This window comes from Mesoplodon bidens, assembly GCF_964165515.1.
Source record: "Mesoplodon bidens genome assembly, chromosome: 2".
Lineage (NCBI taxonomy): Eukaryota > Metazoa > Chordata > Mammalia > Artiodactyla > Ziphiidae > Mesoplodon > Mesoplodon bidens.
This window is the reverse complement of record NC_138177.1, coordinates 162,377,212-162,658,944: the sequence shown is the minus strand read 5'-3', so window position 1 is coordinate 162,658,944 and position 281,733 is coordinate 162,377,212. Positions and strand designations below refer to the sequence as shown.

The window sequence follows — 281,733 nt, the reverse complement described above, 5'->3', positions numbered from 1 at the left end:
CCCATGAGCCACAACTGCTGAGGCCGTGTGCCAAAACTACTGAAGCCCACACGCCTAGAGCCCGTGCTACACAAGTCAAGCCACCGCAATGAGAAGCCCGTGCACCACAACGAAGACCCAACGTAGCCAAAAATAAATATAAATAAATAATAAAATAAATTTGGAAAAAAAAAAGAGTTGGGGAGTCTTGGGTCCTTTCAATGAACCAGGCAAAGCACTTTGGAGGATCTGGCTCACAGCAAAGACCCAACACAGGGAGCTATTTTGATTATGATTGCTGTTATGATTATTTCTGTTATTAGCTAAGCGCTTTCCCAGCTCGTAACTCAGCTGAGCTTCCCCCAGACCCAGCCTGGAGAGGAAGTCTGCATAAAGGTGTTGATGTGGACCTGGCAGGCCCAAGGGGACAGTGGTCTGCCACAGGACACACAGCTGGGCCACAGCAGAACCAGAAATCGGGTCCTGCTCGGGGACAGCTGCTTGGGAAGCATGTGAGTGGTGTAGCCAAGGGTAACTCCAGGGCTCTCTTCCCCGGGGGGGTCCTGGGTACCCTCTGTGGCTCGCCCAGGCCGAGGGTCAAGCTTCCTGCCAGACCACTGGCCCGTAATTCCCTCCTGGTAGCCCTCACCACCTCACTTCTGTCTTTGAGATTTGGAGCTGAGACCTGCAGGGCCAAGGCCAGAGGCCTGGAAAATATGAGAAACCACATAGGCCTCCTTCCCCTTCTCCTGCCCCCCAACTCAGCAGGCTCACCAGAGGCTGGGGCCTGCATGTGCAACCTGAGGGCCCCTCCCTACTCGTGTGTAAGGGAGCTAGGCCTTGACCTCAGAGGGTCAGCCTGGGCAGGACAGCCAAGGCTCCGGAGCAGGAGGCTCTAGGGTGATGGCACCGCAGTTGTAAAGGGTGCTAGCTATAAATAGCATGAAGAGCCATGCCAGTGCCCTCTGGCGGAATATCAGCTCTGGGCATTCACCAAAGATTCACCAGCATCTTGGACCATGGGTGCCACCGGTGCTGTCTATGGGGAAAATAACGGCGAAAGACTTATGCGTTTTGAAGAGAAACCAGAGTATTGGGCATATACCCTGAGAAAACCATAATTCAAAAAGAGTCATGTACCAAAATGTTCATTGCAGCTCTATTTACAATAGCCAGGAGATAGAAGCAACCTAAGTGTCCATCATTGGATGAATGGATAAAGATGTGGCACATATATACAATGGAATATTACTCAGCCATAAAAAGGAACGAAATTGAGCTATTTGTAATGAGGTGGATGGACCTAGAGTCTGTCATACAGAGTGAAGTAAGTCAGAAAGAGAAAGACAAATACCGTACGCTAACACATATATATGGAATTTAAGAAAAAAAAATGTCATGAAGAACTTAGGGGTAAGACAGGAATAAAGACACAGACCTACTAGAGAATGGACTTGAGGATACGGGGTGGGGGCGGGGAGGGTAAGCTGTGACAAAGTGAGAGAGTGGCATGGACATATATACACTACCAAACGTAAAATAGATAGCTAGTGGGAAGCAGCCGCATAGCACAGGGAGATCAGCTCTGTGCTTTGTGACCACCTAGAGGGGTGGGATAGGGAAGGTGGGAGGGAGGGAGACGCAAGAGGGAAGAGATATGGGAACATATGTATATGTATAACTGATTCACTTTGTTATAAAGCAGAAACTAACACACCATTGTGAAGCAATTATACTCCAATAAAGATGCAAAAAAAAAAAAAAAGAACGCTGATCCCAGAGCTGGGAACCCAACTCCCCTCCTGGCTCTGGTCTCCACCCAGCCTCTTTCTTGCTCTGAGGCTTTAGAGTGGGAACTGTCGTACTGTGTCCAGGGCTGCTATGAGGACTGGAGGGTAATCCCTGTGAAACATCTGTTTCCGGCAGCACTTCCCTTCTCCCAGCTGTCAACCCCACCCTCGGAAAGAGCCTCAAAAATCCAAGTCACTGGAAAGCTGCACACCTGCCATTAACCCCACATTAAGAATGACCTCATTAGGGCATTTCCCCCAGATAGGGGATTTTTACTTAGTCAAATAAAAACAACAACAACCAAACAACAAAAGTGATAGGCCCTGCAAAGAGTCAAGTCCCTGGAAGAGATTTCTTTAAAAAGAAATACTGAGAACTAATATTTATGGTTCTGACCAAAGCACTACTAAGGGACTTCTAGGAGAACTATGGTTATCCTGATTAAAAAGGGACAGACTCTATAAGTACATGCTGTCTACCCTTTGTCCTAACTCTCCTATTCCTGCCAGAATGCAGGCACAATGGCTGGAGGAGCAGCAGGCATTTTGGAAGCATGAGGACAAAAGACTAAGAATACTTGAGGAGAAAGGTGGAAAGAGCCTGGGGCCCTGATGGCATCATGAAGCCTCTATATCAGGCCTGAGCCCCCTTTCTCTGGTCATCCTGTACTGTGAGAAAAAGAAACCCTACCCAGGAATTCTGACTTCATTCATCCATTCAACAAGAGGCTTGTGTTAGGTGCCTGGGACACAACAGTGGACAAGACAGACAAGGTCCCTGCTCTCATGCGGTGAACAGTGTAGTAGGGGAGATAGTAAGTAAACAAGAACCCATATAAACAAGTTCACTTCAGTAAGTGATAATTCTCAATCACTTTGTTCTGCTGCCTTTGCTAGCCTGGCTTCTGGTCTCTACTAGAGAACAGACTTGCTGTGGGACTTTGGGATAATCACTTGCTCACTCTAACCACTGTGTCCCTGTCTGTAACATCAGGGAGTGGTCCAAAGCCATCCTCCTGAGGTCTGGCCCTCCTCGGCCAGGCCCCAGTGCCAGGCAGGTTACTGACCCTGAGAAGCTGCACGCAGAGCCTGGACGCCCTCCAGGCTGTCTGGGCTGTTGCTGCCCTTGAACTTCCCAGCATTGGGTAAACAGTTGTGAGGCCCCCGGTCAGTCAGCCCAGGCCTCCTGACTGCAACACTTTCAGAGCCTCCAGTAAATCTCAAGCAACTGCTGAAAGGTCTGTTCCCGGCCGGCTGCGGCTGAAGAGCCCCATTGTGGTCGAGGCCTCTCCCTGCCAGCAATGGGCAAGACCCTGGTCATGTTGGAAAGCCAGGCCAGAGGGGGTCAGGCTGTACTCTGCAGCCACCACTGCTGCTGTCCCAGGCCACCGTCCCTGCTCTGGGGAACCCCTACCCAGGTGGGCCTCTGAGCCTCAGCCCTGCCCACCCGTACCCCTGCATCCACCTTGTACTCAGTGCGCCCCAAACCAAGCCCTCTGGGTGTGGACCCTCCAGCCTCCCCATCGCCCAGCACCTCTCTCACCTTACCCTCACCTTCACTGCCTCCCACTCACCAAGCCCTGTGGATTCAGCCTCCCTCTCACCTCCGAAATCCTCTGCCTTTCTCCATCCCCACCTCCAGGGCCCCAGTACCACCACCTCCCACTGGACTTAGCTGTGGAGAGAGGCTGGGGCAGAAGGAGAAGGGGCCCCCAGGCTGAGCAGGCTCCGGGGGGGCTGCTGCCCAGGCCCAGCCCACACACTCTCCCAGGAGGGAAGGTATTTCTTTGGCCCGAGGGCTTTTGGAGGCCTGGATCTGCTGTCAGACCTGAGCCTCAGGGCCCTCTGCCCTCCTACAAGTGTCTGAAGAGGAGGTGGTCTGGGCCACCAATTCAGAATCAATGAATAGATGGATAGATGATAGAGAGAGAGAGAGAGAGAGAGATGGCATCACAGGGACAGGTAACAATACCACCTCCTAGCAAAAGGCATAATTGGCATGAATATATTGGACAAACTACAAGAAGCCCACCTAGGACACATGCCTGACTCGAAGGCCGCATCCCCTCCCACAGAATCTGCACAGGTGCCTGAAGTCCAGCTCTGTGCTTGTGAGGATGCCCTGTTCAGACCCTGCAGCCCCATCCACGCTGGCCTTATGGTCCAGGGAACCTGGATCTGTTCCGGTGCCTCCTCTGGGGGGGACAGTGCAGAGATGCTAATCTGACAGGTGACAGCCTCATCCCTGTATTCATTTGACAAGCTTTTACTGCCTGCCTGCTGTGTGCCAGGTACAGTGCTAGGCCTTGGGGATGGAGCAGTGAGCAAGACAAAGGCCCTGCCTGCAAGGGGCTGCCGTTTGAATGAGCTCCAGCTAGATCTCAGCCACCACTCGTAAAAGTCGAAGTGGGGGCCTCCTGCCAGTCGAGGCTGCCTCAAGCCTGGGGCCACAGGTGGCAGCCCCAGTGATTCCAGCCAAAACTCAACTGGGAAGGCAGAGGGCAGTAATAGTCACAACATTATTAATAGCATCACAGGGACGGGTGACAATACCACCTCTTAGTAAAAGGCATAATCAAGATGACTTTGGTGGTCTAAAAATAGCTGGACCCTCAGTTCAAGAGACATCAGGTTTAGGGGAAATCCGCAGACCTTGGAGGGGGACAAACTTGGGTTCATACCCACCTTCGCCCCTGGTAAGCTGTGTGACCTAGGGCTAGTCTCACTGCCTCTCTCAGTTTTCTCATCTGTAAAATGGGTATAACAATAGGCCAGCTTTTCTGGCAGAATCACTATGAAAATTAAGATAACGATAAGGACGTTGGACTAGACAGGTGGCATCTGAGGCATCTATCCCTGCCCCAGCCTATCACCTTTCTCCTTGCCAACCACACTTCTTTTTTTTTTTTTTTTTTTTTTTGCGGTATATGGGCCTCGTGCTGTTGTGGCCTCTCCCGTTGCGGAGCACAGGCTCTGGACGCGCAGGCTCAACGGCCATGGCTCACGGGCCCAGCCGCTCTGCGGCCTGTGGGATCTTCCCAGACTGGGGCACGAACCCGTGTCCCCTGCATCGGCAGGTGGGCTCTCAACCACTGCGCCACCAGGGAAGCCCAACCACACTTCTTAAAGGCTGATTCTGAACAAGCCCTGTTTGGCTCAAGAATTTTCAGTGGCTCCCTATGGCCTACAGGGTTTATTCTTTGGCAGCCACTAATCAGGGGCTCTGTCTGCAGCTCCCCAGGGAAGCCAGGACGTTCTCTGAGGCAGAGCTCTTCCGGATCCCACAGAGCAGGGTAGCCATGAGGCTGGAGCCCCTGCAGATGCACGCTCCACCCCCCCACAAGGATACCTTGGCAAGAGGCCTTGGGTGTACAGCGCCTGAAGGTGTCACTGGTATCACCCACCTCAGCCCCACCCCATTCCCCCAAAACCCCCTTACACTGGAGGGAAATGTGGGGGTGTTTGTGGTTGGAGAAGTGTGCTATTTCCCATCAGGGCTAATCTGATGTTGACATTTTCCACCCCACCCCCCAGCTGCTTTGCTAAGCAACAGGGCCCTGTGCTCCTGCCTGAGGAGGGCAGGGGGCTGAGCCCTGCCTCCTGGGGGGTTCCCAGGATGACAGAGGGTAGTGATAAGGTCCGGGAAAACTGAAGGGGCAGCATCACAGGGCACCTCTGGAGGGCTGGCCTTTCACACGCATAGTCTCATTTTCATTCTGGGAAGGTGCTGTTCTTGTCCCCATTTTACAGACTAAGAAACTGAGGATTCCAGGGAGAATGGGTTTGCTGGGAGTACATTCTCCCTATGGGTAAAGTCATATCCTTACCATTCACTTTTTAAAATTTCTTCTTGAATAGATAACATGCACATGGTATAAAATTTTATTATTTATTTATTTATTTAGCTGCACTGGGTCTTAGTTGCTGTGTGCGGGATCTTCGTTGAAGCATGAAGGATCTTTAGTTGTGGCATGAGGAATCTTTAGTTGCGGCATGCAGAATCTTTTTTAGTTGCGGCATGCAAACTCTTAGTTGTGGCATGTGGGATCTAGTTACTTGACCAGGGATCGGACGCAGGCCCCCTGCATTGGGAGGGGGGAGTCTTAGGCACTGGACCACCAAGGAAGTCCAAAAAGATATACAGTGAAAAATAAGTATCCATCCCACCCCTGTCCAAAAGCTGCCCCATTAACCTCCCCTGGGGCAACACTATGACCTGGTTTCTAGTGTTTCCTTCCAGAGATTTCTACACATGTACAAGCACGTTCATATACATCTCATTATCAAAAATAGTAGCTTACCTTACGTTCTGCACCAGGTGTTCTCTGAAGGATAAATTTGGAGCCTGTGGCATTTAAGTGCATAAAGAGGGCTCCCATTCTTTATTACAGCTGCATAGTATTCCTTTGAGTGACTATCTCATAACTAAATAAACTTTAACCAATGGATATTAGATTGTTTCCAAACTTTTGCAATTACAAACACTATAGCAGTAGGTATCATTCTATATGCATCACTTTCACATGTTTGAGTACACATGTAAGATAAATTCTGAAAGGTGGAATTATTAGGTTAATGGGTACAAACATGCCAGTTTTGATCAATACTGAAAAATCATTCTTCAAAAAGTTTGTACCAATATATACTCCCACCAGCAATGTAAAAGAGTGCCTGTTTCCCACATTCTCACCAACACAGTGAGTTATCAAACTTTTTGATCTTTATCAACATGATAGATGAAAAATGGCTTGCATTGCAGTTCAATTCATTTTATAAGTAAGGTTAACAATATTTTCATATGTTTAGGAGCCATTTGTATTTCCCCTTCTAATAAGCTGTCCAGATCCTTTGCCCATTTTTTCTATTGGTTGGTGATTTATTTCTTATTGATTTAGAGGTGCTCTTTATATATTACAGAAGTTAATCTTTTGTTAGTAATATAAGTTGTAAGTATTTTCACACAGTTTATCTTTTGATTCACTTGTGGATTTTTTTACCATTTTTAAAGGCTACTTGAATTGGTTGCTATTTTAAGTTATAGTTGTTTGTTTAAATGTCTGATTATAAAAATATTCCATTTTTTTTCTAGTATTTTTTTGCTGTTGTTTCTACATCATTCCCTCTTCTGAATTACTTGTGTATCCTGATTTGTACAATTTTTCAGGCCCTAATTATACAGTCTGTTCATCCTGTTTTTGTGTTAGTCTAGAGTGGAGGCTCAACCAGGCAGGGGTGAGGATGGACACAGAATGGGTGTCATAAACGTTTGTCCACAGCTTCCCCCACTGTGGGTGACTGGAAGGGAAGGGATGCGGGTCACAGGAGGCCAGCACTGTGCTGGGAAGAGCACCTTACTGGAAGCTGGTTTTACTTGCTTTGTGTCCAGACGGAGTCTTCTGTCCCTCGGTTTACCCATTCACCAAATAAGAGAGACTTCCCTCGTGGATATTCGGTGGTTATATCACTTGGAAGGACATTAAACGGGCAGAGCAGGGAGATTACAGAAGGAGGAACAGTGGGGACTTCTAGATCCAGCTCTTGTCCCTCGGTCACTGTGCAACCTTAGCCCAAGTCCCATCTCTTCCCTGAGATTCAGAACAAGGAGATTGTCCTCAGCGCTCACGAAGGAGGTCCCTTCCTGCTTCCCATCTCTCTCCAACTGCTTATCTATTTATTCTTTGAGGCTGGAGTTTGGAATTCAGCCTGGGCTGTGGAAATCAGGGAAGGCTTCCAGGAGAAGGCAGGCCTCCAGCCAGGCCTAATGTGCTGAGACCTGAGTCTCAGATCCAGTCTTGGAGCTGGGGATGACAGAAGCGTCTGCTTTGTACCAAACTCTCTTACCTTATCTGCTTCAGTCCTCAAAACAACCCAGTGAGCCAGCGAGACCTCACTCTTCCCATTTCACAGATGAGAAAACCGAGGCTTTGAGAAGTTGAGTAACTTGCCCAAGATCCTACAGCCAGTCCATGGTACAGCTGGAACTCAGATGCTGGCCTAGGATGAGCAGAAGCTGGTTCTCAGCTTCTCTGAGAGCCAGGGTTGGCGGTGGGGAGGGGGAGGTTGTCTCAGGGTGTGGACGGCAGTTGGCGGTCAGTGATGCTCCTTCGTGGTAGGAGGCTGGATGGGGAAGCAGCTGGAGTTGGGCGATAGGAGGCCATGGGCCCACAGATAAGGCAGGAGGTGGGCGGGCAATGTGCGCATACCGGCAGCTGGAGTTTAGATGAAATCTCGACTAGCCCGACGCAAGGGCTAGAATAGGGATCACGTCGCTCCCAGGCCCCAGTAAGCCCACTCCCTGCTTCTCACGGCTGCAGTCTCATGGCTGAGCTTTGCAGCACCTCCTGGGATGTTCCCCTGCACTTTGGATGCTGCAGCCCCAGCCAGGCCTCCCTCTCCACTGGGTCCTGGGAGACAACAGGACAAGGGGAGGAAGCACGTAGTCTGTCTGTCTGCCTCCCAGCAGCTACACATGAAAACAGTCAACAGGACCTGCAAAGTTTCAGTGCCTCCTGTGACTGGCTGGTGTGTTCATCTCGTACTGTGAGCGCCGTCGTGCAGGGCCTGTGCTTTCCAGCTCGCCCGGCCACCTCACAACTGCTCGCATCACACAGCTACCTTCTCTACCTGGCCCCCAGTGACTTTTGAGTTTGAGGACCTGAATTCGTGGAGCAGAAGCACAGAAGGGCAGAGATGACGGTTTGCAGGGAAAGGGGGTCTTTGAGATAAAGGGAGAAGGAGGCCCAGAGGGAGGGAGTAACATCCCGGAGTCCCACCATGGACCCGGGGAAGCACCGGGAATAGAATCCAGGATCCCTGAGCCCCAGTCCAGTGTTCGCCGACCTGCCTTCCGCTGCCTCTCAGAAGCCACAGAGGAGAAACCGGAAGCACCCAAAGGAAAAGAATGGAAAACACAAATGAATGTTCCACTGATGGCCAGTCCCACCACTCACACTGTGACGCAAGGCAAGTCCCTGCCACCTCCAGGCCTCAGTGTCCCCATCCACGCAGAAGGAGGTTGGACCTATGACATCTAGGGCTCCCGTGAGCTCCTGAGCCTCCGTCCCCTCTCCCTCCCAGAGGCCACGTGGAACAAACCGCGCATTCCTCGGGCCTGCTCCGCACGAGCTAATATTGACCTAGGGCTGTTTCCTTTGGCCTGTGCAGGGGCTGTGTTTGCTCTGGCGGGACCCCCAGCCTCGCCTGTGCCCCTCTGAGCTCCAGCTGTGCCGGCCAAGACAGGAGGGGCCCAGACATGCACCTCATAGGCCGGGGGGCAAAGCAGAATCCACAAGAAGCCCAGAGCAACATCCCATGACCCCCACGCCACCGCCTAGCTTTTAAAGCTTCTAGTGTATTTTTTAAAAATAAGAACTTGCCCAAACACAGTAAAATGTCTGGGTTTTTCTTTTTTTTAATATATCTTATAAATATACTCTCAACACACATCTAACACTCACCCATACACACACATATGATACAATAACTGTTTGTTCTACCTCACTTGGGAATCACATGGAAAGCTTAAAATGAGGCCCTTCCTTGGAGAAATGGCTGATTCCAGGGTCAGGCCAGGGACAGAACGAGATAAGCCCTGAACAGCTTTCTGTGCCAGGAAGTAAGGAAGAACTCAAAGAGCAATGAGGGGGACTTCCCTGGTGGCGCAGTGGTTAAGGATCCACCTGCCAATGCAGGGGACATGGGTTCAAGCCCTGGTCCGGGAAGATCCCACATACTGCAGAGCAACTAAGCCTGTGCTGAACCTGAGCTCTAGAGCCTGCGAGCCACAACTACTGAGCCCACCTGCCACAACTACTGAAGCCTGCGCGTCTAGAGCCCAAGCTCCGCAACAAGAGAAACCACTGCAATGAGAAGCCCGCGCCCCGCGATGAAGAGTAGCCCCCACTCGCCACAACTAGAGAAAGCCCAGGCGCAGCATCAAAGACCCAACACGGCCAAAAATAAATAAATACATACATACATTAAAAAAAAAAAAAAAGAGCAATGAGGCCGTCACTGGAGCCACAAGAGCCAGCAAGAAGGGCGCCCTCCAGCTCCTTTTGAGCATCGGAAGAAAAAGGATAGTCACACATTATCACCCACTGAATAAAACAGGAATTGTCATTTATCACCTTGAATAAATGAACAAATGAATTAGAAGTGTGATGAGTAAGGGCAATTAGCACTGTCTCAAAGTACCACCCTGAAAATGCTTTTCCAATACAAAGGGGGAAGTGTAACTTGACTCTGGAGAGGCCTGCAGGCCGAGCCCAGCCGAGGGTCCAGAGCGGCTTCATCAGTAACGGGGCAAATCCCAAGTGCGTGCCACCTGCAGGAAGTAGCGGGAATCCCAGCATCACTTCTGTGATAGCTTAGCTGAAGGTGCCCAACTTGAATCTAACCACGAGGAAACAAACCCCAAATGAGGCGCACTCTGCAAAGCAGCTGGCCTGCCATCTTCAGCATCATCAAGGCCAAGAAAGTGAAGAATAGATGAGGAAATGAAGAACTAGCTGTTCCAGGCCCAAGGCGACTGGAGAGACGAGACAACTCAACGTGAGGACAACTCAACACGAGGACATTCCTGGGACCACAGGCAACCTCTTATAGGGCTCAAGAATGTCCTTTGACTTTTGCACAGCAAAAGAAACCATAAACAAGACGAAAAGACAACCCTCAGAACGGGAGAATATATTTGCAAAACGAAGCTACAGACAAAGGATTAATCTCCAAAATATACAAACAGCTCATGGAGCTCAAGGTCAAAAAAACAAACAACCAGGCTTCCCTGGTGGCACAGTGGTTGAGAATCCGCCTGCCAATGCAGGGGACACGGGTTCGAGCCCTGGTCTGGGAGGATCCCACATGCCGCGGAGCAACTGAGCCCGTGAGCCACAGCTACTGAGCCTGCGCCTCTGGAGCCTGTGCTCTGCAACAAGACAGGCTGCAATGGTGAGAGGCCCGCCCAACCACGATGAAGAGTGGGCCCCGCTTGCCACAACTAGAGAAAGCCCTTGCACAGAAACGAAGACACAACACAGCAAAAATAAATAAATAAATAAATAAACTCCTACCCCCAACATCTTCTTTAAAAAAAAAAAAAAAAAAAAAACCAATGAAAAAATGGGCTGAAGACCTAAATAGACATTTCACCGAAGAAGACATACAGATGGCCAAGAGGCACATGAAAAGGGGCTCAAGAAAAAAAAAAAAAAAAAAAAAGAATGTCCTTTGAGATGTGTCAACATCAGTGTCCTGATTTCCAGGTCGAATTGTGTTTGTGGGGATAAGGTCCCTGTTGGTAGGAAACAGACACTGAAATATTCAGGGGGCTGGGTCACCACGGCAGCAACTTACTCTCAAATGGTCGGGGGGGAAATGATTTTTCATACTTGACCTGCAACTCTTCTATAATGTTCAAGATCATTAGAAAATTAGAGAGGGAAGGAGGACTTCATGAATCTCCAGCCCTGAGTCCCGAGCTAAGATGCCCGGGAGAGGCCAGGAGGAGAAAGGGGCTGCCTCGAAGGAGGCCAGCGCCTCTACCTCCTTCGTAGCACTTCCAGCAAATGAAATGAGAAATGGATGTCCAGAGAGGGCACAGCCCTGCCTGAGGTCACACAGCGAGTGGGGCAGCAGGCACTAGCAGCTCTCCCTGCTTCTTGTGTTTCTCTCTCCCTCCCTCAGGCCTTCTGAGGCCTCCCGGGATTCTGGGCAGCACCTGGTCCCATGGGGCCAACACCAGACAGAGACCAGAGCCCTGAGTTCCGTCCACGCGCTGCCTCACTCACCCACGGCTTTCTGTGGGGCTGGGAGTCGCGGGGACTTGGCTTCAGCGGGTTCGGTCTCTGACCCGCTGGATGACCTGGGGCAGGTCACTGAACCTTTCTGCATTTGTTTCCTTATCAGCACGTGGTAGGATAACATGTTGAAATATCCACCAGTGCCTCCTTCCCTAGAATTTTCTGTGTCCTGTCCCCCTCCTGCCCCCCTGCTCCCCAGTGCCCACCTTGGGGCAGCCTGGCACACTGCTGTCCTCAGGGATAACACAGAAGAGTGCAGATAACAAAGAGTCAAATTCACTGGCTTTTGAGTTTCAAAAATCCAGACTCGGGCTTCCCTGGTGGCGCAGTGGTTGAGAGTCCGCCTGCGGACGCAGGGGACATGGGTTCGTGCCCCGGTCCGGGAAGATCCCACATGCCGCGGAGCAGCTGGGACCGTGAGCCATGGCCGCTGACCCTGCGCGTCCGGAGCTTGTGCTCTGCAATGGGACAGGCCACAACAGTGAGAGGTCTGCGTACCGCAAAAAAAAAAAAAAAAAAAAAAAGTCCAGACTCTGCCATAGTGTAGAAAATGTGGAAGCCCAGCTGATGAACTGGAGACATCTACTCTTGAGACCAGGTAGATTTGGAGGCTGTGGGGGAACAGATGCAAGAAGTAGTGGGGGGAGCTGAGAGGCTGGGGGTCCCTGAGCCCCCACTGGAGTGGGAGTTCTCCGGATGCTCTGGAAACCCAAGACAGAAGGAGAGAGCTGGGATGTGGTGAGATCGGAGTTCTCGCCTGGCACAGGAGCTAGGGACATGGCCTTTCCTGGGGGCGGACAGGGCAGCCAGAGCCCCACCCCATGGCCAGTAAGCAGAGAGCTCTCCCCTCAGAGGGACAGGTGCAATGAACATCCTCCCCTGTACCCACGGAGGCACAGGCATGGCATCCACATGGCCCCAGGGAGCTGGTGGCTCCAAAGGGACATGGTAATGAGAAATGAGGGAGGACTAAGACTAGACAAGAACAGGGACAAGCCAGCAGATAACAACGCTAGGGTCTGATGTGCTCCTCCCAACAGCGTCCCAGTGCTACCTAGACCTCCAACAACCCTGGGGCAGGGGCCAGGGGGACCAGGAATGACTGATGTTTCCATAACTTAATGTGGTGAAGGCATCCCATAGAAATTAAGGTCAGTTCAGAATTTATCAATAGAAAGCAAGCTGCTCTCCTCACACCTGAGTTTGCAAATTGCGCTTGCTAACTACAGTGTGTTAAACAAGAATAGACCAGGGGCACGCTTGGGGCAGGCTCCTACCGGCTTGTGTGGCTGACTGTGCACACGTGTTCCTAACTCTGCGGTCAGCGACCTTATCAGCCATGGTGGAAGCATTTACACCATGGAAATTGGCAGGTACTACCAGTCGGTATGAACTGTAATTTGTTTTGTTTTTCAGAGAGCCTGTTTGCTAGCGTGTCTCTGAATAGACTCTCCTGCACAGGGTTGCCATGGGCATTAAGTGAGCTTGTTCAGAGTGCTTGGCACCGTGGCTGCCACACAGTAGATGCTCAGTAAGTGGTTGCTGCTGAAGCTGCTGTTGCCCTCACAGAAAGACGAGGAGGTCAGGCCCTGCCTCGGAGCTTGTCCCCTCCCTGTCTCACTGCTGGTGGCGGAGTCAAGGGATTTTTTTAGCCCTGTTAGTCACCAAAGCTGTCTGATATGACGGCCCACCCCTGAGAAAGCCTTGTCTTGAGGATGCTGTGCTAGAAGGTTTGCAAAGACCCAGGCCTGCTCAGTGGAGGACAGCAAGGCCTTCTCTGGCCCTCCCAGGCGAGATGGGAACACCAGTCTCTGGGCAGGACCCCATAGAGAGCTAGCAGCAGGGTACAAGCCCCTAGGTGGGGGGACAAGGTGGATGGGAAAGAGGAAGACAGACCCCTGGACACCTGCACAGTCAACCGTAGCCAACTCTGTAAGGGCTGAAAGCACCAGTGGAAAAATTACACAGTTGTTTTGCCCCATCCTGTGGGCTGCATATGTTTTTGTGATCAGCTGACAGGAAAATGGTTTTCTTCCTGGTGTCAGGCTGTATCGCATGCCCCGTCACACTCGGGAAGCCTCACAGAGGGGTGACACTGGGATTGTTTATGTTTGTTTTATTTTTATTTTTCTTCATTTCTGGATGCCCTTGCTCGGCCCAGAGACCACATTGCCATTAAGAGGTCAGGATATTTTAGGATCCTGTGCCCACTCCACCCAGCCTGGGCCAAGAGAATCCAGAGTATATGCCGATTCCGGCCACTGACCAGTCACGAAGGCTAGCAGGGCCGTAAACAAGAGAGGGTGGGGCCTTTCAGGCCTCACTGGTTGTGGCCAGTTTATTTGGACAAGAGCAGAGAACACCAGCCAGGGTGTCCCAAAATAACTCACGTGGCCGGGGCTGGGATTTTCCCTCCATGGAAAACTTAAAATAATTTTTCATAGCTGCAAAGTCCAGGCCCCCAGATAGACCACCCAGAATCACCTGATCACTGTGGCCCTGATGGTTCTGGAAGCCCAAGGAAGCCATCCCCCTGTCTCTGGGCTCCCTCACATTGCCAGGGGTTGTGGTATAGCCAGAGAAGGATGACCCAACTGCCAAGCCCTCAGACGCTCAGGGTGCCACCCCTTCCAGCATTGGACAGATGGGGAAACTGAGGTCAGAGAAAGAAAACTAAAACCGTAAGAGCGGAAGTGTGCTTTGTCCGTTCCTTGTAGGTGTTGGGTACAGTGCTGGGTGCAAATTAACACCGAAGGGAGCAACTGAGTGAGCAGTGGAGGAGCAGGGGGATAGGTGAGGAGAATGAGGGCGGCAGCAGCAGGTCAAGGACGTGGAATCTCAGCCAGGGATCTTGAGAAAAGAGATGGGCCTCGAGGGGGCCTTGCAGATGCAGTCTGTGCCTAGGAGAGAGGAGGGGAGTGAGAGAGGCACTTCTGGTGGTAGAAGCAGCACAGGCAAAGGTAAAGAGGCGGGATGACCATGGCCTGCACACTCAGAGCTCATCCACGGCCAGAGGCCACGATCCGACCACCCAGATGGAAAGAGGCGGACCTGGGCTAGAGACCACACCCCTGATCCTGAATCCTGTGCCCTTCCCACGACCCAGGGCTGCCCACCGAGGGCCTGGAGGAGCCAAGAGTGAGCTCCGGGGACACCCCTGCCCTTGGGCATACAGCACGAGGTAGGAGCCTTGGATGGAAAGGGTCTCGGCCTTGGGAATGTCCTTGTCCTCAGAATCTTCATCGAGGAAGGAGCCTGGGGCCTCTGGAAGAGCCCAGGTTCCAGAGTCGGACACTGGAGCTGCCCCCAGCTCCACTCCAGGGTTTGCTGATGGTCATGGATGAAGCAGCTGAGTGCCCACCCACCTGTGCAGCCTCTCATTTGATCCCTCCACACCCCTGAAGGAAGCACTGGTATCATCCCCATTTTGAAGATGAGGGGACTGAGGCACAAAAGTTACACAGCTTGCTCAAGGTCGTACACTGTTAAGTGGCCAATCCAGGAGCTCAGCCCCTGGTTGCCTGACACCAGAGTTGTCACCAACTGCTCCCATTTCCAGGCAAGTCTCTAAACCCCTCCTGGCTTCTGTATCCTCAAGGCCACTGTGACTCCTATGGGGGCATCGGGAGAGGAGTCAATGAGATAATGCCTGTCAGGGACCTGGCCTTTCCCCAGGCATACAGCTTACGTGTCTGGAAGCCCCATTCCCCTGACCTTCCCCAGGGACACTGCCTCCCCTCCCAGGACAAGACGGGGCCCCTCTGGCTCAGCAGGGCAGGGGTTAAGGAGAACCGGGGCCGCTCCGGGGGCCCAGGTAAGGGACCAGGCAGCCAGGGAAACACAGGTCCACTTCATCCCCTGCTCAGCCAGTTGGATCCTCCCTGTCCCCCTGGACCCACTGGGGACTTGGGGTTTTCATGCATCTGATTAGCATAAATTAGCAGCCGCCAGCAGGAGGGAGGAACACATTCCAGGAGGCCCAGTCTTGTTTTTGGAAACCTTATCGAGTTCTGCTGAGGGCTCCCCTTGTTCATTGGTCACTGGATGGCCGACTGGTGTTTGTGTACCCAGCGGAGGCCCACCCCAGCCCCTGGTGAGCCCATGACCCATGGGCTCCAAGGATAACACAGAGAGAAGGAGCATGACACCCAGGAGGAGGCACGATGCCCCAGCAGCAAGACGCCCTCAGACTCCAGACCTGACCCCAAACCCAGACCCGACCCCAACCCCAGGCCCTCACCCAGGCCGTCTGCACTGAGAGAAGGACCTCTGCGGTGGGCAGTGGGGGCTGCAATAGGACGGCCCGAATGGCTTCCTCCAGTGTTCCCATCAGGGGAGGGAGCAGTGGTCCTCCTGAGCTGCTCAGGCTGGATTACAACCATAGAGCCCTTTCAACTGGGCACACCAACCCAGTTCCCTTGGGAAGAAGCTGGTGCCCTGACTTCCCAAGGAAAGGGAAGGGAACTTCCATCCCCAAAATCCCACTGTGTGCCAAGCCCAGGTTTGAGTGCCTTCCGTGTCATCAAAAGATCCCATGGGTGGTAGAAGGGAAATGGGCAGCTTTTGTCTGCCAACCAGCCCTCCCCTCTGCTCCTGGTAACTCTGCAACCATTAGAGTTGTTCTTTAGGTGAAGCACGAGCAGGAGCTCTGGAACCAGATGAAGTTCAAATCCCAGCCGCACTACTCACCAGCTGTGTGCCTCTCTGCCTCAGTTCCTTTCCTGCAAAATGGGATCATTGTTCCGAGAGTGAAATGAATTAGCGCATTTAAGGTGCTTCTTAGAACAGTGCTGGCACGTGGTAAGCGTGATGAGTTAGCTGTGGCTGATCACCTTAGTCCCACTCCAAGTGGTTCTAGAGAGACTGCTTATCACAGCACCTCTCCCTCCAACCAGAAGGGGGGACATGTGACCTAGATCTGGCCAATAGGAGCATCTCACCTCCAACTGGCCACAGCGATTGGCCCAGGAATAGACAAGCTCAGCCAATCAGACTCTTGCCCTGGTATTTTATATTTGGATGTTGGTAGAGATGCTCTCTGTTTCCCTGGTGTGGCTGAACTGGAAAGACATAGCCCAATGCTGCCCATGGCCCTGTCCTCCTGTCCTCACTCACCACATCAAGGAAGCCCGTGTGCAGTAGGAGAAAGGGAGGCCAGCAGACAAGAGACAAGCAGAGCCAAGAGAGATGTAGAGGCAGACTGAGAAACCAAGAGTCACACGGAGACTGACAGAGTGACTGGCTGACAGAGAAGGTCACCCCAATATTTCCATTCCTGCACTTCCCATACTGTGAGCCAGTTAAAATCCTGAATAATCCACGGTTTATTATTTCTACTGTACAAACAAGCAAACTGAGGCTCAGGATGAAGAGTGTCTTAGTCTGTTCAGACTGCTCTAACAAAAGACCATAGACTACAAACAATGGTGGTTTACAAACAATGGAAAATTATTTCTCACAGTTCTGGAGGCTGGGAAGTCCAAGATTAAGACACCAGCAGAGGGCTTCCCTGGTGGCGCAGTGGTTGGGAATCTGCCTGCCAATGCAGGGGGCACGGGTTCGGGCCCTGGTGTGGGAGGATCCCACATGCCGCGGGGCGGCTGGGCCCGTGAACCACAACTACTGAGCCTGCACATCTGGAGCCTGTGCTCCGCAGCGGGAGAGGCCGTGGCAGTGGGAGGCCCGCGCACTGCGATGGAGAGTGGCCCCCGCTTGCCACGGCTGGAGGGGGCCCTCGCACAGAAGCGAAGACCCAACACAGCCAAAAAATAAATAAATAAATAAATAAATTAAAAAAAAAAAAAAAAAAAGACACCAGCAGATTCAGTGTCTGGTGAGGGCCCATTTCTTGGTTCACAGACAGCCATCTTCCACATGTCCTCACACGTGTAAGGGGTGAGGGGACTCTTGGGGGTCCCTTTAACAAGGTCACTAATCTCACTTAGGAGGGCTCCATCCTCATGGCCTAGTCACCTCCCAAAGTCCCCACCTTCTAACACCATCATCTTAGGGGTTCGGTTCCCACATATGAGTTTGGGGGAGACACAAACATTTAGCCCAGAGCAGGAGTGATCTGCCCATGGGGAGCACAGCTAGTAGGTGGTGGAACCAAAGGCAGGTGGCCTAGTCCCAGAGTCCAAGGAAAGAGGGAGGGATGGATACAACTTGGCCTCCTTGTCTCCCCATCCCTCCTTGGAGTAGACATTAGCCCTCTGTTTGGACGGCTGCCTGGAAGAAGAGAGAACCTGAGTTGGAACTCCAGCTCTGCCATTTTCTGGCCATGGGAACCTTAGGCAACTCATGTCTCTTCTCTGAGCCCAGTTTCCTCATCTGTAAAATGGGTATAATATTCCTTACTTCACTATGTTGGCATAAACTCATGTCACATTGAGAGTGCCAGGCACACACTTAGCTCCCAGTAAATGTTCATTTTTCCATTCCCCACAAAGAACATCAGTCATCTCAACCCTCCAGGAAGCCAAAACGCCTCAGACCTGAAGGGCCCTTCATGTTCTCAATGGATCACCAAGGCAGGATGGTAACCTCCATTTTAGAGATGGGGAAACTGAGGCTCAGGATGGTTCAGCAACATACCCAAGGTCACACAGCTTGTTAATGAGACCTCTCAAACTTCAGCCAAGTTGCCCTGAGTCCCTGTCCCAGCGTTCTTTGCAGTCAGAAGCTGAGAGTCCAAGTGGGAGAGATGAGGGTAGGGTAAGTGGTGAGGACTGAAGCGGGTAGGAGTGAGACCTTAGGGTCCTGCCCAGCTTCCAAGGGCTCAGCCTCCCCAGTCTCTCCAAGCCTAGACTCTGGGCCCTGGGTAAAGGACTCCCCCTGCTGGCCAGCCAGGGAGCCCCAGCCCAGGCTCCTGGTAAATCCCATGGAACGCACCTCACAGACAGCTTAGGAGTTTGGAGCATGTACTCTGTGTGACTTTAGGCAAGGGACTTGACCTCTCTGAGCTTTGGTTTTCTCATATGCCAAATGGGAATAATAACAGTGTAATAAATGAAACAATACTGCAAAGTGCCTGGCACAGTGCCCAGACCAGTGGTTTTTACACTTGAGTGTACATCAGAATTACCTAGTGCTGAATAAAACCCAGATTCCTGGGGCCCAGGTGCAGAGTTTCCAATTCAGTCTATCCTTCATGGGGTCTGAGAATTTACATTTCTAACTAGTTCTCAGATGATGGTCAAGCTTTCTGATCTGCGGAAAATAGTTTTAAAAAGTAAAAGAGCAATAAGTACATGAAAAGAGGCTTAGCATCACTAATCATTAGGAAAATGCAAATCAACACCACAATGAGATACCACTTCACACCCATTAGGATAACTAGTATTAAAAAAAATTCTTTTTAAGAACAAGTGTTGGCAAGGATATGGAGAAATTAGAACCTTTGTGCATTGCTGATAGAAACGCAAAATGGTGCAGCCACTGTAGAAAATGATATGGAAATTCCTCAAAAAATCAAACTTGGAATTACCATATGACCCAGCAATTCCACTTCTGAGTATATACCCAAAAGAACTGAAAGTAGGGACTCAAATAAATACTTGTACACCTATGTTCATAGCTGCATTATTCACAATAGCCAAAAGGTAGAAGCAACCCAGTTGTCCATCAACGGATGAATAGATGAACAAAGCATAGTATATACACACAATGGAATATTATTCAGCTTTTAAAAGGAAGGAAATTCTGTCATATGCTACAACATGGATTAACCTTGAAGACATTATGCTAAGTGAAGTAAGACAAATATTGGATGATTCTGCTTATATAAGTTACCTCAAATAGTCAAATTCATAGAGACAGAAAGTAAAATAGTGGCTGCCAAGGGCTGGGGAGAGGAGGGAATGGGGAGTTGTTGTTTTATAGGTACAGAGTTTGAGTTTGGGAAGATGGAAAAGTTCCAGAGCTGGATGGTAGTGACTGTTGCATAACAGTGTGAATGTATTTAATGCCACTGAACCATACACTTAAACATGGTTAAAACGGTAAATTGTATGATAGGCATATTTTACCCCCCAAAATAATAAACATAAATAAAATAGCACTTGATATGACATCTGAAGGATGAGCATTCCTCCGAGGAAGGGGACAGTGTCCAAGCAGAGGGAACCATGTGAGTCCAGCCTGGGAGGCCAGAGTAACCCCAGGGTGTCCCAGGGCAGGGGGCAGGCTTTCAACATATGAATTTGGAGGAGACAGAAACATTTAGCAGGGTGAGGCTGAGACCATGAACCTAATCTCTGAGGTCCGTGAGACTCAGTCTCCTCATCTGCAACATGGGGATGATCCACTCAGTTCACAAAGGACCCACACCAACTCCCCAGAAACAAGAGGGAAAAATCCCAGACAGGAGGCTGGTTTCTCTGAGATGGGGATGCTGGTGGCGGGATTACATTTTGGGGTCAAAAAGCTTCCCAGGAACTATAGCAACCCCATCTCCACCCATCTCCCTTAAAAGGAGAGAAAACTGCTTCTCCTACAGCTGGGCCCTGCCAGCCCTCACCCAGCACAGAGGCCTTGGGGACTGGGGCCTGGACAAGCAGTGTTCCAGAGCAGCCACCAGGGGGCGCACTGCACCCACAAACCCAGCTTGTGTCCCGCTCTGGACTGAGGGAGGGAGGACTGTCCTGGGGCCCCTTCTTGGGCAGGAGGCTCCAAGGTCTGTTGCAAGCTGCCCCTGGGCAGGGGACACACTGAGTCATGAATTCACAGTCACGGAGATGTCCAAGTTGGAAGAGGCTTAGAAAGAGGATCTTTTTACAGAGGCGAGGAACCCAGAGAGTAGAAGGCACCAGCCATGGTCACAGGACAGGGCAGGGCAGAACAGGACTGGAACCCCACAACTGTCAGCCCCCAACACATACACCTACTCCTTCTCTCCAAGACCCTGGAGAGTCTGGCCCAGACAGAGGCCAGGAACCAAGACAAAATGGAACTGTGGGGAGGGGGCTACCACATCCCCACCATCCCCAGTTTTCCCAGGATGCAGAGGCACAGAGAGGTAAAGCTTGTCTGCTTCCCTCCTAAGCAGGTCAGGAACCTATTGGGGGTGGGGGGGGGGTCCCAGTGAGCCACCTCTGCTCCTCCAAGGGGCTTATTTTGGGACAGGGCTGTGACTGGCCAGGCAGACCAGGCCACTGCAGTAGCTGGCTCAAAGCCCAGCAGAGAGCTGTTGATTGGGGCTGTGGTGGGGAGGACACTGGGGTCAGCCCATTACAGGCCCACAGAGGGCGGACCATCTGATGGGCCCCCTGGGCCCTCTTTGGAGGCAGCAGGACTGGGGAGGTGTCGGGGAGCCCCCCCCCCCAGTCTCTGCAGGACCTCCAGCCCCTCCACCAGCTCTTGAACTCATTTCCCTCCTCAAATTCCTGCTGGAAACAGCACCTCCTCCCTGTGGAACGAGAACTTCCAAAAAGGTCTCACCCCTCTAGGAACCTGTCCCAAAGAAACAGTCAGAAACAGTCACTGAAGCACTTCGGTGCATAAGTTCATGTAACCCTCAGAACAACCCTACAGCATAGATAAAATGAGTTCATTCCTATTTTCCAGCTGGGGGAGCTGCAGCCTGTACGAGGATGGTGAGTGGCTCAGCCGGGCTCTACGAATGCCATACCCTGCCTTCCGTGGCTCTGCCACTACGGCCAGACTCCTGGTGCCCACCGTCTCCTGTAGTCCTGCGGCCACCCCGCCAGGCAGGTCACATTTTACAGATGAGGAAATGAGGCCCAGAAAACAAACTGTCCTGATAGTCAAGCTCTCCAGGCTTCCCATCACTGCCCAGACCCTGGACAGCAGAAGCACCTAAAAAGTCCCTCAACTCCCCAGGCTGGAATCCAGCATCTATGGGGGGACATTGAACAGGTGAAGAGACCTGCTTGGAGAGACCACAATAGAAGGCCAGGCAAGAACACGAGTTGGCCCCACATCACCTTTCCCAGCCACCTCCTTCATTGCTTTCTGCAACTCTAGAGGCTGGATGGCTAATGTCTCATTTTTTCAAACTACCTTCCAGCCAAGGGTAGCCAGGGACACATTCTGGCCAAGGAGATCTAGGTGGGAGTCTTCTAGGGAGGCCTTCACTTCCGAAATAAAAAGAGAAAGCCTTCCAAATTAGAGAACTTTGGCCTTTCCACTGCCTTTCTGCATGGAATGCAAATGTGAGTGCTGGAAGTGTGGCAGCCACTTTGGAACTATGAGGGCAAAAAAAACCCCCACAAGTTAGGGACAACAGAGTAGAGCCTGTTCTCTGACACTGTCACTGAGCTGCTGCTGTACCAGCCCTAGATTTCTCATCATGTGAGAATGCTAAACCCCTAGTTCTTTCAGCACTGGTGACTAAGTTTTCTGTTGGCTGCAGGCTACCTGGGTTTTCATTTCCATCAGATACAGAGCAGCAATGAGTAAGGGTTAAGACCAAAGTCTTAAAATATTAGCCTATAGACACACATTCACAGATAGACAAGATGAAAAGGCAGAGGGCTATGTACCAGATGAAGGAACAAGATAAAACCCCAGAAAAACAACTAAATGAAGTGGAAATAGGCAACCTTTCAGAAAAAAAATTCAGAACAGTGAGAGTGAAGATGATCCAGGACCTCGGAAAAAGAATGGAGGCAAAGATCGAGAAGATGCAAGAAATGTTTAACAAAGACCTAGAAGAATTAAAGAACAAACAAACAGAGATTAACAATACAATAACTGAAATGAAAACGACACTAGAAGGAATCAATAGCAGAATAACTGAGGCAGAAGAACGGATAAGTGACCTGGAAGACAGAATGGTGGAATTCACTGCTGTGGAACAGAATAAAGAAAAAAGAATGAAAAGAAATGAAAACAGCCTAAGACACCTCTGGGACAATATTAAACGCAACAATATTCGCATTACAGGGGTCCCAGAAGGAGAAGAGAGAAAGGACCCGAGAAAATATTTGAAGAGATTATAGTCGAAAACTTCCCTAACATGGGAAAGGAAACAGCCACCCAAGTCCAGGAAATGCAGAGAGTCCTATACAGGATAAACCCAAGCAGAAACAGGCCGAGACACATAGTAATCAAATTGGCAAAAATTAAAGACAAAGAAAAAGTATTAAAAGCAGCAAGTGAGGGGCTTCTTTGGTGGCGCAGTGGTTTGGAATCCATTTGCCAATGAGGGGGACATGGGTTCGAGCCCTGGTCCAGGGGGATCCCACGTGCCGTGGAGCAACTGGGCCCACGATCCACAGCTACTGAGGCCCGTGTGCCTAGAGCCCGTGCTCCGCAACAAGAGAGGCCACCACAGTGAGAGGCCCGTGCTCCGCAACAAAGAGTGGTCCCCGCTCACAGCAACTGGAGGAAGCCCACATGCAGCCACGAAGACCCAGCGCAGCCAAACATAAATAAATTTTTAAAAAAAAAAGCAGCAAGTGAAAAATGACAAATAACATACAAAGGAACTCCCATAAGGTTAACAGCTGATTTCTCAGCAGAAACTCTACAAGCCAGAAGGGAGTGGCATGATATATTTAAAGTGATGAAAGGGAGGAACCTACAACCAAGATTACACTACCTGGCAAGGATCTCATTCAGATTCGATAGAGAAATCAAAAGCTTTACAGACAAGCAAAAGCTAAGAGAATTCAGCACCACCAAACCAGCTCTAAAACAAATGCTAAAGGAACTTCTCTAAGTGGGAAACACAAGAGAAGAAAAGGACCTACAAAAACAAACACAAAACAATTAAGAAAATGGTCATAGGAACATACATATCGATAATTACCCTAAACGTGAATGGATTAAATGCTCCAACCAAAAGACACAGGCTTGCTGAATGGATACAAAAACAAGACCCATCTATATGCTGTCTACAAGAGACCCACTTCAGACCTAGGGACACATTCAGACTGAAAGTGAGGGGATGGAAAAAGCTATTCCATGCAAATGGAAATCAAAAGAAAGCTGGAGTAGCAATACTCATATCGGGTAAAATAGACTTTAAAATAAAGAGTGTTACAAGAGACAAGGAAGGACACTACATAATGATCAGGGGATCAATCCAAGAAGAAGATATAACAATTATAAATATATATGCACCCAGCATAGGAGCACCTCAATACATAAGGCAACTGCTAACAGCTATAAAAGAGGAAATCGACAGTAACACAATAATAGTGGGGGACTTCAACACCTCACTTACACCAATGGACAGATCATCCAAAATGAAAATAAATAAGGAAACAAAAGCTTTAAATGACACAATAGACCAGATCGATTTAATTGATATTTATAGGACATTCCATCCAAAAACAGCAGATTACACTTTCTTCTCAAGTGCTCACGGAACATTCTCCAGGTTAGATCACACCTTAGGTCACAAATCAAGCCTCAGTAAATTGAAGAAAATTGAAATCATATCAAGCATCTTTTCTGACCATAACACTATGAGATTAAAAATGAATTACAGGGAAAAAAACGTAGAAAACACAAACACATGGAGGCTAAACAATACGTTACTAAATAACCAAGAGATCACTGAAGAAATCAAAGAGGAAATCAAAAAATACCTAGAGACAAATGACAATGAAAACACGATGATCCAAAACCTATGGGATGCAGCAAAAGCAGTTCTAAGAGGGAAGTTTATAGCTATACAAGCCTACCTCAAGAAACAAGAAAAATCTCAAATAAACAATCTAACCTTACACCTAAAGGAACAATAGAAAGAAGAACAAACAAAACCCAAAGTTAGCAGAAAGAAAGAAATCATAAAGATCAGAGCAGAAATAAATGAAATAGAAACAAAGAAAACAATAGCAAAGATCAATAAAACTAAAAGCTGGTTCTTTGAGAAGATAAAAAATTAGCCTATAGATTAGCAGCTGTATATCCTTGAGCAAGTGGTTTTGTGGTCTAAGAGCCTCCATTTCCTCATCTATTAAAAGGGCATAAGTGTACCTACTGCATAGGGTTGTTGGAAGGGTTAAATAGGACACTGAGCGCCCTCAGCCCAGGACAGAGCACACACACACAAAGGCCAGCTGTTATTAGGAAAGGAGCAAAGGGCAGTGAAGAGAAACAGATCCTCTCCCCTCAAGAAAGGACATTTGGAAATGAGGTTTGATCGGGGAAAATTGAACATCAGCTCCTGACAGATCACTAGCTCTGTGAACCCCCAGACTATTGACTCCCCTCCTCTTTAATTAAAGGCAAAGCTTAGCAGACTCAGTTAGCTGGCCCACTAGGCAAGGGGGTTGCTTCTCAGTCAGGGCTGGCTGAACACACTGGGGATATGGGAAGGAAACCCCCCCAACACACACACACACCCAACTCCAGCCTTCCAAGTCTCTCCTATATCACTCTTCAGAGTCAGGCATTCCACTATTAGGGGTTCACTCCTTTGGATCTAAAGGCTTGAAGGAGCTTGGGTCAGAATCTCTAGGGTGGGACTCATGGCATGGATCTTTGTACAGTTCCCTGGTGATTCGGACCAGCACCCTGATGAAAAGCCGTGGCTTTAGAGGCCACTATTGAGGTGTGAATGCCATGGAACATGTCACCCCCTAAGCTGTGGTCAGCGCTGGCACCTGAGCGTGGGGAAGGGGAGAGAAAGGAACTCACCACCGGGAGGCCACGCCCCACACCAGACACTGCTGAGCACACGCGGCCCTCACCTCATTTAGTCAGCACAGCAATCCTGTGAGAGGGGGTTATTGTCCCCAAGGGTTGAGGGGAAAAGCCTCAGAAAAAGTAAGGGACTTGCCCAGGGTCACACAAGTAATTTTGAGGGGCTGGGATGCAAATCCAGGCCTCAGCACTCGGTGGCATAGCCCGGGGCTCTGGTCCCAGCCTTCCCATAACTGGCTCTGTGCCCTGGACACCCCCTCCCCCTCTCAGGCCTTCTATAAAATTCAGGTGTTGAGAGTCGTGATCTTGCATGACCCCAGCAAGTCAGACGCTGTCTGGGACCAAACCCCAGCCCCACCCCTTACAGGTGATCTTGGGCCAGTTTCTTAACCCCGTCATGCCTCCATTTGTTCATCTGTAAAATGGGGGTAATACCGGTCTCCCCTTCATAGAGTCATGGTGAGAATTAACTGAGCTGATACCTGGAAAGTGCTTGGAGGGGTTGTGTCCCACACAGAGTGAGAGCCGTCCTGCTTTGACTCCCACCTCAGCCACTCTCTTGGGTGGTGAGACCCCAGACAGGTCCCTTGGAGGGGATGAGGTAGGCAGCAGGGTTGGGGGTGGCTCAGAGGGGAGGGAGAAATCACCTTCAAACCAGTAATAACAGTTTTGATGACGGGACAGTAGAAGGTCTGCCTGAGCCTCAGGCTCCCAGCTCTTTGGCCCCCCGCTGGTCCCTCGAATCCCTGGGTGGATAAATCCCAGCTCCTCACTTCCTGGCCTCTCAAAGAGGCCCTTTGTCTGGCGGGTATCAGAGGCCAGTTCTGGCCCCACTAAGGTCCGATCAAACTGTACTGCCGACCCGGGACAAAGGGCCCTCACATGGCCAGAGAGGCCCGGCTCTGCTCAGGACACGCCTGTTGTCCCCCAACTTCCGCGACCCGGGTGGCCCAGGGGGGCCACTCTGCCTCAGATCAGAGGCAGCGGGGACAGAGGCCAAGACCCGCGGGCGGGCAGGGGAGGGCCCTAGATAAGGGAAGAGCAGCAAGCGACTCAGCGGGGCTGCTCCTAATCAAAGCCTCCTAAAGTTCCCCATTTGGGAGCCAGAGGGCAGTTTTTTTAAATAAACAAATAAAACTCTCAAAGTCCTCTTGTAGCTTCTCATCACCCTCCAGACTAAATGCCAGCTGCTTCCCAGCCCCATGAAGTCGTGGCTGCTGCTGCTTCCCCCTCGGCACCCTCCTCTTATCCAAATCCACTGGGGCCCTCCCCCCTGGGAACTTGGCCCCAGCAGTTCCCTCTGCCTGTGGAACTTTCCTCCACCATGTCCCCATCCTTTGTCCCCGCTTTCCACTCAGGCTTTGCTCAAAGATACATTCTCTGACCCCTGACCCCTGGCCCCCCACCCTTCTCTGGCACTGTCTCCAGTCCTCCGTCCTTTCCCTCTGGAGCCTGCTGGTCCCCACCTCTCTTGTCAAGGTCACCAACGACTGCCAGTTACTGGGCCCAACGGCCAAGCCCCAGTCCCATTTTAAGTGACCGGCCAGCAGCCTGCACACAGTCTGGACAACACGCTGTCTGCTCTTATTTCTGGGCGCCTCGGTCAGTCTTCCTCCTGCTTCGGGGGGCTCATCCAAAGATGGGAGGTGGTCTCCTTCACCCTCACTCCCTCACGCAGCCCCTGCGTTTAAGCACCTTTCTGCGGATGACACCCAAACTCATATCTCTGGCCCCAACCGGTCCCCAGACCTCCAGGTTCCCACATCCACCCTCGCTTCCAGGAGCCCTCGAGGCTGAGCAATGGGCATTTCAGAGTCAGCGGGCCGGACGCCCGCCCCAGGCCGCGCTGCCCCCAGCCGCTGGCCGCAGCCTGCCAGCTCCTGCACGAGCACCCCCTTGCTCACCCTCACGCCCTCACGCGGGATGATCCTGCCCCTCCCACCCTCAAAACAGATGCAGAATCAGACCACTCCTGCCGCTCCCAAGGCCATCACCCTGGGTTTTTGCCAGAGCCTCCAAACCGGTCTATCTGCTTTGCCCCTTCCCCTTCAAAACCCTGCCGTGGCCGTGGCTCCCTTCTGGCTCAGGATAAAAGGCCAGTGAGGGCCTACGTGGCCCTGCACAGCTGCCCTCCCCGCCTTCCGCTGTTACCCTCTGACCCCCGCCCCTGCCCGCCCCCCCCCCACACTCCAGCACAGGGGTCTCCTCCCCACTCGGGGTCTGCTGTTCCCTCCTCCTGGACCACCCTTCTCGCAGGTCAGTCCCTCCCTCCTATGGGTCTCAGCTTGAATGTCACTGGATCCAAGAAATCTTCCCTGACCAGCCCCTATTAACAACAAAACAACCGTGCCCCCCAGCAGCACCGCATCTCCACCCTTGTTCCATAGCATTTATCACCCACTGGCCTCCTCTGTGTTTGCTGTGCCCCTCACAATAATTAAGCTCCATGTTAACTGGGACTTCACTGTTTGGGTCAATGCCAGCACCCAGAAGAGTGCCCAGAACATAGTAGGGGCTCCAGAAACTCTTGCTGGGTCAGTGAATGAGCTGTGTATGGAAGGAAAAGTGCAAGTTTGCCTGTGGAGGGGGGATGGCGGGGCAGGAAGAGATGCTGGCAGAGGAACCGCACAGATGAGACTGAGGCATAAGAGAACATGGCGTGTTTGGGGCTTCACTGGTGGCACAGTGGTTGAGAATCTGCCTGCTAATGCGGGGGACACGGGTTTGAGCCCTGGTCTGGGAGGATCCCACATGCCGCGGAGCAACTAGGCCCATGAGCCACAACTACTGAGCCTGCGCATCTGGAGCCTGTGCTCCGCAACAAGAGAGGCCGCGATAGTGAGAGGCCCGCGCACTGCGATGAAGAGTGGCCCCCGCTTGCCACAGCTAGAGAAAGCCCTCGCACAGAAACAAAGACCCAACTGAGCCAAAATAAATTAATTAATTAATAAAAAGGCTACTTGGCTTAAAAAAAAAAAAGAGAACATGGAGTGTTCAAGCGGGTGGGGAGTGGAGTGTGCAGGGTAAAAGGTGGAGGGTCTGAGTCTAGGGCTGGGGCGTTGGGCAAGAGCCTGATCATGAAGGGCATTTGTTCATTTATCCATTCATTTAATATTTATTAAGCCCTATGTGGAGGCTGGCCTTCCACCCATCTAAGGGGAGTGGACTTAACCCTGAAGGTACTTGGGAGCCATTGAGAGACACATAGCAGGGTCAGCGCATCTCACTGCTGGTCACAATGCTCCACACTAGGGAACACAGTGAGCCACTGGGTCTTCCCCCAGGGGGCCTGCTCTGCCCATGTCTTTGCTCCGGTGCAGCCTTTTGGAGGTCTGGGGAGAGCACGCCCACTGAGGTTTCCCCGGGCGAAGCTGCACAGTGACAGTCTCCACATGAGCCAGCCCATCCATCTCTGACCCTTCCAATGTGCGGGTTTCCACAACCCAGATGGGGGACTTGAACCTCCCAGGCTGAGGGAACCTCTTCCAGCGAATCCAACTCTTTCATTTCCAGGTGGGGCAACTGAGGCTACCAAAAAGAAAGGATTTATTCAAGGTCATACTGCGTGTCAGTCACAACTCTTTTGTTTACAAGTAACAAGCAGCCAATTCAGATGGACTTCTTAAAAAAAGAAGAGGAAAAAGAAGAAGAAGCAGAGAAGGCGGAGGAGGGGGAAGAGGAAGAGGAAGAAGGAGGAGGGGACTTGACCCACATAACCAGGATGTTGAAGGGTGAACTTCAGGTACAGTTGGATCAAGGCCTCAAACAATGGCTGGCTCAGCTTGGGACACACGCCACCTCCCCTGTGAACCAATCATTGGGCCAGAGGTCTGCAGAACCCTCAATGGCCAAGCCTAGGTATAATATGCTTCCCATTAGAGTGGAGGTGAGGTGCGGGGGAGCAGTGTCAGCCCCATGTGACACCCCAAAGAAAAATCAGAGTGCTGACCCAAGAAAGGGGGGAACAGAAGCAGGTGTCCACCACACCCAGGAACTCAGTGGCTGAACCCAGGCCAGAACCCTGGCCACCTGACTCCAAGCCTCCCACCATCCCACTCCCCTGAATCCTATCGGCAAGATTAACTAGACATCAGCAAGGGGGGCAGAGGGGGCCAGGGTGGGAGGTGCAGGAGCTGGAGGAAGGGGGCCAGTCGGGAGATCATCTGGCCGAGAGGTAATGAGCCCCTTGACAGAAACTAATCAATCTCCTGACTCCCTAACCCACTTTCCCACTTTGGCATTTTGCTGAGGGAAACATCTGTCACTTGTTCAAGATGAATGATACACCAACACCATTATTAATGTATTTTTAAGTGGTGTTTAGAATCCATTTCATTTTAAATAAAAGAAAACGACATATGTCTTTCCCTACTTGTTTAGACCCTCAAGATGCCAGCACGACATGGCTGCTGCCTAAACATCTGGGCATGGCCCCCAGCACAGTGCACAGAGCCCAGCCCACCTCGGACCGATACATGGCAGGAGAATGCAACCTCCAGTGAGAGAAACCTACGGCTGGTGAGGGCGGGTGAGATGAGTGATTTCCTCTACAGCTGGTGGGAGTATCAGTGTCATTTTTCTGGAAAGTCATTTAATAGGACGTTTCGGCTCACTCTTCTCACTTCTGGGAAGCCCTCTTGAAGATATCACTGGAGATGCGAAACACAGCTTCAACTGCTGAGGATGTTCATCGTGGCATTGTTTACAACAGAGAGAAATTGGAAATAACCTAAATGTCCAACCAGAGGAGAACGGTTGTGTAAACTTAAACAGGTCCACTCAATGGAATGGTTTATGTCTATTCAAAAAAAAAAAAAAAATGTTGCCTACACAGATTATTGACTTCAGATGATTTGATTGGAAAAAGCAGAAACTTAAGGAAACTCAGGTAAAAGGAGGATTATTTTAAGCATCAGAGGAGTTTCCCAGAATACAACTGCCAGCAGCAAAACTGGACACACCAAACCTGCCAGGTCCACAAGCAGCATATATCTCCCCAGCTAGGTCTCTCATCCGTTTCTCTCTCACTTCAATTTTCTCTCTCTGCAGACCAGCTTGGTGGTTCCACCCCCAGAGTTTACCAGCTCAGTCACATAGTTATTTGATTCAATCTTCCCCTCTTCCTATTGAAAGAAAAATAGACAAGAAGGGAGGGAGGAGAAAGGGTAAAAAGAGAAAAGAGAAAGAAAAAAGAATTCCTAGAAAGTCTCAGCCTGGTCCAATCAGCTGTGCTGGACCAGGAGGGCTACCCACATGACACCAGGCTTCTATCTTTGTTGTTTGGATGGGGTAAGGCAGGGGAAATGATTGCTATCTCAAATAGGAGTACATAATCCAGGGTGTATTCGTTATCCATTGCTGCATAACAAATTATCCCCTTTAAACATTTAGTGATTTGAAGCAGCATTTATCTCACACACTTTCTGAGCGTCAGGAGTTGAGGGGCATCTTAGGTGGGTGCCTCTGACTCAGGGTCTCCCATGAGGTTGACGTCAAGTCTTCTGAAGGCTTGATGGGACTGGAGGACCCACTTTCAAGCCCACCCGTGTGGCCATTGACAGGAGGCTTCAGTTTCTTGCTGGCTATTGGCTAGAGGACACAGTTCCACCCCACACAACCCTCTCCATCAGGCTGTTTACAACGGGACAACTGGCCTTCTCCAGAGCAAATGATCTGAGAGAGAGAGAGAGTGGATTATCAGGACTGAAGCTGTAGGGTCTTTTCTAACCGAATCTCAGAAATGACCCCATCGGGCTTCCCTGGTGGCGCAGTGGTTGAGAGTCCGCCTGCCGATGCAGAGGACACGGGTTCGTGCCCCGGTCTGGGAAGATCCCACATGCCGCGGAGCGGCTGGTCCCGTGAGCCATGGCTGCTGAGCCTGCATGTCCGGAGCCTGTGCCCCGCAACGGGAGAGGCCACAGCAGTGAGAGGCCCGCGTACCGCAAAAAAAAAAAAAAAAAAAAAATGACCCCATCAATTCTTCCATAACTTATTGGTCACACAGAGCAACTCTGGCACAGTGTTGGGGGGGCACTACACAAGAGTGTGAACCCCAGGAGGACAGATCAGTGGGGACCACCTATGAGCCTGGCTAATACACACAAAAAAAACTCATTCTATAGCAATGGTTTCAGAAGTGGATGTATGATTTTTAATATACGAATCAAGTGGGGTGAACATAGTCCAAAAGAAAACCTTCTTTGTACAATAACTTGCCTTTGGTTATTCCTACTGGGTAAAGAGGACCTGACCAGGCCAGAGCTGAGACTGGACACATCCAGTTCATAGGGCTGAGCCATCCAGTTACCCACATGAGAACTGGGTCACAGGATGGCGGCAGGACCAAGAGTGGTGCTTGGGTCCTGCCCTAGCTGGGGTTCAGGCACACATAAGATGGGTCTGGCGGACTAGAGGCATGCACCTAAGGGAAGCCAGGAAGCACTGTCAGGGGCCGAAGGAGAAACTCTTCCTAAACTCTTCATAAGAGGAAGCAGAGGGTGGGTGGCAAGCCAGACCCAGCAGCAGGGGTCTCAGGATGGAGGGAGGCGGCTCTGAATTCCTCCTGCCAACTGGTTTCTGGAGCTGCTGCAGCCCAGTCACCAAGCCCAGGAGGAGAAGGCTGAGGGTGAGCAGACAGAGCTGTCGTAACAGATGGGGGACCCCCCCCCCGAAGAAGCACTCTTCCCCTCATTTACCAGCAAACAGTGAGCTCCTGCAGTGATGGTGGAACTGAGAACCTGTGGGCCAGGGAGGCGGGACCTGGTGGGCCAGGGCCCTGATGGAGAAGTTGACGGTAGCAGTGGCAGTGGTGACTGGTGGGGACAGAGGACAACGCGGGTGGCTGCCTACTCCCATTCATAAGCACAGAGGATTCACCCACACACTTCAGAGGGGACAGGAACTCCCCTAAGATGTGGGGCTCCTGCAGGAGAAGGTGGGGGTTGGAGCCAGCAAGATGCAGATATTCACGCCAACGCCGCTAGTGAAGTTTTCACCATTTACCGTCCTTAGAACCCCAGGGCCGGGGAAAGCGCGGTGGAAATCTAGGCCAAACCCCACCCGAGGCTGGAATCCCTGTCCACACATCTCCACCAGCCTTGACCACTCCCAGCAACGGTGGGCTCACGACTCCATCAGGACACTCATTCCGTAATCAGACAGCTGTGACACATCGAAAGTTCATTCTGAAATTTGAGACAACATCTCTCTCCCTATGGGTCCCTCTGATTGTCCCTAGTTCTGCCTTCTGGTGCCTCAGAAAACCAATCAGCACCCACTCCCCCTGAGGGTCCCATGGTCGGTCATCCTCTTCATTGTTCAGGTCTGCTCTCCCAAGCACATCGGAGGCCATCAAGACTGCAGCAGGGGGCTTCCCTGGTGGCGCAGTGGTTGAGAGTCCGCCTGCCGATGCAGGGGACGCGGGTTCGTGTCCCGGTCCGGGAAGATCCCACATGCCGCGGAGCGGCTGGGCCTGTGAGCCATGGCCACTGAGCCTGCGCGTCCGGAGCCTGTGCTCCGCAACGGGAGAGGCCACAACAGTGAGAGGCCCGCGTACCGCAAAAAAAAAAAAAAAAAAAAAAAAAAAGACTGCAGCAGGAGGGGACTTCCCTGGTGGTCCAGTGGTTAAGACTTTGCCTTCCAGTGCAGAGGTTGAGGGTTCAAGCCCTGATCAGGGAGCTAAGATCCCACGTGCCCCGTGGCCAAAAAACCAAAACATAAAACAGAAGCAATATTGTAACAAATTCAATAAAGACTTTAAAAAATGGTCCACATCAAAAAAAAAAAAAAAAAGACTGCAGCAGGAGCCACACTGAATCCCACCACACGCCCATTAGAATGGCTACTATTAGAAAGACCGACCATGCCAAGTGTCGGTGAGGATGTGAAGCAACGGGAACTCTCATACACTGCTGGTGCGAATGTAAAACAGTACAACCACTTTGGAAAACAGTCCGCCCTTCCAAGTCCCCCAGACCTTCCATTGCTAGGTATTTACCCAGGAGAAATGAAATATATGTCCACACAAAGACTGGTACATAAATATCCCTAGCAGCTTTATTTGTAATAGTCTAAAACTAGAAACGACCCCTATGTCCGTCCAAAGGTGAATGGGAACACAAACTGTGGTGTAGCCAATACGATAGAATACTACATAGCAGTAAAAGGAGCACAGGACCCTCTGGATGAATCTCAAAAAGATTACACTGACTGAAGGAAGCTAGACACAAAAGTCTGCATGCTGTATGATTTCACTGATGTCAACTTCTAGAAAAGGCAAAGTGATCTATAGTGACAGAAAACAGATCAGGGCTTGCCTGAGAATGGGAGTGGAGGGAGGGAAGAGTGGCTAAGGGGAAGGAGAAACCTTTCCGAGGTGATGGGGATGTCAGGGGTGATCGTGGTGGTGCCCTCGCCAGTGTATGCACCTGTCGGATCTCTCCGAAGTGTAGGCTTCCAATACAGCAGGTTGTACACATGAAATAGGCACAATGTGTTCTAAGTTGTTTCTTAAACACTCGAACACACGATCCCTTAATTGAGTGACTGACCAAACTGAGGCCAAGCTGGAGGCCTCCTGGGTCTTCTTTAATGAGCCCTTTGTAAGTAGCTCATGGATGCGCCTGAGCGATGCTAACTGGGCACCATCTCCTTGGCAGGTTTAGACCTTGTTAATCCATGACTCCGGAAACTGGCTTCCCATACCCACCAACGGTCATTCGGCAAGTTCACGGCAGAGCCAGGAGTTAAGCGCAGCTCTCCTGATTCCCAGGCCCTTCTCTTCCCCACGGCGTAAAGAGAAATAGAAGCACGTGGACTGCTTCATGGTTCTCCAAGCTGCTTGACATCTGTAATCTCATTTCCTGGATTAATCCCATTTAACACAGTCGAGTGTGTAGTGGATAAGATGGTGCTGGGAGGACAGACAGCTTGTTTATTTATGGCAGGCGTCTATTCTGATGGCTCAGGGCCCAGGCCAGGCCAATTGTTAGATATCTTGAATAACCCTCCTGGGTTAAGCATTCTGGGCTTTGGAGTCAGACAGAACTGGGCTGGAATCCAGGCACTACCACTTACTAGTGGAAGACCTCGAGCTAACCATTTAACTCCTCTGAGCCTCAGTTTCCTCCTCTGTAAAATGGGAATAATAGCAATAACTGCCTCATAATGCTGCAGGGAGGATTAAGTGGGATAGCAGCAACCAGCTCATAGTAAACACTCAAAGTCTGGCAGCTGTCATTACAGCTATTACTACTATTAATCCTCACAATACTCTTATGAACGAGGTCCCATTATTATCCCCATCTTACAGATAAAGAAACTGAGGCTCAGAGATGTAAAGCGATTCACCCAAATGACCCAGCAAATAAGTGACAGAGCCAGGATTTGACCTCAAGTCCCCTGTATGGCTCCAAAGCCAACTCTGGATCCTCAGCATCACACTGCCACCTCTCAGGCGCAGCGGGGATTCTAAGATAGGAAGGTATAATCAAAGTCCCCTCAAAGCCCACTGGTTACAGTTAGAGCTGAAGGAAGCCGAGGCCTGGCCAATCTGGTGTGACCGAGGTCAGGTCAAGAGTCCCCTCTCTGGACGCCGGGCTCTGCCACTTATAAAAGCAGGATGGGGGACTTCCCTGGTGGTCCAATGGCTGAGACTCCGTGCTCCCAATGCAGGGGACCCGGGTTTGATCCCTGGTCAGGGAACTAGATCCTGCATGCATGCCACAACTAAGTATTCGCATATTGCAACTAAAGATCCCGCACGTGGCAGCGAAGATCCCGCATGCCACAACTAAGACCCGGCGCAGCCAAAATAAATAAATAAATAAATAAATAAATAGAAAAGCAGGATGGCACAGAGAACGGAGACCATGAGGAAGGGCACGCCCCCAACGCCAACACATCCCTGAGAGCGACCAGGCCTGCTCTGTTCATCAACGTCCAGAGTCATCAGAGTCTGAACCCCAAACTGTAATAGGGTCAGTGTGTGACCCTGTGCAGGTCCCCAAGCTACTGAGAGCCCTATACCCAGCCATAAGCCAAGAACACTGGACAAGATGACAGCTCAGACCATCTTGGTTTCCAAAGTGCCGGGAATGCCTGGGATGCAGAGGATACCCAACTCCAGGTGGGCTGGGGACTTTGAAGGTACAAAGGGGGAGTCCCAAGGAGAGCCCACTGGAGCAAGGTTTTGGCCCCAGCATGGGGTCACCGTTGATGCAAACAGGAAGCCTGGGGAAGGGGGCGGAACAATGGCTTTGGAGACAGCAGACCTGGATCCAAACTCCCTTCTGCTGTTCACCCACAGCCTGGCCATTTCACTACCTACCTCTGAGCCTCAGTATCTTCACCCACAAAATGGAGACAATCACACCAGCTTTATAGGGTTGTGTGGCATTTAAAGAAAATCATTTATCTGAAGCACCGGTAAACAGTAAATGGTGGCTGCCTTAATCACTGTTTCCCAGCTTCACCAGCAGAAGTGACATTCACACAGCTCCCAAAGGTTGCAGGGAGCAGCCCTGCATGCTCAGCCAGTGCCCGCCCAGATGACAGTGACCCCGGACAGGCACCCCCGCAATGGACACTGCCGCCCACCAAGCTCAGTCACAGAACTGAGTGCAAGCTCACCCTCGTACACAGCGACCCAACCTGAGCACGTGCGCACACAGTCTCTACCAGGATTTCCCAACGGGAGGAGACATTTCCTCACGTCTGTGACTGGGCTGATGGAGGAGGCCGTGACCTTGGTGCTGCTTCTGTAGGTTTCTCAGCAAGCCAGCGGGTCCCTAGCACAGCCTGCAGTACCAGGGGATCTGCAGAGAGGAGAACCCAGGGTGCCGGGGAAGAGGAAAAGGCTTCCTGCCCGGCTCACCCTCCTTCTGGGCTGAGATTGTGTCTGACCAGCCCTGGAGTTGACCAGTGAGTGTGTGAGTCCCCAGGAGGCCAGGATGAGGGTGCCCTAGCAGGAAGAAGCCTAGACAGTCTCAGGGCTGGGGGCGGGGTGGGGGTGGGGGCGGTCATTGTGGCAGGATGGTACAGTGGTTACACCAGGGAGTTTTGGAGCAGGAGAGCCCTGCTTTGTCCCCCAGCTGTGCCATGTATTAGCTGTGTGACCCTGGACAAGTTACTTTACCTCTCTGGACCTTAGCTGTCCACCTATCAAATGGACACGATAATATTAGTGGGATAATAGTACATGGTAGAAATACTGGGAGTGGGGATGTGGGGAAGAGTTAAATGACATCACACACGCCCCTAGACATAGTAAGCACTCAGAGGTGTGAGTCATTTTTATCAAGGGTCCAGGAGCAGGAAATTGCCTCTAGATATCGGGTATCCCACGGATTACAAAGTGACAGCTCACAAGCCCAAATGCAGCCCACAAATGGCCTTTGTTTGGCCCACATGGTGTCTTTCTTTTTTTCTTTCTTTTAAAATTTTTGCCAACACTTAATAATCAGATTTCACATCGAAATCTGAATTTTCTGCTTCTCTTGAAAAGTTCAAACATTGGCAATCCTAGGCCCGCTTTCCCTCCTGGCAAGTACCAGCCAGAGCCGAGCAGCCACTGCCCAGCTCACTCCAGCGCTTCCCAGGTCCAGCCGCCTCCCCTGCTCCCTGCCCTGCCCTGTGGGCCCTGGAGGTTGTGCCCCTTGACCTGGCCCTGCACCTTCACGATGCCACACACGCACAGGGAAACAGGACTCTAGAGGGGGCAGAAACCCAGCCGGGGTCACACAGGAAGTCAGTGGCAGAGCTGGAATTAGGACTCAGGGGGTCGGATTCCCAAACCCCCCGAGCACTGGTGAGATGCTAACAAGAGAAACTGGCCGTGCCCCCAAAGCTCCTGCATCTACAGCCCTTACTGGAGAGATAGGATCATCACTGGGCATGGTTAGTTCGCTAAGCCTTAATTTCTTCATCTGTGGAATGGGATAATAGTCCCTTCCTCAGGGTGACTGTGAGGACAAAATGAATTTTTACAAGTAGGGATCTTACAGCAGCACCCAGCACACAGTGACTGGCTGATAAGTAGCGTAGCAGCCTATCAACACTGTTATCAATAAATCCTGGCCTGCCTGATGCAGGCACACCATCTCACTGCTTCCTCTAACCAGCTGTGATGTCACTCTGCTTAGCCCCATCTAACAGATGAGAAAACTGAGGCCCAGAGGAGGGGCGTGAGACTCACACAGCCCATGAATGATGGAGCCAGCATCTGGAATTCCAACCCAAGTTCAAGCCAGGACAGTCTGGCTCCAAAATACCAGCTCTCCCCACGCAGCAGAAGCCTCTACAGAGTCCACATATAATGATTGAGGGCCTACTATGTGCCAAGCCCTATTGCAGACACCAGGGATAAAGTGGAGAATACAACAGATGAGCAGGGGTGGGGCCATAAACAATAAACATACCACTCAGGCTCTGGCAGTGGTAGATGCCAGGAAGAAAAAATAGGAGAATACTAGAGAGTGCCTGGATGGGCACATTGGGTGCCTTAGCCAGAGCAGTCAGGGCAGACTGCCCCAGGGAGGTGACATTAAATAGGGACCTGAAGGCTGAGCAGGAACCAACCAGGCAACAACTGGGCAGAAGGCTCCAGACTGGGACAAGGCTTGCATTCTCCAGACACGGGAGGAAGGCCAGTATGGCTGGAGCAGGAGAAAGAAGGCATAGAGTCAGACAGCTAGGTGGTAGCCGGAGTCCTGAGCAATAGAGCGTCTGGTTTAAACATAACAACCCCTCCACCCTTCATCCAGGGCACGCCATGTGCCAGGCACCGCGCTGAGACCTCTGCCTGCGATACCTCATTCCATCCTCCCCAGGCACCTGCGAGCTACAGCTCACTGTCCTATTTGCCAGGTGACGACACTGAGGTTCAGAGAGAGGCAGGGACTTGCCTGGGGCCACCCCGCTGAGGAGATGGGTGCAGGCCTGGAATTCCCATCTGAACTCTAAGCCAGGCTGTCTCCACGTGCCACCTGCTAGGAGCAGGCTCAGACGCCTGGCCTTGATGTGATCAGAACAGGGATCAAAGGGTCACCTCCCAGCCTAGCAGGGCTCTTCCTGGAGCAATAAGGCTTTTATGGTTCCCATCCCTGGTAACACCAAGCTTCCAGCCCACGGGCAGGGACACACATAGCACACACACTCACGTGCCTATGCGTGTGCACACATACACAGCAGCCCAGCCAGGAAGAAGGGCTGGGAAGGGCACAAGAGATGGTCAAGAGGAAACAGTGCTCTCCATACGTAATGAGCCTCCAGGCACCCGGTGGCTGTGGGCAGGTCCCCCCAAGCTCCTCATCTCACTGAGGGGTGCAAGTCATCACTCAGGCCGGAAGCCTGGGCAGCATCGCAAACTCTCATCTTTCCTACACTCCCCACTTCTAGCCTGCTACAAAGCCCGTTCTAGTTCTCGCAGCCATCCTTGTCTCCTACCTGGGCTCGAAAGGCAAGCATCTCTCCTGCTTTCACCTCCTCCCATTCCACTGCCACCCCCCCTTAAGCTGGAGAACCAAGGGCAAGACAGCGGTGGCCACTCCTGAGGACTTGGGGCTGGGCAAACCTGTTTAAAGGCAGACCAGAGCAGGAGTACAGTGATGTCACCAGCCCTGGCCTGCTGATGGACACCAGCGTCAGCCTTTGAGACACACATACACACACACACACACAGACCTTGAGTTCTCATTTCACGGCTATCAGGTTGCAGTGACACTGCTCCAAGACAAAACAGGAAATCCCAGGACGGAGCCAGCCAGATGGGGTGAGGGCCGAGAATCTGAAACCCCCTCTGCTCTCCACGATCACCCCCTCCCAACCCACCCCCACTCCTTGGGGAGGAGCTCACACCCGCCCCCCGAGACCCCAGGCATGGACAGAGCCCAGTCTTGAACTTAGGGCCCCGAATTCCTGCGCTATGCAAGCTCCCTGCCCCATACGGGGCCTCCTGTCTCCAGCGGTAAGGCCCAGGTGGATGACCCCGAGGGCCCTCCCAGTCGAGGAAGTCCACCTTTTACCGGCATTTGGTTCCCAGACCCAGTAGCTGGGAGTCTCCCAAAGCCCAGTGTGCAGTCAGCAGGCAAGCCAGCAGAGAGCGCACACGCCTCGTTAATGGGAGATGGGGGAGCCCGGCCCTGGAAGGACCCTGGAAACAGTGAGTCCCTACTTGTGCCCCCTCCCATTCTGGTTTTCAAAGGGCTCCCCACAGTCTCAGGACCAGGCCTCTGCGCCTTTGCACATGTGGTCCCCCCTGCCGGCCTGTTCTGATCTCCTTGCCTACGAAACTGAGTGAAGCATCTCACCTCTCAGATGGGGGAGCCTGTCCCTGCTCCTCTGAGCAACCGCCTCTCTCTGAGTTGCTTTATCTGGATCCTCAGGGCCTGTTGCAGGTCTGGTCTCAAACAGGGGTCGATGCATTAGTGGATGGAGGGATGGATGGAAGAAAACCAGCTACAAGCAGCCCACGTAGTTCTCCAAAATCAAATAGTATGACATGGGAAGGCCCTGGGGAGGAAATCATTTTAGGAAATAAAACACTTACTGAGGTCTAAGGAACTGACACTTGGATGGACACGTGTGCCTGGTATAACGATCTTATTAAATCCTTATGCAACTCCTTTGGAGCAGGTAATAATACCCCCATTTTACAGAGGGGGAACTGAAGCTTAAAGGGGACAAGTACATTGCCCAAGGTAACCCAGAACATACGTGGACGCAGCAGGATTTGAACTCAAATCTGTTTCACTCTTCATCCTGCTATTACCCAAATGTCAGCTCTGGGCTCACGCCCTCCTGACTCCCCAGCAGGGTCCTCTGGGTGATTCCAAGAAGCAGACAAACATAGGCCTCGTATGGACTGGCAGCCCTTGTCCTAGTTGTCACTAGTTCTATCCTGACTCTCAACCTACCCAAATTCTAGAGAGCCTAATTCTGACCCCACCAGTAAAAGCTAACATCTACAAACAGCTTACTATGTGCCAAGCACTTTGGATGCAACATTTGTGATCCTCACCAAAACCTGATATGAGGCATATTATCCCCATTTTACAGATGAGGAAACTGAGATTCCAAGAGGTGAAATGATTCTCCAAGGTCACACAGCTAATAGGTGGCAGAGGCAGGATTCAAACCCAGGGTGTCTGTTTCCATGGCCCAAGCTCTTAACCATTACTTAAACTCACTCGTTCTCCCATCCTCCAGCAGACACTCCAAAGGTCCTCTCTTGGCCAAGCCTCCACTGGACTCATCCTGAAAAGGTATGACCTTCCTCAGCGCCCCCCCCCAACAATCAGAGTCCAGTCCACAGCCCCAAACCCTGGCTTCAGTTTGGCTTTCTAGGATTATCATCCAAAGAGGAGGAGTTTTGTTGAAACTAAAATGAACACCTCTTCCCCTCTCCAGAAGCATTGGGGCCCCCAGACACTTGTCCTAAACTGGGCTCTGAATCACACATGTCCTGGCTCTGCCAGTGAATCTCTCTGGGCTTGGGAGTGTCCTTTAATAGCTCTAAGCCTCCGTTTTCTCATCGGTTAAATGAGATAGTAGGATCAGGATCTCAGGGCTACAGCGGGGGCTCCTGGCACATTCAGGGGCTCACCCTAGGCTAGTTCCCTTCCCTTGAAGCCCCTAAGGCTGATCCAAAGACCCAGCCATGGGAGACCTCCCATTTATTCACACATTCATTCAGCCAACCTCTGGGCACAGCTGATTGGTGCTGGGCTGTATGCTCTGTGACCTTGAGCGAGTCACTTCACCTGTCTGTGCTTCCACTGATCATCTGTAAAGTGGGGATGAATGTGGCACCTGCCTCCAGGGTTGTCGGGAGAACTAGAAATCATGCAGGTGAAGTTTTAGCACAGTACCCGGCACATAGGAAGAGCTCAGTGGTGGCAGCTATTTGGATATTGTTGAGGAGTTTTCAAAGTCTGATTGAGGGAAGGAACAGCTAATCAAATAACTGTCATACAACAGGATCACTGCTAATATCAGGCCGAGCTGGGTGCTGTGGGGACACAGGGGATGAGGCAACCAGCCCTGACTGGGGAAATCAGGGAAGGCTGCGCAGAGGAGGTGCTATTTGGAGGATAAGGAGAATTTCACCACGAGAATGGGGGAGGCATTCCTGGCAGGGGAACAGCAGTTGCAGAAGCTCAGAGGCTCTTGGAGGGATAAGCAGATGTTCAATGAAGAGGCGGTTGTGTCTGGGGAAGCTTGAGGACATAGAGCTGGGAGGTGATGGTGAACCACATCATTGACCTGTCTGGGGGATTGGGACTCTCTCCTGGGGCAAGGAGCCAGAGAGAGACAAGATCCAGTCATCTTTGAGAAAGATGTTCCCGGTGGTGGCACGGTCTAGGAGGATGGTGCAGGGCAGGGCAGAAGGCAGAGACTGATAAGGCTGCTCCTGAGGAGGGAGGAGGAGAATGAAGGAGAGGAGGAGGGGCTAGAGGTTGGAGAAACTATTCAGACTCCAAGCTCCCAAGACCTCTGCCAGGAAGGAGGGGCTGAAGCAAGGTGAGGGCCGGGGGGCGACCACCTCCCCAGTCAGCCAGGACCAGAGCTGAGGCCGGGGTCAGGAAGGGGGCTGCTGGCACACTGAGTCACTCACTCCACTGATTGGATTTCTGAGAAATTGGTGCCCTCCCCCATGCCCCAGCAGCCAAGGCAGCTCCATTAAACTGGCTTTGTCAGTCAGCCCAGGAGAAAGAACCAGGTACTGAGCAGGAATGGGCCGGGCACCAAGGGGAGAGATACATGACCCTGGGAATTCTCAGAATGGCCATGGAAGGGCTGGTGCTCAGGGCTGAGCATACAGGAGGCAGGAGGGGACATGGTTAGGGGCAAGGGGGCTGGAGCTGGCAGCCTGCTTCAAATCCCTGCTCAGCCTTTAAAGGCTGTGTGACCTGGGGCCACTTCCTTAGCCTCTCTGTGCCTCAGATGGGGTCCCCAAGCATCTACTCAAGACAGAGGGTTGTTCTGAGGATTACTAAATAAAATCTGTCAACGACTGGCCATGCTGCGGTCTCTGGGTGAGGGTTGGGTGCTACTGTTACTGTGGAGGGTGGGGTTATCTAATGCCCCCCAACTGTCTCAACCCTCAGCTTTCAAAGATTCCCCAAGATAAAATCCAAGCTTCTTGGATGTACCCTGTTCCCTCACCAGCCCATCCCCCCTTCTTCTGTGCTAAACCTCCACACCTTTGTCTATCCCGGTGCTCCTGCCAGGATGCCCTCACTTCGTCCCCTTGTCTCTCTGATAGGCTCCTCTGGTTTCCACAGCAGGTCTCCACTGAGAGATGCTGTCCTCTGGTCTGGGACGCCTCTCCCGCCCCTCTCCATCCCCTGCCATCAGGAGTGGCTCTCTCCTCTGGACTCCCACTCAGAGCACTGGCTAATATCTGCCATTTATGGTTGACAGGTCTGCTCCCTTACAAGGAGATGGGGGGATTGTGTCTGAATGCCAGGGCCCAACACACCTGTGGGCCTCAGCTAATAGTGGGTGACTGAATGAGCGTATAAGCACCAGCCAGCGCTGACGTAAGCTACCGTGTATGAAGCGTCTCCTCTGAGACTCGATCCTCACAAGTGTCTTGTGAAGTGGAAGCATTACGATGCCCACCTGACAGGTGAGGAAACCGAGGCTCAAGGCTGAGGGACCGTCCAAGGCCACCCAGGAAAGAAGGGACGAAGCAAAGATGAGAATTCGGGCCTGTCCCGCCCCGCCTCAATCCAGAGGTTGACCTCAGGCTCTCTCTCCTCCGTCTCCCTAAACCTCTCCTCTCTGTAGCTGACAAAACACACTGACAGGCATTACCTCCTTTTTGGGAGAAGCCACGTAGAACCAAAGACTGCACTTCCAACTCTGACTGCCGGGTTTCCTGGCTGTGGACCCTGAGCAGGTTATAAGTGAGGAAGTGAGAGGAAAGGTCTGCTTGCCCAGGGTCGTGGTGAGAATCAAGTCCGGCACACAGAGCAGATGGCACCATGCTAGGCTCCCCAGGTGGGAGCTCGTGTTTTATTATTGATCTGCATGATAGTCAGCTCAGATGGACATTCCTCCCATTTTACAGATAAAGAAACTGAGTTTCCAAATGCTGAAATGACGAGCCCAACTCACAGATATAGTAAATGACTCAACAGAGTCAGAGGCTCAAACCACTGCTTTCAGCACCAGACCTAGCACCTTCCCCTAGATCACTCCCAAAACAGTTCTCACCCCTCGGTAACCTAAAGGTGTCAAGGGCCCAGTCCAACTGACAAGAGCCAACATTTACCGGGCACTTACCCTGTCCCCGTTCTAAGCCCGTTACTTGTATTAACTCACGTAATCTCACAACAACCCTAACGTGGGTGTTATGATTATCCACAGTTTACAGACGTGAAACTGAGGCACGGGTGGCTTGAGCGACCTCCCCAAGGTCACAATGCCACTAAGAGGCTGGAACAGGAATTAGAAGGCAGGCAGCCTGACCCCAGGTCCAGCCGCAGCTTGGGTGTGAGGTCAGGTAAATGCAAGGTTATAGGTAAATCATCCAGAGACCAGACCCAAAGTCAGTGCTGGAGGGTGCAGACCCGGAATCCAAACCTGAGGGCCTCCCCTACACCACCGCCCTCCTCTTACCTGTGGATCCGGGGACTCTGTAGTGGGCGGGGCCGGGCGGTGTACCTCCCATCCCCGTTCGCGACCTGGGGGCTGCCCCCACCCCCACCCCGGCTAAAGTTAAGCTGCACCCGGCAGGTCCCAAGGGCTCCCCCCCCCCCCGGCAGCGCCCCGGAAGCGACGGCAGCCGTTTCATTAGCTACTTGGCCGCCGGCCCGCAGCGCCCGGAGCGAAGAGGGGCCCAGAGCCTGGGACCCTTCCCGGCCTGGCTGGTCCTCCCGGCTCCAGTATCCCCTCCCCGGGGACACGTCCCCATCCATCCCCTCGGCGCAGCCGGGCTCCGTGCCAGGCCCTGCGTTGGTCCTGAAGACTCAGCGCTGACCCAGCGGCTCAGCGCACACAGTTACCACCGCGCGGAGGATGCCCTCCAACCAGGAGATTAATGAAAATAATAGCTCAGGTTGGGGCCACGCTTTCAGTACTCAGTGTTGAGAATGCTTCACATACATTACCTCCTGCGATCTTCCCCCACAACACTCAGAGGAAATGCTACAGTTTCTCCATTTGACTGTCGAGGAAATTGAGGCCCAAGGACATGCACTATTAAATGGTGGACGGACACCCATTTTCTGGAAGTTGCCGTGCTGAAGGAGAGCGCCTTCTCATTTACTGAGCACCGACTTCATTTCAAACCTCACCACTCTCACTGTGTATCAAAGAAAGTTCATGAGCTATCCTGGTTTTGTTTCGTTTTGTTTTTGGCGGTACGCGGGCCTCTCACTGTTGGGGCCTTTCCCGTTGCGGCGCACAGGCTCCAGACGCGCTGGCCCAGCGGCCATGGCTCACGGGCCCAGCCGTTCCGCGGCACGTGGGATCTTCCCGGATCGGGGCACGAACCCGTGTCCCCTGCATCGGCAGGTGGACTCTCAACCACTGCGCCACCAGGGAAGCCCAAGCTATCCTGGTTTTTTGCCTGTTAAATGAGGGAGGTGGATACAACCCGGGTGTTACCACACCATCTTCTCAGGAGAGGGTGGGCGTGGGGTAAATCTGGGTTTTGAATTTGGAGCCAGAGTTATTACCAAAGCGGCATTTTTGCATCCAGACCACATGCCTCCCTGTGCTGAGGCCTGTGCAGGAGGCCACGTGAGCACTGGCAGAGAGATATTAGAAGAGGGTCCCTAGAAGAGAGGATAATTGGACTGGGTCTTGACGAATGAGTAGGAGTTCCCAAGAGGGCAGCATGCTGCAAAGGGCAGCATGCTGCAAAGGTCAGAATCCCTAAGGACAAGTCCTGACTTTCCCTCTTAATTGCCGGGTGACTTTCACAAAATCTGTTCACCTCTCTGAGCCTCAGTTTCTTCATCGGCAACATGGAAATAATAGTCCTGAGGTTGTCAGGAGATCATGGAAGTATAAGTGCTTGGTCAGCTGTCACCAGGGGAGTAGGAGGGGATGCTGGACGGCTGACTACCCGCTGGGTCTTGTATGCTGCCCGGAGGGCTTATCAGTTCCTCGTGGAAATGATTGTCTGCTCATAAAAAAAAAGAAGCTAAATGATATCCCTGTTCTACCAATGAGTAAACTGAGGCTCAGTGCGGTTAAAGAACTGACCCAAGGAAACACAGCTGTGACTGGAAGAGTCAGGACTTGAACCAAGATTCACCTGACCACAAAGACCATCACCATTTCACTGTATCAGCACGAGTGGCTGCCCTGCATCCCATGGGTCCATCTGTCACAATTAAGCTTTTTCTCACCGTTTCACACTAAAGCAGTTCTCAGTTTTGCATTCTTATAAATAACGTTCAGCTGAACATGTTTGTGCACAAACATTTGCCATAGTTTACATTATTTCCCAAGACCGATCCTCAAATAAGATTCTTGGAGGTAGGAACCTTATAATAGCTTTTGATAAATATTTTCAAGTTACTTTCAAAAGGGTCACCATTTTGCAATCCCACCAGAAACCGAAGAGACAGGCTGTCACTGGATTCTCACCAGTTTGTTTTTTAATCTCCCAAATGTCCAAGATGAAATAGGGTATCACATAGATGTGTTGGCTTTATTATTATTCTTACCAATAAAGTGGAGTATTTTTAACGGCTGTGAATTTAACAGGATGTGTATGAGAAGTCATGGGCCCTGGGGAGGGACTGGAGTCAGGTGTGAAGGCACCCAAAGCAGAGAATTCGTTTCTGGTTGAAGGATTGCGAAAAGGAATGCATGGCCAGGGCGATCAGGGGTCTCTGGAGCCTGGGAACAGGCTTTAGCACTTGCTCTTACCTCTTTCTGAAGCACTCCTTCCTGGCTCCTCACGAGCTGGGCTCTCAGCTCCACGGGCAGCTCCTCAGAGAGCTCCCCCCAACCCCCTCCATCACAAGGTGCTGTCCTCCCAGTGTCTCTCTGGTTTGTTCTCTTCACAGCCCTCAGCATACCTGAAATGCTTATTCGTCTATTTCCCAGGCTGTTTTCTGACTCTGCCTCTAGAATGTGAGCCCCTTGAGAAGAGGGTATGTGTTTCTTCACCCCAGTGCTTGTATCCCATGCCTGAAGCGATGTTTTTAATGAATTACTTAAATGTTTCTATTTCTGGGTCATCTTACCATCCAGCAGTGCTATTCCTGTCGGCATCACTTTGCCCAGAAGTGAACCGACCCATTTTCTTGCATCCTGCACCCCCCATCTGCCCCGCACACCACTCGCACCCAACCCCACCCCATCTGCCCCCAACACCACTACACCCCCACTGTACCCCATCTGCCCCCAACACCCCCACCCCATCTTCCCCCAACACCACTACACCTCCACCCCCTCTGCCCCCAACACCACTACACACCCACCCCATCTGCCCCCAACACCGCTACACCCCACCCCACCCCATCTGCCCCCAAAACCACTACACCCCCACTATACCCCATGTGCCCCCAACACCACTACATACCCACCCCACACCATCTGCCCCCAACCCCACTACACCCCCACCCCACCTGCCCCCAACACCACTACACCCCCACCCCACCGCCATTTGCCACCTCACCACTTACATGAGGCATTGTGTCCATAGCAGCCTTTCCTGAAGTCCTTACACCACCGTGTTCTCACACTCTTCCCTCTCTAGGACTCTTCTTCCTGGGTGTCAGGGCTCCCCTTCCTTAGGACTGCACCTCAGAATTCCATTCCCCTCACTGTGTCAGACGGGACAAGTTCACTCGCTCCTGTGACCAGCCTCTGGTGACCCACTAACATCCCTGTTCCCAGAAGGGCCACCCACTCCAGGTCCCCTGTGGAGCAGCAGGCTAGGAAAGCTGGCAGAGGCGTTCCAGGGTCCACTGTCCCTTTCTCCCTCCCCCCACCGGGCTCTGTACAGTGATGGAAGTTATCTAGAATTTTAACTCCCCATGAGATGAGGTATGCCATGACCATCCCACACCCATCCTCAGAACCAGAGCCAGAACTGGTATAGACTGCATGGGTTTTAATATCATTTTTTTCTCTGTGTTCTCAAACCATATCAGTCTACCATAACCTTCACATAATAGTGTTTCTCCTTTGGGGTCTCCAAGGAACCTCCTGTGTGTGCAGGAGTTGCCTCCTTGATTCCAAATGGCAGGTGCCATATTCCCTCTTGCCAGGTCCCCTGTGGGCAAGGCCCCAGTGACCCGCTGGTATGCCAGAAGCCACCGTGGCGACTCTGTTGCCAACTCCACAGAGATCACCAGCCAGTACTTTTTGGCTGAGCCCGAGTTAAGATGACAGCCTCAGGGGCCCAGGGTGAGGGGATCTGTGGGGTTCAAATGAGTTTCCATATTCAGAGGGAGGAAAAGACTGTCGCCTTTAAGAAACAGGTTGACCTGAATGAGTGGTTTTAACTGTAAGGCAAAGCAAAGGAGTGATTTGGTGCTAATGAGTATTGACTACAGAGACGAAGAGGGTTAATTGAGTGAGTTGGGAAGTTGGTTGCTAAGGTAACATCTCACTTGGAATAAAATCATCACAGTGAGTGCAAACTGTATCTGGATAAGGACCAGAGGTGCAGCTGAATCCTTCCTGGTTTTGGACCAAGAATATGAACATCGAAACACTGGAAAGTGCTGTAGAGGGGAATTTTAACCAAGGCTAATTCCTTTCTACCAAGAAAATATATGCAAATGAGCTGGAGAACAGAAGCCCTTGTCTTCTCTGGATCTCTTTGTCCACAAAATGCAGGAGAGAAACCGGGGGCACCTCTCTATGTCGTCTGGGCAGGACGTCAACTTTCCACTGGAAATAGTGGAAGTGAGAAAAAGGAACTATTTTCCTGAGATTTAAAAGTCAAAGTTTATTTGCATAGAAGTTGATCACAGTTGAGCTTAGGAGAAAGGTGACAGTTTATGCCTAAGGTTTATATTTCTTTCCATTTTGCTCTATATTCGATCCTTTTAAATGCTGAAAACCAGCCACTGGAAAGATCAGAGCAAACCTGACGTCCCAACCTAGCAACTATTCAATAACTGGAGGCCTGTGTTTTGTTTATTAACTTTCCTCTTTATGTCTTATTTTCATATCATTAGCTTTCCTTCACCCTGATCTCCTCAATAGTTTTTACCGTATTATCTGCATATATAATTTGGTACGCCACTTCACATTCTTTTTGAAATGCGTCTAAAGAAATAAAATCTGTCATTTCTGTAAGGTGTGGTAACAATAACATGTACATTTTGAATAGAAAAACCAAAGAAACCTAATCGCAAGGTTTATATCCCACTTCTTAGTTATCCCCAACTGGAGAAGTCCTTCCTGACACACCTGTTATGGTGCTCACGTGACGGCAATGAACAGAACCCCAGAGTTAATATCTAAAAAGAGATGATGAGCTCCATTTGCAACTAGCAAGGGGGTGAAACTGTCACAGCCTGTAAAAATGAAGAAAATGATTATTTTTTTGAATGGGCCATGTCTCGCTCTAGCCTCTGCAGAAGTTAACAAAAAAAAATAACTGGTATAAATCTGTGTGAATTGATAGGGATGAGGTGCAATTCAGTTATGACCATCGAAGTCCTGCTGGATTATCACACTCCAGACTGTGAGCACCTGTTCTTCTTTCCTCTGAGGATAGAGCAAAAGGCAGGAGGGTGACCTCCTTGTATAAGAATTCTTGATGCATAGACAAGATTTGAAATAACTTTAATTGTTTTGATTGTCACACACCGCACTTATTACCTTGGTGATAAAAATTCCAGCTATCTCTCCATGCACACATGCAAACATATCTTTTTCTAACAAATTGGAGGTATATATTGTACCTTTTTGAAACTTGCTTTTTATTTACATAATAATATCTCGTGAATATCCACACCAATGAGTTACAAGCTACAACATCATTTTAAAGGCTACATAGAAATCCATTCTGTGAATAGAACATCTTTTATTTATGTATTCACCTGTTTTGTGCATTTAAGGTTAGAAGTGTTTTTTCTTTGTTTGGGGGGTTTTGTTTGGGGTTTTCTTGTTTGCTGTTAAAAACAGCACTTGAAAATCATCCTTGAAATTAAATCACCAGTGCTTCCATGAGTTTTTCCTTTGAAAAAATTTTAAGAAGTGAAAATTCTGGGTCAGTTTGTCTGTAAATTATATAAAGTTTCTCATAGGTAGTTCCAAATTGCAGAAAGTTTGAAAAATCCAGTTTACATCTGGAAACCATGTCTTTATTTTTTTTATTTATTTATTTTATTTATTATTTGTGGCTGCATTGGGTCTTCATTGCTGCACGCGGGCTTTCTCTAGTTGTGGCGAGTCGGGGCTACTCTTTGTTGTGGTGCACGGGCTTCTCATTGCGGTGGCTTGTCTTGTTGCGGAGCACGGGCTCTAGGCGCACGGGCTTCAGTAGTTGTGGCACACGCGCTTACTTGCTCCGCGGCATGTGGGATCTTCCTGGACCAGGGTTGAACCCATGTCCCCCCTGCATTTGCAGGCGGATTCTTAACCACTGTACCACAAGGGAAGCCCCTGGAAACCATGTCTTTAAAAAGATAATTATTTAAGTAATCATAGAGAACAATCAGAAGATAATATGACCAAAATATGGAAGTCAAAATCATTCATAGTTTTGCTGTCCCGACATAATGTCTGTTATTGCCTTGGAATCCACCACCTCTCTCTGTCTCTCTGTCTCTGTCTCTGACTCTTTCTCTGTCTCCCCGGTATCTCTGCCTCTGTCTCTTTCCCTCTCTTGCCCCCAAATCTATCTGTCTACCTACCTACCTATCTCTTGCCCTCTCTCTCTCTCCTCCCCCCGTCTCTCTCTCTTTCTTGCCCTCTGTCTCACTGTCTCTGTCTCCTGTGTCTCTCTATCCCTCTGTCTTACTCTTTTCTGTGCCTCTCTGTCTCATTCTGTCTCTGTTTCTCTCTCCCCCGTTCTCAACGTCTCACACGGGGCTTTGTGGTCTGGGCGGCACTAATAATTCCCCACACGCGGGCAGAACCTGCGAGCTGGCACAGCACTTTCTCATGTTGTTATCACCTTTTTCCAGGCGAGACCCCGAGGCTCAGGGCACTCGCTCCTTGCCCGAGGTCCACAGCTCCTAAATGTCTCCAAGTCAGGATTTTCAAGACTCCATGCTGTCCCAGACATTTGCTGAGCCCACACGTGTGTCAGGCAGCTAAACCCAAACCTCACCCAGCCCCAGGCTGTCCCCAGGGAGTCAGGGGTCCCACCAGGACAGGGACTGGGGGCAGCGGAGGAAGCTGCGGACACTAGCCGTCTGCTTCTCCCCTCCACCCTCCGCCCTCCTCTCCTCCCTGGACACCAGGCTAACTCATGCCTCAGGTCTCAGCCTCCGAACTCATGCCTCAGGTCCCAGCCTCCGTGCTGCCTCTCCAGGAGCCCTCCCCTCCCCACACCCGACTCCAGTTTGGCCGCCCTCCTCGGGCCTCTCACAGGAGCCACTTCTCACCCCTGGCCTCACACGCTCACACACATGCTCTCATAGCTGGTTTCCCTGCTGTCCAAGGCCGAGCGTCCCTGGACTCAGGTGGGATCTGGACCCACCATCTCCTCTCCAGTGCCTGACACACAACACACACCAGGGAAGGTTTGGTAAAGGAATGCACAGGGTCATTCTGGGCCCCAGCAGCCCTCCCCTCCCCTTCCCCCTCCTCCTCTCCCTTCCCCCTCCCCATCTCTTCTCTTCTCCTTTCTCTCATCTCCGCTTGTCTCCTCTGCCCATCTCTGTCTACACTTTCTTCTTCTTTGATCGCATCAAATCCCATGACTTTAAATACCACGTCTACACTCTCAGCTCCCAAATGTTTCTGCCCTGAATTCCAAACCCAGTATCTGTACTCACATGGCCCCCAGGCATCTCAAACACAACACATCCAAAAACAAGCTCTGGGTGTTCTCCCCGAAAAGCCAGTTGTCCAGCATCCCACCCCCAGCACCATTCCGGGTCTGTGCCCTCTCAGTAAGCAACATCATCCATCCACCCAGTCGCTCAAGACAGAAATCAGGAGTCACCCTTTATTCTTTCCTGTTCCTCATCCCCTACGTACAGTCCGCCAGCTAGTTCTGTCTACTCTACATGCAAACTATGTCACACTCAGTACCTCCCTCCCTCTCCATTGCCAGCACTGCAGCCCAGGCACCACCATCTCCATCCTGGATGATGGCGATGACCTTCCCCCTGGCCTCCTTTCCTGCCCCTGTCCTACCACTCCCCACACAGCAGCCAGAGGGAGCTGCTTCTTACCGAAATCAGGTCAACTCACTCTCCTGCTTAGAACCTTCCAGTGGATTCCACTGCCCTAAGAATAAACCACATTTCTCATCCTAACCTAAGAGGCTCTGCATGATCTGGCCCCTCTCCACCTCGCCAGCTCATCCTGGGCCTCTCTCCCCCTGGCTCACCACCTCCAAGCTCCTCTAACCCTTTCCAGCCTCCAGGACACAGCAAACCCATTCCCGCCTCCAGGCCTTTGTCCATGCTGTGCCCCCTGCCGGGGTCTCTGGTCCCTCTCCTGTCTAACTCTTCCCACCATTCAGGTCTCTCATCCTTATATGTCACCTGTGCAGAGAAATCTTCCCTGACCTTGCACCCTCTCTAAAACATGTTCCCTCGTTATCCTGTCTCAACGTACGACTTACCACAATGTGTATTATATTGACTTCCCTTTAGATGCTCTCCAGTAGATGCTCCATAGGGCAGAAACTAGGTCATCACATAGCAGGTGCTCAATAAAAGTTAACTGACCAAATAATGAAGTGGTTAAGTGTGCAAATCTGCCACGTGACAGCTGCATGACCTTGGACAGCGTCCTGCACCCTCTTTGCCTCAGTGTCTTCAGTTATAAATTGGAAAGAAGAATCTGCCTCATAGAGGTATCATAAGGAGTAAATGAGATGAGGTTAAGTGCAGTTTTTCGCACAATAAATGCATTAAAAGCACAATAAGTAAATAAGTGCTCAATAGATACAAGTATTTTTCAACACATTTGTTGGTTGAATAAGCAGCCCTATAAAGCACGTATTCAGAGATGGGATCCAAGGTTCACAAAGAGGGAGTGACATTTTCAGGGTCACCTGACTAATGAGTGTGGCGTTAGGGTCCCCTCCCAGGTCTGTCCCATGGCAAGTGTGTCGATGATGTGTCAATTCTCCGAAACAGGGTGTACGTGGGGGCCATGGTGTATAGACAGTGGTTGAATAGACCTGGAGTTCAGAGACCAGCAGGGCCAGGGGAGAAACAGAATGAAGAGAATGCAGCCCTGGTAGAGGAATAGCCCAGGGTGCGGGGACGGAATGGGAGGGACATCAAGTGATGGCCACATAAAGACTTACTTACACCCAATTTGCCTAAGTAGAAGGGAATTTGGATCTCCATGTCCTGAGTTTAATGTGGGGTCCTGGAGCAACCGGCAGACTCTACATGCTGGAATTACCTCCTCTCTGACCCTGGAGACTCTCCTATCCCTGCCAAGGTGGAAGGGCGGGGTGGGGTGGGGGACTCAGGTGGCAGAGTGTCTCCCTTGGGCATCGCCTCAGGATGCTGAGGCCAAGGGAGACAACGCATCAGCAGGTGGGCTAGGGTCCAGGCCCATCCTGGAAAAGGCTGACTGTGAGTTTCCATGGAGCCCATTGCCATGGTAACCAAACCTCAGCAGCAGGACTCCAGCAGAGCCAGGAAAGACAAGCTCCTTTCTTGTCCATATCCCAGGAGCCTAACAGGAGGGGGGTGCGGAGGGAGGTGGGGACAATCAGGCTTTCTGAGCCAGGATGGAGGTGGGGGCAGGGAGAAGTGGAGGTTGTCTTCCTGCTCAATGGGTCAGCCATAAACCACAGGAATGTGGCACCCTATTTCACGCCTCCGTGCCTTTGCTCACCAGTCCTTCCCGTGGGCTGCCCTCCCGCAACCTCTGGCTCCCCGAGTACTCCCCTCAGCCATCCGTGCCTCACTTTTTACCTGCTGACCCTGCAGGCAGAATCAGCCCCTCCCACCTCTGGCCACCCAGAGTCCTTCTTTCTCATACACTCCCAGTATGTCTGGCTCCCCCAAGAGCTTGGGGAAGGTAGGTGGTGGTTAAGAGCACAGGCTCTGGAGTCAGAGAGACCTGAGTTCAAATCCCAGCCCTGCCAATAACATGTGGGGTGACTCTCAGTAAGCCAGGTATCCCTCTGAGTCTCAGCTTCCTCCCCTGCCACTTTCCAGCTGTGTGATCTTGGGCAAGTGTCTTTTTTTTTTTTTTAATAAATTTATTTATTTATGGCTGTGTTGGGTCTTCGTTGCCGTGTGCAGGCTTCTCATTGTGGTGGCCTCTCTCATTGCAGAGCACGGGCTCTACAGCACAGGCTCAGCAGTTGTAGTGCACGAGCTTGGTTGCTCCGCGGCATGTGGGATCTTCCCGGAAGACCAGGGCTCAAACCCGAGTCCCCTGCTTTGGCAGGCGGATTCTTAACCACCGCATCACTAGGGAAGTCCCATCTTGGACAAGTTTCTGAACCTCTCTGAGGCTCAGCGTCTTCTGAGAAGTGAAGTGATGCCCGTGTCTGAGGCACAGTCACTATGTAATAAACGTCAGTGATTATTCCCGGCTCTGCCTCTCTGTCCCGTTGGGAGTGGAGTTCCAGCCCCCACCAGGCCCAGTTTGTCCCCGGGCTCACACCCAGATCCCCACCCCTGTACTGAGCCCCTCTTCTGCCAGGACTCAGGCCTGGCATTGCCCATGATTTTCAGGGAAGGGTCTTTGAGGCACGAAGTCTCCCTGGCACTCAGAACAGAGCTGACATTTCCAGTCCAACGCCTGTGAGGAAGCCTTGTGATGGAGGATAGATCCCCCTGGGCATGCTGACAGCAGGGCCAGCCTTTGGGCTGTGTGTGTGTGAGTGTGTGTGAATGGCTGGTGGCAGATGTTCTGATACACACTCAGACACACACACAGTCACGTCGTGTACCCACATTCTCACAAATTCTCTCACACACACACCCCACAGAAACCTGACAAAGGAAGGTGCAAGGGCATCCCTGGTCACTTTGGCTAGTATCCCAGAGGCCACCCTGTGACCCTATTTCTCCCCAAACTTCCCCCTCTGGAGCCCAATCCCAAGGCTTTCTGTTTTTATGGAGCAGGTGAGGGGCAAAACAGCAACCCTTCTCAGTCTCCTGAACCTATGACTCAGGCTATGGAAGTGAAAAGGCCAGGTCAGCAGCCAGACAACGGGTCTATCTGGACACTGTTCTCTACCTTTGGAAGCACCCAGATACCTGGGATCGTGCAGATAGCACTCCTGCTCCCAGCCCTGCTGAAGTGGGCCCAGCTAGGGACTGTCACACTGTCCCCCATCCTGCTGCCACCTCTCTTTGAGTTCCCTAGCTGAGGCTTGGGTCTCCAATCCCCAGCCCTTCTGTTCCATCCTGAGCATCCGAGTCCACAAGGAGGAGGCAAAGCCACACTCCCTGCCTTCCTGGTGTCTCTCCATAGCCATCCTGAGAAGCAGGCAGGGAGGTGGTCACCTCCCCCACGCCACAAAGCTGATAAACACTGAATGACACTGATGGAGCCCTTACTCTGTGCCTAAGTACTTTACTGGTATTGTCCCTTGATCTTCATGAAAACTGCATAAGGGAGGAGAGCTTGTAGTCCCCATTTTATAGATTTCTTTACCTTGGTAAAGAAATACGGCTAAGAGGGTATTCCCCAACGCAGGGGGCACGGGTTCGATCCCTGGTCCGGGAAGATCCCACATGCCACGGAGCAGCTGAGCCCGTGCACCCTAACTACTGAGCCTGCGCTCTAGGGTCTACGTGCTGCAACTACTGAGCCTGTGTGCTGCACCTACTGAAGCCAGTCTGCCTAGAGCCTGTGCTCCACAACAAGAGAAGCCACTGCAATGAGAAGCCAACGCACCTCAACGAAGAGTAGCCCCCACTCACCACAATTAGAGAAAGCCGGCACGCAGCAACGAAGACCCAACACAGCCAAAAATAAATTTAAAAAAAAAAGAGGGTATCCCCATTGGAATTTAAATTCAGTCTGGGTGCAGAGCCCAGGCTCTTGAGTATTCGAAACATTATGTCTCCTCAGCCACACTGCACTGAGCGCTAGGGGCCCAGTTCCCCTCCCAAAGGACTGTGAGATCCATGCAAGCAAGGGACAGAGGCGAGCAGAATGCCAGATCCATTCACTCATTCAGTGAATGTTTATTGAGCCCCTGCCACGTGCAAGGCCTGCACAAGGCTCTGAGAAGCTGCAGTGAAAAGAGCAAACAAAGATCTTTGGTCACATGGAGCAGTCATTTTAGTAGGGGAGACACAATGAACAAGGTAAATAAGTAAAATAATAGTTTGTTAGGAGTAAGTGCTAAAAAGAAAAGTAAAGCAGGGAAAGGGGATTATGAAGTGCTGAGGGGTGTGGGAGACATTCTGATTCTAAAAAGCCAAGGTGAAACTTGTGTTAAGACCTGACGTGAGCAAGGCCGTGCACTACTCACACGCATCTGGGAGAAGAGGACTGCAACTTGCGGGAACAGCAGGTGCAAGGGCCCTGAGGCAGGAGCGTGGCTGGGTAGCCCAGAATCAGCCTGGCCAGTGTAATTGGAGTGAAGTGAGAGGAAGGGGGAAGGTTGGAGTAAGGTTGGATGAGGCCAGGGGGCACCCAGACCTGGATGGTGAGACTCGTGTGGTTGATCATGAGGAATCTGGCCTATACTCAGGTGAGATGGGAGGCCATGCAGTGAGGTGACATGACAGAGCTGCCTGGAGGAGGGGGCTTTAGACCTACAGCCAAGTGGGCTTTCAAACACCCAACCCCTGAATTAGACAGATGTCACCTCGGGTCATTGGCAGCACTGGGCCACCAAAGGCCTCCCCAGAGAGGCAAAGCCAGCCCGCCGAGACCACCTGGTATCAGAGAACCAACCAGAACATAGCTCTTCTGCAGGCCCAGAGGGAGCAGGGCTGAGTTCACTCAGTGCCTTCCCCCATCTAGCTCTTGAGCAGCAACAGGGATCAGGGACAGGCAGAGAGAGGCCAGGAGTGTCCACTGGTAGATGCCCCTCTGCACCCGTCCTCCCCATCACAAGCAGTTTGGTTATTAAAAGGCAGGGAATGAATCCGGCTCAGGTGTCCAGTGGTGGGGAGCCTGGCCCAGGCTGGGAAGGCTCTGATTATTCGTGTCTGCAGGGCCACCAGCTCCCTTTGACAGGAAGAATAACCCCTCAGGTCTGCAGAGAAGTGTACATTCTGTAATGTGCTTCCCATTCAAAGGAGGGGAAAACTGAGGTCCAGAGAGAGGAAGCGTTTGCCCGCAGCCCCACAGATAAGTGACAGAGCTGAGATTTGAGCCCAGTCAGCTTCACTCCACACCTACTGGCTCTTCCACATGCCCTAGCTGGTAACTGGGTTACCATTTAGGGTTAGCATTTCAGCCGAGGCAGCAGCGCCGTCTCTACTTGGAAGCTGTATGGGAAAACTTCCAAGAGGGAGCACATTTAGTATGAAAAATAATGAGGCACGGGCTTCCCTGATGGCGCAGTGGTTGAGAGTCCGCCTGCCGATGCAGAGGACACGGGTTCGTGCCCCGGTCCGGGAAGATCCCACATTGCCGCGGAGCGGCTGGGCCCGTGAGCCATGGCCGCTGAGCCTGTGCGTCCGGAGCCTGTGCTCCGCAACAGGAGAGGCCACAACAGTGAGAGGCCTGCCTACCGCAAAAAAAAAAAATAATAATAATAATAAGGCGTGTATTTTACCACAATAAAAATATAAATAAAACAATAACAACAAATAGTAGATATAAAATGGCACCCTATTAACTATACTTACCAACGAGCGTGTGACTCACAGTGATGGTGCCTGGTCGTTGTGAGCACTGAGTATGTGCTAGGACCACGCCAAGCACCTTACAGGCTCCATCTCTCAGGAGACCACCACCCTCGCATTCCAGCCTTCACGTGTGCAACTCTCAGCTATTTCTTGGCATAATTTTGAGGGCCAGTGACCTCAGAAAGCTTTGCCTTCTCTGTGCCTTATGACAGGCTCTTGAACAGGCCCTTTCCTTGTGAAGCCAACACTCAGAAAAATCCTGCCCTGGGGGTCCTCACGCCGTCCCTTAACTAGCTGTGAGGCCCTGGACACGATTTCCTCAAGGTGAGATGAGCCTCAAGTTCCTCCTCTAGACGATGGAGGAGAGGTTATTTGTGTTGCGTTGCTCTGAGGTCTAAATATGAGAACCCATATAAAGCAGCTGGGAGTCCATGACACAGGGTATGGTGGCTACCAGTGGGTGGGAATTGGTCCCTATTCCTGCCAGACTGGGAATAATAGAATGCTGCTTACAGCAGTGGCTTTCAAAATAATATATTGCACTTTTCAGCCTCTAGATCTGTGGTTGCCATACTTTAGCTGCCTCTGAATCTTCTGGAGGGTTTGTTAAAACAGCTGCTGGGCTTCTCTAGCAAGAGGTTTTAATTCTCCAGGAGAGCTGGGGTGGAGTCTGAGAATCTGCATTCTAATGAGTTCCCAAGTGTTGCTGGCACTGCCGGTCCAGTGTCGACTGTGAGGACCACTGTTCTGGCTCTCAACCTTGGCTGCACATTTGCCATTGACCTGGGAGGGCACTGAGGCCTGGGGTTGCACCCCCAGAGATTCTGCTGTAACTGCTCAAGGGTACTGCCCAGCACTGGGAGTTTTGAAGAGCCCCGCCCAGGTGACTCTAAAGTGCAGTCAAAATTAAGGACCACTGCCCTGAAACAGAGGAAGGAGCTAAACAGATGCTCAGCCACCTGCCACACCCACCAACTGCTAATAGGGATCGGCTCTGGGGATGGGGTCAAAGAAGCTACATCATTGCTAACAACAATAAAAGCTAATGTTTCTGGGCACTCACACGTGCCAGTCACTGTCCTAAATACTTTACATCTAATAATTCATTTAATCCCCATAACAAGCCCATGAGTGGGGTAATAGCAATATTCCCAATTTACACTTGTGTCTAACTGATACACAAGGAAGTTGGGTCATTTTTCGAGGGTCAAACAGCCAGAAAGTGATGGAGTGGGATTTGAAACACTGGTGGGTCCTCACTTTGACCACTGGGCCACAGAGAATTAATTTTTGTGAAATAAACATGTCTTCAATTGGGGCAGGAAATCCCACTTTGCATCTACTTTTCGCTCTGGAAGCCTTTCAGGGACTTTGGGCCAAATGCGATGTGATGCAGACTCATAAATATGTCTTTGGCTTACATTTTCCAAAGCACATTTGCAGGCTTTCTTGTATTTTGATGGTAACTCTCACTACCACCCTTCCCCCAATCCATACTCCAGCCAAATAAATTACTTTGTAATTTAATCCAATTAAACCAACATTTATTAAGTGCATACCTTGTGCCAGTCACCAGGCTACAGCCCGAGGACACAGAGATGCTGAGACTCTGAGACTCTGGGAGGAAGCAACGTGCCCAAGGGTGATTTCAAGGCAGAGCCCAGCAACTCCATCCAGTGCCCTGGCCCCGAGGAGCAAGGAGCAGGGAGAGGAAAGTAGCGGTGCAGGCCCTGCAATGCTGGGCTTTCCTCCCACGGAAACCCACAGGCCTGGGATCAACACAGCCTCTGAGGGCTCTGGGAGAAGGGACTCCATGTTGGCGGCTAGCAGGAACCAGGGGAGGGGCATGAACATCCAGGCTTAGAACAAGCAGCAGCTGCGGCTCAGACCTGCACCTTGGCTCTCTCCCTCCCCGCCCCCAGCCAGGCGCCTTTCCTACCAAAAGGGGCAATTACTCCAGGCAACCTGGAAGGCCCTAACGGGGATCTAATTTCCCAACATGACTGATCTGGGCTTTTATCTCCAGATGAGATCAGACATGAAATCCCCGTATCTTTGTTCATGTTAATGTGTAAATGTGACTAAGGTAAATAGCCATCATTTTTGTCACCCCATTTTGGGCACATCTTCATATTTTTTTTAAACCATATCCAGAAGCCTTAAAAAGAGAAGTAGTCCAAGCCTCTCTCCATCTCTGAGAGGCTCTGCTGACAGACAGGGGGACAGCAGACCGGAGAGGACCTTGCCTAAGGTCACACAGCGAGCCAGTGTCAGAGTCCAGACCAGAACCCAGGACTCCTGAACCCTAGCCAGGTCTTCCTGAGGTTCTAAAGGACACCCTTACCTGACAAACCTGCTCTTATGTGTCCCAGTCTTTAAGTGGCCTCCGTAGCCACCATTATGCTGGTCACCCTAGCCCAGACTTCTCCACAGACAGCCCCACCTGGACATCTCACAAGCACCTCAGGCTCTGTGGGTCCAACTCTAAATTAACCACCTTTCCCTTGAAATCGTTCCCCCCTCCCCATGCTCCTTCTCCTCCCATCCTCAGCGGCTCAAGCCAGAACCATGGGTGTTACCCTGGGCACCTCCCTCTCCATCACCCCCACAGCCTCTAACGAACCAGCAAGCCCCATCCCTTCTACCCGTCATTTCCATCTCTTGAACGCGTCCACTTTCCCATCCCCTGCACCGCCACACAGATGCCGGCCTCTGCATTGCACCCCTCATCTACCAGAACAACCTCTCCCCTCCAGTTCATGCTTTCCTTTAACAAAAGCCGGAGCCCCTACTGTGGACTGGCACTGAGCTCTGTGCTGGGACTCAAGGTTGAGCAAGACAGATGAGATCCCAGCTGCCAGCAAGAGTGCAGGACACCCACATCTGACCATGCCTCTCCCCTGCTCAGATCCCTTGGGTGGCTCCCCATCAGCCCTGGGATCAAGTGCAAACTCCCAGGTATTCACATTCCTGGACCCTCTACCCACACGGATCTATCCACACTGGTCTCCTGCTATCCTGCCCCACCCAAGCTGATCCAAACGAGCTATTATCCATTCTCCCAAACACATCAGCTCAAAGGATACCTTCTCCAGGAAGCTGCCCTGGCTGAGCCCTCACACCTGACAGAATGAGTTTTGTCCTCCTCTGGAATCCCAACAAAACCCAAGGTTTGTATGTCTCCCTCCCTGGCTGAGCTGTAACTCCTGGAGCCCAGGAGACTAAGCCAATGCCAGCACAGAGCAGTCTCGCCCCGAGAGGCACCCATATGTTGTGTTGATGGATGGACGGGTGGAAGGGTAGAGAAGTGCAACTACCTTTTTCGGTCACTCGTTCCAGTGCCTACGCACTTGTCGCTTTCTGGAAGTTCCTCCAGCTGTGTTACCTAAACCTCTCTGCTCTAATTACTGAAGTTTATGCCTGTTCCTCCTCTAAGGCTGTCCTCTCCTCCCTTCTTTGCTCCAAAGCACAGAACGTCCGGCCTTCCCCTTGACTGGGTGACAAGTCAACAAGAACAAATACCTGTGAGGCACATCAGAGAAAGGTCTAGGCCGGGCCCTCACCAGGGTCTCAAGAGCTGGGCCCGGGGCCCAGAGCTTTCCAACAGACTCGGGAAGAAGGTGCCTCGGAGGCTGACGAGGCAGGCCTTGCGGTTTGAAGCAGTGAGTCACCTTCTGGCTGCAAGTCAAGGAGCTCTCACTGCGCCCTTGTTTGGAGAAGACACCCGCCAGCAAGACAGGAGGGAGAGGCGGCCGGAGAGGCAGAGCTGCCAGGAGAGACAGGGAGATGCACTCGGAGTCAGAGGGACCCTAGGGCAGAGACAGAGGGTGGAGAAGAAGGGGCCACCCAGCCCTAAGGGAGACAGATACAGACAGAAGGACCCAGACAACCCGAGACAGGAACGACGCGCAGAGAAAGAGAGAGGAGAAATTCAGGCGCAGGGCAGCGGGAGAGGAAGAGGGAGCGAAGGCAGAGCGAGGCATGCAGCAGAGGGCCTAATCGCACGACTGAATCGGAGATGGTCCCAGGGCTCCCAGCGCTCTTTCCTCCCCACCGCATCTCCCACCCACAGCCCCGCCCCGACCTGGACAAAAGCGGAGCCAATGAGCTGCAAGGTCTGGGCATTACGTCACCAGAGCCATCTGCCATTGGTTGACGCAACCGCCCGGGCGGGCTGTTGCTATGACAGCGCAGGCTGGCGCTGGGCAGGAATGAGAGGAGGAAACTCCGGGTGGGAGAAGTTTCCAGGTCTTTCGAACCTATGGCGGGGCCCGGGGACTCCCCCGTCCCCCACTCAGCCCAGGGACCTAAACTCCTCCAGAGGCGCTCATTCACACACACACCCCATTACTGCCTAGCCCCCAGTCCCGGAACCGAGCACCCATCCATTCACCGTGCAAACAGCAGTGAGCACCATCCACCGTCCAGGTGCCGCCTGGGTTCTGCAGATACAGACATGAGCACACCTCATCCCCCACCTCACAGAGCCCCCAGTCTGAGCAAGCCAACAGTCCAGCAGAAAATCACAAGGCAGTATGTTGAGGACTCAAAGGATGGCGAGCACCGGGCCTGTGGGAACACAGAGGAGGAGGTCCCTACTCAACCTGGCAGGCCAGGATGTCTTCCAGGAGAAAGGGATGCCGAGCTGGGACCTGAAGGAATTAGCCAGATGAAGAAGGGTGGCGAAGGGAATTCCAGGCAGAGGGAATGGCCTGTGCAAAGACTGGGAGGCAAGAGAAAACAAGGAGCACTTGGGGCCCTATGGCAGGAAACTAGATGGTGGGGCAGAGGAGGATTGAAAAGGAAGAGGAGTTAGGGTAAAGCTGAAAGGGGAAGCAGGAACAAGATCCCAAAGGGCTTGAGAGGCATGCCAGGGGATCTTGGACCGTATTCCCAGAGGGGTTTGAGGGCAAAGGTTAGGTTAAGTTAGGTTTGCATTGTAGAAAGGTCTTCACTCTTTTTTTTTTTTTTGAGCGGTACCCGGGCCTCTCACTGTTGTGGCCTCTCCCGTTGCGGAGCACAGGCTCCGGATGCGCAGGCTCAGCGGCCATGGCTCACGGGCCCAGCCGCTCCGCGGCATGTGGGATCTTCCCGGACCGGGACACGAACCCATGTCCTCTGCATCGGCAGGTGGACTCTCAACCACTGCGCCACCAGGGAAGCCCAGGTCTTCACTCTTGCTGCTATGTGGAGGATGGGCTTGAGGGAGCTATTGCAAGGACTGGTGGGATGACTAGGACCCCTACAGTGGAGACGGGAAGAGCCAAATTCAGGAGGAGGTAAAAGGAGGTGGCGCCACAGGTTCAGTGACTGAGTGGATGTCACCACCACACCTGGGAAGCTGGGAGGGCTTTCCAGGCATCCAGACAAGACCATCACGCCCCCTTCCAAACAACATCGATGTCCTGTGTATGCAACTTTTTGAGTCATGCTGCATTGAAAAGATGTCTATCTGTTTCCACGTCTGTCCCACCACACACACACACCCACACCCAGACTGTCATTCACCTCTGTGTTCCCAGCACTGGGCACAGAGCCTCATCCCAAGTACAAGTTCACAAAACTGATCTGAACCCCCATCATCCTCCACCCCATGACCTTCCCCTGGCCCCAGCCCCCATCCATCCTTCCCATCCTCTGTGTTCTTCTTTCCCCTCTCAGAGTTAAGCTGTAGCCACCACCTATGAGTGGGGCTAGTGCCCTCCTCTATCATGTCTCTCCCTCCTCTCACCCCCCAGCACAAAGGAAGAGTTTCCTCTCTGTTAGGTCAGATTTCAAAGACAGACGGGGCCTGTTTTCTGGTTAGCCGGGTCATTATAGTACCATCATAAGGTCGTTACTGGGAATTAAATAAGATCTGTTGGGCTTCCCTGGTGGCGCAGTGGTTGAGAGTCCTCCTGCCGATGCAGGGGACACGGGTTCGTGCCCCGGTCCGGGAAGATCCCACATGCCACGGAGCGGCTGGGCCCGTGAGCCATGGCCGCTAAGCCTGCACGTCCGGAGCCTGTGCTCAGCAACGGGAGAGGCCACAACAGTGAGAGGCCCGCGTACAGCAAAAAAAAAATAATAATAGAATAAATAAATAAATAAGGTTTGTTGCCTGGCACATAGTAACTATCCAATCCATCAGCCAGCGATGACATAATCATTACTGAGTGCTAGAGGAGGATGGAAAGGCTAGGAGCCTGATACGGTTCAGCTCTGCCCTGGAATACGGGGTGTTTGCTTAGCTCATCACAAAGTGGTGTTTTGACTCCTCATTGGTCACATGTACTTGTTATACACTCTCCTGGGGAAAACACAAGACAAAGTGTGATGGTGAGACAAGAATCATGGATTTTTGTCATAACACCACGTTAATACCATCAAACCTCGCCTACAACCTTAATACGATGGTTACAGATATCCTCTCCAAAGGAACAAAGGTAAGACAACCTGGAAGCTTCTTAAATGTCAAGAGAATCAATCCAGATCTTATAATCAAGGACTCTTCATGATGTCAGAGCTGGTAGTGCCCTTAGTTGGAATTCTCTTGTTCAACCTTTGGGGGTTTTTGTTTGTTTTTTGTTTTGTTTTGTTTTGGGCCACGCCGCACAGCTTGCAGGATCTTAGTTCCCCAACCAGGGATTGAACCCAGACCCACGGCAGTGAAAGCGTTGAGTCCTAACCACTAGACCAGCAGGGAATTCCCAACCTTTGATTTTAGAGATGAGGAATTGAGGGCCAGAGAAGGGAAGTGACTGCCCAGAGTGACACAGTTGAGTTGTGTGGCAGAATCAGGAGATACTGTAAGTGTCCCAACTTCTACTTCACTGTACTTTTCCAATTCTGGTCTATCTTGCAGTTGAACAGTAGCTAGAACTTTCTCCAGCCCAGGGCACATTTGGGGTCTTCACATACATTACTACTTTAGAGATTAATGAAAACCCTGAAAGGTGGGTATTATTTGAAAGTTTCAGAGAGATAAAGTGACTCACCCAAGACTACACAGCCTACTGGATCGAACCCAGGTCTGTCAGATTCCAAACCCCACATTCTTGGCATGACAGTGTGTTGACTCTAGGACCACTCGATATGGTTTGTTTGGGGCTTGTGGGCATCAGAGCACGTGGCCGGTACAAGCACTGGAAGGAGAAGAGGTGAACCCCTCTATGTGACAAAAAACAAAAGAGGTCCTAGAACCTCTTGCATGTTTGTGTTTTACACACCCACCCTGTTTTGCAGAAGCACTCCTTAAAGTAATCATAGGACTCATAGAGTTACATCCCAGCCTGAGGATTTAGCAGGGGACCACCTGGGAAGCTGATTTAAAGACTGGGGCACGTTTACATCTCTGAATGAGAGAAGGTTGCCATGCAGGGCCACACAGAGGTTTGCACCTGGGGAAAAGGTGCCAGCAAGCTGGAAGGTAGGTGGCAAGCAGGGTGGGGTTAGTAGGTTCTGGGCTTCCATGAATTGAGTATTTTGAATTTTTCTTACAGCCCAAGGAAAAGGGGGTCCTCCCTCAGTGCCCGGCTTCAGGGTCTCTGTTAGTTGGGAGTGTTGTTGTAACCCAAGAGTACCAGAATCTGGTAACAGAAGAGGCTGGGTTGTTGGCTTAGCAAAGTGCCCACAAGGAGGATTGAGAGTTTTTAGTCAGGATCTCAAAACTGAGTCAAGACAGCAATTATGAAATATTATATTGAAGGAAGACAGCTAGGAGTAGCGGGTGGGGCTGGGGTCTGTTTTAGGAACAGAGCTGATGGGACTTATCGGTGGATAGTCTGCATGTTGGCCCTGAGGAAAAGAGAGGAATCTTGAATGATCATGAACTTCCAGAAACAGAGGGGCTGGTTTTCAAGACCAGCTCTCCCATCAAAAACAAATAAAGATGCTCGATAAACATTTAAAAGCTGCTTCAGAGCAATGAAGAATGGACAAGATCACAAGAAATGAGCAGGGCAAGTTGGATGGAAATATAAAAACCCAGAGAGGAAGGTGATCACAGAAGCCACTTCTGCCCTGAGGACATTGACCAAGAATAATACAGAGCAGACACAAATAAACAATGTCAAAAATAAAAGGGGAAGGGGCATCAGTGTGGATGCTACAGACATCAGAAAGAAAAGGACATGTTTAAAATGTTCATGCCCAATAAATTTGAAGTTCTAGGTGAAATGGACAAATCCCTAGAGAAGTAGAGCTTCCTCATACCGACTCAAGAAAAAAAAATGTTACAACCACTTTGGAAAAGAGTTTGGCTTTTTCTGGGAAAGTTGAAAATAGATACACCCTGTGACCAACAATTATAGTTCTAGGTACATACCTTAACCAAATTCATGCATTTATGTATCATAAAAATGTATAAGAATATTTTTAGAGGCACAGAAGCACATTTATACTAGCTAAAAATTGAAAACAACCCAAATATCCATCAAGAGTAAACTGTGGCATATACATTAGAGTGGAATAATATGCAACAATAAAAGTGCATGAACTAGAGTTACACACAACGACAGGATGGGTATTAGCAACATAAGTTTGAAAGGAAGAAAGAAGACATGAAAAAAATGTATTCAGGGTGATTCCATCAATATAAAGTTCAAATACAGGAAAAACTAAAATATAATATAAATACATATATTTTTTTTCGAGATTTACAAGAAACTTTTGAGTGCTGGCAATGTTTTTCTTGGCCTAGATGGTAGTTACATGGGTGTTTATTGGTTAAGTTAGCATTTATTTTTTTACATTCTTTCTGTGGAAAGGGTGCAACTAGGCAACTGGATGAATAATGGTGCCAACTTTTGATCTGGAAATAGTTTCAGGAGAGGGGATGAAGTGGGAAGATGGAAAATCCAGAAACAAAAGTTCCATTTTTACCATATAAAACTTGACTTGTCCACTGGACATTCAAGAGGTGATCTTGAGTATGCAATTGATTATAGAATTTCAGAAAAGAGACCCAAACTCTCCATTTCAACTGAGTGGAAGAAGATATTTACAACAGACGTATCTGGCAAAGAACTCACATCTAGAACACATAAAGAACTCCATCAGGGACTTCCCTGGTGGTCCAGTGGTTAAGAACCCGTCTTGCAATGCAGGGGGCACCGGTTCGATCCCTGGTCGGCAAACTAAGATCCCATATGCCAGGGCAACTAAGCCAGCGTGCCGCAACTACAGAGCCCACGTGCTCTGGAGCCCGCGCGCCATGACACGACTAGAGAAAAACCCGCGCACTGCAATGAAAGACCCTGCCTGCCACAGTTAAGACCCGATGCAGCCAGTAAATAAATAAATATTTTTTAAAAGAAAGAACTCCAACAAATGAAGAAAAAGATAGACAACCTTCTAGAAAAATGGGCAAGAGACTTGAGCACACTAGGTATTAATGTAAGAAATTATACAGTGAGTAGTTTTATGGGAATGTAGTGAAATGCAGTGGCATGGAATCCCCCTTGTTTATTTAAGAGACTGGCCATTTCCAAGAGAGGACCTGAGATGTAAGAAATTGAAACCTATATTATTGGTTACGTTCCAGCCAAAAGGCAAGGGTTCAGAAAGTGCTGAAGACATGGCCAACAGCATCTTACCTTGTGATGGAGGCCAACCCATCTGATGCCTGGAAAGTCTACCTATGCTTGGGCCTCTGCTGGTCTTGAGCATTTTTGACTGGTGTCCCATGGCCCAATCTTCAAGATTCAACCAAATAAAGTCACCCCACCCATGTCATGGACCTGAGTCTTCTACTGAGTAACCTTAGCTTTAATGCAAGACAGTAATGTAGTTCATCTTAATTAGGGTGAGAAATCTATAAATTAACTCACATGTTTCTTTTAACAAAGTAAGACAATAAAGAAATGAATCATAATATTGCCACTTTTATACAAGCTATGTTTACAGTTGTAGTAAACTTTATAATCATTGTTTTGTTTTATGGATGTTCTACTTGGGTTTTTTTTATCATGTATGAAACGAAATCTAAGCAACAAATTTTATGTCTGATTATATTTACAGAAGTTGTTTAAGTGCTTAGGAATAATTTGTTCATCATATTTGTAAGTCTCCCTTGTCAGGTGTTTGAAGCGTTTGAATCAAACTGAATTTGTAGTAATTTGTAACTGTAGTTTGAAATATCTAAAGGAATTTGCTTAATTAAATGTGTAAATGGCGTTAAAAGTCTATGGGAGGGCTTCCCTGGTGGCGCAGTGGTTGAGAGTCCGCCTGCCAATGCAGGGGACACGGGTTCGTGCCCCGGTCCGGGAAGATCCCACGTGCCGCGGAGCGGCTGGGCCCGTGAGCCATGGCCACTGAGCCTGCGCATCCGGAGCCTGTGCTCCGCAGCGGGAGAGGCCACAGCAGTGAGAGGCCCGCGTGCTGCCAAAAAAAAAAAAAAAAAAAAAAAAAAAAAAAAAGTCTATGGGAATTTAATCTATGAGATGTATGAGTTAATTGAATATGAATCAATGAACAAGTAAATGTGATCTTGCTTTTATATAAAAATTACTAAGTTCATAAGTAAAATGTGAAGATATATAAGTTGAAAGTGAAAGCTAAAGAAAGAGCTAGGGTCTAAGGTCTATAACTTTAATAAATTGAATAGTGATGGAAATGTAATTGTAATTATATCACACTAGCTGAATCCTAATATCTGAATGGCTTACAAAAAGAATAGAAAATATGTGTTAATTAATAGACACGTGTTCCTCACTGCCAGAGCGTTTACACTGTACACAGGTCCAGGTGGGAGAATGCAGTGTGCACTCCAGGTGAATCTCCACTGTTCTCCCATAGGGATTAGGCTTTTGCTTGATTCTTTTCCATACACTTTCCTTGTTTCTGCCAGACACCTGGGGGCACTCCCAACCCGGGTCCAATTCAGATGGACTCTAGCATTTTAACCTATCCCTGTACTTGTTATTTACCCTGTAGCACGTGTTCATTGTGGTACAGAAGGAAAACCTCCTTCACACCCTACACTGTATACATCAATGTACACAAACCTACTCCCTGATTATTCATGCAGGGTTAAATAATTGGGTAATATTTTAATGACAAAAAGTAGGAAATAATAATTTCTTATTGATTTCAGTTTTTCAATGCTTTATTTGAGGCAGAAATCCTTGAAAAGTTATCATTTAGGTGTTTAACAGTGTTTTTGAGATATTTGGGTTAATTGGTTGGGAGTTTGGATGAGGTGGGAAAACAGCTCCAAAGTATCACTTTCCTACACATCTTCAGGAACAGATTCCGTTCGTGTGAGGAGAAATGCCGCACTTCCCTTCTGGGCAGATAGCCCTTCTTGAAGAGAGGATGCAGCCTTCACTTCTCTGTTGTCACTGGAACACTTTAATTTCTCATTTGTTTTTCATCTTTACACGTAGAGACACCTGGGGAATCTCGAGGGAGGAGGATTGATTAGCCAGGAGGTGTCTTCCATTCCTGGGTCCTTGGCCGAGTCACCATGTTTATACCATGAGAACCTCCCCTACTGCTCCAACGAGATGTCAATGGATGTCATTACAGACACTGAGAAACGATTCAGCTCTCCCTGCACAAAGGATAGGCTTTGGGGCAGCTTTCTAAAGGCCAAGTTTCAGTTCCTAGAATGTAAATATGTGTCAGAGCCGGTGTGGGTATGTGTTGTCATCATCTCTTTTAACCCTTGAGTTTTACAGTGTTACAGTTTACAGAGTTTTACCCCTTGAGGGTCAGAGGAGGAAGTGAGGTCTCCCAGGGCACCCCATTAAAGAGTGTCGGCCCCCAGACAGGCCAATGCTTGTTTTTCCTCACTGCCTGCATTGTTTCTTACATTGATTAGAAGGCTTCTGTTCCCCTAGGCACCATTCTGTGGAGCTTCACACACAGAATGGGCTGTACAGTTGCCATTTGTCAAATGAGGAAACTGAACACAGACTTGGTAAGTAACTTGCCCAAGGATCCTCATCTGGTTCTGATGATGCCAAAGCCTCTATTTTTTCCAATGTCCAGGTCTACTCACAACTAGTTATTTAGGGCACGTGGTTAAATTACCAAGAAGTGACCAACATAATGATGAATGGAGAAGGGCTCAACACTCCAGTTGACAAAAGAGGCTCTGAGGTCCTTCATATCCAGAGGGTTAATGCAGGGAACTTGCTTTTAGACTTTTCTCCACTGTAGTAAAATGACTCAGTGAGTTTTCACTCAGACCTTGGGTGAACTGTGCTGAGAACTTGTTCTTCTGGGGAGTATGAACCATTTTCAAGTTTATTTTTGAGGCTGAGATGCTGACAAGATTTGCCACCCTCTATCTGGGAGCCGTAACCAAGGACAGTGGGTTTGATAGGGTCTCGGTGTGAATGTGGAGACCCTGAATATTGAGCAGCCCAGACGCCAGCTTCCTTGCCTCTGAGGAGATGCCGTTCTCTACCCTGAACTGAGACACAGTGGTCCATCTTGAACATTTTCCTTGCCTACCTCTGGAAAAGTCTACAACTATGAACTGGGGGAAATTGTTTCTGGCTCAAGAAAACTCTCAATCCCCAGCTCTGGAAAATTCAATTCTTAGGCCTGAGAAAACTTCCATCCATGGCTCTGGAAAACCCTCCATCCTTGGATCTGGAAAACACTGGTCCTGACCCTAGAAATCACTCCATTGCTGCCTCTGGAAAACACTTCATCCTAAGCTGTAGGGAACACTCCCTTCATGACTGAAAACTACCCTGCCCAGGGCTCTGGAAAACACAATATCCAAAAATCTAGAAAATCTTTTCATCACAAGATCTGGAGAACCAACTGCCCTTGGCAGTGGAGAATCCTCCACCCCTAAATCTGGAGGGCTTTCAGCTCTAAGTCTGGAGGTGTCTGAGTGGGGTGCTGGTAAATTTAACAGTGGGCTTTTGCTGGGGGAGGGGAACTACTGATCGGTAGTGTTTGCCGATTTCCGTGGCACTTGGAATACTCCCATCATGGCTGACTTCGAGCTATCAATCTGACATCGCTGAAAGGGGATTTGGGAAGGGATGCTACAAGCACCTTTTTTTTTTTTTGCGGTACGCGGGCCTCTCACTGTTGTGGCCTCTCCCGTTGGCACAGGCTTCAGCGGCCATGGCTCACGGGCCCAGCCGCTCCGCGGCATGTGGGATCTTCCCGGACCAGGGCACGAACCCATGTCCCCTGCATCGTCAGGCTGACTCTCAACCACTGCGCCACCAGGGAAGCCCGCTACAAGCGCCTCTTACCATCACCGGTAAGAACCGGCTGCCTCATCCTATACCATTCTAGCCCCCGTGGGTCGGGGACCGTAACCGTGGGATGTGGAGGACTCTGAGCCCCAGAGTGATGACTCAGTCTGGAGTAATCACAGCTCAGGGGTCTGAAGGACTCCCAGGCACTGGGTATGGAGGATTCCAAGGCATGAATGTAGCTAGCCCCTTGTCACTTATTTATGGCGTCCCTCTGTTAGGGAACCATTGACCAAAACTGCCCCCCAGGCAGGATGATAACCACTTGCTTGAGTTGTCTCACAACAGGGGGTCCCGAGAAAGAACGCAGAGCTGCCGCTGAAAACAAACTGGGAGAATTCGGGAGAGGCCAAAAGGAGGAGGACGGAGACATATGTCCTGCCCTAACCTCCCAGAAGCCCTCTCGCTGGAATCCCCATCTTGGCTGAGAGATGCATGCGCCACCAGGAAGGACCCTGAGTCAGACCAAATATGGGCCAAGCAAGATGACTGGCCAGGGCTTCCCTGGTGGCGCAGTGGTTGGGAGTCCGCCTGCCGATGCAGAGGATACGGGTTCATGCCCCGGTCCGGGAAGATCCCACATGCCGCGGAGTGGCTGGGCCCATGAGCCATAGCCGCTGAGCCTGCGCGTCCGGAGCCTGTGCTCCGCAACGGGAGAGGCCACAACAGTGAGAGGCCCACGTACCGCAAAAAAAAAAAAAAAAAGATGACTGGCCAGAGCCAACCTGGAAACTAACCCCATCACCATAAAACCTGAGACAGTGGGCCACGTGGCAGAGCAGTCCCCTGGGTTCCCTCACCCCACTGCTCTCTGCCCAGGCGCCCCTTTCCAATAAAGCCTTTTATTTTGTCAGTACATGTGTCTCCTCGGACAGTTCATTTCCGAGTGTTAGACAAGAGCCCACTCTCGGCCCTAGAAGTGGTTCCCCTTCCAGCAACACCTCTCTAAACCAATCATTTCAACTCAAAGATTTAAGGGGACATGACAAGCAAGAATGTTCTGAAAAGCTGACATTCCTAATGTCCTGATATGTCCTGCCTGCCATTAATGTACATATTGGAGGCATTTCCTCCCATCTGCGAGGCCTGGACTTCGATCACCTGGAAGGTGAGACCCATTTCAGGCTGCCGCATGGATGGAAATGGTATTTATTACAGGCACACGACCCCATCTGTGTGAGCAGAGAGGCCCAGGTGGAAGAACATGGGATGGTGAGTTTGGGCGGGCTACCAGGGTGAATTTGGAGGTCCTGAGACATTGCACAGACCAGTAACAGGCTCAGTGTATATCGGGCTTGAAAGGTGGGGGAGTGGTGGACCTGACTAAAATGGAGGCGTCGGTATCAAAGACAAATTCACATCTACCAATCGCACAGCGCCTGGAGGGCTGGCCGGAGACATTGCCCAGTTCAGCGGAGCAAAGACCTGCCCTTGGATCTAGTGGAGATACCCACTTCATGCAATTCCATCATACCTAGCCCAGAAGACACCCTGCCTGGGGACTGTGAAACCCCACCCTAGCTCTGAACAGCACCCATCATGAGCTCTAGAAAATGCTCAGTCTGTGGTTCTAGAAAGGTCCTGCCCTGTCTCCAGAACACTACCTTACTTCAGAAGGAGCTCTTCACCAACCCTGACCCCAGAGGACTCCCCACCCCTGGTTCTGAGGAAGGCCCGAGGGATGCTTCATCCCTGCCTCCAGAGAACATTTGGTTTCTGACTTTGGAGGGCTCATTCTGACAAATGCAGGAAAAAGCGCTTTGTAAAACTAAAAAGCTCTGCCTGGCATGCGGCAGATGCTCAATAAACGTGTGTGGAATGAAGGAGTGGTCCTTGGAGATCTTTGCAAACAGCAGTGCACAGCACGATCTTCAGATATTATTCTTAATGTGACTAAATAAAGCAGTTATTGGAGGTATTATGGGAAACTCCATATTTCTCCCTAGAGAGCTCTTTTTCTTGTGAGTTCCCACCAGACGGGGAGCGTAGGGCCCGGCTCACAGTGGGCATCAATAAACATCTGAGAGATGAATGGACACATGGATGGATAAATGAGGGATGTATGGGTGGATGAATCGCTGTGTGGATAATGAGTGAATGGAAAGATGGATGGAGTGGCTGACACATTTGCTTACTCAACAGCCACCTTCCTCTCCCCCTGCCTTCTTCCTTGCTATATGAATCCCAACTTTATTCAAGTCTCTAGCAGCTTAGGAGGACACTGGGACCCCAGGCAGCACATCTTGTTTAGTTCAAGGCCATCATGATGATACGTTTTCCCTTGCCAGAGAGTTGTTCAGAAATAGCCATGTGATGCAATTCTGACCCAGGAGACGCAAGGGGAAGTCTACTGGGGATCCCACAGGAGAGTTTTCCTCATTAAAAAGACACAATGAGGAGATGTTCTCTCTCTGGCCTTTGAACACTGATGTGTGAGGACAAGATGCTGAGAGATGATGCAGCCATGAGGAGATCTGGCAGCCTGAGGTGATAAGATGGAGGACAAAAGCCTGACATTCTGAATACCACGGAGCAAAACTATAGACAGAGCCTGGGTCCTTGAAGCTTCTCGCTGGAGCACTGAATTAACCCATGAGTGTGTGGTGGTAGAGGGGGGTGGTAGACGGATGGATGGGTGGGTGGATGGATGAACTGAGAGTGGATGGACATGTAGATGGATGGATGGATAGGTGTATTGGTTGATGAATCAGCAGGTGCATGGAAAATATTCATGGGAATGGGGATACACGAGCGGATGGATGGATGGATGGATGGATGGATGGATGGATATTTATGTATATTAAAATATAAAGGACCATCAGTAGTATTCTTGTCTCCCTCTAAAGAGCACTCATTCCAAGGCAGTCAAGGTCACAACTGGCTGAAAAGGACCAAGCGTTTCCAACCTTTCCTCCAGGCCCTCGTGACTGCTCCCTACTTCATGTGCCCTGGGCCCACCTGTCAGGGCTAACACTCACCTTCAGTATCAGTCACTTGGCTGGACGGGCTTTTTCCCACCTGGCCCTTTTGTGCAAGGCCTTACCCCACTGGGGAAATGTTTGGTCTGTTAAGAACCTCAGGTGAGTTTGGAAGGCAGCCTGGCACAGTGGACTCAGATACTCCTGGGTCCAAATGCTGGCCCCATGGTTTATGAGCTATATGTCCACAGACCAGCCTCCTAATCACCCACCCCCCAAGCGTCAGCCTTCTCATCTATGAAATGGGAATAACAGTGCCACCTCAAGGCTGCGATGCAGAGCTGAGATAATGTATGAAAGCGCCCAGCACCATACATAGCCCCCAACGAATCCTCAACAAATGCTGAGCTTTCCTGGTTCTTCTAGCCAGCTCAGCCTCAGCTGGACGCACATGGATCGTGGATGCCAAGGAGCCCCAGACAGGAAGAGCAGCCTCTGCCCCTCCATCCGTCCTGCTGTGCAAAGCTGTTTTGAGGCATTGCTCCTTAGAGCCAGCACAGGGATTACGGAAGGACCAGAGGAAACTGAACAAACCAAGATTGCTTCCTCCTTTCTCGTGCCACAGGATCTGGCCGGATGTGTCAGTGGCCAGGAGCCACTGGAGCTTGCAGGTTCAGAGCTGCAGAGTGATCGGCTGGCTCAGCAGACTGGGGCGAGGCCAGTGCTGGGCCGCAACGTCCCATCCTGCCGTTTCTGGTGCCCTCCTGGACCGACAGGTCAACCCAGCAGAGCCAATGTTCCCTCACCCCTGTACCTTTGCACAGGCTGTTCTCTCTGGTTAATGTCAAGTACTCCAGGAAACCTTTTCTGGTTCCGCCCCAGGTCAAAACACACGCAGGACCCTGAAATTCTGCATTTACTGAAGGTGTCTCACTGTCTTTCCCCATCTGTCTCCCCCACTAGACTAGGGGTTCCTTGAATTTAGAGATGATAGCTCATGGATCGCTGCATCACACCAGTGTGTGAAACAGTGCCTGACCTGTCATCAGCTCGTCCGTTCTTCCATTTCTTTCTTTCTTTTTTTTTTTTATAATTAATTTATTTATTTTTGGCTGCATTGGGTCTTCGTTGTTGTGCACAGGTTTTCTCTAGTTGCGGCGAGTGGGAGCTATTCTTTGTTGCGGTGCGCAGGCTTCTCATTGCGGTGGCTTCTCTTGTTGCGGAGCACGGGCTCTAGGCACACGGGCTTCGGTAGTTGCAGCACACAGGCTCAGTAGTTGTGGAGCACGGGCTTAGTTGCTCCACAGCATGTGGGATCTTCCCAGACCAGGGCTCAAACCCGTGTCCCCTGCATTGGCAAGTGGATTCTTAACCACTGCACCACCAGAAAAGCCCCATTCTTCCATTTGTGAATGTTTATTCTCAGGCATCCAAGTGGTCCTCTCTCTTGCAGGCATGTGACCATGCAGTGATACTGCCAGTACCTCAGCTTATCCTTGGTCCTGTACACTTTTCAAAGCACTTGAACTCTCTCCACTCACTAGTACAGAGTACTCGGTCAAACAGGTTGATTCCTGGTTCTGAGAATTTTTAACTCTGTATCCTCGGGCAAGTTACTGAACCCCCATGAGCCTTAGTTTCCTTATCTGTCATTTATTGATTCAACAAACATCTATGGGGAATCTACTAGAGGCCTGTCCTAGGTGCTGGGAATGCCAACATGAGTCCAAAATGATCTTGGCCTTTGCAGAGCTCACAGTCCAGGCAAAGAGATGACTGTTCAACCCCCAGGACAGTAAAGACCCCACCAATGGCCGGGAGTGGAGATATAGAGTCATCTGGCCCAAACTGAGGGCTCCGGGAAGGCTTCCTGGAGGATGTGACATCTTGGTCAAGTCCTGTTTGGAGGATTAAATGATATCTCATCTGTGATACATGAAAGGGATTTCATGGCATGTGTGAAAGGCTGAGCACAGCGCCAATCACTTGCTGCGTCTCGGCTTACCTTCCTTCCCTGTGAAATGAGCAGGGCCGAGAGCTTGCCTCATTTTCCACAGAAAGAGGCTGGAAGGGGAAGAGAAAGACTCAAAGCCCCCTGCAAGCCAGCAGCTGGGCAGGAGCCAGACCTTACCCTGCTCATCCACGGGGCCTGGGAGGCCCTCCCCAGATGCCCACGCAGGTTGGCCTTCCCTCCTGTGGTGACTGGGATGCCAATCAGACCCTGGACCATCCCCAACTCCATGCAGCTCTCCTGAGACACTTCATAATCACACTTCATTCTGAGTTTGATAAATAAAGGTAACTGTGGGACAACTACACTCTCTTCTCTTCCAACATCTTAATTGGGACAAGATGCATGATTCTTTCTTGCCCATGATTTTGCCAGGCATGTTTGAGGCTTTCATCTGGGCCTCCTCCTGCACTATAGGAAGAGTGATGGCCCGGAAGCTAGGAGGCAGTTTCCCCATGGCCCCTGACTAATCATCATGGATGTCTCCTGTCACATGCTGGCAGGGTCCCCAAGTAGATCATGGTCTTGGAACCACCACCATCCATCACATGGTCGTGGTGCTCCCTACAGGGCCTGTGCAAGTGAGAAGCACATGTCTTTAAGAAACTAAAGATACAAGTTCAAATCCCAGTTCCATTACCAATTTGCTGTATGACCTTGGACAAATTGCTTATCCTCTCTGAGCTTCAGTTGCCCCAAAGAGGGATGATTATCCTTAACGCTATCAAATGAAGCAACACATGTGACAATGCTTCCTGAGGGAGTGGGCAGATATCACCTGTATGCTGCTCCCCCTCCCCCGCCCATGCCAGCCTCCATCCACATAACCGGCAAAGCAAAACCTGACCAAAGAAAGGGAAGGACAGGACTTCCCTGGTGGCGCAGTGGTTGAGAGTCCGCCTGCCGATGCAGGGGACACGGGTTTGTGCCCCAGTCCGGGAAGATCCCACGTGCCGCGGAGCGGCTGGGCCCGTGAGCCATGGCCGCTGAACCTGCGCGTCCGGAGCCTGTGCTCCGCAACGGGAGAGGCCACAACAGTGAGAGGCCCGTGTACCGCAAAAAAAAAAAAAAAAAAAGAAAAGGAAGGACAAACATAAAGATGGACAAGCCCTACCCTTGGGATCAACAGCTCAAAACTGCACCCTGTAAATCAGATGCACGAAGGAAAAGTAAATGTAACTTTCTTAAACTTCTCACAAACGACCTCATCTCACGCTCAAACACCCATCCCAGTGATGATGGGGGTTGGGGGAGAAGAGAGGGACTCTTAATTGGCAAGTTCATCACCAATTAAATATGACCCCCTCCAGTGTAACACGGTCTCTCTGGGGTTATCAGGTGCCTTGGGGTGAAGGCTCAGTGTTTCCCCCTTCCCATCTTTCCTTCCAAATATGACAGCCAGGGTAAAGACAAGTGGGGGAAGTTGACAGAGCTTCTTGGAGGCAGTGGGGTGAGGTCTCCCATCTATGTGTTGCCCACCTGGTCCACACTGGCACCCATCTGAGGCCCCGTCTTCCTGCTTCTCTCAGTACTGGCTGCAGTCCACACTGTCACTCCTGGTGATAGCACTGGGCCAGCAGACCTGGACCTGAGCCAGCCTCCACTGCAGTGGCCCAGAGAGGCTCCCCACCCGTTGCCCCTGGTCACAGGGGGCCTCTCTTTGCTGCTCTCATGATCCTGGGGGCATACTGGAAGTCGTGACCTCCCGGTCACCCTACTCAGGTCATGGGGACCCAGTAATGCTCAGTCAGCCGCATCAAACCAGACACCCTCTCCCACCAATGTCATGTCCTCAGCTCCACACTCCCACTCCCTTCCCCACATTTGATAAGTGGCATAAAGAACTGTCAGCACTTGGTGGCGCAGTGGTTGAGAGTCCGCCTGCCGATGCAGGGGACACGGGTTTGTGCCCCGGTCTGGGAAGATCCCACATGCCGCAGAGCGGCTGGGCCCGTGAGCCATGGCCGCTGAGCCTGCACGTCAGGAGTCTGTGCTCCGCAACTGGAGAGGCCACAACAGTGAGAGGCCTGCGTACCACAAAAAAAAAAAAAAAAAAAGGACTGTCAGCACTGATGTTCTAGGACCCTGTGTAGGGTTCCCGGTGTCTGTGGTCACATCCTCTCCATGGGCTGATGCCCAGAAGAGTGGGCCCCTGGGTGTTTCCTGGGGACCCAGGCTCTGTCCCCGAGCTAGTCCTCCCTCACCAGAATTTTTCCTTCCCGCTCCTGTAATAGCAGACCCTCACTTCCTCTCCTTGCCTGGTGGGAATCTCCCTCTTCATCTCCTCCATCCTCTCCACACTCTTCTTGTGATCTCAGAGGCAGCCAGACTGAGCTCTTGATATGCAAAGAGGACTTTGGGGACTTAGAAAGACTTTCCTCTCTCTCAACAAAGCCTGGCTTTCAAGACCATTATCTGGCTAAGGGCTGCAGGATCCTATTCATCAAAAGCTGAGCATCAATTCTTCCTCTTTGTGCTCCTGTTCCCCAATCCTATTCCTCTCTAAAACCCAGGACGCCTCTGGCTGAAAAGGAAGAGAATCACATAAAAGCAGTGAAGAAACACAGAGGTACATTCAAAAGCGATATCATTCTAGTTACACCAGACTCTCCGGATGTCAGAGTGAAATAAGTCCATTGGGAGAGCTTCTCCCACCCACTCTAGAGACCCAGAGAGGGCGAAGAGTCACTTCAGGCCACACAGCAAAGCCATGGCAGGGCAGGAACTAGAAACCATGTCCCAACACTCAAAGGCTCTTCCCAGCATGTCTCCTTTAGGGATGGGGTGCTGGGGTCCTTCCTCTATTGGACCTCTGTGTCTGAGCACCGTTCAGCAGCTCTCTGGAGCAGGGATGCTGTCTGTCTTGCTCACAATACATCCCCATCCCCCAGCCCAGGTTCTAGAAGATAGTGACTGGGACTTCATCGCCCATGTTGTGCTGCTGCCCAGACTTAATCACTGCCTCATTTTCCATCTCTGTCACCGTGGATTCCTCCATCCAAGTGCATCTGAGGCTCAGCTGTGCGCTCACTGTCTGCACCTGCATTCATGGGGCTGCTTGCTGCCTGACACGGAGTCATCCCTCCCTGCCAGCCCCCTCCTCCCTGCAAGGTGCAGTGAGGCCTCTTCATCCTTCCTCCTGCTATTCTCAGCTTGAGTCAAGCATTGTCTCACTCAGTCTCAGATTCCTCACATTTAAATGTAAGAGTTTGGGGACCTCCCTGGTGGCCCAGTGGTTAAGACTTCACCTTCCAATGCAGGGGGTGTGGGTTCGATCCCTGGTCAGGGAACTAAGATCTCACATGCTTCATGGCCAAAAAACCAAAGCATAAAACAGAAGCAATAATGGAACAAATTCAATAAAGGCTTTTTAAAAAAAGGTTTTAAGTAAATAAATATAAGAGTTTGATGAGATGGCAGCCTTCAGACATTTTTTTAGCAGTGGAAAAACAGACCTTCCCTCTTTTAAGCAAAGAGATTGGGTCCTCCCACAGTGTCTGGAAATTGGGTTGGATGGATAGATAGTAGATAGAGGACATAGATGGTTAATAGAGAGATAAATAGATAGATGATAGATAGATAGATAGATAGATAGATAGATAGACAGATAGATGATAGATTTCAAATCAGTGGTTTTGCAGGTCCCATTAAGTACATATGCAGCACAAAATTTGAAAATCACTGAACCGGGGACTTCCCTGGTGGCGCAGTGGTTAAGAATCCGCCTGCCAATGCAGTGGACATGGGTTCGATCCCTGGTCCGGGAAGATCCCACATGCCACAGAGCAACTAAGCCTGTGCGCCACAACAACTGAGGCTGCATACCGCAACTACTGAAGACCGCACGCCTAGAGCCTGTGCTCCACAACAAGAGAAGCCACTACAGTGAGAAGCCCACGCACTGCAACGAAGAGTAGCCCCTGCTTGCTGCAACTAGAGAAGGCGCATGCAGCAACGAAGACCCAACACAGCCAAAAGAAAAAGAAAAGAAAATCACTGAACTGGATAGTCTGTGAACTTCTGACACCAACTTGATTAGAATTTAAGATTCAGAATCTAAACCCAATAAGTCAGAATTACACTTAGCAGTAAGTAATAAAATTAAAAAGAAAAAACTTAACTGGGTTTTAAATCAAAGAGGGTGTTCTTGTTCTCATGTAACAGGAAGTCCAGAAGAAGGCAGCCCTGGGCTGAGAGACACACAACTCTCTCTGCTCAGTTTTCCTCAGCATGTGGCATCATCCTCAGACACATAGCCTCAGGATCACACAATGGCTGCTCCGGCTCCAGCATCTTGTCTGTGTTCTGGACAGGAAGAAAGGGATTGGCAAAGAGGTAAAAGCCCATGCCAGTTGGGTGACCTCCCTTTAAAGACTCTTCTGGAAGCCCTGCTCAGTGAATCTGCTCAGATTTCATGGGCTAGAATGTGTCACGTGGCAACCCAATATGCTAGGGAGAATAGGAAAAACTGTTTGGGATTTTTTAATCTGGGCACACTGCCACCATGAAGAAAGCCTGGGTCCTGTGAGTAAAGATGGAGAGGCCGATGGTAGGCAACTAACTGTGTCAGCCTCAGGAGGCCTGGGGCCAGTCCCCGCCTGACATTTACATGTGTGATTTGGGGCATGCCTCTTCACCACTTCAGGCCTCAATTTCCCCATTTCAAAAACAGGAGAATTGGGCCAGATGCTATAGGACTTTATCCAGCTCCAATTGCCTGGGTATAAATCCTGACTCTGCTGCCTATTAGCAGTGTGTCCTGGGGTGAGGTATTTGACAATGTCATACCACAGTTTCCTCATCTGTAAAATAGGGGTCATCATGATATCTACCCTGTGAGGTTGTGAGGACTGGATGGGCTGTAATGTGTAATGTATACAGCTGAGTCTGACAGAGAGTCAGAGACCAAGATCCATTATTGCCACTGTAGCTGCTGAGAGTCACAGGTCCTGAGTTCTACTCCTGCCTGCCCCTGGGCGCTGTGTGACCTGGGTCAAGTCCCTTCCCCTTTCTGGGCCTCGACAGCCCGTCCTATAAAATGAGGGAACTGGATGCTATCTTGGACCCTAGCAGCTCTGAGTGTGGCTCTCAGAAGCTACGCTGGGTTGTTGACGGGACAGCAAGTCCCTTCCTGGGCAGGGACAGGAGGGCGTCAGCTGGTTTCCTGTGGCTGGGGCGGTGACCTGGGCAGCCTGGACCTCCTGTTTCCCAGAGGGAATCCAGGGCTGCCCTCTTCCGTCGCTGGGGCAACGGTCCCTACATCATCTCCCGGTGGGGAGCCGTGTGGGTGAGGGAAGCACCAGCCACAATGGTTCTTTGTCTCCTGCCTTGCTGCCCCCAGCCCCAAGAGCCTTGTGCCCATCTTCCAGATGAGGAAACTGTGGCACGGGGAGGTGAGATCATTTGCCCAAGGTCATGAGGCTGGAGAGAAGCAAGGCTGGGATTAGAACCTGAGTCTTCTGAAAACATGGGCTGGCCTCACCCAGGACCCTCAGCAACAGCTGAACTCTCCTCCAGCCCCGCCCCCCCACACACACACACCCTGACACAGAAAGAGCCCGGAGCTCAAGCCCTCAGTGGCCTGGTGACCTACAGTGTGACTTGCAGGCTGGCTCCCTGAGGTATAAGGCTCCTGCTGGACCCCCTTTTCTGCCTTTAGCCTGCTCACACTGAGCAGCCCCTTGACCCATCCCTGCGCATGCAGGGACCCATGCCGCGGGCCCTGTGCACAAATAACCACAAAACAAAACAGTGGCCAGGCCAACATGCCACTGACCAGGAGCAAGGGCTTTGGAGCAAGGCAGCCCCAGGTTCAAACCCTGACCTTGGCACTTGCCAGCTGCGTGCCTTGGGCTGGTGACTTAACCTCTCTGAGCTTCAGTTTCCTCATCTGTGACACGTGGCTCTATTTGTTTCCTAGGGCTTCTGTAAACAAATCACCACAAACTTGGTGGCTTAAAACAACAGATATTTATCATCTCACAGTTCCAGAGGTGGAAAGTCTAATGTCAAGATGTCGAGAGGGTTGGTTCCATCTTGAGGGCTCTGAGAGAGAATCGCGTCCATGCCTCTCTCCCAGTTTCTCATGGCTGCAGCCATGCTTGGCCTTCCTTGGCCTGTGGCAACATAACTCCAGTGAATGCCTCCATCGTCACATGGCCCGTTTTCCCTCTGTGTGTGTATCCAAGTTTCCTTCTCTTATAAGGATGCCAGTCATTGGATTAAGGCCCACCCTAATCTAGTATGACCTCATGTTAACTTGATTACATCTGCAAAGACCCTCTATTCAGATAAGGTCACATGCACAGGTAGCAGGGGTTAGGACATGAACATGTTTTTTGTGGGGACATGATTCAATCCACAACAGGTACCATGAGAAGATACTTGTGTTAGTGGATTGTGATGCAGATTTTGTGAGTAATTCCTATAAAATGTCCACCCCTGAGTCAAACCCATAGAAAGCCCTCAAACAGTACATGCTGTTATTCTTATTTGGTTCTCTCATCCCAGCAACAAGCTGCAGATTTGACTGTTTGCCTGGAGCAACAGGTGGGTCTGAAATCCTGACTTGTGCCATCAAACACCCAGAGGCTGCACTAATAAAAGCCAACATCTATTGAGCACTTACTGTATGCCAGGCACTGCCTATACACAAAACAAATATCATATCACTCTGTCTTCACAATAATCCTATGAAATAGCAACTACTGTAACCCCCATTGAAAGATGCAGAAACAGGTTCAGAGAGGTTAAGTAATCTGCCTGAGGTCACCAGCTAGAAAGAAGCTAGCCTCAAACCCAATGAGTCCAGCCAGCCTGCCAGGGTGAGGACTCCCAGCCATCCTTCCGGAGGGTAGCCCCATGCAGAGCCAGCCCTGGGCAGTTTCCCAGCCCTGGGCAGGGCCACAGGGGCCTCCAGAAGGGCGTGTGTGTGTGTGTGTGTGTGTGACTACTGTCTGTTTCTGTATATCTGTGTCTCTGTGCATCTATGTTTGTGTGTGTCTATACCTCTGTGTTGGTCTTTACGTGTATTTGTCTGTGTGTACCACAAGGTTACCAAGCTCCAGAGGAGAGTGGTGCCCCAGACCATCCTATATACACGGTCACACTGAGGCAGACACACAAAATCCCCATATAAAATCCCACAGAGACACACTACATATGTAGTGTGTAGACACACACACTACACAGTCTTATATGCACGTAGGTGTACATATGTACATAAATACTCACTCATGACCACAGACACACAAACAAACATATCTTCACATGGGGACACATGCAGACACCCAGGAGCTAGCAGGACCTGTGGTGTGTGTGTGGTGGGGGTGGCGGGGAGCAATCTTCTAACTAAGAAAACTCAGAGGCCTTCATACAGCACAGATATGGGGGTCCCTCACTGGAGCACAGGGGGAGTTGTGCCCAGATCGAGGGCAATAGTGGGAGCATAGGACCCAGAGGAGGGGGCCACCAGCTCTGCCAGATTGGGGAGAGGTCAGGGGGGGCTTCCCAGAGGAAGTGGCAGAGTGTGCTTTAGAAAGAAGAGCCTGACATTTCTCAGTCCATCACACTCATAGGAAGACACTAAGAGTCCAGAGACAGGAAGAGCAGGTGGGAGTGCATTCTGGAGTGTGCTCACTGCTGGGAAAGAAGCGCAGGAAAAAAACGTATCTCCAACAGCCATTAGCCTCTCCCCGACAGGCCTTCCTACCCCCAACCTCTCCCCATCCTCAGTCATAGTTTGACATCCTCCCATAAGTCCCCTCTCCATGTCTGCAGTCACTATTGATTGCTGTTGTCCACCCAGAAACCCTGTCCCTCGTCTCCAGGTAACAGAAAAATGCTTCCTTCCTTAGGGGAATTTCCTCTCCCTCACTCCATGTGGCTGGCACAATGCCAGGACCCCAGGCCCTCGGCTCCAGGCTAAACAAGAGATCCAGGCCTGGTGATCTCCCTGACCATCTCCCTGACCACAGCGATCGGACATGGATGGACAGGTGACCCCAGCCTGGCCGTCGGTCTCCTTTCCTAGGATTTACTGTGGCTTCTGGAAGGAAGAGTCTCAGTCTCCTGCCTCAGGAGCTAAGACGATGTGACCCCTATGCTGCCTGTGGCCATGTCCACCTCTTGCCCCAGCGTGGAGAAAGGCTGTCTGCAGTGGAAAGAGGATGGGCCCAAAAGAGGACGGCAGAGTGGGGAGAATGAGAGCCCCGACAACTCGGTCCGAGTCTCTGATCCAGGGGCATCTTTCCCAGGCTTGAGAGCCAGTTAAGTCCCCTTTTTGACAGTTCTGGCTGGGTTTCTGCCACCTGCCACTAAAGGAGTCGTGACAAGCACAGTCCCCCTTCTCATTCTTTCTCTCATCTGTCCTTGCCCCACCACCATCTCCCACTCAAACCCCGTCTCCACCAGAGGCACTGCCCGCCTACCTCTCACTCCTCCCAAATCCATCCTCCCAAGCTCCCTGCCTCCCACCCTCAGCCCCGCATTACCTACCCTCTCCAGAAGGAGCTGTCCTAGGGCTCCCATGGCAGCTGAGGGCCAGGACTGATTCCCAGGCCTGGGTGAGGAACCTGGTCCCCCCTCTGTTAGCAGGGACATATAGAGCAGGCCTGCTCTGGGACAGGCCTGGGTATCTCTGCCCTATTCTAAGGCATCAACCCTCTCTCTGGTCTCCCTGCCTCCTGTCTCTCTCTCCTCCAGCCCATCCTGAACTCTGCAGTCAGACAGATCTTCCAAAAGTGCAAATCTGACAGGGTCAAACCCACTCCCCCAGCCCCCAACCCCGCAGAACTCTGACCAGTCTCTGTGCCCTAGGGGATAATAGCCTTTAGCCTGGCTATTAGCTAGGGTATAGGTTTAGCTTCTAAGGCAGAGATGCCAAATAACACTGGCTTAAACAAGAGAGAAGTTTATTTGTCCCTTAGATAATAATTCACACATAAACCATCCAGTGGCTGGTTCCCTCTGCCTTGTTGCTCCATTGTTCCCGGGCTGTTTGTTGCCTTCGTTCACATGGTCCAAGGTGGGACAAGTTCACCTTCCAGCCAAGTTGTGACAAGGATAAAAGGTAGAGGAGAGGGCAGACCACTACCCTTTAAGGGAACAACCCTGAAACTGCCAACTGTACTTTTGCTCTACCGTATTGGCTACATTGGTCACATGGGAGTCTGGGAAATGTAGTCTTTCTTTCAAGTACCCATGTCTCATTACTGTGGAAGGAAAGGAGAATGGATATTAGGGGACAGCCAGTCTCTGCCACAGCCTGGCATTCAGTGTCTTTCTCAGGAGCTTTTCTCTGGGGCTCTGTATCTTTAAGCATGTTGTGAACCTTTGCTTACCTTCCCTTTCCTGCCTCCAAATTCAGGAAGCCTTCCCTGACCACCATCACCCCAGCCTGGATTAAGGGTCTCAGTGTCCCTTGATCACATGGTGTTGTGTGTAAGGGCCCATCTCCCACCCTAGTGGGAGCAACTCCAGGGTAGGGACCCTAACTGATTTAATTCTGTGTCCCCCTGCCCAACGCCAAGCCTGAAAGGGAATGGGCATCAGGGAATACAGAATAAAGGAATGAATGACAAAGTGAACCATCTAAATTAGAAATTTTCAGTTGATAAATGATTATTGATTGAATGAATGAATGAGCCCGGGAAGGCATCAGGCAGGCGAGGCTTCCCTGGGATCTCACCTCCACAAACGCCGTTCCCTCTGCCCGGAGTGCCCTCTGCCTCCTCTGTGACTGCCCAGCTCATGCTCAGCCTGCATGTCTCATCTTAAATGTCACCCCTCGAGAGGGGTCTCCCCTGACTCACCTCCACTCCAGTGTAGAGCAGCCCCTCCAGAGGCAGGCCCATTCACCAGCCCCACTCCACAGGCCCCTGTCCTGTCCTTCGGAGTGCTCAGCCCAACTGTAATTAAATAATGTGCCCGCACTGATTTGTCCACAAAACCGAAAATTCCAGAAGGTGAGTCTGTCTCTAATTGTGTCCCCAGGGCCTAGCACAGTGTTGGACACACAGCAGCTGGCCAGTGAAAGTTAAATGAGTGAAACTCAGCTCTACAAGTATCTTTAAAGCGGTTGACGTTTTGACCCAAAGGAGGGTCAGGATAATGCTTGTCGCGTAAGTGGGTAGGTGGCAGCTTCAGCGCTGCATGGCAGGCGGCACCAAGAATCTGTGCTCCGGGCTAAGCCTGCCTGAGGGGCCAGTGAGGGGCAAGGAGAAAACTGCCCGCCAGCCCCTAGTCACAGAGCCCTGCACTCAGCCTGCTCCATAGAGAAAACAAAGCATTTGGGAGCCCCACCTTTACCTCGACCGCTGGGAGGAGAGGGGCCCACTGGGGGCAGAAGACACTGCGACGTGGATGGCAAGTTATTCAACTGCTCTGTGCCTCGATTCCGCACTGTGGAGGGCAATCGATCACAGTAGTACCTTCCTCATGTGGTCTTTGTGAAGATTAAAGGGTTTATCTGTGGACAGTGCCAATCCAGGGCCTGCTTCATTGTAAACGTTTGTGAATAATATAAAGGGACAATGAAAATACATGTGCTCTGGGCTCTGGCCTGAGAGGATCCCAATCCACTGTCACTGAGCCTCAGTTTTCTCATCTGTAAAGTGGGGGTGCCAATACCTGCCCTCTGGGGCTCAGAGAGATGCAGTGAGACGAGGCTGCCATGGGCTCAGCACCATGAATGGCACCAGGGAATCCTCTCTTCTTCTCCCAAGACAGAGAGGGACGGGGCAGAGAATGTCTGTCAGCCTCACCTGCCTGAGGCAGGAGGCCTGGGGAGGGAAGAGGCTGCCTGGTGAATAATCTCATTAATGGTAATCATCACCCTGATGCTTGTTAATATAATAACACTGGGCTCCCAGCCACTGCTTGGCTCTGAGCTGGCTCCTCTGTGCCTCTCATCTCTGCCTGGCGGGGGCTCCGTAAACACTCATTACACTCCCGACCCCTGGGAGGCCGCCAGGAGAAGCTGCTATTCCCGGCACACAGCTCAACTCTGGGTCGCAGGCTTTGCTTTTAATAAGCATCATCACACACACTCAGGCACACACACACACGCTCACGCGCACACAAATACACACAGTTTTGCAACACTTTCCAAGCTCCTCGCAGGCCACCAGTAATTGCTCTCTATGGCTGAGCCTCACATTGTATCAATAACAAGGATAGTGGCTACTCATTAAACACTCCCTGCTTGCCAGGCCCTGGTTCTAAGTGCTCCACTTGTTTTAACCCACTTAATTTAAATGAGCATTCCTGTCATGTCCGTTTTGCAGCCGAGGAAACTGAGGCACCTGAAGTAACTTTCAGCCTTGGCTGAATCACTGACCCATGAGCGGCAGAGCTGGGACCTGATGCTGCCTTTCAGAGCATTAGCTCACTCAACCCTCATGGCAATTCGAATCCTCCTCCCCACTGCACTCATGAGGAAATGGGCTTAGAGAAGTGATGTCATTTGCCCAGGAACACACAGCTAGGACCTGCGGGCCATGGGCTGTCTAACTTGAGAGCCTGTCATACTGCCCCCCCGGGATGGAAGCAGGGAAGGAAATCTTATTCCTCTTTTAAAGACGGAGAAACTGGGACCCAAAGAGATTAAGAGACTTGCCCCACATCACACAGGCATCGATGCGGAGAGCGAGGGCTAGCTCAAAGCCTGGATTCCTGGCCATCTCTTCCCCACCTCCCACCCTCACCCCCACCAAGGAGCCTCTTGCTCGGAGACCCTAATTCAGACCCAAAATCAGCTGGCTCAGACATGGAGGGGTTCAGCATCAGAAGGCCCCAGACCACCTGGGGTTCCCTCCAGGCCATGGCCATTCTGTGTCACCACTGACTTCCTAGCTGCGTGCCCCTGGGGAAGTCACATCACCTCTCCGGGCCTGAGTTTCCTCAAAATGGAAACAAGAGCTGACACTTAGGGAGCATTTACAACATTCCAGGACTGGTCTATGTGTTGGCCACGTAATATCTCATTTTATGCCCACCGCAACCCTAAAAGGAAGATACTAAAAGAGTCTATGATTTTTAAGATTCTGTTATCCTACAGGATTCTGTGATTCCCACAGGGTCTGTTATGAAAGACCCTGATCTTAAACAGAGTCTAAAAAGATTCCATTACTCTAGAATTCTCAGTTGCTGGAAGGTTCCATCCATCTGTCTGTGAATCGTAATGTTAAAGGATTTCATGAATTAGTGATTCATTGAACCTCAAGGGCAAGAGGCAATTTGTCAGCCTTCAGTCAGCCTTGAAGGCCACCAGTGTCCACCCCCTGCCCCCGCCCCCTCCCTCCGCTATGACATCAGGGCCAGCTAGGCGAACAACCTGCCTCTATGACAGGCCTTGGGTCCAAAGCCAGCAAGGACCGTGGAGGCTGCCGGAGTGCTTGGGGGTGGCTCCCAGACAAAGGGCTCCATGGACCCGCCTCCGCTGCCCTGGCCCCGTCTTTCACACTATGGAAGGACCTTTAGAGGCTGCATCCAGCTCGCCCCCTCCCTCAGCCAGAGACACCCAGAAATACAGCTGAGTTCAGTCTCAGAGCAGCCCCCTCCCTGATCAGAAGGGCCCCAGCAAGGAGGTGGGGAGCAGAGAGAAAGGCAGGTGTCTCTTCATTCTCTTAGCCAATCTGACCTCTCTGCCTTTGCTCATGCCCTGCTCGGCATACCCCTCTTCCTCTTTCGCTAAGAATCCTTCAAGGGCCAGCTCAAGCCCCACCTCCTCCAGGAAGACCTGCCTGGTTACTCTAAACTTCACGGATTCCCCCTCTCTCTGAAGTTCTGTCGCATGACATTGAGTACTAACGTGGGACTCAGAGATTCCAGAGCCTCCTTTCCTCTCCAGTCCATTCCCCCTGCTACCAGCAGAGTGATCTTTCGGGAACACACATGTGACCTTGTCACTCTCTTTCTACAGATCTTGACCTTCAAGCATGGCATTCAAGGCCATCCCTACCTCTGGTCCCACCTTTTCTGTCTGGCTTCATTTCCTGCCTCAGATCCATGCACTAAGGCTTGACCAGGTGAAGTGGGGATCTGCCTCCCAGATTATGTGGGCACCGAGGCGGCCCTTCTGAGGCTGGAGCAGCTGGGACCCTGCCTTGATCCCGAGACAGATGTTGAAGGTCTCCTCTCCCACCTCATTACACACACACACACACACACACACACACACACACACACACACACACCAAGCTGCCACCAGGGAGCCCACTGGGGTTTGCAGCCTTACAGAGCATGTTAGTACCATGGACAGCACCACAGGCAGGCTCTGGGTGCTACTAAAATCCATCTGCATGCATGCACGTCCCGGGACATGCATGGATTTCATACAGCAGGCATTTGCTGAGCACCAGCTGCATGCCCCACACCTGCTAGGTGTTATGGAAAATACCAGAAGGAGAGATATTGACCTTTACTGCACCCAAGAAACTTACAGTCTGGTTGGGGAATTGATTGCCCTGGTACCAACTTCTCACCTCTCTCCCTGCCGGCTGCCAGAGCCATGCTTACAAACTGTAAATCTGATCATATCACTCTCTAAAAAGCTCCATGCACATGCGCACACACACACCAATGTTTATAGAGTAAAATCCAAGCCACTGAACACAGCATTCAAGGCCCTCTCTGACCCAGGCCCAGCTATTCTCTTGCCCTTGCCAACTTCTTTAAATGCAACACTCAGCCTCACTTGATTTCCATCCATTCCCAAACATCCTGGGGTGCTTTTCTCACTCAAGGAGTATTTCCCCTCTTCTTTTCACAGAGAATTCCTATATAGCCTTCAAAACTCAAACCGAGGGACTTCCCTGGTGGCGCAATGGTTAAGAATCTGCCTGCCGGGCTTCCCTGGTGGCGCAGTGGTTGAGAGTCCGCCTGCTGATGCACGGGACACGGCTTCGTGCCCCGGTCTGGGAGGATCCCACATGCCGCGGAGCGGCTGGGCCCGTGAGCCATGGCCACTGGGCCTGCGTGTCCGGAGCCTGTGCTCCACAACGGGAGAGGCCACAGCAGTGAGAGGCCCACATACCGCAAAAAAAAAAAAAAAAAAAGAATCTGCCTGCCAATGCAGGACACACATGTTTGATCGCTGGTCCGGGAAGATCTCACATGCTGTGGAGCAGCTAAGCCGGTGCGCCACAACTACTGAGCCTGCGCTCTAGAACCCACGAGCCACAACCACTGAGCCCACGTGCTGCAGCTACTGAAGCCTGCGTGCCTGGAGCCCGTGCTCCACAGCAGGAGAAGCCACTGCAATGAGAAGCCCACGCACCGCAGCGAAGAGTAGCCCCTGCTCGCCGCAACTAGAGAAAGCCCACACACAGAAACGAAGACCCAGTGCAACCATAAATTAATAAAAAAAAGAATTAATTAATGAAAAAACCCTCAAGCCAAATATGTCCTCCTCCTGGAAGCCCAAAAGTTCATTGTTCCCTCCTCTGTACTCCCAGAAGTTAATTGTTCCCTCCTCTGTACCTGCATCACGTGGCATCATTGAATTCTGACTTACCATGCATCCCTCATGTCAGGCAGAAGTTAGCTAAATTTGCCCGGGCCCGTTAGAAAACACTGGTGGTTACCAGAGTGCAAGGGCTTTCTAAGAACTGTAATTGATTAACCACAATGCCAGCAGTACTTATATCCAACAACTTCAGATTTACTTGGAAGTCTAAAAATAATGTCAAAGCTGTGCTTTTTTATATCATTTTTTTCACTCTAGAAATCTGTCTGCCTTGTTTTGGGAAGAGAGAGCATTATTTATTATATAGCTCAAATGCCCAATAATTGTTAGCAAATAAAACATAGCCTCTAGTGAATCTAATGCAGATGTGAGGCTCAGCTCTGTTCCTTCCATGTCATGAGTATTCTCAAGTATCTGATTCCAGGTCTGTCTTCTCCAGCTCAGCCTGTGAGTTCCCTGAGGGCCAGGACTGTGTGCCTTTTAATTCCATATCCCTAGTACCTAGCACTGTGGTGGGCACACAGTAGGCTTCTATCAATATTGGATGAATGATTAACAAACTAGAATGAAACACATGGACTTGAGTTAAGATTGCCTAGGTTCAAATCCTCATTCTGCCATGTGTTAGCTATGTAACTTTAGGCACATTTTAAAGAGACCTCAGTTTTCTGATCTGTAAAATGGGCATATTAATAGTATCGACCTCATGAGGTTATTACAACATCTAAATGGAACACTGTATATAAAGGCTCAGGCATAGAACCTGGCCGAGAGTGAGTGCCCTATAATGGTTCATTGTTATTATCAGTGCTGTTGGGTTGACTTGCATGGTTTATACTTAAGTTCATTTGAATTCACAGGAAAGAGAGCACCATGAAGTAGAGCCATCCAAGATGATGTTATGAGCTAATATTTACCAAGCATTTTCTATGTGCCATGTATGAACTTAATTAAACCTCAGGACCATTCTATGAGATGGGTACTATGATTCTGCTCCATTTCATCCCCATAGGATACTAAGGTATGGGAGGGTAAATGAATTGCTGGAGATTACATAGCCGATAACTAGAGGAGCCAGGATTCAAACCAGAACAGTGTGGCCCCAGTCCATTTCTTAACTTGTATGCCACACAGCTAACCTCGAGAAAGCTAGAGGCTGAGTGGGCCCTTGAAGAACAAGCCACAAGACAGAGGAACCCATGATAGGAAAGAGGACTAGAACTTCCCCCTTCATACCTTCCCAACAGACAACCCAGGGACTGACTCTCGCAAGCCTGCCTCCCTCCCTGCAGTTCTCTTGTTCCCACCTCACTCATCCGACCACCTCCATCAGGCCCTGCCTTCTCTCGATCCTCCACTTTTCCAGGTCTAAGTATTTCCTCCTGGCCTCTCTTCCTCCCCTTTCCAGCCCCAAGGACTAACGCTGCCTGGGAGTTCCCAGAGGGGGTGATGTTGGAGTAGGGCTTTGAAGGACCCATAGGAGTTTGCCAAGAGAAGGGTGGAGAGGGATCAAGGTTTTCTTGACCAAAGGTTTTCTTGGTCAAAGGTTTTACCATTTTCTTATCTACACCCTTAGCCTTCTCAGAATCTCCATGCATCCATCTCCCCATCTGTAAACATGAGAGTAATAAGAGTACCTACCGTTTCTCAGAGTTTTTGTAAAGATTAAATGCGTTAGTCTGCTTGGGTTGCCATCACCAAATACCAAAGACTGGGTTTACTGACTTAAACAAGAGACATTTATTTTCTCACAGTTCTGGAGGCTGGAAGTCCAAGATCAAGCTGCCAACATGGTTGGTTTCTAGTGAAGGCTCTCTTCCTGCCCTGCAGATGGCCACCTTCTCGCTGTGCCCTCATGTGGGCCTTTCCTATGTGCTCACAGAGAGGGGGCCACACAGTCTCTCTAGGCTCTCTTCTTATCAGGTAAGGACACCAATCCTATTGGACCAGGGCCCCACTCTTATGACTTCATTTAATCTTAATTACTTCCTTAGAGGCCCCATCTCCAAATACTGTTGCCTTGGGGTGTTGGGGCTTCAACATATGAATTATGCCAGGGGAAAACAATTCAGTCCATAGCATTAAATATGGTAATAATGAAAAATTATTTTATTTAATAAATACCTCTATAGCACTGGCCAGGCACTTTTCTAAATGCCATGCATTTTTTTAAATGCTTAGATCATGCCCAGCACGTGGTAAGGACAATCCACGTGTTCTGTGGTTGTCATTATTGTGAAGACCATCACTCTTACTGTTGTTCACCTGCTTGTGTCAGCCATTGTGTTGGGCACTTAGATCTGCCTGCTCTTTGGATCCCCACAAATTCTTCAGTGGCCTTCACTGTGCCCATTAGAGAGAGGGGGAAGCCAGACTCAGGAGCAAAGTGGTTTCCCCAGGACAATCCAGGAAGAACTTGCTGAGGCTGTGGGAGAACCCACATCCCTCCACTCTCTTTCAATATTTCTAGCAAGACATAATAAATGTCTAGACTTGGCCAGAGCCATGAAAATGGGGAGAAATGACCAAGTTCAATGTCCTTCAAAGTGGGAGGAGTCATCCTCCCCAACCAGTCCGCCTTCCGGGACTGAGGTGGACAGTAAGCAAGGCCAAGGATTCCCTGGAAAGTGCTCTGGGAGCTGTGACACCCACACTGGAAGGGCCATTTCTCTTACTCTCTTTGGCGGAAGGCAAATACCTCTGGAGGAGGCAATAGCTGAAGCCACGTCACTCATCACGGTTTCATGTGAATTTCTTCATCAGAGCCATTCACGAGAGCCAGTTTCCATAAAAGGGGAGGGAGTGGGGCCCCTGAAGGTGCTGGCCATCTGGAAGTGGACAACATCAAGCCAGGGAAAATATGACATTCCAGGAGTCCACAGCAGGGATAGGGTGAGGGCCAGGGGGCCTGGGCTTGGAGTCAGAAGACCCAGCTCTGCATTTCCCCGGGGGTAGCAGTGGCAGGGGAAGTCCTCATGCTCCCTGGGAATCAATTTCTTTTTGTTAACATTTTATTATGAAGAATTTAACAGTTAAACTTAGAGCTGACAGAATAATATAATGAGCCCCCTATGTGCCTACTACTCAACTTGTATAATTATCAACTCAAGCCCCATCTTATGTCCTCTGTTCTCCCACCCACTCTTCCCCATATTTTTTAAGCCAATCCCAGACATCCCATCACTTCATCTGCCAAAATTTCAGTCTGTATGAAGATAAAGACTCTTTAAAAAAAAAAACAAAAACATAACTACAGGGCCATTATCTCATCTAAGAACATTGACAATGATTCCTTTATGACAAATATTCACTCAATGTTCAAATTTCCACTTGCCCCATAATTAGCTCTTTTTTTTAGAATTTGTTTGAATCAGCATCCAAACCAAGTTCCCACATGGACTGGTTAACACGCCTTTTAAGCTTATCTATAAAATCCCTCTCCCCCTCTTTTCCTTTCCCCTTCCTTACAATTTATTAGTTGAAGAAGCTGGGTGGTTTGTCCCAAAGAAGTGTCCCACAATGTGGATTTTGGTCACAGGGTCAGTGTCTTTATCTGTAAAGCAGGGGAATCATTCTCTCCAAGAATTAAGTGAGATAATGTCTGTGAATGGGCTCTGACAATTGGAAGGCACCCACAATTGTCATGTGTTAATGTAACTTTCAAACCTTTTAATACCCTGTGCATCTGTTTTTCTGATGATATAATTGAGGTTCAGAGAAGCTTAGTAACCTGCCCACGCTCACACAACTAACTAACAGTAGAGGGAGGAAAGGGTGGTGGAACTGAAAGAACATTGACTCCACATGGAAACTCACACTCGAATCCCACTACACCTTTTAATAGCATTATGGCCTCAGGTTTCTGCTTTTTTTTTTGGCTGCATCAGGTCTTCGTTGCTGCACGCGGGCTTTTTCTAGTTGCGGAGAGCGGGGGCTACTCTTCGTTGCGGTACGTGGGGCTTCTCATTGCAGTGGCTTCTCTTGTTGCAGAGCACAGGCTCTAGGCACACAGCCTTCAGTAGCTGTGGCTCGTGGGTTCTAGAGCGCAGGCTCAGTAGTTGTGGCGCACGGGCTTCGTTGCTCCGCGGCATGTGGGATCTTCCTGGCCCAGGGCTCAAACCTGTGTCCCCTGTATTAGCAGGCAGATTCTTAACCACTGTGCCACCAGGGAAGTCCTCTGCTTTCTTCATTTGCAAAAACCAGTCAGGAGGGCAGACCTGCACGAGGCTAAAATGAACTAATGTGAGACGAGCCCGTCTCACGGTGCCTGGCAGTCAGTGCCTCACCCATCCCTTCTGCTGTCTGCTCTCTGGCCCAGCCTCCTTCTTCCCTGAGTGTGAATAAGGCCTGCAGCTCTGGCAGTAATAAACCTGGACCTTCGGTCTGTCCCGAGCCCACCCTCAGGCCAGCAGAGACAGGGTGGGCGGCCCTCGGAAGCTGAGCACACTCTGTTCTTGGGGCAGCTTGGCAGGAGGCTGCAACCTCATGGGCCTCGGGAAACAATCAGCTATTCTTCCTCCTTCCCCCTCTGTTTGTTGCTCATCCCTGGACCAAGGGGCCCAGAGAGAAATGCTCCAACTCCCAGCAGCTTCCAGCCCATCTGTACAACCTACATGGATGATTTCCAGGCATCAGCCTCAGCTCTGACAAGCCTCAGACTAAGTCATAGTTCACTCCAGAGCTGACACCGATATTTTGATTTTTACCCAGATTCCTTGTCATTTACTCATTCAACAGGCAGCAGGCTGGACCCTGAAGATAATGACAGCAACAACAACAACAACAATACGAATAATAGCCCAGTTATATAGCACCTACTGTATACCAGGCATGGTTCTGAACACGATGCACATGAGGCAGGCACTATTAGCCCATTTTACAGGTGAGGAGACTGAGCACTAGGAGTCTGAATAACCCGCCCAAGGTCCCATAGCTAGTCAGTGGTGGAGCTGGGATTTGAGTAAAGGTTTCCTGTTAAAGACTGATTGTACAAAGGGGATTGAAGTCCAGCAGCTGGGTGCCACATATGCCAAGCTCCATGCTAGTTGCTTTCAATATGTTATCTCATTTAATCTTCACAAGGGTCTCCAAATATTGATCTTATTGTCCACATTTGCACATGAGGAAACAGACTCAGAGAGGTACAGCATTGTGCCCAAGTGCACACAGCTGAGTCCACTCGACTCCAGGATCAGACTTTTTTTTACTCTTCCAGGCTGAGAACACAATATGATGCAGGTCACTTGAATTCAGATGAGAAGGTGGTGGGGGCCCTGCAGGTGGGAAGATAACTCCAGGCTATAGGAACTCAGAGAGGATGGAATCAACTTCCAAAACTCCCTGGAGGGACCATGGCAGGAGCTGGGACTTGAATGGTGGCAAAACCACCCCTCATGTCATAGCAGGCTTCTAAGTGGGGCCCAGGCCTCTGTGAGAACCACAACATGGCGAGGCTGGCCCCTTCACCCCATTTTATAGCCGTGCAGCCTGAGACTGTCAGGGCACACATGGTCTGAGGTCCCACAGTGAGGACCCAGGCCTTGGGGCTGTCCCTGAATTGTCTGGCAGTGAGGGGAATGCTTGGCAGGGGGGTGGTTGGAGGTGGTGGCTGAGGAAACACACCCCCACAGACCAGTGTCATTACATAGTCTTGAGACCCTGGTTTTTAGCTCTCTCCCGAGTAGATGTAAGTGCTCACCAGGATGGCACCTGAGGGGCACTCAAGAAACTTTAGTGAAGGGAGGGCAAGATGGGTAGGATCTTGTACCAAATCCAGGGGCCTCAGCCTCCAACCCACCCCAGAACCATCAGGATCCTGTGTATCACATTTTAAGACGAATAAATCTCTAGAGGACATGGAGAGGTTTCCTTTGGAGGAGGAAGGGTTTTGACCAGGACACTCATGCTTGGAGCTATCCCATAGCAAGGGGGCAGAGCCCTGTGTGCCTCCAGAGAAGAATGAGGACCAGAGAAAGGAAACACAAGAGAGGCAGATTTTGGCTAAAAATAAAGGACTTCTCAACAGGCAGAGTGACCTGGTCCCCAGGATGCACCAAGTCCCTGTCCTAAGAGGTGTGCTGGCAGGGGCAGGGAAGTCCCCCACCAGGCACTGAAGAAGGGATCTCTACCCCAAGGGGCCCAGGGCTGCCTCTAAGGCCCTCCCAGCTCCATGACCCTGTGATCCCAGGAGGCCATCTGGGCTTCCAGGCCACGGAACTCCTCCTGTCCCGGGTTCGGTCGTGTCCCAACGCCATCATCCAAGACCCTGTGAACTGAGGGTGACCATGCTGTGTTCCTCCTCACATAGTCCTTGGGGATGTTCCTAATGCTTACCCCATCTCTTAGGTAAGAACACTGAGCCTCATGCCAAGTAGCTTCTCCGGAGTCAGAGCTCGGAAACATCACCTGGGCTTGAAACCAGGCCCTTCAGACGCCAGAGACATCTCACCTTGGCCAGTCCAGTTCCAATATCCTGCGGTCCCAAGATTCTCTCCTGTGGCTGGAAACCACAGTTCTTCTTCCCCTGGGGCTGGACCACAGGGCCCCCAGTGCCACCGCAGCCTGGCCCCGTCCAACCGCAGCGCCCACTCAGCCCCGCCACAGTCAGCTCCGTGGCTTCCAGAACACTCCCAACGAAGAGCAGCTTTTACCATAATGGTTCCCACGAGGCGCTGTCAGTCAATTTTCTTTGCTTGCTTCTCAATTTCTTTTAAAGGGGGATATGGCTGAGGCCCAGATGGGACTGTGGGCTGCCCCTCCCCAAATGACCTCCATGCTTATCTCACACTCTGACCACAGTGCATCATTTCGGTTTAATTTTATTTCCTCTTATAAATGGGCACAGCACAGGAAGTGTTAAAAAAACAAAACAAAACAAAACAAACCACAGTTCCTTCACAAGGCTGGGACAGGTGAGCACCCACAGTGGGGCAGGTGCCTTGGTTTCTTTCTCCAGTCTTTTTCCACTGTTTTTTCGTATTTAAAGTTTTGGCCATGAACTCAGGACAGGTATGGTTAATAAACAGGTTATGAGGGAGAGAAGGGGCAGGGAAGGCCTGGGGGAGGGAAGGACAAACTCCCCCCACCCCAGGCCGGGTTCTTGGAGGGATCTGTATGGGAGAAAGGACGCACAGGAGGACACTGTCTTCAGGGGGCTCTCTGGAGCCACACTGCTGCCTACGAAAAATATTTACATGCATTCGCCACGCTGGGGCTGGTGCGCTGAGTTGCCTGGTGGGCAACTGGGGGATGCTGGGGCCATCAGCCCTTAGATGGCAACTCTGGGGCCCAGCCTCGGCGTCTCTGTAAATCTGTACAGTCTGTGGGCTTCTATTTACAGGCAGGAGGCCTGGGGAAGCAAGCCCAGAGTGGTGGCTGTCAGGAGAAATTCAGGAGCGCCAAGTGCCCACTCCTGTCCCATGAGGCAGAGGTGTGTCTGCTCCCTGTGCCCAGGGCCCCAGCTTGGAAGCCTGGACAGACGGCTTTGTCAACCCCAGGAGGGGCTGACCTGCCCGGCCCGGCCCCGGTGACCACCCATCTGCTTCCGAACAAGGGGACCAACCCTTCAGGGGAGGCATCCCCTCTGGCCCCCTGGGGAGACAGAGCTTGGGCTCTAGGAGTCACAGCTGAGGGGTGGCCCCAGCCCGCCTTGCACTCTCTGGCAGCTGAGGCCCCAGAGAGGCTGTCAAGCACACAAGCTCCCTCTTCCTTTGGAACTGGCCACGCTTCCTGGCAATGCCAGGGCCCTGCAGGATGCCCTCCCCAGGAGCACCAGGGTGGCTGGGGACATATTTGGGCAGGGCCTGCACGCATCACACCACGTATCCAGGAAGGGTGAGGCCTGCACTCACACTGCACGTAGGAGAGCTCCAGCTCATCATTTGTACCGCCCACTCTGGGATCGCTGCGCTGGACTTGGGCTGGCTGGGATGGATTTGGGCTGATCGGATGGTGTGAAACTTCATGAAGGTAAAGCCTGGACATTTGTCTTGGTTCCAGGGCTCCATGAACGAGGCCCTCGGCCTCTTCTCGCAAATGCTAAGGACACAGAGAAAAGGCCGGTGCCAGGAGGCCCCAAGTTAGAAGCCAGCCCACAGAGCATGAGTTAGGCCTGCTGGGGCCAGGCTGGACCCATGCAGCCCCTCTGAGCCCACTCCAGCCAGCCTACGCCCTGCTCAGCCGTCCTGTGCTCGACCCTGCACCCACCACAGGCTCCAGCCCCATGCCGAGGCTGTGCCCACTGCTGGGTCTCTTACCCCAGTCCCAGCATCCCAGAGCTCCCCTGGGTGGTCCAGATCCTCTCTCCTTCTTGCTCCCTGGCTTCTCAGCCTTGGCCTGCCCAGGCCTTCTCACCAGAGCTGCTGCCCCAAGACAGCAGCCCACCAGGAAGCAGGGTAGAGGGAGGCTGGGACTTCGGTCTCTCCTGTCCCCCAGTCCTTACACTCCAGGGATAACTGAGGCCAGGTCACCTCCAACAGATCGTGGGCCCAGGAGGCCTCCCCCTACTCCTGCCCCTCAAAGAGTGGGACCAGCTAGGTTCCTCACCAGCCTCCAGGCCCTGCCAAGGGGGCCTGTGGGTCTGAAAGATGGAGCCCCAGCCTGGGAGTAGGACAGTGGAAAAGACAGGCTGCAAAGCTCCCTGGGACCTCACCCTCACCGCCTCAGGCACCCCCAGCCCTCACCCTGCACAAGTCTATTGCCAGCAAGTCTTGAAAAGGGAACAGAAATAAAACCCGGGCTCCTGACTTTAATCTGGGTTGTGGGCAAGGGGTGGGGGTGTGAGGCCCAGACCATCACAACTCAGACCACATCCCTTGGCTCCAAGAGGCCCCACCAAGCACAGCCCCCATAGGAGATTTGTGACCCCACATTTAAAGTACCTACATAAGAGGCCCCATCTGCAAGCGTAACAGAGACGGGGGAGGCAGGCTGGGGCCTGTGACACCCCCACTCCAGCCTGCCCGCAGCCCTCGGCCTGGGGCAGTGCATCTGGATGGGCTGCTTCCAGCTGCAGCCAGGACAACCGCCAGGTTGTCTGGCCAAATGAATGGGCAGGTGTCCACGGGAGGCTCCCAGGGGCCCAGGGGTGGGGCTGAGGTGGACCCGGCAAGGCCAAAGGGAGAGGGCACAGAGGGCCCAGGCGCAGGGCCCACCCTCGCAGGCACTTTGGAGACTTGTGTCCTGGGAGGCAGAGGCGGACCCCAGCTCAGAGCAGGAGGGGGATGTAGGGAGCCCAGGAGCCCCACCACATGCTCCCTCCCCAACCGGGGCCTTCGGTCCTGGGGGACCCAAGCCCCCTCCCCAGCCCAAGGCTGAATTCCGGGAACCAGCCTGCCTTCCTCAGCAAGTGGGGGACTTGCCCCCAAGCAAGCCCTTTGCAGGCTACAGAGGGGAGGGAAGCAGGCAGGGTGAAGCCAGGCTCAGCAGGTGTGCAACGTCCTGAGGGGGCTTGTGGCAACGGCCCCCACACCGCACTTCATTCCAGGAAAGGTAAGTGTCCAAGTGTGAGAGTGGGGCTGTGTGGGTGAGACTGTGCATCCACGTGGAATTGCATCAGACTTGCCAGGGTCGGTGGCAGTGTGGTTGGTGAGGGTGTCGTGAGGGCTGAGTGTGACAGGGCACCTCAGGGGACCCAATATGGGCTGATTGTTCTGGCCTAATGGCACCCTCCCCAGTGAGCCTGAAAGCTGGAGGCAACGTGTGTGGTGTCAGGAGTATGGGTGGGTGGGGGGTGGGAGGAGTGTGGCAGAGAGGGAGGCAGGCCACACCGTCACCACTGGGTAACGATGTTTAGTGACGTGCATCATCATAAGCATTTGGGGGCACGTAAGAAATGAATAAACCTCTTTGGAAGAATGTGTGTGTCTGTGACATGTCTGGATTGTCTGGGTGGTCAAGATTGCATATGATCTTGTCACTGCGTGCTTTTGTCTGTGTGTGACAATACGTGAGACCATGTGGGAGACAGTGTCTGTGCAGAGTCCACTCGGAAGGAGGTCCAAGCAGCCCAGCCCCTCCTCACCAGTGGCTGCCAGAGCACTCTCGGGAAGCCAATTCCTCAGGGGCAGACCAGGAAGGAGGTGAAGCCTGTGGGTGCATGTGCATCAGGCAAGGGTGAGGGAAAACGACCCCACAACCCAGAGAGGCCGGGACAATACAGGCTGGTGGTGAGGGGTACTGTCTCACCCAGGCAGGGAGGGGGCCTGGGACAGAAGCAAGAGGTTGCAGTGCCTCAGTGATTTCAAGGGCTGAGTTTGCCAAATGCTTGTCCTGGAAACCAGCCTGAGTGCCTCTCTGCCCGCAAAAGGAAACCTCAGTCAGCCCCATGGGGCCAGGTTGGGGCTTAAGCCCCACCCCTTCTTCCACCAGCCAATCAGGAGTTTCCTTCCTCCTGTCCACCTGACATGAGGTCCTAAAGCCCCAGGCTGGTGGGGGCGGACAAGTGATGAGCTCATAAGGGCACAGTCTGGAGCAGATGGCAATGCCCCCTGTCCCTTGGGGAAGAGCTGTGTGAAGCTGGCAGTCTGGGCAGACCTTGGGAGGGTGGCAGAGATGAACTGAGGCCAGGCTGTCCCCCAGGCCCAGTCCCAGGGTGGGACTGGTGGCTCCGGGCCAGGGAGTGGGCGCAGGGGTGGCGCTGAGGCTACAGGGAGGCACTCTGGCTCCGCTAGGCGTAGAACTCCTCTTGCTTGTCGGGCTTCTGGTATGTGACGCTCGCCTGTTTGGGCTCCTCCAGCGTGTAGCTGCCCTCGTCCTTCTTCTTCATGCGGTAGATGAGCAGTGTGACCAGGAAGGCGGCAAAGAGGGCGCCCACCACCCCGCCCACAATCACAGCTGTGGAGGAAGAGGGTAGAGGTCAAGAGCCAGAGGCAGGGTGGGACGAGCTTAGAGCCTGAGGAGAGGGCAGAGGGCCCTGGGGGATGGGGGCAAGAGTTGGGAGAGGGCTGGGAATCTCAAACCTGAGACAAGAGTTGGAGTGAAGTTTGGAGTCAATGCTAAAACACCAGCACTGGCTGCCATTTACAGCCCTCACTGCAGCCTGGCACTGTTCTAATCACCTGGTCTCATCACACGAATGCATGGAATCTTCACACAGTGCTACGAGGGAGGTGCTGTGCTACGGTCCTCATCAAATGTAAGATGCCATCAATCAGACGCTCCAGTATTTTATACACCCTTAGGATGGAAAAATCTCTGCCATCTAAACCAGGACACATCCCAACTGCAGAAGGGTTAACATATGAACAGATGTGCACTTAGAATTGATTAAGTGCAAAATGATTATCCCCATTCCACAGATGAGGAAAACGGAGCCTGGAAAGGTGAAGCACCTGCCCGAGGCCACACCGCTCCTAAGTGGGGAGCAGGGTTTGGACCATGAATCCAGAGACTCTTCAGGAGACAAGGCCAAGGGCAGGTCCTCAGGGCTGGCATCAAGGGTGGGAGCAGATCAAACCAAGGATGGGACCAGGGATTAGGATCCAGAGGTTCCAGTCCAGGAGGGGTGAATCAGCATGGTCCAGGGAAGCAGGGGTCAAGGGCAGAGTCTGAGGAGGGGTCGGAGGGTGCCGAGGAAAGTGCTGGAGGTAGGATGGAGGTCAGACCCTGGGATAAGGAAGGTCAGAAGAGGAACCAGAGGGTACGTCCTGGGGTCCCCGAGTCCCCAGCTTTCCCTTCGTAGGAAACTAGGCTCCTAGGAAACCCACATCCTACCCTCCCTCCTGGGTTCCTAGAGGGCAAACTGAAGCCCCACCAGCTGCCCCCTCTGGGCTCCTCCCAGGCCCCAAGTCTCACCTACGAGCACTTCCTTCCGCTCCAGGATGCTCTTCTGGGGCAGCTGAGCCGCCGAGCTGCCTGAGTCGATGGCATTGTCCAGGAGGCCAGGGCCTGGGCGGGCACCCTTGGGCAGCGTCCCAGGTGGAGGTGACGGCTTGGCCGCGGCCCCACCCACAGCCACCACCTCATTGGCTGTGTCTGGCTGTGTGGTCTCTTCCTCTGGCAACTCAAAGTCCCCACTGGGTCCCCCGCTAACTGGCACCTCTGGCTCATCCCGGATCGTGGTCAGGAAGAACTCTGGAGTTGGGGTCTGTAGGGAGGGTAGCATGAGCCCAGGAGCCAGGCCCCAGCACCCCCTGCCACGGTGCAGCCATACACACATGCACACAAGCCCACTGCCACCACGCCACTTCCCTGGTGGGGCTGACACTCAGAAAGCATGCACCATGCGCCAGGCCCTGTGCTAAGCACATCATGGGCATTTTATCCTCACAATATCCTCATAAAGGAGGTATCATTACCCCTAATTTATAGAGCAGGAAATAGGCCCAGAGAGGTTAAATGACTTGCCCAAGGACACACAGCTAGTAAGTGGTAGAAGCAGAACGAAAATCCAGATCTATCCAACTCCAGAATCTGTGTTCCTAACCACTATACTACACTGCTTCTATTCTCACCCTGGACACATCCCAGTCCCCATCCCACCTCCATTAGTTCCTTCTCCAGCTGTCTTTCTAACAGTCCTTAGGGGGTTCCTATCAGGGACTGCTGCTTGGGGACAGCTGGGTGCAGCTCTTAAATACGTGGGCCTGATCCTGGATCCATGTGCCTAGGGCAGGTGTGAGTCCCTTAGCCTGAAGGTCAGTCTAAGAGCACCACAAATCTCAATGGCTCCCACCACATGGAGGCAGGACCAGAGCTGGGATCATGGCAGGGATGTAGCTGCTTCACAAGTGGGCACGGAGAGCGTGGGTCTGGTGCCCAGGCCGAGGCAAGGCCGTGAGCAGAGGCTGCACCAGCAACCTGGTCTCAGTGCCCCAGCACTGTCTCCCCTGCCTGCCTGGCCAAGCATCTGTGAAGCACCAGGTTGTCCCGACTGCTCAGAGGAGCGAAGAGCAGGGCCTGCGTCCTGCTGGGGCTTGATGATGACCTGAAGGCAGCTCCACAGCCTGAGGGCCCTCCTCTGTGAGGCGGAGGCAAAGGGCTTCAGTACCCCAACCGATGTCCCTACACGCCCTCCTCGTCCAGCACACCCAGCAGGGACCAGGCTACTTCCGCCACTTCCTTGATCCCACCCATCCCGGCATTCCTTACATCTTCATCCTCTTCCCTTCAACCTCCCCATCCATAATACCCCGAACAAACACACACACACACACACACACACACACACACACACACACACCACCCCCCACCCGCCCCGAGGAGCTCTGGAGCCAACTGCCAGGTTCAAATCCTGACTCTGCCGTTGCTGCCTGTGAAGCCTTGGAAAGGGGCCTCACCTTTAAGGGAGGATGACGGCAGTGCCACACCGTGGGGTCAGGGTGAGGGTGAGAGGAGATGGCACAGGTAACGTGTTCAGCACTGAGCCTGCCACCCAGGCAGCCCTCCACGAATGTAAGCTGCAGTATTCCTCTCACACAGCCCCACTCTTAAGCCCCCTCAGATGGATAATGACCATAACAACGATGATGATAACCGGAAGTGAAACTTCTAGCTTACTTAGTATTGCCAGGCACTGTTCTAAGCACTTTGGATATGTCGGGAAACTTAATTCTCACCACCCTATGATTTGCATTCTATTATGTTCTCCTTTTCACAGATAAGGGAACAAAGGTATAAAAAGGATCAGTGACTTCCTGAAGGCACACGGCAGTGGAAGGATTCCAATCCAGGCTGCAAGGCTCCTGAGTCTATGCTTTTAATCAGAACACACAGGGCCCTGGCCCCTCCCCACATCAACACTCCCATTCACCCAGCTCCTTCCCCACTGATGTCTCGTCCTAACATCTCAAGACCCAGGCCTGGTCCCTCTTCCATCCCCATCCATCTCAATCTCTGTCCTCGTCCTGTAACTCACGCCCAGCCTTGGCCCTCCGGCCTCATGCCTATCTTACCCTCCCCATCCCTGTCTGGCTCATCTCCAGAACCTCCTAGATCTCACCCCTGCCCAGCTCCGTCCTCCCTCCCCCAGGCCCTGACCCACCCTCCTCTGCTCTGATTCCCTGTACTCTCCCCACCCGCTCACCTGAGCCACCTCCGTGGGTCCAGGGGCAGTGGTCCCCAGGGGCAGGGTGCTCTTCTCAGGGATGTCAGGCTCCTGGGTGGTAGCTGGCCTGGGAAGGGTCCTTGGTCTGGAGGTAGCTGTGTTGACCAGCCTGGGTGTTGGGGTCTCTGTGTCCAAGACAGCCACTGTGGTGGGAGGTGAGGGTACCTCTGGGGTGGTGGCCCGGGCTGTGGCTGCCGTGGTCAGTGGCAGAGGCAGAAGCCTCCGTATGCCGGTGGTCCTTACGATGGAGGTGGTGGCCGTGGAAGGGGGTGCTGCAGGGATGCTGGGGGCGGCGGTGGCCACTGTGGCGGGCACTGTGGCCACAGCTGGGGTCCCTGTGGTTGTGGCAGCAGTGGTTGCCGTAGGAGTGGAGATGGTGGTGGCTCTCTGGCTGGGCTCTTCTGGGACCTCTGTCACCAATGGGGGGCTGGTGGCTGGCCCTGGGGTGGGGCGCTCAGAGGGGAGCTCTTCAAACGGGGTGCCCACAGGCTGGATGTCCATGGTGGGCAGCACCACGGGTGTAGTGGACACTGCCAGGGCCACATCTGGGCTGAACCGCATGGCTGTCTCGATGCCCGACTCCTGCTCGAAGTCTGGGGGGTGAGGGAGAGAGGAGAGAGCTAGGGAGTTGGGTGATTTGAGGGGCATGAGGATCCCAGGGAAGCAATGGCCATCAAGATGGGGGGCTCCCAACCCTCAAACTTTGCATAATTTTCCCAGGACAAGATGAGGGAAAGGAGGAAGGCACAATGTAGCCAACGGTTACCAGTTGGCTGATAGCTAGTGAATGTTCCCCAACTCTTCTCTGCCTAGCCAAAAATTCTAAGGGACCACCTCTTCCAGGAAGTCTTTCCTGACTATTCCAGCCCACCCAGCCTGGAGCTTCCAGCAGGTTGAATCCAGGCAGTGGCAACTCAGGCCCTACTGGCTGCAAATCTTGCTGGAGGTTGCAGGGAGGAGGGGAGGAGGGGAGGAGGGGAGTGGCATCCTGGGAAGAGTCAGACATAGGTACAACCTACATGAACACACATGGTGGATAAACTAAGGCTCCCCCAGAGGCACAGGCAGAGAGCAAGAGGGAGAACAACCTCTCCCACAGGGGATGCATGAGCACTCCGGACTCCAAGACAGGACAAGTGAAGGGGGAGAGAGAGAGGGAGAGAGGGAGAGAGGGAGAGAGGGAGAGAGGGGAAGAGAGAAGAGAGAGAGAGAGAGAGAGAGAGAGAGAGAGAGAAGCCACAGCAGCTCCCAGGGGCCTGAACTAGGCAGAGGAGGGCTGGGGAGGAGGTTTGGCAGTAGAGATGTGACCAATCGGGATGGATTTCATGAAGATTAACTCACAAGAGGCTTACAGGAGTGGGCTAAAGTGGGAAGACTAGAGGCAAGGAGCTGTAGGTGGCCAGTTCCAAAGCGCACAGACCCCCCCACCATCCGTTAGGCTCGTCCTGCCCCCTCAGGGGGCCCGATCTCAACCCACACCCCTTTTGGCTACCATTTTTAGAGCTCCTTCTCTGTGCCAGACCCTGATGTCTTAAACTGAAGCCTTCCAGAGGCTCTGAGAAGAAGGCATATTTATCACCATTCACAGATAAGAATAGACTGAGAGAGGGAAAACGGCTAAAGGTGGCACATCTATTTAGTAGCGAAACTGGGATTTGAACTCAGTGTGCCTCCCTGATCTCACGCTACTCTATTAGCCTTTCTGGACGGGGCCCCGGAACTGGGTTGTCCCAGGCACCACTGGAGGCACCTGCCGTTTTCCTTCACTGCCCTAACCCTGCCCTTGGCCACCGCTGATTGGACAGAAGGGGGCCACCTGACCTAAGCTGAGCCAATCAAATGGTCTCTGCTGGGGATCGGCCACTGCAACTGAAAAGGGGCTACTGAGTTCCTCCAAGTGGTCACAACAGTACTGAAAACTGGGTTACTGAGGGGCGTCTGTGTTCCCTGACAGAGGCCGGAGGTCTGCAGGGGACCCAAGCAGTGCACAGAGAGATGCAGAGACAGAAGCAGTGGGGAGCTGGGAGTGCTAGGCTCTGAGGCCTCAAGGCCCTGGTTCCACCCCAGGAAGAGTGGCCTGCCCTTCCTGTGCTTGAGGTCCATGAGCTCCCCCTGCCTGACCTCCCCCTCCCCTACCCCACCGTTTAACTGAGCCTGCGAGGGTTCCTCTTCCTTGCCATCACAGCCTCGGATGGGGCACTGGAGGCAGACCGGCATTGTTGACACAACATGCAGGGAAAGGGAAGGGGGTACTTACAGCCCGAGCCCGACCCGGAGTAGAGGTCATCCAGCTCATCATCGGGGAAGGAGTCATCGTCCCCAGAGCCCTCGAGGTCCACGGGCCTCTCGAAGTTCTCACTGCGCCAGCGCTGAGCCTGGGGAGGGCAGAGTTGGGCACAGGGCTCAGCACCTGAGGCCAGCAGCCTGGACGTGCCCAGAGGAACCACAGACACTCTCATGGGCCAAGTGACAATGGAGGGACAGCATCAGATGTGGCCTCCACAGGGGTAAACAGAGAGCCGAGGCAAGCCGGATTACCACTTCCTGCCTTGTTGGGTTGCTGTGAGCGCGTGCTGAGTGCACCTCAAAGCAGCAGGTTCTCAGCCCAGTCAGCATTACCCTCGGTGTGGCCAGCACCATCTGCCCCCTTCCACCGCAGAGAGGAGGGAGGCCCCATTGCCCCAGGTCACCAGAGAGCACGTGATATGATAAGGTTCGGACTCTGCTAGGGACCCAAAGTCTCACACCTCAAAATCCCAAAGGTAGGGCAATTAGTCCCATTAGATAGACATGGGTGTTGAGGAGGTCTGGGGCTCTGGGAGGGAAGTACCTTGGATAAGTGGGGGAGGGAGAGAAGGGAGTGGGCTCCAGCCCTGGCCCTGGGTCCTCCCCAAACCAAAGCCAGCCCCCCTGTCTACACTCCCCCCAAAGTATCTCAATGCCGAGAGTCAGCTCAGGGCAAGGATGCCACTTTCACTTCTAACAAGGGTCTCCTGAGAGTTTGCAGGCGTGAAAGGGGCTTCTCCCAGGGTCCTGCTCTCCAGACCCAAGACTCCCCGCAAAATCAGAACCTGGGAAGGCCAGGTGCTGTGGCTCCTGGGCCTGGACCATCCCTCCCCACCGCAACCCCGGGCTGAGAGCCAGCACTAAGGACATCCAAGACAGGAGCGAAAACCCCCAACCACACTTTTGACCCTGGATCCAGACAGAGCCCAGCCACAGTCCCTGCCCCCTGAGAGCTTACAGAGAAAGATGACCTGGTGCTCAGATCTAAAGGATTAGCACATGGATCTTAAGCAACTGAAATAGAGAGAGAAAGGCATCTCAAGCAGAGATAACAGGATAAGCACAAGTTCCGAGGTGGGGAAGTACAGCCTATGCCACCAGAGCTGGGACTGACAGCCTCATCCAGGGTCCCTCGGAACCCCTGCAATCACTGGATTCCTACCACCGGGCCCGTCTCTTCCTGGAACATGGCTGGTCTCTCCTGCCTCTTTCACTCATGCTGTTGTTCCCTCCAAGAAAACACCCTTCCTTCCCATCCCCTTATCCTCCAACTTCCCACCAGCTACCTCTGCTCCCCATCGCTGCTTCTGAGAAGCTCTCCTACTTTGATCCTTCAGAGCATCCTGTGCTTCTGAATTCACAACTACCACTACTTGTGAGCTGTGCTGGCTTGGGTACATACTTTTTCTGTGACTGTTCCCACCCCCACTAAACTACACCTCGATGGAGGCAGGACCGTGTCAGACACACAGTAGGTATCAGGAAGTATCTGTTAGGGAACAGGTTTGGAGTTGGAGGATGTAATTCCCGGGGCAGGGGTGGGGCAGGGACAGGCCGGAGTTGAGTTTGGGGAAGCCCCATCACAGGCTCTCAGTGCTTGGCTGGTGACTTTTATCTTGGAAACTGGTCATGTTTTATCCTGACTGCACATCAGAATATTGTGAAAACAGAACTTGGCGGTTCAGCAGGTCTGAGGTGGAGTCTGAATATCACTACTGTTTGACTGACATGGGGAGCCATAGAAGGTGTGTGAGCAGGAGAGGGGCTGGATTGTCACTGTGATCTTTGCTCAGACTCTCACACTCCCACCCCTGACAGGCCCCCTTCTGGAGTTCCTATGGAGCTAGAGAGAGGATCCCAATCCTGGCTTCCGGCCCCGAGCCTCGACCACCTGCTCCAAAGCCCTACACAGGCCACGCAGGGCAGGAGGCCAGGGCAGGGAGCCAGGAGATTCCCCCCACCATACCCGTTACCACACACACATGCACACACAGTCTCAAAATAATGAATTAATCAGTATTTACTTGCTACCAGTGAGTCATGGAGTGGAACAATTAGAGTAATTGCTCTGTGACTAATTGCTGGGTCTTCCTCCGTTTTAGACATTTCAGGAGCTCGGAACAGCTACCATCCAACCTTCCCCAGCTCCCATCTCTGCTCCCACTTCCCAGAAGAACAAAGCCCCAGGACCTGAGGTGAGGGGGCTAGAAGCTCCCACACTACCAGCCTCTACCACCTGGGCCAGCTAAGCTGGGGTCCCTTGGAGACTTTCTGCTCCATTCTTAGGCAAGTAGCCTGAAGCCAGAGACGTGCAGCAGGATGGGGACTGAGCAGGGACGGGGCTCAGACTGCCTCTCCTGAGCAGGTCCATCTTCACTGTCTCTCCATCCTTCCAGGCAGCCCAGGGAAGGTTGGAAGCCCTTTAGCTGGAAGGAGGGGTTCTAAGAAGTCTGTGGTCCCGGGGGAACCCCAAACTGGGGTAAATGTGGGGGCCAAAACAGGGTGTCCTCATGATTCCGCAGTGACCAGCACCACACACCAGCCCCTAACACCCTGCAAAGCCACACAGGCCCTTGAAATGACACACCCAGAGACATAGAAAGGACACATACAGACACACCCTGACACACACTCACCTAAAGGCAGAGAGAGGCACCGCGTGTTGGCATGCCTTTGGGTGCAAACAGGCACATGCATGGGGGCGGGCACTAGATGGGGGCACACACTGTGCAGCTCTGAGGCTCAGAGACAAGTATGGAACCTCCTGTGAAACCATCAGCCTCCACTCAGGTAGCTCTCACCTAGATACTATTCATCCCTAGCTCAGTAGCCATCGGCATGACAACCGTTACCATGACAACCATCTCCTCCATGCTAAGGACCAGGAGCTCCAGATCCCCACAGAGATGCGGTGGGGGGGGGGGCAGGAAAGGGAGAGATCATGGAAGAACAGAGAGAATGATGGGGGTGGGGGGAGACACTGGATGGAGACAGAGATGCAAGGACAGAGGGAAGCCATGGGGTCAGAGGGGCGGTGTGGGGGGACAGGAAGGAGGGAGTGGAGGGAGGACTGGGTGTGCGAGAGAAAGGGAAGGCAAGAGTGGGAGGCTGAGGGAGAGAATTCTCTCACATCTTAATTTAGCCTCACGCTCATCAGACAAAGCTGGGGAAGGGGCCACCTCAGTGATTTTCCAAACCTACATCCAAGAGAACATTCTTTCCAAATAATAAGCAGCCCCCAGATGGGGTAGAAGAGGTGATGGCCAACAACAACCCAGTCACCCCTGAGCTCACCCTGGGAAACTTAACACTGGGACACCTGAGACCTGGGGGGCGGGGGGTGGGGTGCATGATGCCATCTTGCCCAGCCCCCCCCCAAGTCTACTAAGTGCCAGCTGTACCCCTCCCTGGGGGACCAGGGCTCACGGGGCCCTCCCAGGAACACCACAGGGGTGCTGGAAGCTGCAGCTACCAGGGATACAGAGAGGAGAGAGGAGACAGATGGGGGCTGGGGAACTGAGCCTGGGAGGCAGCAGGGAAAGCCTCAGAAGTCACAGATGCCCGAGGAGGCTGGTGACAACAGCCTCTGACCCCCAAACGACCTCTCTATTTGCATAATTCCATGCATAATTAGCATAATTATCCATGCCATTCTCTTAAAGGAGAACTGAACTCAAATGCCGGCCTCCCCCGACCCTCAACTGTGCCCCCTCCAGGTAAACCACACACCCTCCCATGCCTGATAAACACATCTGCACACCCGACCCAAGTGTGCGCGCGCACACGCGCACACACACCAGCACAGACGCATACACAGTCATGATCCACATTTACTGACCCTAACCTGTGTACCCACCACAACTCACAGACAACAGCATGGCACATACCACCGTGGGCCCACCCGTTTACCGCCTCTCTAGATGAACACACAGACACACAGCTGCACCCCTCTCCTCACCTAACACACCCCACACAACGTCCGTGGGTTGTGGCACACCAACCCTCCTCACGGCCAAGCATGCCCCTGAGTCACATATCACTGCCCACATTCCCCATGGCAGGGACACCCTCGGACTCTGACAAAAACCTCACGACCTGTAAACAATCTTTTCTCACCCTCACATCTCCACACAGCCCACTGCGGAGGCCCCTGCACCTTCTGCTTTCTGCTATCACCAGTCCCGGCCGCAACACCCAGCCGGAGGCTCCCCCAGCAGTGGGTGAAGGTCTGAGCTCCCTCGGGGAGCTACTGAGGGTCCTCAGGGGGTTCTAGAGGCCTCTGCCCACCACTACGGAGGCCCTGTCCCAGGTCAGGCGCTGGAAGAACTCTACCTGCGCCACCGCCTTCAACCATCACAGCCTCCCAGGATTTTATTATCCCCACTTCACAGATGCAGGCACTGAGGCTGGGGTTTAGAGCTGAGACGTGAGCACGGGTCCTTAGCCGCTGGAACCCTTGCTCCGAACACTCCAGGGTAGCCCCCAATCTGCTGCTCATCTGGGGTTCCTACACCTGTGACCCACAGCCCCTGGACAACCTCAGCTCAAAACTACCACCCCTCCACCCCCGCACACCATACACACGCCGGCACACAGCAAACACCCCAAATGCGCCCAAATACCCACTCCTGCTCCCCACATGCTCCACCCGTGCATCCCTGAAAAAGCACCCACTGCACCATACATATGCCCCATCTCAGACACCCACCAACAGGCCCCTAACACCTGCATCCCACTCCCCTCCACACATGCACACCATGCACACGCACCACGCACACTTTCCCTCTGGGGTACGTACAAGCACACCTACAATGCCGGGGTGAGACATGGCACCTTTCCCAATGGACTGGCACACCCCCTGCCATTTTTCCTCACTGCCCCCTTGCCACCATCCTACCTTGAGCTGACCCACAGCCTTGACCCAAAGAAGTGCCTCAGGCTCTCTGACCTGATGGGACCAGCAGTGACCAGAGCTGCCTGCCACTCACCCGCCCCCACCCCTACCTGATCCTCTCCATAGTTTTAGAACTGCTGGGATGGGTGGGTAACTTCCACTGCCATCCCTCTCCAGTGGGGTTGGGTGGGGGGGGCGTGTTCAGGTAGAAAGGCAGGGCATCTCCCTCCTCTGGCCCCCAGCCTCCTTCCAAGCCCTCCTTGGAGACCAGAAGTCTGGGGTCTTTCATGCCCAGCTCCCTCCACCTGCCCCCGCCCCCATCATGAGCCTTCCCAGAGAAAGAGGATAACACAGAGGTTAAAGCCAGAATGAATCAGCTCCTCCCCTCACTACCCATCGGACATCAGGCAAGCCACTGAGTCTCTTGGCACCTCAGTTTTCTCATCTGTAAAATGGGGATGCTAGTAACAGTATGTGACTCATAGGGGTGCTGTGAGGATCAAATAAGATCATGGACGTAACGGACTGAGCCCAGAACCCAACACTGCAAGCTGAATAAATAAATGTAGCTGTGACTATTGTTAGGTACATGTTAATATTTCCATTATGAATTCTGAAGATTTTATCTCATTTAAGCCTCACCAACCTCCTGAGGGGAGTAGAATCAGGATGATTACACCCATGCTACAGATGAGGCTATTAATGTCCAGAGAGCCTAAGTGGCATTGCGAAGGCCACAAAGCAGGGGAGAATGCAGAGAGAGAAAAAAGGAGAGGCTGGATGCGGGGAGAGGAAGGGCGAGCTACAGAAACAGGCACGGACACACAAATTAGGTCAGCTGTAGGTGGGCCAGGAGCCCAGCACCCTGTGCAGTGCTAATCATGCTGCAGAAACTAAGAATAAAATCAAGTATAATTAATTCTGCCCGAGCTTCCTTCCCCACATTAGCCAGTCTCAGGCTCCACTCTCCTGGTGACTGGAGGCAATGTGAGCAGGGGTTGGGAGCCCAGCTTCAGGTTCAAGTCTTGGGTTCAAGTCCAGCTCTGCTTACTTGCTGGGTGACTCTGGGCAAGTTACTCAACCTCTCTGAGCCTCTGTTTGGTTAAATAACGATACACTCTTCATGGAGCTGTCGTGAGAATCAAGTAAGATGATGCACCAAAAGCACTCCTGCTGCCCAGCACACAGCCGGTGCTCAGTAACCACTCGGTGGTCTTACCGTGGTACATTTTTCTCACCTTCAGGCCTGAGTGATGACTGAGCTCAGCTCTCCCTTCTTACAGATGTGGAAACTGAGGCTCAGAGAGGGGATAAGAGGGGCAGGTGGTGGGGAATTAGCCTGCCAAGCAGCACTCAGAGAGGTAAAGTGATTTGTCCAACGACACACAGTGACTTAACACTAGCTCCCAGAAGCAGGGTGGTCTCAGCAGAGCCCTGTGGATCCCCACAGGCTCCATCCCCACCAGCCCCCGTCCCCAAAAGGCCCTCAGTCCTGTGAGAACTCAGTGCCCCTCACGCTCACCAGCTCCAACCCGGAGACCCAGAGCGTCACCACAGGAATGTGGGCCGGGGCCAGGCTCTGGGCAGCAGGACAGCCAGGGGGCTACACAATGGAGAGCCTGGACCAGGAAGGGGGACGCTTCAGTCTCCACCCCCTACCCATCCACAGCTGCCCTGGCTGGGAACCTAGCCCCCGCCACATTCACTGGCTGCCGGAGGGGTGAGGGGCACGAAGGCTGCATCTGCCAGGAAGGGGCCACGGAGCCCAAGTCCCAGAGAGCAGAGGGGTCTGGAGGAGGAGCGGGGCGGGGGAAGGGCTGAGGAGGCCCACTTGACAGACCCCCCCCACCCAAAACAATCAGCAAAGCCCAGACACACACACTGTCACCCACTCACCCTCCCACCACCCTTCTTCCAAATACCCAACCCCAGACCGCCCACAAGCGCAACTGAGAGGGCAGGAAACACCCCTCTGGGTTCATCCCACCTCAGCCAACTGGTCTGAAAGAGACATCCTGACAGCAGAGCCCTCCCTACCCCACACCCGTACTCCATCAGCTCCAGCCCACCACCCCCATCACCTTCGCCACTACCCACCCCTGTGCCCCCACTATCCTCTCCAGAACCCCCTTCCCCACGGTGGCACTGCTTTCATCAACACTGGACGGGAGAGCTGGCAGCAACCTGGCTCAGGAGGCCGCAGCCTCCCAGACCCGGACAAGCCCCCTCCCCCTTTCTCTGCACTTCCGTTGCCCCATTGGGAAATGAACCCCTTGTCAGCTTGGTGCTCTAAGTGCCTTTCTGATTTGGATACTCTGGGTGTCCAAGAATTCAGCCCTCAGGTCAAAGAGAGCCAGGGCAGTGTTATTTATACGAGAGAGAAAGGGGAAATAACCTACATTCCCAGTATCAGAGGACTAGTTAAATAACTTAGGGCACAACCACAACATGGAATATTATGCAGCTATCAAGAACTGTGTTTTCACAAATCCACACTGTCTAAGTCATTAAAAGGCATAAATGCATAACGAAAGGCTTTTTTTTGTTTCGTTTTGTTTCAAAGAATATGCAAGGTCGGGGAGAATGTACACTCTGGTTGTCAAGAGGCAATGCAGCACAGCTGTTGATAGGATCATACAAACAGTTCTGTCTCTCAATACCTGGGTGACCTTGGACAGGTACTTAACTCTCTCGGCCTGGTTTTCCTGGTAAACAAAGATAACAATAGCCACCTCGTGGGGTTCACTGTAGGAGACTTCGGGTGCCCACACATTAAGGAACTGCTCCATAAATGTTGGCTATTAATACTATTATCATCATTAAGTTTAAAAATAGGTTATAAAAAAAACATAGAACTTGATCCTGTTTTAATGAACTCAATACCAAAGTGCATTTCTAAACACTGAATTCTAAGACTAAAGGTTCCCAGAGGCTCTCTCTGGGTGGTGGGATTACAGGCAGTTTTTCATTTTTTACTCGGGACCTGTTTGTATTTTCCAAACTTTCTACAATAAACTCAAGAGTACTTTTGTTATGAAAACTAGCACGCTCTTTCTGAGTCCCCATGCCCGCCGTGCCCTGGTCTCTGAAACTCCTTGGTCCCTTCCTTCTGCTGAGACCCCACTGGGGCTGGTCGTGAGTTATGAGCAAACAGAGGAACCAGCAGGAAGGAAGTGAACACAAAAGCCTCCAAGGGAGCTGGCAGGCCCCGTGGCCCGGAGCCTACGTAGCTGCACCTCACTGCAGACTGGCTGGCTTAGCAGAGCCCGGCTCCCTCCCCCGGCATTCACCAGTTGGCCACCACGGTTGGCTTACAGCGCCCAGACACCTCGCCCACGGGCCACCGGCCAGCTTCTTCCATCAGCCTAGCTCCTGGCCCACCAGCCCCACCGGCCCCAGCCAAGGTGCAGGCTGGCCACCCTACAGCTGCTCACCCTTGTCACCTACACCTGGACAGAGGATGGCAGCGCAACCCTGGGAAAACCAGCCCTCTCCTCAACTCAGGGCTGGGGCATTCCCTCCCCCGCCCCCCACTGTCACTGCTCCATCCATCCCAGCCACCTGCCCTCTAGCATCACCCTCCCGGCCACCCTGACTCACACTGCTCATTTATTCCTGTCCCCAAGGCTGTGTCTGAGAGCAGGACCACCCACTGAGGCCCTCAGCTGCCCAGCCCCCATGCTCCTCCCACACTGAATCCTTTATGGATTCCTTCCAGGCCTTGCACATGCTGTTCCTGCTTCCTGAACACCCTTCCACATCTCTGCCTGACCAGCACCTGCTCCACCAGAAAGTCAGTACAAGCAATATCTATTAAGCACCTACTGTGTAACAGGGACTATTCTAGACACCCGGTGACCCACAGTCAACAAGACAGGGATGTGCTCAGGCAGCTCAGGCAGCTCAAACATTGCTTCCCCTGTGAGGCTGCCGCAAGCCAACCACCCACCTGTTTTGAAGTCCCTTCTTGGGGACTCTGCCTCCACTGTGTTGTCATTTACTGGGGAAGGAGGAGCCACCAACCATCTCCCGTCACTCCAGTGGGCCCCTTCTACCAGATTCTCATGGAATGCACTTGGCCACCGTGGGAAGCAGATACTACTGTCCCCATCTACAGATGAGGAGACTGAGGAGGCTGTTAAACCACCAGTGGGGACACAGCAGGATTTTTTTTTGTAGAAGATCTCGGGCTGTTATTCCCTGACCATGAACAACCGATACAGCTCCCACAGAGGGAGCACTCACTATATGTACATGGCCCCATTTCTCTTCACAAACATCGTACTGGTGAGGGATTATTGTCCCCATTTCACAGATGGGCAAACCAAAGTTCAGAGAGGTGAAGCAACTGGCCCAAAGTCACACAGCAATGGAGCCAGATTTGAACCCCTGGATTAACTGAACCCTAAGGACCATGCTCTGCATACTGTAGCACACACCCACTCCCAGTCCTCACCAGTCTCCCCCACCACGAATTTCCTCAAGGGGGGGTGGGTGGCAGCTTCAGAGTCTACACACCACCACCCACCCTCCCCAACACCCTGCACAGAGACAGACAGAGAGATGGACTGTGTGGGAATGAGAAGAAATGGAAGACAAGCCCTGTTCCCATGACAGGTGGCCCGGTTCTGCTGAGCAGCCCCACCCACCACCCCATGACTCACCAGCAGGTGCCCCTGGGATTGAGTCTCCAGGCTCTGCAAACATCCTTGCCAACAGACTCGGCAAGCGCCCACGTTTCCCAGAACAACCCAGTGTGGGGTTAGATGTTCTGGTCCTGGCTTCCAGAGAGCCCTGGTCAAGTTCCTTCACCTCACTGGGCCTCAGTTTGCCCACCTATGAAATGGGAATGATGATTCCCAACACACCAAGACACCATCTGTGACATGCTGAGCAGTTATTAGGCAATTAGTAAGTGCTGGGGAGTGACTTGGTGTCCCTACTCAAAGCTCACCTCCTCAGAGAGGCCCTCCCTGACCACCAAATCCATCCACGTGACCTCCTCACACACCCCATCACTGTCAACACCAGGCTTACTCTTCATAGCTCACCACTGCCTGAAATTAGCTTGTTTACTTACTTCCTTGTCTAATGCCTATCTCCCCCTCCAACAGCTCCCGGTGGCAGTGACTGGGACACAGTCGGCCTCCATCAATATTTGTTCAGTGAATACTGTGAATAGGATTACCCTTACAGACCCACATTACCTACTTTTCTAATCACTATGTGATCCTGGGCAGGACCCTGTCCTCTGGCCTCAGTCTCCCATCCAAAGTTCTCTCTGGTCCCTCCAAAATCCAACCAGGGCCCCAACTGCCCTGGGAGGAGGGAAGAGAGGCTGAGACTGATCCCAGCAGTTTTTCATAAAACAACTATGCAAATTATGTACAAAAACATGCAAGACAGTAGGTTCCCAGCAGAGCCTACAGTTCTGGCCACTTTACAACCAGGCCTGGGCTGGAAGGACAGTAGCATTTACTGAGCACCTACTAAGCACCAGGCCCCTTACTGATAGGACCAGGTGAAATGGGTCTCCTTACTCCATAGTCTCAGGCCAGGCAACTTGCTGGAGGTTACAGAGAACTCAGCTGGTGAGTCAAGATGGAGTTAAGGGGAGCAAGGCATTACCAGGGGGGGACTGGTAATGGGGAAGGGTCTGGAAGAGCAGAGAGAGACCCAATGCTGTGTGTCTGGTCTGATAGGACCTAAGGAAAGGCAAGCTCAAAGGGCACAGGACACCTCTGCCAGATCTTAGGGGCCACCTGAAGCCAGGGGCAGAGGCCCCAGAGACCTCACCAGCCCTGGGGTTCTGCTGGGCCTACAGGAAACCAGACAGACCCTGCTGAGTCAGCCCGAGGCAGGCCCAGTCCTTCTAGCTGTGCTGGGACACCACACAGCTCTGCCATCCTCCCCAAAGCCTCCCCAGGCACATGCTAGGCACACACCCTGAGAACACACAACACACATACACACACATACACACACACACGAAATGTGCCCATCTGTGTGTGAGTGTGTATCCAGGCTCAGCCTCCTGAGGAGTCCGGCTGTGGTCTCCTTCACCTTCCCATTTGCTAGGTTATTTATAACCAGCACAAACTCACAAACAGTGGAGATACAACTCCCCACCCCGGGACTATTCTGCTGGCTTCTGAGCTGCTCCATTTCGAGGGATAGAACAAGCCAGACTCAGTATGAGGCATGGGGGCCTCCAGGGCCACCACCACCATCACCTAGATGGGAAACTGAGGCATAGAGGAAGGAGTCAGAAAAAAAACTGGAGGGACTGGCAGAGGCCCCAGAGGCTTGCCTAGGGTCACATTCACTTCCAAGGCCACCTCCAGCCCCGGATAACACTCTCTGAGATACAGGGGCAGACGGATGCCCCAGCCCTCACCCTCATGTCCTGCATCCTGGGAGACAGGTGGGACCTCGCAGTAAGCAGGAGCTCTGAAGCTAGACTGCCTGGGTCCAAATCCCAGCACTGGCCCTCAGCGGCTGTGTGACCCTGGGCAAGAAAGTTCACCTCTCTGAGCCTCATTTCCTTCTCCTATGAAATGAACATAATAATAGTACCAACCTCAGAGGGTTGGGAGGATTAAATGAGATTATCCAAACAGGATCTCAGCCCAAAGCCTAGCTACCTCTTGGCTGGGTGACCTTGGGGCAAGGTGCCTGGCCTAAGCCTCAGTTCTCCCATCTGCAAACGGGACAACAGTATAGCCCAGAAGGTCATGAGAACTGAAGCAAAGTTTCTGACACAGAGTAGGTGGTCAAAACACACAGATTCCTTTCTCTTTTCCTCTGCTCTCACGCCCCCGTGATTCCCTGACCACCCTCAGCTTTTCCCCTTGATAATCTTTATCTCCTGTCACTAAGTGCCTGGAGGTTTTTACTCAATGGTGCCATTGAGTCTTCTCAACAACTCCTTAAGGGATAAATTCTCTCCCCAGTTTTGCAGTGAGCACCCTGCCTTGTCAAATACAGGTGTTCTATAAACACCTGAGGGATGAATGGATGCAAGAATGAATGTGATCAGAAAGTCAGAAGATAACAAGTAGCGGTGAGAATGTGGAGAAGTTGGAAACCTCATGCACCACTGGTAGGAATGGAAAATGGTTCAGCCACCCTGGATAAGAGTCTGGCAGTTCCTCAAAAGGTTAAACATAGAGTTACCATATGGTCCAATAATTCTACTCCTAGGGTATATACATCCAAGGGAAGTGAAAACATATGTCCACATACTTAATAAAAAAAAAAAAAGCAGGGCTTCCCTGGTGGCGCAGTGGTTGAGAGTCCGCCTGCCGATGCAGGGGACACGGGTTCGTGCCCCGGTCCGGGAAGATCCCACATGCCGCGGAGCGGCTGGGCTCGTGAGCCACGGCCGCTGAGCCTGCGCATCCGGAGCCTGTGATCCGCAACGGGAGAGGCCATAACAGTGAGAGGCCCGTGTACCGCAAAAAAAAAAAAAAAAAAAAGCAACATTATTCATAACAGCCAAAAAGTAGAAATAACCCAAATATCTATCAACTGATAGATGGATAAATAAAAGGTGGTGTGTCCATACAATGGAATATTATTAAACAAAAATAGAAATGAGGTCTTGATACATGCTACCACATGGATGAACCTTGAAAATATTATGCTGAGTGAAAGAAGCCAGTCACAAAGACCACATCCTATTTGATTCCACTAATATGAAATGTCCAAGATAGGCAAACCCATAGGGACAGAAAGTAGATTGGTGACTCCTAGGGCTGAGTAATTGGGAAGAAGAGAGGAGTGACCCTTTCTAACCCTAATAGGTATAGGGTTTCTTTTGGGGGTGATAAAAATGAGTAATATTGGTGATGGTTGCACAGCTGTAAAAATACTAAAAACCATTTAATTACATGCTTTCGATGGGTGGATTGTGGGGTATTGGAGTTAAATCTCAATAAAGCTGTTGTTTAGAAAAAAAGAAAAGAATGAATGTGTGATTGAGGCTCAGAGAGGGTGAGGTACTTGCCCAAGGTCACACAGCAGAACCTGGACTCAAATGCTCGGACGGGAAAGGAGGTGACCTCTCTCTGAGTAACCCCTAACCAAGCCCCAGGTGAAGCCTCCCCAGCCCCCACCTCCGAAGGGCAAACATTGACTCTGCAGACCACAAGTGGGAGAGGCCAGTGCAGCAACTGCTTCCCCTGTGCTTGCCAAAGGCTCCTTTGTCAGGTGGGGCCAATGGAAGGAGCAGGCTTTGCCCAGCGGGACCCAAGAGAAGGGACGCAACTCCAAACTCAGGCTGGCTGCCATCTGTGTCGCTAGACCCCAGTGTCCCCAGCTCCAGCCACCAGCGGGGTTCCAGGATGTTCCCACTCAGACCCTTTGTCCATGTGGCTGGCCCCTGGCCGCCCTCAGCAAGAGACATGAGGATACGTCCCTGCCAGGGAAGGGGTCAGGAGGATGGCAAGACCCTAGTGGTGAGGGGCATCTGAGTGTGAAGTCAAGTCCGCCTGTCCCTCCCCCCGTGGCTGTCTAGGGCAGCCTTGAGAACAGACACCTCACGGGGCCCAGCCCCTCACCCTGCCCTGCCTCCACTTGGCTCTAGTACCAGCCTCCACCCAGCCCAGCTGGCAGCCGCTGAGCCCCAGGCTGGTTTCCACTCCCCACTCTCTGCACAGAGGCCCGTCGTCTGTCCTGAGGGCTGGGCTGAGGCACGAGCTGCCAGGCTTCTGACAAGTGTTTGGTATCCCCCAAACCTCTACCAGGCTGAATCCAGGTTTGAAGCCTGCACCGCCTTAGTTCCCTGCTCCACTCCACAACCTCAGCAAGCTTCACCATCCCTGCCCCCCAGTCTGGTCACTAAGAGGGGAAGCGGTCTACCCACAGCTCAGGTTGCAGGGCAGGAGCCACAACGAACCCCGAAGAGGGGGGAAGCCAAGAACACCACAAGGACCCCCCAGCCCTCAGTCCCAGCTATGGGTGGAGGGAACCAGAGAAAACCCTGGTGCCCCATGTCCTCTCCCCGACATCCTCACCAGCCTCCTGCAGGTCCAGAGCAGCCTTGTGTCCAGCCAGTCCATCCTCAGCCCCCGGCCATAGGTTCTACCCTCCACACCGAGCTCAGACGGAGTCCAAACGCCCCCAGGGCTTTAGGGACACTGAGTGCCCGGCCCCCATGTGCCCTGAAGTCCAGGGATGAGACACACCCGCCCCCTCCTCATATGCCACTTGAACATGACTCCCTGACCAAAAACTCCTTCAACTGACCCACCACCTGACCCTCTGCAGGCAGGGTCAGAGGACCTGGTCCTGGGATCCTGCCATCAGAGCCCCAATCACACCAGCTTGGCCTCCCTCCCCACAGTGGGGGGCTCCACCACAGCCAGCCCCGTGCCAGAGCAGGATGCCAGGGACATCCAGATAAATAAGCCCAAGTGGTCCAGCCCCAGAACTAGAGCGCAGACAGTGCTTGTGGGAAAAGGGCCTGGCCTGGAAAAGCCGGGCTCGAAGATGGACATGTGGCAAAGGGCTATTCCTGAGACCCAGCTTGTTTTCCAAACCCCAGGACAAGGACAGTATGGTGGTTGCCACCTTTGCAGTGATAGAGGCCTCTCATGACCACTGCCCCCACTACAAACACTACTGGTCACCAGCCCTGGACAGCATGCTGGACTCTGAGCCAGGTAAACCCAAATTCTCGAAACTACCCCGCGGTGCAGTGGTTACCATCCGGCTTACAGAGGACACGGGCGAGCTGCCCAAGGTCACCCAACGGCCGAGCAGAGGTCAAAGTCAGAGCCCCAGCGGGGCTGCGGCCCAAACTTCATTATCCCAGCCACCCCTTAGAGACTCACACGCATGCATCCAAGCAGGGGAGGCCGGTAGGGAGGACTCAGCCCGCGCAACCTCGGCGCACCTCTACAGCGCCCTGGGTAGCAGGCATGGCCTTGCCTCCCACAGCGTGCTGGGGATGGTCTCACCTCTGAGCTGAGGCCCACGCTGACCCACCATGCCGCATGACCGGACAGCCTTTCTCAACAGGAGCACTGCAGACCCCTGAGCGGGACAGTTCTCCAGGCCCTGCAGCATTTAGCAGCCGTGACCCCCACCCCGGGAAATGCGAGCAGCACCCCCATTACAGTGACAACGAAAAGTATCCCCGTGCACTTCCAAATGCCCCAGGCGCTGATACCTTCAATGCCCAGCTCAGGCCCCACTTCCTCCTGGGAGCTTCCCCATCTCACCCTTGTCTCAGTGACCACCCCCCTCCCTGCTCAGGACCCCAAATTCAGCATCTCCTGGTTGGGCCTCATTTTCCCACTTAGTCCAGACACACTCTGACCATTAACAAACAGTGTTCCCAGAGATCAGAATCCCCGGAACGCCTCATACTGAGGATTCTGACTCAGGGTCCACAGCAGGCAGGTAGTTAAATGAAGGGACTGCGTCCCCTGGCCTCTCTGACCCAGCTGTCACTTTCCTTGGGGACACGCAGCCACACCCCTCTCCCTCCTCCCCAGCTTGTCTGCACCAGGGTTTGGTAAATCACACGTAAACAAATCTCTGAAGGAACCCAAGTTTTGAGTTTGCAGCGTCCCTGGAGGTCAGGCAGAAGACAAGCTCTGAGGCCCTCTGCAGCCCACCCCCGAGCCCCACCTTAATCACCTCTAAGAAGGCCAGATGAGCAGCTGCCCCTTTGACCTGGGCTCCCCGGACTCTGGGATTAAGCGCTGGGATTAAGGACGGACACACTCCTGGTCGCTTAGAGCTCCGGCAACATGCATGCGTGTGTGTGTGTGTGTACATGCAGCCATGCAGGTGCACACATGCGAGCACATTCAGGGGCATTTCTGGGCATGTGTACAGGTACACTCACTCGTGTGTGTATACCTTCGGGTTGTCTTAGGTGGGCTCAGATGCCTGTGTGGGCCTGGGTGTGTTGGTGTGAGTACAAGGGCTGCATCTCTGCGAGTGGTCCGTGTGCACCTGGTAGTGTGTCCCTGTCTCTGGGTGCCTGTGTGTTCAGGTATGTTTGTGGGTCTATGTCTCCACACGTGTGCACAGGACAGGGTGTGGGCTCAGGTCTACCTGTTCTTTCACGTACACAAATGGGTCTGCATGTGCACATATTTCTATCTGTGCATCAACTTCCCCACCCCGAGGTAGGAGAGCATCTCCCAACTTCGTCCACTATTCTCCCAGGAGCTGTTAATACTGTGGCCACCCCAGGTTGTGGGGCAGCAAGCCCCCTAGAGCTGAGAAAGTGGAGAGACAGCAACTTGGGGGCTCCTGACTCCCCTGGCCTCACACCTGAGTCACTAAAACAGCTGGTGGCAAAGGAACAGGCCACAAATGTCCCTCCCTGCCCAGACCCCAGGGCCCCCATGCATCAGCACAGACACACAGCAACACACCACCACACACGCATGCGCCCACAAACCCAGCCCCTCGCCCGAACCTAAACAGAAACATGGCCTTAGCTCCGCACGGATAATGGATCACCCTGGGTGCAACCACAGACTTGCAGATGGTCCCCGGAACTCAGAGCCGGAACCGCCTCTTCTGGAGCTGAGATTGTCCCAAACCAGCCTCCTGGCTCCCCCGCCTCGCGGGAGAATAGGATTCACCCATCCAGGGCTCAGCTCCCAGGGGCCACCCAGGGACCTGCCCTGGGGGAGACGTTCTGCCTCTCAGTGCTGGGGACCCCGAATATCCAAGCTCCGTCTTTGGGCTCGGTGTCCTCATCTGAACAGCGAGGTGAGGGGCTGACTTCCTGTGGCCCTTTGCCCTTGAAACTACACTTCTGGAGGGGCGGATGAAGGGAATGGGGGGTTCCAGGCCCAGAGGGCAAGGAGTCGTCCCTCTAGCCCTGACCCTAAACACCCAATCGGCCCTCAAGACCCGTCCCCCAGGGGACTCTTCGGTCCTGGGCCCCTGAGTCGCAGCTGGGAGCCGAGAGGTTCCCATCAGCCCCGAGGAGTGAGTGAGGCAGAGGCCTCGGGGGAACCAGAGAAGGAGACGGAGAGAGAAAAGGATGGGAGGGAAGGAGAGGAACAGTGGGCCGCAGAGGAGGAGGTGTGCAGGAGGGTGGCCGGTGGAGGGAGATGGAGGGCAGAGGGGGAAGATTTCTCATAACCAAGCCTGAACCTCCGGTAAGGAGGCAGGAAGTGCTCCCCGCTGCCAGCCTCCACTCTCCTCTTCAAGCTCGGGGATCACAGGAGGAGGGGGCTGGGGAGAAAGGAGGAGATGGGACAGCAGGGGGGAACCAGAAGTAAAATAGACTGAGGAGGTGCGAAAACATGAAGAAGGAGCAATGTAGCAATGTCTGAATTGGGGGAAATGAAACAAAGTAATAGGTGTGAAGCTGTCCAGGGAGATGATATAATGGGGGGAGTAGCTGCTGCAACAATGTATCCAGGTGAGGGCTCCAAGGAGGTAAGGATGTAACCCTGTGGGGAGCCAGACACTATGAAGCAAGTAACAGAATTGGGGCTTAGCAAAGAATCCTATAGCTTGTAGAAGAAGAGCAGTGCCTGGGAATCTAGAACAGGGAGACAGGAGAGAAGGGTCTGCAAAAGGGCTCCCTGTGCCTGGGAGCTGGGAGAAGAGGCTGGTAAATGATTCCCAGAGGAGGGGACATCTGTGCTGGGTTTTGGAGGATGAGCAGGAGTTTGCTGGAGAAGAACAGTCCACAGAGAGTGAACAGCATGTGGCAGACATGAAAGCAAGAGAAACAGTGTTGTGCTCTATACCCAGGGAATAGCCAGGAGTCTTGGGTGGTAGAAGGGGGTCAAAGGGATGAGGCTGGAGAAGCACACTGAGTGCACTGAAGGGAATCAATTTGGTATAGAGTCTTGGGCATGAGGGCAGCTGGTTGGGTCAGGAAAGGTTTCCTGGAAGAGGTCAGTGGGAGCTGGGCCTGCAGTCTGGGCAGAAAGAGACAAGTAAAGAGAAGAAACATGGTACAGGGGATGGTGCCCTGCCTAGGAGTCAGGAGACATAGTTCTTAGTCCCAGCTCAGCCACCAACTTGCTGTTACTTTGGGCAAGCCATTGTACCTCTCTGAGCCTCGATTTCCCCATGGGCAAAACAAAAAGGCTGAACTAACAGCTCTCAGAAGACCCTCACTATGGCTCAAGAGCATTCCTTCGGCCTCGGTTTCCCCTTCAGGACAATGACAAGTTGGACAAGAGTGTTTCCAAAGGCCTTCCAGCTGCAGTCATCTTCAGTCCTCAGATCTTTCCCCAGCCTGGGCTGGCCTCAGCCCATGGCCCAACCTGAACAGAAAACATGCAGCAGAGAAGCCCCGTGTGGAAGCCAGTAGTCCCAGTCCCAGCTCAGGGCTCCCCCAGAGCAGCCACACAGGCTCACCCAGCAAGACCTGACTGGCCTTAAATTCATCCTCTCGGGGCACCACACTTTCCAGTTTGCAGCACACGTGGTAGCACAGAGCAGAGCTTGTGCATCAGATCGTACTCTGAGGCTAGACTGTTTGGGTTCAAATCCTAGTAAGTGTGCCACTTACTAGCTCTGTGACCTTGGATACGTTTCTTAACCTCTCTGTGCCTCAATTCCCTTTTTTGTAAAACCAAGGTAATGATGGTAGCTCCTTCATAAGGTTGTAAAGATTAAGTGAGCTTTTATACATAAGACATTTGGCAGAGTAACTTGCACATGGCAGGCACTCAACAGGCATAATTCAATATTAACATCATCACATCCATGCTCTTGTCATCCCATGCCAGCCCCTCAGTGTGGGGCTGCATCCATTTTACAGACCAACATCCTCCACCTTGAGGATGGAACCCAATGCCTTGGTTTGGACTCAAAGCCCACCTTGTGAGCCACTGGTTCTCCCATGCCGAGGCCCTCTGGTGTTCAATTGTTCAGCCCCAAAACACCCCGTGGCACAGGGCCAGGCACCCAGGAGGTGACCAGTGAATGTCTGTTAAATGTAAGAAGCAATACACTCTCATTAGAAACAGCGCTGCCTACAGCAATGGCTCTTCCACCCCAAAGGGAGGTATGTTCCCATCTCCACATATGTCTCTCCCCGAGCTGGGACATACTACTTTTAACCACACTTCAGTTCCCTAATATACCATGACTTTTCCCACCTCTGAGCCTTTGTCCACCTTGATCCCTCTGCCTATCAATGTGCTGCCATCCTTCAAGGCCTGGAACAAAGGACACCTCCTCCATGGAGCCCTCCCTGATTCTCCAGAGCCAAAACCAACTTCTCTTGCCCCTGACTCACTTCCTCAGCCCCTCATCTAACTGGGAGCTTCCTGAGGTCAGGGAGCAGGTTGAGCCCCCTCAGTGTTCCTAGTGCTCAGCACAGGCCAGTCACAGAGGGGACAGCGGTAAACAGTGCCTGCTGTGACTGGCAGGTCAGCAGCAGAGTAGGGCACTGGACTCCCTGCCCAGTTGCTCCTCTCTGCCCAGGAAATCAGACTCACAGCCCAGCCTCCAACTGGCCTGGATCATGTCCCAGAGGCTGGGAAGGAACGTGGTGCTCAGCACGATGGGCAAGGAAAGGGCCCCTCCTACCCTGGCCCAGGAGGAACCACAGACAGGCCACTTGAAGGAAGCAGGCCTCCCATCCTCCCCCCAGCCGAGCAGGTCTGGGCTACCCCAGGTCAGGCCCTGCCCTCTCTGACCTCTGGTCTTTCCATTAGTTCCTCAAATGTGAAGACTGGAAAGGCCCCTGGGTCACCCAACCCAATTTCCCCACTTTGCAGATGTGGAAGTAGAGGCTGGGGGGCAGGGGGGTAGCTGCCCATGGTCATATGACAAGCCACCTCTCACATTCACCTCTGAGACATAACAATCTTAGGGAAAATATAATCATTAAAATAAGTAAAATAAAAGTAACTATTCAGGGCTTCCCTGGTGGCACAGTGGTTGAGAGTCCACCTGCCAATGCAGGGGACGCGGGTTCGTGCCCCGGTCCAGGAAGATCCCACATGCCACGGAGTGGCTGGGCCTGTGAGCCATGGCCGCTGAGCCTGCGCGTCCAGAGCCTGTGCTCCACAACAGGAGAGGCCACGACAGTGAGAGGCCCGCGTACCGCAAAAAAAAAAAAAAAAAAAGTAACTATTCAGGAGCAGCTTCCTTTTAACTAGCTGCCAACTCGTTAACTAGCTGCACCTCCCCCCAACACTGCTCCTCATCCCAGCCTAGTGAATGAGGCATTATTGGCCCATTTGACAGAGGAGGAGAGTAAGGCTGAGTCAAGGAGTCGCTTGCCCAGGTTCACGATGCTTCTGTGGCAGAGGTGGGATTCGAACCTGTCTGGGGGAGGGAGGCAGGGCCTCCTCCCTGCTTCTCTTCAATGCCTGCCCTCACAGCACAACACGCCTGCCACAAACCCACCAAGCAAGGCTCACTGACAAGATGCAGGACACACGCAAGATACACCTGCACACCCACAGCCCCCAGCACAGGGCCAGGTAGAGAGCAGGTGCTCGATCAATGTCTGCAGAATGAACAAACTAGTCCATCAAAAGACAGGACCGGGGCTTCCCTGGTGGCGCAGTGGTTGGGGGTCTGCCTGCCGATGCAGGGGACATGGGTTCGTGCCCCGGTCCGGGAGGGTCCCGCGTGCCGCGGAGCGGCTGGGCCCGTGGGCCATGGCCACTGGGCCTGCACATCCAGAGCCTGTGCTCCGTGGCGGGAGGGGCTGCGGCGGTGGGAGGCCCGCGTACCACAAAATAAAAAACTTTAAAAAAAAAAGACAGGCCCGGTGCCCAAGCCCAGGCAGCCCTGAGCCTCCTTGGCCTGCCCGATGCCCCCAAACAACATGGCATCTCAGGAAGCAGACTCCAGCTGCTTGCTAACTGCCACACCTGGGGCACACTGCTTAACCTCCTGGGCCTCTGTGTCGCCATCTGTAAAATGGGGTAACAATACCTACCTCATAGGGTCGTGGTAAGAACTGAGATAAAGCATGTTAAGCACTTGGAACTGTGCCTGGTATGCAGCACGCGCTCTGTAAGTACCAGCCACTATCACTGTCACCATCACCATCGTGCCTGGCTCCCCGACAAGGGAGCAACTTCAGGGCAGGAGCCAGGTAGAATTCAGCTGCAGACACCCTCACCCCACCCTCAACGGCAGCCTAGCCGTGGAGGTGGCAGGAAACACGTGGTAGGTGAGCGAAGGGCTGAGACAGACATGGGCACCCACCCCAGCCGCGGGCCCTGGAGAGAGTGGCAGTATATGGGTGCTGCCAGGCACCCCGAGAAGCAAGAATATCCTTCCCCTGCTCCCACTGTAACAGCCCCCCCACCTCTCCAGGAGCTTTGCCTGCTCAGTCCCCACACAGCCCCCCAAATCCCAGCCCAGGAAGGGAAGACAGGCCTAATGAGCCACCCACAGCGCCCTGGTGCCCGCAGTCGAATTGGCAATCAGCTTGCTGCAATTTGATTTCCCAGATTCTGCTCGTGATCGATTCTAAATTACCCTTATTAAAGTCTGGGCCGGTGAGCAGGGCTTGGGGGGTGGGGGCAGGACAGGTGGGGCCTGGCTGGCAGCTCAGGAGGTGCAGAGTTCTAGGAGGGCTTGGGCTAAGGCTGATCCCAGAGTGAAGCAAGCCCATGGCCCAGAAGTGGGGTATAGGCCCTAACCAGCATCACCCCACACCCCACACCCACTCCTCAGATTCCTCCCCAGCCCCCCAAGCCCCCACCACTCATCACTCATCTCAGAAGACTCCAGTCCTAAAGGGGTGTGATAACACGGTCAGGAACAGCGCAGACAGAACCCAGAGTAGTTGAAAAGCAACTGAACACCCAGTTCCACCAATGCCCAGCCGTGTGAACTCTGACGGGTGGCTTGACATGTCCAAGCCTCTAAATGAGGGAAATGCCACCAGCGTCAGAAGGCTCAATGAGACCACCTCCCCAGTCCTTGGGCAAGGCCCCAGGCCACCTCTGGGCTTCGGGACTCCCATCTGTGAGACTGCAGGCTGCAGGCTGCAGGGCTGATGGTCTCTTTAGGGCTCTCTCAGCCCTGAGGTCCTATGCAAACAACAACAGTCACCTACTCTGGGCCAGGACCTGTGTGATGAATGGAACACGGCCGAGGTACTCCCCAGCTGGGAGGGAAATGGCAAGAGCCCAGTGTCACCATGTCCTGGGCTATACCTCAAACAGCAAGGTCTCTCTGGGGTTCCAGGACTGGAAGGGCCTGAAGAGTCATCAAGTCCAATCTTCTGCCTCCAGACTTACCCACAGGCTGCCAACAGCTCCAAAGAACCAAACTCCCCATGAACTCAGTGCCACGAGGCACTGGAAAGTGCTTCTTCTAATCTGGCCCAAATCCCGCCTGCTGCAATTGGGAGTCCAGGCCCACGTTCTCCCTCTTAGGGTAGCCCGGTGGGGATTCTGCTTTGGGTCATCCACGATCGTTCAAACTTGGTTCCCAAATTCTCCACCCCCAAAAAGCAATTCCTCGGTGAGATCAAGAAAGGGACAGGAAAAGAGCAAAACCAAAGCAGGAAGATGGAAGAGATCGCTATTTGTACGAGCAGCCCACTTCTTATCAGACACTTTATTATTTTGTGTTGTTCATTCTCAAAGGACTCTGAGGCAGAGGTATTCTTAGCTCATTTTTAAAGAGGCAACTGAGGCTCAGAGAGGTTAAGTGAACTTGCCAAGATCACACAGCCAGAAATTGGCAGAACCAGGACTTCAACCCTGGTCCAGTTGGCTCTGGGGCCCCTGTTCCCTCAACAACCTCAAGCTGCACCCTCAGGTTTGGTGACCCCAAAACAGACATAGCACCAAGGCCCAGGTGGGGACCCAGGGGTGGGAAGAAGGCAGACCTCAGCCAGCTGGGGCATGTAGAACCCTCTCCACCTGGAATAGAAGGCCAGCACAGGCATTCCCTGCCCTCCACCCTCAGCAGCCCGGTAGGGAAGGGGCCAGATCACTTGTCAGGGGCCACCCTCACCCCATCCCCCAGCTGGGCCCTCAGCCATCGCCGCTCAGACTCCCCCTGTAATCATGGCTTCCTGTTTGGCGCTGAGACTGGGCCTGGTCAGTGGGGGAGGGGAGCAGACACCCCTCTGGCCAGGGCCTGCTCTGGAGGGAGGGAGGGGGGCCGGAAGTGAGGCCTACCCGGCCTCCTGGAATCTTGGGAGGCTGGGAGCCAAGGCAAGGGGAGGGGGTGTCAGCCAACAAATATTTACCAGGCACTGGCCTGATGTTCCCAGGATGTGGTGGAACATTAGGGGGGCCAGCAAGACAAGCCAGGTGGTCTGGGACCAGCACAGACCCTGCTCGCTGCTTCACGAGGCAGTTGGGGGGTGAGCAAGGGGCTGGACCCTGGGGCAGCCTCGGGCTCCAGTCACCCTGCCCCCCACCCCGGACACAAAATCACAGGGTTCCAAGCAGCTGGGCTGGAGCCCAGAGCCACAGGGCCTCTGTCCCACACAGACGTGGTGGCCGCACCTTGGCGCTCAGACCGCAGCCCCACCCCATACGGCCCCCTGGCGCCTCCGAACCCACAGGCACACACCTTGGACCCAGCAGGACTCTGGCAGCCTCACTGTCACCCCAACTCACCTCCAAAGTAGACAACACAAAGCCCCAGCCTGGGCTCCAAAGCTCACAGTCCTGGCCTCCTTCCTTCCTTCCTTCCTTCATTCACTCATTCATTCATTCAAACCATTCAATTCTGGGCCAGGCAAAGAGTTGGACTTGGGGGTTCAGCAAAGAACAAGGCAAACACAGAGCCTCCCTAAGGCACTCATGGTCTATCAAGAAAGTATTCTGATACTTCTCCTGACTGCTGTGTGACCTCCAAGTCACTGCCCCCCTCTGAGGCTCAGTCACTCAGGCCAGAGAGAACCTTAGGTGCAAGGGGGCCAGGACTCAGGGATGGGGTGGTAGGGATGTACATTTGGGCTCCACACACCTTTCTAAGGGTCAGAGGGGATTAAAGGCAGGTCTGGTCACCCATGCAGAGAGAGAGCCACAACACTGGGGGCATCCAGTGTGTACAGGGGGAATGGTGGCTTTTTTAGACCCCTCTCATCCTGAGGTTCTAAACATTTCCCGTCCTGTGCCATGATCACATGACCCAGACACAAGCCCCCGCACCCCCCCAATCTTGTTGACTCCCCGCACAGTTTATAAAGCTCTCCCTCGACCCGTCACCCATGACCTTCAGAATAGCTCATTTACAGATCACAGAGCCTTGTGAGGCAGTGGAGGAGCAAGGGCTCCAGGGCCAGACCCTTCCCCCGCCCCATGCAACATGCCTCCAAGGCTACAGTGAGAATTAAATAAAAAAAGATAGGAGACATGCCCGGCCCAGAGCCTGGCAATGAGCAGGCATTCATGATACAGGTAATGTGGGCATAATTTGCGGGTAAGGAAGGCCCAGAGAGGTAAGTACCTTGCCCAAGATCACACAGCAAGAGAGGGTAAAATTAGGACTACGGCCCAGTTCTATTAGCCTGCCAGGCCCTGGCTCAATCCAGCTCTACCACTTGCCAACTGTGTGACGTTGAGCAAATCACTTAACCTCTCTGTGCCTCAGTTTTCTTCATCTGTAATATGGGAGTTCTAACAATTCCTACCTCCAAAGATTATCATGAGGATTAAATGAGCCAACGCATATAAAGTGCTCAGTGGGCAGGGCTCTCAGTATGCGTTAGCTGCTCTTTGTATTATTAAGCCCTCAGAGGTGTGGAAGCTGCCTCCCAAATCATGGCCTCAGCCACTGCCGGGCTCACCACCTCCCATCCCCAGCTGTCTCAGTTTGCTCCAGTCTTCAGGAATCCTATTACAGCCCCTTCTAGAACAACCCATCCCTCTCCCGGCAAGCAGCTCTGGGGGATGGTCCCAGCTCCAATGGGAGGGGCATGAGGGAGGCGTGCAGCAAGACCTGGCTTCTAGGGGGAGCTCTGTCTTGACACTCTCCTCTCCACGATGCCCCTCTCATCCACCCCACTTCTGCCCCAGCATTTTCCAGATGTCAAGCCCAAAGCTGTCCCTGCCCCTGTGCTGCCCTAGGGCCTCCCAGGACCCCATGCCCCAATCCATGGGGCGGGAGCAGCCATTCGTTTTCAAAAGGCAACTGCTTTCTCTCCAGCAGAGGTCAACCCCACACCAACCCCCAATATGAGGGAACAAGAAACACACTGGGGCTTCCCTGGTGGTGCAGTGGTTGAGAGTCCGCCTGCCGATGCAGGGGACACGGGTTTGTGCCCCGGTCCAGGAAGATCCCACGTGCCGCGGAGCGGCTGGGCCCATGAGCCATGGCCACTGAGCCTGTGCGTCCGGAGCCTGTGCTCCGCAACGGGAGAGGCCACAACAGTGAGAGGCCCGTGTACCACAAAAAAAAAAAAAAAAAAGAAAGAAACACACTGAATTTGTAGCTGGGGGCACTGTGCTGCTCCCCAGGGAGCAGAAAGCACCAAGTTCCAATCCCAACTCGGGCATGAGAATGGTGTGACACCCCCCCGACCAATAACACCCCTAATAATAATTGTATACATCAAGTATTTGTCCCCAGTTGACAGGTAAGAAAGCTGAGGGTCAGGGCAGGCTACAGCTTGCTCAGTGTCACATGACAACCATTTTTATAGCTTAGCTTAAAACCTCCTCCTCCAGGAAGCCCTCCCTTGCCCTCCAGGCTCCCTCCTGGAAAGGTCCCTTCTCCTGAGAGCTCACTGGCAAGCTGTGCTCAGTCTCCCCAAGGAGCTTATTTTCTCATCACAACACCCCTGTGAGGCTGGCACTGTTATTGTCCCCATTTTACAATGAGGACGTTGAAACAGAAATCCCTTACCCAAAGTTTCTGTCCCCGGAGCCCCTGCCACCTTGGGTGCTAACAGCAACAGATCCCTACGGTATCCCTGTGTCAGGGCCTGGCCTGGAACAGTCTAGGGGTCCCCAACCTTTAATTTTTAAAGCGAGAACAATCTTGCCCTGGCAACCCAATGTTCACAGTCAACCAGAGGAGCTGGAGGGAAGAGGAGTAGGGAGCTCCTGGATACTTGAAATCGTGGGGGTGGGGAGGGAGCAGGAACCACCAGGCATGGGGCTGGGGATTCAAAGGAATTCCCTGATTGATTTCCCCTTCCCACGGTCCTTCACCCTACCACCCCCCATCCCTACCACATTCCCAATCACACAGAATGGCAACCTTGTAAAAGAACAAGAAGTGAACATTTACTGAGTGTTACTATGTGCCAGGCACTGTGCTAAGAGCTTTACATGTTAACACCGCTCATTCTCCTATTCTCCCCATTTTACAGAGGTGGAAATGAAAGCACAGAGAGGTTAAGTAACTTTCTCAAGGTCACATAGCCACAAAAAGTGAACTCCCATCACTGGGAATTCAAACAAGGCTAAGTGACACCTAAATCCCTTTCAGCCCTGAGCATCTAAAGAACACTTTTCAAGCTGAAATTTCCAGGATCCCCACACTCTGGGTCTTTCTGGGTAGTGACTTAAGTACAGCAACTGAAGTGGCCCTGAAGGCAGATGTCTCTCAGAGTCATAATTAGCTGGTCTCTCAGGAGAGAGGACTCCCAGAGCAGATGCCAGGACACACACGCACACACCCCAACTCACCATCTGCAGCGCGAATGAGCCCCACTACTCCTACTGAGGCCATCCTGGAGGCTGCTCCATACACACACACACACACACACACATACACACACACACTCCCTTTCATGCTGGTGGGCACCTAGGTGTCATCCTGCCCTTCCCCTACCCTGAGCCAGCCACTGCCCATCCCAGTGATGTCCTGGGAGGCCCCCGCCACGGAGGCCACTGCTGGAGCCATCCTGGTTGGGGCTCTTCTGGTCTAATCTCAGTCTCTCCTGCTTTGGCATCACCCTCTTCCTCTGGTGTGGCACCCTGGCCACTGGTCACCACCCATTAACCCTTTGCCTCCCAGGCCAGATGAGGTGATGTCCCTGCTCGGCAGCCGGGCCCCTGGAAAGGTGTGAAGCCTGGAGAGGGATGCCCCCCTTACCTCGTCCGGAGCCCCGCCCCTCCTCTCCTCCAAGTCAAGCCCACCATCTGAGCCTCCAGGCCCAGACCCCGGGGATGTGCTTTATCTGCCACCCAGCACTGGGTCTGAGCCACACCCACTCTACCTCGGCCTCAGATCCAGGGGCACCCTGCCTTATCCGGGCCTTTCACCTCCGTGCGCTCATTTAATTCTTTCCACCACCTCATGGGGCACGGATTACGAGCCTTGTTTTATGGATGGGGAAGTTGTTCGGCGAGGGACGTGACTTGCCCAGGGGTCACCCAGCTCGGGATCCTGCTGGGCTGCCAGGTCTAAAGCATGCTGTCCGGTGTCCCTTTCATTCATCACACACCAAACATTGACTGAGCTCTTCCTGTGGGTGAGCACACACATCCTCTCATTTAATCTCTCAGGAGGATGTTATTAGCCCCATTCCACAGAGGGGGAAATGGAGGCTCAGAGAGGTGAGACAACTTGTCCAAGGTCACACCACGAATCAGGGGAGGGATCAGGATTTGAGCCCAAGGCTGTGTGATTTCCACATCTTTGATTTCAAAGATGGTCTTCCAGAAGTGTAGCTGAGAAAGTGACCCAGTTGCTAGGATGGGCTGGGTCCCTGTCCCTCCCAGGGACCTCTTTTCCTCACCGCACCTGGGGAATAATTGGGGGTGAGGCACCCAGCCCACCGGGCCCCATACTCAGCCTGGCATTCAACACTCCCCCACCCCCACCCCCAGCTCATAGCCCCCAGATGGGAAAGGCTGAGGAGTAGCCTGTCTGTCCGAGATGCAACCTCTGAGCCCCTGCCTGACCTCCTCCCATTTCACAGACTGGCCAACTGAGGCCCAAAGAGACTTGCAGTGGCAGAGTAGGCACGGGTCGGGGGTGGGGGCGGTTGCCTGAGAGGCCTGGGTCCCTCTCAGCCTGGGGAATGGGGAACAGGCATAGCTCCTAGAACCAACCAAGGGGATCGGGCCTAGAAACCCCCCAGTTCATGCCCAGGCCAGGCTCTAGACACATGCCCATAGGGAACTCACTTGGGACCTGGGTCCCTCAAAAGGGAGGAGGTGGCCTTTCCTCCTGCTCCCCATGATGGAGCTGGGACTGAGCTCAACCCCATGGCTGCTGCGGTCACTCAAAGGGACACCCAGGGGTCACCTCATACATACATACATGCTCACTGCTACCTGCACACTCGGCCCCACTCAGGGGTGCATGCTCCACGCACGGGGTAACCCATGCACCTGCCAGCACACGCCTGCACACACACGCACACACACTCGCATGGGTTGGAACACACACCCACCACAGAGATCTCCCCCTCAACACACTCACCCCCTGTAGGCACACACAGCATGGCCAACAGTCCCCAGCCCGTCTCCGGCACACACCGTGCACAATGGGTCACCCTGACACGACCACACGCAGGTAGGGCACGATGGCCCCCATCCATGGGGATGGACTGGTCCTCACGCCTCATCTTTCACCCGTGCACACCCCACAGGTCCCAGCACCCTCCACGGAGGTGGCCACACACGCGGTCACACTCACCCACCCCCTCAGGTCACCTTCACACAGGTCCCCTTCCCCCTCCCCCTCCCCGGGCCCCCCTGCCCTCCCGCCGCGACCCTCGGAGGGAGGAACCTAACGCACGCCCTCCCCTCGCAGGGGGAGGCGACCCGATTCCCTAAAAGTGGCCGCGGTCCGGGCACACCCACGAAGCAAAGCCACGTCTGCTCAGACCCGAGACACGCCCAGCGCGGCCCCGCGCCCGGACCCCGGCCCGGACCCCAGGCCGCCCACGGGGAAGGGTCCCGCTCCCGGGGAAACGAGCCCCCGGGAGGCGCGGGCGGCCAGGCACTGGACCCCCGCCCCCCCCAGGCCGGCGCGGCGCGCAAGCCGGGGCGCGGGAGCGGGAAGCACTCACCCCCGCGGCGCGCCCCGCCAGCAGCAGCAGCAGCAGTGGCGGCAGGAGCAGCCCGCGGGCCCCTGGCCCGGCCGCGGCTCCGGCCCCAGCGCCAGCCCCGTGGGCGGCCCCGGCGCGGTGCGGCGGCCCGGGCTTCATGGCGGCGGCGGCGGCGGCGGCGGGCGGGCGCCTTTGTTCCCGAGGCGGCGGCGACGGCGGCGCGGCCCGGCGGCTGGCCCGGCGCGCTCTCGGTCGGGGCTCCGGCTCGGCGGCCCGGCTCCGCCCGGCAGCTCCGCGCCCACGGCCGCCGCGCCTGCAGGAAGCGTGCGCCGCCGCCAGGCCGCCCCCAGCGCGGGAGGCGGGGCGGGGAGGGGCGGGGCTGGACGCTGAGCTCCCCCCGCCGCCCGGGGCCGCCCGGGTGCCCCCGCCGCCCCACACGCGCCCGCCCGCCCGCCGCGGGATGAGGCGCGGTGGGGAACGTGCGAACCGAGACGGGTGGCCGGCCTCGCGGAGGCTCGCTCTGGGGACGGGGTCCCTCAGCGCGCGCCTCCCTGGGCCGTCGCAGGGCTTGGAGGGGAAGGACCCCGCGTGGGGATGCGGGGTACGACCCGGCTTGTCGGAGGGTCTGGGTAGATGGGTCGCATCTGCGTGACCATTAATACCCTCCCCGCTAACGACTCGGTTCACTGGCTCTCCCAGGACCCATCACCCCCGCCCTCAAGCCGGTCCACAGAGGGGGACAGAGGTCATCTGAGTCCACTGGGCTTTGATGTCTCCACGGGTGGGCAGCGGGAACTCAGAGCAGGCGTGGCCCCCTTTGGGCCCTGTCACTGGGGTGGGTAGACCTGGCCTAGTGCTGCTTCCCCACCAGCTGTGTGACCTCAGGCAGGTGTCCCCAACTCTCTGAGACTCAGATTCCTCACTGTAGGATGCAGACCCCCCTACCCCTGCCCCTGCCCCACATTCCTTTTCCCAAACGTGGTCATTGTGCGTTTCTCTGGTGCCTTTATCCTCACCTGACATACGAGGCACTTCACTTACCCACTGGGGTCTCCCACCACTAGCACATGAGCCCCAGGAGGGCAGCGGTTTGTGTCGTCTTGTTCATTGCTGTGTCCCCAGCACTAGCCCAGGGCCTGGTGCGTAGCAGTGGCTCAATACAAATTTGTTGAATCAATGAATGTGTTTCCCACTCACCTCCCAGTCACCCCCACCCACCTGTTTTGGGGGAAGAAGGGGGTAAATATTTATTTAGCCCTTACCCATGCCAAGTGGTTTACAGGGGTTATCTCCTCTCACCCTCTCAGTGACCCCATGAAGTAGGTGCTATCAATGGCTCCACTTCCTAGATGGGAAACCGAGGCCCAGAGAGGGGAGGTTATTTGCTAGCACTGGCAGGCGGAAAGTCTTTGCCCTCAGCCCCCATGTCCCCACACCCAGTGCAGGGCCTGCCATCAGGAGATGGGAAATCATTGAGCTGAAACTGGAACACTTCCCCCGAGGAAAAGGGAACTGAAACCAAGACTCATGGAGCCAGTAGGGGTGAGTGCCGGGTGGGCCGGAGGAACAAACTCGGGCACCAGCCATGATTTGGGGGTGTCGGAGGAACCTGGACTGGTCCTTCAGGGGGCTTGAGAGGAGGTCCAGAGGTCAGAGGTCAGCTCATTAGGCAGAGCTGCATCCCTGAAAGGCAGTGAGAGCCCGATCCCTAAAGGGTATGTAAGGCCAGGCCAGCTGCCCCTTGGCAGAGATTTGGAGAGGAAGGGAGGGAAACTTTCCAACTCTCTGAGATTCAAAAACCCCTAGGAATTCTGAGGTCCCAGCCTCTGGGAATCCCAGTGTCAAACCTTGAGGAATTCTGACCCTTGGGCACTTTGGGAAGATGGATGGAGAGGGGCTGATGGGACCCAGTAGGTGGGGAGCTGGTTCCAGTTGAGGCAGCACAGCTTGGAGTTGAAGAGTTCTGGCTCTGGGTTGGGCAGATACCTGGGTTCAGATCTCAATTCTGCCAGTTGTGAGCTGGGTGACTCTAGATGAGTGAGTTTACCTCTCTGAGCCTCAGTTTCCCAACTGTAATATGGGAATAATAACCACATGGGGTTCATTCATTCGTTCATTCATTTATCATCCGAAGGTAAAGTGAGTGCCTGTGTGTGCCACACACAACACTGGCCCAGGGCCAGGTGCCAGGTTGTGAAGATTAAATGAGCTCTTCCTGGCTTTGTACTGGGGTTCAATAAAGGTGGCTGGGATGATGTTTATAAAGTAAGGGACCAGATGTAGGGACAGTCACCTCCCAGAGGGGCTGCTACAGGCCCAGGGAACAGACTGGTTCTGAGGAGCCCCCAAAGAGCAGAATTGGGGCCAACAGGGTGAGGGTAGGGGGTATGAGACACCAGATGTCAGCTCTGTGCAAGGAAGGGCTTTGGAACAGTTGGAACTGGCCGCAGATGGCAGTGGCTACTCTGAGAGGTAGTGAGTACTCTGTCTTGGCAGGTATACAAGGCTCCAAAAACTAGCGATCAGGAAGGCCATTAGAACAGTCTCCACGCACAGGATGGGCCGTGAGCACGGCCCACCTTCAGAGGTTCCTGTCAGTTCTAAGACTTCTAGGGACTTTCCTGGTGGCACAGTGGTTAAGAATCTGCCTGCCAATGCAGGGGACACGGGTTTGAGCCCTACTCCAGGAGGGTCCCACATGCTGCAGAGCAATTAAGCCCGAGCACCACAGCTACTGAGCCTGCGCTCTAGAGACCGCGAGCCACAACTGCTGAGCCCGCGTGCCACAACTACTGAAGCCCGCGCGCCTGGACACCGTGCTCTGCAACAAGAGAAGCCACCGCAATGAGAAGCCCACGCACCGCAACGAAGAGTAGCCCCCACTCACCGCAACTAGAGAAAGCCCGTGTGCAGCAACGAGGACCCGATGCAGCCAAAAATAAATAAATAAAATAAATAAATTTATTAAAAAAAAAAAAAAGACTTCTGGCAGCAGCAGCCCTCTTCCCTGACGTCCTGAGGAGGGGGAGGGGGAAGATCTTTGGGCTGGACAGGCCAGGAACGCCATCTGCTGCTCCTCAGAGATACCGGTCACAGCCCGAACTGAGCCAGGTCTGGGCGCCGCCGCTCTCATCCCACTCCTCACCAACCCCACCCCCCACCCCCCACCCCTCCATCCCCCCCACCCCCGCTCTGCTCTTCTGGGGTTCACAGCTGCACACATTCACCACATTCCAGCACCCGATGCTCCGTGTAGTTTCCCTCCCCCACGACTACCTGTGCATTGGAGCCACGTCCCAGCATCTCAGGGTCTCCCTCACCTGCCCTCCCATCCACACAGGCACCTGCTGCTGCCCCCCTCCCAGCTCAACTCCCACGGCCCACTTGGCCCCTCGGGAGAGCCTGCCTGACTTCCTTGGGCAGGGCTTGTCCTGCCCCAGCCAGTGCCCATCCTTGCCCTCCCCCCCTTTCAGTCTCTACCGTCTGTCACCACCCCCCACTGAAGTGGGAGCACCTCAGTATCCCCAACGGACAATAATCGCGGAACCCAAACAGAGCTGACTATATGCCAGGCATGGCTTTACAAAGTGCACACTGACATTATCCCCACTTTAGATGATGAGTCAAGACACAGAGAAGTCAGGAGATGTGTCCAAGGTCACACAGCTGGCGAGTGAGAGCTAAGCTCTTGACCCAGGGTCTTCTTAATGGTTACACTGTAATGCCAGGGGCAGAGGTCTGTTGGGGAGTATTTGATGAGTGAGTTAAAGAGTCAGTGAGGGCTTCCCTGGTGGCACAGTGGTTGAGAGTCCGCCTGCCGATGCAGGGGACACGGGTTCATGCCCCGGTCCGGGAGGATCCCACATGCCGCGGAGCGGCTGGGCCCGTGAGCCATGGCCGCTGGGTCTGTGCGTCCGGAGCCTGTGCTCTGCAACAGAAGAGGCTGCAACAGTGAGAGGCCCGCGTACCGCAAAAAAAAAAAAAAGAGTCAGTGAGGGGATCCACACTGTCACATGGACACAACCAATTGGTGGACGCACTCAGATGAGCCTGGAAACCAGATAACCCCCCACAGGCATGCCTAACAGCCAGGCCTCACCACCCTCCCCAATGAGACCTTTCTTTGCCCTTGGCCAGGGCTCCTGGCTCCAACAAGGCAGCAAAAGGGAAGTGGAGGCCTCAGCCGGCATCTCTGAGCTCCAGGCCTGAGCTGCCTTATTTGGAGTTGCATTTCTGGGCCTGGCACACAGTAGGTGCTCAGTAGTGGTTGCCTGACGCCACCTGCCCCCGGAGGTTTGGCTAAACAGACTGGCTCTTTGGAACTCACACTGCCATGTAATAATGAGGGCCAGGACCTCCTAAGGGCTTGCTATTCGCCAGGCACTGTTCAGGGCACCTGCCAGGAACGCTGTCCTTCACTCCTCCCCACAGCCGTGTGATCTGTGTACAACAAACACCCTTGCCTCCCAGCTTTGTAGCCTAGAGGAGCCCTTCCAGCGGAGCCTGGCACACAGGGAGCACGATGCACGCGTTCGCTCCTTACTGGCCCCCCATTTTACAGCTGGGGAAACTGGGGCCCTGAGGGGCCGGGTGACTGGCCCCGGGTTACACAGCCAGGAAGTGAGAGTGCTGACAGACCACTGCTGTGCCCTCCCCTGTGGCCACAGGGAACTTTGCAATCCTAACTGACCCTCTAGCTCAAGACAATCACAAGCCTGGGAAAACCAGTCTTTGCCTCTCCTGAGCTGCCCCCACGTCCCCCCTGCCCCCTCTGCACCCACCTTCTCCTATCGTAACTTCCAGCCTTGCCCAGGAGGCCAAGAACCCGGGTTTGCTTCTGAGAAAAGTCTGAATGAAATCAGTCCTGATGTTATTGACCCCGAAATCAGGAACCAAAGCAGGATTCTGGCAAGAAGGCTCTGATCTAGGGCCCACAGAGGGCACTTGGGGAGACTCTGGCTGTCTGTCTGCTGCCCCAGCAAGTATCACGGGATAAGCTGAGCGGCTGCTGAGGGAGTCCACAGGGCCTGAGCAAGAGTGGGAAGGCTTGGCCTCCATCTGTGGGGGGCCCCCTGCCCACCAAGGGACCTGCCTGTGTGAGGGTCTCAAAGGGCCATGCCTCGAGCCTTTCCTGAGCACCCTTACCCCGTGTTCTGGGCAAGTCCCTTCAAGATGAAGGGTGGGTGATGTCCCCCTGGCACACAGCAGCCAGGCATGGGGCCAGGATTTGAACCCAGGCCTCTGCTAGGTCTGTGAGCTGGGGGTTTGCAAACTAAGGACCCAAAGTGTTCCCGGGAGGCCCCTTGAGGCAGGTGTGGGGATGGGGGAGGAAGTCTGATTTTGTTTGAGATGAGTGCGCTGGGAGCCACAGAGCAGGGCTGGCCACGCAGGAGGGACAGGTGGATGCAGACACCCTGTCTCTGGGTCAGTCTGGCCCAGGTGCCAGGCCAGCCAGGGCAGGGTGGTGGCGGCACGTGCAGGAGGAATTGCCAAAACAGCAACTGTTCCAAGAGAGAGGTGGGCTCTGCCCTCAGGCTGGGCAGGGATGAAAACAGGCGTAGGTCCGACTCTGTGGGGCCTGAAGCTTATACAGTTTGACGGGGGTCACGAATACAAAATTAGAAACAAGGCTTTGGAAGGGGGTTGTGCCAGTGAGGGGCCCTGAAGCTTAAGCTTCATTAATTTTACATTAATTGTGAACAGAAACCCACAGCCCCGCCAGATGCCATCCACAGTCTAGCAGAGCCAGCAGGGAGACTGGGCAGGGAGAGCTTAACCTCACTCTGAGGCTTTGGGTGTCGTGGAGGGAATATAGGAAGGCTTCATGGTGGTGGTGACACCTCCACTGAGCCATGGCTGGCCGGCCTTGGAGAGTGGGTGCTCTGAAGTGGTCACACTGAGGCTCCACCCACCCGGGAGGGAGGAGAGCTTCTGAAGTCTTGAGCTCGAGCTGGAGGCGTCAGAGGTCCTGTGTGTGGATGAGGCTGAGAAGATTCTGCAGGTTTGCTCACTGTAACCTAGAATGACAGTGTGTAGGGCCTTGAGCTGCTCTCCTCACTCCACCCCTTCATCTGCCCATCTCACAGGTAAGAAAACTGAGGCCTGAAAAGTAGAAGTGACTGACCCCAGGTCACACAGTCAGTCTGTGGCAGAACCTAGGCTGCTTTGCTACCTGCCCTGGGGTTTGCTCTACCCACGCCCCTCTCCTTGACTGATTGCCTTGTTGTTTGCAAAGACTCTTGAGGTAGGACCCATCCCACAACCAAGACCTCATTCAAATCCAAGACCATGACTCCCTGTGGCCCCCTTTAGCCAGTCCAAGGTCACGGGGCTCGGAAGTGGCTGTCGGGTTGGGGGATGGGGGGAGAGCCCAGGCCCAGGAGCTGTGTCCACACACCTGCCCTCTTCCCTTGGATGGGGGAGAGGAAGGAGAGAGGGGAAGGGTCAGCAGAGATGCTGAGGAAGAGGAGACAGCAGGAGGTGACGAGGGCACTGCCATTCCAGAAGCCATTTCACTCACACACCCCCGTTCCTCGGAATAAATTGCACATTTGAAGTCATTTCCCCGGAAGAAAAAAAAGCCTCTCTAAAAATATATTTTCTTTCTCACCTCATCCTGGGGCTAGAGCAGCCCAGCTGGGTGACAACCAAAAAAGCCAGTGGAGGAGAGTGACCTGGAATTGGGGAAGGGGAGGTGAGGGGAAAGTGAGAAAGATTGAGGGGGGTGGGAGACCCTCCTGCCCCAACACCATGGAATCTGAGTGAGTACGACTGTCACTGAGATATTTCATGTGTCTTGTGGGGCTATTATCTTTGAGACTCACAGAGACTAGCAAAGCTCACCCTCGTGTTCCTGAGCCGCTGCTGTGGGCCAGTCACAGATCCAGGTGCTGAGGGAGTTGCCATCCCAGGGCAGGAGGTGGGCAAGGAGCAAGGACAGTTGGCCCTCCGCATCCTCGGGTTCTACAGCCATGGATTCAACCAACCTCGGATGGAAAATACTTGGAAAAACATTCCAAAAAGTTCCAGAGAGCAAAACATGAATTTGCCACACGCTGGCAACTATTTACAGTGTTTACATTGCATTAGGTATTATAAGGAATTTAGAGATGATTTAAAGTATATAGGAGGATGCGCGTAGGTTATATGCAGATATTATGTCATTTTATATGAGGGACTTGAGCATCGGTGGATTTTGGTATCCACAGGGGTCCTGGAACCCATCTCCCATGGATACGGAGGGGGCGACTGTAACTGCATTCACGTGGCACAGACAGGTCCCTGCTTCGTCCCTCACCCTCTGTGTGGCCCTGAGCAGGTCACTCCCCTTGCCCTGGGCCTCAGTCTTCTCATCTGAAAATGGATCAGATCTGGGAACACCAAACTTAATTCCCAGCTTCCTGCAAGGAGCCCTGGGAAGGGGCATGGCAGAGGGCAAGAGTGCGGGGGACTCTGGCCCCTGGGCTCTGAGGAGAGGCCTGGGGGACTCTGCTATGTGCCAAATGCTTCCAGTGTGCCCTATGAAGTAGGACTATTATTATCCCATAATAAGAGGTTAAATGACTCACAAAGGTCACAGAGGGCTGGTAAAGCTGGGATTTGAAGCTAGGCAGCTCTGGGTCATAAAAAGACTTGGACATTTTCATTGTTTGAAAGCTTGACACATAAGCCAGAGATGTAGCCCCCAAAGAGACACCAGGGCCTCGGGTCACGTTAACAGAGGCATGGGGCCACCCTCCTCAGCCCCAACCATCTGACCTCATACCAGCCCTGTGAGGGTGGCAGGGCTGGGCTACCATGCCAGGTGACAGTTGGGGAAACTGATTTGTCAGGGGTTACACAGTGAGGCAAAGGCAAAGCTAGGGTCTGTGAGCCAGATCCGTGACCATACCCTGCCATCCCAAGGCAGAGGGAGGGAAGGAAGTGGGGAAGCTTAGTCTTAGAGCAGATACCAGACCTGAGGTCTCTGGATGAGATGGGACTCTTCACTCCGGAGCCCCTCAGGGCAGGGGAAAAACATCCCAAGCCCTGACCTTGGAGCCTTGAGCCCTTACGCCTCTATAATGCTTTCCTTAGGCAACAGCACCCTCGTGTGGCTACAGCTGGCAACTACATGAAGTCACAGTTTTCCTCCCCGCGAAATGCCCAACTATCCAGTGCCTCACACTTCTCTGGAAACCCAACTAGAGAGACCAGCTATCCCTGGAGCTGATGGAAGGTGGCAAGAGCAAGGTGGCATGGATAGAGCACTGAACTTGGAGTCAGGAAACTTCAGATAAAATCCTTACTTGGTTATTAACTCATTGTGTCTTGGGTCCCAAACACCTCATCTGAATAATGGGCTGATAACATCCACCTTACGTTTCTCCCTAATGCTTTCAAGAGGATCAAAGTCATCACAAATATGAATGTGCTCTGTAAACTGTAAAGCCCTGTGACTAGGCAAAGGATTATTATACAGAGTGTGAGGAGTCCATGTTGGAGGGTCTCTGGAAGAGATCTAGAATGCGGGCATCTACACAGCAGCAGCCCAGGACCTCACATCCTTGGGCAGACTCGTTAGCAGTTGGTAAAATGAGGAGGTTCAGCCTGCTCCCTGAAACCCAATCCTGCAGAAGGAGGGGTCCACCCCAGCCCCAAACCCTCCCATGAGGCACCAAGGGAAAAAGCCTCAGGCCAAGCATTGGTCTGACCCAAAGACTTGCATCAGAACCCGGAACCCGTCTCCATATCTACACGATGAGGACCACCACATTTCTTGCAGGACTGTTGTGAGGAATTAGAGAACATGTAAAAACCATCTCGGGCTTCCCTGGTGGCGCAGTGGTTGAGAGTCCGTCCGCCTGCCGATGCAGGGGACACAGGTTCGTGCCGCGGTCCGGGAAGATCCCACATGCCGCGGAGCGGCTGGACCCGTGAGCCATGGCCGCTGAGCCTGCACGTCCGGAGCCTGTGCTCCGCAATGGGAGAGGCCGCAACGGTAAGAGGCCAGCGTACCGCAAAAAAAAACCCACCAAAAAACCATCTCTTGGGTGCCTGGCACAGAGATGGTTCATGACAAACGACTTTACGTAAACTTCTGTACATAATGGACAAGCATTGTTTTGTTCCCCAAAACCTGTGCACAGCCATTGGATGAGTGATTTTAAAGGTAAAAAAACAGGGCTTCCCTGGTGGCGCAGTGGTTGAGAGTCCGCCTGCCGATGCAGGGGACATGGGTTCATGCCCCGGTCCGGGAAGATCCCACATGCCGCGGAGCAGCTGGGCCCGTGAGCCACGGCCGCTGAGCCTGCGCGTCCGGAGCCTGTGCTCCGCAACGGGAGAGGCCACAACAGTGAGAGGCCCGTGTACCGCAAAAAAAAAAAAAAAAGGTAAAAAAACAATAAACACCATTCATTTATTATGCCAATGTGCCAGGCATTCTGCTAAGGCTTGTTATTTCATCCTCACAACCAACCTTGGACATAAAGTACTGTTTTTCCCACATTTCACAGAGAAGAAAACTGGGCCTCAGAGAGATGACCCAGGTAATAAAAGGCAATTGGGATTAAACCCTGTATTTGTCTGACTGCAAAGCCTCCCCAGGCCTCAAAGACACAGGATGGAAGGCGCGGGAGGTATCACATATCTAAACTAGCACCTTGCTTTGTTACCACTAAAAACACAAACACAAAACATTACACTAAATGCTAAGAATAAAGGGAGAGAAAAAAAAAAAAAAACCCCAAATTACAAAGTCCAAGTATAAACAGTCCAGGTGGAAAAGAAGCAAACCTGCACGAGTGCCTCACCCAAGTGCCAGGCACTTGACACGTTTATTAACAATTCCATCTTACTTCAGCTCCGTGAGGTGTTACTCCAAACTTATGGAAGAGGAAACTGAGGCTCAGACAGGCAAAATTACCATCTCAAGGACACAGATAGTAGACCCATGGAAGGGAAAGATATCCAAGCCTCCTGCTTTGCCTAATTTGTACATGGCCTCTGCAAGGGTCCAGTAAAACTATAACCAGCTAACGGCTATAACTTTCCATGACGTGATGTGAGAACCACTTCACATACACGATATCGCCTTCCATCAATTTCCAGCAAGCGATTCGGTTAAACATTGGGTGAAGTAACACCAGCCCACACAATGAGTAGTGGGAGCCGTATGTGAACCCTGGTCTGATTCCAGAGCCACCTCCATCCAGCATGCTGTCTCTGGCAGGCCCACGACAGCTACGGCCTGGGAAGAGGGTTGGGGAATGACCCGATTACAGTCACTAAGGCAAAATCAGGTCCTGGACTTGAAACCTCCATTAGCTCAGCTACCTTTCTGTCCCTTTCTTCCCGGGATCCACAGGGCCTACTAGTGACCCTTGGGAGGTCCCTCACCCTTGGGAGGGGACCATGCAAAGTCCCTTCTGCGCGCACCCTGACGCTCCACTTTCAGCGCCAACATTGGTCTAAGTTTCAGTGGTGGCTTTTTGCCAAAGCTGCTTCTGAAGCAAAGGTGGTAAAGAAGGGAAGGTGGGCATCTTAAGGCACAGGTGACAGGTACCTCAGTGAGCTAGAGCCTCCTGAACTCAAAGCTGGAAGAGGTCCCTTATGTGATGCTAAGAGGAGCAACCTAGGATAATGGGCCAGCCTGATCCAGCCCTGGTGTGTGGGCCTGGAAGGGCAGGGTGTAGACAGGAGCAGCCCAGACAGAGGAGAGGAAAGGGGGCCTCAGGGCAGGGAGGCCTGGACAGATGCCTTACCTACCACCCTGCCTCAGAAAATTAGGAGCCAACACTTGGCCAGGAGACATTTGTAATCTGTTGAATTCTAATCTAGACCCTGGGCCCACAAACGGTGCAGAGGCCAGAGGGAGTGAATGAAGAGCACCGCAGAGAACCAGGCAGATCGTGGGGCTCAGGCTTTTTGAGAATGCGCCCCATGATGTGTGCACAGACTCTGGGCCCAGGAAGGCGAATATTCTGGTTTTTCAAAAGCAGTTGGACATCCTGATTAATGTGGTTATGTCTTTGATTTTGAAACAAAACACAAAACAAAACAAGCAGAAACAAAGAGGGACAAACAAGGAAAGGGCTGTCTGTCCCGGGGCACTATATTGGAAAAAAATAGTAATAAAGCACAAACTCAGATTCCAAAGTTCTGTATTTTTCAAAATAAAGATCACACATCGTTTAGAGACAATCTACACAAGAGTTACAAAAAATAGTTGCCCAGGCATAAGCATACACAGGTTTGTTAATTATACACATATGGTTACAAGTGTGCTTGCAAAAAAGTTCATTGGAAATATACACAAGGCTCTGGAAATGTACACCGTGTAGTGTTACAATTCTATATTCAAACAAGGAAAATTGACAGTATGTTACATTCACTTACAAGTAGACAAAATGCAAAATACAGTTCATCTTCTGTACAAAAAGGAAGGGCAATTCACACTTTACAAGGTGAGAGGGGCTCTGATTGTAAGGAAAGTTAGGGCGGGGCTGAACTTTGCACGTCCTTTTGACTGTCACAAAATAAGCAAAACAGTACTTTTTTAGGATTAAAAAAAACCAAAACCACTAGTATGAACTGAATCATCTTGAATAACATTTAGAAAGGATCTTGCTACTATCTGACTAGATGACAAATAAAACCAAGCTATTTTATTCTTTTTAAAAGTTAACTAGGCTGTATAAAGAACATTTATTCCTTCAAAAGAAAAAAAAATTTACTTCTGGTTGAAATTACAATTTACAATATACAACACTATATGCTACGACCATAAAAGGTGTGAATATACACTGAATGCACAGGGCTGGCTAATTTTCTTTTCTTACCAAAAAACGTGTTTATGTTGATTCAAACTTCTCCACATTTACATTACAGGTATACAAATGTACAATTGTACAATCAAAAGTATGTTCGACTACTAGGGTACATTATAGATACAGATTAGACATCAAAACAAGAAAATACTACAAATTTGTATATATGCAAAGTCTACACCAAGTATACACTATGTATTTATAGAAGCAAGACCAAAAGCAGAGTTGGATTTTTTTTTTCTCATGCTAAATAATCAGATTTTGCCTTTCAATGTTAACAGAAAAAAATCCAGTAGGCAGTAAACAATTATACCCGCCTGGCCTTGAAAGACATTCTGGGTGCTCACATCTCCTCCTCACAAAACAGACTACACTATTTTCTTCAGCATAGTAGTCTCCAAAAAAGGCAATTTTTAGAAATTTCATAAACTTAATGTCATAAACTGAAGCTTTAGCAACTCTGAAATGATTTCATTTTATATATATATATTTATATATATATATATATTTTTATAAACATTGTTAAATGCCAGTTTGGGGTCATTTAACTAAAATTCAAACTTCTCAGGTTTTTTTGTTTGTTTTTCTTTTTTACTAAAATGAGGAGTTGGGGAACAGCTATTTGCAAAACTTGCCAGCGAGGCAAATGAGTTAAAAACTTTTCTTTTTTTTTTTTTTTTTTAACTTTTTTGTTAAACCAACCACCCTGAAAGTTTCCACATGTGGAATATAGATACAACGTTGAACAAAATATGTGGCCTCCCATGTACATTGGTTACCTATGTACAAGTATCCTATACACCAGTAAAACAACAGGGCAATTAGTCAATTAAAAAAAATAATTAGTACATGTTATGCGTAATAAAATTAAACAAATTTACAAAGGCTTTTCCACTTGTGGATTTGATTCCTTTTTTGGGAGGAGTGGGTAATCCTGGAGCAACCATTTACCCATTTCAGATTCTACACTAGAATATTTCTGGTTGCTGGTTGGATTCACCAGTGGGCCAGTGAGGTCAGTGGGAACAAGGGGACGGGGGAGACACTGCCTCAGATAATACCATTAGGGGGGCCACAGATGGGCCCTAAGTCAACGCCATTCTTCATGTAGTATTTCTCCAGCTTGGCCAGAATGTGCTTGCCGTAGGTGTACTTGCGAAGAGTCGCGATGTGAGGCCGGATCTGGGGAGAGAGCAGAGTCCGTGTCACTCTGGCCTGAGGCAGGTTCGGGCGGGCTCCTGGATAACCTGCTCCCAGGCACCACAAGGCGCCCGCCAGCACGCACGCCTCATAAGCAACACCTTTCACTGGCTCAACCCGAGCCCCTGAATTCTCAGGCTGCACTGACCGAACAGATGAGGGGAGCAGCTCCTAGCCTAAGCGCCGAGGCAGGACCTGAGAGCTCTGGAGGTCAGACAGCCACAGACCACTTCCAGAACAGTATGTGGAGAAAGTGCATCCCAAGACTGACAATCACACTGTCCACCACCGCCTGCACTGCGTCGCCCTCAAGGAGGCTTTTGGCCCCTCTGGTCCCTCGCAAGGCACCTCAGCTCTCCTGAGCAGCGGGGGTTTCTTTCTGGGCACCATGAATCCTGTGCTCACCACCTGACCCTGCTCTCCAGTTCATAGAGAATCACAAAAAGCTACTAATGATGACAATAAAAATGACTAACATAAGCCAAGCACAGTTCATTTTGAAGCTTCATAAGAGAGGTGTGATTATCCCCATTTCACTGACCAAAAAATGGAGGCACAGTGGGTAAGTCACTCATCTAAAGTCAAATGGCTAATAAGGGACAGCAGAGGTATGGGAACCCCACTGTCTGGCTCCACCGGAAATTTTTTCTTTTCCTCCAGAAATTCTTCTTCTCCCCACTGTCTCCCATGGCTCTGCTCCAGCCTCACCCTTCACCCTCTCCAAGCACACTCGGATCAGCCCTACGAAGATCTCTTCTGTTCTCTGGGCAGACCCATGTCCACAAGTCCTGTGCATCCCAGACAACTCGGTAGGCGCTTCCTCGGGAACCCCCTTTCCTCTTCTGTGAGTTCATGGAGCCTTCTACATACCTCAGCTACAGCACGTAACACACTGTGTTCGCAGTCATTTGCATAACCACCAACCGTCCACACAGACGGTGAAGACCCACAACATTAACCTGCTTCCCCATTGCAGCTTGCGCTCATACTCAAAACACAGGACAGTGTACCAGGAAGATGGATGCTCTCAAGCCTGAGCGCTCTAGGCTGACTATTTTGTCTGTTTCGTTGTGCCCTCAAAGCAAAGAAGGATCAAGTGGCTCTAGAAACCATTTCTGCACCCCACAGGACACAGACCTGTATCAGCTATTATATTCTCACCTAGGAGCCTATCTGGAAAACTATTCACAGTCCTTGGCTCAAACTCTGAGCTGTGTGACCCAGACCTTTTGCCTAACCTTCCTAAACGCATCTATAGAAAGGATGCCACACTTTCATTTGGGTTGCAGTCTGGACTCTATACACAGCTGATGTTTTGGTCACTAGAACTGGAGGCTCCAAACCCCCCTTGCTTTTGGTAACTCTTCTTTTAGAAACTAAGTGAAATTCAATTCATTCACCTGTCTCTCCCAGGACTGGCTCACTGGCTCACTGGTGAGACCACTTAACCTCTACACCTGTCCTCTTCCAGACAAAAAACTAACAACCCATGTGCGTGTACGACATTGTTGAACTCCATTTTTCACTTGATTTAAAGGAAATGCTGAACTATTCTAACAGTCCCCCGTCCAGTCCTCACTGCCTCATCTCCCGCTGCCTCCCCTCCTCCAAGTTACTCATCAGCCAGGACCATTATCTGAAACGTAGATGTGATTCTGGCACCACAGTCCTGTCCCACTGGACTTGCTGTACTTCTTCAAATACACTGTCTTGTCTCCTGCTTCCAAACCTTCAAGCTCTAGGTTCCCTCTGCCTGGAAAAGGTTCAGGGCTTTATTCCAATGTCACTCTCTTGGGGAGCCTTCTCTGCACCCCGCATTAGAACAGGCACCCTCCACATTCTCCCACAGCTCTCCCCAGCACTTCCCCAGCATCGGTGTAACCATCTTCGACACTGCTGTGTCTACCAACACAGTGCCCTGGTAAAGGAGCCCTTGCTGTAGAGCATGCATGCTTGTTAACTATTTGTTGAATGAATGAATGAATGAACTAACCTGCCGTGTGTCTCCAACATTCCCTCTGCCTTCACCAGCGTCTTGACATGCCTATCTGAGTCTCACGGCTTAAGGACTTTGGACTCCCCAGCCTTCAGTTGCCATGGCTGACACCAGCGCAGTGTTCTGTTGTGTTTTGTTTTGAACTGGAAGTGGTGGGTGCCTCGTCTGGCTCAGAACTTGAGTCCATAACAAAGATTCTCATTACTGAACTTTGTTCTCAGAGAGGGCAAGTGGCTCATCACTGCCAGACCACGGCCATCCCCTCCATCAAGAAGGGCTGAGTGAGTTCAGAGCCCGAAGGTTGAGGGTTCAGATCAGCAGCCCTGAAGGCTCACAGCACTGCCTAGCGCAGACACAGCGCGGCACACCTGCCTGTGGGCTGGTCCGGCTTCCCGGGCCCCGTGGTCTGTGTGGGGCCCGCTGGACCTGCTCCACGACTGCTCTGAGGCCATCGGCCTCTTCACGTGCTTTCTGTGCCAGCTCCCACCCACAGCACCCAACAGTTCAGATTTCTGTCCCTTTTTACTAACTCCTCTGTAGCCCAGACTTCTCCTCCTGCAAAGCCTCCCCTCAAAGCCTTGGGCACGTGATCTCACGTCTCACCACTGCTTCCCGTCGCCCTTCCCCACGCGTGCTCCGTGGGCAGGGCTCAGTCTCGGCCATCTCTGTGCTGACGTCTGGCACACAGTGGGCACCAGGTCAACGCGCCAGGCCAGGCACTGCCCTGGGCAGGCGCTCAGTCAGTAAACAGTGGTGGAATGAATGATGAAAGGGAAGAGGGAGGAAAGGAAATAAGGCAAGCGGGTTGATGTGCTGAACTGAGAAGCTGGTCTCCTAGGAGCCAAGGGGCAGAAACATGGGCTTAAGATCGAGGCGGGGACTCCCTCACAAAGACGGAGTTTAACACTCACACCAGTGAGTTACTGACAGAGGGCTGGCAAACACAGGGATAATGGCCATTCCAGGTAAAAGGAAAAAGAAGCATAGCATGAGACGCAATCCAGTGACAAAGTCTGCAAAAAGCAGCAAGATGCCCACCCTCCTTTGCACTTCAGAAATGAGAAGAACCAAGGGCCCGGCGCTTTCTCTCTGGCTGAGATCTGCACAGACTGGCCTACCTTATGCATGACGATCTTCCTCTGGGCTGGCTCTGCCACGTCGATCATCTTCTGGACCACGTAGTTGGCGTACTGGTCCTTCATCATGGTGTATAAGGCACTGTGGGGGCCGTCGTTCATGGTGCACACCTCGTCGATGAGCACGGCGCGCTCCGTACGGGAGGCGTGAGTGACACACTTCTCCACAACGTTGCTGGAATGAGATAAATCCAGGGACAACTCTTAGAGGGACCCTGTTAGGCTGTGCTTGTCTGGCCTCTGCCCTGACCTCAGGATCAACAGAAAAAGAGCTCTTAATATTTTTGGCAGATTAATTCCTCTTCTGTTTGGCTCTATGAGACTCTACCTTTGCCATCTGTGAATACCGATGTGAACCATGGCCGAGCCCAGGTCTTGGAGGATACCAGAACCCAACCCTCTAACAGGTGAGTGTAACAAGCCCAGGTAAGTGAAGGTTCACAAGACTGGTTAACAGCTGAATTGGTTAATGAGCGTAATTTCAACAGGTATCAGAATCTATGAATTCTTTGCTCACCTCTGTGAGCTTAATGAGGCCAGGAACAAGTCTCACTTGCATCTAGATCCCTAGTGCCAAGCACAGAGCCTGGCACTACAGACTTGGTCTACAGACTTATTGGGCGAAGAAAGATACAAGTAGGAACCACAGCCCTCATTCAACTACTTCACGCTGCCTCTGAAGAACAAGAAGAACCCCCCGGTATATCCGCATTTCTAAACACTTCATAGATGTATCATCTTGGGAAAGGAAAAAAAGAAATGTGGTTACATTAAATCAGAGTTCTTCTACAATCCAGAGGGACTGTAGCAGCTGATGAAATTACACCCGGCCACGCTCAAGGGCACTCACCATCCAGGAGTGACTGACTACTCGTGAATGTTTGGTTTTGTTAAGTCATCACTACTCTGCATCTGTGGCTCTGTGGGTATGAGGAAGTTGTATGATGTCAAAGAACAAGAACAATACTTATTCTTTGTATTTGTATTACTGGAGCCAATACTTCGCAGAGAGAGCATCTGGTAGGTGGGCCTCGCAAAGAGTTCATGACTAGGGGAAGAGCTGCTCTGGATCACAGGACAGTCAGGTAGAAAAGGAACTTTCAAACCTAGCTAATGCAGAAAGCTCTTTTCTGACAATCCTGAAAGACGGCCATTTAGCCTCTGCTTGGGAATTTCCAGTGATTTGGAAGTGATTCTAGGGCATCCTACCCTACGAGTGAATGGCTTTGTTAAACATTCTTTACATACTGAAATAAAATATGCTTCCCTGAAATTTCACCCATTTGTCTTAATTTTGCCTTCAACGGCTGAAAAAAGGATGTGTATACCCACTCCAGAAGCACCAAAAAAGCAGAGATAGTGTCTTACTCCTTCTTTCAAAGGCCAGCCCCCCTCAATAACTGAACAGTCATCACAAATAACCATCACCAGAACAAGTCCCTATTCCAGAGGTTTTTAAACCATAAGAGGGTGTTGCTTCCATGGAGCTCTGAAAGGACCCCCTCCATGTTACCTGGTTTAGCGTACTGAGTATTTATTATTTACATGCTTTTACTTAGAAAACAAAATTCTCAAGCTAAAAATGTCCAAGAACTACCATCCTACCAGATATTTTTTCGATCTTCCTTCTTAAGATACACAGAGTAAATCAAATCTGATAATCAATCAGGTTTAATTAAGACAACAGCCTCTCCCTTCTGATACAGGAGCAATATGAGAAAACTTTTACCCCCACCTTCCTTCCACAGTACTATGTAATTCTAGCACGAGCTGAAGGTGTGGCATGTGGAAGTGAATCTCCTAATAGCCACTGCCTTCTCCCTTAGCAGAAAAGGGAGTTAAGACATTACTGAGCTGGTTGAGTAGCACAAAGCCAGTCACGATCTCCAAATGTTCAGGCAACTCATCACTTTTTAGAACTGCCTGGCTGGGTTGTACCTTCATCCACCCGAGGACTGCTTCCCCTACAAAGTGGTCAGGATTAGAATAGGATTTTCTACTAAACTAGGTTGCAGACAGGACACACATTCTTCTGGGTGGAGGACTGAATCCTCAGCAGTGACCTGTCTTCCAAGAAAGCAAGCAGGTAGATCAGCTATCACCACTTGGTAGGATCACTGATCAGGATCCCACTTGGACAAAGGCTTCCTTCCACCTTAACACACAATCCACATTGTTCCAGTCTTGAAAGTCTATTCTAGCGTTTCTGAAACTGTGGTTCCCAACCCACTTATGGCTGAGGAAATCAGCTTAGTGATTTGAGACTGTTTTTTTTTTAAATGAAACAGAATAGTATCAGAATTAATTATGAGTAATATATCTTCAGTAACATGTGTATGCACATGCCTATGCACTCAAAGTCAATGAAAAATTTACTTTGTATTCCATATTAACATCCAAAATGTCATAAGGTCACTAATCTGTTTAATTGATTTGTTTCTATTATCTGATTTTCAAATTTACTGGCTCCTTCTTCTGTTATCTCTAATTTACTGTTGAAGCCATACAGTGAATTTTATTTCAGATATTATATTTTTCTACTCTATAATTTCCATGTTATTCTTTCTATAATAAAGCTTCTAATTCTCTACTAACATTAATCTTTTCATTTCATTACAAGCATATTTTCCTTTACATCCTTGAGTATAATTAAAATACTTTATAATACTTTAAATACTTTAAAATATAGTATTTTAAATACTAATTACTTCAAAATATAATAACTTTATAAAATGCTTTATAATCCTGCTCTGCTAACTCCAACATCTGGGTGGTATAAAACTATTCATAGGGGTTTTTTCTATTTTCTTCTTTGTTCTTGAGTATAGGCCACATATTCCTGTTATCTAGACATGGCAAATGATGCACTGTATAAACAGTTCTGTCATATTCCTCCTAAGAGTGTTACTCCTTCACTCCCCCTTTTTTTGTACGCAGTTAACTTGGCTGAACAAAAACTGCAAAATTCTCCCATGCAGTAGGCAGCAGATGAAACCTCAGTTCAATTCTTTTAGCCTTAGTTGGGTTGCCTCGAGTCTGTCCTATACAAATGAGGTTCAGGAGTCAACCAGATATTTAGAAAGTTTAAATTTAGGGTTCCTCCTCCTCCCTGGTTCTCTTCCTTTCCAGGATTTCTCCCCTGTCATTTTGTCACTCCCATGGTCATCATTTTGTAACTTTCTTAATTATAGTCAATACCGTATTATAAATTTCAAAGTTGCTAACAGGCTAGATCCTTAATGGTTCTCAACATAAAAATGATAATTATGTGACGTAACAGCTAATGCTACTGTAGGAATCATATTATAACATATAAATGTATCAAATCAACACATTGTACACCTTGAACTTGCACGATGTTCCATGTCAATTATATATCTCCCCCTCCCCAAAAAAAGGAGGGGGAGGAGGACGGGGAAATTTCCCCAGTGCAATTAACCTTCTTCCAAGTATCAACAACCTCCCTGACTCCTCTCTGGTTATCTCCCTGCTCTCTAATGTCTTCAGGTAGTTTTGGGCATTTTGTCAACAATTTATTAGTTGTTATCTGTGAGAGGATTGGGCCCAAAGTAGCTACTTGGTCATTATCAGACCACAACTCTATTATAATATTAATACTTAACACTATATCTAAGAGTGAGATATTAAGTACACTGAACAAGAAAGTAAATAGGACAGCAACCCCCCAAAAAAGAACTAAGAGATTCTGTCCCCTATTTCCCTGATCCCGGCAAATGTCCAAAAAAAGGAATACAAGGTCTAAGAGATGACCCTGATGTGCTTAGGCTGTTGAGACACTGGATCTGTGGGTGCTTTTATTTCTTTTCTCTATTTTCCATGCTGTAATGTTATAAGATTTCACAAATTAAAAGTGAACAATTTAAAAACATCAAGGTTGTATGAGTCACACCCGCCTTGCAATTTATTTTAAAAACTAGAGAAGAAAGATATTCCAAAAATACAGAATACTATGTTATGTGTATGATAGGATATACAGACTCTACTCAGAGTATCACACCACTAAGCCGCTGGAGGGCCATTCATTCATTCATTCATTTGGCTGCACCTGGTCTTAGTTGCGGCATGCGGGATCTTTACTTGTGGCATGCGAACTCTTAGTTGCAGCATGTGGGATCTAGTTCCCTGAGCTGGGATCGAACCTGGGCCCCCTGCATTGGGAGCGCAGAGTCTTAGCCACTGGACCACCAGGGAAGCAACAATTTCTTCTCCAACCTCTGCCACTTATAAGTTACTTAAGACATCTTTCACAACCTGGGAATAACTAGTACATTTTATTCTTGGGCTGGTATGATATGAAGACTGAAAAGAGATTTTTAAAAATACTAAGGCCTATATATAGATATGGTCACCTGCCCCTTAATTCAGGTATCAAAGAGGAAACTGAGTAAAGGATAACATTTCACAATTCCAAACAAGTAAGTTACTAAAATACCCATTTTACCAAAGTACAAAATGTATGTGCTTTAGAAACACATTCCCCCAATTTCAAAGTGGCGAACTCTGGGGAAGTGAGGAGCCCGCTAAGAGATGTCTTATGTTTCATAGTTTGTAGCAGAACTCTTTGACTTTTTTAGCTATGTGTACTTTGAGGAAAATAAACATTAAAACAAAAAAAGTATGAAAATTTCTCTAGAGCTGAAATACTATTTAATCATCTCTTCTGGAAAACAGCCTGAGTAATTCAAAGCACATACCTTGCAAATTTGTGCTGACTCAATACAAGTACATTCCCTCGAATTTCTGCTACAATTTTACTTTTATCTTCAGGACGACCATGCTCCAATACATGCTGGATTACATAATTTCCATATTGATCCTATTTGAGAAACAACAAGAGAAATTTTTTAATTTATATATAAACAGGCTCTATGTTACTTAAATCCTTATATCTAATCAACACCTATCTTCCTGTAAGACCATGACGGCTTACCTGAACACTAATGAACACATAAGAATTTTTTAAATGGATAGGTAGTGACAATTTTTCCCTGTCATTACAAAACAGGAACACATTATTACTAGACAATGGAATGTTTCTATATATATATTTATGCCCAAAGGTCCTAGTCAGGGTCTTCATAAAGTACTATACACAAAAATGTAGGTCTCTTCTCATTTAAAAAAACTAAAAAAGAAGAGAAAGTAGGTGGGAATAAAGAGCTATTTTTCTCTCTAACAGAAATATACAAATGGGTCTGTGCGCCTGTCTTTAACAAAGAAAAACTGGAAATACTCACAACACCTAATTAAATAACATTACAAGCACACAATGGAGATAACTCATCTAAAGTGAAAGATCCTTTGAAAGAATAAGTGTGTATGAGCAAGGAATTCCTAAGGCAGAAACATTTATTTGTAAGATGTAAAAAATTAAAAGTGCACATATAATGCTTTTTAAGAAGCGCCTATGCCAAATGTGCCTGCTTCTGGACAGCAGGGTTATGGGTGGTTTCTTCTGTTCTGCTGCTACTTTCTGTACTTTCAATCTTTTCTACAATGAATATTTAATACACTTATAATCTCAAATCTCTCACCAAAACAAGCAAGAAACACTGCCCAAAAATTGCTTCAGGACAACATACTCTATGTAGAAAGTGTTCAAATAGTATGATATGGGAGACAATTTTAGTAGAAGCAAGACAAAGTACCAAAACTAGAAAGAAGAAATCAACTAATCCACTTAGTCCATTTGTAAAGATGAAACTGATAGACTAAATGGCCTAAGTGGCCACAGTTAGCTTAATCCATGACAGAGTTCTGGCTTTTGACAGTTCTTGGCAGATCTCTTGATGAATCAGAGGCAGATCTCAACTCCAAGGCCAGGGTTCTACTCATTACCCCTATTCATAAAACACGAACCAGGCTGCTGCAAACGAAAACTTGCCCAGAGCTTCAATGGGCATTTTAAGCACATTAACCTCTTCTGGAACAGATACCTGTGCTAAGAAAACACAAAAGCCCACAGGTGTTTGCAGTTACTCTACGGGCAACTCCACTACCTGTACAAGTTGCTCTGTGTGCTGGTGAAGCTCCTCTAAAATAGGGAGTGTCTGGTCAGGGAGACAGTGCTCCAGGATCCTCTGAATCACTCGGCAGCCGTAAGGATGTGTGGACAAAGCAAACACCTAGGGCAGACCAACACAAACAAGAAAGCCAAAAATAACAGTTGCCACTTTCAGTGCTTCAATATTGTTTACATACATTATCCCATTAATCTTCCCAATGACCCTGAGAGATAATCATGATTAAAACTGAAGCTCCTAAAAGTTTACATAATGTGCCTACAGTCATATAGGTAGTAAGTGACAGAGCCAGGATTTTATTTCCTACTCTGACTCCAAAGCCCAAATTATAAGTATGGTATTTAAGTTCTCTCTACGTACAATAAGGTGAGCATGTATGTGTGAGGATAAACTCATTTCTTAAACCCATTCTAGGAATTCATAGATGTACATAAATTCAGAGCTAAGAAGGACCTTATTCAGAAAAAGCTTATTTAGAAGGGAACACAGAATTGGTCAAGGTCATAGAAAACACACTTAGTTAAGAGTCCACAGTGTCAAAGGATGGGTTTAAAAACAGAAAAAAGAAGGGCTGGGATCAAAGCCTGAATGCTTTCACATAACTACACTGTAATGTTCTGAATTTTAGCTTTATAAAAACGTTAAACACTCACAGTCTGGAACAACTTGACTTATTTCACTCAACATTATGTTTCAAATATTTACTTATAATACTGTGGGCTTCTATCGTTTATTTTGTATATCTGTATAGTATAATGTTGGGAAAATATGTGGCTTGTTTTTTTGGGGGGTTCCAATCCTCTCCTGATGGACATCTGGTTTATTTAGTCTTTTCCTATTAGGAGAATAATGCTGCTTTAAACATGTCTAAATACATCTCATGGTGTACATGACCAAACATTTCATCAGGTATATACCTAGGCCAGGAGTGCTAGATCACAAGAAATATAAATGTTGAACTTTAAAAGATACTAAATTATTTTCCAAAATGGGTCTATTCCCACCAGCAGTGTATCCAGATCTCACATCCCTGCCAGTACATAGCAACCAATGGTAGAAAATGGTCTACGGGACTTCCCTGGGGGTCCAATGGTTAACACTCCATGCTTCCACTGCAGGGGGGCACAGGTTTCAATCCCTGGTTGGGAAACCGAGATCCCACAAGCCGTGTGGCGCGGCCAAAAAAAAAAGAGAGAAAAGAAAGAAAATGGTCTACTATCTGTGGTCCTTATTTTGCATTTTCTTGATTACTAATGGAATTTATTTTTTCATATGTCTACCAGCAATTTGTGTTTCTTCTGTCTATTCAGGCTTTAAGCATTTTTGCATTAATTTGTATTGTTCTCCTTGATTTCAGGAGTTCTTTATATATTCTGGTTATCAATTTGTTGGCATTTTCCATCTTGAAAATATTCTCTCCCATTCGGTGGCTTAATCCTTTTACTTTCTTGTATATTTCACACACACACACAAATGTAAAGATAAACAGCTCTACTCTTTTTTTTATTAACTCAGAAAATCCCAATAACCCTCAAGTTAGTGTCTGTAATCTACTTAACCACTGCAGTTTAAGTGAGCAAACCCCAAAACCCAAACAATTCTAAAATCCCATTTCGATCTAGGCTTTAGCAGTACCCATGACTACACCTGAAAATCTATTTGGTATTTCCAATTTTTCCCTTTTTAAAAACAAAAACAATTTCACACACCCAAAAAGATGTATTTTACTCTCTTGTCCCACCTAGCTTAGGAGACTGGGAGAAGGTTGTTTTTTGGCAAAAGAAATTAATGATAATAGCCAATTAAGGGGCAATTCTGGAAAAACTAGGGTATGACAAAATATCAACTCTGCTTGGAAGTTGGCGCTAAAAGCACACTAGTCCTTACGACATATAAGTAAATAGGAGAAACTGGAAGCTATCTCTGGTTGTGTGCCACTTAACACAGTTCAAACCAACCTGATCACTGCCCCACCCAACCCCCCAAAATTAAGAAGCACCTTGTTATTTTAAAGACATAGTGACACATAACCTGTAAGATTAGTTCTGTAAATGACCTAAACTTTAAAACATGATAAAAACTTTTAAGTATCAAGATAAATAGTACTTAACCAAAGGAAAAAATTTATTCTTCAAATATCTGATGACAGTACCTCATCCTGACATGAGCGGATATCTGCATTAATGATGGAGAGAAGACCCACGGACAATTAAGGGAAGAACCTTGGGTGCGCAGAGCTAGGTACCTGACCGCACTGAACAGGAATGCTACTGACTGCAGTCTAAAGTACACTAAGCCCTTTAGAACACTCCACAAACCCCAACCTGTTCTCTGCTCACCATGGAAACATCCATCAACTCGTTTCCCTTATTTCTTTCCTAAGGCACTTACCTGTCCCTTAAATGCATCGATGATGAACTGCAAAGATTGGGGTTGCACACATTCAATGCATTTCTGAACCACGTGATTGCCATTCTGGTCTTTCACACACTTCAGGACATGGCCATCTAGTTCCCGAACCATCTCATTCTATTGGAGACAAGGAAGGAAAGCACCACCAGAATCACAGAGAGCAAACACCTGGATGGTCAACGTTCTCCTCACCAAACACAAAAGCACTGAGCAGGGAAGCCGTGACAATGAAGGTGGGACAACTCAGCTGTGGCACTCTGACAACCTGGTAACAAACGAAGACTGGAGTTTTTCCACATGTTAACAAACTTCCTATAATAATAACCAGGCTTTTTTTTTTTTGATTGTTTTCTTTTTTTAAAAAATTTTTATTTATTTATTTTTGGCTGCACTGGGTCTCTGTTGTTGCACGGGGGCTTTCTCTAGTTGCAGAGAGAAGGGGCTACTCTTCGTTGCGGTGTGTGGGCTTCTCATTGCAGTGGCTTCTTTTGTTGCGGAGCACAGGCTCTAGGCGCACGGGCTTCAGCAGTTGTGGTTCACAGGCTCTAGAGCTCAAGGCTCAGTAGTTGTGGCACGTGGGCTTAGTTGCTCCACGGCATGTGGGATCTTCCCAGACCAGGGCTCGAACCCGTGTCTCCTGCATTGGCAGACGGATTCTTAACCACTGTGCCATCAGGGAAGCCGAATAATAACCAGTCTTAAGAAAAGTTCTCTAACTTGCAAAAGATCTCTCTGGGAGTTACCAAAAAAGTGCAGTCATCTTCAAATTATAAACGAGCCGATATCAAATCAACTACACTGTATTAGAGAATTTCACATACAATTCATCATGTTTTCACCATGAGAACCCTGTAAAGTACATATTACTAAAAATGAAAATAGTTAATCTAGAGCTTACTCTAGGCTAAGCAGACCTCTAAGTGCTTAAAATGCTTTGACTCACAATCTGCCTCACAATCCTATGCAGTAGACACTATTACAGATGAGGAAATCAAGGCACAGACAAATCAGCTGGCTTGTTAAAAATCACAGACCTAGACTTGCTCCGATTCAAACCCAAGCAATCTGATTCCTGTGTGTGGCAAAACAGACCATGTCAGCAAACCACCTGTCAAATATTACCCTGCACACCTTCCTCCACCCGTATATGTGAATATATGAAGATATTGAGTCTGAAAGGGGTTAAGTAATGTATTAAAACTAAAGACAGTGACTGAATCAGAATTCTAGCCCGGTCTATGGCTCCAAAATGATCTTCCCACCAGGCCAGACTGACTGCAACGTCAGCTGGAACAATACTCTCAGTTAATGAAAAGTGTCCAAACTCAGGGAAATACAGAAGGCCAGGGACTTCCCTGGTGGCGCAGTGGTTAAGAATCCGCCTGCCAATGCAGAGGACACGGATTTGAGCCCTGGTCTGGGAAGATCCCACATGCCGCGGAGCAAATAAGCCCGTGCGCCACAACTACTGAGCCTGAGCTCTAGAGCCCGCGAGCCACAACTACCGAAGCCAACGCACCTAGAGCCCGTGCTCTGAAACGAGAAGCCACTGCAATGAGAAGCCCGCACACTGCGAAGAAGAGGAGCCCCCACTCACCACAATTAGAGAAAGCCCGTGTGCAGCAGTGAAGACCCAATGCAGCCAAAAATAAATCAACTTAAAAAAATAAATAAATAACTTTTAAAAAAGGCCAGACAATGAGTGTGTGTGTGTGTGTGTGTGTGTGTGAGAGAGAGAGAGAGAGAGAGAGAGTGTGTGTGTGTGTGTGTGTGTGTAGGTGCGTTGGGATTTTGACTGGACCCCATCCCCAAACCTGCTGCCTCAGGTCTCAGGCATCCTTAAGCTGAATACCTGTACCACGGCTGGGCCCTGGTACTTGCTGCCCAATTTCCTTGTTATATACAATCTCTATACATTAGTTTCACTGTGCTGACTCCATATTTATGGTAGAAGACTACAAGCCAGTTTATAATGGTGACATTTGTGAATGCAATGCCTTAAATCCCTGAGATGTTAAACATGTCAAAGCAACTAAACGATTTTCTAATTAAAGAAATTCAAGACTACAACACCAGGGACTAAACAAGCAAAACACAAGAGACTCAGGAAAGTTTCCTGAAGCAATTAATCAAATGTCAGAAAAGAATAATTTACTACGGAAATATAATTATGGGAATGATAAATAGAGCAGGACGCCTATATAAAGATAAACACAAGGGACACTTCTAATAATCAAAATGAAGGGGAGGGGGCTTCCCTGAATATTTTCTTGAGCCCAAAGAGGTAAAAAACTCCACTGGAGATGAGTTTATTGCAGCTAAAATACACTTACATCTGGAAAAGAGTAAATTATTCATACCAGGAGCAGTAGTTTAGACCCAGAACAAGAATCACAGAGAAACCAGACCAGGAAAAGATATGCAGGAATAGCAGGTAGGAAGAACAATTGCCAGGGGGAAAGAAAAGGGGGGTAAAAACTGCTACAATGTAGCCATTGGATCAGAAAACCAAAAAACAGTAAAATCTGAAAAGCTGGAGACAAAATCAACAAGTTATCATAATCCTGGGAGAGGGCAAAGATGGGGAAAATACCTGGGAAACCGTAATTTCCTGCTTGCTTTCAGTAAGCGGGCATTATGGTCAAGAGAGGAAAAGAAGTTCCATATTCAAATCAAACAAGAAAATTAAAGAGGAAAGATTCAGCCATCAATTTTCATCCCTGAACATCCTAGGGAAAATTAAAACTGACAATGATCTGAACATTAAAAGAAAACAAACTAGTAGCTTCACCCCTGCTTCTAATTACTCACACACAGCACCCCTATTACTGCTGTATCTCCAGTACTGGCACTAAATGAATGAACTCTCAACCTGCCGTGTGTCTCCAACATTCCCTCTGCCTTCACCAGCGTCTTGACATGCCTATCTGAGTCTCACGGCTTAAGGACTTTGGACTCCCCAGCCTTCAATTGCCATGGCTGACACCAGCGCAGTGTTCTGTTGTGTTTTGTTTTGAACTGGAAGTGGTGGGTGCCTCGTCTGGCTCAGAACTTGAGTCCATAACAAAGATTCTCATTACTGAACTTTGTTCTCAGAGAGGGCAAGTGGCTCATCACTGCCAGACCACGGCCATCCCCCCCATCGAGAAGGGCCGAGTGAGTTCAGAGCCCGAAGGCTGAGGGTTCAGATCAGCAGCCCTGAAGGCTCACAGCACTGCCTAGCGCAGACACAGCGCGGCACACCTGCCTGTGGGCTGGTCCGGCTTCCCGGGCCCCGTGGTCTGTGTGGGGCCCGCTGGACCTGCTCCACGACTGCTCTGAGGCCATCGGCCTCTTCACGTGCTTTCTGTGCCAGCTCCCACCCACAGCACCCAACAGTTCAGATTTCTGTCCCTTTTTTCCTAACTCCTCTGTAGCCCAGACTTCTCCTCCTGCAAAGCCTCCCCTCAAAGCCTCGGGCACGTGCTCTCACGTCTCACCACTGCTTCCCGTCGCCCTTCCCCACGCGTGCTCCGTGGGCAGGGCTCAGTCTCGGCCATCTCTGTGCTGACGTCTGGCACACAGTGGGCACCAGGTCAACACACCAGGCCAGGCGCTGCCCTGGGCAAGCGCTCATTCAGTAAACAGTGGTGGAATGAATGAATGAAGAGGGTGCAAGTGAAGAAAACTGGAAGGTGGGTTGGAAAAAAGTTTTGTCTGTTGAGGTGGTCAGTTCAGGTAGAAGAAAAGGACAACCTTACCTGCTTCAACTCTTGCCAAACAAAAAACCCACCTCTAAAATCACACCTCCTAAAGACTAAGGTCTGGTCAAAGGGAAGAGTGTTTGAAACCACTGGTTTTAACACAAGACACTTGATCACTATAAACTTACAAAATTAATTGCACGGTTCATGCCTGCCATGCACAGAAGGTAGCCACAAGCACCAAAGAAAAACTGTGAAAGAAAACTAAAGACTGACAAACTTACGAAGTTCACTACATGTACCATGAAGAAACATCAAACACCAAGAGAAAAGTTAAAGGGGAAACTTACAATTACCTGCTGGTCTGAGGGAATAAACTCAAGAGCTTTCTGGATAACACGGCAGCCATACATCTGCAGTGCCAGTGACAGGACATGGCCTCGAATCCGTTCAGCCAAAGCCAGCTTCTGTTCAAGGCTGCCAAACTAGACATAATGTGTGGGTGAACACCATTACTTAGGTAGAAAGAAAGAAACCAGAGAAAGCAAAGCATTCATTATTCTGTACCAACCATTGGCATACCTCTTTTATTTAGCCCTGTATTCTATGATAAACTAAACCTTTTATTTAAAAAGCCTGTGTTTCTTCAAACCAGTGGTTATCAGCCTCTGATTATGAGGAACTCTTTTTAATGTTAAAAAACTTCTCAGATATCCAACTGGAGTAGTTCCACTACTAGTATCTGCTAAACAAATAGGCAATTCCTCAAAGCTGCCCTTAACTCATCAAAACTATTAAATACACCTGTATGTCCAAGAGCATTTACATTTATTCTTAAAACAATAGTACATGTGGAAGACATTGTTTATTAAGGCTTTAGACAATGTCTGGGGAAGATTCAAGAACTTCTTGCAACAAATCTACTTCACTTCAGTCGTCTGAGCCCCGTAAGCTGAAAACAAGTTCTTCTTTCATCTCTATGAAGTTTAAGCCAAGGCACACATGCACACTGCTCTGAATACACTGGTCTATATTACTGTAAGAATTGATAATGTCTATTTATACAAGTCAACAGAATAGGGGGAAAGTCAGTAAAATCAAGGGGTATGACAGCACAGTGTTAAACCTCTTCCTAGAACGTTTCTCCATCCCTGGCTTTTTACGTTCATTTGAATAGCATGTGAGACTGGAAGAGACTTTATGAATAAGGCTGCCCAACCCACTCATTTTCCATACAAGAGAACTGAAGTCCAGGGACATCCTCTAAGTCAGAGGAGTTCTCTAGCTTGTCCCAAAATCATACTGCTATAACCCACTGTTCATTCAGCCACCCCTAGCTGCATTAACCTCTGGAGCTGGAGATCTATTTTTATATCTGTGACAAAACGGCATTCGAAAGTCAAAATTACAAGAGTCGTGTTTAGGCTGATATCTTAATCCGCAGCTGGAGAATTCAGAACTTAGGCCTTTATGAGAAAAGCTGGGAAGACTGAGGCTGTGAGTGAGCCCTTTTTTTAATCTTCACACAAACCAAACAAAATAAGATGTAAGAAATTTACAGATTTCTTTTGTTGGGGGGCAGGTAATGTGCAGAGTTGCAGCATTTTCCCCCTGTACCAGACGTTTCATCTCAATGCTTCACTCCTTTCTGGATTTATAATGGGGTTGTTGATACCAGTACACCACAGCTACAAATGGTTAGCAAAAAGTCCCTGCCTTTCTGACATTTTAGTTTAGAAGAGGAAACAGACATTAATCCAACAATCTCGTTAATCCTTTCCAAGGAAAATGATAACAGGAGTGGACATTATCCACATTAACGAAGGAACAATAAGGAACCAAGGCTGAAGGATCACCCAAGAAGCAGCATTTAACAATCCTCATGACTGTGGTTTATGATGAAAAACACGAGAGTTGGTATTCAAAGATAATTCTCTAGGAATCCATTTTTTTAAAATTCATTTTCAGAACTTTACTGTGGTCCTGCTAAAATTATCTTACAAGGATTTTTCCTCCCAAAATGACACTTTTAGTGAAACTATTTTAGCAATCAGAAATATTGTGCGGGATCCTAAGTGGGGAGAATGGTCCTACAAACACATTTCTAAAATACACTAGCATCATCTGCTTGGGTATTTAAATGATGCACTACTGCTAATGAATTGGAGAAACATTTAAATGTGCTTCAAAAAGACCACTCACGCTTCATTTTGAGGACTGGAATGAAACTGCAATTCTAAAAACAGTTAATAAAAATCAAAATGCTATGGAGACTGTCTAAAGTCAAAGGATAGAAAGAACAAAGGCTTACTTCAAAGAACTTCTGAATGACGTAATTTCCAAATACATCCACCATAAGCTGGTAAGCGGCCTGGAGGATTTCATTGAAGACAAGCTGGCGCTCAGCTGGTGTGGCACGCTCAAGTTTCAGCTGAATGAATCTGAAGTACATAGTAAAAAGGGCAATCACAGCATTTTAGGAAGACTTGGAAAGTACATAAAGATTAGCTCAATTTATATAATGTGTCAGTTCTGAAACTAAGTGTATGTGTGTGCATGTGCATATACACACACGCCCAACAGTGTTATTTAAATAAATCACTTGAGCTCACTTCAAATTGAAGAATTACTGAAAAGGAAAAAAAAGTTATATTGTGAAGTATCCCCTAATTTAACTGAGCTTTTAGAAGTATATTTAAATTTTAGTATACTTCATTACAACAGGACATGTATTTATGTGTGGGATTGAGGGGGAGCTGAAAAGGGGGGGCAGGAAAAGAGAGAAGAGGGTGAAAGCAGGCACAACACAGGGAGAACTCTACCGGACTTTTTCTTTTAGGAACCTGTCCAACAGCAATAAACTCAAAGCCTATGGTCCTTATTATAGTCTTTAACTCACATTCATATGAAGCACTACATATTTATTAATGATGTGGAACAGTTGTCATCTATGTGCAGTCTCTTTCTAAAGTAGTAGCTATTCAGTTTGCCTTTTTTAGCTCAGGTGACTATATCAGAAAAACCATGTTCTTCTCCCAACCTGGCTTTTAGGATCTAAATATGAGAAATCCTTGCCCAGTAGCAAGCTGGCAGAACTTAAAGAGGAGGTAGGTTCTTTGGGAGTTGTTTTGGTGGAACTGCCAGAGAGAAAGAAAGAGAAAGGGAGAGAGAAGGATGGATGATGTCACCATAAATCTGCTTTTTCCTGAGGACCAGGGTCCCTTTCTGTGAAGTCCATTGGAACAGGCAGGGGTAACCAAAGCTAAATTCTGTGTTTTATAATAGCATCTTCTAACCTCTGTGCAGACTCTCACTTCTACAGGATGGAACAACAAAGAAAAGTGGTGGCACCATCTTACTCCTGAGCCCAGGGATCCCAATTTGCATTTGAATAGTGTCTCTCTGAGAGCAAGATTCTTAATAGCGATTAAAGTAGCCAAAGTGTACACATGTCTTTGTGTTAGTGTTTCTGTATTTCTTAAACTGCAGACATTCTGGGAGGTTCTCATGAACAAAGGGAACACCAGACTAATCTTTCAGAAAGGTAAAAAGGTTTGTTTCAGCACATGATCCAGATTACTAAATGGCTATTCTCAATCACTTGTATATCTGGCGACTCTCATAGCCACATCCCTCTGGAATAAGTAACAGGAAGCGTACTAAAAAGCAAACTTCGTTTCCATTATTATATGGCAATTTACTTAATGTATACCTTATCTGAAGCATGGAATTTAAGGCATTAAGATTTCAGTTACCTTAAGTGGCAAAGCCAAGTCCTCACCTGGACCCATGCTGGTCTTGGGAAAACTCCATTATATGCCCAGCAATCTCCCGCAGTTGTAAATTGGGATACCGGTTATTTCGAAAATCTTCCAAAAGCCTGCTCCTGCCAGAGGGCATGACATCAGACATTCCATATCGCAAACGGGAAGAGGAAAAAAGGGTGCTGCTGGGGCTGAAGAGGCTGGAGGCACTGCTCGCGCTGCGGTACTTGGCTTCAGCGCCTGGAGCAGCAGAGATGTATCTTCCACTGCCATTTGTGAGTCCTCCTGTTGGTTACAGAACAGGAGAACTCAAGACTCATTCTTAACGAACTTTATTCAAGAGAGGAAAACGCATCCTATACTTAAAATCCTGCATCACCTCTGATTTCTTTTCAATTCTGCTGCTTTCGTGTTAAGATTCAATTCCATTAGTGCCATGACTTTCATAAGACAAACTCACCAAGCTGGAAGAAAACTTTTGCACAAAAATTGAGAGGGGAATGCTATTAACCACTGATAGGAGACCGCTAGCAATAATGGAGCAATGGTTAGTGTAGCCCTTAGTAAATAAAATGATGAGGAAAGGTCCTGCTGTGTGAACCAGCACCTGAGCACCAGGATCAGAAAAGACAAAATGCACAGAGACTGCAGTGGTTTTCCACTCTGATCTCTGCGGAGATTCCTGCCATCAGTGGATAATCCCCACTCCCATCTGAAACCCTCCCTTAAAAAAAAAAAAAATGTTTTTTTTAAGGGTACCCAGATTAGTCTGTTTTATATAGTGGACCTCCCAAAAAAAGCTTTGAAGGCATGGTTTTGCCGCTAAATAGAAGTCTGAAAATCACTAAGGCAACCAAGGCCAAGGATGAGACATAAGGGATTAAAAAAAAGGACGTGTGCTTTGAAATGGAAGCTTTTCCAGTTCTTCACCAGGAATGGGCAGCATCTAACTCCTTCTACCGGAACAGAGCCTTGAAGTGACGGCTGTAGCAACAACTTCCAGGCTCTACCGATACTGCGCTTTGACTGCCGACAAGGGAATAATCATTGTGAATCTGAGACACATAAAACAGAGATAAGACTGATATGCCTATCAAAAGATAAAACAGAATTTAAAAATTATGAGTCTAGGGCTTCCCTGGTGGCGCAGTGGTTGAGAGTCCGCCTGCCGATGCAGGGGACACGGGTTCGTGCCCCGGTCTGGGAAGATCCCACATGCCGCAGAGCGGCTAGGCCCGTGAGCCATGGCTGCTGAGCCTGCGCATCCGGAGCCTGTGCTCTGCAAGGGGAGAGGCCACAACAGTGAGAGGCCCGCCTACCGCAAAAAAAAAAAAAAAAAAAAAAAAAAAAAAAAAAAAAAAAAAAAAAATTATGAGTCTATATTTTCAATAGACTGTTTTATAATAGAGGGTTTCTTTTTAAACTTTAGATTGTACTATAAAAAGGACGTGAAGCCCTTTTTCTGTTTTTTCCTCCATTCCTACTTTGCAAAGTAGATAAGAAATACCAGTTAAACCACAAAGAGTGTAGGTAAATAACAATTCAGGAGCCACGAGAAAAATCACCCAACATGAACTGCCTGTTAACTTCTACAGAGCTTTAATGAACGTCCGGTCTGGAGTTTAATGGTAGCTACAAAAAGATACTCAGCTTGGATTTCTCCACAGAATTCCAGGGCCCAGTTTCAAAGGTCTGGGTCTCAATGAAAAAAGTGGAACCGAAAGGAAATGGCTCAACGTTAAATTTTGTTTAAACAGATAAATAAAAATAAAAACTACTTGCTGAGCATTTGTCCTATGCCAGGATCTATGCTAGAAGTATTTTATATCCACTTTCTATCAAATTCTCACTGGCATTATGGAAAGGGAGTTTTTAATTCTCATTTATGTAACAGAAAATTAAGGCCCAAAGAGGTGAAATGCTTGTCCAAAGATACAAAACCCCAAATTATCATGGCCAGAATCTGTCACTGCCCTTGCAACTACACGAGACTCATTTTCAGACTCAGTTATATAACTTTCTTGTTCTAAAGCAGCGGTCCCCAACCTTTTTGGCACCAGGCACAGGTTTTGTGGAAGACAATTCTTCCACGGACGGGGCCGGGGTGGGGTGGGGGTGGGGGCAGGATGGTTCAGGCGGTAATGCAAGTGATGGGGAGGGATGTGGAGCGGCAGATGAAGCTTCACTCGCTTTGCCCGCCACTCACCTCCTGCTGTGCACCCCAGTTCCTAACAGGCTGTCAACCCTGGTCTAAAGGACATTGTTTTTCTTGTCAAAATTCCATAATATTTCTTAACCCAAAGGAAAACATTTCTTTAAGGAAAGGAAAGAGGAGGTTTATAAGAAAAGAGAATAATAGCCATATGGCTGCTTTTTATTCCATTTCAAAAACAATTCTTTCTACCCTGGCTTGAGACAAGGGACAAACAGGCAAAGAGGTGGTAATCAGGTAAGTCAGCAGGTACTGGGAGAGTGTGATAATAGCAAGTTATGGTTAAGAAGAAGGAACGGCATGAACATACAAAGCTCTGAAAACAATTTAAAGGTTAAGAACCTGGTCACTAACAAAGGCACTTAGGGAAAAGTAACATATCAACAGAGAAACAAACTCTTAAAAGGCCTGACAAACATCCAAATTAACATGCAAGGTAGGAGACAACAGCATTCTGCCTGTGGAATGTGTATCTCTCTAAATAAACTCTCTTTCACTTAAAAAAAATAAACATGGAAGGTGGCCAGGTCCATGATGACAAGGCTGAATGACAGGAACCAACCCTGAGCACTGCCCTCCCTACCCCTAAACTTCCAGTTATACGAGCCAACAAATGCACTTATTGTTTAAGCCACTATTAGATGGATTTTCTGTTACTGTGGCCAAAAGCATACTGACTAATCCATAACATAAAGGGCTGGAGTGACTACTGGGTAGACTTATACACCTGCCCTGAAGTTTGGATTTTTGGCTTCAGTGTCTTTGGATGCCAGACAGGATACACAGACACACATACACACACAGCTTTTATTATTGAGAAAGGAAGTATACAAATCTGAAAAAGAAAATAAATTTCTCCAGGTACTATATTATAAATGGCAAACTAACAGTCAACAGGAATATTTTGCTCAGGCCAAATAATTTTCTTTAAACATTAAACCAATGGTTAAAGTAAATTTTTGCTTAAAAATGTGGTTTTCTGGTTGTTTTTCAAAAGGTACCTGGCAAATAGTAGACCATCATTATTTGTGGACTGCAGCTCCTTTATATGGGGAATACGCAGAAAGGTGTTTTCCAGTTCACTATAGTTTACACACCTACATGTGCTAATACCCAAATTACTATCCCCTGGAGATGGTCCCTGAAAGTGTTTGAATTTTAACCCCATTTTAAAAGGAATATTTCATGCAGGCTCTTTAAGCCTCCTAGTGATTTCACAAAGTTTTTCTATAATATTTTGACAGTAGTGGATTTCATAGAGCTCTGTCCTATGACAACATTTCCACAGAAATCAAAGCCTTAAATGTTTTGTGTATGTGCAGGTTTCCCGCTCCACATGTAAGGAGCGTGGAAGTCACCATTCCACCCTAACGACAAGCAAAAAGCTGAAAAATCAACAATTCTTCTTAGATCCACGAGAGAGGAAGACAGAGCAAACCACTGTCCCCAAGACTGGAGAGACAGACATACAGGTCACCACAGCTAACGAGACCAGGGACTCAAGTGGACACCACTGCCTGAACCAGTACCAGACTAGGAAAACCTGAACTGTAACTGACAAATTAAGAGGCTCAGTGTGGATGACCCTGAAATACACAACTCCAGCCTACTCAAACTATCCTGTTCCACTGAAGGGAGGAGGAAAAAAACTAAGAAACACTTGTGAAGTTGACAGTCCAGAGGCACAGGCTCACTAAAAGACTGAGACCTAATCATAGGTCTATAGAACATCTTCCCTCCCTCCACACCTCACCACCACATTACTAAAAACCTACTTACAGCAGTTCCTTTCACTCGATGTACCAGGCGTGGCTATCAAAGATAAACAGCAAGGCATATCAAAAGGCAAAAAATAAAATTTGAAGAGTAAGAGCACACATCAGGAACATACATGGCAGGGATGTTGAAATTATCAGACTGGGAGTTTAAAACAATTATGATTAATATGCTAAGGGCTCTAAAGGGTAAAGTAGACAGCATGCAAGAACAGACAGACAATGTAAGCAGAAAGATGGAAATCCTAAGAACGAACCAAAAAGAAATATGAGAGACAAAAAAACACTATAACCAAAATGAAGAATGCCTCTGACGGGCTTATTAACAAACTGGACACAGATAAGGAAAGAATCTCTGAGCTAGAGGATCTATCAATAGATTCCTCAAAAACCAAAAAGGAAAGAGAACAAAGACTGGGGAAAAACAAAATCCAAGGACTGTGGGACAACTACTACAAAGGTGTAACATACACATAACTGGAATACCAGAAGGAGAAGGAGGAGAGAAAGGAACAGAGGGAATATCTGAAACAATAATGACTAAGGATTTCTCTAATGCCAGACACCAAACGGCAGATCCAGGAAGTGCAGGGAACACCAAGCAAGATAAAGACCAGGGCTTCCCTGGTGGTGCAGTGGTTGAGAGTCCACCTGCTGATGCAGGGGACACGGGTTCGTGCCCCGGTCTGGGAAGATCCCACATGCCGCGGAGCAGCTGGGCCCGTGAGCCGTGGCCGCTGAGCCTGTGCGTCCGGAGCCTGTGCTCCGCAACGGGAGAGGCCACAACAGTGAGAGACCCGTGTACCACAAAAAAAAAAAAAAAAAAAGATAAAGACCAAAAAAACTACTCCTCCAACTATCATTTTCAAATTATAGAAAATCAAAGATACAGAAAAAATACTGGAAGAAGCCACAGGGGGGAAAACATCCCACCTACAGAGCAGCAAAGACAAGAATTACATCCAACCTCTCCTCAAAAAGTACGCAAGCAAGAAGAGAAGACTGTAAGTTTTGAGAGGAAAAAACCCACCAACCTAGAATTCTGTATCCTGCAAAATTATCCTTCACAAGTGAAGGAAAAATAAAGACTTTCTCAGGCAAACAAAAATTGATGAAATTTGTTGCCAGTAGATGTGACTTGCAAGAAATGTCAAAAGAAGTTCTTCAGAGAGAAGTATAAATAATACAAGCCAGAAACTGATCTATATAATGAAAGGAAGAGCATCAAAAAAGGAATAAGTAAAACAAAAACTTTTATTTACCTTATTCTTCATTGATCTGACAACAGTTTGTTCAACTAACAGCAACAATGTATTCAATTATGTATGTTTCTATCATATACATATATATACACACATGCTTTATATAGCTGAAATGAATGACAGCAATGACACAAAGGATGAGAGGAAAGGGTTAAGATTATTTTGTTATTTTAAGGTCCTCACACTACATGTGAAGTCGTATAGTCTTATTTGAAAGTGGACCTGGATTAATTGTAAATGTATAATGATCCTAGGGCAACACTAAAAAAAAAAAAAAGGAAGTAGTATAACTGATAGGTTAAGAAACGAAATAAAATGGAATCATATAAAATGCTCAATTAAAACCACAAAAGGCAGAAAAAGAGCAGAAGACAGAAACAAAGAAAAACACAGAAAACAACAGATATGGTAAATATTAACCCAACTATATCAATAATCACTTTGAATATCAATGGTCTAAATGAACCAATTAAAGAGATTGTCAGAGTGGATCAAAAAATGTAGTCCAGGGGCTTCCCTGGTGGCACAGTGGTTAAGAATCCACCTGCCAATGCAGGGGATGTGGGTTCAAGCCCTGGTCTGGGAAGATCCCACATGCTGCATAGCAACTAAGCCCACGAGCCACAACTACTGAGCCCTTGTGTCACAACTACTGAAGCCCGCGTGCCTAGAGCCTGTGCTCCGCAACAAGAGAAGCCACCGCAATGAGAAGCCCACACACCACAAGGAAGAGTAGCCCCCGCTCGCCACAACCAGAGAAAGCCCGTGAACAGCAACTAACACCCAACGTAGCCAAAAATAAATAAATTTATTTTAAAAAATGTAATCCAACTATATGCTGTCTACAAGAAACTCACTTTAAAAATAAAGACACATACAGATTAAAAGTAAATGGACGGACAAAAGTATACCATGCTAAATTAAGATGTGCTTCAGTTACTTTATACAAAGGGTTTTCTAGTATTCCTAGCCATCTAGTATTCCATCCTCTTGCTATGTGGAATGTTTTCATTCATCTTGTTTTGCTTTCTGTACTCAGAGATTTAGTAGATGCCTAATGGGCAAAGCCCTGCTTTCTTTGCCTTTTAAAGAAAAATTCCAAAGGTGCCCAACATCTGGCTCTGTATTTATTACAGGAGGAGGCTATGCTGCTCACCAAAATGTTTATAAAATAAGTTCTCCCCAGTCCACTCCCTAATATCACAGCCAGGTAGCCCTAAATGAAAATAAGCCTAAGAGTAACTGTCTTTAGTGTGTAATACTGAATCCTAACTAAGTTAATTTTCACATGGTTAGTTCTACAGATGACAAGTCACCTTCAGAGAACCAGGTGTCACAAAACACCACATTTCCATTAAGAACAGAGAAGTGCCTCAAGGGGCACACATGACTAGTAAACAACCGGAAATTAATACAGGTTACTGAACAATAAATTAGAAACAGCTACTGCAGTTCAGGCAGGGACAGAGAAAACCATTTTGTTTGATCTTTGCTTTTCTTAAAGGACTAAGGGCACATACAACCTTGAATTTAAAGGACAGGAAGAATTTATTTTAAGAAGACAGGAATTCTACCATGATGATAAAACTAAATGCTTGCAAGCAACAAACAATCCAAAACAAAACTAGAATTCCATTCAAGAAAAATAAAATATACACTAACTAGTTTAACAAAATACATTTAAGACCTACACACTAAAAATTTCAAAACTTTGCTGGGGAAAATGGTGCATGCAAAAAGATGAACATGCAATACACAAAATTAATTCAAAATAGATCAAAGACTTTAAGAGCTAAAACAGTAAGATTTTTAGAACAAAACATAGGAGAAAATCTTTAAGACCTTGAGTTGGGTAAAGATTTCTATACCAGAAAGCATGATAAACTGGACCTCATCAAAATTAAAACTACTGCACTTCAAAAACAACCATCTAAAAATAAAAATAAAGGGCTTCCCTGGTGGCGCAGTGGTTGAGAGTCTGCCTGCCAATGCAGGGGACACGGGTTCGTGCCCTGGTCCGGGAGGATCCCACATGCCGCGGAGCGGCTGGGCCCGTGAGCCGTGGCCACTGAGCCTGCGGGTCCGGAGCCGGTGCTCCGCAATGGGAGAGGCCACAATGGTGAGAGGCCCGCATGCCACACACACAAAAAAATAAATAAATAAATAAAAATATAAATAAATAAAAACAAAAAGATGGGACTTCCCTGGCAGTCCAGTGGTTAAGACTCCACACTGTCACTGCAGGGGGTGCGGGTTCGATCCCTGGTTCGGGAAATAAGATCCCGCAGGCCACGCACATCGGCCAAAAAAAAAAAAACCAAACAAAAACAAACAAACAGAAAACCAAACCGAACAAAATAAAAGGGTAGCATAAAAATAAAAAGACAAGCGAAAGACCAGAAGAAAACATGTATATGCAAAACACGTATGTGATAAAGGAGTCATATCCAGAATATATAAACAACTCTTTTTTTTTTTTTTTTTTTTTTTTTGCGGTACGCGGGCCTCTCACTGTTGTGGCCTCTCCCGTTGTGGAGCACAGGCTCCGGACGCACAGGCTCAGCGGCCATGGCTCACGGGCCCAGCCGCTCCGCAGCATGTGGGATCCTCCCGGACCGGGGCACGAACCCGTGTCCCCTGCATCGGCAGGCGGACTCTCAACCACTGCGCCACCAGGGAAGCCCAGAATATATAAACAACTCTTACAACTCCATAATAATAATGACAAACAACGCACATCCAAAAATGGGCAAAAAATATGAGCAGACATTTCACCAAAGATAAACAAATGGTAATAAGCACATAAAAAGATGCTATACATTAGTCATTAGGGAAATGCAAATTTAAAACCACAATGACATAACCATTTCATGCCTCCTAGAATCGCTATATTATATAAGAAAAATAAGAACAAATGTTGGCGAGGATGTAAAGAAATTGGAATCCCTTGTACATTGCTGGTGGGAATGTAAATGATGCACCAAACTGGAAAACAGTTTGAGTTTCTCCAAAAGTTTAACATAAAACTTACATACAATTCAGCAATTCTACTCCTAGAGAAATGAAAAACTGTGTGCACAGAAAAACTTGCATGCAAATGTTCACAGCAGCATTATTTCTAATAGCCAAAAACTGTAACCAACAAACATCCTTCAACTGTGAGTAGTTAGACAAAACGTGGTATATATCCATAAAATGGAAGACAATTCAGCAATAAAACGGAACAAACTGCTGACACATACTACATCATAGATGAAATCTCAAAAACATCTGAAGATAAAGAAGGCAAACAAAAGAGGTCACATACTATATGGCTGCATTTATATGAAATGTCCAAAAAAGGCAAATTTATCAGAAAATAGGGAATTCCCTGGCGGTCCAGTGGTTAGAACTCCACGATGCCATTGCAAGGGGCACAGGTTTGATCCCGGGTTGGGGAACTGCAAGCGCACACAAGCATGCCCGCTCCCCCCTCAAAAAAAAAAAAAAAAAAAAAAAACAAAACAGAAAATAGATCAGTGGTTGACTGGGACTAAGGATGTGAATGGGGATTAACTGTAAATGGTCAAGAGGAATCTTACAGAGGGGATGAAAATATTACCAACCTGACTTATGCTAATGATTGCACAATACAGAAAGTTACTAAAAATCATTGAATTGTACACTTGAAATGGGTGAATTTCATGATATGTAAGATACAACTCAGTTAAGTTGTTTTTTAAAAACAGAAGTTTGGGGACTTCCCTGGTGGTGCAGTGGTTAAGGATCTGCCTGCCAATGCAGGGGACACGGGTTCGAGCCCTGGTCTGGGAAGATCCCTCATGCCGCATAGCAAATAAGCCCATGTGCCACAACTACTGAGCCTGCTCTCTAGAGCCCACGAGCCACAACGAGAAGCCCGTGCACCACAACGAAGAGTAGCCCCCGCTTGCTGCAACTAGAGAAAAGGCCGTGTGCAGCAACAAAGACCCAACACAGCCAAAAATAAATTCATAGTTTGATCTTTAAACAAGTAATGAAAAAAGCATTGAAGAATCTATAGTAGGCACCCAACAAGTGATTGTTGAATAAGTAATGAGAAAAATAACTATGCAGGCACTGATGTTTTTTTAGAGTACGCTAACACGTGTCTGTCTACTGGGAGGAAGTGTGAAAATGATATCATGGAGAAAAGATCCACACTGGGATAACAGAGATATATGCTGGAGTGTGCACTCAAACACTTACTAGCTATGGGGTATCATGAAAGTCATTAAACCATGCTGAGTTTAAGTTTCCCTGTGTAGAGCAGAGTTACTTGAGTGTTGAACATAATGAATGAACACAATGAATGAATGCTTATTTTAGTATGGTTGTTAGTGATCCAAGAACTGACAGCCGGTGGCAGTAGTGTAGTATTAACAGTAGAAGCTATATTAGGAATGGCCCAATGTGTATTTGGTAAAGAAATGTTACATTTCCTTGGTGACAAGTGGTAAATAGACTTATTGAGGTGATCACTTTGTAATAGTTAAGACTAAAGCATACATGAACCCTTTTCTCAAGGAAACAGACTGAGCTGAGGCAAAGCACTACCAATCAAGACACAAAGTTTCTCAGGAATGGCATTATGATTAACGTGGTACATGCAGCAATGTAAGTCCAATGGAAACACATACATCTAAAGTGCTTAAACAAAGTAAAAAAATTTTTAAGGTAAGGTATGTTAAAAATAAAACCAGGCAGACAGCAAGAGTCATTAAAATAAGAAATAACTCGCACCAATAGTTAGTTCCTTCTCCACAGGGGAAATGTAAATTAAGGAGAAGGAAGTATTTTATTAAATTGTTGACATATTGGAAAGAGGAAAGGCACCATGCATGCAAGTAATGTTTCCAGCTCCATTTTCAAACACCAAGAGCCATAGCATTTGGTTCAGAGGTTGATACAGTCCACAGGACAAATCCGGCCTGCCACCTATTTTTGTAAATAAAGTTTTATTGAAAGATAGCTGCACATTCTTTTACATTTTGCCTGTGGCTGCTTTCACACTTCTACAGCAAAGCTGAACACTGACTACATAGACCATCTGACCTGCAAGCCTAAAATATCTACTATCTGGCTCTTCACAAAAAACTTCTTGCAGATTTAATTTGTTTACTACTCAGTATATGTTGACACAGTTCAAATGTTTAAACCAAGGAATTAAAAGGGTAAGATTTCTGGATCTGATAATGCACTGGTTTAAAAGCTATCCTGGGCACATTATGTGACAGAATATACACTGACACTGCATGCTTTGGAGTCAAAAAGGTTTTGACTCTAAATCCGTTCAGATATGAGAAGACCTAGCAAGATATTTAACTCAGTTTCCTCACTTCTGTATCATAGACATAATACCATATCTTCCAGAGTGATATGTACAGCACCCAAAACCATTCATAGTAGCCACTAATAGCTATTTTATAAATGTTAGTACCTTCCATCTACATGCTAGACTGGGACTTTCATCTCCCCTTTTTAAGTCTGCATTAACCCTCATTCTTTAAAGCCAGGCATCCTGTCACAAGGAAACACTGTTGTGCAATACACCCTATTCCTTATCTATCCAATATGGACTTACCAATCTGGAACGTCCCTACAACTTTTCTTAAGTAATGTCCATATACAACATGAGACGGTGAGCTTTACAACTACAGTTCTTATCATGTGAAATCTCAGGATACACACATACACTCTCTCTCTCACATGTCTATGTACATACATACATACATAGTTCTGCCTTAAAACTCATCTCTCAAACTCAGAGACAGCACTCTTAGTTCTAGAATAATAACTATATTATCCTGTCCCCTTCAAGACTTTTTTTGATTTTTATAATCATTTCCCAGTCTTTGTCCTTCCAAATAAAAGTACACTATTCATTTTTAGTCAGTCCTCATTTCTGAGTCCAGAAAGCCACTTTTAATCTTGCCAGCTAAAAACAAAAAAAGGTCCATGTAAGCTATGGACTTTGGATGATAACGATGTATCAATGTAGGTTCATCAATTGTAACCAAGGTACCACTCTAGTGGGGGATGTTGATAATGGGAGAAGCTATGCATGTGTGGGTCAGAGGGTGTAAGGGAAATCTCTGTACTCTCCCCTCAATTTTGCTATGAGCGTAAAACTGCTCTAAAAAATAACATTTTAATTTAAAAATAATAATAATAAATAGAAGATTTGAAAAACCGGAATCTTCCAGCAAAGTGGTCATACATGGTATTTCCCAGGACAGTACTGATTCAGGCCTGTCATCACAGAGTAATTATTAACAGCAACCCCATTAACTCTCAGAAGCATCCTGGGTTGCATGATAAATTATATGGTCACTGTACTTCTATGCCTCAACTTTCCCCATCTAAGAAATAAATCAGTACTTCAAAATCCAAACTCGATAAATAACTAGAGGAAGGGAGTGTGTACCATCATCTTCCATCTCTTGAAAGATTTAAACATTTGCCACCCAAATTGTTAATACAAGTTTCTTTTCATTCTTACAACTGTCTGCTTAGTATCCTCTTCTCCCTCCTCATTTTCCAGGATCTAAATGGTAACATTTTTTTAAACCCCACACAAATAACAAGCTAAACATATAACTGGGAAATATACATCTGTACTCATTAGCATACTACGCAGTTTAAGAATGTATATACAAATTTTTTTAAAGAAGCTGACAAAAATTTTTAAAACAAAATGCTTTATGTGAGAAAGTAAGATATTAAACATATACATGGGGGAGGGGAGGGGAGTCTGAAAAACAAGGCTAAGTATTAATTGTGGTGATATTTCAGTGGTGATACGAGGTTAATACACTCTTTGTCTCTATTTTCCAGCTTTACTTAAAATGAATCTGTACTGTGTTTATACTGAAAGATTCTCACATGTAGCCAAAGATGTTCATACTAAAGCTGAAGTGAATATACAGGGGAGGCGCCCAAACTTGAATAAATCCCAAACTGCTGTGCTATCTAGGTACAGCCTAAAGAACATGAGGTACCTTCAGGAAGGCACAGAACACCCAGGACACGTCTTAGGATAAAGGGACTGTCCTTTGCTTATGCAAAGTACTTCTAATGTCATCAGTGGCAAGAGACTTCTAGAGTTCAAGGTGGTGTTAGAGTAATGGTTCTTACCCAGGTTTAAGCTTGAAGAGGATCCATGTGAAGAGAGGGAAGGAGGTGGTGTCTGTGAATGTCCTGGTCCCTGACTAGGGAGAGGCATGCCCACGGGTCCAGGAGAGGAGGAAAAGCTAAGGCCGTTATAAAAACTGTGTCCAATGGGGGTCAAGCTGCTCGATGTCCTCTTATAAAGGTCACTGCTGCCAGTCAGGGAGTCACGGCGGGAGCCACTGCCAGTGTTGGAGTTTGCAACTAAAATGGAATTAAAACAATGCAGATAAGAACAGGCCTGTTCTTCGAAGAACAAGCCCAGTGACCTGTTCCTAACACTTTGATCCAGACTCCTTACCACCGCAAATATGTCAGCAGAGACAGCCTAACTGTTCATGTGGCAGTTCTAAGGGCAGGTAAAGTAATAAAGAGGACATGGCTCAGGTTAACATGAAACTCTTTTTCAAACCATCACACGTATGCTAAATTTTCCTTCCTTTTGTGTCTCGTATTATGGGGGTGAGGGTGGGTTAAAATCCTCTGATGGCCACGTAAGTTATGGGAAAGGTGAAAGAAAATGGGCTAGAAAGAATGCCTTTCATCAACCCAAAGGTTCCAGTAGAAAAATGGAGTAGAAAAAAGATTTGTGAATGGGGTACTGCCCCACTACCCAAGACTTACATACGAAAGCCTGGTTTCTCAAAGGGCTCAATCAAGAGTTATTGCTAGCCCCCAGCTCCAACTTAAGACACTTTCTCTCAAATAAACCCTTCTGTTTTGAGATCACATTGTTTTACAAACACTGCAATTATCCCATTGTTTACCTCACTACTTTCCTGCTTTTTTCTCCCATCAAAACATTTAAAATATCTCAGTTTAATTCCTTCCTCCCACTTTTCCATAATATCCACCTTAATTCTTCTCAAGAGACTGGAGAAAACTCATGACTCTTCAAGGCCTGCAGATTGTGGAGTACACTACCCTATGATCTTTGGTAAGTCCTCCTCCCTTGGTTCTTAACATCCACATTTGTATAATTCCCTCCACATTCTTCCCAATGCCTGCAAAAATCCTCAAGGATTTTCTAATCCTTGAAACAAACGGACTTTGAGAGTATAAATAAGTAGCAACGTGAGTGTAAACCTGAAATAGGCCCCAAATGTGTAACTTGAAAAGTCCATTATCTCAAACACATGTGGAACAGCTGGGTTCCCACGGGGCTCGGTCCAGATCTGCCTGTGGTATCTGTCCAGGGTTCCATGCATTGTCAGTGTTCCATAAAGATTGTAAAAATAATTAAAATTCAGTTTCAACAGCACATCAGTCTGATTTCTACCTGCTGTTCCAAACCCTCCAAGGGCTGATCCCAGAGTGGCGCCGAGAGAACTGCTACTTCCAAATCCCAAGGATGTGTTGGCAGGCTGGGCAGAGCCCTGGGAGAAGAGGGAGCTGCTCTGTGAATTGCTGCTCAGAGAGTTGTTGCCATAGAAAGAGCTGGATGCCAGGTTGTTACTGGGCTGCTGCTGGGGCTGGGGCTGAGGCTGCTGAGTTCCTAAAGGGCGAAATGGTCCATTTGTTGTTCCAGCAAGACCACCGGCTGCTCCATTTGCTGAAGCTGCAGCCGCTGCAACAGCTATATAGAAGAAAGCAAACCATTTGGCTATGAAAGAGATTGGCCACATTTCCAAACTACATTGTTATCCTTTTGAAAACCTTTTAATGTTGCCATATTTTTTCAAAGCAGACACAAACCTTGTAAAGAACTATACAAATCTGTCTTTGATCCCTTCATCTGAAGCTTCTATTTTCTATTTCTACTTTCAATTCAAAGTCAAAATACCATTGAAGCCAAGTTCACTGTATTGACAGCTCTAAAGAGGCTATAGTTTAAAATACAAATGGATATCAAAAAGTACTCATTTCAAATACAACTACTTCCTAAAATCTCAAGTTCTACAAATATCTACATTAAGGACATTTTTTTCCAGAACCAAATACTGAAGTTCCTCAAATTCCTAGGACACTTGAGCATGTTGCTCTCCCCTAGATGTCCCCACTGTTGCTCCCAAGTTTATAATATATGTGACTTAAAATAAAAACCTATTGCCCCACCCCCTCAAGCAGAAAACAAAAACAAAACAAATACCACATCATCTTAAAATAACGATATGAATTTCACGATATGAAGTGAAATTAGCCTTGGACTTCTGCCAACAGTGCCATTTTGTATGAGTAATCCAACTTCCTATGCTCACAGTAGAGCAGGTCCTTGCTGCTAACCAGCTGGTACATGCTGTCAACAGAATCAGAATCTATTGAGGTCACTTGCTGCTTCTGATTCTCTCTTTGAAAAATTACAGGGTAGAATTCCTACACTGAGAATGTCAAAGTATATTTCAACACAGTTTAAGAATATCATCCCTTGCCCCTTTTAGATCTGAGTGAGTCTACTAAGACGTAAGCTCACCTGCTTGTGCGGCTGAGGAGCTAATGATGACTGGGGCAGGAGCTACAAGTCGAACAGGAGCTCCGAGGCCGTTTCTCGCTCCTGCATTCACCACAAGGGCACCGGTTTGGTCATAGTAAGCAGCAGGAGCCAAGACTGGATAACCTGAGAATATTAAGTTACGTACACATGAAACAGATAAGTACATATGAATCTAACAAATGTCTCCTGGGCACCAGCATATCTTATTGATAGATAGTTACAAACTCAGCACTGGGATCCTGGCTTCGCCACTTAAGGTAGCTGTAAAACCCTGAATCTCTGGGTATCCTCATGAGGATAATAATAATACAAGCCTCACAAAGTTCTTGTTAAGATTAAAAGATGAGTGTGAAAGATGTAACATGCTACCTGGCACAATAAGGGGTAGTGTTATGTATTATCCACCAAGTGTTAGGGAATTCGGTGGGACAGGGAATACCTGTGCTCTTCAAAGTGCTAATCACAGTTATCACCAGCAACCATACACTGACAATTTTTTTTATGTTTTCTTGACTATATAAGTTAACGGTAGGTACAAATGATTCCAACAATCAAAGAACTTTCATACCACATAATCTAAGCACAAATACCCTACAAGTTAGCAGGAAAAACCTAGACAGGCTTCAATCAACAGGGTCTTTCCATATTCTATGAGATGGAATCTTCAAATCCTATTGAGCCATAAGAGAAATTACAGGTGACTTCGTAATAAAACATAAATGCTTAGTAATTAACAACATGCATGATGCAAGTTCAAGTAACTCAGTGAATTCATAAATAGATCGGTTCATTTAGGGATGTGCCATGGTCAGTAAGAACCCATAAACTTATACTGAGGTCTCAGAAGGACCTGTTTCAAAGGAATAACCTCAGACTACATGCAATCCATGCAAAGAATAAGACCAGGAGACAGTGAGCTACGAATAACATATATTCAGGATATATATCAATCACAGATAGACAGCTACAAAGCACCTCTACTGTTGGTTTGAGAGAAATCCTAAAAATGTAAGGAGGACACTATCAAGGAATACTAGGAATGTCTTCCTAATAATACTATTCAAAGACATCAGCCTTGGAGTGATGCTGATGCAGTCTGGCCACTCTTTCCACTCTTAACACAGAGGGAGAAAACAGATCAACACCAGAGGAAAATAGCATACTCCAAGCTATGTGTGGAGGTTCACATATCTCCAACATTTAAGACTGAGACTGGCTCAGAACACTAGGTGCTCTCATCAACGAACTATGGTCTAAGTGAGGGCAAGTGTATGTCATCCTCGCCAGTCGCCAAATGATGACAAGCCTAAGCAAGCCAGAAGTACTGCCCATTCTCTTCTGAATCTCCCCCAATAAGCAGGCTTTTTCACCCTCAAATGATGAGGAACAACAATGCAGCCTCACCTGGCATGCCTGCAGCCAGTCCTTGTCCAAAAGCAAGGGCAGAATTCACTGCTGCAGCTGCCACTAGTGGATCTGCTTGCTGTCCCTGCTGGTTCTGATTTGGGGTCAAAGGACGCTGGCTGGCTCCTCCACGGAGAACCTGGGAGACAGAAATAAATCAACTACTTTCTTTTCATTGGAAACATCTAAGACCCACCACATGCTTAAGTTGGATCAACTTTAAAACTGATGGTTGTAAACCATTTTTCTGATAATGGTTTTATATGGCATGGCTGTTAGGATTAAAAAAACCCATTAACAGCATTTCATACAGTGAAATTTCATTCTACCATTCTTAGTTTAAACATATTACCTTTATAAGAAGCCAAAAGCATACAAAAGTGATCATTCATTCATTAATCAAATACTTAATGCCTAACATCTGGCAGGTAATGCGGATAAAGCAATGAACAAGACACACAAAGCTCCTGCCCAACTGGAGCTTTTATTCCAGCGAATGAGAGCTAGACAGTAACTCTACAATAATTAAAAAGTGGGTGAAAAAAAGAGTATGATGGAGTGGAGGAGGGGTTTAGATATGATAAAAGAGGGTAATTTACCCACATCATTAAGTTATAATATCTGTATCAAAACACACACAAACACACACACACACACAAACACACACACACCCTAAACTTTCTTTATGGAATGTGAGAACATTTTCTCTACCCTATAACACTATTCCCATTTATCAGGGCCCAAATGGCCCCAAATGAAATCAACAGGTTTGATTTAGGAGGCTTCTGACTTGACCGTTTCTATTCTTCCTCTCATAAATACCACAAATGCACAGCAATCTAAATGGATATGAGTATTAGTCAAGAACACTGACATTTCCGCACAGAATACTAGCTCTGTCACTGTGATAAAGGATCTACTTTTCTTTTTATGAAACACAGGTAGTAAGATGCTGATAATCATTCTTATTCTGAATGCTCTGAAGAATCTATTCCAAAAGATCTATCTATACCAGTAAGTAAAAATGCAAAACCCAATACCAAGGCTAAAATTACCAAAGTTTATGCATTTTGCAATGTTTTCAAAGGCAAAGTTCTTATCAGATCATTTTCAATATCACTCTGCTACTTATAAAAGTTACACATGTAATCAAGAACCCGTGCACAGATTTTTCTTGGTAGCATTTGGTAAAAAATGTAAAAGAGAAACACGACAATCAAATATTTATTAAATGAGTATTTTAAATGACCAACACTGTCCATATTGGCAAGAAGAGATGTGCAGACACTTAATTTACCCAAACTTTCTTATTTCTTTATCTGTAAAAATAATGAGAGTAACAGCTGATCATGCAGATTTGTAGGAAATATTAGAATTAATGTCTGCAAGGCACAATGCCTAGTACCCAGGAGATAATCAATAACCAATAGTTAATTCCTATCAAAATATTAGGCAATTCATTCCTGTTTGTGAACCAAAGAATCTAATGGACTTTACAACAGAAGGAGTGCTTCAACCTATATAGATAGAAGACTCAAGGGAGGCTGCACAGGTGGGAGTTTGTAGAAAATGCCTAACCAATAGTCCAGAAGAGCTCTCACTCTAGGAAAAGTAAACAGCAGGTACAGAGATATGGCAAATACTAATAGTTCAAGAACTTAAAAAAAAAGAAAAAAATCAATGAAAACATCCTTTTCATAGGGCAGAATGAATTAGGCTTATGTTTGGTTAGGAGTTGTGTGAAACATCAGAGGACAGGGAAATGGACAAGGTGCCTGAAGAAAGGGGTAGTCCAGACTACTGAGTCCTATTTTACAATCAGGAGAGCAATGTGTTTCCTTTTTGTCAACTCTCTAGAAATCTGTGTGGTACCCTTGACAATAAATCAAAGTTCTTAAGTCAGCTGCCAATATTCATATTTTAATTTCATAAATAAATGTCAAGCCTGAATTTTATGGAAACAAATATGTAAAATTCCACAAGTAAAATTTTATATACAATTAAATCAACAAAAATGACTGAATATCTACTTGTAAAACACTATCCTAGGAGTTAGATTACTACCTATCTTCATGATGCAAAAGGTGTTAAATTCAAATTTCTTTTCAAAGGTACTGATTTAAACACAGCATTTAAAATGTAATAAGCAAGTAGATGCTCAGTGGAGATATTTTCATTAATAATCATTCATCCTTCTACAGTTCATCATGCTTGGTAGAATCATCATCTATACAGTCTCCCCTAATCTAGAAAGTTCAGAAGCCATTCTAAACTTTTCTCTCTCAAAATGCAACATCCGACACCAAGCCACCACCTGTGCCTGGGTTCAACCTAATATCCAGGATTTTTTCTTTAACAAACATTTTGAAATAGAGAATAACAGTTTTTTTAATCAGGTGTCAAAGGAACCTTCAAAAAAAATGAAAAAGAAATCAGAAGGAAGATGAAGTGGCCAGGATGTCACTGACTCTACTGAAAGTTTCAGCAATTACATTTGGAAGAGTTAGCATGCCTAGAAGAACATAACAAATGCTTTCTGATAAAACGTAAAGGCCAAAAGGCCGAAAGCAAAGTTTAAAAAGAACCTCTCATTTCAATGACTATGACCAAAAAAGTTCACCAAGAATATCGTATTTTCCTGAAACACCTGACGCCAGAAACTGGCAAAAATATCACTGGAACTAAAATATGGCTACTTGTTAGATGGTAATGTTAATAATAATAACTTTTTCATAGTAAGGTTTGTTATTGTGGATGACAGAAAACTCTGAAATAATGTACATGATTATCATGCCCATTTTACAGCTAAGGATATATTCAGAGAAATCATGCAACTTGCCCTAGTTGCAACCAGTTAGTGGTAGAACAAAGACCAGATCTCAGGCTTTCTATCACTATGGTCAGAAGACGTAACAAGTTGTGAACTTACAGACTTGGGTTCAAATCTTCTTCTTTTTTTAAATTTATTTTTGGCTGCATTGGGTCTTTGTTGCCTCTAGTTGCAGCGAGCGGGAGCTACTCTTTGTTGTGGTGCGCGGGCTTCTCATTGCAGTGGCTTCTCTTGTTGCGGAGCATAGGCTGTAGGCGCACGGGCCTCAGTAGTTGTGGCGCACAGGCTTAGTTGCTCTGTGGCATGTGGGATCTTCCCCGACCAGGGCTCGAACCCGTGTCCCCTGCATTGGCAGGCGGATTCTTAACCACTGCGCCACCAGGGAAGTCCCAGGTTCAAAGCTTAGCACCTTAATAGGTGTGTGATCCTGGGCACACAAATTCCATTTCCTTAATCTTATGCTGGGAAGTCATATAATCTACTTATCAGAATAAAAGAAATTATATGTAGAGCACTTAGCTTTAAACAAAAAGCTTCCAATAAGAAGTACTTATTACTATTTTTCTTATTCACTCTATTAGAGCAAATTTTAAACACAGCAATTACTTCAGTCTTCTAAATCCATGATTTGGCAGCCATTTAAACACAAAGATCATCACTTGATATATACCAACTATCCACAAAGAGTAGCTAAGAAATTTATTAATAGGGATCACCTATTCTGTCAACAAATTATCTGCTGAATTCCCTATGCACGTGGTGCTAGAATTGTATCTATTGCAAAGAAAATCATGCATTAACTTACAAAAAAAAATCTGACTATAAAAATACTGACCCAGACCTACTAGAGAATGGACTTGAGGATATGGGGAGGGTGAAGGGTAGGCTGTGACAAAGCGAGAGAGAAGCATGGACATATATACACTACCAAACATAAAATAGATAGCTAGTGGGAAGCAGCCGCATAGCACAGGGAGATCAGCTCGGTGCTTTGTGACCACCTAGAGGGGTGCGATAGGGAGGGTGGGAGGGAGGGAGACGCAAGAAGGAATAGATATGGGAACATACGTATAGGTATAACTGATTCACTTTGTTATAAAGCAGAAACTAACACACCATTGTAAAGCAATTATACTCCAATAAAGATGTAAAAAAAAAAAAAAAAATACTGTCCCAGAATAAACTAGCTAGAATTTCAAGACCTGTGTTTTTCCTATAAACTTGTAAAATCTAAAAATTTAAACATACACTCTCTTATTAAAACTGATAAAAAGCAAAGGATTCTTGTTTGGATCATTATCATATGTACATATATGAGCTGGTGTTTTTCCTCAAAAGACAGCTTTAATTTAACGATGCTTATCAAAAGCCTAAGTGTTCACTTTATTTGCTTGAGGAAAAAACTCCATTTCTAGGGCTTTATTCCATGGAAATAATCATGGACTTATGCAAAAAATATTAATCTTATTTATAACACCAAAATATGGTTAAGTTATAGTTATAACTTAGTTATATAAATATAACATAAATAATAATGGAGTGGTCAAAATAAATGAGATACTCTTTAATAGATTTAAAAACATTAAATAACATGGAAGAGTATAACGAGATGCAAAGCCATGTGGACAGCATAATCCCAATTTTATAGGAAATTAATTAAATAGTAAGGCTGGAATGACAGATACCAAGCATTTATATTGCTTTTTTTCTGACAGGAGGATTTAGGGGATTTTTTTTCCTTCAAGTAATCCAATTCACCACAATTTTCAGCAATAAATAGGTGTTATTCTAGTAAGCAAGAGAAAATGGCCTATCTAATATAAAAAGACACTTAGTATTGCAATTAACTATCCTTTCTCATCTTGGTTAAAAAGCTTACTCTAAGTTAAAAGAGATAAAATAGGTATAAGATTTATGTCCAATTCAACAGATGTTACTATATATATAATAAACAACAAGGATCTACTGAATAATACAGGGAACTATATTCAATATCTTATAATAACCTATAATGGAAAAGAATATGAGAAAGAATATATATACATACACACACAAATATACATATGTATGTATATATGTAGGTATAAATGAATCACTCTGCTGTACACCTGAAACTAATACAACATTGTAAATCAACTTACTTCAATTTTTTTTTAATTGATGCTATAAATAAGCAATCTGAAGAACTAGTATTTCCCCTTTGGTAGCAAACTACTTAAGAGAGAGCCAGAAGTGATCAGAGAATGGTGCTTAGAAAGTAACTACAGTATCAAAGAAAGAAAACTTCACTATCAGTATGAATACTCACTTTGCCACACTTAACTGGAAAATCCTCTAAGCAGTATTACATGATACGTAATACCATGATCTCAACTAGTCACAATGAACAAGGACCTGATACGTAAAAGACGTTCAGTAAAGCACAGTCAAGTCTGAGCATGAACTCAGATACCACACAAGGGAACTCACCCATTCACCATTCACAATTTCTCTATCAGGGACAACACTACCTTTTAACTATATACAATAACTAATATTCGCATTTAGGTGGTATAAATTTTGTTTGCATTTACCTGCTGCTGCCCTTGCTGAGCCTGTGGGGTGGTCTGTTGATTCGCAGAATTTGTTGCTGCGGCAGCGGCAGCAGCTTGCTGCTGGAAAAGGCTGGCAGGGTAGACTCCCCAAGGAGTAACTCCATAATACTGGTGAGGGACCACAGCCGGGCCTAAAAAATAGCAAGAGAAAGGTAAGAAAAGTTTAGACTATTAACAATCATCTCAGTTTCCAAAGACAACACCTGACTCAGCAGACACTACTGTAAAATATTAACTTAAGATATTGATTCATTCTAGCTACTCATGAATTCTATTTTTAAAAAACAGAAAATATCATACATGATCCCCACACCAAAGTCTTCTAAAGTCAGTAATATACTCTAGGCCTAGAGGAAGAAGCTAGTGAAGGACCAAGCATTGGAGATACTGAAAGAGAGCATAAGTGATAGAAGATGGAAGGGGTACGTGTAAGAACAGATGGAGGAATTGGCCTTGCTCAAGAAGGGAGATAAATGTAGAGTTTGTGTGCTTGAAGTGATGGAACACAGCAAAAGATAAAGTTGTACCCTTCTTTCAGTGCTAAGGATGGCACCTGAGGTGACTGATAGGGACAGGGATCTTGGTGCTTCATTAACTCCAGAAGCATGAAAATCCATCAGCTGTCTAACAAAGCCCAAACATGCCACTGAACCTCCACGGCTCAGTTTCTAAGAGGCTTGGTTTTCCTATTTCTAATGTCACAAAAAAGCATTCAGCACAACTACATCCAGACATTGGTATATGAAATTCAAATTTGTCAAAGCTGAAAACAAGCAGAAATAAAAAATGTTAACACCTTGACTTCTTACAGACCTGAGTATTCTATACAAAACTAAGCATCCTGGGCTTCCCTGGTGGCACAGTGGTTAAGAATCTGCCTGCCAATGCAGGGGACACGGGTTCGAGCCCTGGTCTGGGAAGATCCCACATGCTGTGGAGCAACTAAGCCCGTGTGCCACAACTACTGAGCCTGCGCTCTAGAGCCCACAAGCCACAACTACTGAGCCCACGTGCCACAACTACTGAAGCCTGCGCGCCTAAAGCCTGTGCTCCACAAGAGAACCCACGACAATGAGAAGCCCGCGCACAGCAACAAAGACCCAACACAGCCATAAAATAAATAAATAAATTTATTTTAAAAAAATAACAACAACTAAGCATTCTGCTTTAACCTAAATAATCTGTTCGCCCTCTTTGGAAACAAGCTACAGCTGCAGTCTCTGCCAAACAGAACATGCAACAGAGAAGTAACAGAGCTATGCAGAAAGCAACCTGGGAGGGGCAGAACTCTAAACCACAGAATTTTCTGAAGCTGGTGGCAAGAAACACCAAGGCTTATTTGCCAACTAAGACAAGGGATCAAAGCCAGCTTCTCACATCTGCTGGAACACATCTCTAATAAGAACCTGCTTAGTTAAAGCACAGAGTTTCAAATATTTGCAACCTGATTAAATAATTACTGCACTTTTCAGTGAAGTTCCATAAAGCTGTTTCAAATATATCCATTCTGACATAGTAGCCAACCCTGTAGAAAGTACTTCATTAAGTCAAAATAAATTGGTACATGTTTTTTGCTTCCCCATTAAGTTCTAAAACACAAATAAGTCAAATTATATCACTGTCCAATATTACTCTGACATTTCTAATTCGGTATTTTCTGTATCTGTGGTCTTAGCCGAGATCAAGAAGCTCTGTTCATAAAGGTGCCCACTGTCAAACACAGGGCAAAATGGTTCAAAATGAAGGTGCTGCTTAGAAAAACTATGCTACAAAATGAGGTATTTTTTAATAATAAACAAATGGGCTAAAAATTTTTAAACATGTAGGCATCTGAATAGTCTAAAAACGATACCTCCAAGTAGGAGACAGTGGTGAGCCCCCAAACTCAGCTGACTATTGTTTATAAAGTGGGGTGGTCTTGGGACAGTTAAAGAAAGAGTGAAAAAGAACACAATGAAGACTACCTGTGTCTTAGTTTTCTCACCTGCAAAATGGGTGTAATAGATGTTAGGGTGTTGTCACATCTGTCGTTAAAGGTTGGGGTGCAACCTGCAGTGACAGTCCCAAGGCTCCCCCAAGAGTCAACAAAAGCAAACCTCTACTGTGCACAGAATGCTGTTACAATAAACAACTGCACTGTCCTTTAAGTTTTCTCAACTGGCATTTCTACTACTTTCCTTGGTCATGTGGTTCATGATACAGAGTTTAGGAAAAGAGCTCAGGGTGCATCATTAATTGGGCTTGGCTCCTCAGGATGCCTGCTTCAATTCCTGTGTGATTAACACTCCACAAGAATACGCAGTTTCACAGTTTGGGTAGTTAACAGTTCTGGCTCTCTGTGAAGGCCCTTAAGTCATTTTCAGTCTGGCTCAGCTGATAAGTACAAAAGCAAGATTCTCATCACCAAACTATGACCTCAGTGAGGACAAGTGTGTCATCCCTAAGACTATTTCTTTGTTTCAAATAACATATAGTAAGTTAGTAGAGGAAAGTTTGCAGAGGAAAGAAAGTACAGAGAAGACAATTCAGGATAACAGACATTGTATACTACAGTGAAGTGCATGCATAGGCTTTGAGCTAGATCTGGCTCAAACCCGAACTCTACAACATATAAATTGTGTGACCCCTACTATCCAAAGCAATCTACAGAATTAATGCGATCCCTATCAAATTACCCATGACATTCTTCACAGAACTGGAACAAATAATACTAAAAATTATATGGAACCACAGAAGACCCAGAATTGCCAAAGCAATCCTGAGAAAAAAGAACCAAGCAGGAGGCATAACCCAGCCAAACTTCAGACAATATTACGAAGATACAACAGTAATTGAAACAGTGTGGTACTGGCACAAAAACAGACATATGGATCAATGGAACACAAGAGAGAACCTAGAAATAAACACACACACCTACAGTCAATTAATCTTCAACAAAGGAGGCAAAAATATACAGTGGAAACAAGACAGTCTCTTCAGCAAGTGGTGTTGAGAAAGCTGGACAGCCACATGTAAATCAATGAAGTTAGAACACAGTCACACCATACTCAAAAATAAACTCAAAATGGCTTAAAGACTTAAATGTAAGACTTGACACCATAAAACTCCTGGAAGAGGACATAGGCAAAACATTCTCTGACATAAATCATACCAATCTTTTCTTAGGTTAGTCTTCCAAGGCAACAGAAACAAAAATAAACAAATGAGACCTAATCAAACTTACAAGCTTTTGTGGACTTCCCTGGTAGGCCAGAGGCTAAGACTCCATGCTCCCAATGCAGGGGGCCCCAGTTCCATCCCTGGTTAGGGAACTAGATTCCACATGCCACAACTAAAGACCCCACATGCCGCAACTAAGACCCAATGCAGCCAAATAAATAAGTAAATATTAACAACAACAACAAAAAACCCTACAAGCTTTTGTACAGCAAAGGAAACCATAAACTAAACAAAAAGACAACCTACAGCCTAGAAGAAAATATTTGCAAATGATGAGACTGACAAGGGCTTAATTTTCAAAATATACAAACAGCTCATACAACTCAACAACAGCAACAAAAAACAAACAAACCAATAGAAAAATGGGCAGAAGACCTAAAGAGACATTTCTCCAAAGAAGAAATACAGATGGCCAACAGGCACATGCAAAGATGCTCAACATTACTAATTATTAGAGAAGTGCAAATCAAAACAACAATGAGGCACCATCTCATACTGATCAGAATGGCCATCATTAAAAAGTCCACAAATAACAAATGCTGGAGAGGGTGTGGAGAAAAGTGAACCCTCCTACATCGTTGGTGGGAATTTAAGTTGGTGCAGGCACTCTGGAAAACAGTATGGAGGTTTCTCAAAAAACTAAAAATAGAGTTGCCATATGATCCAGCAGTTCCACTCCTGGGCATATATCCAGACAAAACTACAATTCAAAAAGATACACGGGGGCCTCCCTGGTGGCGCAGTGGTTGAGAGTCCGCCTGCCGATGCAGGGGATACGGGTTCGTGCCCCGGTCTGGGAGGATCCCATGTGCCGCGGAGCGGCTGGGCCCGTGAGCCATGGCCGCTGGGCCTGCGCATCCGGAGCCTGTGCTCCGCAACGGGAGAGGCCACAAGAGTGAGAGGCCCGCATACCGCAAAAAGAAAAAAAAAAAAAAAAAAAAAAAAAAAAAGATACACGGGGGCTTCCCTGGTGGCGCAGTGGTTGAGAGTCCGCCTGCCGATGCAGGGGACACGGGTTCGTGCCCCTATCCCGGAAGATCCCACATGCCGCGCAGCGGCTGGGCCCGCGAGCCATGGCCGCGGAGCCTGTGTGTCCGGAGCCTGTGCTCCGCAACGGGAGAGGCCACAGCAGTGAGAGGCCCGCGTACAGCAAAAAAAAAAAAAAAAAAAAAGATACACGTACCCCTATGTTCCTAACAGCACTATTCACAATAGCCAAGACATGGAAACAACCTAAATGTCCATCGACAGATGAATGGATAAAGAAGACGTGGTACATATATACAATGGAATACTACTCAGCCATAAAAAAGAATGAAATAATGCCATATGCAGCACCATGGATGGACCTAGAGATTATCATACTAAGTGAAATAAGTCAAAAAGAGAAAGACAAATACCATATGATACCACTTATGTGTGGAATCTAAAATATGACACAAATGAGCCTATCTACGAAACAGAAACAGAAAACAGACGTGTGTGCGTGTGTGTGTGTGCGCGCGCGTTGGGGGGGGTGCCAGTGGGGAGGGATGGATTGGCAGTTTGGAATTAGCAGATGCAAACCATTATATATAGAATGAATAAACAATGAGGTCCTACTGTATAGCACAGGGAACTATAGTCAATATCCTGTGATAAACCATACTAGGAAAGAATTTTAGGGACTTCCCTGGCGGTCCAGTGGTTAAGACTTCATCTTCTAATGCAAGGGGTGTAGGTTTGATCCCTGGTCAGGGAGCTAAGATCCCACATGCCTCAAGGCCAAAAAACCAAAACATAAGACAGAAGCAATACTGTAACAAATTCAGTAAAGACTTTAAAAATGGTCCACATCGGGCTTCCCTGGTGGCGCAGTGGTTGAGAATCTGCCTGCCAATTCAGGGGACACGGGTTCGAGCCCTGGTCTGGGAAGATCCCACATGCCGCGGAGCAACTAGGCCCGTGAGCCACAACTACTGAGCCTGCGCGTCTGGAGCCTGTGCTCCACCAACAAGAGAGGCCGCGACAGTGAGAGGGCCATGCACCGCGATGAAGAGTGGCCCCCGCTCGCCGCAACTAGAGAAAGCCCTCGCACAGTAACAAAGACCCAACACAGCCATAAATTAATAAATTAATTATTTTTTTAAAAAAAGGTCCACATCAAAAACACAAAACAAAAACTTTAATAAATAAAATATTTTTTAAAAGACTGTATATATGTATAACTGAATCACTTTGCTGTATAGCAGAAATTAATACAACATTATAAATCAACTGTACTTCAATTTAAAAGTATACAAAAATTTTAAAACAAAAATTAAAAAATTTTGCACAAATAAAACAAGGTAAATATGGGATATTATAGATATATTAGTTAACTCGATGGAGGGAATGCTTTCACAATGTATACATATATTAATGCTGTGTACTCTAAATACATTACAATTTTGTCTGTCAATTATATCTCAATAAAGCTGGAGGGAAAAGTAGAGGCTAAATATATAAATTGTGTGACCTCAAGCAAGACAGCTCTCTGAGCCCCAAATTCCTAATATGAAAAGCCATCATCCAACAATTCATATGAATGAAAAGCACTCACTGGCAAATAGTTAATAAGGGTTCAATAAATATTAATGGTAATTAGCAAAGATTCTACTTCCCCTAAAGGCAACAGGGGCAGAGAAATTATACTACATATGTTCCCATCACAACCCATGCCAAAATGTGAACAATTCTAAAGAAAACAATATGAAATTCTATGCTGCATTTGAGCTCATAATTACAAATCATATGCTACAAAATATATGAAATCTTACAAATAATATTTAGTCACAATTAACATGACTTGGGGGGATGTCTCCAAAGAACATTTTCTTTGGAAAACATTAAGTCTGTCCTAACGTTGAATTCAATCTACCATATATTTATGACCGCACCATGTTGACAGCTACTGTGCCACACAGAGTCAAGTAACAAAAGTGTCTGCCTTTGAAAGAGTTCAATTTCAAGGGAGAAGAAAACCCAGTCATGTACACGTCTCCACAAGCAAATAAATACAAAGTGATGATTAGAGAAAGAATAGGGAAAAGTCAGCAAAGGAAGGCTTTCTAGAGGTGACAATAGCAGCTAAGAAGCTTCCCAGGCAAAGAATGGGGAAAGAGTTTACTCTAGAGGACTAAGAAGACCATAATGTCCAAAGACGCAGAGGCCTAAACCAGTGTGGTATGTGTAGCAAACTAAAATCAATTTAGTACTGCTAGAATGTACGGTATGAGGCAGTGGGAGCCAATCTGAAGGGGGAGAAGGTGGTGCACATGTAGAGACATCCATATAGTCATGGAGAGATCCCTATACAGAGTGCGTCCAAATCCTCACTAATCCTCATAATGTCATGGCAGCTCCTTAGAAACACTGATTCCAAGGAACGACCCACCACCCACCATCACCACCACCACCCAAGTAGTTTGGAATGACCAGCCGTACTGACATTAACTGCAGTATGCTATATTAGAGTGGGTAAGACAGAAATCAATGAAGGGTTTAAGTAGAAGGATAAAAGGGTAAGATTTGTGGTTGAGACAGTTTTCTTGAACAATCTAGGTGGATGAAGAAGGGGAAGGAAGGAAGAAAATTGAAAATACGTAAGAGAGGGGCTTCCCTCGTGGTGCAGTGGTTAAGAATCCGCCTGCCAATGCAGGGGACACGGGTTTGAGCCCTGGTCCGGGAAGATCCCACATGCCGCGAAGCAACTAAGCCCCTGCACCACAACTACTGAGCGTGCGCTCTAGAGCCCGTGCTCCGCAACAAGAGAAGCCACCTCAATGAGAAGCCAGTGCACCACAACGAAGAGTAGCCCCCGCTCGCCACAACTAGAGAAAGCCCGTGCACAGCAACAAAGACCCAATGCGGCCAAAAATAAATAAATAAATTAATTAATTAAAAAGAAAGCACATAAGAGAGAACAGCTGTAAAAGTCTACGTAAAGTTTAAACGGACCTGGACTAGGCTAGACTAGAGGTAGTACGAAGACCTGAGCAAGAGGAGAAATTCCCGAAATATATATGAGCAACTGGTGCCTTAGTGGATCAAAAATATCTATACAGTAACACAACACTGTAAATGAACTATATGTCAAATAAAAATTAATCAATTTACAAAGGAAGTGGCCTAAACGCATTTGCACCACGTTTAAACAAAAAAACGAAAAACAAAAACTATACAGGAGGTAGCTGATTAACCTGCCTTTAAATGTGTTCACGTCTGACGTTACAGCTAGGCAGAGATGTCTAACTGGCCGACAGATGGTCCTGGAAATCAGGAGAGAAATCTCCACTGGAGACGTGAATTTGTGAAAGAGTATAAAGAATGCGTGCCCATCAAAATGACTTTTTAGCAGGTGAGAAAATCCCTTGTGTGGCAGAATGTCTCACCTAGTGTCGCTGCTGCAGCCAATCCAGCTGTGTAGGGGTCCGTCCCTGGGGGCGCAGCACTGATGATGTATGGGTTGGGGACAAACGCAGCGGGAGCTAAACCTGCTGAAAACATACCTGTCAGTAAAAACAAACTTGACTAAAACTGCAGCCCTACCAAACACCTACACAGTTTGGCTAATCATTCCAGGCTGTAGGTGAGGAAAAAAAGAAAAAAGAGAAGACAGGATAGGTTGAGACTAAAAAGGAATTTTAAGAAGATAAAATAATCCCTGTACTAAAGATTATAGTGACATCTATCTATCGTCTATTTTTTTTAGCCTTTGCTAAAGACGTACGATTAAAACTGCTATGCAGTTTTTAATTCAGCACAATTTCTAAAAGACTATCAAAATTACATTATAACAGGCTAAAATAAAGCAATTTAAAAGACTTTGTAATGGGATAGAAGGATTTATTTCCATTTAAACAATTTTCCAGTTTTCCTCAAAGAAGATGCATGCATATTTATAAAGACTACTATCTACAAGTATAAATTAAGTAAGACCCAGGCAAAGGTCTTTATGCCTAGACTTAATACTGTTGACCCTTTGACAAAGCAGGGGTTAGGGGTGCCAACCCCTACGCAGCCAAAAATTCATGTATAACTTTAAAGTCAGCCCTCCATAGCCACATTTCTGCATCAACGATTCAACCAACCGAGGATCAAGTAGTACTGTAGAACATTTACTGAAAAAAAATCTGAATATAAGTGGACCTGCACAGTCCAAACCCATGTTGTTCAAGGGTCACCTGTATACCTAGGTTGGAAGCAAGTCTTTTCTTCCACAGCATTCCACAATCCATGATTGGTGATCTTCTATCTATTCAATCGTGTCATTTTAACACATTAAAAAAAAAAATTTCTACTTGTATAGCACTTTGTTTCAAAGAGACCTGAAAAAAGTGGGGGAGGGGTGCGGGGAGTCTAGGCAATAAGACAAAAATATGCACATCAAAACGTTAATAAGTGCAATAGGAAAAGGGCAAAGCTACTGTACTTTAAAAACCAGTGATTATATGATAATACTTTTTAAAATTTTCAATACATGCTACTTGGAAAATGGGCTTATAGGTACTACTTGCTACTTAATAAGATGTGACATTGATATATCCATAGTCTACACAAGCCCAACAAGCACAAAATTAGTGTTATTTGAGTTCATCCAAACCTACCAACAGAGTTGATGCTAGTCACTACTACAGTAAATACTTTAAGTACTGAAACAGCTGAGGCAGAGCAATAACTGGATACCAAGAAATCTTATCAGCTGAGTCTAGAAAAACAAGAATGTTGCTAAAGACAACTGGACAAGAGTAAGAGGCCATTTATTGTACCTTGAGGGATTTGTCTGGACTCTGACAATCAGTCTGCTGGGTTCCACAGCAGCCGCTATCCTAAAATGGGGCCACCCCTATAAGGGAGCTTTCAGCTCAAGGACTTACCAATGTGGGGTTGATGCGCAGCTGCCAGCGCGTACTGCTGCTGCTGAGCGGCTGTCAACTGTTGGACAGCAAGTGCGTTAGGTCTTTGGAACAGCTGAGGGAAGAAAAGGACATGATGAGGTTAGAGAACCTGTCTCGTGAAATAATTTTAAAACCTCTCTGAATAAAAATTTCCATAAACCCTTGTTTAGACAAGATGCTTTAAACAAAAATGTTCTCATGTTCTACTCCATTCCCTTGGTACCTATGATGCTTCATAGTTCCGTTTTCCCTCTCTTGCTTTACCTCAGTTTGGTGTGCCCAGTTCCCATGTGCTAACTACTCACAGGTTATATGTCCCCTGAACCACAAACATACATACAAATGCCCTAAGAGCTATTCCAGGTCTGAGGTTGCTGCCTGATCCAGAGCAACTTAAAAACTAAATGAATATACCACACACGACTTACCACGTTGCACCGAGTGCTGTTACCTCCCTTCAGTTCTTTTACGAACCCCACAAACACTTTGAATTAATTCTCACCTATTCACATTTTGGAGTATTCATTTCATCCTCTGGCTGCCTCTTCTTGGGGAAATAATATTGGATACCTTCCTCAACTAGTGGCTTATCATAATGGGTAAACTGGACAACTGTGCAATTCTGGGGGGCTCCCGAGTTTCCTAGAATACCAATTCTTTTATACATAAGAAAAAAAAAACAACAGAAGTATAGCTGCTACTAACGAAACTTGGATTATGAGCTCAGACCTAGCACACTGTTAAGTTCCCAAGGAAAGGAGTTCAAAGGTCTTGACAAGAATATCCCAAGATTCTCTCTTATTACAAAGTCAATCACTCATTCTTTCATTCATTCTACAAATATTTATGAAACAACACCTGCTAGGCACTGTGCAAGGAACTAGGAACAAAGCACTGAATAAAATGTTCATACATTTTAATATGAATAGTTTTGGTACAAAGAAAGGGGATTCCTGATTTCAGACTGCCCTGATGTGCCTCCTTCCAAGGGGTTATACTAAAGACTTCTTTATTTTCTGAAATCAGACTAGGAGAATTTACTGATGGGACCTCCCTACACAGGACCTTCAACCTACCTGCTCTTTCTACAGGACTTTTCAATGTTTCAGCTAACATCACTGGATGATACAGAACAGACACCATGGATCTTGAATTACAGATGTCTTCATAAAAAGACCTGATTGTTTCAGACATTAGGAGACAATGTCATTCTGACAACTCAGCTTAATTATCATCACAACTGAACTTTTGATTTTTTATTTATTTATTAGGCTGTGCCAGGTCTTAGTTGCAGCATGTGGGATCTAGTTCCCTGACCAGGGATTGAACCCGGGCCCCCTGCGTTGGGAGTGCAGTCTTACCTACTGGACCACCAGGGAAGTCCCCAACTGAACTTTTAATGTTATCTTAGGTGGTGGACTTTATTCTATGATCTGGTTACTTCTGTGCCTCAAATATGTGAGTAGACTGATTTAAAAAAATTGTTTTTAAAAGGTGAATATTCTGAACATACTGGCCAATTGTACTTGTTACCTCTCTTTCTATATATTCATCTTTCTAAAAACCAGAGTAGGGGCTTCCCTGGTGGCGCAGTGGTTGAGAGTCCGCCTGCCGATGCAGGGGACACAGGTTCGTGCCCCGGTCCGGGAAGATCCCACGTGTCGCGGAGCGGCTGGGGCCGTGAGCCATGGGCGCTGAGCCTGCGTGTCCGGAGCCTGTGCTCCGCAACGGGAGAGGCCACAACAGTGAGAGGCCCGCGTACCGCAAAAAAAAAAAAAAAGAAAGAAATATAGGAATCTATTGACAAACATATCAAAACAACTGTTCACTCCAGGAAGGGAGCCGACCAGGACTATTTGGTAACTACACCCTGTGATCACTGCCAGGCTGGTTTCTGTTTCACCTCAAGGACAGTGCCTCTGTAGTGCTCTATACCAACAGCTCCTCTCCCACCCCCAACCCCCGTAAGACAGGCAGCCAGGAGGCAGGAAACAAGTAAAATCGTGGAAAGCTGTTTAAAAATTTTTTCCAAGGTTGTGAAAATACCTCACAGTTCCACTAAACATCTACTGTCCCTTCAATGGATCTCTGGAATTTTCCTAGCCTAAAACCTTTTGAAATATTTAACATCTCAGACACCACTCATGCTAGCCTCTTCCCTCTACCCTTCTTGGGCCTGCTGCAAATAAAATAACTCATTTCATTCAACAAACATTTTTTTGAGCACTTATTATTAGCTAGGCGCTGCAACATGAAGTTAGGGAAATAAGGATACCAGTGTGTTCAGAATATAACTCTTGAGGTTATCTTGATTTATTAACCGAAAACAGTACTCCAATACCATTCCATTATGACTTATCCTCACTTCACATGCTTTTAACATTTCATGTAACATTACACGTATGTACTGTATCTGTAAATATACATATAAATACACAGCGTGTGAATAAAATAACCATTCCGCATTACATCAGTCTGTGGTCCTCACTACCATGTTACCACTGAGAGTAGGGACTATTACTTTTAACTAAAAACATATAGGCCCTATAAAAGCACCCATATATCCTGTGTTTGAGAGTTGGTTAATATCTCAGTGATTATGGCAAAAAGAGAAGGAATTATTTTGAGTGCCTTTTGCAATAAACAATTAACATAAGTAAATTATGCATTGACAACAGGCAGATTTGATTATAGTACAGGTTACAGCAATTCTAGCACTTTTTCTTTATGTAAATGGTCCAATATTAACTGGAAATACAGGTTATTCAAAACAAAATTGGGTAACTGGCAAGTGATGGATTCCAAAGTATCCTGAAAAACTCATACAAATGCCATCTGCTGGGCAAAGTGCTGAACTCTGTCAACATTTTCATGATTTTCACAGAGTAAGCCAATAGTTAACTGAGAAACACAATAATGTGAAACTTGGGGAAAATGGTTATTTTAAGGTCAGTATAATGATAAATGTGCCACAATTTATTGCCATTTACTTAGGCAGAATTCATAAGCTATTCAAGAAACTGAATGCAGGGGAAAATATGTCAACTATTTCAAGCTTATCAAGGTTCCAAGTAAGAAATCCTGAAGGCATAATTTGGGAACCACACAAGCAAGCTTGTTCAACTCCCTTCTCTGACACTATATGAACTAACAAAAGATACCCTGCATGGTTTATATTCCAGAAGTGATTCCAGGCAGTCAAAAACAGCCAACATAGTGACTGCCACACAGCTGGCACCTGATAAGAGACAGCTATTACTACTATTGTTATCAATAACAATTGCTGGCATAAAAACACTGTTGTTGAGTTTTCAGAATCTGGAAGAGTAATATCTAAATATGGAGCTAGCCAATGTCAAAGACTATCCTTTCTCCCCCCAAAATAAAATGTACTGCCAGGCCTGGCTTCTTACCGGTTTAAGGCAGTATACATAGTAGAGAGAGGACAACAGCACAGAGTCTGGGGCCAGAAAGCCTGCATTCATGTCTCAGCTCTACCACTGACTGTGTGTGTGAGACACTGGGCAGGAAAACCTCTGTGCTCTACTCTCCTCCTCTCTCTAACAGGGACAATAAAGACTTGCCTAACTCATAAGGTTGTTCTAAGTATTAAAATCAATACACATAAAGCACTTGAAAGTCCTTTATATGTGATATTCTTTCTGATGAATGAGGAGAGCACCCCCACACACGGACAAAGCCCTTCTGTGGGCCACCTCTTACAGCTCATCACCCAGTAAGGCAGCCCAGGATGGGGACAAGGAAAGCAGAAGGCAAGACTCTTCTGAGTCAGTGTTAAAAGTCAAAGCCCCGCTGAGTTCATGAGCACCAACTGCCGTCAGGTCACAAAAAGGGAAGAAAGAAAAACCTTTTTAGTTTTCATGGTTGATGAGTATTTTTTAAAACATACTCCATGCAGAAAAAACTAAGAATGCAGTTGAATACTTCATGCATCAAAAGGCTTTACGTTTCTAGTACTAGGTCCAAAGGAAACAGCTAGGAGCTAGAAACCAAAACAAAGATGTTCGCATAGCTGGTAGTATATGATGTTCAGTAAGTCTGTAAGCTTCATGATGTCTTAATTTTCTTATCTATAAAAATAAATAAATAAATTATGCCCAAGTAAATTGTTAAAAAAAATAATAAATCTATAAAAATATAATAGCTGCCCTACCTCACGGGGTTATTGTCAGAATTCACAGAGAAAAGCCCTTCAAACACTACGAGTATTACATCAACAGCGGGACTATAAATTTTTAAGAAAAAATTATATCCTGGAGCTAGTCCTCAGTACATGAAATCTGTGAAAGTTTGCTACTGTCTGAAGCTTCTAGATCAAAGTTCATTTTTGACCAGGTTATTTGAACAGCTGCAATAATCAACTAATAATTATAATGATTTTTTGGTTTAACAGGTACATACAAACTATGCTGCCAATTTTTTAAAAAACAAAAAATTCATATTTCTTTAGCAGATGAAGAATCGGATTCCAAAATAAATGATTTCTAAATAAGGTGAGGAAAAATATATCCTTCCATCAAATAAGTTAATATCTTTTGAGAAAAATCATATTCTAAAATTTCAGCAAAGTCAAGTAACAATAAAGGTAAGTTTCAACTGACCTAATTGCTAGCTAAAGTCAGCATTTTAACAGTGACTATACGCATGACACTGACAGAATAATCTTCCTCTTATTTATAAACTGAAAAGAAAGCCAAGAATTTTAAACATCTACATTAAAACTATGTACACACTTGGTCTCATAAGAATGACATTTAAATCACTACCACACTTTAAAAAGCAATGCATGCCAATTTCCTCTCCCATCTGACTAGGGCTTTCAGAGTACTGTCTCTTTGTTAAAAATTCATGCTTAACAGGTTAGAGCTTTAGTACTTCAGTACACAATTTTGTAAACCATGCCACATCATTGGGTTATTTTTATATTAACTGAACCCTAAATAAAGAAAATCAACAATTAACCAGATTAATCCACCTGATTACCAATCTTGGCTTTGGTTTCTGTTACATATGACTGTAGTAATATTTTTCTAAAGTATACTTAGGTAAATATAGATAATTGCATAGCTATTTATTAAAATAAAGAATATTGCTCAAGCATCAAAACACAAAATGGTATGAACACAGTATTTGTGAGCTGTTCACTTTGTTTTCCAGGATTAAAGAGAAGACAATGAGGGGAAAATGAGGAAAGAGGTATCAATGAGCATTTCAAACTACCCTAAATTAAGGGTTCCTAACCCCAGATCTTTGTACCTGGGGCAGATAAAGTTATCTTTATTGTCATGAAATTTAGCATGTCCTTCAATTATTATTGTAGGCAACAAACCACATTAAATTTAGCCACAAATCTGTGATTTACTCACCAACAGAAATCATATATACTTTCATGTTACTTTATGATTGTTAGACATCTCAAAATCTTGCTTATGCTCATTATGATGGCTAGTACAACTACCTCTATCTCATGCATCATATGATAAAGAAGCAAATCTGTTCAATCTGCTGCCAAATTTGCTGTCAAACAAATTTGTTGTCAAATATTGTTATAGCTATTTTTATATAACTGGCTTTCTCTGTAATCCTACTTATACTATACATTTTAAGACAGTATTCTGAGAATTCAGTCTGAGATCTTACCTAGCTGCTAAGGGGTTCATGGCACCAAAAAAGGAATCCCTGCTCTAAATACATCTCAGGTTAAGTTTATGGTTAACAGTGGCTAGACAAGTAATTTAACTATCCAAAACCAAATTATCCCTAAGTACAGTTAGTTTGTAATAAATTAAATGAGAATTACCTTTTCTGTATTTTCAGGCTGCTTTATATTATGTGTCTAAATATAAGCTGATATTAAGTCTTATGAAACCAACTTATTACACCAAATGAAATGAAATGAAACAGGACACAAGAAGGAATTACTTATTTTGTCAATTTTCAAACATAAAAGCACAAAGCTACCCTACCAATTATAGCAAATAACTCAAAACTTAAAAAAAAAATCCTCTGATGCCCGTTTAAGAAAGCCATGATAAAAATGTACAGAAAAATATGTGCCACAATAGATCTTTGGTTCAATCCTCACAATCATTAATATTGTCTGTACTCAGTCATGGCTCTCAAGGCCTCTGTGACCTGGACTCAATAACCAAATGCCTCTATCTCCTTTTTACCTTCTACGTGTATCTTCTACTCTTATCAACCAATGACCACACTGTCATTTCCATCTCCATACCTCTGTTCTCTTAACTGCAGCAATATATATTCCACGTGTCATTCAAGTTAGGTCTATGCAAACTTGGTCCTCATTGAGCCCTTCCCTGGTCTGACAGGATCCTCGACCAAGCAATTTAGCACTTAGTTCCTCAACCATTCCATAATTGTTTCATGTACGATAGTCACTCTATGAACACTAGCTCTGTTCTCTATGGAAAAAAACTAAAGTTCCTGGAAGGACACAACAGTCAACAGTTAACTGACTAATATGGGCAAAAGAATGCTACTAAGCTAACACTCAGCACAGAAAAACTAAACCATGATAATTAAGTCATTACTTCTTAAAAATGTCTTGTTAATGACCATAAGGCAGCACAGCAAAGTCGGTAAGACTCACACACTATCTATGCAACCCCACAAGTCACTTTTCTTCAACCTCAACTACCAGCTAGGGTGACTGTTTCTACATTATCTATTGAACACGTATATGTTCTTTTTTTTTTTTTTTTTGTGGTACGTGGGCCTCTCACTGTTGTGGCCTCTCCCATTGCGGAGCACAGGCTCTGGACGCGCAGGCTCAGTGGCCATGGCTCACGGGCCCAGCCGCTCCGCGGCATGTGGGATCTTCCCAGACCGGGGCACAAACCCGTGTCCCCTGCATAGGCAGGCGGACTCTCAACCACTGCATCACCAGGGAAGCCCTCATTTCTAATTTTAAGCCTTTAGTTTACTATTTCCTTCACTGGAATTTTCATTCTTCTCCTGGTATAAACAAGTCTTGCAAGGCACAGCTGAAGATCCACCTCTTCCATAAGTCCTTCCTTCCCCAGGTTAAGAGTATGCTCTCCCGGGCTTCCCTGGTGGCACAGTGGTTGAGAGTCCGCCTGCCGATGCAGGGGACATGGGTTCGTGCCCTGGTCCGGGAAGATCCCACATGCCGCGGAGCGGCTGGGCCCGTGAGCCATGGCCGCTGAGCCTGTGCTCCGCAACGGGAGAGGCCACAACAGTGAGAGGCCCACATACCGCAAAAAAAAAAAAAAAAAAAAAGAGTATGCTCTCCCTAGCACATGGGCATAAATGGTCTCATCACTTGTCATGCAGTATTTCCTTGCGGTATTTAAATGACCAAATGAGCCATAATAACTAAACTGAGAGCCATGGGGTTGGGGGAGCCCATTCCATTCATGAAAGATATGCCTGGCTACAGGTGACAACAAAAAATGCGAACAGAAGGTTATAACCTGCAGTCCACAGATCTGTGATCTCCCTGAAGTTATCCACAAAATTGAGTGTCAAAAGAATTATGTTTTTCTGATGAGAGGACTATGGCTTTTGATCAGATAGCAAGAGGGCTCTGACAGTAAAAAGGCTAAATACTGATTCAGGAGGTAAATTTACTGGATATTATATAGGTACAGTTATTTGTCTATGAGGCACATCAACGACTCACATATTAGAACAGATGCAAGGCCTCAAAGAGTGGCCTCCAGACCTCTTAGAAGGCTAGTTTCCAATTTTAGCTTTGGGAAGTGTATTAAATACAGGGGATGTTCTGAGATAATATAATAGGGGTATGGAAAAGGTTCCCTGGAACTTTGGTCCACTAAAGCAAAGCAGAGGACACAGAGGAATCAAGACCCCGCCTTACTCTCTGAGGAGGTTACAGTCTAGCAGAGGACATGTAATCATAACACAAAGCAGAACACGATGACTCCTTTTCTTAAGGGAAGCACAAAGCACTACAGGGTTCAAAGGAGACAGACATGACAACTTTCTGATTTGGAAATCAAGAAAGGTAACAGCACTGGACCTTGAAGAATGAGAACCATTTTAATTAGTAGAAATGGAAAGGGGAATAAAACGTAACGAAAAGCAAAAGGGTAAAAAAGATTAGAAGGATAAAGTGTAGGAACAAACACCAATTTGCAGTAGAGCAAGGATCCTTCCTTCTTAATTACTACTGGCTTTTATGCTGGAAACTTTGGGAAGTTAAGGGTCTTGAAGAGTCTTGGGCCAACGGTTCCCAGGCATGCTATTAGGCCGCCAAGTACAAGAATGTATACAGCCATCTACTCAGAATAGCAAGAATTATGAGCCCGTGGGACAAAGTAACAATGATCACATCCTATGATGATGGTGTACCTGTGTAACAATGTCCCTATACTGCAGCAACCAAGACATGCATGGGAAGTCAGAACCCAACAACAGTTTAACTTGCAAAATAATGACGTTAACGTCCAAAAACTGCTGAAATGGGATACATGGTAAAGGCACCCCAGGTTTTATAAATCTGAGTGGGTGGTGTCTTTGATTTAATTGTGTTAACTATTTGTGCATATGCAAAAGTACATTTCTGTTCAAGTAGTTCTAATAATTATCCAGGCTCCTCAAAAACTGATAGAATTATTTTGAAACCCAAGATCAATAAATCAAAAGAGAATCCCAACTCTGATTATGAGGTAAAGAACAATTATATGAAAGAAGATCAGATTTTCATTCATAAGAGGTTGGAGACAAACACTTCTTAAATAAACACTTCTTAAATAAACACTTCTTCAGTAACAAGCAAAGAGTTCGATTGGGTTAGATTGGGAATGGAAGCTAAGAACCAAAACTGACTAGAGTTCTAAGGGTTGCTAGGGGAAGTTCAGACCAATGAGACAGAGTAAAAGAAAGAATTCAGATAAAACTTCTTGAGATAACTAGGTTAGAGGAAGCTGATTAGAATCAGCCTGCACTTAACATACCTCAATTTAGATAGAGAAATTACCACATTAATGTTCTAAGCTGAACAAGTTGAAGTCTACACAGTAACAGTGTGTCCCTATGTTTGCTGATGTGACACAAAATACCTTGAAGTCTATTATCTCCTCAGCATCTGAAGTAATTTCTGGCTTCACTCAAAAGTGCTGTTTTGAGGATTCATTGTAAAAAAACATAAAAAGGAAGACAAAAAGCACAGGAAGTCAAATTCCTATGGCAAGGTGAGCACACCTACTGGGAACTACGGGGAGAGTAGTGTACACTTTTAGTTCACTTTCTCTCTGGAAAAAGAGTTGGTTAATTAAACCTAATATATCCATCTGATATGAGCACAGAGTATGTACATCACATCATCCCTTAAAGGGGTTTGTTTTTGTAAACTTCACATGGTTAACTTTATTATCCAATCATCTATCAATCAAAATTCATTTAAAATCAGCCATTTATGACAACTAAAGGGACAGTATGGTACAACTGATCTACAAAGACCATAAGCCAATTTTCCCCATAGGAAAAAATTATAGATATGTAATTTCTAAACTTCAAAATGAGATTTTAACCTTTCAAACCTAGAAGGTTATATTTATATTCCAAAACTAAGGAGTATCAGAAATTCATGGCCCATCAAACTGCTTGTAGCCACAAAGGAGAACTTGTGGTACTTAACATGATCAGGAGGCTACCTACCCCCGTTTTATAATTCAGACAGCTAATTTTCCTTTAAAAAAAATTAAACAGAAGCATCAGTAAACCCTAGAGTTAGTCATACCATGCCTTCAAAACCAGAAGGCACACATACAATATATTCCAAAGACTTATGAATAATAAAAGAAAAGCCAGGTCATTTCACTGCAGATTTTATGTGGCATGATTTGTGTTTTTCCCCTAATTACATTCTAACTCTTTTGAAAGGTACCAGGTATGTCTGTTACCTGCAGTAACTCACTTAATTAAAAGACAGGACTAATAAGACATCTGGCACTGGACTCCTGACAGTGGCAGACAACAGAGTTTACTATTTTAAAAACAAAAACCAACAGCAGTACAATCACATTAATCTTCAGTGAATTAATTTAACATTCAAGAGGATTGTGTTACAAGAGATAACACCACCACATCCCCTCCCCAGGCCCTGAAAAAAGAGAGGAGCCAAAGGAAGTACACAGAGCAGGGTGGTCTCTTGCCAATAAACCTCAACATGGGAATAAGCTTCTGGAGGGGAAGATTCAGAGGCTTTGTAATCCACATCACTGTTGGGTTAATAAGGACTGGCTATCGACGGCCTAAAATAATGCCACCCTCCTCCCATTACCCCATTCTCAGTTACTTGAATCATGTGCTGGCTGGAGGGAGAGCAGAGAGAGTGACAGAGACACACACAGTACCTGTTGTTGAGAATTGTAGTCAAAAAGTCCCACAGTTGCTGCTGCTGAGTCCACAGGTACCTGCGTGCCTGAATAATCAAACTGAAGAGGCTCCATGCCCACATGTTCCATGGGGTCCAAGGGGACACTCTGGGACTCCATGTTGGAGAAATCCTCCACAGGCTTGGCACCATTGGTGCTGGTCAGCTGGGCTAAACCCTCAGAACCATTCTGGTTTGGACCCAGAAGATCCACTTCATTAGCAGAGTTCTGGCAATTACCAGGGGTACGGCTAAACAGAGAAAGTAAAGGGCATTAAACCTTATTTTGAGTGGGGAGGGACACTACAGCAACCTAAGTTTAAGGACAACGTGCTTGACACAGCTCATTACCAATAGTATTTAAAACTATTTCTACAAAATGACTGGAGACCCTTCTGGTGCTTATATGTTCTATCCTATAAAATGACTCTTCTATTGCTTGCCTCTCCACCACAACCCACCCCTTAAATTTATATTAACTGCTACTAATTTACAATCCCTTTAACCAAGGGGCCCAGATTTGAGGAACACTGGATGAACTGGGAAAAAAATCACTGCCTGTGGCATCCATGAAAACAGAGATCCCAAAATACAGGTAGTAAAATATGCCCCCCAAAAGCAACATCTACTCTTTAAACAGAGTCAATGGACAAAGTAGTTTCTAAGGGGAAATTCCATATCTGAGAATAATTCTATTTCAAAAAAATATTTTTTAATAGGTGAAAATTTTGTGTGTGTTTATTTCCTGGGTACCACTGGCCACTGATAAAACTGACTCCCCTTTTCCCCTTCTAAGAAACCAGAAGCAGACCATTACAAAATAGTATAAAATAAATTCATATCTAGGATAAGCCCCTGCTAAGGAGACAACTTTAAGAATTAAAAGTAATATGAGGATGTAATTTATCATCCAAACCAGGACACTCCTAAGAGCAAAAAAAAAAAAGGCAGTGTTAAGAAATATCCTGGGACACAGGTATAAACAAATACTGTCCTGGGTAATTCAGGACACATGATCACCCTATGTAAAAAGATTACAGGACTATATTATTCCAATTCAGACTAATATAGAATAATATTATATTCTAGTCAGGGAGTGTAGCCTGTGACTACATTCTAAGCCTAAAAGAAATCTTATCGCTGGTACAAATGAAAGCTCTTGTCGTGTTCCTTGACAGACACACAAACCCTACCACTACCACCTGTCCCGAAGTCAAATACCACAAGACAATGTCACAGGCTGCTTGAGATTCAGGATGGAGAGGCTACCCAAACTCATCTGAAAGACCTTAGATAAATGTTTATTTCTCTGTGTCTCAAATTTCTTCCAAAGACTGTAATTCTTTACACTCACAAGATACAAAAGTTAGGTTAGGAAGACTAAACAATTGAATGCTGTTCTACAATGACCCGAAATATATTTTAATTTGACTTTGTAGACTATTAGGATAAGGGGTGGGTGTGGGTGTAGGTACACACATATTAGTTTTAGACTACAATTACATTACTAAAAATTAAATTCTCTTAACTATACATGAGTGACTAAGGATTTTTAAATTTTAAAAAATCATATACCATCACTAAAGGTTAGCTACATAAATGAAGAATAAACACAGTATCATTTTATTACTGTGCATATTAAAATTATAGGGTAAAACCTGCAAATCAATTACAACCAGAGATGGAATGAGAGGCCTCCATGGAAGGGATATATGATTAAGAACAAGTCACTTGAGCTGCATCTCTGGTTCTTCAAAATGAAGAAAATGATACCTAACCTGCCTACCTCAAAGGGAGCTTATGAGTCTCAAGTAAAAGAATGCTTAAGTTCTCAACTGTTTTTCCTTCCACTCTAACATGCCAGAGCCATATGACATACTTCCGTTAGTAACCAAGATTTCTCCCAAGATAGTGATTTGGGAGAAATCCCAAGGCACCCATCCCAGGTGATTTTGATATTTGAGAATCACTGAAATGATCTTTACGAAATCATCCTGCAAATTACAGAGCTCTATACAAATATATTGTTTTGGCAAAACATCAGGCATGGACAAATCTTAGAAAGTTCCACCTTACCAGTTAATTTACAATCTTTGTGGTATGGCCTACACTAGACCCAATAATTAAAAAGGACACATAGAGAGGGAAAAAGAAAACTAAAATCAAAATAAAACTGAATGAAAACAAAAACCCATAACCCCCATTCAAAAATCAGAAGTGTAAAACATACAAACCTAAAATCTTTGACGTCTGCGTCAATCCCATTCTGCACTGGTAAACCATTGGTCTTGTCCATCACATCACCCTCCTCCTTCAAATCTCCTAGCTTATCTCCATCAAACGTACCCTTGTTCTTCTTTTCACCTTTGTCGTTTTCATCACTGTCTGCATCCCTTGGGCCCTGTTTAAAAAATAGCTTCAGCTTCACTAATCATCATCAACTAACAATAGTGGGCAACCACTGTGGACACCAGACTACACTAGATGCTAATTAGAACAGGAGAGTGTCCATGACCTTTCAAGACATTACAATCTAATTAACAGACAACACAGAGGCAGGAACACTGCAGAAAGTCTTGCCAAATGGGGGAGACAGACATACATTTATGTTACAGAGTTTAGGACAGTCTTATCATGCCCAATGTCCCACCACCCCATTTTTTTCCTTTCTACCCAAAGCCCAACCACAACTTTATATCTCTTGGTTCTACGTCTCTGCTCTCAAATCTAACTCTACAGAGTAGCTCAACTCCTAATAAGCCCCAGGAATGGCAGCTAATAGTATAGTTGGAATGTACTAAGCCTACAAAATGAATTTCCTACTTCCATTGCTGATATAAACTCCTCCCTTACTTCTGAATATTGAGCTAAGTGTGGTCTAACATCATTCCAATTCGATTACTCTATACACTTCATCTTGGGATATATGCCCTGCCAATTTGCACCACCACCACCACCCCAGTTCCACCCAATATCTCACAGTTTACTGAAACTATAATCCACCAAACATCCTATACTTGATTTTTTTAATCCTTCAAAACATGTTAAATCTAACTATGAAATTCTTTCACAAAGAGTACTCTAAGAAGTGCTTACCAGTTGCCTTCCACTGCCTGTCCCATACCAGGGACTACATGAGAGCGTGTTAAGCTGAATCATTAATGCAACAGAATTTATCTCTGAAGTGCTTCAAACTACAAAGATTAAAAGACTGGACCTAAAAGAACTGATGTGGTGCCAAGCACACTGATGTCCTGTTTTTTAAGGAAATTAAGTCTGTCTCCTCTTACCAACATTCTAAGTTAACACATGGACATTTAAAGCAAATATGTCTTGATTTCCAGAAGGAAAAGAAGGTTTGGTATAGTGACTTGACATGGTACAGAAAGCTTTGCAAAACCTTACCCAACGGTTAAGTAATTTTGCTTTTGTAAAACTAGAGAGAGGTAATCTTGCTTGTCCCCATCACTGACTTCTGGTTTAAGGAAGAAACAAATAGACCTGGACCAAAAGAAAGCTCCTGGTAAAAGGGAAGATCCAGTCAGAAGATGATGAGAACTACTGCACAGCATTTCCAGTCACCACAACCAAGTTTCACTGTGGGGCGGGGGGCGGATCACAAAGGGAAGCTAAAGCAGCAGACACTCAGTTATGAATGGGTAGGTAGGCCAGCAAATGCAAAATAAAAAGATGCTCTCAAATTAGTTCTTAGCCATCTCTGGCCCAGAAAGACCAGACTCAGGGACCTTGACGAGCTTAGACCTTTCAACTACCAAGTTCAAAGCCCATTTTGCTTTCAAAATCATTCTCTGTTCAAATGTGACACAGAGAAAGAAAGATTTCACGGCTAGTATGAATAAAGGAACATATACCAGAAGGGACTGAGAAAGGATATATAACTTAGTTTTACGTAGCAGCAAGATGGTAAACTATAGTTTTGGCAGCAAATGAGATATAACTTCTACATCTTCAAAGTATAACACTGTTATTGGTTCAAAAGGAGTAAATGACAGCCAATTAAGCATGACATTGAGATCCCAAACCAGATATAGGAATATGACAGGATTCTAAAGAAAGAAAGAGCTTTCAAAATGTCCAGAGATAAAAGCTCCCTCCTCCTACAAAGGTAAAACTGACAGAAGCTATGTACTCATTTTTATATCCCCAGCACTGAATACAGTGCTGGGCAGAAGTTCAAAAAATATGACAAAGAAAACTGAAATGACAAAAAAAATCCTGTAAAACTGAACTGATAAAATAAGAAGGATCCTCCCATTATCTTTATCATCAGGTAAGAGTCCAGGAGGTGGTGATAAACAACTGTACCTGAATTAGACACCACTAATGTCAATAATAAAAAAAAGTATTAGAAGGATCATCCCATCCTACCAACACACTTAAGTAAATCTCCCACAAATCCACAAATCAAGTCACTGGCTCAGGAGGAGTTCAGCTCCAATTTCTCCCAAGGAGTTCAAAACGTCTACAGGCAAAAATGGGAAGGAAATTTGATAATGCAGAAGTAGGAAGTTTCACCAATGAGCAAGAAATCTGGGTACAGAAGAGATTCACTCACCAAATCAACGTTCTTCATGATCTTTCCCCAGTGACCCTTCACAAGGGCTTGCTGAGAAGCTGCTCCCCTTCTGTAACAGCCAAGGGCTCTGGTTTGAACACTTAGTCACTGATACTTACATTCTCAATTTTACTACCAAGGGCAGATTTTCAAAGATATTCCTGGGATGGGCTGGTTTTTACCAATGTTATACAGTCCACTTATATAAAATATAGCTACCTGGTTTTCTACTCTGACTAGGCTAGTAATGCCTCAGCAGAACAGTAGGTTCCTCCTATTTGACGGTGAGGGACCCAAGGAAGGCTTCCATACTTGATCTGGATGGGTTACAGTGGGTGTTTCCATTTGGTCGAAATTCATGAAGATAAATGTTTATGACTTGTACACGTTTCTGTACATGGTTTTAACAAGTTCTAACAAGTTCAGTAAATCAACAAAAGCCCTAAATTAAAATAGTTGACATGAAGTCTGATTTCTGAATGACACCAAGAGCACAAGTAGGAAGCTATTCTGTCAAAAGTCTGTTATTAAAAGAGATTACAGAATACAGGGTTCAGGATCATAAAAATGGTCTCTTAGAGATCTGGGGACGCTAGAGAGAAAAGAATAAGGGTACAAATGGGCTGGTATGTTTTATGGGATTTTAAAGTTTTTTTAATGTGTAAGATAAAGTATTCCCTTAGGAAAATACTAACCCAGATTGCATAGAACCTACACTCTTATCTCAACTGCTAACACTTACTGGACTTTGGACAAGTCATTAAACCTGAGTCTTAGTTTGCTTTTCTATAAAACAGGGATCATTTTGTTTAAAACAGAGTAGTTGTAAACATCAATGAAATGATGCATATGCAAAAATTTAGTATAAACCATTTTATACAAATATGATACTAGTAAAAGCTGAGATAGTATGCACTGGGATAGTATTTCTTATATAACATTATCTGTGATTTTAAGATTAAAAATCTTCAATGCCCCCAATTAAGTGGTTTAACTCAAAGAGAAGGGTACAGCCAATCTGGCCCTCCCAGAGACACTGTCATTTTCACAGTGCAGAGTGGCTCTATTGTTGGTGTTGAACATCACAATCTTTTTAAAACTTTTCAAGAGTCTGGGCTTTCTCCCAGAGATTCTGATTTAACTGGTCTGTAGAAGCTCCCATAAATGTTTGTAAAAGTTTCTCTTCCAATAAGCACTCACAATTGAGAACCACTACAATTAAGTCCAAATAAGTATCCTAAAGGCAAGGGGTATGTTTTGCTTTTTTGTCACATATTACCTAGCACATATTAATATTAAAAAAGTCTATTGAATAAATGAAATAAAAAACAAAGAAGGATTAATAGCATCCTTTTGTTGTAGGCTCCCTTTAGATAAATTACAATCCAGAACTGTAACCTAAATTCAGGCCTCAGAGAGTGTTCAAAATACAAAGAGGCCGAGCCCAATCAAAATCTCTAGAGTAGGGCCAAGGAGGGTTCTTGAGAGATCAGATCCCAGATCTACACAGAGATGGAACAATATGCTCTGTTGCTAGATATCAAAGAACTGAGAGAAGAGCAGACAGAAAGAAGAACCATGTACAGTGTGGACCACAGTCCATCCAGCCATGGCTCAGCTTCCTCAAAAGCCTCACATAACAAGGGGAATATTTCAGGGAATACCTATTAATTCTGAATGAAGTCAGAGAAATGAGAACTTAATTTTTCCTGCTATTGCAGAGATCTCACCACAAAGCTCCATATGGCAGAAGTCACATTCAATGAGATTAGTAATTTTCTTCCCTTTTTTTCTAAAACAATATTTTTGTGTATATGCTTGACACTCAGTCCTAAAGCCATAACATTAACTAAAATATTGGTTTCTCCTGTGTACACTTCTCAGTTTTTCACAAAATGCCCCCAAAAAACCAAAATGTCAACTTTCTTTGAAGTTCAGCAGCTCAGTAGCTCCACTACTATTTCTCCACTACTATTAAAAAATTTCAAATATTAAAAAAAATGAGTAAAAGTTTGAAATTACTAGTCATGTGAATTACTTTTAAATTAACATATTAAATATAATCGTATTGTGAGAAACGAATAAACAAACCAGAGTAGCATATACCTTAGTAAAAAGCAATATAGCTAAGAACTGAAATTAGAACAAAGTTTGAATTCAGGTCCCACCACTTCCCTTCTAACCCTCGTTTTCCTCATCTATAAAGTCATAGGGACAACATCAACCTCAAAGGGTTGTTGTTTCAGGTATTAAATAAGGCAATTCATGAATGTGCAATTCCTTTTAAAAGATTATTTTAAATATTTTGTCTAATTTTCACATTTTTCCCCACTGCCTTTCTCAGACACACCCACCCTCACCTCCACTCCCCCTAAAGCTTCAAATTTGCTGGATAGCTTACGTTTTCCCCCCCTGGAAAGACTATGGCTTTAATTATTAAACCCTCTGTCCCACTGACTTTTCTGAAATATCTGTACAGAATCAAGCCACCACCAATTATTACATTTCATCAAATCTCTGAGACACCATCAATTTATAAGACATACCATCATTTTGTGTGTTGCTAAAAAGGAAACACTGGCAATTAAACTGTATCATTTGAAAAACGCATCCCAATTTCAAAATGAACAAAAGTGGGGAGGTGTGCACTTTAGAAACAGTGGAACGTGGAATATACCAGGCGCTGTATATATGATCACCCAATTCCTGGTATGCAAAAAGGTAAGAAGAGTGTTCCCCTCTGCTGTGGTACCACCATATCCAGGAGGAAATAGAGACGAAAACCAAAAAAGTTTTCTGAAAGTTGTGCTTTTTTAACTTTTTATTTAGTCAGTGTCTAAAAGCTTGACATCACAAAGCAGAGCACATAGATTTCTTGTTCAAAGGAAGCTCAGATGTGAAGGGGCTCCAACCTGAGATAAAAGTTTCTGAATTTGATCTGTAATCTTCCAAGAAAATTATAGAGCAGTATTTATCTAACTTTAATTTTATACAAATCACCTGTGGGTCTTGTCAAAATGCAGACTTCGATTCAATAAAGTCTGGAGTAGAATCATTTCCAATAAGCTCCCAGGTGCTAATAATTTTACTGGCCCAAGGACTTTGTGGAGCAAGATTTTATAAGGCTTACAAAGCATTTTCATATATATTACATAGCCATATGAATTAGACTTTGTGAAAATGAGGAAATTAAGGTCCAGTTGAGACTCAAACCCCTGCATTACACTCCACAAAGTTTTTAAACAAAAATCAATTAAAGTGGCACTGGCTGACTGAAACAAATGCAGTGGAGACTAGAAAAGCAAGTCATCAATTTTGTGACCTAAGTGAATTGTCATGAGTGTGCAAGCATCCTCCAGGTCAGAAAGCAGCCAGTCTCTACAAATAAGCAGAAAGGTCTTCCCAAGATTTTTTTTCTAAAAGTCTTTCTTCTGCAAATTTAGGGTGGCCTTGACCCTAACTGAAGTTTACAATGGTCTTCTCATTTACCTAGGAACCATAAACCAGAAAGGTGGAAATGACGATCCACTTTTCTGACTGGCTAGGCTTCAATCTATGTGATGATCAGCTGGTATTTCAAAAGACCAATAGCGGTGTCCTTGGATGGGTAATTTCACCCAGTGGCCTCAAAACATAGTAGTTACATGATTGTGTAACCACCCAGAACCATGCTTTGTTTTGTTTTGGGGTGTTTGGGGGGATGGGTAAGGGGACCTGTCTTTTTCCACGAATCAATAAAATAAAGGATATAAAAAGGAAATAAATTAAAAGACTTGACTCTGACTTAACTGGTATTCTGAGTTTTCCCATTATTCTGAAAACTGCTACCCTGAAGTTTCTGATTCATACTCAAATACTATCAAAAATTTACGGTGGGTGCTGAGAACAAAACACTGCTGTCGGATTCTTTTCAACAGCCTGCAAGTACTCTTATCTCAGAAGCCAAAACAACTAAGCTGAGTCCATTTGTACACTCAACATGAACTTAAGAAAGGCTCAGGAAAGCTAGACAAAGAGTTAAATACCTTCATTCAAGCTTTAACCGTAAAACCACCTTACTGAAAATGGAAAACCACTGCAAATGAATCATGACTTTAGTTCTAAACCCCTTTAACTGAAAAGTTAATCAGAGTCCGGCTTCTCTGTTGTCAGTATCTGAGAATAGCCCCTTAGTACTTGATTTGAGGTCTACATTCATTATGCCATCAGCGATGATGGTTTTAGCTCTCAGGGGATTAAAATGCGGCTTCTCCATGGCTTATTGGAGGTAATGTTGGTACAGCCACCCCAAAAAGGAAAACATCTGAGTGCTCTGATCCATAAACCATCAATTAACTATCTAAAAGAAGCAGATATCCTGTATTCCTTGGCCTCTGAACTCAGCACTCTGAATGACAAACTAGATTTATTTAAAAAAAAAAAAAGGCCCACCTCTTCCCATAAGATCAGCAGGATACAACCAAAAAGCTCATAAAGCAGTTCATTGATCCTCCGTTCTCCATCCACCAAAAGATCAGACGTGCCAATGTGATGGACTGGCGTCACTAATCAGTCTTCCTGTATCACCATTTAGGTGCAACTCAAGTCAAAATACGGGATAATAGGATAATATTTCATTACCCACAACCTTCCTTCTGAAAAGTTGGAACACAGATTTGGAGAATTTTCATTTATCGTTATGCAAACCTCAGCAGCTCAGTAACGCAGATGCTTTTTAGAGAGTTCAGTTTTCTGACCTCTATCCTGAGTTCCTCTATCCTGAGTTCTTCCAACTTCCTCTGGTGACAATACTAAAAATCACCAATCTCTCAAGACAATTAAGGATAGAAGCCACCTTTACAAAATCAAATAAGATACTGAATACAAAAGATACAGCCTCGTTACAGATTAATGAAATAATTGTTTAAAAAGATAAAAACAGGAAAAAAAATAAGTCAGCCCCAGTGTCTCACTTTTCTCCTAATTCTAATTATTTTCCTTCTTCCTACAAACTTCACAGTAACCCAGGCACATGCCTGGTGGCTAATGCCCAAGACTTAGAAGCTGGCTACACATTATAGAGAACTCATGGCAAGAGTCATACAGGTTCCAGTTCACCACAGTAATGACTTACCTATGCACGACACTAACTTTTCTCCTACAGTAAATAACTAAAAGTTATAGGCAGAAGTTGGAAGACAGCACTTCCTCTGAGGAATCTGCACTCTTGAGATGAGGGAAGTGTGAGGTAAGAAAAAGAGGTGAGCTGGGGATAAGCTGAAAGAAGAGAAGAAGTAACACCATCCTTCCCATGAGACAACAGGCAAATGATCATTTTGCCTGATCCCATTCCTCACATCCAAAGGGTAGATCTTATTCTTCCCAAGTAGCCTCCTGGGAAGGTTCAAATACAAGAAGTCTTTTCCAATCTGATCTACAAGCCACTAAATCTGACCTATGCCGCTGCAGGGTCAAAAGACCCAGAAGTAATCAGGTCAGCTTTGGAATAGCTACCATGCAAGACTCAGACAAAAGCCCCAATTTAGTCCCTTGATCTTCCTGAAGGTAATTATACAAATGAACGATCCTGTTCTGGCTAAATTCCTCAAACCAAATTTCTAGATGTGGAGCTGGGAGAAATCCAAACCAGCCTCTTAAATAAGTTCATTTCACCCCCACCCCCCATTTTTTTGATGGAATCAAAAGCTCCGGCCACGTGTCAAGTGTCAACGTCAGCTGAAGCATCCATCATCTTTGACGTGCCTAGAATTAAGCTAACTCCATGGGAAGTCTGGTTACCTTGGATGCCACCTGTTATCTCCCGCCAAGCAAGTCAACAATCGTTCATTTCATGTCCACTAACGTATTACAGAATTGGACTTGACACTTGAGAAAGCTGCACCAAAAATGTACTACTGTGACTCTAGAGAAGTTTCAAGTGGAACTGGGAAAACAGAACCAAGCCTCTGATACCTAGCAACAGATGTCTAACAATAAAAACACTGACAACAAATGCTATCAAGATAAAAGAATGTAAGATAGTTGTAAAGGCAAAGTTATTATTATGATTTGGGGGAAAGAAGGTCTCTTAAAATGATTGCCAACCAGTAGTATTAGCCCAAAAAGACTTCAGGGAGAAAGTGCTTTGAAAAGGTACAAAACAAGTTGAGTCGCGAGAAAAGGAAGGAAGATTCAGGGTGCCTTTCACGGCCTTCCTAGCTGTGACCTGGAATATAAAACCAGTCACAGAATACAAAATGAGGAAGACTCAAACAGAAATACATCTTAAGACTTTTAGATCTAGAAAGTCAATGGTATAAGAACGAACTAGTTTTGAGAAAGGCTATCAGAGATGCTTGAGGAAGACTGCTTAAGACTTCAAACGGGAAAAGGCTGTAGACAGAGAAGCTGCTCTAGCTACAATTGAGCATCAGAGAGGTCAATGGTGATGAATCTGAAAAAAACTGAAATACAGAATTAACAGAACTTCTAATTTCCTGACAGCCTGGGTATGAGAAGCAAAGCTATTCAAAGAGGGCCAAAGATCATTCCATAATTAAAGCCTAGCTAGCAAAAACAAGAATGACCCAACATATCTGATTCATTTTAAGGATCCTAGGGTATTGGCAAATCACTCTCTCACCCTATTGACACCTGCCTTCAGCTTTGTGTTAATTCCTTCTCTTTTTATTTTTGTTTGTTTGTTTTAAACTAAAAATGGTGTTTTCTGGTAGGCCAATGAACTGCGATCTAGATTTAAGTCCTTACCTCACATTACTATCATTGAGTCCCAAAAAAACATCATTTCTCTATTTTTAAAAAGTTTAGTTTACATCTCCTGCTGTGTTTCCTAAAATCTAATTGCAATAAAAGCATTTTTTAAAACCCTGCACTTAGTGCTATGAATATCTAAGGAAACTAAACAGGCATGTTTTGCTTTAGGGGAAAGGGGAAAGAGAGAGAGAGAGAGATAGGAACAAGTTCCTCAAGCCAACTTACAAATCCTCCTTTTCTTAGACAGGAATCGCCCGGGGATGAGCTCAACACATACTCCACCATGCTAACGCCTAGTCCCCCACTCTCCGACCGTGGGGACAGTACAGAATTGACCTCACTGTTCACATGGAAACTCTGACCAGGTCTTCTCTGCACCATGATTGGCTGGGAAACTGAATGATCTACAAAAAAGATACACAAGCATGATACAGTGCAGCCAGAGGCTCAAACAAATTATGAGTGATGTCTCATGGATAAACCAATGACTGGGAATCAGGAAACCTGCCATGGTCAGTTGAGCCAAAACCTCCTATTGTGTTTTCCCTAAGTATAATATTCTACATAAGCTAAGGAAACGGAACACACCCCTCATATATCCAGGATAGCAGAGCAATACAGCAGTTCACGTAACTGGTTTATCTAGCTAAGTGGATAAATTAATGTTTACCCCTTTCAAGTAGCAGAATTTCTTTTTAATATATTTTATTGGTAATGTTACTGAAACAAAATGTGATCTTACTGTCCTTTTTAAAACAACATAATTTGATCTTTTCTGATGACCACTGTCATCTGAGGTTCCATTCTTATATTGCTATAACACAGCACATCAGCTTCTGAATTTTCTGTCTCCTTCCTCCCTATCAACTGTCATTTCTCTCTGCTGTCGGTATGTCTGCCTCTACAAGTTCTCCCCATCCCTTTCTTCAGGGGTAGTCAGTCAGAAGAGCGTCCGTGCCCAGTGACTTACTTGGCCCAAACCACATTTATAGATAGATCACCCCATACACAGTATACAGGGGCAACGGGAGGAGAAAGAAACATGAACTTCAAATGGCAGGCATGGATTTTCTAATTCCAAGTATGCTGACAGCAGTGCAGAACAAGAAGTTGTAGCTGAAATTACGGTCATTTCAAATAAGACCATTCCCCTGTGGCTAGCACTTCAGCAAAATATTGAAGACCTGATTTTGTGTTAATTATGTTTTAATAAATTACATCATATAAGCTCCTTCATGGCAATTATACCACAGGACAGGACATTGCTTGACATGCTTGTCACTGATGTAAAATTCACAACTTGCCAATTGCTGAGGAAAGGAGCTCTAAGACAGGCATAAATCACAGTACAGATGCTAGATCTAGATTACCTGATGTTCCCCAGGCACTGTCTCGCCATTGATCACCCAGGAATATTCCTTTTGGTCCATCTTTGCTGGATTCATCTGTTTCCCAAAACTTTTTACCTGGCAAGAGCTGCTGCAAATTAAAAATAATAGATGCTTTTAAAGAATTCATAAAGGATGAAAGTACAGCAGTCAACACTTTCTTTTAGACAAGGGTACTGAAGATGCTCACGTGCCCTCAAGGTCTTTAATCACAGTGTTCTGACTCCGCAGATTGTGGTCAGAGCACTACTATGTGTTTGGTAAAAGTCACAAAGAGGCCTAATGCAAGGGGGGCTACAGATCAACGCATCACAACAGAGGCTCAGCTTAAATATCTAGAATTATTCACTTAATCTATGCCAAGATTTTTAAAGGGGGGGGGATTCATACTAGACCTATCAGCTAACTGCTAAGAAGATTCTTACTGAAAAAGAAAGTACCTACAACTACTAAAAGGCTACTTCTGCCTACATGTATACTAAGGGGCCCTACAAAGTTACTCAAGCTGTGGCATGAACTCAGACCCCAGCTATGGAACACTAGAGGCAAAATTCACCTCCTTCATACACAGAGATTCTGTTTAACTAAAATACTTTCAACACCACAAAGAAAAAAACTAAAACAAACCAAAAACAAAAACAAAAAAACTTCCCAACCACAACATTAACCTGTTCCAAGATTTTGGAAAGACAGAACAGCTATTCCCCCATTACTGGAAGGGAAATAAAAATCTCCTCACCTCAGTTAGTCTTAAGAATACTTAGTAATGCCATTAAAGTGACTTCACAAAACATTCCACACCTCATAAAAATGCAGGCATCACTAGCTTTAAATTAGCTTCAACCAAAGAAATGCAAACTACCCTTTCAAGCAAAACACAGTACAGTTCTGCACAAGATCAAAGCATTAGTGACCTGTTACAAAGTAAATTTCCACTAGAATCCCATCATTCTTCGTTCTGGTTATCAGCTTAACTCACTAAAATGTCCCTCTTATTTCTTCTAATTATGTTTTCACTTCAGCTGCTACTAGTCAGACAAGAAACTCAGAAGTCTGAGACAGTACACTGCTTTTGAGCATAAAAGAATGCACCTGAAGAGTTGAATTTCTCAGAGGAACAGAACAAAAAACCAGAAAGTACAAAACATTTGCTCTCCTCCTTGACAATAAAGGTTTACCTTTTCTATTTATAACCCATAACCCAATGATAATGAAGAAACATCTCAACTTTGCCCTCACTAAAATGAATCTCAGCTTTCCAACCTAAATTCTGGGTTTCTTGACATCAATTTATTCTAGCTCTATAAAACTATCTGGTAGACATGGGTTACTAACTGGAGCAAAGCAGTTTCCCTTGTACTTTTTTCCCCTAACTTGTTATTTTCTAGTCCAACAAGGTCATGACAAAAGACACATTTCGGCTTGACACTTAATTGCACAGACGCATTGGTTTACTTGAAGATGAGCAGTTACAAGCCGTCAATTCCTAATGTGCCTCTAGGGTTCATTCTCTGAGAGAAGCAAGGGCACAGCTGGTCTGTTAACTTGAGGGGGAGGGGGAAGGGGTGGGAGGGAGAGTCCAGACCATAGCTGGGCAGTGGAGTCAGGAAGCTCTGGACTAGACGACTTTGATGTGTCATAGGACAAACGGCAGGACTGCCCTGGGCCTCATTCTCTTTGCATTGATGAAGGAAATATTTTTCAGGTTGCTGTGTTGATTAGAGATGTTGCTGATGCGGGCCTAACACAATGCCCATCACGCAGGAGGTTCTCAATAAGTGTATTCAGTGGCATTACACCAAGGCAAAACAGCTGTAAACCACAGATGGGACCCTGAAAATTAATGTGTACTAACGCAGAACTCTAGAATTCTTGCCTTTGAACTTATTTTTCTCCTCTTAATCTCAAAAATGCCCTCCTGTAAGATTACAAATAGAATTTCTTTCCCTATTGGCTGTACCCCTTCCAACTAACATTCTGATTTTTCTCTTATATTTTGTAGGGAGTGTAAGCAAACAGGAGGCCGCATCAACTTCTCCTCTGTGTACCAGAAGAAAGAATGTCAGCACAAGGGACTCCTCACTTGTTGGTTAACTTTAGTCTCCATATATTGGAAAGAGAGCAAAAATGATCAAATATATTCATTATGGTGCTCATCCCTCTCGACACAAATTTGGAAATCTTTATTCAAAACTCATGCTTCTCTAAGCCACCAGCCTCCATGTGTAAATATAGTCTGTCCATAATTTGTCAAATTGCTTAGTGAAAGCAGCAGCCCTTGAACTCAAGGCTTCAAAAATGACTTCTAAGATCTTGTCATCTTTCCTCATAGCTTGCCAGGTTGTCGCAACATGCAAAGCCAGCAAAAGCAGCTCCATATATAAGCAAGGCTGTTTCCAGGCCAAATTCTCTCATAAGGAAACAATAATACAACAAACATGTAGAAAGGTACTAAAAAGTGAAGACTGTACTTCAAAGTAGTAATAGATGCAACAAATCTCAAAGGAATACAGTCATCCCTCGGTATCCATGGGGGGCTGGTTCCAGGAGCCTCCTTGGATACCAAAATCCTCAGACGCTCAAGTCCCTTATATAAAATGACGTAGTACAATGCATACAGTACACACTGAAAAATTCAAGACCCTAGTCAGATACCAAGAGGAAATGGTGTCTTCCACTCTTAACAGTATGTATAAATATAAATCCTAAATAGATGCTAGGAGCAGCCCCCAAAGTACTAAAACCCCATATGCTTTGGCAAAGTAACCAAGAAGATCAATTAACTATTATTAATGAAAACAGCAGGGACTGAAAAGGCAAGTCTGTAAGAGATAAAGGAAAAGGAAGTGGTAGAAGAAGGTGGTAGCAAGCCAATTCTGGGAGGAAAAAAGGCAGAACCTATGGTTTGCAGGAGTGCTGTGCAGATGAAGAAAAGTAAACTACTGTATCAAGGTCCCTGGGCAAGGACAGAGGCAAACTTAGCAAAGCTCCTCAGAGTCTCTGGACCTTCCACAGCATTTCTCTTTCCTCCAAAACATACCCTTCTCCACTCTTCAGCTGAGTGGCAAGCAGCACCTGAAACAACTCCTAATGTCTGTACCTCTTGGTACTCAGTCCCTTGTGTAATTCCCCCTCTTATCCTGTCTGTGGGCTGAACCTACTGACTTGCTACTAAGGAGTAAGAGAGGGCAAAAGTGAGGGGGTGCCGCTTTCAAGACTGTCTTTAAAATATACTGACTTCCATCTTGCTTCTACTCCTCTCTCGCCCTCTCACCTCACTTTAACGAAGCTAGCTGCTATACTGTGAGCTGCCCAATAGAGAGGCCCATATGGCAAGGAACTGGACATCAATTCCTTAGGAACTGAGGCCCTCAGTCTAGCAACCCGCGAGAAACTTAATCCTGATATCAACCACGTGAGTAAGCTTGGAAGCAGCCCATTCCCCAGTTGGACTTTGAGATGACTGCAAACCCAGCTGAAATCCTGACTGCAGCTTGTGAGGGACCCTGAAACAAAGAATCTTACAAACTCATGACTGGGCTCCTGACCTACAGAAACTGTGAGGCTTAAACAACGTGTTGTCTTAAGCCACTAAATTTTAGGGTAATTTGGAACATAGCAATAGATAACTAATATAGCTGTGAATATACGGAAGAGTTTTCTTTTATTTAAAACATCTTTAAGAGTCTGTTTTCAAGAAGCACTTCTTGTTCCATTTCTAATATCTAAAATCAAAGTGCTTTTTTTGAATTTGGAAAAAATTACATCCGTTCCATTTCATGTTTTCCCCTATTTTGTCTTATAGCCCTTCTGTATTAAAAAAAAAAAAAAAAGACTGGCTTTTTAAATTCGGCAAAATTAAATGGACTTAGACTTGTTAAGCTTACTGAGAATTAGTAGCAATCACATAGTCAAGAGTCATCTAAAATAAAGACATTGTTTGAATCTGATCATATTAAAAGGAGCTATAATCTATTGAATATAAAACAAAGTGATGAGGAGTATCCAATTGTTATTTCAAATTCAGATTCAACCCCTCTAAAGGTAATATCATCCACAGCACTGGCTAAAACATCCTGCTTCACCAACCCACATCAGGAGTTGCCGAACCTTCACTTAAGCCACACCTAAATTCAATCATCAAACATTCAACTAGTGTATGAAAAGACAGTTACTGCTTACCCCATCAAGAACTTGGAAATACTGTTCTTTGACAGGACAACAAAGAACAGGTCACAGAAGAGGTTTACAAAATTCAATTTAAAGAAAGATTAGGCAATTAGAGGATTAAAAGATTTCATAATTCTAAAGGAAGATAAGGGAATTAGAAATTGGTCCAACAAAAGCAAAGGAGACCCAGGGAGTCAGATGTAGGCAGTATCAACCAATATGCATGTCTAGGGAGAGGACATGTGATTCACAAACAAGTCTGTCCTTATACAAGCAATTAATGGCATCAGGCTAGATAGTAGCTTGTGTACAGCAGCCACTAAAAACATCCAAGTAACTTCCCTGGCTCAGACTGCTTAGCAAGCAAACTTAAGAGAACTTTGCTTCCTCCTATAGCCAAACATGCTGATCACTGAACACAATTATCCTGTCCACTTGAGAGTTGTTATTTCTCCTTATAAATTAGTAAACTGCATTTTAGTTTTCATACATTAATCTCTTGTGGTTCTAGTCAGTATAGGTCAGTTCTATAATCCAATCACCTCTAAATTAGTAAATCCCTTTCAAGACCTACAAACTGAGAACCAGGGCTTGGGAGGTCCTACCATCCGACACAGCAATACAACAGACCTTGTACTCTTCCATGTACTGTCCCATTAAATGGGATTCCTAAGTGCTTCTCCAATAGTATCTGTTCTCCAGTCTTTAGGAGAAAAACACATACACTATTTATCCCAGCTTGAACCACAGGTTTGTAAAAGAAAAGACTTAAGGAGAGTAAAGAAATCAGTAAGCTTATTCATGAGGCTTCTGGAGAACAAAGTAGAAATCAAGCACTGGTTTATGAGCAATGTTAGCCACTTGGGAAACCTCTAAATTGTGTTTGGAAACACCTTTTTTTTAACTCATCTAACAGAAAAGACAATACACAAAGCACACTTGCACAATCGACCACCACATTAACCCTTACTAAGAGTCCTTTAAACAGAGGTGGAGACAATAAACTAAAAGGCTGAGAACATCAAAAGCCTCTAGGCTTCTTATTTTAAGAAGTAATATAGTGGTAAAGCACACACAACTACTCTGAAATCATTTTAAAAAACAAACAACAAAAAAACACTGGTTTCAAATCCCAACTGTGTGAATTTAACTCATCTAGGCCTCAGTTTTCTCACCAATAAAATGAACTGTTATGAACATTAAATAATATAGTGTGTAAAGGAGTAGTACAATGCTGGACTCAGAGTAATCACTCAAAGAATTAGCTGCTAACATTATTTAATAATAAAATAGTAACCAACAGACTTCACACTACTAATGGCATAGCCAATGAAATGCTCCTGTGTACTCACCTAGCAGATGTGAGCACAGCATCACCCAGCCCACTTCAGTGTAAATCTATAAAATTAGGAGCCTTAACAAAACACTGCAGGAAGAACTATGATTAGAGCTTTGCAAAAACTAAGAGGCAAGCTGATTATTAAAGACTGGATGTGTTTGACCATACCACCATTAATACTTGCATAGATGGAAACTCCAATAAGCACTCTGTACTCAAGAGGACTGCTTACACACAACACAGGCTGCATAGAGCTATCTCTCAGAGCAGAAATTTGGCTTCTTAAGGAGTACTGTTCACAGGGATGCTACAGTCCCGAAGGCATGAACAGGTTTAATCATCTCATGTGGCAATGCAAACTTCCAACACAAGCTTAGTTTCACTGGAATGTAGCCAATGCAGGAGTCAAATACCTGATATTTTAACTAGCTGGTAAGATATAGCGCCCACCCCCAATTTTTAATCTCTTGATAAATATTCTCATTACATTAAAAGAACTTGATATCAACTCAGAGAAAGGACCGCTCAGTACTGATAGAAATAAAGTAGTATTATTGGTAAACACTGTCACATGTTCTAGTCAAAGCTCTGACCATGAAAACTCTGTAATTTTCAGAATTCCCTTCTCAAAATCTTAATGCCCTAGGGAATTTACCTGGCCCTCCATACCACAGAGGGTTGTTGTGAAATCTAGTGAGACAGTTCATAATAAATACTATAAACTACACACAGAAGTTACTACTAAAGCTTTAACAAGAAACCGTTTAAATATAAAAGAATAAATCGATATCCTTTACAAGGCTTTAAAAAAAAAGGTACAAATATCCATTCACTGTTATGACAATTCTCTTGGAAAGGGTTCTGAAAAAATATACATTAAGAGTCATGTTCACCTCCTGCACTGTTGGTGGGAATGTAAATTGGTGCAGCCACTATGGAAAACAGTATGGAAGATAAAAACTAAAAACAGTTGCCATATGACCCAGCAACCCCACTCCTGGGCATATATCCAAACAAAACTACAATTAAAATACAATACAAATGAACATATCTATGAAACAGAAACAGACTCACAGATACAGAGAATGGACTTGTGGCTACCAAGGGGGGGAGGCGAGTGTGGGGGAGTGAAGGGTTGGGAGTTTGAGGTTAGCAGATGCAAACTATTATATATAGGATGCATAAACAACAAGGTCCTACTGTATAGCACAGGGAACTATATTCAATATCCTATGATAAACCATAATGGAAAAGAATATGAAGAATACATATATGTACAACTGAATCACTTTGCAGTACAGCAGAAATTAACACAACACTGTAAGTCAACTATACTTCAATAAAAATTTTAAAAATAATAATAATAAATTTAAAAGCTGGAAAAAAAGCCATGTTCATTCCTGAGAATTTAACTCAACATTAAATAATTCAAAAGGAAAAAAAAGCTTCACATTCAAAATATAAGAGCAAAAAAGTTGGGAGCAAACTAAATGTTCAATAATAACTATATGAAACAATACAAGCTCACCCAAAACAGCTATCAGGACTATATGTAATATTTATAAAATAACATTAAATTTTAAAAGCAAAATACAAAATTGTACACGAAAAGACTGCTTCTCCTCATGCACCCTTCCCTTTTGGATCAAGATTGGAAAGAAAAATAAAAACTGAAATAGGTGCTCGTTGATGTGGGATTATGGGTGACTTGTTACAAAATACACTTTTATTATGATTTAGAACTGATTTTTAATAAATAAAAATTGAGATTATGGTGGTACAGAATTCACTACAAATAAGGCATTTTCTCTTAAGCAGATACATTTCACTTCAACATAATTTCAAAGTGACAAAAGTTAGTGGGAATTTTGAAAGAGCTCACACCGCATGTTTCAGATATGAGTTGGCCAAAAAAATTTGTTCGGGTTTTTCCATAAGATGTTACAGAAAAACACGAACGAACTTTTCGGCCAACCCAGTATTTTTAAGCAAGCAGATAATAATTTCCAATCCACTTTGAAAACTGTAGCTTAAATAAGGGATGGTGAAAATCTTCAATGGCTTAATCACAAGCCAATCATTTTTTAATTAAAAATACCTAAGTATATTAAATAAATAAAGATGGTGCTTTCATTTTTCCCTTCTCTTCCAGAAAGTTTAAGGAACATGACCCTCTAAATTCTCACTTCCCATTTATATATCTACTAATTAAGTATCCTGCATTTTTTTAATCAGTTACTCAATACTTACATGTAAAGATTATTTTTAAATGTTTAAACTTTTATGTTCTGTTTCATTTTATTCAAATCGTCAAAAACTGTCTAAGAATCAAAATTTGCTATAATTTTTTTCACATTTCACTACTAGGCAGCATCACAATCTGGCATCTAGTAATTACTGCTTAAAATTTTCAGTCTATGTGGCAAGATGATTACTAGTGAAAACAAATTTCCATATTAATTGTCTCTCAACAAAATCTCTTTTTGTTGAAATCTAATATACTCCTTTTAAGAAAGAAAAGTTTAATTTTTTGCATAATTATAACTGCAGTATATAAAATTAAGAGATTTTTAAAAAATATTTTCCAGGGTTATTAAGCACTTTTCATAATAAACACTGTTAATAGTTGTATCTAATGTCCTTTAATAACATTTCCACCACTAAGGATGAAGTTACACAAATCACTTAGGCCTGGCCAATATGAGGTAATTTGATCTTCTGTCCCATATCTGAAAAACGAATATTGTTTTTCTGACCATTGAAAAAATAAAATTTTAGCATCTGAAGTACTTGAACTTACCCTGAAATGCACAACCTGCATGAGCCACTACTGGAAGAAAAGCAGTAAAAAACGAACAAACAAACAAAGTTCTTTGCCCTGAAAGAAAAGATTAAAAAGAAAAACCAGGACTTCCCTGGTGGCACAGTGGTTAAGAATCCACCTGCCAATGCAGAGGACACAGGTTCAAGTGCTGGTCCGGGAAGATGCCACATGCTGCAGAGCAACTAAGCCCGTGCTCCACAACTACTGAGCCTGCGCTCTAGAGCTCGCGAGCCACAACTACTGAAGCCCGCGAGCCACAACTACTGAAGCCCGCGAGCCTAGAGCCATGCTCCACAACAAGAGAAGCCAATGCAATGAGAAGCCCGTGCACCACAAGGAAGAGTAGCCCGCGCTCTCCACAACTAGAGAAAGCCCGTGCGTAGCAGTGAAGACCCAACACAACCAAAAATAGATAAACAAACAAACAAACAGGCCAAGAATTAAAGTTTTTTTAAAAAAAAGAAAAACCTACCAGGATTCAAACTGGAACAGTACCTGGCACAGGATGGTCAAGGAACACCTTAAAGGATGGGGGACTTCAGAGTGAGAAGACAGTGAAAAGGACTTTCCACAAAGAGCAAAGGTAGAAATAAAAGCAAGTGGGGCAGGTGCCCACCAATAAAAAAGGAATCCTGCCACCAACTAGAGGCGCAGTAAGGAGAGGGTGAAAAAGCACAATTAGTCCAGCTGCCAGTGAGGCTTTATGGAGCACTGAGGAGGTGGGCTCTAACCCAACAGGCAGCAACAGGGAGTAAAATCATAAAAATTCATTTTAAAAGATTAACTTGAGGGACTTCCCTGGCAGTCCAGTGGTTAAGACTCCACACTTCCAATGCAGGGGGCACGGATTCAATCCCTGGTTGGGGAACTAAGATCCCGCCTGCCACGAGACGCGGCCAAAAAAAAAAAGATTAATTTCACATTCCTTTATAAAAAGGAGTGAGGGAAAGCAAATGGATGCTGGGAGGCTAAGCAAAGAGGTCACTGCAGTAACCTAGGCATAAAATGGTAAAAGAAGGGACCTGTGGAAATGGGAGCTGGAAAGGTACAAACTGCTGCTTAGATGCCTCTCTCAACTTTCAAGGCATTTTTTTAAGTTATTTAATTTCAAAAGGGAAGATTCATAGTCCATTATGGTTATCAAGAATGAAGTCAGTCACTAAGTATACATAAGCCAGTCTACCACTGAAGTTATTTTAATCAGTAATCTATTCCACAGGGTCAGCTGAGTCCAAAGCTTAGATGAAAACAGGATCCAAGTATGTAAGAATATGGTGCTGCAAGTTTAAGTCTACAACTCCAGTGGGTAAAGTTTTAAGGTTGTCCTGAGGATCCACTGCGAGTTGCTGGGGAACAGTAAGAGCAATCAATTAGAGATAAGAAGAATTTGGTAGCTCTTAAATTTTAGGACCACCACAAATTAGATTGAATTGCAAACAGTTCTTTAATTGATGACTACTGTTAAACTTAAAAATGCACTCTGGGGAATTCCCTGGCAGTCCAGTGGTTAAGACTCCATGCTTCCACTGCAGGGGGGCACAGGTTCGATCCCTGGTTGGGGAACTAAGATCCCTCGTGCTTCGAGGTGCGGCCAAAGAAAACAAAACAAAACAAAAACGCACTGTCTTCAAAGGAGCACAGGGGTTTCCCAGTGTTCTTTACCACACAAAAAACACAATCACTGTTAACAACTTCATCCTTGAAACTAAACACACAGAAGTCATTGGTTGTTCTTTTAGAAAGCATGCCCTTCAAAAATAAAAAATTCAGAGATACCGTTAGCACCTCAAGCTCCATGAGTATTTTCTGGTAAATTAACCTGGGGCAAGCTCCACACTAAGCCCTTCGCCACTGCACATCCCTTCCTGAAGCCACTGAAAGTAAAGTTTTCCTTACACCTTTCCGCTTCAAGTTATTAGAACAGAGCCAAAAGAAGTTTCTTTTCTCTGATATCTTCATAAAACTTCACGAACAGTAAACTATGTTCAGAAAATGAAGATATTCCCCAGGTGAACCAGGCTTTTCTGCACGATATAGAAAAGGCATGTAAGGAAACAGAAGACAGTGTTATCCCGGCCATCTTTAAGTTCCCTATAAATAATGTCATTTGTTTTTATCTAAGTATAAATTACATGGTTTGATCTATAACATAACCATATTAAAGTTATACTAGGTCTAGACTTTAAATAATTATATAAATGATTCCTTGCAATAGTACCTGAGAGCCCAGTGTGTAAAAGATAAGCCTCCAGGGCTTCCCTGGTGGTGCAGTAGTTGAGAGTCCACCTGCCGATGCAGGGGACGCGGGTTCGTGCCCCGGTACGGGAGGATCCCACGTGCCATGGAGCGGCTAGGCCCGTGAGCCATGGCCGCTGAGCCTGCGCATCTGGAGCCTGTGCTCCGCAATGGGAGAGGCCACAACAGTGAGAGGCCCGCGTACCGCAAAAAAAAAAAAAAAAAAAAAAAAAAAAGATAAGCCTCCAGATCACTTAGGAAATCTGTAAGGTTCATGAATAAAACCATGAAAACATCTAGATTGCTTCATGACCTACCCCCCTCATATTCCCAAAGCAGAAAGCAAACAGCTCAATTAAGAGGGGATAAAGAGTCCTTTGCTACCAGATGGGACCAAACACTCAAACCCACCCACACATCCAGTCAGCCTCAGGGTATTTTTAATTATTAAATTGACGAGAAGTGTCTTAGTATGCCAGATATGGACAGGTTCCCTCTTTCATGTGTTCCAGGAATGGAAAATTTCACAGATGTGCATGTATATCACAGATGTGCATGTATACAGGGAAGACCAACACAGAAAATAAACTATTTCTTCTACACATTTTGCTATAATGAGGACCACAGAATGCATTAATTAATTAAGAGACAATGAATTAATTTTGGTGTTCTGGTTCCTCATCAGCAAAACAAAAATAAACAAGAAAGAATTACACACAACATAGTTTAATACAAGCTTGAACAAGAAACATAACAACAGCAATTCCAATTTTCTAAACACCATTATGTCTGGTTGTATATATATAATGAGAATATTTCCATGCTCCAGCAGATGGCGCAGAGAAAGTGTCCTATGATTGCAACTACATTAAATAAAAGATCCTTTATAATAAATGCCTTTATATAAAATTCAACTTGGATAAAAGCATTGCTGACATGCTATTCATCCTATGTACTCTTCGTAAAATAATTATTGAATAGTTCAAAAATGTAAAGATTTGCAGAGAAGACTGAATAAATGCTTTTCAGTTTTGTCCACTCCCCATCCTCCCCTTCACACCCCCACATCCCTGAGGGTGGAAAAGTAATAGGAACAGAGAATAAAGGCAATATTAACTGAATTGAACTGAGGTCCCTTGGGGGGAACTTCTGATATAAAAGAGAAAATAAAGAGGAATCCATACTTAGAAAAAAATATTTACTGGTACATGATTTATTCAACACAATATATTAGGCAGCCACTGTTTACAAAGTACATATTAGCTGAAGCCCCTGCCCTCAGCAAACTTATGTGCAAGGAAATAGAAAACATTTACACAAATCACTATATATAAAATAAATTAGGGCCATAAGAATGATATAAATAAATAATGTGCTACTGAATTCCCCTCTGTAGCTTCTGGTTGGTGAGAGCAAGAAAGCTTTCATAGACGAGCTGATAACTGAAGCTGGACTTTGTGCATACTGGGTAGGCTCTGCACATGCAGAAATGAACAGTAGAAAAGCTCAGGATCTGGAGTGATAGAGAGCTGGGTTTAAACAGCTGGCTCATGATCATGTTAACCTCTATAATCCTGTTTGCCCAGTATATAAAGGACATCCTAATATAGCAGGACCACTGTGAAGACAATAACGTATATGTGATTAGTACAGTACCTGGAAAATCATATATGTTCAATAGACTGCAGCTATTATTATTTCTGAGCCTAATGAAATAGAACTTGATGTCAATCCACATCCTGACAGTTATGATCTTAGCTGGAGTCACGTGACCTTAGAACTCACTTCCCTCATGTAAAAATGGTCGTGTCTCTCAAAAATCTGTTGGGAGATTCACATAGGTAATGAAATCAATGCCAAAGTGTTAATGTATTACTGTAGTTAATTAGCTCACTTTCAAATAAAGCATACTGATGTGGATAAAAAGAATAAAAACATTTTAGACAAAGGAGGATAAAAGGGAAGAAATTTAATGAAGACAGATTAAGCAGCATGTGGATCAGCTATTTCCTGATGCAGAGAAGCATGTTTTACTGCATTCAAACATTCCAAGATAGCTTAACGTATACAGGGTTAAGCCCGCCCATTCTTCCCAGTGCAGGACAGAAGGCAGATATTGGAATGCGTGGGGTTCCACACAGGTCTCAAAGTAACAGGACAGAACTGGGCACCAGGTTCTAAATGTCAGATGCACCCATGTTTGCAGGGTTAGAAGATACCTTCTTATCATCTTCTTCAAAATGCCCAATCCTGGGCTTCCCTGGTGGCGCAGTGGTTGAGAGTCCGCCTACCGATGCAGGGGACACGAGTTCGTGCCCCGGTCCGGGAAGATCCCATATGCCGCGGAGCGGCTAGGCCCGTGAGCCATGGCCGCTGAGCCTGCACATCCAGAGCCTGTGCTCCGCAACGGGAGAGGCCGCAACAGTGAGAGGCCCGCGTACAGCAAAAAAAAAAAAAAAAAATGCCCAATCCTAATCCCAAAACTATTATGAGATCCCAGGAACTTCCAAAACAAGACTCATAAAAAGGTCACTTCACCTCTAATATGGTCATTAACCTAATAAAGGAAAGTTATTAACTTCCTCCATATCACTTGGCCTGGCTAGCTATGTCTTCTCTAAAGGAACCATTTCATTTTAATAACAAGATGTCAAAAATGCCCAACAACCAAATGGTATTAATACAAAGTTAATGGAACTAGGCAGCTTTTACCATTCCTATGGATACTCAAAAGCTGCATTTTGGGGGTAAAAAGATGTGTTACACTGCTTGGTCAGATATTTTTATAATGCACCACAGGCTCTATTTATTTTTCATCCTTTCTGCAAGAAAGGCTGCATGATCTTGCTAGCAGACAACACATCTCCTTTCCAAAATTCAACTCAGTTTAGAGTCAACTGAGTTACTCTTATGGGACCCTAACTGCAAGGAATTTACAGTGTGAGGTTAGCCCCTCTAGGGCTGTGGATCATAAAAGTACTTTTAGCTACCCAAAAGCCTCCAATTCTGTGAGCCATCATGCCATGTTGGAAAGATGTGGACTTGGTATCCACATTAGGCTCCTACTTGTCCCGATTTCACAATTACCACCCTATGAGCCCTGATGGACAGACACTTCAATGTCTTATGTAGCTGCACAGTGAATGAGTCACTTAGAGAACCCAATGAAAACTTACAGAACCTCTACATCACACTCTAAAAAAACGCATCTTTTTAGATACCCTCTGGCATATCCTAGAAAAAGGAGAACTAGTCCTGTTTTCTATCTTTTTAAAGCTAGAAATAAGAGCAAACTCCAAGAATCTTAGACTTAAAAGGGTCCTGGAAAACTATCTAGTCCAACATGTGTGTCTTATGGATGAAAAAAAGCAAAGTCCAAAGAAGATGAATGCCTGAGGCAAGGCCAAAAGCGGTGGCATCAGGGTTCTCATCCAGTGAGCTCTTCATCCCACCAAGTTATACCTTTCTTTGGGTTAAGAGCTCTCCAAATCATTGTCAAATTCCTTCCTCTAGAAGCCATTCTGCTCTCACACTTACAGGCAGAAATCCTATGTAATGTCTAATGAGAACCTGCAGCTATGTTTTAAATACATCTCACCTTACTCTACTTCCAGGAACGTGGTAGGATTCATTATCACTCCACCTACAGATGCACTTTCCAGATTTCATTCCTCAGGTTTACAAATGTGTTTATTACCAAGGGTAAGCTTTTCTATGCTTCAGTTTTCTAAAACAAAGATGAAGGGCCGCATACCTAAATACATTCCATTTATTCCAGAAATAATCACTATTATTTTAATGTCCCTGAACGCTGTCAGGTTTACTACATGTAAAACATTAAGGACTCTAAAAAAAAGTTCCTTGGTTTTTAAAAGAGAGAAAACCAATTATTCAGAATAAGGTGGCTTTTCTGTCAAAGACTCTCAAAGTACTTTCAAACGAGAACCACTATCCTCTTTGCAAATGCATCTTTTTCAGGACATAAAATAAATAAGTCATGCAAGACCATAAACCAACCAAGGCAGAAACAGAACCCAGAAACATCAGGTCAATGAGCCTTCCTCAGTACTACAAAGATACACTCTTGAATACTCAACTTACAGAAATAATCTGTGCCTTTAAACTTTTCAGGACTGGACTTAAAGTTGAATGAAAGGGGCTGCTAGCCAGGAGAGTGGATGAAATATTTGAAAATAATTTGTAGCCCTAAGCCTAAGACATTTTCCTATCTTCCTTTTTATGTTGACTTTTTAGAATAGGAGGTAAGTAAAGCACTTGTAAAGTGTCCTTCAGCTAAGAACAGCTAGCTGTACTTCAGACAACCAGCAAGGTTTGAAGGCAAAGTTTTAAGTAGTCACTTCTGAGCAAGATTTCTAAGAAACACTATCTAGCAAAGTGACTCCAGGAGTCTAGCACTGGCTTTGATGAGGAAAAAAAAAAGTTGCAAGAGCCAGGCAGCACTAACTTTACTAGAAATCAATTACTTTGAATCGAGGCAATTCTCTTTGAACTCTAAAGATTCACCACTCTTGAACACAGGTATCATCTGCCCTAACGAGGACTCTCACCCAAGCACACAGACACACACAAATACAAATAAAATAACTGCAGCAAAAAAATACTGTGCCTGGCTTTATAAATCCATGCAATTTACTTGAAATTTTAGTGTTTATGGGTGAACACTACATTTACACACATCCCCTCCCAGAGATGCTTTATTGTTTAAAGGGAAGGAAATTTAATGACGTTAAACTAATTAGAAACTATGCTTTTTTATTATAAAAGCTAGCTTTCTTCATCTCTCTTTTGTGCCCATCTCCCTTGTATCTCTGCAAAAAACATTCCCCCAACCTATACCTACATGAATCCTAACTAAACTAGAGGACGTTTCCCAAGTCCTATACCTCCATCCAAGTAATCACAAACTACTCCTGCCAATACTGGTCACTCCCTTCTCAAAACAGGAACCATACAAAGAAACGCAGTGAACTCTTTCTGTTGTCATGTGTATTCACTCCTTCCTCAACTAGCTAAAGAAAGAGTTCCTTGAGTATAAAAACCTCACTCCATACTTAACTTAGTTGTCCCCTTTGTGCCTGGACACTGGGTTATGCTTTCAAAAAATAACTTCAGTTAAGTGTCTGTATTTTGGAAGGGAAGTGTATTAAGCATTTTTTAAAATCCTTCCCCAAATATCAACTGTTATAAAGCTTACTAAAATGCGATTTTTACCATCAATTATTTTATAAGTATTGGTTTCATTTACTCTAAGGGCACGTGCTTTGGAGAGGTAGCCAGGTCAGAGTCCCAGCTCCATCATTTTCTAGATGTGTGACCCTGAGCAAAATTTTTCCTTATCTGGATAACAGAACCATCCTGAGAGAGTTATTGATGAGATAATGCATACAAACCGCTTAGCATCTGCCTAATAGATGGTCAACAAATGGTAGCTATTATTATTACTTTGTTAATAATAAGGAAAGAAGAGTGACACTGCATTACTGTTGGAACGTATTTTGTTTAGTTATTTACATATGCCAACACCTAGCTCTGATGAATTACATACAAACATCAAAAAAATGACATCTCTAACAAAAATAAGGAGGTGTGGTCTGGAGACCTTGTGGGGAAGGGATATTTTTAGAAGAAGAAAATGATTTTTTTAATATTTTTCTTGTTAATTTAAATAAAATTCACTTTCTGTTCACTCTTCTTCAATTAGAGTTAAGTCTTTAAAGATTACGAAGTGTTGCTTACAAAACAGTAACAGGGCATTATTTTTATTCTGTGTAACTAATTTTAAAAGACTGGGCTTAGATTTTTGGTAGAGTGGACCAGGTTAGAACCACAGGAGTGCGGAAGCAGATGAATGTGGTTTCCCCATCTATAATTAATATGACACATCTGTTAACTTTCTGTTCAAACTGTGCTTCAGAAATTTAGTGAGAAAATCATTTACTCAATAACCAGATAGGGTTTATTGATGTGCACTGTTTCATTAATATTAGGCAGGCACAGGAAACATAAGAACACCTACCAATCTGCTCTTCAAGCTCTAGAGGAAACACAAAAACAGGCCAAAACCCCATGAACCCAAGATGATAGGACACTCGACTCTGACCACAAGATGATTCAGAAAAGTTGGAAACAAAATCTTATAACCAAGGAAGCAAGAATCTTAGGATCAAAACACAAAGACTTTAACTAATGGCCAGCCACAATGGCAGTAAATGAATATTTGTTATAAATCAGGAAATTATCTTAATTTTGAGTCCTCGGAACCTAGCACAGTGCCTGGATCAAAGAATACTGGCTAAATCAAAGAACAAATGTATTTAATGAATAGTATAAAAGAGAATCCAGAATACAGCTATTCTCCTCCTTTAAAACATTAAAATAGATACGGGGTTTTTTAAATATTAGATATACAAAACATAAAACAAAAGAAAAAACCTAAGGCTACTCTCCAGAACAAAAAAAGTCACAAGCAAATGCCCCCAGTTTGTGAACCTGTGACATCTTTAGCAATTAATTCAACCTGTATGTTCTACCTATCACCAATACACTCTTATTGTCAACATCTAGAAGCACCAGAAACCTGCTATACTTGATTTATATTCCTCTTTCTTTTAGAATTATGGCAATCTTCACTATCAATATAATGGATGGTAAATTTTGGTTTTGCAAATTTTAAACATTACAAACAAACCAAAATTCTTGTTTCTAAATTCTATCTACGTAAGGGATGACTGGCTCAGGCCTCAACCTTCTGGAATTATTTCACCAGAAATCTAACAATTCCCTCTTCACAATGGAACTCTAAACAACTTCCTCAAAAATAACACTGCTCTAAAAATAGGTTATCAACATATTCTGACTAGCAGCCAATCTAAAACTCCCTTCCACTGCAAAAGAACCTAACAACTGAAAAATGAGCCAAAGGTAAGGACATTTTATGCATATAAAACTATTTTGTAAAATTTTAACACCTCAATTTACAACTGACTGGTTAAGATAATATTAATTTGTGCTCACATTTTGGTTTTATTTTATTTTTAAGACATTAGGCTAAAGTTAACATTCTTCTTATAATGAGATTGTTTTGGCAAAATTCTGCAATATCCCACTCCTATCATGAAGATGGCAACAAGGAAAAGCAAGCACATACTTCTGGAGACTAGATTCGGACACATTTGATGAAAGACAGCTCCAACCTTCCCTTAAAAACAGGCCCACTTTTCGGGCACACCAATTCACTTACCTCTCCCATCGCTCTTCCCTCCAGAGCAAGTGCTTGAAAATCGTGATTCAGTTCATCCATAGAACGTACCTATTGTTTAGAATAGAGGAGGGAATAATTCCAAGTTAGCATCTTGAATTTTACATACACATTAAACACAACTGAAAAGCTTTTCTATGTTTACTTTCAGATATTGACAAGACAATAACAATAATCAAGTGACTGAGATTAAACATTCACTTACCTTTTAACCATCAGCGTTCAGCAATGACCCCTGCTTTCTCCCCTCCCATTCCCTTTTGTTTTCAAACATGAAAAACACATAATCCAGAAAAAGAAAAAGCAAATTCCATCACACAAGAATTACAGTAGGGACTTCCCTGGTGACCCAGAGGTTAAGAATCCACCTTCCAATGCAAGGGATGCGGGTTCGATCCCTGGTTGGGGAACTAAGATCCCACATGCCATGGGGCAACTAAGCCTGCACGCTCTAGAGCCCGTGCGCCACCACTAGAGAGCCCACGTGCTGCCACTACTGAGCCCGCGTGCCGCAACTAAGACCCAACGCAGCCAAATAAATAAATAAATAGATAGATAAATAAATAAATAAGGAAGCAGAGTCTTTAAAAGAGAGAGAGAATTACGGTAGCTGTATTTCATACATTTTGACTTAGTAAGTAAAGATCAACATGTTGAAGAGCAATGATGTATGTAGATGACTACGTGACCTAAACCTTGCTACTGACTCAAAGACCACAGTCCTTATGAAAACTGACTCAAAGACCACAGTCCTTGTGAAAACAGTTAAGTACAAATTAGGGGACTCATTTGATCCAAGCCAGTATTTCTTTGATAAACCTCAGGTTGAAAGGCGCTACGAACTACATAACGGAGTGCCCCCAACATTTCTCCATATTGGAATATCTCTGGGGGCTCCTAGAATCTGAAAACCAGGAGAAATAAAAAATAGCACATATCACAAGGATCTCTTCAAACTTTACTTATCATTAAATGTACTACCCACATCATAACAATCTTGCTAGACTTCAATTAACTCATCTCCACGGTCACTACTACAAGGTAACATTTAAGAGCAAGAATGAAGTGTGGAATAGATTACGCAAAACAGTCATAATTCAAAAACCCTTTACTGTCCAACAGTCTACTGGTCCTCTCAGTTATGAGCAACAAGCCACCTTTGCTGCCTGAGGCTAGAGTAACGTCCCTTGTTTATTAAAGAGGAAGGTTATTATTTTTTTAACACCTTTTTTAGAGTATAATGGCCTTACAATGGTGTGTTAGTTTCTGCTTTATAACAAAGTGAATCAGTTATACATATACATGTATTCCCATATCTCCTACCTCTTGCATCTCCCTCACACACTCCCTATCCCACCCCTGTAGGTGGTCACAAAGCCCTGAGCTGATCTCCCTGTGCTATGCGGCTGCTTCCCACTAGCTATCTATTTTATATTTCGCAGTGTATATATGTCCATGCTACTCTCTCACTTCGTCCCAGCTTACCCTACCCCCTCCCTGTGTCCCTGAGTCCATTCTCTAAGTCTGTGTCTTTATTCCTGTCCTGCCCCTAGGTTCCTCAGAACCACTTTTTTTTCTTTAGATTCCATATATATGTGTTAGCATACAGTATTTTTCTCTTTCTGACTTACTTCACTCTGTATGACAGACTCTAGGTCCATCCACCTCACTACAAATAACTCAATTTAATTTCTTTTTATGGCTGAGTAATATAAAGAGGAAAGCTATTCTGCCTACCTGAGAAAGACTGCTGTTTGCCTGAAGCAGGACTTTCTCAAACCCCCTCATCCAATCATCACTACCTCCAAATGTATGTGAACAATTTCTAGCAGCGGGTAAATAAATGCAAAGAGTCAAACTAGGGACAGGCAGGGAGAGGGTAGAGTATGGAGCACAAACCTGAATACAGCTGGGGGAACCAACTTAAGGATTTTATTAATACACTGACTGAATACCACCCCAATAATCTTAATTTGACTGAACTGTCACCACGTAAAAATAGTCGCATTGTTTTTTGTTTTGTTTGTTTGTTTGTTTGTTTTGTTTTGCCTGTGTTGGGTCTTCTTTGCTGTGCATGGGCTTTCTCTAGTTGTGGCGAGTGGAGGCTACTCTTCGTTGCAGCGCGGGCTTCTCACTGCAGTGGCTTCTTCTCTTTTCACAGAGCACGGGCTCTAGAGCACAGGCTCAGTAGCTGTGGCACTCAGGCTTAGTTGCTCCGCGGCATGTGGGATCTTCCTGGACCAGGGTTTGAATCTGCAGGTGGATTCATAATCACTGCACCACCAGGGAAGCCCAGGTCGCATTGTTTTAAATTACACATTTTCAAAACCCAGAGCTGACACTATGCTACAAATGATACATTGTGTCACTAAGATGTAACAGCTTTGGGATGCTTGACAAAAATGTAAATTTATAAAATTCAAAATGACACTAAATTTAAGCCATATGAGAACAAAGAGACATAGAGATAAGGCTTGTTATTGTGGTAAAACAGTTTCAAAGGGCCTTGAAACAGAAGCTAGGCTCACAGTACAAGGCGTTCACATTATTTCAGTAAACACACTGAATAAGCTCCTAAACTACAGGTGGTAAAAATAAGGAGGGGAGGGGAGATGAGGACAGCATCTTAGCTAAACTCTACAAACGTCAGATAAAATCATTTTGAACCTTCAGGCCAGAGTTAACATTTACAAAGCATGTAAATTAAACACATAAAGTTCTACATCTAGCTTTTTCTGTGGAATCTAAACATGCATTTAACTAGATGCTAGGCATTTCTTGAAAATCCAAAAACCTACAAATAGTTTTAACCAAGAATGTTGGAATTCTATTTATATTTCCCAAGAAAAAAGTAGGAGTGGCTACAAAAATGAAAAAAATAAAGTAGGAATGGCAAGGGAAGGCAGAGAACATGCAATATGCATATTTATGTAATCATTACAACAATCTCACAGTAATTATTCCCATTTAAGAGTTTAGAACTGAGCCTCAAAGAAATGCCTTCCCCAACCACTGTTGAGTAGGGAAGAGTGTTTAGATGGCATTTCCAGGATCTAAATCCAGATGTTCCAATTCAAAGTGCAATGTCCTTTCTATGTTATCAAGCTGCCTCCAGGGCAGCCACAGGAAGTTTCCACCCCCAGACAGAACTGCCTTCACAGCTTTTGCTGTGGGCTTTGATGAGTCTGCTCTCTTGGTCTTCTTGCCTTTGCTTTCCACTGTCTCTTCCCCCTACCTTCAAAATTTGCCCATCCTTCTCCTCGCACAGCAATTTCCATCCCTTTCTACACTGCCTTCCCACCCACCCATCATTTTCTCTCCTACTACGTTTTATTTGCTGCCTCACTCACCCTCTCTTTAGCTCTCTGTTCACCTCTTCCAGCTCTCCCTCTTCCAGGGTGTCTCTCTCTGCCTCACATACAAGGTGAACCACTACTCCTCCTACCTCCTGTAGACAACGAGAATGGAGCCTTTGCTAGTACAGAAACTCCATTTTAAACCATTTACCCACAGTTGAGCAGACAAGATAAACCAAGTCACTCTCACAAAAGTGTTTTTAACTAGTCAGGAACTTATTGTTTATAATGGGAGCTATACGTGATATGGTCATCAACACCAGGCAGACTCTCAACAAAATTCTTCCTAGGAAACAAAACTAATGATCAGAAGAAGACGCTCAGGAATCAAGAAAAATCAAATGATGAAAACAGACGACTGTAAGAAACTTCTTGGGCAGGTAACAAAGAAACCTTTTCTATCATAAAGGAGAAAAGCTGGCTGTAAATTATAATCAAAGAAAATGCTCCCATCAGGACAGAACTATCTTTTCAAGTTCTTGTACTCTACACCTCCCCGCCATTCTCTAGTATTCAATTTGAGTGAAAGGTTAATGTTAATTTCTAGTATGACTTACTAATTCCATCTTCACTTTTGCTAAATGTCTGTAAGACTTCCTTCCTTCCACTAAATAATCTTATCACCTCTGGTTTCACAAAACTATTTCCTATTTTTCTCTGTGGGCTACCTGACAGTTGCCCATCTCACACCCATCCACGACTTTCTCTACTGAGGCCCCACCCCATAAAAGTATCTCTTACTCCCTTTACTAAAGAGGCAAAGTGAGAAAACCACGCTAGTGTCTGACCTACCTCATATTTCCTCACTTCACCCCACCCAAGAATATCATCTGTACAAATGACCTAGCTTCTGAGTTTCCTTTCCACTTCCCAGATACCAGAGCTTTCTTTTGTAAGCCTCAACACCTGTCTTCTTCTTCTAACATGGATCTTGTCCTAACTAGAATCATAATTTTGCAAATTAAGTTGGTGTTTTACCGCATAGGAAGTTATAAAATCAAAACAGATAAACCCGGAACTATACATCACATTTGAAAAATGAAAAATTAAGCAAAAGCATCACTTTACAAATCTTTAAGAATGATATTCTAAAGTGCACTCCTTGAGAAGCCCTACTTACTATATCCAACATCCGATACACTAATCAGAATCAATGAATGATATACACTTCACTATTTCCATCTGTAAAACTGAGATAACACTAGCTACTTTATACGTTTGCTATGAAGATTAAATGAGGGACTTCCCTGGTGGCACAGTAGTTTAGAATCCACCTGCCAATGCAGGGGACACAGGCTCGAGCCCTGGTCCAGGAAGATCCCACATGCCACGGAGCAACTAAGCCAGTGCACTGCAACTAATGAGCCTTCGCTCTAGAGCCCACGAGCCACAACTACTGAAGCCCACATGCCTCGGCCCATGCTCCGCAACAAGAGAAGCCACCGCAATGAGAAGCCCACGCACCACAACGAAGAGTAGCCCCCACTCACCGCAACTAGAGAAAGCCCGCGTGCAGCAACAAGGACCCAACGCAGCCATAAATAAATAAATTCATTAAAAAATATATTAAATGAGACATGTCCAATACCTAGTAGGCATTTATCCAACTATATCCACCTCACAGGTTATTCTCTTTAAGTTACTGAAATGTCCCCATACATCCATCTCTTCTTTCCCTATCCTCGGTTAACAAAGGGTAGGTTTTGGTCATTCCGGGGAGGTGAGCCTCTCTCTCTACAGGTCAGCATTTCATAATCAATATTAGAAGTACCTAGATCACACAAACGTCTAACTTACTTTCTAAAACTTAGCATTTCAAAGTACAACCATTTTTCTCTCTTCTCAATTCCCAGCTAATCCTCAATTCAGAGAAACTTCCATTCTAATCCATTCAGAAACTTCCAACATATAAAAATAAAAATCATCACTAGTTCAAGCTGTTTTTTCTGTTCTCATAAGAAAAAAAAAATCTCAATAAAGTCACCTTCTCAAATTCCTTCATTCCCTGACTTCCATACCACTATGATCTGCTGGTTCTCCTCCTACTTCTCTATTTAGATTTTTGTCTCTCTTCTGGCCAGCCAACATTGCAGTCAAGGAAAAAAAAAAAAAGACACTGGAACTCAGACTTGGGTATAAAGGAATCCAAATTTAAGGAGTTAATGATCCAAATATGTAACAAATTACATTTATCAGATTTTCAAGCAGATATATATTACTGAACATTAAATCTCAAAGAACAAAGCGGTTACCATGGTGGTCCATGCAGTCCAATATAAAAGAGCTAAAAAAGAAGCAACTTTTGACAGCATTCTGGCTCAGTTCTTGGCCTTACTTTACTAGCATTCCTGTCCTTGGATTGCTGTCCCTTAACTGCTCCGGGTGTCTTTACAATGAATGTCCCTTCACTTGAGCTAGTTTGGCCAGTTCTCTGTTGATTGTATACAAGAACCAAACTCAAATACAATAGGTACCACTAAGTTGGTATTTATGAAATCACACTGGAAGTCTATATTTTAAAACAGTAATCAGAGCTATGTAGTGCACTTGGAAAAATAAAGTTCAACAAATCAACACTTTTTTGAATATTTTCTGTAACAGACATATTTCAAGACACCTGCCTAGAAAGGGCAACTTTGTGATTCCCACCACCTCTGGCCACAAACAACTATAACAAAAGTATTCTCCTAAATGGCCAAACCCCTAGGACCTGAAGAGAAGTGATAAACTGACCTAATCAGATACTTCTCCTTAGCATTCAGGCCAGACAGCAATGGAGAGATAAAGTGAAATTCCCTAAACACTTGGCAGTTGTAGGTGTCATTTTGGGTCAAGTATAACCTGGTGAATAAGCAGTAGATGGTCAACACAAAGAAGAGAAAGAATGTGCTGAAAAAAATCAGAGACAAGAGACTATGGAATCCCTATGGAAACAGAAAAGCCTCCTAGTGCTCAGGAGGCCCACGTATATATTTCCTGCTCTGGGGTTCAGAGAGAATCCCTGGTGTTCCTTCATTTAATGCCCAGAATTTTTGCTAAGCAGAAAAGACTTGTATACCTTGAGACTAGAACTGCCTTTACTAGAATATTTATCTCCTCAATCAGTGAATCTCGGTTATCAGGCACTTTTCTCCTCCACACCTTTGTTCCCCTGGAGGATTTTTTGCAAAGGCAAGCCTAGATCCCGATGGCTCCATTTCACTAACATAGATCCAGAACAATACAAGCAGAAGAGCTGGTGCCAAGAACCATTACAGGAAGGAGATACCAGAGAGAAAAAGCCAGCAAGTGCAGGAGAAACTTGAGCAATGAGAAGAAGAAATGGAAAACAAGGATTAACCTAATCTGAATTTAATCATTAAGGGAAAATCATTTAATAAGTCTGTTCTACACCATCTTCTGCTTTCTTGTATCTGCATTATAAATAATAACAACAACAAATATTTACTGAGACTTACTTTGTGCCAGGTCCTGTCCTATAAAAAATCTTTATATGCTGTATGATCTCTTTAATATTCGTAACAATTTGAAAATGCAGGTACTCTTATCCCCATTTTGTGAGAAAAGCAAAAAGTTATCATATTCCTCTAGTAAAATAGAAGTAAATCAACATTCTTCTTGATTACTGGGAAAAAACAAAAACAAAAGACTCCTCTTTACGCTTAGGAGGAGGCAAACCCTACTACGTGATCTTATTTATTCACTGTTAATAGCAACACTAAATACAAGCATTTGCCGAGTTTTCAAGGCACTGTACTGCAACACAGACTTTATTCCATTTTATAGATGAAGACCAGGGTTCAGAGGCATGATCTGTCTAAAGTCATATAGCAGATACAGACCAGAAGTGGAATTCAAATTCAGCTGGCTATCCCCTTTACTAGCACTTCTTTCTGTTCTCATCAAAGATAAGCACAAAGGCTCCAGGACACCTGGCTTAAACAGCTGTTGTTCTGGAAACTGATTACTACACTGGTGTTTTTTTTCTAACTCTATTTACTTATTTGTTTAATTTATTTTTGGTTGGGAAGCCCTACATTATTTTTATACAGGAGGAAAATGAAGTCACCACAGCAGCCAGGATTAGGCTGAACTTCCATTTTTTTTATTATTATTTATCATTAAAAACTGCTACTACCGGGCTTCCCTGGTGGCGCAGTGGTTGAGAGTCCGCCTGCCGATGCAGAGAACGCGGGTTCGTGCCCCGGTCCGGGAAGATCCCACATGCCACGGAGCGGCTGGGCCCGTGAGCCATGGCCGCTGAGCCTGCGCGTCCGGAGCCTGTGCTCCGCAACGGGAGAGACCACAATAGTGAGAGGCCCGCATACCACAAAAAAAAAAAAAAAAAAAAAAGAATCCGCCTGCCAATGCAGGGTACACTGGTTCAAGCCCTGGTCCGGGAAGATCCCACATGCCATGGAGCAACTAAGCCCGTGCACCACAACTGTACTGAGCCTGTGCTCTAGAGCCCGCTAGCCACAACTGCTGAGCCCACATGCCACAACTACTGAAGCCCGCCTGCCTTGAGACCGTGCTCTGCAACAAGAGAAGCCACTGCAATGAGAAGCCCGGGCACCACAACGAAGAGGAGCCCCTGCTCGCCGCAACTACAGAAAGCCTGTGAGCAGCAATTAAGACCCAACGCAGCCAAAAGTAAATAAGTAAACAAATTTATTTTTTTTAAAAACTGCTACTACCTTTAGCAATTAAATACCATTAAAGTTCCAGATTATATAATGTGTTGATGGCATTCAGCTAGGATAGTTAACAGACCCAAGTGATAAACTGTAAGTTATCAAAACTGATTTGCTACCATACTACCATAATATATACACCTCATGGAAATGTCAGCACTTCCTAAACATAAAAGAAAACAATTTATAAAGTAAAAAGAATAAATAATATTTTCAGAAGCAGTTAATAAAGCCTATGATACTAGTGACCTTTAACTACAAAAACCTCACAATTGCTGGTTCTGATGGTCTTCATCTTAATTTCACCAATCATGATCAAGCTGAAATCAGTAAGGAGAGCAAGGCCATTTTTTTTTTTTTGCGGTACGCGGGCCTCTCACTGCTGTGGCCTCTCCTGTTGCGGAGCACAGCCTCCGGACGCGCAGGCTCAGCGGCCATGGCTCACGGGCCCAGCCTCTCCGCGGCATGTGGGATCCTCCCGGACCGGGGCACGAACCCGTGTCCCCTGCATTGGCAGGCGGACTCTCAACCACTGCGCCACCAGGGAAGCCCGAGAGCAAGGCCATTTTAACTGGAGAGAGAAACTGTCTAATTGATATGGAAGAACCTAATAAGTGTAAAACTTAAGATACTGATAAATCTTATCTCCACTTGTCTGGAAACTACTACCTGTAGCAATCTGTCTGAATGGTATACTCCTGACTTCCAAAAGAACAAATTCCAAAAGCATGAAAGAGACTCCTACACAACTACTATTATAGATCACACTTACAACAAAAAATGGTTATTTGCAAATAGAGAATACATCAAGGGTCTTCATTAGCAGTAAAAGTTTCATTCTGAAATACCAATCTCAAAAGATGACATATGGAAAAAGCAAAAAAACTAAATCAAGAATGTTCACCAGAAGTTCTTAGATCAAGCTGTGGCAAATGTGTATCAGGCTCTTTTCAAACAATGAAACTAAATTTAATATATTTGCCATCACTGGAATCTTACCAGCAGAATGTAAGAATCTACGTAAATAATGTGAAAATAACAAATATTTGTCCACAAAAAAAGACACAGAATTTGCTTTTCCAAACTTTTGCTAATATTAAATTTTTTGAGATTCACTTTCCCTGTGCTCACTAATGGACATGTAATAGTAGGCATAAAAGGCTTGTAAGAATTTTTACCATAAGAACAGTCTGTGAAAGAAAACAAATCATGGGCCTCCACAGCCATTGATATAAATTTTCTACAAATTGTAAGACAGTGAATATTTTTTAATAGATGTACAACTTAGACCACCAGAGAAAACAACAATTGTGAAAAGTAAGTGGAAGAACTATCAACTACAAGGCATGCCTACAGTGGTAGTCTCTGTGGATTGATTCGGGGGTGAGAGGGCGACTACTTATATAAAGACTGCTTCTCTAGTTAATCTGTTCTCCCTTTTCGACAGACTAGGAGTGGAGAAATTTACAATGAAGTTCAAAGACCATGACACAGGTGTCTTACTGCCTTCTCAACTACTGAAATAACATCTACTAAGTAGCAAGACTGCACTTTAGCAATAGTGCCATGGCAGTTTGTCTTATCTCCCTAAAAGTAAACCCCACAGTATTAAAAACATGACAGGCATTACATACAAATACTTGTAATGTGAGAAATTACCCTCAGTCTTAGGAGTGACAAAATAGCAGAAACAGGACTTCCACAGCCAGCTTCTTTAAAATGATTCTTATCTAGCTTAAAAGAACACATTGTCATGCTTTTTCCAGCTTTTCAAGAAAGAAATTTGACAATATGCATCAAGTTTTATAAACGTTCATGCCTTTTGATCCAGTAATTCCACTTCTAGGAATTTAGCCTAAGCAAATAACCAGAAATATAGGCAAAGATTTGTTATCAAAGATCTTCATCATGGTACTGTGATATGAAAAGTGGTTTGAGGGACTTCCCTGGTGGTCCAGTGGTTAAGATGCTGCGCTTCCAATTCAGGGGGCGCAGGTTTGAACCCTGGTTGGGGAACTAAGATCCCACATGCCACATGGCCAAAAAAATTAAAAAATAAGAAAAAATAGCAAAATATTTTTTAAAGTGCACAATAAGCACCTTTGCTTATAAAGCTTATTCTTTATTTTAGTTGATTAAGATGTTTCTAGAAGAGGATTATTGGCTTGAAGGGTAATAATATATTAAAGACTTCATAAATGTTAAATTTATTTTCAGAAGCTTCTTTCTGATTTTTTTTTCATTGGCATTATAGAAAACGTAGAAACTACTGATGAAGTTTTAGGTTAACATTTGAGTATATTACCTTCCAGTCTTACTTTGTGTATGTCTCTATATGGAAATATATACATATCATTTTATGTATGTAGATTGTGGCCTATTATAGAATCCTTACACATAAACATATTCTCTAAGACTTTAAAAAATGTTTTAAGTAGCTACATAAAATTCTATAAATGAATATATGCTGTATTTAATAATTTCTGCTGTATTTAAACTTTTTCAAACTACTTTTTTTTAAGTAAATTTTATTTTATTTATTTATTTACTTATTTATTTGGCTGCATGGGGTCTTAGTTGTGGCATGCGGGATCTTCGTTGAGGCATGCGGGATTTTTTTGTTGCGGCGCATGGGCTCTTCGTTGTGGTGCACGGGCTTCTCTCTAATTGTGGAGTGTGTGTTTTCTCTTCTCTAGTTGTGGTGTGCAGGCTCCAGGGTGTTTGGGCTCAGTACTTGTGGCTCGCGGGCTTAGTTGCCCTGCGTCATGTGGGATCTTAGTTCCCCCACCAGGGATCGAACTCACATCCCCTGTATTGGAAGGAAGATTCTTAACCAGTTTAATCCCTGGCTGGGGAACAAAGATCCTGCAAGCTGCCATACGAAGTACTGATACATGCTACAATGTGCATGAACCTTAAAAACATGCTAAGTGAAAGAAGCCAGACACAAAAGGCCACATATTATATGATTCCATTTATATGAAATATCCAAAACAAACAAATGTAGAGAGACAAGAATAGGTTTTTGTTTGCCAGGGACTTAGGAAAGGGGGAAATTGACAATGACTACTAATGAGTACAGGGTTTCTTTGGGGAGTGCTAAAAATGTTCTAGTGTTAGAAAGCATAATGGTTGCATAGCACTATAAAAACACTAAAAACCAGGCTTCCCTGGTGGCGCAGTGGTTCAGAGTCTGCCTGCCGATGCAGGAGACACGGGTTCGTGCCCCGGCCCGGGAAGATCCCACATGCCCCGGAGCGGCTGGGCCCGGGAAGATCCCACATGCCCCGGAGCGGCTGGGCCCGTGAGCCATGGCCGCTGAGCTTGCGCGTCCGGAGCCTGTGCTCCGCAACGGGAGAGGCCACAGCAGTGAGAGGCCCGTGTACCGCAAAAAAAAAAAAACACTAAAAACCACCAAATTGTAAACTTAAGGGTGAACTTTATGGTATGTGAATAATATCTTAATAAAGCTGTTATTTAAAAATAGGAGAGGCTTCCCTGGTGGCACAGTGGCTAAGAATGCCTGCCAATGCAGGGGACACGGGTTCGAGCCCTGCTCTGGGAAGATCCCACATGTCGCAGAGCAACTAAGCCTGTGCACCTCAACTACTGAGCCTGCGCTCTAGAGCCCACCAGCCACAACTACTGAGCCCACGCACTGCATCTACTGAAGCCCATGCTCTAGAGCCCGTGCTCAGCAACAAGAGAAGCCCACGCACCGCAACGAAGAGTAGCCCCCATTCCCCACAACTAGAGAAAGCCTGCGCGCAGCAATGAAGACCAAACACAGCCAAAAATAATAAATAAATAAAAATAAATAAATTTTAAAAAATAAAAATAAAATAAAATTTTTTTAAATAAATAAAAATAGGAGATGGCAAACACTTTCTGTAACGTGTCAAATAACAATACAGGCTGGGACTTCCCTGGTGGTCTAGTGTTTAAGAATCCACCTTCCAATGTAGGGGACGCATGTTTGATCCCTGGTCGGGGAACTAAGATCCCACATGCCATGGGGCAACTAAACACGTGCCACAACTATTGAGCCCATGTACCACAACTAGAGAGCCTGCATGCTACTACAAAAGATCCCGCATGCTGCAATGAAGATTCCTCATGCCGCAACTAAGACCTGATACAGCCAAATAAATAAATAAATATTTTTAAATAAATAAATTATATAGGCTTTGCGGGCTACACAGGGTAGCCTGCAAAGGGTCTTTGTCAGGTATTCTTTGTTTTTATTTTCAACTACACATTTAAAAATGTAAAAACCATTCTTAGCTCAAGAGCCATATATAAACAGGCAGCAAGCTAGATTTGGCAGGGAGGCCATAGTTTGCAAAACCTGGTTTAAAAATAAGCCATTCCTAAAATGTTTACAAGTGAATGTGCGCTAAGTTAACGCTGATCCAAAAACTAAGCGAAGATCTCTTATCAAACTTATAAATGGAGCTTCCACAAATGTTATTGGATAAAGGGAACATAGGGAAACATATCAAACAGAATTTAGTACTTTTATTAATAATTAAGATCACATATTGGGTTGGCCAAAAGGTTCATTCGGTTTTTCCGTAAGATGGCTCTAATAGCACTTAGTTGTCTTTAACTTCATTCGAAACAATTTTGTTAGATTGTATGCAACAGCTGTCGTATCAGCGTGCATTTAAAAAAAGACTTATCAAAATTGGTGAATTTTTCTGTAGCCATTTTCATACTGAAGATGGAAGAAAAAAGCAACATTTACGGCATACTATGCTTTGTTATTTCAAGAAAGGTAAAAACGCAACTGAAACGCAAAAAAAGATCATGCAGTGTATGGAGAAGGTGCTGTGACAGATCAAAAGTGTCAAAAGTGGTTTGCGGGACTTCCCTGGCGGTCCAGTGGTTAAGAATCTGCCTTCCAATGCAGGGGACTCAGGTTCAATCCCTGGTCGGGGAACTAAGATCCCACATGCTGCTGGGCAACTAAGCCTGAAAACCACAACTACTGAGCCCGCAAGCCACAACTACCGAGCCCGTGCGCTCTGGAGCCCGCACGCACCTCAATGAAAGATCCCACATGCTGCAACAAAGATCCTGCATGCTGCAACTAAGACCCAACACAGCCAAATAAATTTTTTTTAAAAAGCGGTTTGGGGCTTCCCTGGTGGCGCAGTGGTTGAGAGTCCGCCTGCCGATGCAGGGGACACGGGTTCGTGCCCTGGTCCGGGAAGATCCCACATGCCGCAGAGCGGCTGGGCCTGTGAGCCATGGCCACTGAGCCTGCGCGTCCGGAGCCTGTGCTCCACAACGGGAGAAGCCACAACAGTGAGAGGCCCGCGTACAGCAAAAAACAGCGGTTTGAGGAGCTTCCCTGGTGGTGCAGTGGTTAAGAATCCACCTGCCAATGCAGGGAACACGGGTTCAAGCCCTGGTCCGGGAAGATGCCACGTGCTGTGGAGCAACTAAGCCCAGGCGCCACAACTACTGAGCCTGCGCTCTAGGGCCCGTGAGCCACAACTACTGCGCCCGCGGGCCACAACTACTGAAACCCGTGCGCCTAGAGCCCATGCTCTGCAACAAGAGAAGCCACCGCAGTGAAAAGCCTGCGCACCTCAACTAGGAGTAACCCCCACTCACCACAACTAGAGAAAGCCTGCACGCAGCAACGAAGACCCAACGCAGCCAAAACTTAATTAATTAATTAATTAATTTTTTTAAAGTGGTTTGCAAAGTTTTGTGCTGGAGATTTCTTGCTGGACGATGCTCCACAATCGGGTAGACCAATTGAAGTTGATAGTGATCAAATCGAAACATTAACTGAGAACAATCAACGTTATACCACTCGGGAAACAGCTGACATACTCAAGATATCCAAATCAAGCACTGAAAATCATTTGTACTACCTTGGTTATGTGAATCACTTTGATCTTTGGGTTCGACATAAGTTAAGCGAAAGAAACCTTCTTGACCATATTTCCGCATGCAATTCTCTACTGAAACATAACGAAAACGTTCTGTTTTTAAAACAAATTGTGACGGGCAATGAAAAGTGGATACTGTACAATAATGCGGAACGGAAGAGACCGCAGAGCAAGCAAAATGAACCACCACCAACCACACCAAAGGCCGGTCTTCATCCAAAGACAGTGATGTTGTGCATATGGTGGGATTGGAAGCGAGTCCTCTATTATGAGCTCCTTCCAGAAAACCAGACGATTAATTCCAACAAGTACTGTTCCCAATTAGAACAACTGAAAGCAGCACTTGACGAAAGGCATCCAGAATTAGTCAACAGAAAATGCATAATCTTCCATCAGGATAACACAAGACCGTATGTTTCTTTGACGACCAGGCAAAAACTGTTACAGCTTGGCTGGGAAGTTCTGATTCATCCGCTGTATTCACCAGACATTTCACCTCTGGATTTCCATTTATTTAGGTCTTTACAAAATCTTCTTAATGGAAAACATTTCAATTCCCTGGTTCCAGGTGACTGTGAAAGGCACCTGGAACAGTTCTTTGCTCAAAAAGATAAGAAGTTGTGGGAAGATGGAATTATGAAGTTGCCTGAAAAATGGCAGAAGGTAGTGGAACAAAAGGGTGAATACATTGTTCAATAGAGTTCTTGGTGAAAATGAAAAATGTGTCTTTCATTTCTACTTAAAAGCCGAAGGCACTTTTTGGCCAACCCAATAAAACTAAGACAAGAATTAAAAAACATATTAAAAAATAAAGATAGCTGCTCACATGAGAAGATGTTGAACACCATTAGCCATCAGGGAAATACAGATTAAAACCACAATGAGATATCATTACATATGTATCAGAATGGCTAAAATAAAAAAACAGTAATACCACCAAATGTCGTTGAGCGCACAGAAAAATTGTATTATTCAAACATTACTGGTCCAGAAAACAACTCAGCAGTTTCTTTAGAAAGTAGACATGCAACTACCATTATTACCTAGCAATTGGACTCCTGGGCTTTTATCTGATGTTCACACAAAAACCTGCACATGAATGTTCACAGCAGCTTCATTTATAATAACTAAAAACTGCAATCAGTCCAGATGTCCTTCAACAGGTTAAACAAACTATGGTGCATCTGCACCATGCACACTATGCAGCAATACAAAGGAATGGCCTACCACAGGCAACAACTTGGATGAGACTCCAGAAAAGTATGCACAGCAAAAAACGCCAGTCCCCACCAAAGGCTATATGTATGGTATGACTCCATTTATATGACTTTTTTGAAATGACAAAATTGTAGAAATGGAGAATACGATAGATCAGTGGTTGGGGGGGAGGCCCCCCAACCCCTGCAAAGGGAAAGGGGGTGTGTAAAAAGGGCTACTCAAGGGTCCCTTGTTGTTTTGGAACTATTCAGTACTTTGTGGTGCTAAGTATATGAACCTCTACAGATGGTAAAATTATACTGAACTTCATACACATACACGCACACACCCAAATGAGTACAAGCAAAACTGGAGAGATGTGAATAGGACTGGATGGATTTTAACGTCAGTAACCTAGCTGTGATGCTATACTACACAATGTTACCCGCAAAGGTTATACTGTAAAATGGGGAAATAGAGGAACGTATACAAAGGATCTCTCTATATTATTTCTTACAACTGCAGGAATCAACAAATAACTAAGTCAAAATTTTAATTTAAAGAAAGATGACTGCTATGAAGAAACAATGAAGACACAACTTAAAATGGTTCCCAAGCATGGAAACTAAAATAATCAAATATATAACCAAAGGAACCTTTCTCAAGCTACAAAACTATGCAGCTCTCACCCACATAGCACACAAAAATCACATCCTGACCAAACTACCCTAAATTTGGAGAATTCTAAAAAAGTAGAACTTACCCTTGGTTCTCTAAAACACTACCCGCCAAAGACAATAAAATGAGATCTACCGTCAATGGTCCGAAGATTTTTATGTCCTGACACAATTGTCTTTCATGTATAAAGGCTACAAGAACACAATATACAAAAGAAGTAATAAAATACGCCACCCACACGTCACCTTTCAAGCAATGACTGTATCAAGCACTCCAGCCAACCAAGAGAATTAAAATTAAGCACACAAAAATGGATAAACTGTCATACAACTATTTAATGGGATACTACTAATTAAAAGGATCAATTTATTGCTACATATAACATGGATTCTCAAATGTAGTATGCTAAGTGAAAGAAACCAAATTCAAAAGCTACATACACTTACAGTACATATATGACATTTTGGAAAAGGCAAATCTATAGGGACAAAAAACGGATTAGTGGTTACCAGTTGCTGGGAATGGAGGTAAGAGCTGACTATGAAGGGGCGCCAGAGAATATGGGGAAGCGTGAAAACTTTTGTATCTCGGCATCCGGTGGCAGGGTCTGGGGAAGGGGCAGCAGGTGCCATGTCGGGCCACAAAGGTGGCAAGAAGAAGCCCCTGAAACAGCCCAAGAAGCAAGCCAAGGAGATGGACAAGAAAGATAAGGCATTCAAGCAGAAACAGAAGGAGGAGCAAGCGAAGGCCATGGGAAAGGCCTCCTGGCCATAGGTGGAATTAAGAAGTCTGGCAAAAAGTAATGTTCCTTGTGCCTGAGGCAATGATGATCCTTAATTCCATTCCTGTTTGAACATCTGGATTAAACATCTGGATTCCCTGCCATCACATCTTTGCCACCTACAGCTAGAATCAAGTGTTGTCTTGGAACCCGTTGTACATTTAAGAATAAACGTTTGTAAAAAAAAAAAAAAAAAACTTTTATATCTCGACTGTGGTGATTACAAGAATATACGCATTTGTCAAAATCTACAGAAGTGTATGCTAAAATAATAGTGAATTTCACTGTATGCAAGATTATATCTTAAAAATGAGGGAAAAAATAATTACACAAGAGGTAGAATAGCATTATAAAGACTAACAGTATTATTCCCATTTTAAGAACAGAGGTGACGAAAATAAACTACAAGTACTGATAAACAAAAATGTTCATTACAACACCACCAACATTAGTAAAAATTAGAAACCTAAATGATCAATATTAAGACATTATTACAGAAAAGAACGAGGCCACTACACAGAGTAGAATGTGGTATAACCTTAAAGTTATCTATGGAAATAATGTATCATAAAAAATTTTTTGATACGTTAGACCCCCCCCAAAAAAAAAGATAGAAAACTATAATCACAGACAAAGCGAGAGAGAGGCATGGACATACATACACTACCAAACGTAAGGTAGATAGCTAGTGGGAAGCAGCCGCATAGCACAGGTAGATCAGCTCGGTGCTTTGTGACCGACTGGAGGGGTGGGATAGGGACGGTGGGAGGGAGGGAGACGCAAGCGGGAAGGGATATGGAAACAGATGTATATGTATAACTGATTCACTTTGTTATAAAGCAGAAACTAATTAAAAAATAAAAAAATAAAAAACTATAATCACAGAAATGTTTTTATTTTATCTCAATTGTTTCACAAAAGATTTCGAGTGACTTAGAAAATCTTAACTTCCACTAGTGAGAAAATTAAGGCAAAGGGAAAATGAAAAGAGCCTACTTTATAAACTGTATGCAATTAAGTCCTATATACTTATTATAAATAAGCCATAAATTTAGTTCTAACCTCTCATTAATGGTTAACAAAAACAGAGAAATTAGTAAAAACTCATACTGCCTATCAAACTTTTAAAAAAGCACAGCTCAAGAAATTATTATCCTTGTTATTAGAGATGAGATGATTTACATTTTTTAAAGTTTTGAATAAAAACACTAGATGGACATGTTACAAAAGGTAAACTAACAGATTCTGAAAGTTGAATTATAGTTGGGGGTTGGTTGGGTTTTGGTTTGTTTCTAGGGTATTTTTATTTTTAAAATTTTAAAATTATCTATACTTTCCAAAATGTTTACAATGAGCATTTACTGATTTTTAGAATTCAAAATACCTACAATTCATTATTTTTAATGGAGGGAAAAAAACATTTTATTTGATTTTTAAATCACTGTTTATTAGGATACAGAGAACGGAATTAGGCCATGGAAAGAGTCCTTAGTTCACTTACAATATTAAGAAACAAAATTACATTCATCACCAATAGAAATGACTCGTTTTAACAGATCTGCAAAAGTAGTTGATATATTTCTAGATGTAACGGAAATAAACTCTAGTGTGGTAACAAAGGTGATCTATATTATTAATCTAACATTTCTCAAGTTTGAACAGTTCATTATTACAGTTACAATGTAAATAGTTGGCATAGGAGATAGGAGCTCCCTTATCTAAAAGGTCTTCTGCCAGGGAACCTAGTAAATGTCTTCCTCCATTCAGCAGGCTTGAAGCTAACCTTCACTCCTCCTTTGTTTCAACATTCTATTGTTTGTAGTATGTAAGGGAATAGGAATTCTCAATGAGTAAGTCTATCCAGATAAATCACTGAAACATAATTAAAGAGGGGAGCTACCAAACACATCAAATAGCTCATTCTGGACTTCATGAGCCTGAGAGAGAACATAATACATAAATCCAAAACTATATCTGTGGGAGAAAATATTTTAATAGAATTCTATCTCTTCTGAATTAGAAAAAAAGCTAAAGATGTACTAATCAAGGTATCAGTGATTCTTTTTTTAATACTAGAAGTGAAATTTTATTTTATTTTATTTATATATTTTTTTACATCTTTATTGGAGCATAATTGCTTTACAATGGTGTGTTAGTTTCTGCTTTATAACAAAGTGAATCAGTTATGCATATACATATGTTCCCATCTCTTCCCTCTTGCGTCTCCCTCCCTCCCACCCTCCCTATCGCACCCCTCTAGGTGGTCACAAAGCACCGAGCTGATCTCCCTGTGCTATGTGGCTGCTTCCCACTAGCTATCTATTTTACATGTGGTAGCGTATATATGTCAGTGCTACTCTTTCACTTCATCCCAGCTTACCCTTCCCCCTCCCTGTGTCCTCCAGTCCATTCTCTACATCTGCATCTTTATTCCTGTCCCGCCCCTAGGTTCATCAGAACCATTTTTTTTTGAGATTCCATATATATGTGTTAGCATACAGTATTTGTCTTTCTCTTTCTGACTTACTTCACTCTGTATGACAGACTCTGGGTCTATCCACCTCATTACAAATAGCTCAATTTCGTTTCGTTTTATGGCTGAGTAATATTCCATTGTATATATGTGCCACATCTTCTTTATCCATTCATCCGATGATGGACACTTAGGTTGTTTCCATCTCTGGGCTATTGTAAATAGAGCTGCAATGAACATTTTGGTACATGACTCTTTTTGAATTATGGTTTTCTCAGGGTATATGCCCGATAGTGGGATTGCTGGGTCATACAGTAGTTCTATTTTTAGTTTTTTAAGGAACCTCCATACTGTTCTCCATAGTGGCTGTACCAATTCACATTCCCACCAGCAGTGCAAGAGTGTTCCCTTTTCTCCACACCCTCTCCAGCATTTATTGTTTCTAGATTTTTTGATGATGGCCATTCTGACTGGTGTGAGATGATAAGATATCAGTGACTCCTAACCAAGAGACAGAATACAAGGGAGGAGGCAGAGCTTAATAAACTTTTAATACTACATACAGTGTTATGTATTTTGTGTGGTTTGTTTAATTCTTTACAGAATTCCACCTAATGTTATGCAAATAGTAAACCTTCATTTGCTCTTTTTTGAGAACAGCTACTATCTTTAGTTTCTTACCCTGTTGTTTGTATTACTGTGAGATCATGAACCATGGAAGTTTTCCCTCTTGGGGTTGAGAGGGACTTCAGGTATAACAAATTTATTAGGTTTTAAACTTGGAGACTGTGGGTGCTGTAGAATAATGTTTGAAATTGGATTTTTAAAAAATCAAAACACATGTTTTTATTTCCTACATTAAAAATAATGGCTTTTAGGAAATTTTGAACTCTAAAAACAATAAATCCTCACCGTAAACAGTTTGGAAAGCAGGGACAACAAATTACAAAATGGTGAATGAAGCCTATTAAGAAAATTAAATCAGGGAAGGGAGACAGAGTTGCAATTAAAATAATGTTGACAGAAAGCCTCACTGAGAAGGTAACATTTAAGAAAGGACTGGAAGGAGGTAAAGGAGCAACTTTCATAGACATCTGAGACAGGAGCACTCAAGCAAATGGAACTGCAAGTCAAAACCCTGGGGTATAGGGCATGCCTGTGATTCTAGAAATAACAAAAATTGCTTTAATGTTATTCCAAATACCATTAAAATACAACAAATAAAAGTCTAGACCTAGGCAAAAAGCAGATCAGTGGTTGCTGCTGGGAGGAATTACAAAAGGCCAACAAAACTTGCAGAAGATGGGAACTGTCACTATCTTGATTATAGTGATGGTTTCACAGATGAATACTTTGATATTTCAAAACTTAACAAATTATTCATTTAAAATGGGTGCATTTTATTATGTCAATTACACCTCAATAAAGATTATTTTTTTTAAAAAATGAAAACTTCTAACCCTAGAGCAAGAATAAACATATCAATAAAACAAATGAGTCAAAACAGATCCATATATGGGGAGACTTAATTTATTATAAACGAGGTCTTTCAAATCAATAAATAGTGCTAGGATCAGTAGCTACCTATCTGAGGAAAAGTAAAATTACATCATTACTTCCTGCCTACAAAATATACAGAAATAAACTCCTGATTAATTAAAGATAAAAATATAAAACTAGAACTATAAAAATATTACAAGAGGGCTTCCCTGGTGGCACAGTGGTTGAGAGTCCGCCTGCCGATGCAGGGGACACGGGTTCGTGCCCCGATCCCGGAAGATCCCACATGCCGCGGAGCGGCTGGGCCCGCGAGCCATGGCCACAGAGCCTGTGTGTCCGGAGCCTGTGCTCCGCAACGGGAGAGGCCACAGCAGTGAGAGGCCCGCGTACAGCAAAAAAAAAAAAAAAAAAAAAATATTACAAGAAACACAGGAGATTGGGTAAGGGATGACCTAAGAGCATAAAGATAAAGAAATCAAAAGGTACAATAAACACAGTTAAAAGACATATAAAAACAGTTTTGTAAATCTAGGAAAATATTACAGAAAAAAAGTGGTCAAAGAATACTCATAAGGTGTTGATGGAACTTTAAATTGCTACAATCTATCTGGAAAACAATGTGGAAATATGTATCAAAATTTTAAACACATTCTTTTGTTTGATCTGTCACTTTCACTTCTCCAAATATATTCTAATACAAAAATATAACTGCAGTATTGTTTACTACAGCATTGTTTAGAATGTCAAAAGCTGAAAAGAACCTAAAAGTCCATCAAACTGGGATAAATCAGTCAAATTATTGTACTTCCATATACTATGGCCCTTAAAAAAAATATAGACGTATTTACTGACCTAAAAGGATGACCACAATGTATTAAGGAGGAAAAGACTACCCTGCAGCATGTGTGTGCCTGGGCTATGTATGCATGTAATATATTTAGAGAGAGAGCGAATGATCCCATTTAGTTTAAAACTACAATGCATTCATGTATCTGTTTATATATGCACAGAAAAAGTCTGGAAGGAAATGAACCAAACTGTTAAAAGTAGTTAACTCTAAAAAACAAATTACTGACATTTTTTAGAACAATCATGTACTATCAAAAAGTTTACATTTTAGACAGAAAGTAGATTATTGGGGACTTCCCTGGTGGTCCAGTGGTTAACAATCCACCTTCCAATGCAAGTGACTCAGGCTCGATCCCTGGTCAGGGAACTAAGATCCCACATGCCGCGGGGCAACTAAGCCCACGCGCCACACAAAGAAGAACCCGCGCACCACAACGAAGACCCAGCACAGCCAAAAAATAAATAAATAAAGTTGTTGTTTTTTTTAAGTAGATTACTGATTGCCTAGGGATGGGGGGGTAATGACGGAAGTGGAAAGTGACTAGGAATGGGTACAGGTTTTCTTTTGGGGGTGATGAAAAACGTTCCCTTTGATTGTGGTGATGACTGCACAACACCGAATATACTGAAAACCACTGATCAGTACATTTTAAATGGGTGAACTGTATGGTGTGTGAAAGGTATCTCAATAAAGCTGTTTTACTTTAGAACAAAATCCATAACCAAAATATAGAACAAAAATTTTGCAACCTAATATTCACACTGTACTTTATACTATGTCCCAACGGAAACCTTAAACCCAGACAGCAACTGTTAAAAAGCTTCAAACAGGAAAAATCAGTCACTATTCTTAAGAGCAGTTAACCATTGACAACATAGGGGTAAATTACAACCTTCATTCTATCTTCTTTAGGATACTATCCTTCTTGAACTATCCTAGTAGATAATATTCCCTTCTGAGAAAAGGAATGAACTTTCAAAATGTATTAGGTTGAAACAATATGGCAGTTTCCCAATACATGATGTGACTATGAACAAAGTTTCAGTGTCTTACAAATTAAGGAAAGTAAACTTTGTTCCTACAGCCACTTCTGTTTGCCTAGCTCTGATATGGTTTCAAGAACTCTCCTCTCCCTATACCCACCCCCCGCCAAAAAAAAGCATAAAAGCAGAGTTGATAGGAATTACTTTAAAAGTTCCTTAATACAACCCTCCAATAAATGCTTACTGGCTCCTTATCTTCAGGCCCAAGACCCTACATTCTGTTACATCTTACATCCTAACAATTCAAAATGACTCTTCAAAATAAAATACTCTACTCAGTAAGTCTCTTCAACAAGCCCTGATGACACAATGTATTCATTCATCATTTATACGTACATATTATTTGCCAGGGGCTAGAGATGTAAGGCTCAAAGACTCTGTAAGAAGAACCATCACAGCAGGTCTTAACAGAGGTGGACATGAAGATAACCCGGGAGTTGTTTTTAAAAAATACATAAACTCCACCTCATCACTGGATATTTTGACTCAGTAGGTCTGGACTTAAGCCCAAGAATCTGTTTTGAAACAGATTACTAGCACCCAATGGTGAAGGAAAAAGTAAATATTTAACTCCAATACTGGGAGCCGAATGCTTCAATAAAAATGTGTACCAAATGATGGTAGCACCAAAAGAGGACACCCAACCTACAAGAAAAGAGGTAAGTAAAGGAGAAGGTTTATCAGAGATAAAGATACTTTAGTTGAAGATGAGGAAAGTGGCTAAGCGGATGAGGAAAGAAGGAGATTCCAAGCAGAGAAAACTACATAAATGAAAATAGCACAACTACACTGAGGAATTGCACAAACTATAAAAAATAGCATGTGTGTTCAGAAAATTAGGATACTTCAATAAAGCTGAAGTGGAGTGCCAGTAAAGACTGGAGAGGTAAGCTATCTCAGAACACGAAGTATGTACACCACACTATGCTGAGGAGATTGAAAGTTAATTATTCTAAAAGCAACCAAAAAGCCAAAAACAAAATTTAGGCAAGGATGAGACATAAGCAGATTCGTGTCTTCAGAAATAACAATTTGGCAGCAACACAGAAAACAGCCAGAAGGAAGAAAAGAGGGAGGGTGCAAAAAAAGTCAGAAGACTACTGTAAATGTCCAAGCAAGAAATATGAGCCTATCCAATAAGGCAGTACGGATACAACCTTGGAATTGTTTGAGGCAGGAGGCAAGAATCTAAGATTCCTGGGTTGCCTGCAATGGAGATGCCACACACAGAAATAGGATATAGGGAATGAAACTAATGAGTTCAGTTTTGAAGGTCATCTGTTTGAACATGCCATTTACTGAGCATCTATTATGCATCAAGTACTGGGATCCTATAATTAGACGTGCAAACTAAACTTTTACTGATGTCCCTAAATTATAAATATATGAGCAACAAGTAGTTTAAAATGTGTGAAAATGTGTAAAAGAGGCCAGTGTGTGTGTGTTATGGATAAGCTGACTACTCCATGATGAACAGTAAGGTCTCCAAACAGATTGGTCTTGTGGAAAGAGCGTGAGCTAATCACCTTAAAACACGGCATCTCATTTTTCTGACCCTGCATTTCCCCATCTATAAAATGGAAATAATAAAAAACAACATAGAGTTACTGGCGGTTCAAATCATATATAAAAAGACTAGATCAGTTCTGGCACACAGCTTACGGAGTACATGTCCATAAAACTTACAGATGCAGAAAAGTGCTCAATACTAAAATAAAAGTACCTCTAGATCTCATTAGACACACTCAACCCATCCTAACAACCTCAGTTCAACACACTCACTAACATTCTTTTAATTAAAACAGAGATAATTAATGTAAAGGAAACCACTGCACTGGAAAAAGAGTTAAATGATTTCTAAGATCTTTTTCTTTCATTCATTCATTTATGGCTGTGTTGGGTCTTCGTTTCTGCGCGCGGGCTTTCTCTAGTTGTGGCAAGCGGGGGCTACTCTGTTGCAGTGCGCGGGCTTCTCATTGCGGTGGCTTCTCTTGCTGCAGAGCACAGGCTCTAGGCATGCGGGCTTCAGTAGTTGTGGCATCGCGGCCTCAGTAGTTGTGGCTCGCGGGCTCTCGAGCACAGGCTCAGTAGCTGTGGCGCATGGGCTTAGTTGCTCCGCAGCATGTGGGATCTTCCCAGACCAGGGCTCGAACCCGTGTCCCCTTGATCAGCAGGCGGATTCTTAACCAGTGCGCACCAGGGAAGCCCCTAAGATCTTTTCCAACACCAAAATTCCACTGGAAATGTATCAATTCACCAATTCGCTTTCATTCAATATGGTAAACCAAACTCTTAACAGAAGGTATAAAATTTGTCTTTTTTCTTTTTTTAACATATAAAATTTTCTGGGTTTAAGTTCTCTGGCAGTTCAGCGGTTAGCACCAGGCACTTTCACTGCGGTGCACCCAAGTTCAGTCCCTAGTTAACTAAGATCCCACAAGCCACACAGCGCAGCCAAAAAAAAAAAAAAATTCAGGGTTTGAAATTTGTAAAAATTCAAAATGTACAAGAAACCGAATTACCTATAATCTCCCCTCCCACATAAATAAAAGTAATATTTTGCAATATTTCCTCACAGTCCTTTTTCCATGTACATCACTCTTAATGGATACACAGAGCTTACAGCCTATTTTCTAGATAATAAGTTAATAAAGGAACTGTATCTATAAAATTATTCTCACCTGATTTGTTTCTGCCACCCAAACACACGACAGCCCCATCTTAAAATTCATTTCAATACAGACACTCACTGAAATCCTCATTTTGAAACAACTTTCTTTATAATTCCTTCCTCCCTTCATGAAACTGTAAGTTTCTCTGGAGAAAGAACAATATATTAATTTCATTGTTCTGTATTTCACTAGGCTTCTGACCTAAATAAGCAGTAGCTCCCTAATTTGGCCAATTGGGGAAAAAAAGAACCATCTGAATCAATAAATTCTTAGCAAATTAAAGATTATTTTTTACTTAACAGCAGATACGGTGATTTTAAACACATATGATAACTAGGATTAAGTTAATGAACCATTCCCTTGTTAAAGTCCTTGGGGAAACTTTCTTTAATAGAGAAAAATTATTTGTCATTAGCAGATCAATTAACTGTATATTCATGACATCTAAAGAACATAGCTCCCTGAAAACACCTGTTCTTTATAATGTAAGCATTCCTCTTCCCGGGGTTGTAAACAAGTTTATTTATGCTGTTAACCTGAAAACACATTCTTCATAGATAAAGAAGAAAGTTGCCGTTAGCCCCAGTAAAACTTGTCACTTGGAAAAATTCCAATCCATGGTGTAAAAGCTGTAGATAAAGTAACCTCCAAACTATTTCTAAAAAGCACCGGCATTAGTGAAGAAATCTGCATTATTTTTGTGCCTGTATATTAGACTTATGTACCTTTAAAAATCTTTAGGTACCCAAAAGAAATGAAAGTATATGTCAAGACAAAAACTTGTACACGAATGTTCACAACAGTACTGTTCACAATAGCCAAAATGTAGAAACCACCCAAAGGTCCATCAAACGGATAAATGGATAAATAAAATGTGCTATATATCTATAAAACAGGCCATTATTCAGAAATAAAAAGGAATGAGGTACTGATCCATGCTACAAGACAGATGAACCTTTAAAACACTGTTAAGCGAAAGAAGCCAGTCACAAAGGACCACATACTGTATGATTCCATTTATACGAAATGCCCAGAAGAGACAAATGCATAGACACAGAAAGGAGACTGGTGGCTACCTAAGGCTGGAGAGTGACTGCTACTGGTACAGATCGTGAGGAATAATGAAAATGTTCTAAAATTGATTGTGGTGATGGTTGCACAACTCTGCGAATATACTAAAAACCAATGAATTGTACACTTTAAGTGGATGAATTATATATCAATAAAGCAGCTATAAAAAATCTTTAGGGACTTCCCTGGCGGCGCAGTGGTTAAGAATCCGCCTGCCAATGCAGGGGGCACGGGTTCCAGCCCTGGTCCTGGAAGATCCCACGTGCCACGGAGCACCTAAGCCCGTGCGCCACAACTACTGAGCCTGCGCTCTTGAGCCCACGTGCCACAACTACTGAAGCCCACGCGCCCAGAGCCCATGCTCTGCAACAAGAAAAGCCACCACAATGAAAAGCCTGCACACCGCAGCGAAGAGTAGCCCCTGTTCGCCGCTACTAGAGAAAGCCTGCACGCAGCAACGAAGACCAAACGCAGCCAAAAATAAATTAATTAATAAGAATAAAATAAAATAAAGAATTAAACAGGAAGTGCTTTTAAAAAAACATCTTTAGGGCCCCCAATTTCCACAAACCTAAAAGAGTTTTCCTAATGAGATTCATAAAAACACTAAGAAAGGTATTTTAACCATAAAAGAGCATTTACTAAAGGCAATAAATAGACAAATCCACGTATGCTAAAACTTCTGAAACTATTAACACGCAATTTAAAAACAATACTCAAAAAATATTACATGAAAAAAACATGACGAGGGCTTCCCCGGTGGCGCAGTGGTTGAGAGTCCGCCTGCCGATTCAGGGGACACGAGTTCATGCCCCGGTCTGGGAGGATCCCACATGCCGCGGAGCGGCTGGGCCCGTGAGCCATGGGCGCTGAGCCTGAGAGTCCAGAGCCTGTGCTCCGCTATGGGAGAGGCCACAGCAGTGAGAGGCCCGCCTACCACAAAAAAAAAAAAAAAAAAAAAAAAATGACGAACACTCCTCTTCAACTGCAGGTTTTACCACCAACGCCATGTACACCCTTCAGCCTGAGTTCTTCAATCAAGTTTCCAAATATTAAATTCACCCAACCTATTGCCAATCACTGACCACCACTTCTCACAATATTCGTAGCAGGGGGCAAAATGCCAGAGCATTCTACTGAGCTGAAGCCACACTCCCATTTACAGCTCTTTATTACATCTAGAAGATACAGAAAGTGAATGTAAAAATTAGGGAAGAAATCCCTCAACAACAACAACAAAAACTCTTACCCTATCCTCAGCACTTAGTACTCTTGGCATTGTGTTAACCGTCAGTCCTGTGTTCCTCTATGAGTGTTAAGTCGTTTCCCAAGAGTGAATAGATTCTAAGCAAGAGCTAGAACATTTTTTTTTTAAGTTTTTCCACAATACCCAGAAGCGTAATTCTGTACTCAGGCTCAGCCTGCAGAAAATATTAAGCAAATGCTGTTGCCCGAGAGAAAATGGACACATGCACAAAAGATGTGTCTCGTATGCAAGTACAGAGAGGTGTGATGAAAAACAATATCATATCACTTTATGATTTACAAAGCACTTTCAACCACATCCAAAATGAAATCTGAAACACACCTCTTCCTGAGAACTACTGTGTTTTTCTCTTACTAAGAATCTCATGATTCATCCCATTTCCCTCTTTTCTCTGGCCACACCCAGAGCAGATTCTATAACCCACCACTCTGGTATGTATTTCTAAATTCTACATTTACCCCTTTCAACTTCCTAACATACCCTTATTTTCCCATTACTGCATCTCATTACCACCTATCCTATAAATTTTTTCCTAATTCCACAAGAAAAACCTTTTGAAACAAAACAAAGATATATCATAAACTGCTGCAAGGTGCCATCTCAGAGGCATATATAATCTAGTATCACACAGCATTAGAGAATGAATTTTTTTTTTACACTGGAATCTAATCCTTAACACTGGAAAATCATTCTTAAAGTTATAGTCAAAGAAAACCTGCTGATGATCCTTTTGAGCAAGTATGTAACATTTTAAGTCTCTGTGAACTCCAAATATAATGAAAAAGGCTCCAAGAGTACAAGTGAAACAGAAAACATTGAAAAACATGAAAGCATTGATTACTCAGCTTTAAAGCATGTTAACTAAATGCCACTGGCCCAAATGCTGAGGAATCTAAGCAATCTACCCAGAAAGAAAAGAGACGCATGGTCTAACAGAGTCAAAGAGCAGGGACAACAGAAAAAGATCTCCTGGGAATGAGGAGATTCTCAGTATGGGAATACTTGGGTTCCCTCCCAGTTTAACATAGTATTTATTAATTATAAAGTGTAAGGATTAACTCACAGCTACAGGAGATTAAGAAGGACAGACATGTCAGGATACGACCAGAAGACAACGTTACTAAGTGGAAAAAACAGGGGGGAGGGGTGGTACAAATAATAGAGTCAGAAAGAATTTATCCACTGAATTCTGCCTGGCTATCTAGAATATCTCCCACCAGCTGTCAATCTGTGGTGGATACTGATAACACCTAGCGCCAAAAGACTACTAACAAAAGCAAGAAAACTCTGGAGTTGTCCTCTAAGTTTCCTTTCTCCCAAAGCAGAGTTTTTAACCTATCTCTGCCCCTTAAAATCTAGTACAAAGGCCACAGTTCAACTGATCAACCTTAAAATTTTTTCCCTATTTCACCACACACACTATCTCACAACAGTTTACAGAGAAAACAGATTTCACAATGAGAGAATAAAATATTCACAAGTCAAAGACCTGACCCTGGCTTTCACATGCTGAAACCTTTAGAAAAGATCTGAAGTTATAAAAATTACTGTTAAAATATATATGTAAGTTTTGTAAGCAGCATTTTTAAATAGTATTATTTACTTAGGGAGACGTGTTTTCCTGTTTTTTCTTTTTTGGCCGAGCCACACAGCTTGTTGCGGGATCTCAGTTCCCCAACCAGGGACTGAACCTGGGCCCAAGCAGTGAAAGCGCCAAGTCCTAACCCACTGTACCGCCAGGGAATTCCCTCTAGTGTTTTATACATAATATCTTGATCCACATCCACTGTCTTGTTTACTATGAGTAAATTTTACAGGCCAAAAAAGAAAAGAAAAATTCATGGTACTTCTTTCCCTCACTCCCCTCCAAAGACCTCAATCTGGCCCAAAAATGAGGACTTTAAAGATTCTAACTGTACCAAATACAATAATTTTATGTATTAAAACAAGTGATACTTAATATGTTTATATTCTTAAGGTAGAAAAGACAAATACAGAGGACTTCCCTGGTAGCCCAGTGGGTAAGACTCTGGGCTCCCAATGCAGGGGGCCCGGGTTCAATCCCTGGTCAGGGAACTAGATCCCACATGCATGCCACAACTAAAGATCCCGCGTGCTGCAGCTAAACATGCCACAACGCAGATCCCGCGTGCTGCAACTGAGACCCCCCGGCACAGTGATTCTCCACAGAGAGATATGCCCCCCACTCTTCAATTATATTACACTCTCCACTGCTGCTTGAGCAAGTGGCCACTACCTATTGCCAAGTGTTTCTCAGCAGGACAGCTGAGCTGAGATTCACTGCTTTACCTGAGTGCAAATCTGAAGAACTTCGTGGTCTTCCCTCATTCAACAAAAACTTCATACACCTCCTGGGAAAGGGGCATGAAAAACACAACAGTCTCCGCCCTAGCATAGTTCAGTCCAGGAGGTTAAGCTCAACACCAAAACCAGTAACTTACAGTACACTCTGATGACTACAGGAAAGGTAATTTGTGGGTGGCCCACACTGCAACATAGCAACTACCCTAATGCAGTTCCCTAAGGACGTTCATTATACCACGTATCCAGACCAACAGAACTGTGTATGATGAGTGCCAATTCCAAGCTGGGTCACTGGTTTAGGGCCCCTTGGTATGAACAGGTTTTGCCATTTAACATCAACTGTGGTTTGCTAACTGACCTGGATAAAACTGGTCAAAAAGTCAGATGTGATTCTGTATGATGTGGCTCAGCACTAGAGCTCAGAGTAAGCCTTCACAGCACAGCACAACCAGACTTTAGATCTTAGGGCTCTGCTAAGGACTGACCCAGAGTCTGACTTGCCCACCTAGCGAAGAACAAGCCAAGCACCTCGATTCTCCTTTCAGCTTTTACCCATCAGCCTATCATTAGAAAAGCCGACACAAGATTTTACAGATCTATAATACCTATAAATTTACAAATTTATCTATAAATTATAAAATTAATATCTATAATTTTACAGATCTATTATAAATCATAATACAGATTTAAAAAACCAACGTTCATGATTTTTAAACAATGTTTAGCCAAATAACGCAAAAGTTACAGGCCTTCACCTTTGCCCCCTAGACAGATACCATCCAAACCAAACACCTCCCACCTTGGTCTCACTCTATACACACAGCTGCCTACATATCAAATTCAACATGTATTCTACCAAATTTAATTACCTTGTCCACAAACCAGATTCCCTCTGTATTCCTTTTCCTCTATTACTTCATTTTCCCAGGGACCAAAACTTTCTAATTCAATCACCAATTCTGTGCATTTCTGGGTCCCATCCCATCTTTTCCACTGCTCACACCAGGGCTGTTACAGTAGTTATCCAATTAGTCTCAGCCCTCACCAACTCCAATCTCTTATTGCCAACTCAACCTTCCCAAAACACCGCTGGATAAAAGCCACTCCATACATACACAATAAAAACTCCTGCTGCCTACTGAATTAAACCTTAGCCTGGCATCCAAGGCCCTTTTCTTTATGACAATGTCCTTTTTCCCCAGCTTTATTTTAAGGCCACAGGATTAGGGGCTTATGCACTCAATAACTTTCTTCTGAAGCTCTATCATATGCCAAATTCTAGGAACTGGGATACTGAAATGAATAAAATTTGATCCCCACCTCCAAGACTCCAAGCAAATAGGAAACAAATACAGTCCCTTCAGTAACAGACACATAAGAAAGATAAAAAGTGCCCTAAGTGCCAAAGAAGAAGCCCCCTATGCCTCATATTTCTTAGTACTGCTCACCTACACATAGTAGATGCTTACGAAGTAGCACTGATGATTGTTCCAATAAACCAAAGGCCTATGATCAATATGCTCAATAAATTTCTGTTGACAAATCCACCTCCCCATTTCTACTACGGTAAAGAACTGTGGTACACTGGCTGCCTGTCCTGGAAGGGTCAAGGGGAAGCACAACTGAGAGCACAGATTTGCAAACGTGCGTGTGACTGTCTTGTTTCTGAAGAACAGAAGCACTCGAGGCCTCATGAAAGACATCAGTTCTTTTTGCTGGTCAGTACTCAGATACCAGCAACATAAAATAAACCTCTGCAAATGCAACCTATACCCAATTCCAAAGAATAGCCGGATGAAAACATTCCAACCCTTTCATCACCATCAGGAAGTCAGCAAACACAGCTAAACTCTCTTCTCAGTAAACTATGCTGTGATTCCAGCTTTGGTCTTGGATTAGTACAAGCAAGCATGTTAAAATTAACCAAATGAAACAAGTGCTTAGAACAAGAGAACAAAGATGATTAAAACCTAAAAGCCACAACCACTCCTCTCTATACAAAACATTAGATGTATCAGTTCACTTGAGCAGCTGATTTTTTATCAACTTCCTACTACTTTCAACCATAACATCTTAAAAACAGAAGTCACCAACACCCAACAGGAAAAGCTCTAAAATATGTATTCGGGCTATAAACAGCTCAAACAGACCTTAAAAGATTATATGTTAAGAGCAAAAAAGTATACTCAGAAATGCAACGTGCACATTAGAACAAGCTTAAGTCTTTCTTTAAATGAATTGGTCATTTGCCCTTTAGCGCCAGAACGATAAAATGACTCAGTGACAACATTACAACAATCATCCATTAAAACAGTGGTCCCCAACCTTTTTGGCACCAGGGACCAGTTTCATGGAAGACAATTTTCCCACGGACGGGGGCGGGGTGGGGCGGGGGGGTATGGTTCAGGTGGTAACGCGGGACATGGGGAGCGGCAGATGAAGCTTCACTAGCTCGCACGCCACTCACCTCCTGCTATGCAGCCCGGCTCCTAACAGGCCACAGCCCGGTACCGGTCCACGGACCAGGGGTTGGGGACCCCTGCTTTAAAACAAGTGACTGTTTAGTTTAGACCAAATGAAATCATTAGCAATTAAGGCTTTTAAAGACATTCACTGAAAGCAGATATCCTAAGTGGACAGTGATTATAAAGAGTTTCAAAGCTGAAATAGTGAACATTTTTTACCTGATGTTCTGCATGAATGTTATCCCCAGTAGGCCATCGATGTTTGCTATTATTATAGCCGCCTCCACCACTTCCTCCTCCCCCAAGCTGCTCACCATGCTGCCTCTGAAAGAAGTAGTCCACCATAGCGTCGTCCTGGGAACGGCCTGCAACTCCTATGGATCCTGGGACAGGGCTGGAGTGTGTCCCAGCTGCAAGAGCCTGATTTGCAGCTGGTTGTGGCTGCGCTTGCGACCCTGTTCCAGATGTCAAAACAACAGGCATGTTGGGATTAGCTGGTTCTTGAGGGTGATGTTTCAGGTGGGGGCTGAAAGAGTCCTGCCAAAGCACTGCTTTTCTCTTCAAGACACATGCAACGCTCATTCCACCAACACCTAAGGACAAACAGGTTACAAATGTTTAAAATTTGCCTTTTTTAAAACATAACTTGATATATGCACCAAGATAAAAACATGAGACCCCTGGCTTTTACAATATATCATCTAAAACCAGTTTCTACCAAGCAGCTAAATGTTTTGCAACATATACATAATTTTCTAAACTGAAACTTCAGGCTTCCCTGGTGGCGCAGTGGTTAAGAATCCACCTGCCAATGCAGGGGACACGGGTTCAAGCCCTGGGCCAGGAAGATCCCACATGCCGCGGAACAACTAAGCCCGTGCGCCACAACTACTGAGCCTGTGCTCTAGAGCCCGAGAGCCACAACTACTGAAGCCCACGCACCTAGAGCCCATGTGTGGCAAGAAGAGAAACCACTGCAATGAGAAGCCCGCACACTGCAACAAAGAGTAGCCCCAACTCGCCGCAACTAGAGAAAGCCCGCACGCAGCAACGAAGACCCAACGTAGTCATAAATAAATAAATACATACATAAATAAACCAACCAAACCCCATATATAATTAGCAATGACTCAAGAGTGTCAAAAACGAAAGGATCCTTTAAAATGTCCGACATATTCATAGGATGCTCTGAAAAAAAGCTTAAATAAGGCCCTCTGACTAAGAACAGCAACAGAATGTTCCTAGCCTGAAACTTCTTCTCAGCTGCTGTACATGGAGAAAATAAACTTTGCATTTTTACCAATAACTTACAATTATAATTGTAATCACATCATCATTCTATTAGTACTCTGACTCTTACAGAGTCAGGGATGAGACCAAACCAAATTCAAACACTCACCTTACATAGAAAGTATCACTGTAAAAAAAGAAATGCTTCAATACAATAATAATTGTATGGCAAATATATTGCAAACATTTTTTCTGATCATTCCTATTTTACAGATAAAAACACTAAGGTAGGGAGGAAAAGTTATGTGATGTGCCCGAGGTCATTCAGCTAGTGAGCTGTGAAGGAGGGATTCAAACCCAAATCTGTATGCACCCAAGCCTAGTTCTTTCTACCAACCCCCTTGCTACCACACCCCAGTAAACCAAAACAGATACTATTTCTCTCACTTGAGTCTGCTATTCCTCTCTGGAAGGATCAACAAAGTATCTCCAAAATATTACTATGAAACATTACTAATACATTTCTTAGGATCAAAAACTACATTTGTAGAAAACATAGAACAGCCTATGTATGGGTGCTTAAGAAAAAAAAATGCTTCAAAATAATCAGTTACCAACTAGAACATACCTGTCCAGAGCCACTAGAGTCTAATTTCAAGGCTATCAACCTAACAGTCCACTGCTACAAATGCCTTATCTCTCTTTAGCCCTACAGTGACATTTCAAAAACAGACTCAAAAGATTTATAAGAAAACTATTAAACTATTTCTCGGTATAGAATAAACATCCTGGACTTGCCTCGTGGCGCAGTGGTTAAGAATCCGCCTGCCAATGCAGGAGACACGGGTCCGAGCCCTGGTCCGGGGAGATCCCACATGCCACGGAGCAACTAAGCCCGTGCACCATAACTATTGAGCCTGCACTCCAGAGCCTGCAAGCCACAACTACTGAGCCCAGGTGCCTAGAGCCCATGCTCCACAACAAGAGGAGCCACCGCAATGAGAAGCCCGTGCACCGCAACCAAGAGTAGCCCCCGCTCACCACAACTAGAGAAAGTCCGTACGCAGCAACAAAGACCCAACGCAGCCAAAAATAAAAATAAATAAAATTTAAAAAAAAAAGAATAAACATTCTGATAAAGAAGCATTCGCTTCTCACAACTAATTCATGTTCTGAAGACAGGAGTAAGATTTGTAATTTGTTCAAAGCCTAATTTGGAAATGCCTAGTTTCAGTTAACAATTCCAAACCATCAGAACCTTACTGGAGTAGTCCAGCTTTCTAGACTTCGGTTTCTGCTTTCATGAACAGAATCATATTCATACTTAAGTACCAAAACCGGAAAGTCACAGCTGTGTTTACCACTGGTACTAGCAAAGTCCTCACCAGCCTAATGCCTTCCTGTTTGATTTTCAAAAGAACTCACTGCCCTCTTATTACCAATAGTAGCCAGTCCCATTTTCTTCCACAAGGGAGTATCAAACTGTCTTTGTTGTAGAGCTAACCAGGGGTCCTAAAACTCAAGTTTTACCACTAAACGACAACCTCCCTGAACCTGTTTCCTCATCTAAAAAATGAAATTCTTTCTCTGTGACTCACAAGTTTTTTTTTAATCAAAATAATAGATATAAAAGTTTTTGGTAAATTCAAAATCACCATGCTGAGGCCCCAGGAATTCAGTTACCACCAGTTAAAGCAATGGAGCTCCAGTCCCTAAGAGGATTCCTAAAATAGCAAATGCAACCTTTTCTGAAATAAAAGATTTGCCGTAATACTTATTTAACAAAGAACTTCCGAATGAAAAAGGTATTCACCACTGAAACACACCCGACCACAACTTCATTCTATCAAGGCATGGGGGGGAGAGGGGGAGGCGGGGGGAGGGTTCCTATAAAAATGTTCAAACGAAACAATTGGCTTTTGTAAAGCTATCTGTATCCCCTGAGACTTCCTGCTTTACCTAATGAGGCAAGGCAGTTTCTCAAACAAGAGAAAACCTGGCAGAAGGGACATTTTGAAAGTGAGCAAATACCTAAGCAATTAACAAGTGTCTTGGGTAGTTTTGTAATATCTTGGCAACTACAACATAAAAATTAAGAAATCAGTCACTTAAATAATAGAAAACATTTAAATTGCTGATGCCTTTTAAAGAACTCTCAAACCCACTAAGTTATGTTAGCACTTGAAATGTGACTTTTCTTTTTACAAATGGTACATTATAAAAATAAGTTTTTAAGTAACTAAAAATAAGCGCTGATTCTAGTTTTCCACAGTTTTCAAACTGTTTACACCAGAGCTGTTTTTGTTTTGTTTTGTTTTAATATCATTAATAGGCTTTATTTCAAACAAAGGAACATGATCTAATCTATCTCCACTGCTCACCTTTTATTTACTAAAATTCTTTGTGGTTTAAAAGGTGTTTATTTTTACCACACTGGGAAAAAAAAAATTCTGTGGTCATAAATTTATTTTGAAGCAGTTCATCTCAAGCCCAAACTAAACTTCAAACACAACTTCAAAAACCCGTGGCCTTGAACAAAATGAATCCAATTGTGGCTAAGGCAAAATGCTCGGTTCAGAATACAGTATTTCCCAAAAATCCAGATAAAGAATCAACAGTACCCCAAGAGTGTTTTATAAAGTTAAAACTAGCAACGGGTCAAAATGTTTATTTTGCTTACTAAAACTGCATCGGGAGCCACCCACCTCTGTCTTGGTGAGTTTTGATTTTTTTTCATAAACAAACAAAAAGCTAAAACCACAAACCTATGGTTTCAGCAATAACTGACTTTAAAAGAGGATCCCAAAAAAGCCTCATAAAATCCCATTCTTAATCTCAGGCAGAGGAGGAAGTGAACGAATTGATACAACTAAGAACAGTGTTCTCTTAATTGGACAATGAAGAGTAACAACCCTTCAAGTTACGGGGAGGATAAAACCTTTCCTGATAATGTGGGGGAGGGGGGAATATAGTGGCGGGGGAGGGGGGAATATAGTGGCTGGGGGGGGTACGGGAGTGTATTCCTCACTTGACGTGGGAGTGGTACCGACAAGTATTAACAACCGATCTAGCTTTACCAAGGACGTCCATGAGGACTAAAACTATCTAGTATTGTGTATCTGTTTACCTACTACGAAGGCATGAACGCTTCTTAGAGTTAAGACAGACACACACCAACACAGGGAGGCTCAAAGAGGAAGAACCCACCAAAAACAAGCTCTCACAGAAACAAAAGGCCACAAGTACCCAGGAGCCTAAAAGAGATCTGAAACTTCCTGATCGCCTACTTCTCCACATTTAAGGATCGCAAAGTTCCCCCACGGTGGGTCTCGCCTGCAGACGAGGGCCACGGCTGCTTCTAAAGCGATTTATTGTTCCTCCTGCTTCGGCGCTGCCACGGAAGCTCAAGAAGTCGAAGAAATCCAGAGTAGCACAGAATTACACTTCATGGCCACACAGAAGACTCGGGGCTTCGCAAACCCATCAAAAAAGCAACCCGAATGGCAACATCAATCTTCAGGGGCTCCAACGGGGCCGAGCAGAAATGTAGAGACACGTCTATGCCCTGGGCCCGGGCCTAAACCCCCGGCATTTTCCTCGCTTCGACCCAGCTCCCCACCCCCTCCCTCCTTTGATAACAATAGGGGCCTTGCTGCTGACTCCAAAACATGTACGAGGAACAGCGAGTGAGAAGCCTCAGCCAGGGCCCCGGCGGCTTTTCCAAAGCCCTTCTCATCCCCCCAGCCGCTCTCAAACACCAATACAAAGGGATAATCTGCTCGCTGGGGGTCCGGAGCAGCGTTTGGGGTTGGCGGGGTGCGGGTACTCACGGGCGGAGCGGTAGGATGAAGATGGATTTCAGCCCCCCGATCTTCTCTCTCCGGCGCTCTCGCTCCCCCTTACCTTTCACTCCGACAACATGGCGGCCCACTGGGGACTGGGCTGGCGCTGTGCATCATGGGATAGGCTCGGGCCCCGGCCCTGGCGGTGGCAGCAGCATGTGCGGAGAAGGCAGGCGGCTCTGGAACAGGTTGCCTGGTTGCCATGCCAACCCAGGGCCTGTGTGAACTTGGGAAACTCGCAGGCAACACTACCGCTGCGCGCGCGAGTGGCCGCCCGCGAGGGGAGCGCGCGCCGTCCCCTCGCGAGCCGCCGCGGGCAGCAGGCGGAGTCCCGCGGGCCCGCACTGGAACGCCCGCGGTGCCCGGTTCCCGGCCCAGCACCGCACGGAGCTGGGCACGCGGTGTCACGGTAGTGACCTTAGCCGAGGCGCCACCCGCCTCCGCGCCCTCCCTATTTCACCTCCAAATTGTAACGGCCTGCAGGATAATTGGACGCTTATTCCAAGGCTCTGGCGGGACAGGAGCTCGGTTCAAACCCCTTTGCGGCAACTTTCTGGCTCTGTGGACTTACTTAATCTTCCTGCTTCCATTGCCACATTTGTAAAATGAAAAGGAAAATGAGAATTGCTACTTAACTCTGCCCTGAGGATTAAGTGGATAATATGGCTTATTATTCCAGTTAATAATGTGAAATGCTTAGTACAGTGCCTGGTACTTGTAAATAGGCCCACTATAGAATTTGCGGAGTCTAGCGCAAAATGAAAGTGTGAGGGCCCCTTGCTCAAAATTGTTAATGAATTTCAAGATGGGGATAGCAGAACGTTAAACCCAAATCAAAGATTCAAAGCTGACCTTGTTTGTAAGCACTCATTCAGTGTTAGCTGTTGTCATTCCGTCCGGTTCCGAAAATGAATAGAAATAGAAAATGGCCATTTGATGAAAGTGACTTTTCAAAATCAGTAGTATTTCATAAGATATAGTTATTATATATAAAACTAAACCCAAGATGGATTGAAAACATAAGCAACCCACAACACTATAAAAGCCCAGAAGAGGGGCTTCCCTGGTGGCGCAGTGGTTGAGAGTCCGCCTGCCGATGCAGGGGACACGGGTTCGTGCCCCGGTCCAGGAAGATCCTAGATGCCGCAGAGCGGCTGGGCCCGTGAGCCGTGGCCGCTGAGCCTGCGCACCTGGAGCCTGTGCACCACAACGGGAGTGACCACAGCAGTGAGAGGCCCGCGTATCGCAAAAAAAAAAAAGACCAGAAGAGGATATAGGGAGAGAAAGCTTTTTAATTTGAGAGCGGAAATGTTTATAATGAATCAAAATCAATAAATCCCTTTAAAAATTGAAGGAAAATTAAACATTTATATAATAAGAGTGCCACCATCAATGAATTAGCGAGAAAATAGCTTTAAAATATTGTAATACTCATGGTAGACAAATGGTTAATCTTCATGATAAATACAGAAATTCTCTAATCAGTTAAAAAAGAGCAATCCAGACATAGAAACCAAACTTATGTTTACCAAAGCAGAAGGGGGGGAAGGGATAAATGAGGAGTTTTCGGATTAACACATACACACTGCTATATATAAAATAGATAACGGGGAGTTCCCTGATGGTGCAGTGGCTAAGACTCCCCGCTCCCAAGGCAGGGGGCCCAGCTTGGATCTCTGGTCAGGGAACTAGATCCCACATGCCGAAACTACGAGTTCGCATGCCACATTGAAAATCCCCCACGCGGGAACGAGGACCCGGTGCAGCCAAATAAACAAATAAAATTAGATTATAATGATGGTTGCACAACTCTGACAATATGCTAAAAACCACTGAACTGTGTGCACCTTAAATGGTGAAGTTTATATTAATTGAAATATATCTGGACTCTCCTGGTGGTTAAGAATCCACCTGCCAATGCAGGGGACACAGGTTCGACCCCCGGTCCCGGAAGATCCCACATGCCGCGGAGTAACTAAGCCCCTGCGCCACAACTACTGAGCCCGCGAGCCATAACTACTGAAGCCCGCACACCCTAGAGCCCGTGTGTGGCAACAAGAGAAGCCACTGCAATGAGAAGCCCACACAATGCAAAGAAGAGTAGCCCCTCTCGCTGCAACTAGAGAAAGCCTGCATGCAGCAACAAAGACCCAACTCAGCCAATAAATAAATAAATAAATATTTTAAAAAAGAAATATATCTCACTAAAGCTATAAAAATGAGAAAAAGTGAATAATAAAAAGAAATGCAACTTTGAAATATATTTTCATCTATTAAATACACTGGCAAAAATTTAAATGATCATTAACACCATGTTTTGGCAAGCTTTGTGAGAAAATCAGCACTCATATTGTTTATATTGTTTGAGAAGATATTACTTTTTATGTTATTTTTTATTTAAAAGATAAAAGGGTGAGATTTTTGTTTCTGAAAAAGAAGATAAGACTTGGAAGTTAAAGATCTGCTACTTCCAGGCTATGTGACCTTGGACAAGTTCCTGAGTGTCAGCACCCTCATTTGCAAAATAAGGGTACATACTCACAGGACTGTTACAACGGTTAAATAAACTAACATATATAAAGTGCCTAACAGAGAATTGGCACTCAATAAATGTAGCTGTTTTATTGTAGTTGTAGTCTTGTATTTATTTCTGAATCCCCAGAGAGCAGCTTAGCGCAAGGCACAGTCATTGCTCATTAAGTGTTTGTTAAATGAATGAATTCAACAGCCATTTAGAGTGATAACTCTCAAATCCAATGGTCCTAAAAGTAATATGTTGTATTCAAAGATCCCAGCTCTTAAGCCAGACCAGAAATTACTTCCTTACCTCTCTGAGCTTCCTGTTTTCTCCCACGGAACATAAGGTTAATATAACAGCACTAAATGAAATAAAGCAGAAATAAAGCCCATGGGGCCAGGACAGTGGAATGTGCTGAGTAGCCATATTAGAAAAACATATAAGAGGAGGAAACTTAGCAGACATGAGAAAATTACAAAATTTCCAGAACTTTACCAGGCTCTGTACTCCATGATGTCATTCTGAGATCCATGATTAGCTCAATTTTAAGCTTTAGCTTTCATTATTCAGAGATTCCATTATCGGTTTAGCCACAGTCATGTGGTACCACACCCCATCCAGGCCTCTCCTCCAACCAAAGCCCAACAGAATACCAGCAAGCCATCCCTGCTTTCCCTTAAGGAATTGCTCTCAAAAAACCTTAGGCCCGGGCTTACCTGGTGGCGCAGTGGTTGAGAATCCGCCTGCCGATGCAGGGGACACGGGCTCGTGCCTGGGCCGGGAGGATCCCACATGCCGCGGAGCGGCTGGGCCCGTGAGCCATGGCCGCTGAGCCTGCGCATCCAGAGCCTGTGCTCTGCAATGGGAGAGGCCACAGCAGTGAGAGGCCCAAACCTTAGGCCCCCGCCAGGCCCCAAAAATAACTCTATCAGAACATCACCTGCAACAAACTCATGAGACATCCTATTATCAAATGCTTACCTGCGTGCCATGCACTGTAAGACTTTTACATACATTATTTCTTTTAAAACTCCCCAAATACCTATGACATGAGCAACATTATTATTCCCATTTAAAAATGAGAAAACTGGAACTTCCCAGGCTAAGCCTTTGCGCTCCCAATGCAGGGGGCTTGGGTTCGATCCCTGGTCAGGGAATTAGATCCCACATGCATGCCGCAACTCAGAATTCACATGTCCCAGCTGAAAGGATTCTGCATGTCACAACTAATGATCCTGAATGCCACAATGAAAGAACCCGAATGCCACAACTAAGACTCGGTGCAGCCAAAATAAAAATAAACAAATATTAATTTTTTAAAAATAAAAATGAGAAAACTGAGACTTGGGAGGTTATGGAACCAGATTAGTATTTATCCAAGCGTGTTATCTAAGGCTATTTGCTGAGAGTTGTCTGTTCAGGAGGCTGTCGAAATCATCCCTAACTCTTGAAAATCTCCACAATTCAACTGATTAAACCCATGCATAACAGATAATGTAATCAATCTTTGGGAGTTTTCAAAAACCAAGAATCTAATCAAACTGGCCTGGGATGAGGATTAGGGTGGATTTGGGAAGGGTGTTCTAATCTAATCAGTAATCCATTCCATTGTAACCTAATCAGACAAAGAGATCTCAGACAGAAACATTTAATGAAGGCCATTCAAGAATGCCTTTGTTCAAGAATTTCAAATGTTACCTCTTCCTTCGTGTGGAAGTGGTTCTCCACGTATGGTCTGAGGCTCACCAGTGAGTCAGCAAACTGGCCATGCTGACAGCTGAGAACAAATCCTGGAGTGGACAAATGCTGTTCAGTTCCACAGACTTTCACTCTCTTACAGCCAACTGCTATTGGGTGGTAAATGTTACTACAATATTGTATTTGTAAACTGAATATAAAGCATTCTCAAGCAAAGTTGGGACACTCTCAATTTTCTGGAAAGATACTTTGTTATCAGTGTTGATTTGCTTTGCTTTTTCAACTGTGTTACACTTTGTGTTTTTGTATATTTGTAGACTCTCCCTTGGGTTGCACTTCCACTCTTTGTTTTGGTACTTGGATAATTGTTACACTGTTAACATTTCCATTGTCATTCTGTTTTTTAGCAAATCTTGGTTATTAGAGTGCTTTTCCCATAGGAACCGAGGAGGGGAGGAGGGTTTGGGCTTCCAGCATTGGTGACTAAGTAATTCCGATCAACTCTCCCACTGAGGAAAACTAGAAAACTGGAAAAATCTGAAAATCTCGTCTTGAAATCATTGGAAAGTTAACAAGTTAGTGAAGAATTACTGAGCCAGGATCTGGGAAAGGAGAGAGATTGAGGAATGTAAGCCCCATAAATAGGACTACTTTTCCAGGTGGGGCATTTCTTGAGATGTAGTTTTCCTGAGAGGTAGCTAAGAGACAGAATGATGCTTACAACAAACAGCCTTGGGTACTTAGCAGAACAGAGATTAGAGTCCAGAACCTGCTAAGAGAGAAAGCACCTAGTAAACAACTCTCACTTTGGATTGGGATCCCAACAGACTGTACCCTAAAAGCAAAGGTAAATAGAGTAGACAAGCTCTTACAAAGATTGAAACTCAACTTCAAAACATCTCAAACACTGAAATTGTCTTAAAGTGATCCCAGAGTGCCAGTGCCCAAGTCCCTGGCAGAAAACAGTGAGGTACTTCCCTGGCGGTCCAGTGATTAAGACTTCCGCTTTCAATGCAGGGGGTGCAGATTCAATCCCTGGTCAGGGAGCTAAGATCCCACATGCCTCATGGCCAAAATACCAAAACATAAAACAGAAGCAATATTGTAACAAGTTCAATAAAGACTTAAGAAGAAAAAAGTGGTCCACATTAAAAAAGTCTTTAAAGGAAAAAAAGAAAAGGAAACAAAGTGAATCCTCTCTAAAGATATTATCTAGGCCTCAAATTATTTCTATGAACACTTACGCAAATATAATATTCAGTGAACAAACAAAAATAATCATGCATACTAGGAGACAAGATAACATGAACAAAAAATAGCAGCAACGAAAGACAATTGAAAAGCATGCAAAAGAACCTCATATTGAAGTCATCAAATTGTTTGTTGTGTTCAAGAAGATAATGGAAGATGGATAATTCTGACAGAAAACTGGAAAGTACAGACAAAAGCCAATTCTATGACAGAAAAATATAATAGAAATTAACAACCCAATGGATTGGGATTAACAGCAGATTAAACACTGCT

General features: G+C 46.5%; 2 protein-coding genes and 1 pseudogene across 18 annotated transcripts; 1 reads left to right on the top strand and 2 right to left on the bottom strand.

Moving 5' to 3' along the window:
* Positions 1-96,490: 96,490 nt before the first annotated feature.
* SDC3 (syndecan 3) lies at positions 96,491-135,057 on the bottom strand. Its single transcript, XM_081226372.1, has 5 exons — positions 134,821-135,057; positions 105,990-106,107; positions 103,712-104,325; positions 101,482-101,773; positions 96,491-100,521 (listed from the first exon to the last, which is right to left on the bottom strand). The coding sequence occupies exons 1-5, from the start codon at positions 134,956-134,958 to the stop codon at positions 100,355-100,357; spliced, it is 1,329 nt and encodes a 442-aa protein (XP_081082498.1). The 5' UTR covers positions 134,959-135,057; the 3' UTR covers positions 96,491-100,354.
* Positions 135,058-145,923: 10,866 nt separating this feature from the next.
* Positions 145,924-276,088, bottom strand: PUM1 (pumilio RNA binding family member 1). 16 transcript variants are annotated; one of them, XM_081224438.1, is made up of 22 exons: positions 275,982-276,088; positions 271,141-271,514; positions 238,626-238,694; positions 220,779-220,887; positions 219,634-219,812; positions 210,314-210,480; positions 208,060-208,330; positions 197,654-197,747; positions 196,169-196,285; positions 188,517-188,668; positions 183,114-183,252; positions 181,689-181,832; positions 180,558-180,773; positions 179,246-179,482; positions 166,859-167,126; positions 165,389-165,518; positions 163,428-163,562; positions 159,374-159,511; positions 156,959-157,084; positions 155,654-155,775; positions 150,921-151,113; positions 145,924-147,788 (listed from the first exon to the last, which is right to left on the bottom strand). In XM_081224438.1, the coding sequence occupies exons 2-22, from the start codon at positions 271,501-271,503 to the stop codon at positions 147,657-147,659; spliced, it is 3,501 nt and encodes a 1,166-aa protein (XP_081080564.1). In that variant the 5' UTR covers positions 271,504-271,514; positions 275,982-276,088; the 3' UTR covers positions 145,924-147,656. The 16 variants fall into 16 exon arrangements, with proteins under 16 accessions (XP_081080564.1, XP_081080559.1, XP_081080551.1 ...); XM_081224433.1 differs by having other exon boundaries at positions 180,558-180,854; positions 220,779-220,884; XM_081224425.1 differs by having other exon boundaries at positions 180,558-180,854; positions 275,982-276,087.
* Positions 252,523-256,084, top strand: LOC308612220 (translation machinery-associated protein 7B-like; annotated as a pseudogene). Its single transcript has one exon. The product of its transcript is annotated as a translation machinery-associated protein 7B-like (transcript).
* Positions 276,089-281,733: the final 5,645 nt, after the last annotated feature.

What these genes read in the sequence shown, in the direction of transcription:
- SDC3 (XM_081226372.1), bottom strand. Translation starts at nt 134,958, where the DNA reads ATGAAGCCCGGGCCGCCGCACCGCGCCGGGGCCGCCCACGGGGCTGGC. An exon ending in GACCCACGGAGGTGGCTCAG is followed by an intron (nt 101,774 to 103,711) that starts GTGAGCGGGTGG and finishes CCCTCCCTACAG; the next exon opens with ACCCCAACTCCAGAGTTCTT. An exon ending in GCGGAAGGAAGTGCTCGTAG is followed by an intron (nt 100,522 to 101,481) that starts GTGAGACTTGGG and finishes CTTCCTCCACAG; the next exon opens with CTGTGATTGTGGGCGGGGTG.
- PUM1 (XM_081224425.1), bottom strand. Translation starts at nt 271,503, where the DNA reads ATGAGCGTTGCATGTGTCTTGAAGAGAAAAGCAGTGCTTTGGCAGGAC. An exon ending in ACTACAATTCTCAACAACAG is followed by an intron (nt 197,748 to 208,059) that starts GTACTGTGTGTG and finishes TTCTTCCCTCAG; the next exon opens with CTGTTCCAAAGACCTAACGC. An exon ending in CCTCAGACCAGCAGGTAATT is followed by an intron (nt 159,512 to 163,427) that starts GTAAGTTTCCCC and finishes TGTCTCCAATAG; the next exon opens with AATGAGATGGTTCGGGAACT.